The sequence below is a fragment of the Centropristis striata genome, chromosome 4 (assembly GCF_030273125.1).
Source record: "Centropristis striata isolate RG_2023a ecotype Rhode Island chromosome 4, C.striata_1.0, whole genome shotgun sequence".
NCBI lineage: Eukaryota > Metazoa > Chordata > Actinopteri > Perciformes > Serranidae > Centropristis > Centropristis striata.
This window is the reverse complement of record NC_081520.1, coordinates 15,085,558-15,352,313: the sequence shown is the minus strand read 5'-3', so window position 1 is coordinate 15,352,313 and position 266,756 is coordinate 15,085,558. Positions and strand designations below refer to the sequence as shown.

Sequence of the window (266,756 nt, the reverse complement as noted above, 5' to 3'; positions counted from 1 at the left end):
TATCTGCATACAAATCTTGAAGTCCTACTTGACCTTTGACCTACTTTAGGAAGTCAATGTGCTAAGAGCTTCTGCCAAAACAAAAGACATTAGCTTCCATTTGATCTCTCACTTTGTTGTTGATTAAATTATTCTGTGCAATAAAAACTTCACTGTAAAAAATGTTTAATGAAATAAACACTGTCAAATTGCATCAGAAATAGGGCGTAAAATAAAACATTGTACATCGCTGTAGTAGATACTTTTAATTACTGTAAATCAAAGAATAGCATAAAACTTTAAATTCTACTGTCATAAACTGTAGAAAATACAGTTTAGCTGTAAAAAAAATATAGATTTTTCATGTAAAATGAATGGAGAAATACCATGATGACACAATTATCCTAACAGTAATGGGATTATTTAGTATAAATTACAGTTTTTGCTGATATTTACATTTACATACGTTCACTGTATTTTTTACGGTGAAGTTCTGGCAACCACAGCTGCAAATCGTACATCAAACTTTTTTTTTACAGTGTATAACCTAGATAGAATCTAGAGATACACCATGAACATAAACATTTGAATCTGATATGAAAAATAATAATTCCCATGAACTTTTAGGGCTTTTTAAAACCACTATAATTGTCTTTGAATGGAACATTACGACCTCCCCATCAAAATAACCAAATAGGGTTAGTTTAATAAAGAGTTTGATTAACAACAACATGTTTTCTTTTTATTCAGTCATGATGTCTGTGTGTGCAGAACTACATTCGTGGGTAAACAACATATTCTCAACACTATGAAACCTGAGGGGAAGTTACAGGATTTACATTTGCATTGGTTTTGTTAAGAACTTTTTGTAATGACAGAAAACACAACCCACAATTTTCAACAAAGAAAAGAACAGAAGAGACACGGGATAATTGTCCACAAGTCTTTGTTGTTGAACAGTCTGACTCACAGCTGAAGAATGGAGGAATTAAGTTGCCGTCGGGCTGTGGTGGAGCTCTACCAGGTCTGTTGACGTCTGTGAAGTTGACAGATCCTGTTCATTTTCTATGGAGAGCAGGAGATCAGGCCGCACGTTGCCTGACGAAAACGACACGGTGAGATGACTGACGCCTCGCTGTATCTCAATTTGCATAAACACGACTCGACCTCAACTTCATGCAAATGAGTTCTGTCCAGTGCAACTCAGCAGGCTCCTGAAACTCAGATCAAACTGACAAACCAGGCAGTGCATGTCAAATATGAATCAAGATTCTGTTGATACGTTGCCTGTTTCTCTCTGAAAATGTTTTCAGAAACATAAGTTAGTGCATTGTTTACTTGTAAAATAAGAAAAGTTTATGGTCCAGCCATCATGTTTAACCAAAACCTGAGCAGAGCCGCCACATCTTTCTGTCTTTTTGCCGGACTTGGTGAATAATTTCCATCGCTGCGTGATGCATTCTGTGTTTCATATTTTTATTGATGTGTATACAAAAACAACAGAGGGACATACCGATATCAGGGTACATTGGTGTCGGCGTTAAACATGTTGTACACCCTTAGATTTAGATTTGTATAATTTTAAGAACAAACAACGGTCACATAAATTGAAATCAAATAAACTATACAATATTTAGATATTTAGACATAGTTTGTGTAAATTGATTAAATTGACCACATAAACATAACATATAAAATACATAAATAATGGTAAAAGAGAGGAGGAAAAAAAGAAAAGTAGTGTGTGTGAGTGGGGGGGTACATCATCACAAAAAAACTCCATAAACGGTTGCCATTTATTGTGGAATTTGCTCAAGTTTCCCCTTCTTGAATATCTAATTTTCTCTACTTTTAAAAAGAACTCAGCCTCTGCGTGATGCATTCTGGACTTAACGCCACCAAAGACTATTATGATCGGTTTAAATTAATACAAATGAGCTGTAGCATTTTTCTCCAATAGCAGGATGATAATTAGTGCAGCCAGACTAGTCTCCAGTGTTGACAGTGCTATGGTGATAGGGTTAGATATACACAAATTTTTTTCCAAAAATGACAACAATAAAGTTAAGGTCTTTCCTTTGCATAGCAGCAAATATTTTTTAAAGGTTTTGTTTGATAAAAAGCAAATGATGAATAGATAATAAAAATAGTTGATGAATGAATTAAAAAAACCTGCTTCAGCACTATAATGCATCTAAAATACATGCCTCAAATACAAATTTATCAGGACATTTCATCCTATAATTCATCTGTAATTATTTGCCACTGGTCTATCAGACAGGTCTGCTCTTTAAGAAGCCTTTCCCAAGTGTTATGTAAAGTACGGGTTGATTGAATTCCACACACGTGGCATTAGAGGCCACGAAACTTTGTGTGATAAAAGAAGCACTGCAGAGCCAAACAGGGGCAGCATCAAGAGTATCTCTCCTTCCTCCCAGCCTCCTCTCCTGCCTTGTCTGCAGTAAAACCTTATCTCTCACTGGGCAGAAATCCAAATGAATTTGCCTCAAGTGTAATTAATGTTAGAATAGAGTTCTGTAGTCCCAAACCCTGCTTGCTTGAGCAGACCTTTTGCATGTGCTGCCTCCAGCTCCCTGGACTCTCCATTACCGAGTCAGAGTAACCTGGCTCACCCGCTCAGGTTCAGACAAGGGTACTAGCTCAACCACGAGAGATAGGACCACACAGCAAAACAGAGGACGAACATCGCTCCAAGCAGTGTCTATCCCGTGGATACTCCTCTTCTTTCAGACCTCTCTGTTTTGGTTACATTCAGAGGCGGAGGGTGCTGGGGTCGGCCTGCTCTTTTCTAACTTGTACATCATTTCCGTCTGTAGTGCAAAGCATTAAGCTGTTTAATGTGGATGGAGGGGTTTTGCGGTGCTTTTAGCCTGTTCAATGACGTCGGCTCAAACACATACCTCCACACAAGTGCTAATGTACCGACCTTTAATTATTCATGCAGCACCTGTCTGTGTTGGCGCATCTGATTTATGATAATGGATTATGTATCCTGCAAGGGGACCCATTTGGTTCAGAGAGCCAGAAGCTATAGTGTCAGCAATTAAAACATGAACTCCCCCTAGGTTAATGTCAGTGTCTGTGTGTGTGTGTGTGTGTGTGTGTGTGCACGTGAGTGTGTGCTGGGATATACTGTACTTTGTTTTTATCTCCAGTATGTTAGATCATTTGGAGGCTAATGTATTCTGCTGGAGATCAACAAAGAGTCACTTTTACAATTTAGGTTACTACATTACTACATGCAGTTCCATTTTGTACAACGAAATATATTTTAAGGTGGTCTCACTCTCAGTATCTGCACTGCAAAAAGTCAGCTCTTAAGAACAAGAAATAAAAGGACAAAAATTAGGTTTATTTCGCTTAAAAATAGCAAAATTATCTGCCAATAGAATAACGAAATTTGGCTTGTCAAGACTTTCCAAAACACGTAAAAACACCTAATCTTAACGAACCCAAAAATACCTTAGAATTAATGTATTATAACTAATAAAAAGTGCAATTTTCTTGATTCTAATGAAATACACGTGACCTATTTTCTCAATATGTTGTGCCATCATCTTGACATAATGATATGCATAGACATTATATTTCTTGAAACCAGCAAAGTCATAATAAAAACTAGTGAACTTTTCTTGATACAGCCACAAAGATTTGTATCTGTATGTTGAATATTTTTCTTAAAATTCTTGAAATAAGGCAAAAGCCGTGGAATCTTTATATCAAACAAGTGAAACAGTCTAAAATAAAAACTGCTGACTAAGAAGAACTATCTTATCAGACAAAAAATAAGCATATATCCCCTTGATCTAAGATAATTCATCTTACTTTTTGCAGTGTGTTTTATGTTTTATAATGTTTGAATACTTTTTTGTTTTTGAAGGGGAAATGGTCACATGAGTATAAGCTGAAGGCTTTATGGGAGTCACACTGCACCGAAATGTAATAAAGCTCTTTCCTTGATGGGGTTAGCAACGCTCATAATCTAACAGCAACCCTGAAGCTGAGGGATTCAACATCCCTGCTCCAAGGACACTTCAGCGGGACGGATGCTTCCTATTAGGACGGCAGGAGCTGCAAGTTGAAGGACATATGCACATTTACTTTATTTTTAAATTAAATTGCTCTTGCAATAAATATTTATTAAAGTTTACATTTTAACAGGCACGGTCTATTCAGGGGACATTATTTGCATAATGGTATGTTAAGTTTCATAAGCTTATTCTGAAACCTGAACCACATGCACCAAAAGAAACTAGAGCTCGACCGATATGGGATTTTTGAGAGCAATATCAATTTTAAATGAGAAAAATTCACCCATAATGGCAGCCAGTATAGTGAACTTTTGAGCTGGAATAAAAATAGAGGATTGTACTCTGATGTAGAACTCTGCAAATGTTTGCAGAGGACTTCTCTCTTAAAGAAATAACTTTATGATAGAAAATGTAACATTATTATACACTCTTACACATTATACATACAATGCATGAAATAATAAACCAATTCTAGAATTGAAAACTGAGATATAAAGAATATGTACATTTAAATCAATAGCTTAATAAACTGTATGTTCAGTATCAATCAACTGCAAAACTTAAATAAAATAACATTTAAATGAAATAAATAACTAACACCATTTCTAAATCACTCCAATCACTGTTTTCTTCATTATATATTGTGTAAAAAGACATTTTATATTGGCACATATCGGACAAAATATAAGCCAATACTGATAGATACTGATAAGCCTCTGATAGGCAAACACCGATAATATACCAATAATATAGATCCACTGCTGCACTGGTATTGCTCTGATAGACACCTTCAGATATGATATCCCAGCCTACGGAAGAGGATTAAGACCAGGGAAGAGGAAAAAAATGAATAAAAAGATGAGATGAAAAAAAGTAATTATGCACTTCAAGAGAAAAGTCGAAATGATGAGAATAAAGTCAACCTTTTGAGTTTGGTAAAGTAGAGAGCAAGCTACAACCTGATTTTCCTCAATACGTCTAATGTTACATAATTCAAATAAATGACACAAAAGCAGATTTTCCCAAAAGATTTTATGGTAGCTACTACCAAGAATAGCTCATCTAAGTGTAGGGGGATTTTAGAGCCACAACACCACCTAACTGTTTGGATAGACGTAACGTTTCTAGAACAATGATATTGACACTGTAATATTGAACCTCTGAATATCTTTCCAACTTTAACGAACTCAAAAAATTGACTTCTTTCTCGTAATTTCAACTTTTTTTCTGAAATCGTATTTCAACTTTATTCTCAACATTTAGACTTTTTTCTCAAACTGCATAATGAAAATAAAAATCCTCCTCAGATTATTTTTTTTCCTCCTACACTGTAAAAAATGTCTGTAGATTTTACTGTGAAAAACTGCTAAACCATGACAGTAAAAAACCTTAAAATGATAAATGAGAAAGTTCAGTTACAGTAACAATGAAACACCGTAAATATATATATCAGCCAAAACAGTATTTTTTACAGTTTTTTGGGGGGGAAATACATTACTCCACTGTAAAATACACTGGCACTGTGTTTTTAACAAAAATATACTTTAATATATACAAGCCATCATTGTAAGTTTTGCATTTATTTTTTGTATATAATACTTTTTCTCACTGTTAAGTGTACTAAACACCATATCTCTAACAAAAATATACTGTAATATTTAATAGTAAAATCTTTATGTGCTTCATTAATAAAGTATTTTCTTGTCAATTATATGGCAAAACAATGTCTTTTGATGGAAAAATGTTTTATTTATATGGTAAAAAATGGAATAAAATGGCAAGTGCCAATATCTTTTTAACGTATTTTTATTAAAAAAAAGTCTGCCATTTTTTAAACGTAAAAACAACAGTTTGTTTTTATAGTGTACCTAACTGTTTGGATAGAAGTGGCGTGTCTAGAACAATGACATATTAACACAGTAAGAATGAATCTGTGAATATCTCTTACTCTACCGAACTCAAAAAGTTGACTTCTTTCTCGTCATTTCCACTTTTTTCTCAAAATCGTATTTCAAATGTATTCCCAACATTTTGACTTTATTATCATCATTTTGATTTCCTTCTCATCATTTCAACTCTTTTCCTCAAACTACATAATGATAAAAAAATCCACCTCTCATTATTTTTTCCCTCCTACCTGGCCCTAATCCTCTTCCGTACCCAGCCAGTATCAGTTACTACTCCTTCTATCTTCATCCATCCACAAATGTCCTCTAGCTTTTTAAAAGTTGCAAAGTCAAGTATAAAATTATCTCTGTGGCATTGTTGTTGAAGGCTTCGCTCTGTGATTGAGAGCTGAGCTGTGACTTTGCTTTTCAGGTGGGTCACAGTTTAACACTCATCCTGAAATTGCCAGAAGAGTAGAGCTCTCCAGCAGACGCTGCTGCTGCTGCTGCAGTAAGAGGTAAACTGTAATATAATACAGTTAGAGACCTCCTGTGTAACCTGCAATTTTCTGTCTTGCATTTGATGTTTCTGTTTGCACAAGGTCTGAGTTGCATTTACCAAAATGGTTAAATCACAGTTTTGGGATCCAGTTGCAGGGTGTTTCAACAGCTGATACTGTAGCTGACACCAAAGTGGTAAAATGTTTGAAGTTTTTCAGGGATTGTAAAGCTGATGAGTAAAGACAGGAGCCAACTCATCACCATATGAGGAAGACAGGGATCAAATGGGGGAAAAATGTTTCTCAAATATTGCACCATTCTACCTCAAAGATTGAGAATGAATGGTGCAATAATACACTGTGTCTGTGTGCTTTTGATTTCATAGGAATTATCTTTTTCAGGACCACTCACAGATTCCATTGAATTAAAAACCATAATTGTGGTTTCACCCTAATTCAATTTTGTACGCAGTTCTTCTCAATAAGCTTTAATTAACTGTTCTCAATTCATAATTTTCTACCAATGTATGTCTGTTTAATAGCCTTATAGTGTAATTAAAAGCTTGTGTGTGATGTGAAACCTTCTGTGGTAATGAAACATTCTCCAGATAAGATCATTTTCTCAGCTGCTGAGTGAGATATCAACTGAGTTATTTCCTATCTCTGCTGTGGTGCAAGGAATTCTGAGTTTTTCTGTATATAAATGTAAAAAATATAACAGTCGAGACATCTGATACAGCTAGCTAATTTGTGTTTGCTGTAGGAGGTTTCTGTGATGTTTGGATTTTCGGCCTGTTAGTCCCCCCCGGCAGTGGCCGTGTGGCGGAGAATGAGAATTAGGGAAGTGTGCCATGTTCTGGTGAAGACTGTGAACAGAGGGATTAAAGGAGCAGCTTTGCGGAAAGAGTCAACATCCAGCATTGTATTGCACCAGTCCAGTAATTATTGAAGTTATAATTGAAGTTGTCTTTTGACCTCTAAAACCAGCTGTACTGTCAGGAAGCCACAGCCTGCAATGTTTTGTGCTGCTGAGCTTTTCAGAACATAAAAGAATCCTTCCTCTTTGGTTTGATTGTTTAAAGTACCCTCATTGTACCATTAACAGCTTATTTATCAGACTGTTATTCTCCTTTTTTGCTCCACTAGTTCCCAGACAATGGTATCAGGAGTCTAAGACGAGAGTGCAAGGTAAGACACTTTGACGACTACTGTTCAATTGGAAAAGGTCTAATGAGATGTATTGTGATGGAATATACTGAGTATATTTAACCTGCCGTTATCTTCAATCTGTGTACAAACATGACTTTAAACTTTGAAATTGTGTGCACTGCTTAAATATACAGCAAAGTTCGGTTGTGCATGCAGGGGATATACGGATTATTGACAAAATGGTCCTGTCGGAGCGTGTGTCGTGAAATCCCGGAAGTCTTTTATGAAGCGCGTATTGAGGTTTGTTTCTTTAAGGGTGAGTGATGTCATTGATGATGTTTGAAGCCTCGCTGGTTCAGGGAGTGGTTTAAGTGTTGGCGTGATATATGAACCATAGACTGTATATAAATAATGGACATAATCTGTGACGTCACCCATTGGTTTGTGACCCGTTGGAAGCATCGAGTTCAGCGTTACACTCGTCGCCATCTTGTTTCCGATACAGGAAGCAGACCATATCTGGACTGTGGAGGAGGAGAGGGATCTGATCACTGACTACAGCCTCTCTACACCTCAACCTGACTGAGAGAAGCTGCTGCTAATTCATGTTAGCATTAACTGGAGCATTGACTAGTTTTTGCTAACAAAAAAACAAAAACAAAATGTATGTTACTTACCTCAGAAAACCAAACGCTGAACAAGACATTTTTACTGAACAAAACGTTCAAATAAACTGTCATTAAGTGAAAATACAGTGAAAGGGTCAAAGATATGAGACCAAATCGGTAAACGTCCTTTTTTATGTCTATATAAAGTTATGTATAACTTTAATGAAATGTTGCCGTGGATACGCATTGTTTTGCTCCCCTTGTTGGTGACCTGTCAATCAAAGGTCATTTGATTCTTTATCTTCTATTTTCTTCTAAATGGGAACATTATTTAAAATATTGACATCAAATTGTCTTGAAGAAGATTTTTTTACTAGTGATTGAGACCATAGTGTTGTCATAAAAAAATTCTGAGGTAGTAAATCAATTGAGAAGTTTTCTCAATTTGCACTGAAATGAATGGACAGAATTTTTTTTGCAGCCAAACTTAGCGCCCCCTGCTGGAATTTTCGGTAGAATGCAGCTTAAGGCACTTCCTGGTTTGCCTCCCTGCTCAGACCCGGAGGTTGCCGCCTGAGCACAATGGATTCCCGCAAAATTGAGTCCAAGCACAGTGCCAAAAATATTGTTTCTTAATAAAAATGAATAAAGTCATCATCATCACCCCAGTATTCATAAGCACAATCACTGTCTAATCTTTGGAAAACACTCCAACAGTTTTAACAAAAACATCTCATGTCCTATTGGATTTATTCCAACATTGACTGAAATCATACTGACACGTTTTTTGACATTAAAAAACTCTTACCATTATCCACACTTTAATTAAAAACAGATTGAATTATTGAATGAATTAACCACATAAAATCAAATTAAATTGTTCTTGGCAGTGATTATTCCCATGCTGACTCTGTTGCAGACAGACAAGAGGCCATCACAAATAGTTGAAATGAAAAATAAAGGTTTTGACCAGCAGGAGGGTTTGTGAGCACATGAAGCCTCGAGAAATTAACCTAATTTTGAACCAATTGGACAAAAAGCTTCACAGCTTCATGGGGCTTCATCTGCACTGCAAAAAAGGTGTGTCTAAAAACAAGATAAAAACACTAAATCTGAGTGAAATGATCTTGCTGCATGGACAGATTATTTCACTTGACAAGATTTCTTATAAGATTGTTAAATCTAGAAACTTTTAAAACAAAATAACTTATCTAACACTTCTAAATCTAAAGGTTTTTTTTTATCTTGGTAAGAAACAAATAATTTGCAGTGCACTCTGCTTGGGCCAGTTCATCGCTGCAAGTTTAATTTATCTTGTTTTAAGAGTTAATTTCTTATTTTAAGTGTACAACATGCTTATTTCTAGATTAAATAATCTTAATTTAAGAAATCTTGTCAAGTGAAATTATCTGTCCACGAGCAAGATAATTTCCCTCAGATTTAGTGTTTTTATCTTGTTCTTAGACACACCTTTTTGATGTGTACATGCTAAAAATGTGTGCATAACAGATGAAATGTCCTTGCTATGTGTAAATTCTTCTTAGCGCCACCCTAAAATGTCAACTCATGTTGTAACGTAGATGGTAAGAGAAGAGAAATGGCTACATTCATACATTCTGGCAACTCACAATGCATTTCTCCGTAGAGGAGGTGTGGTTTACGATCCTCCGGAGCCGTTTTTTGGGCGCTTAGAATGTCTATCAAAAGCGTCTGTAGGTAGCTCTTAGCCAATCGTATCAGTTATACCAGATGACGTAGTAGAGCAACAGAAATGGATGTTTGTTGTGTGTGTGTCTGTGAGAGAGTGTTGCTTGCTGCGTTGCTTCTCCTGTTCTCGCTTTCTGCAAGATTATTTATTTTCACGCTTTATTCCCCCTCATGTCATTCAGCCACACACATCCACTGATTTTATGGGCAATAATCAAGCTGCTGCGGGTCTCTCGGCAGCTCCGCTGTCCCCCGGCTCGTAGCCAGATCACCGGCGGTGACCGGCGGTCTTGCCGGCGGTCTTGCCGGCGAGACCGCTACGAGCTGGGGGACAGTGGAGCCGCTGAGAGACCTTTCGCCTTTCAACTTTCGCTCTAAACTATTTAAAACACCATCTACAGCTAAAGAGAGTTTTGCGTCTGCAACAGCCATGTTGGATCCGGAAAACTACTAACTTCCAAGCGCCGAGTAGTACGCGTCATCATCTTGCCGTCCCTCCCCGCTCTGTGATTGGATCCCTAAAACAGGGCTAAGAAACTGGCTTGGTTGCCAGACCGCCTGGAGGTTCGAAATTAAATTTGAGCACGCAAGGCAGTCTGGGTATACCCAGGCTAGCTCCTACAGGAATAAACCTGAGACTTTAATTTTTATGACCCAATGGTAATTCTTCTAGCTCCATTCTCAGGTCATACTTCACATTTTATAAGCATGTTCTGTTACAACAACAACTTGCAGTATGATGTGGAGGTTGTGGATGTTTTTACACATCTGTTGTTGTCTTGCAGCATTGTTTGATATATTTTAAAGAAAAGAAAGAACTACATAATTTAATAATGGAGTACATTTGCATGCAAGGAGGGTTTTATTACAGCTGCAGTCTCCATCAAACATATACAATTTAAAGCTAAACTAAAGATGCACTATAGTTGCTGCAGAACCTTGCCAGTGTGATAGCAGATGGTGTATTAGAGGGAAACTTCTAAAGAAACACCAGCTAATTTGATATGCTGTGAACCCTCACTCATAAGAAATTAGAAGTAAAAGTGCCCTGCTGAGAGGCCTCATTAAGGAGACACGTTTAAGAGTAAATCTAAGAGGAAAAAAAGACAAATCCTGTTGATTAAACTTTCCAGCCCTTGTAGTTCAGGCTTGGTGTTTTTCCACTCCCAAACATATATCCCAGCAAAATATAATACTGAAATAATGGAATGCATTCAGCTCTCTATCCTCAGAGCTCCATTTCTATTAAGGTAAACCCCGCTTTGACATAGTCTCTCAATCAAAAAGTGAATGCTATAAGCTGCAAAAAGCTTACATTTATTGCAACGATTATAGACAACTTAATGTTTGGCCCTCGTTGAACTGCAAGTACATCTAAATTGTTGCTGTGTGGCAGGTTCCTGGGAAAAAAATAAAAATAAATCAAGACATTCCACTGCAGGTATAAATCCTTTCAGCAAGTTAAAGTCACATATGGTGATTGTTCATACAGATCTTGGAAATCAGCCAAATCCCTGCAGATTGGTGAAGGTGGCGATTCAATTAGGAGATCCGAACTCCTTTTCTCCAGACCTATTGTGTGAGGAAATATAATGGGATGGAGTTGTGAATCTGGGGATAATCTAAGTGCGATGTATAGGAGGAAGAGGGCTGTATAAGGAGATTTAAAGGTCAAGCAAGAAAGCAGCCAGCTCAGAGCAGACCTCTACCAAGACCTTATAATCTCTTAACCGTTACTTCCACAGTCACAGTTGTACCATGTAGATAAGTGAACAGGTATATAAATGTGACCAACATTTCACTCGATGTCGCCGTGTCGATCCTTAAAAGACACAAAACGACACAAAATGACTAAAACAAGGCACACAAAATGACCAAATGAAGACACAAAATCAGAAGACAGAATGACCAAGAAAAAAACCCCACAGAAGACACAAAATGACAAAAAAAGACACAGAATAACTAAAAAAAGACACAACAACAGACACAAAATGACCAAAAAAGACACAAATGACCAAAAAAGACACAAAATGACTTACAAAGACACAAAACATGAAAAGGATTAAAAAGAATTGACAAAATAGCCCAAGACTCCATAGAGTTAAAGAGGGTATATTATGCATTTTTTTAGGTTTATACTACCAGAACATATTTACATGAAATCTGTTTTATCATGCGTTCCAATACCCATAATACCAGACTATTTATTATGCCAGAAAAATATTTAGTATGTCAAATGCAATTTGCAAAAACACCAGGATGTCCAAATGCATCCAGTCACATTTTGCAGTATCCAAGCCAGAATGTTTTCTGGCTATTCTTACCCACAATGCTTTGCACAGAAAATATATGAACCAGAGGGTCAAAGTTCAAGGCGCCACGTTATTATGAGGTCCCAATTATGTACACTCTGCAAGCAACAGAGCAGCTACAGTAAGCACTAAAAGTAAAAAAGAAAAAGTATGTAATTTGGAACACAAGCTACAGTGTCTGACAAGCTCTGTTTTAACCTTAACGCCTGCTCTGTAGCTTGAAACATAAATACAGTGCACTTTTATACCAAAATGTACAAAATAACTAAAAAGTGAGTTTTTCATTATGTCCCTTCCTGTTTAGCTTGCCAACATGTGTTGTCACAACACACCAGTTGCTGTTGCTGCAATATGAATTTAAATATATATAAGTACATAAGTATATATATATATATATACATATATATAGTATATATAGTATAGTATTTTCAGTTTATACTAAATATTTGTTATCACATAAACTACAAAACTTTTGTTCAAAGTCAAGCAAAACATATCCATAAACAAATGACAGTATATTTAGCTAAAAGATGATAAACGTCATCTTGATACATTGCTGGTTAAGTTAATTGATGCCGTCTCAGTGGCTAAAGTTATTAATTGTTAATTCATATATATGCGTCAGATGATGTACTATGAGCAAAGTATACGTGAATATGCCATTCAGAAAGTTATGCATTTCTTTCTTGTGTTAACATGGATCGACAGTCCGCGATTATCCTTTATTTTTATTAATAAATAACTATACTGTAAAATAAAATGTAAAAAATCATAGAACACATCTCCATTGTGAGTTATGCGCCCTTACTTTTATTTTTTTAAACTAAGTAGCGGCCAGATTCAGCCAGGATCAGTGAAATATTCAGGTTTAATCCCCTTTTTGGCTTTTACTTGCTAAATCATGGAGATTCAACCTTAAAGCATCTTCTTCCATTTCCACAAATATGTGTCAGAGTGTTGATGCCAAAACCACATCCATGTCATGAACTGGTTTTTAAATTGCAGCACTGAATTTAAGCAGGACGTCCAGTTACGCAATGACGCACAGCTGCACACTCAGAAGGCTGCTCCATTTGTGTGTTACACCAGTGAAAGGAAGGATTCTGGCCTCGTCTCTGGAGGACCCGACTCTGAAGGAAGGAGCCTACCAAGGAAGGATCCTTGACTTTGGGATCCAGCCAGTCTCTTGCATATAAGCTGTATAAGTAGCTGTCACTTTAAGGAACCTCCTGCTTTGGTTGCTTTAGATACGCCCACTTATGTGAACACCACTCACCTGAGGAAGTCCACCATGTTCAGCTGATCTGTCACACTATTAGCCCTCATGCTAACCCTGGTACTATCAAAGAGCACATGTAATTTTTTCACCTTACAGAGCTGAATATCATGTCCAGCCAAATCTCCATCAAACAGGAACACATCCAGGCAGTCCATCATATGGAGCTGACTGCATTTCAACCCCGGCTACTTAAGGTACGTTCATGTTACCAAACTTTAATGATGTTAGGTAATTGGTGGGAGGCAGTTGCCTCTAGGGCTGGGCGATTTAAATGTGCACTTAATGGAGCTGTGATTTTTTTTTTTTTTTTAAGTACTCCTGTTGTTATACAGTATTTTTGTTCACTTACATAAACGGTTTCAATAAAACTACTTGTGACATTTCATATTCGGCTTTGACTGAACATTTGCTCTCACTTTGCGATTAAAATATCGGGGTATATCTCGTAAATCAATATTCAGCCTAAATATATCGGGATATGACTTTTGGTCCATATCGCCCAGCCCTAGTTGCCTCTAAACTTTTTTTTTTCTGTTAACCACTACAAACTCTTCACTTGTGTTACTGAGCTGAGGACTTTCATCCATACAACTTGCATATATGTAAGATACATAAGTAAGTGCAGAGGAAACATTCACGCACTGGACTGAAGTTCATTCATATATTTGAGTTAATGCAGAGTTTATACCGTTAACTATTTACAAATGTATGTTTGCATAGTTAATAATTAACCATTTTGTTTAACAGCAATGTTAAAAAAATGTTCCAATAATCTGCTGATCTACATCTCTGGATATTTTCCTCCCATTTACTCGGGCGGGTTGATTTTGAGCTTTATTTAGAACAATTCAATGAAATACAATGCCTTGTAGCAATAATGACTTTCCATTCCTCAAAAACAATAATGCATTGTGTATATATATTGACATAAAATCTATTGAATCATACTTGGGGCAAGGTAACTTCACATTTCAGCGGTCAAAGTACCAATCCTCAGCTCAATTCCTGTACACAGTCGAGCACACCATCGTTTCTCACATCATTTATATTTAAAATGTTGAAGCCCAGTCATCGAATCACACAGTCGACCCCTATGGCAGCAGAGCCAATTATATGGATACATAATACAAAACAATAACATTTTGTCAGGAAGTGAGTTGTTATTGTGAAGTGGAAGAAGAGTGGAGACGAGAAAGTGCAGCTAAAAAAGTTATTTATCTCCATCCTGCTCACTGAGAGTGACCCAACCACCACATATTGAACCATCATGTTACAGCACATATACTGTTCTTGGCAAAGAAAACAGCATTTTGTGTGATGTGTTTTGTTGCTGTTGAAGCCAGTTTGCTCTGATGGTGGTTAGGTATGTATTTTTTATTATTGGATCATAGGTTTGCTCCATTGTGGGGAATCGACTCTGGCATTAAAATGTTAGGATTAGTCAGAAAATACAGCTGGGGCTAATGGGAATTTATTTTTAGAGGTGTTTTGTAATGGTATGAAAGATTACCTGTGGGGGTTTTCAGAGCCGGCCCAAGCCTCCATGGGGCCCTAAGCAGAAGTAGATTTTGGGCCCACTATTTCTACCAATGCAATAATAATACAAACAATACCAATAAATGAATGATGTACCAATAAATGAATTATATATATATACATATATATATATATATATATATATGTATATATATATATATAATCTGTTGACATATCTATCTTTGATCATACAGAAATCATCACTCATACATGCAAAATAATAAAAATAAAAATATATTATTGGTATTATTATTGGTAATTGCTCTTCAGGGCCCCTAGGGGCCACGAGGCCCTAAGCAGTCGCTTAGTTCGCTTATGCCTTGGGCCGTCTCTGGTGGTTTTGACCTCTAGTAGCACTATGGAGCTGTTTGAATTAGGTCCCTGTTTTGTTTCAAGAACACATGAGTTTAAACAATACAGGCTTTAAAATGTTCCCAAGAAAAATCATCTTTACAAATGTTTTGTGAGAAAGGAAGTCCATTCAACACATTTGTTTGACCTGAAAGGTAAACACAATGAGTTCTAGTGAGTAACAGAGAATATAAACACAAATTGTTACAAGCAAACTCCACAGGGCGCCTTAAAGCACCTTAAAGTTTTTACAGGCTGGTTGCCTTAAATGAAATCTCATAAAGATCCATCCGCTGAGGAGCATTACCGAATTTTATAGTAGTTCATCCAATATGTCTGGACCTGAGTGTTGGACTGACCAGCATTGCCATCCTGAGACTAACATTGTTTTAGGAGCTGAGTGACATTTAACTCTCTAAAAGAAGAGGCAGCAATTATTTTATTGCAGTGTTTAGTTCAAAGTTCAGGTATCGTCTTAGTTATTTCTTAAATGGGGAAGAAAGATAACCTTTATATTCTGAACACAATGTCAGAGGGTCGAGCATCTTTGATATATAAATATTAGAAAAAAAAGTAAAGTGAATCAGCAGAATGTCACATACATGAGTTTTTGACATTTGTCACCAATCTGGATGGCGGGGACTGCAGGGTGCAGATGGTCCCATCTAATTGTGTGTAGGCTGTCTGCTAGATTTACTGTCTCAGAACAGGAAGAGATGCTGCCTCTGCCTCTTCTCTCCCACTCTGTCTCCTTTTCAACCATTTTGCTCCTGAAAGTATGACTCGCTGGGTCATTCTTAAATAGTGCACCTGTGATCTTGTGCAGCTGGTTATGTGGTGTAAGTTGACAGAAGTATACAAGCGTTTCTCCGAGGTTTCCTGTTGTGTATAAATTAGAGTGAATCGGCCCGGCTTCAGTGTCCTTTATCATGGGTATATTCAGTTTTTTAAGATCTTAATAACAAGTGGATCTGAAGGTAATACCTAATGTTTTATTCATTGCTTTTAGATTCAGATGAATCAAAGTCTCATCAGCTCCTTTAATGCACTGGCTTCTTCCCGGATTGAACCATCCTGACCTGTCGCTAAGACCTCGCCGCAGCACCCACCTTCCATTTTCCACGGACGCAGGAGAGAAAGGTAAATGCTCGGTTTATCCTTGGTGTGGAGCCTGCCTGTGCAAGGGAGCACCCAGTTCATTGCTTGGCCTTTTACAGCTTCATTGCCTACTTTACAGTAAAGCCAGGTGCAGCGATCCTTTCATGGGGCTGACATATTACCTGATTTAAAGATTCCCTGGGTGGCAGGCCACAGTAAAACCTGGATCAGTTGAGGCAATCTGAGGGTTCCTTCAAAGTGAAACTAAGTAATAAAACAGTAAAGAGGCCACATTCTCGCTCGTCTGCCTGCTCCTTCTTGCTGTTCTTCTCCAAGTTTAAATTGGCCGGATTATCAGAAAGCCCCATATTTGCCCATTTCACATTCTGCAGCAGAAGAGATCTCAGAATTTCTATGACTGAAAGTTGAAGCCCTTTTCACACTGGCAACTTATCAGCTGTGCTCTTATTTCAGCTTGACTGAAATGTGGCTGATTTTAAATGGAATTGCAAGTAACAACAGCTGTGTCATTTCAGTGCAAAAATAGCAACTGTCTGCCTGTAATTCTGACACTGAATACTCCAAGTGTTTTGGTAAAGATGTTGCTGAAAGAGCATTTCAAATAATTCAGTGAAGCCCACTTTGTTTCATGATGCATGAAATCAAAATGTATTATCTGACAACCCGCATGGAATGTGTAGTGCATAAACCACTCATTGAGCCTGATCTCAGTTAAAAAATAGAAGGAACAACAACAGTGTCTATTCACTCTATTCACAATGATTTCAATTAGGCCCCAAGATTCCTCGGAGCTACTATTTATTGTAAAAAGATGAATGAGCTTATTGCACTATACTATTCAGAAGGTCTATACATGCTAACAAGATGGAAACCATTATCATAAGAAGGAGGAGAGAAAGGCGTGTATGTATGTACATAAAGTTCTACAGTATAAACCAGATAAAAGCTGAAAGCATTAGTGAACACACTCTCTGTAATGTGTTATTCAGTGAAACGTGCTGTATGCAGCTGAAAAAGTAATTGAAGTGTGCACCACGGTGGCACATTATTGTTCAGATGCGCATTTAAAGGTCTGTTGTGGGATTTTTTTTTAAAGCTACTTTGAGAAATATTCAAGTTGTGAACTGTTGTTTCTCAGCACTGAGCATGGTTTAATTATCAGTAGAATATGCATTCTCCAAGAGAAAGGTTGTATATTATTTTTATCACTAAATCAATATGCCTTTTTTACAGCAGACATTTTGACTTCTCATAGTTTGAAATGCACAATAAATGACCAACTCACCTTCTCCAGTCATGTCGCCTCAGTTACCCGGTCATGCCACTTTGCACTTTACAACATCAGAAACATCAGACCTTACCTAACTCAACATGCCACTCAACTCTTGACACAGGCTGTTGTCATCTCAATACTTGACTACTGTAACGCCTCCTGACGGGCTGCAAGACTGCACAGTGAAACCGCTTCAGATGATCCAGAACGTGGCGGTGCTCCTGGTTTACAACCAGCCAAAAAGGTCACATGTCACACCGCTGCTCATCCAGCTCCACTGGCTACCTGTTGCAGCCCCCATCAAATCCAAATCTCTAATGCTGGAACTACAAAGTTGTCTCCGGTACTGCACCCAGCTACCTGAACGCCCTGATTCAGACATACGCTACCTCACCACCGTTGAGCTCTTCCAAGGAACGACGCCTGGCTCTGCCACCTGTTCACCCAAGGCAATCCAAACATTTTGCGTTTGTTGTTCCCCGTTGGTGGAACCACTACCAGTTCCTACCAGAGCAGGGGCGTCCCTCTCTACCTTTAAAAACCTCCTGAAGACCCAGCTCTTCAGAGAGCATCTTCTCTCCTAGCACCACACCACAACTCTACTCCTTAAAGAATCCTCACTAGACCTTATTGCTGCACTAATGACTCTTATTGCAGTATACCTTGATTGTTCCCCTATTTTCCTGTAAGTTGCTTTGGATAAAAAGTGTCTGCTAAATGACTAAATGTAAATGTAACAGTGACTCTTTCGTGTGAGTGACAGAGAGCCAGCACACACGGTACCAGGAACGTGAAATCAAAGCAGCTGAATGGAATTCAAGTCAAAAGGCCTATTGTTTAAAGATTCAATTACACAACTAGTTAATTATATCCACCAAGGAGGGTTTTTTTGGTTCAGTTTTTTATTTATTTGGTGGTTTGTCTGTTTGTCAGCAAGATTGAAAAACTACTAGTCCAGTTGTCATGAAACTTGGTGGAAGATTACTACAGCAGATTACAGGGCAGATACACAAAGTAGTTTTCACTTTCATTAACATTGTGATATTGGACATGGCCTTGGCAGGGGCCTACGCTCTCCGAGTGCTCTTCTAGTTGTTTTTGTTGCGTATTCATTCTTTCAGTTTGTGCGTCACAAATACACACAAATACCATGAGAAAAAAATCTGGACTTTTAAACACCTAAGCACTTAAATCAAAGGAGTAATGATACATTGGCTTACTCTAAAACAAGACCTCAACTTGCAGGGGACTCAGAGAGTGCAGACCTCTGCAAAGGCCAAATCCCCTATCTTGCAATGTTGACAAAAGTGAAAGTTTATCCACCCAGTGATTCGGATCTGCTCCAGAATGTATTGGGCTCTTCTTTAACCCATGATACACCCTTCCACCAAGTTTTATAAAAAAGGGAACAGCAGTTTTTCTGTAATCCTGAACATAACTATTTTGTAATCCAAAAACATAACTTCCTTGTAGGAAGTAATTAGACTGCATAATTTGAAATTATAGTCAATAGTTTAAGTTTTATGTGCAGGCCTTTTGTGATATCTATATATGAGAGATTTGTGCATCCACCCCAGTACGGTGCAAGTTAATAAAATTTCCAACAACATCAGTTACTCTGGATAATCCACAGACTTCAATATGAACAGTTATACCATGAACTTGTTTGTGCTGAAGAAATATCCCCCATGAAGACATTTTGCAGTGAGGTCAAGCATGCAAGACACAGTTCCAGGAAAGATACATGATGTTGAGTTTTTCAAATGTAATTTTTCAATGCTCATAGGAGCACAAATAATATTACATCCACTGTATACAGCACCAGAAGATTCACAGACTGAAGTCTCAGAACTACAACAGGGATAAGTTAAGAGGGATATTTATTTTATTTTTTTAATTTTGATGAACCAGCCTTTTAAAAGTCTTCAACTCTGAATGCAAACTTTATTCTCTTTGACCACAGGGATACTTGGCAGTGTAAAGTAGCTGGCTACAGCAGGTCATGGCGGTGTATACCTCACATGCCCTGCAGGCAACCAACATCTAAAGGCTGGATACAACAATGATACTTGTAGAATCAATGGCAGCGTCGATACCGTACAGACTGCCAATACGCTCAAGGCTTAAATCACTCACCTCTCATGTCTTACACAAGGTGCAGTCGGTGCGTCTTCCCTGTATGACAGTTGCACACCATCAAAGCCCAACAGCAACTCAGGGAGCAGTCCCAGTTGAGTCCTCCCAGACTGTTGAGTGAAACAGGTATGCACACGTGCTGCACAATCAATATACAAGGAGATTGCAGCTGTAAGTAAAACCATGATGAATGGCACAGACTTGGAGGTGATTGAGCATGTCTACTCTGATGGTGGTGCATTTAAATTGGGCTGTGCATGTAAATGTTTTCCCTTAATTGGTAGCCAGAAGAGGTTTATCACCCGAGGTGAATACAGATCTGCAACACAGGCGACTGAAAAGAAATTCAATTCAGATTTAATGAGCTGTAAGGTGGAAATCTAGGTTTACGCTCATAGATTGAGCAGAGAGCCACTTCTCTTTGTACTGAGATGTAGAGATTTTTTTTTAAACTCTGGTGATTAATGTCCTATGTTTGACCTTATTGACTTAGAGCTCAAATGAGGAAATTACTCTCAAGAGCGGTGCACTTTACCCTTCATTCAGACCAGTATGTCACATGTGGGGATCGTGTTTCCCTTGGTGGCAGATTAGTCGGAGCGATTTTCCTGTGCAGAGGAAAACAAGCCAAATTAATTTCGAAAAATGCACTACAAACAGCTGGGATGGGCCACAGATGGCGGTACTGTCTGTTCAGGTGGACCGGACATCAAGGCTTTTACTGTTGAGAGGGCTCCTTGATTAACGTTGTCCCCGAGACAAATCAGCATGTAAGACAGCTCCTTTTTATGGTTGTGACAGAGCGTAGGCAAAAATATACGACAGGACTGAGCCATGGGGAGCTGCGAAGTAAAGATCTGAAAACAAAGCAGATGCCCGTACTGAGAGAATTACAATAAATCATCAAATAATAGTGGGTGCTGTCGGAGCTATCGTCTTCACACATCACAGCATGCAAACTCCTCACAGTAAATGAGATGCCTCTCATTTTAAAATGGCCATGCACACATGTTTGGTGCCGCACATGAGAAGATAAGCATATTGTTGAGACCATTTATCCATTTTAACAACCAAGAATTCTTATCAGGGTTGGGGGGGAAAACAATTTGACTGCACAAAGAAGAGTGATTTATGGATTTCCTTTTTATGTTCGTAAGATCTAAATGATCTGATACTGCAGTGCAATTGAAATTATTGTAAAGGCACTGCATGACAGCACCAACGTCAACCTCATGTACTGATAGATGACTGCAATAAAGTGCAGCTATAATGTGGCATTTTTCAACCTATGTTTTAGGATCCTGGAGGTTGTGATAAAATGGGAGATTCTGCATGAACGTACTTGATATTAAGAAGGCCATTTATCCTGCAAAAACAGAACCAGTGAAATCAATAGAGCCACTGATATGTTTACTGTATTGCACGCTGGCACAAAATCAATGTAATATGGTTTCCCGAATATCCTGTTGGATGTCTTAACTTGTGCAATTTGTGGATAATCTTGGTAGATTTCCTTTGGGTTTCCTTTAGAGCAGCTGTACAGTTTGTTTTAAGTGGTTCAGTTACAGGGCTTTCCACACCATCGGAGCCACTGTGTGATTACTGCGCGCTCTTCTGAGGCTCCGTGTTGCCCGCTAGACTGCCGGAGCTAATCTCAGTTTAGCATTTCCACACAAAAGCTGTCTTTGTGGTTACTCAAACAATGGCAGACCACTAGAAGCCTCAGATCAGGCCGTTTGTGAAAACAATGACATGTAGCCCTCAGTTTTCAATCTTACTGAAACGGCAGTTTGTACATGTAAGCTGCAGCTCAAGTGGTCTCCCACCGGACTGTCCCCGACGCCTTGATCCTTTGGAATCAACACTGCTTTGTTTATTTGAGTCATTTTGAACAGAGAGCAGTGATGACTATAATTCTACATGAATTAATTGTGCAAAATATGCTTCAAATGACACTTAGAATGTCTGACAGAAGTATTACAAATAATAATTAAAAGCAAGAACATCAGTGAAACAAGATCAGGCCAAATAACCATTTACATTAAACCCTCTGGAGTCCAGGAAAGCACCGGAGCATGACTTCTTCATGACGTCACAACATAAAAACGAAGCAGCATGGAGCCCTGCTGTCAGCTTTTTTGTTTTTTTCCAAGTTTCCATGTCCAATTTAATCCATTAACCCTATTTAAGCAAAGGTAAAAAAATGTTAAAAAACACCTCAATTAACATGATTTTTTCTAATTTAGCTTTGTGTATTTAGCATTTGTAATGCAATCGGTAACACTTTACAATAACCATCCAGCATCACAACAACACAGAAGGGGCCTTAGTAGAGACTTGTAAGGAACAGTCACACCGACCAAGGGAAATCATTTCTTTATCCTAGAATCGATTTAAATTTACCGATTGTGATCAATTCAGACAATTTCAATTCCTTTTGCAGATTGTTCCATGATAAAGGGGTGTAACTAAAAGCTTTCTTACCTAATTCAGTTCTCACTCTTGGCTCCAGCATCTGGACAATGATTTGAGAGCGTAGACCATGTTCAGTTTGTATATGTATACACACACATGTATACATGTATACACACAGTTAAGTTAGGTAAGCCCAAGAATACATTTATAGATAAAAACTAACCAATGAGAGCCTTCGAACATACAAAGACGGCATTTCAGCCGTGGCATACAGAGTACAATGATGTGTACGATTTCCCAAGGCCAGTAATGAAACTCAGAGCACAATGATAAACACAGTCCAGCTTCTTAAGGCTCTGATTAGTAGTATCCATGAAAAGCAGATCACTGTAATCCAGTAGAGGCAAAAAAGTTGCAGAAATCAAGTATTTCTTTGACCGATGGGAGAAACAAGATTTGTTTCTAAAAGAGAATCCTGATTTTAGTTTCAGTTTTGTCACAGGGCTTTTAATATGGGGTTTAAATAACAGCTTCTGATCAATAGTGATCCCTAAATATTTATAAGCCCTTACCCTTTCAATTTCATCACCTTGTACTGTAAAGAGATCTTAAATCATTGTAGTCAAGTAAAATGTACAATATTTCTCTCTGAAATGTAGTTGAGTAGAAGTAGAAAGCAGCATTATATTGAAATATTTAAGTAAAGAACCTCAAAATTGTACTTAAGTACAGCACTTAATCCACCACTGCATACGTGCAAAAAAGTGAGCTCTTTGTTGAAATAATGATGCGTCTTGAGTCACACTAAGCTCTTCAGGCAGATGATTCAAGAGTCTAACTGCAGGCTTGATCACCTGTTTTCACTCCAGACACTGAAACGCACGAAGTCTCTGAACACACTCGCAGCTCCTGGCAGAGTGAAGCCACTCTGCAGTTCTAGCATAATGTTATAACATGCTTAGCATTTCCACTGGGCCCTGTTGAAATCCATACTTAGTTTATCATTCAAGCCATGCATACTAATGAACCCTGTGCTAACTGACGGATCCTGTGCTCGCCGGCTATTTATAACTTTTGCTGGGATCACAAATAAAAGCTGAGAGGTTTGTAAGAAACTGAAGCAACGACATGCATAATTCTCATATTCAAGAAAGTAAAAAACATAACACTGAAATAACTGTAGGACTATTTCCAGAGAAAAACACAAAAGCCACATGAAATATTTATTTAGTGGGTATATTGCAAAACATAAACTCAACACTGGCTCAAGGGTTAAAATGTACCATCAAACTTGTGTGTGCTGAGACTGAATCTGACCTGGGAACTTTTCTACACGGTCGTCTCGTCTCAGCCTTCATGTTGCTCTACTGTTGGCAGTGTAATGAATGCAGAGGCAGATCAATGTGTCTGCCTCCACAGAATACTCTCATTTTCTTTTGTTAAAGAAATCTATACAGTATTGATGATTTAACAATATCAGAATGCTACATATATTAACATTTTAACCCTCTGGAGTCCACGAAAGCGCTGGAGCACGACTTCTTCATGACATCACGACGTAAAAACTGTGCAGCATGGAGCCCTGCTGTCAGCTGAACTCTAAAGTTTTGGCTTTTCCACAAGTTTCCATGTCCAATTTAATCCATTAACCCTTTTTTAGCAAAGGTAAAAAAAAAAACCACCTTGAAGTGTATTAACATGATTTTACTTTTTTTGCAGAGAATTTTCTAATCTAGCTTTGTGCATTTAGCATTCGTAATGCAATCTTTTGTGTTTACTGTTTTTGTTTTTTTTTGTAATTTCTTTGTGTTATCTGTGTTTTTTGTAATTTTTTTGTGTTTTTTGTGTGTTTTTGTAATTTTTGTGTGTTTTTTTGTATTTTTGTTATGTTTTGGTGTGTTTTGAGTGTGTTTGTATGTGTTTTTTTGTTATTGTGTGTGTGTTTAGTGTGTTTTTGGTTTGTTTTTCATGTTTTATGTGTGTTTTTGTGTGTTTTTTGTAATTTCTTTGTGTTTTTTGTGTTTTTTATGTGTGTTTTTTGTCATTTGTGTTTTTTTTGTATTTTTATTATGTGTTTGGTGTGTATTTGGTTTGTTTTTCATGTTTTGTGTGTTTTATGTGTGTTTTTTGTAATTTTTATTTTTTTATTTTTGTGAGTTTTTTGTGTGTTTTTTGTAATTTTTGTGTGTTTTTTGTGTTCAAAATGTTGATCCAGTAAGTCAAAATGAAAAAATAATCAGGTCATATAGGTGAGGTAGCGCTGAAAACAATGATACCAACACGTCATGGTAAAGGTGTGTAAGTGGTTATACAGGCAGAATGAAAAGGAGTCAAAAAACCGACAAAATAGCCCCAAACTCCAAAGGGTTAAGTAATGTGAATGCTTAGACTTCTGAGGATTAAATAAGGACCTCTAAATAAAACATTTTTATAGGAAAAATGTAACTACTGTAGCTACACAATGCATTGTTGCAGAGTATTTTATTATTCGAGACAACACTGGTGAGAGCATGTTAAGATGGTTGTTTTATAGCAGCAAAAGCTCTAGTCTGACTTAACTTCATCCTGAAACTCGACTGTCAGAGGAACAAGAGTAACAAGACTATAATTTATTTTTGTCATCTTCTACATCTAGTGAGACAAATTCTTCTTCTTTTTCTATTATTAGTACAATAACAAAACAATAGCGTCTTTACAGGAGCGACAATGACAGGAACACAGGAAAACTACCCAGGGACAGACAGAGAAAACAAGCTGACAAACACAACTTGATGATACGTAGATGTAGAAACAAACAAGCTAACAAACAAATAATAACCCAAATATAACAAACTACAGAGTAACAAGCTAAAAAAGAAAAAAAGATGAAATAATGGTTATGATAATTCAGTTAAATATGGCACGCTTACTTATGTGTAATTGTGTGTGTGGAAGGGGAATACTAATAATAGCAATAATTTTAATATCAATAGTAGGAGTGTGATGATAATAATAATAATGATAATAATGATAGTAGTAGTAGTAATACAGATAGTAATGATCATAGTAATAATTAATAAAGATACAAATAATAACATCAATAATACAATTAACAATTATAATAATAGCAGTAAAGATATTAGTAATAATAAAAATCTTAATAATAATGGCTGTAGTGATAATGATAACAATAATAATAATAATAATAATTAATAATAGGAATAATTAATAAGAATACAAATAATAACAACAATAATGAAATGATAAAGACAATTTTAATTATAATAATAGAATATATATTAATATAATATTAATAATAATATATTATAATAATTATAATTGTTAAGCATAGTAATAATATTCATATTAATAATAATGATGGTAGTAGTGATAATAGTAATAATATTAGTAATAATTCATGAAAATACCAATAATCATAACAACAATAATTAAATTATAAAGACAACAATAATAATTAAATATAAATAATAATAGATATTATTTTTATTATCAATTATAATGATAATAGTAATAGTAATAATAGAAATTAATAATAATAATAATAATAATAATAATAATTAGTATGAATATTAATAGAAAGTATGACAAATGTAATAATAGTAATTTAAGGAATAAATAAATATATCACATAATATTCATATAAAATAAATCAGTAGCAGCTAGTGTAGTATGGAGGATCCTGGCAGGCTTTAGGGAGTCTGGAGTACTAACACATTCCTCTCACATCACTTGATAGTAACTCATATCATGGTGTCCAGAAGGGGTAAATAATATCCATACAAATTATATAACTTGATTGTTTTGTATCATTCAGCTGTGTCACATCTCTCTCTCAGCAGCTTGTTTTTAATCTGCAGCTGTTTTACGACAAATTCACAGAGGGATTTGTCACACCTGAGCATCAGAATATCAGCTGGCCTTCTCCCTTCCCCCCGCTACCTTTCAGTTAACAATGAGAGATGTTTGGCAAGGCTGCACATCAAATCACATGGCACATGAAAGCTGAGGGTATAATCTGCTTTCAAGAAAAGGACAGATCCAGATATACCGGTTGAAAGTGAGGGGAGGATGGGATGGCCGCTCAGTGTTTCTCCACAGCGCTTCTTATATAAACAGTAAATGTTGAACACAGGAATTATACCAAGCCTTTCTTGAGACAATAAACTACAATATCAGAGAGCTTCAAGGTTCAAACACTTTTTCAGTGGTAATTCAAGCACTTTCAAGGACTTTCAAGGTCCATTTTCAAGCTTTTCCAGGACATTGTTGCATGTTTTAGATGAGTACTTACATGCTAAAAGGGGTAATTTCACTCAACCATACCAACAGCGATGGTATTAGGCTTTTAACAACCAAAAGTACAGTTTGCTAATCTCAATATTCAATTAAGTACATGTGATTATTAGGGCCGGGACTTTAATGCGTTGATTAAGATTAATTAATTACACAAAAATTAACGCGTTAAAACAAAATTTACGCATTTTAATCACACTTATTTTTGCACCGCGGAACGTTTCTCACTGGATGAGTTTCAGGCAGACCGATTACACTGGAGCACCAACTAGCGTTCATGAGTTCAGACAACAACAAACCACAGTGAACATGAAGGAAGAAGCTGATGAGACGCTTTGGTTGGCCCCGTGGATGATGGGACATTTAGTTACTAAAAACCAACGGATGGAAGCCTAAGAGTATTCTAGTTTACAGAAGGTCTACCTACCTATAGGCTACCTGATTTTCTGAAATGTACTATATTTCTAAATATGCTATTGCTACACTTAATGGCAAAAATTGCACTGGTCTGTTGGACTTGAACAAAAATAAACAATATTTTTGTATATCTCAATATTCAAACAAAAATAAACAATATTTTTGTTGCTTAAGCTTATGTATTCAGTCATTATTCAATGGTATACTTAAAATCCATGTGAAAAAAAAATGACTTCTCACTGTTCTCAGGTCAAATATTTATATGCAATTAAAATGCGATTAATTTCGATGAATTAATTACAAAGCCTCTAATTAATTAGATCAATTTTTTTATCGAGTCCCAGCCCTAGTGATTATCTATAGTCAGATTGCACGAGAAATACAGTAAGAATTTCAAGCATTTTCAAGCACTTTATCCAAAATCCAAGCACTTTTCAAACCTTGAAAATACAACATTAAAATTTAAGGGTAACACTTTACAAATGTATAAATGGTTAACAGATTTATTTATGTTTATTAATGTTTAATCATGATTTATAAACCATATATAGGCCATTTAGAATGGTAAATACATAATTTATTAATGTTTAACTAATTAAATAATTTATAAATGGCAAATAGATTTGTAAGTTTATAGTTACTTTACCATTAACAAATAATTTAATTATAATAATTGGTTTATTAATAGTTTTAGTTGCACTCATTATAACACTTTTAACATCATATTAAGTATGTTAATGATTTTGAAATGATTCATATACCTTTATGAAATGTATAGCACTTTGTAAATGGTTTATAAACCATCTATAAACATCACTTAGTTGGTTATTGTAAAGTGTTACCAATTTAAGCATTTTCAAGGATTTCAAGCATCCGTTTGAACCCTGGAGATTGTTTTAATTATTTTGTGTATTTTCTGTCCTGACGTGCTCATAAAGCCTGACACAGTAACAACAGCACGCTTGCCAAGCTCAAAACAACCTTTTAGATTAGCATAAATCTTTAAAGTGGAGGCTGTCACTCATTGGGTTTGACTGGCATTACTAGTGATGTGAGGCAAATGAAAAGAGGCGAGATAAGCCTTTTGTCTTTGTCTGTTAAATGCCCTGACCTTGGATTATTGAGCTTCTGTCAACTGCAGTCTCCACTCTCCATTGCTTATTTACAAGCTTTGTGCTGGTGTAAGGACATTCTGCTGGAGAGATGGATGACAGTTTTGAAGCCGTCTTTACAGACACTCAGGACCGTCATTAGACGTGACCTCACCTGGCACTCGGACGCAGGCTGATCTTTCACTGTTTTGCATAATGGTTGTGTGAGATGGAAAATAATAACTTGACATTTGTCGGCAGCATCTGCTGCACAGTGGAGAGGCTGTGATGAGAAATGTGGTCTTGTTTGTCAATTTTGTGAAAATGTTTTGGACGACACTGAGAAATGGCTCGGCCCATATGTCATAATGCCTAGTTAAGTAAAGTGATGCCTGCTTGGATACCAAACTGATTCAACTAATGGACCACATCATAACTTTGTGGTTCTATATTTTGCGGTTGTTGCAGCTGCCTGTGAGTTTCCAAAGCCATGAAAAGTCTTTAATCTCCAGATATTAGACAGTGTGTTTACTTAATGCAATAAATAGTGCTGTACTGTATGAAGTGAGTTATTAATAGAATATCTTGAGTCTACTTGTTCAGCACCGTATGGTAATTTAAGAACTTTCAAACTCTCACTTGTTGATTTGGGGATATTATCTGGCTTTCTGTTGTTTGAATTTTATAAACCGGCGTCTCATGTAACAGTTACTCTATTGTAAATAGCCATGTTTCCATTCAGTTATTTTTATGCACATTTTGTAGTAAAAATGGAAACAACAACATCTGATAAAACTTCATCAGTTGCACAAAAAATGTTTATGCTTGCTTGAGGTGTTTTTTGTCTTTTGTCAAGAGTTGATGTGCTAAATAGGAAAAGCCTTTTCTGAATAAATTCTGATGTTACAAACATTTAATGACTCATCATCTGTTTCCTCTATAATTTCTGACCTCCATCCTCTTCTTCTACTCTGTTTACTGGCAGATTACAGGCTTGTGTTAAATAATCATGATTCATTTGCAATTTTTTTTTTTTACATTTCAAATGTTCCCTTAGATTTTGAATGATTATTGAATGGAAACACATCTACTGCTAACTTTAGATTTGATTGGTTCGCCTCTTTGTGCAAAGCTTTGATCTTTAGTGACATAGGTGAGCTTCAGAATCGATTTTAAGATTATTTTACTGGTTTATAAATTCTTAATGGCCTTAGTCCAGCCTATTTATCTGATTTACTTTCATCCTATAAACCCCAGAGGACCCTCAGGTCTTCAGGGAGCATTTTAATAATACCAAAAGTTAGAATGAAAACCCACAGTGAGGCGTCATTTTCTCAGTGTGGTCCACGTTGGTGGAACAGCCTCCCTGAAGACCTGAGGCCAGCAGAGACTGTTCATTTTATTTTATTCCATATTTTACCATATAAATAAAAAGTTTTTCCATCGAAAGAAACACTGTTCTGCCATATAATTGACAAGAAAATTCTTTATCTTAATGCTGCATAAATTCAAGATTTTACCATTAAATATTACAGAATGTTTTTGTTAGAGATATGGTGTTTAGTACATTTAACAGTAAATGCAAAATAAATGCAAAAATTACAGTCCAGCTTATATATTACAGTATATTTTTGTTACAAACACGGTTCCAGTGTATTTTATAGTGGAGTAATGTATTTCAAAAAACTGTAAAAAAAAAAAAAAAAAATACTGTTTTGGCTGATATATACATTTAAAGTGTTTCATTGTTACTGAAACTGAATTAACCCATTTATCATTTTACGGTCTTTTACTGTCATGGTTTAGCAGTTTTTCACCATAAAATCTACAGACATTTTTTACAGTGTACATTTTTTCTGATTCTGCCCAAATAAAAGTATTTTTTTATTTTTTTATTTATAAATCTTAGCCTTTTTTTAAAATAACTGTTTGTAAAGAATATTTAGAAAAGTATCTTTTGCCCCTTTGTGCATTTGCACAATTATCTGCTTGGAAAGTGCAATGTGATATTCTTTGTTTCTGTGTCTCACTACAAAACATTCAAAGTAGCTTGATTGAAAGGCCCAGCTGTGATGCAGCATGTTTCATGGTCTGTGAGGCATCAGTCTGCTGAGCCCATTCAGGATTATGTAACTGCTGATGAGGCTGGTAGTGTTATGGATTTGTTGTCTCTCATCAGTGCCAACGCTCAGGACTTAGCCTTTCTTTCCGCTCTGTGGCAGCCTTTAACCTGTCACATAATATCCTGTGCCCCACACTGATGGACTGTGGGAATCTTAAGTTCATTTGAATGCATCATAAGCATGGAGGTGTATATGCTACATTAATATCTGTGTTGAACAGTGACTGGTGTTCCTTTCAGCCACATTCTGCTTTTAGTTGTGTGGGCTCCTTTTTAGGTATAACCCACACAGAGACTTTTTTTCCCTTTTCAATTACCTGGCTCAAAGCTATAGGGATCCCAGAGAGAGCAAACAAAGCTTTTATCAGTCAATCACTAGCAGTGCAGGCATGTACTTGTGTGCCTTTAGAATTGCAGGCTACGTGGTTATTAAGCCTTTCCTGCAAAGCACAGTCTCCTGTAAGAAAAACTGATCTCTTCTGAGGGAGCTTTTCTACACTATTTTTCTCAAACATGAAATAGACCCAATAACAGTTGAGATCCAGCCTCAGCTTGGGCTCCAAGTATTTTTTGTTTCATCATGAATGGCCAAAGATTGCCTTAATGTCGGTTACTGAATGTGTTGAACAATATGCTGCTCAAATTTATTTTAATATTTATTTCATGAGAACCTGCAAATGTTGAATAGTGCCTTTCAATGAAATTAAAGTACACTTTACGGTGTTTTACGGTAAAAAAAAAACGGCAGCTGTAGTTGCCAGAACTTTACCGTAATAAATACGGTAGAACTTTTTTTTAACTTACGGTAAAAAGATATTGGCACTGTTGATTTCACATTTAAGATTGCAATTTTATTCCATTCTTTACCGTATAAATAAAAAGTTTTTCCATCAAAAGAAACGCTGTTTTGCCATATAATTGACAAGAAAATACTTAATAAATGCTGCATAAATTAAAGACTTTACCATTAAATATTACAGTATATTTTTGTTAAAAATGTTTAGTACATTTAACATGTAAGAAGTAGAAAAAATATTTTTTACAAAAGATAAATGTAAAAATTACAGTGAAGGCTTGTATATGTAGTATATTTTTGTTACAAACATGGTGCCAGTGAATTTTACAATAGAGTAGTGTATTTTTAAAAAAAAATTAAACTGTAAAAAAAAAAGCTGTTTTGGCTGATTTATACGTTTAACTTGTTTCATTGCTACTGAAACTGAATTAATCAATTTATCATTTAACGGTCTTCTACTTTCATGGTTTAACAGTTTTCCACCGTAAAATCTACAGACATTTTTTTACAGTGTAGAAGTGTATCTTTATAAAAAGTAATTTTGCCCTTCCGCAAAGTTCCAGCAGCCTCCCAGTGCTACCTTGTGTCCTGTAACTGCCCACTTACTGCCTATATTGCTTCCTTGAGAAACATAATACCCCTTCTCTGCCTCCGGGAACTGGCAGTATCACTGTAGTACCATTTTGGATTTGTGGAGAATTGTTTGCTTGATTTCACCTTTAGCATGCTCTGTGGAAGTTAATCTCTTTGGCCCTTTCCTCTCTGTCAGCAGAAGAAATATATTGGATAGAGAAACTTCAGGTGACATAAAACTAATGGGCTTTAAATTTAACCATGAGAAGGGAAGATGATTGGAAAAGTTTTTGAAGAATGTAAAATTATAATTCAGCGTCCCTGTGGAAGAGTCTGAAGCATTGGAGGACCTGTGTAATTCTCTCTCTGATGAAAACCCTTAATACTGATTTATCTGATCAAGAGCGTCTCAACAGCTTTCTCAGCTCTGCTTGAGGAATACTAATAAACCAGTCAACCAAAGGCTTGTTCTGCAAAGAAACGAACAGGACTCAGGCCTGACAAACAGTATTATTTTGAGGCTGCAATATTTGATCATGCATGGTTTATAACTGTGACTGCAGTGCTTTTTTTTAATGTCTGCTAAAAATAGATGTTGGCTGAAAGGGATCACAATGTGGACTTTTAATATGAATACATACCTTGGAAAAAATATATAAACTAAACAGTATCAGAAGAAAATATATCCGTGTCCTCTTGACACAATAAGATTGTTACTGTGAAGTAACATCCTGTTCCCTTTTTTCAATTTGAATCTGAATCTACACTTTAAAAAATGTCTGTAGATTTTACGGTGAAAAACTGCTAAACCACAACAGTCAAATGATAAATGGGTTAATTCAGTTTCAATAACAATGAAACACCGTAAATGTATATATCAGCCAAAACAGTATTTTTTACAGTTATATATATATACAAGCCACCACTGTAATTTTTGCACTTATCTTTTGTAAAAAATACTTTTTCTCATTGTTAAATGTACTAAACATCATATATCTAACAAAAATATATTGTAATATTTAATGGTAAAATATTTTTAAATGGTAAATCTAATTTATGCAGCATTTATAGAGTATTTTCTTGTCAATTCTATGACAAAACAGTGTTTATTTTGATGGAAGAACTTTTTTATACAGTAAAAAATGAAAATCTTAAACGTGAAATCAACAGTGCCAATATCTTTTTACCGTAATATTAAAAAAGTTCTACCGTATTTATTATGGTAAAGGTCTGGCAACCACAGCTGCCGTTTTTTTTTACCGTAGAAAAAAACAGTTGTTTTTTTTACAGTGTATTAAAATGAATGTAAAAAATATAAAATTACTCAAAGAAGACCACAGCTTACTGTATAACATGTTTAGTCCGTTTTTCACGTAAATGTGCAACAAAATTCTAGAAATTCTCAAACTCAAATTACCTGGGGGCCGCTGGAGGCAGTATCAAAATTACCAAAAAAAGACACAAAACACAAAATTACTAAAAAAAAAGACACAACATTACTAAAACAGACACAGAATTACCAAAAAAAGACAAAAAATTAGATTACATAACATTTCCACTTCTTCCGGTAGCAACAACACGCCAGATAACGTCGCCATAGAAACAAGTGAAACAAAGCTCCAGCTTGTGCAATAAAGGGACCTTCCACACACAACACGGTAAAGTGCCATTCATATAAAACTCACATTAAACTTTCATATCAAGGTGAGGGCCACAAAATATCGTCACGAGGGCCGCAATTGGCCCGCGGGCCGCGAGTTTGAGACCAATGTTCTAGATGGAAAAGAAGTTTATCCTTAAACTTTACCAAACTTCTCTCAATATCAAATGATTTTACAAAAGCTACTAAAGCCCAGTATTTAATGAGAAAGGAAGAAAAGCCATGGCATAATTTCTAACCAAAATGGCACTCGATAAGGATGTCTGGTCAAAAGCTTGGTGTCCAGATGGAAGAGGCTGCCAGAGCGAATGATCCAGTTTTACATGCAATCTGTTGTTTTCTGTTGGGACTAGGATATCGACTGGATCCTTTGCTATTAACTCCCAGATGGTAAAAATAAACAGTCCAATAAATTACCCCAGTTAGTGCATGGGACTGCATTTAAACCCTGCTTCTTTGAAATTGTCATTTTTGAAACTAATGAACCAGGATTTGTTGGGTTGGACACAACAAGAACTGCTTCACAGAATTTTGTGATTTCATGTTTTATTATGAGAGTAAAGAGGTGAAAATAAACCCATCAACAAAGTAAAAAAATAAGAAGAAGTAAAAATTGGGGCATTTGTTCCCTGATTTTATGTCTAATAAATACTATCAATTTTCCCTTTTTTCTTTATTCCAAAAGAATTTAACTTTCATGGTCAGAGGGCAGAGTGGATAGAGTCTCTCTTTGTGCCAAAAGAGAAGTGAATAATCCATTTTCAGTGATGTATTAGATGTGAAATATTCCTCTTTGAGCTAAAATTGGAATCAAAGTCTTTTCTGAGATTCAGTGAAATCAAACGCAGCTGCCAGGACTTAAAGTGGTAACCTAGCTGCATCCAACACCTGGTTTTAAAATAAGAACAAAGACTTTTCTCCAGTGAAGTAACTCTCAAATCTCTTACGCACTATTCTCTGTTTCACAGTTTCACACTCCGTGCAATGATTGGTGATGCACCAAAACATCCTCGCAGTGTGGGGCCAAAAGATGTCAGTGCCAAACAGTAATTTATTTGGGTCGTCAGGGGCGCACTGTGGCTGAGAGGGCTTTTTATTATTTTTTTATTTCTGCTGCTCCAAATTAAAGCCAAAGTCCCAGCGAAGCACACAAACTGTTTGCTTACAAAGCTGGTAGTGCACCTTTAGTAATTTATCATCCAGACTTAAATTTGTGCCTGGAGTCCGCCCGGACAGATATCACCTATGAAGGTCAATGAGGCAAAAAATAAAACTGCCCTGCTCCTGAGGACAACCCTTCTTATGTGTGCCGAGAAGATTTGTAAGTCAAAAGCTACAGATGCAGAGACACGGACCAGACTTCCATGTGTGCTGGATAGCATTTTCTCTCTACCTCCACACATTTCAGAAGGATGTGTCCTTTACCTGACACCAGACTCATAAGCAGCCGTGGCATTTCGGGCTAAAAAAAGCTTACCATCCCAATTTTCCCTGTGCTGTGAAAAGCAATAAATGGAATCCCTGTGGACACTCACATGCTTTGGCGATGCCTCTTTGTGTAAAGAGGAGGTAATCGCGCATAACTGCTCAAACGTCATCTGGACATGGGAGTCATAAACGAGAGCCTGGCACTTGCCACTTTGGCAGATTGCACTGTCAGGAGGTAAACAACGGAAAGAATGAGGAAGGACTCATCTGATAGGAAATGTCAGAGCATGATTGGATTAAAAAAACCTTCTAAATTAGGGTCATTAATCACGAGCTGGGAAAACAGTGACAGGTCTTGTTCTCAAAAGCTCTCCTCTGGAACTAAGCTGAGTGCCACCCGGAAATTGTGCAATTACCTTAATACCTGATTTAAATGAAGAGTATGCATGGCAGTGTCAATTGTTAATTGGGGAAAACAGCTCATATTATTTAGAGGTAATTGCCATCACAGGAAGTCTAGTTATCTAATCCTATCTTTTTTTTATTTTTTATGATGCATCAGTTTGTCTCTAAAGCATAATTAGCAATATTGCCTTAAATCCACTTCAGCATTGTTCAGCTCCGGCTGATACTGAACCTTATATAAAAATGCCTTCCACTGGCATAGTCACAACTGTTAGCTGCATCCCGGTTAGTAATACGCATGTCAAGTGTGACATCTTAAACTCTATCATCTCCGTACTTTCAGACCGAAAATTGAGAGCTGTGCATTGAGTAGAAATGTCTTTTTTTTTCGGAGTCCATCTCACAGTCATCATCTTTCACCCAATAACCCAGTTCTGTACTGCAGAGTGCACATCAATTAACTCGGAGCAACAGGGTTCCCGCTAATGTATCACATTTCTCTCCTCACTGTGTCTGTGTAACAAACTGCACCCCCGAGGGCTGCTGCTGCAGAATGATGGCACGGGAGCTGGAATTGACGGGGGCATGTTGGGAACCAACAACCCCCCCCACCACCAGGAGACCAGACCTCTTCTCACATGCACCGACCGCCCCGCCGTGTGATGCAGCGATATCAGAGGAAATCTAATCAGGAGCTGCTTGACTTGTGCATAAGTCATTGCAAAGCTAATCGATGCTTATTCGGCATGGATTATTGATATCTGTTGTGAAATCTAAGCCTTTTTTCCGTTTGAGCTGCTGATTCTCCATCAGCCAAGGCCAGAGTGGCCCTGTTTAATGCAGTAAGAAAGAGACTGAGGACGTGGGAAGATGTGCGTCTCATATCTAATTTCCTCCCCCACATGTACGATATGTGAAAGATGTCTCACTCACTTAGTGTGTGCAAAAAGCCTGCGTAGTTCAAGCATGTGTGTGTCTTGTGTGTGCACGCATTCTCTCAGGCAGTCTCTTTATGGTTCTTGGTTGGTCTCCATAGGTGCAGTCACCGAGAAAGACATGCACTGCTTCTCAGAAGACCCGTGTTTGCATGACTAATATGAATATGTGAATGCCTTTATGAAAGAGGAGTACAGGGACACAGTTCTCTATTGAGTATCATCTTAATTAAACCAAATTTCCCTCAAAGACTCTACAGGCAGCTATTTTAGATTGCAATTAGCCATGCTTCATACAGCTAACCGCTCGTCCGCAAGTCTCAACTGGTGTGTTGTTAAGGCAATATTTCAGACTACTTTTCTGCATAATTCTTCCAAAAGCAGCATACAGCTGGCATGCACTGCATATTTAGCTTTATTTTCGGAGAATTACCTGATCACTGAACCATTGCTTTTCCCACGGTCATATCCCACCAAATGGATAATGTGTTCAAGGGCATTATTACAGCTGCAGTAATCACATATCCCCAGGCAAACTGGGCTCCCTGGCCATCTTAGTCACATGCAAGTTTAATATGGTTTTAGTGGTGACCACAATGAATGTGGCGCCTCCTCCCAGATCAGCACTCAGGGTTTCTCATTCGGTTTCATTAGCAGACTTAAGATTTCATCACTGTAAATGCATATGTGTAAGGAAAAAGATGCAGCAGATGTTGCCGGTTCCTCAGGTGCAGCCAGAAGCCAGTCTTCGCTCCAATTTCACGTCCTCAGAGCTGTTTGATTGTAGCTCCCTCCTGCCACAATTGAGGCATTTTGGGTTGGTCCCAGAGTCAGAAGCAGAATAACAATGAGTCAAGCCTATAGATAGCTACTACCATAAAAAAAAAATCACCTGCCAAACAATAACCAGCAAGAGGTGATAGGAGAGGGTGATAGTTATTTCATCAGGGAATGTAGATCATACAGGCAGACTTAACCCATAAGAACCCAGACCAAGTTATCCTTAAAGGAAAATTATGGGGGATATACCACAGACCAAGTGGACCACGTAGAACACATTTATAATGGTTTTTAAAAAATTCTTCCCCTAAATGTCAAAGATCTGTGATGTGACGGGCATTTATGGTATTTATGTTTATGATATTTCTTATTTTAAAATGAATAAACTAGACACATTTTCTGCTTACAGAAACACAAATTTGCCTTTTTCTTTGCATCTCCACAACATATATAAAAAATGTGACTTTAATAGTGCTACAAATTCCATTCCAGATTTGTTTTTAAGTGACACAATAATAATAAATCAATAATAAATAAATATAAATAACACTGCCTCATTTTACAGCTTCTCAACAAGCGACTGTAGCTGTAGAATACTGAAAAACAAACTCATTGACTTGAGAAAACATACATGGTGCTAAAAAACAAAACATGCTGAAGGGAAACAAAACTTTTGGACAATCAGCACCATGTTTGAACAATTTTTCTCAGTTCTTACATCTATTAAGCATCTTTGGCAGTTTAGCCTAGGCCAAAATGAGTTTAGGTCAAGCATAAAGCTGAATATGGGAGATTCTAGAAGATTTAAAGTGTTTGTTACACCCGTGTCACATTGGGTTCTTATAGGTTAAAGTGGAAGGACATGGAATTCAGAGCATGTTGATTGTCTGCAGCAGCTAGCAGCTAGCAGCTAACGCCACTGCAAACACAGACACAGAGACACAGCAAACAGTGTAACCTGAGGGGGAACTGGAACCCGCAGTGGTTCAGAAAAATGTTAGCAGCGATAATGGCCGTATGAGAGCGGTGCAGAGCCGCAGTGAGCAGGACACGCAAAGGGACTCGCATGCATGTGGCCGGACCGGCTTCCACAATAATCTGTTGTTGATTGTTGTCAACAAAGAAGTTTGGAACACACACGACGAGAGTGTGTGACTTCATTCTCTGGTTAGGGCCCTATTACCCAACTTTACATAGGAAAATTGATGTTCTGAATGGAATTGGAAGAACTATAGCCTACTGCAGTAACTTTGCAAAGGATAAAACTAAGAAAAACTGTTTTAAATTTTAAATTTTTAAGTTTTTTAACTGGCCAGCCAAATAGGCTATAGGTAGGTCAGTGATATGACACTTATTTCTACATGTATTGATGATGTAATTTTTGTGCTCAAAAATAATGATTTATTTGACCTTTGACCCCAAAAACGTAGTTACTGCATTGCTGTAAAAGGTTCTAATAGTAATGCAAAAATATAGTGCACTAACTACAATGTTGTTGTCTTCTTTCAGCTTTTATATTTTGTTTTCAGTGAATAAACATTTTCAAATCGATTTTGTTATCAGTGTATTTAAAAGTGTTTCACACCTCTATTCAAATATGTGTATTTTACCCCATCCGAGGTAGTAATTAAGCTATTAGGCGGTTCTAAATGTCTGTTTTTAGGAAATCAAAGAATAGATTTATTACTTAGATTAATCTATCTCAAAACAGCTGATTGCCACAAACATCAGCGCTCTCTCTCATTCCCTGTCGTTTTGATGCTTTTTGTGGATTCCCTTAAGTTGCTGTTTCCATTAGTTGTAAATGGGTTGACTCTGTAACTACGGCCCTGTTCAGATCCAATCTTCTGTTGTATGGTTTTCAATGAGAATCTCTTAAAATTAGGGCATTCTGTCTCACGTCTCAGAAAGCGTCCTATTTATCTAATATATTCTAAGTTGGACATCAGCATTTTGAAGCTTTAGACCTGTCTTATTCAGTCATAGGACGCATAGAAAGTGACCTTTTAAGCCTCTTTGTTTTGGCAGATTCATAATGTCACAGTGGTCCCCTAGGTGCAGCAGGACATGCTTGTCAAAGCTGTGACAAAATATTCCTGGCGGTACACTGCTTAAATCATTTGTACCTGGTCAAATGAAGCATCCTGGCATGACTTTTTATATAGTTCACCAGTACGGTACATTGATAAAATATACAGTATATATTTATCTATATATTTTATTGTTAAATGGTTTGAAAATGAAGTTTGACCAAAGGCATACTGGCCTTTGCTGCAATATGATGCTAACACACACTAACAACTCAGCTGCAGCCACATGAAGCTGCCTGGGAAGGTTATCTGTCGCTGATGATTTATCTCTGTGCTACCTACAGTCAAAGCAGGTATCTTATTAGGAAGGGTTCCTAGTTAGTTATTAAAGAAGGCGGATACAAGGCTGCCTTACAAATGACACTGAGCAAAAAGCCCAGCCCCACTCGCACAGCTTATGGTCTGCTGGTGATAGCAAAGCATTAAATTATTAATGTATTTTCATTTGTGTGTGTTGGTTATAGCCAATGCCGCAACATCCGCCTCTCCATGGAGATTGTTTCTACACTTTGCTCGAAGATAAAGCCTCTTCTGAGCCCCCTGATGCTCTAAAGCACCATAAGTAGAAAGAGTCGTCCAAAAGACTTAGTGCCACTGGTGACAGAGGCTCTGCTTCATGCCTACCAAAATACTCATTTGAGTGTGACATCATTATCACTATCCTTCCCTGTTGCATGAAGAGAATGTGACAAATTCCTCTGACTCCAATTAGGCTCTAGTTTAATTACTTCCATTTACCAAGGTATTAATTCAGATCGCTCTCCTCAAACCCTCACTAATTCCAGTATGATGCATTGTCATCCATAATTTCTGCACGGCATACAGTTCATTACTTTAAAAAGTAAGCCCACTGGCATCATTTAACCAAAAATCTGGCTGAGTCACAGCTCACAGGGTGCAGTAATAAGATACAAATGAAGTAAAGCTTAATATAGCAGAAAAAACTTTTTAGTGTTTAATTGGAGCAGAGTCATGATAAGCAGAGGTCAATATTGTTGTTTTGTGAAAAAGACAATAACAGAATTCAGCTGTTTATATAGTTATATCTGAATGTAAAAAGAAGGAATTATGTCACAGAATTCTACCAAGATTAGCCGCATTTGACAGGTCAATAATTAGTATTTAAGCATACATGAACAGCAACAATTATGCGGAAAAATGTTGCCCTGACTCCGAGGTGGCCTGAGGCAAAGCAACAGTGCTTTGGGGCATCTTGTCCACTACTATGTCTGTGTTTACATATATTATCTTGTGGATTTATGCTATTTTTGTATTTGCATAGAAACTGAATGGCCCTTTTTGAGTGAAAAAGCTCATGTGTTACTCATAACTAATGACACTAACCATGGCTCTGTTCAGTGAGAGCAGCCTGATACTGGAAACCTGAAATCGAAAACAGCTAAATGGAATTCAGCGATCAGTCATTTCATTATTTATACCAATGATTTTCCTAATGTGACAAGTCAAAATGATTTCTGTGAAAACGGCCTATTTCACCCTGTTGATGTATTTTCTTTCTCTTAATAATTTTGTGGTTAAATGAACAAGGAGTGAAGTGGGGTTGCAGTATATTTTGGCCTAAGAAAACACTTGAAACACTTTAATTTACTTATCAACTTATAATAGTGAATCCAATCTTACAGGAAACATTGTGAAAATGTGCATATAGTATGTCTATGTATTTAATTATTATACTTGTGAAATGCACCTTTCAGTACACTTTTATTTTGATGATTTTATTTTGAAGGCAGGTTGACACATAAATTTTGTCCCTGAGTGTTTGAATTAAAACACAGACACCAATCAAACCCTTAACTTCCATCAACAGGATATTTTGTCTTGGGCTCTTCTTTATAAGTACAACTTTACAGAGATGATACATATGGAATAACTGCAACATTGTCTGTAAGAACAAGACTTTATTTTATGATAGATGGTTTAATATGAATACGAATATGAAAACTTTATTATCCACTGAGTGAAAATTTGTCTTTGGTTTCGCCATAGACATGTCTCAAAACAATGGAACAAAATAGTAAAACAATAAAGAAAAAACATTTCAAGGATAGAAAAAATATAAAATAGCCTACAGCAATAACTGTACTTCACACGTCACCCATTCAAGTACAAAATTTCATAAAAGCACACCACAGTACAAATCAAGTTTACAAATGTAGGTCTAAGACCTGCCTTATTCAGAGAATAAAACCCTCAGCAAAGGAAAAAACAGGAGTGAACAGGGTAAATATCTACCACATTCTGGTCTTATTTATTGCGTTGACAGCTTCTGGGACAAAATACTTTTTGTAGAGGTTCTTCCTTACCATCAGTAGCCTATACCGCTTCCCCCGAAGGTAAAAGCTCAAAATATGAGCTCAAATAATGGTATTATTTTGGTCAGTAAGCTCTTTAATAAAGAAGGACTATTATACAGTTATACAGAATTTCTCACAAAGTATAAAATCCCTGTAAGCCCAAACAATGCTCTATTGTATTTGATGCTATTCCTTCTGGCCTTAACATGTTATTCACATTGAATGATGACGTCTCTTTAACTTTGATTATGTCGCCCCCAGACCCAACTCAGCTTCCTTTGGTCAAAAACTAGAAAAAAATTAGATCCTTGTGTCCCAAGCATAGATTGGAAAAAAGTCTGGTCCCTACCCATAGATTGTATAAAATACCCCCAAAAGTTTATTGTAACTAATAAAACTAAGGAAGTGCCATTTAAAATGCTACATAAATTTTACCCCACGGAAGTGCTGTTACATAAGTTTAAAGTTGACATTGAGGTGGAATGTGTTTTTTTTTGTAATCTGCACCCTGAAACTATCTCTCATTTATTTTGGTCTTGTGAATTCACATACAAACTCTGCAAGGACATTGCCACCTTTGTTAACAGAAATATTTTCACTGGTTTTACTGCATTATAAAGATGTGATATTTGGCTGTTTTGATCACAAAAAGAAGGATGATGATGCATATTTTCTTATAGATTTAATTTCCTTTTTGGCAAATACCACATAAGCCTTCACAAATGCAAATTTTCAAGTAAAAAAACAATTTATTTTTGTTGAAGTCAGAGTTTGAACACTATATCTCAACTCTCTCCTGTCTACAAAACAAACATAAAGCTGCCACTGAAAATACAAACAAAAGACACAGGTGTCTTTGGAAATGTACTTTTTAAAAAAAATAAATAATTATTTTACCACACACAAAAACAGCAGAAAAAATAACAAATAATACAACTACAAAACAGTCTATTTGCATGTAAATTAAAAATAGTAATAGTTTTCATTGTAGGAAGAAAATTCACATTTTAAAAATGGTCTAGAAACATAAATGGACATATCATATAAACTTAAAGTTATTACTGTAAATACAACGTGTGTATTTTCAATAAAAAGATGGACTCCAGAGGGTTAACTACCATGTAATATTGCATCTATTTATTTTATTATTATTTATTTATTTGTTTTTGCTTCATTCTTTTCCATTTAATTACTCTGCTATTATTTTATATTATTTATTTATATTTAATTTTTTGCATTGTTTATTTTTATGTAACCCCTTTCTTCGTCTTTGTGACTGTGCAATGTATTGCTATTTGATATAAATAAATAAAAAATAAAAAAAGTCAAAACACAGATTGCCTATCTGCAGAAAGTGTTTAAAATATCCTAAACTAACCAGCAGGAGTCACACAACCACTATTTGATGATAGGTAGCCGAAAAACGGAGAAAATCAAAGCGGAAGTGAGGAACCTAGCGGAGCAGGAAAACTTTTTTGGGAAACTTTGGAGACTGTTGTATCACATCGGAGCTACGTGATGCGAAGCAAACACTTTTCCTCGCCGAGTTAAGTTTAAAAAGACAACTTAGTCGTTGAGCTACAATGGGACTCCCCACTTTGGAGTTCAGTGACTCTTTCCTGGACAGTCCGGACTTCAGAGAGCGTCTCAAATGCCATGAAATCGAGCTGGAGCGGACGAATAAATTCATCAAAGACCTCATCAAGGATGGGAATATGTTAATCACTGCGCTCAAGAGTAAGTAGCACCAACACGGCCTTTGTCACTCCTACGGGTCCAGAAATAATCTCCTGTAACTCTAACTACCTGACAGCCACAGGCGACTTTTAATTAGAGGATGCATTCATTACAGCTTATTTAAGTCCACTGTGTTAGTGTCTGAATGGCTCCGTCCCTCCTTGTGCTCAATAACCCCGTGCTCTCCCATTGGGAAACATGAATATTGCTTTTATATTCAATTCATACAAAACCACACATAATGCATTTTTCACTGGTTGCTGTATTTTCAGGACATTTGTTTGCCTTGTTCACTGTAAAAAAAAAAAAAAAAAAAAAAAAAAAAACTTTTTAAAGAAGGTTTTTACGGTATTTTTTTTTAATGAGAACCTGCAAATGTTGAATAGTGCCTTTCAATGAAATTACAGTAAAAAAAACTTTAACTTTACGGTAAAAAAAAAAAACGGCAGCTGTGGTTGCCAGAACTTTACCGTAATAAATAAGGTAGACCTTTTTTTTAATATATAAAAATATATTCGCACTGTTGATTTCACGTTTAAGATTTCCATTTTATTCCATTTTTTTACCGTATGAATAAAAAAAATCCATCAAAAGAAACGCTGTTTTGCAATATAATTGACAAGAAAACACTTTATAAATACCGCATAAATTAAAGATTTTACCATTAAAGATTACAGTATATTTTTGTTATAGATGTGGTGTTTAAAACATTTAACAGTTAGAAAAAGTATTTTTTACAAAAGATAAATGAAAAAAATACAGTGATGGCTTGTATTACAGTATAGTGTATTATACAGTAGAGTAATGGGTTTTAAAAAAAAAAACCTGTAAAAAATACTGTTTTGGCTGATTATACACATTTATGGTGTTTCATTGTTACTGAAACTGAATTAACACATTTATCATTTTATGGTCTTTTACTGTCATGGTTTAGCAGTTTTCCACCATAAACTCTACATTTTTTTACAGTGTTGTCTGCCTCTTTGGTTACACTGCATGCATGCATGTGCTTGTCTAACATTAATAAATTTACATGAAGAGTAAAGACCAAACTCTTTACCGTATGAATGGTTTTACTCTGCTCTAATATTATAAGGCCATCGGCAGACATATGGAGATCATTAGTGCAGAGGTGGAGTTTGCTTCTGTCCATTTATGAAAGATACTTTCACCCCCAAAGGCTTTCAACTCACTTTTGAGAAGTGAGGGAAAACTTAAGTCTGTCTGTAATGACTTCTACGAATAAGAGTTGTGTGACTGTCTGGATGAGGATGCACGCTCTTTGTCATGGGTCATTGTCCTCTCAAATCCTAAACTCAATCTCAAATTCCAATATGCTGATTAAAGTGGACTTCCTGTTCTGCTGTATCCCCGAAGGGATGAGAGTTTGGGCTGTTCATGTCAGAAGTGTGTCTGAAATGGAGAAAGATTAGAAATATAGGCCTAATAAATATGGAAATAGCTGGCTTGGAGGAGGATGGGAAGGCCACAGCAGCGTGTTGTAGTGCACTCACTAACCCATCAATCAATGCAATGATATTTTTTTCATAGTTCAACCAAGCACGGCCCCGTCAACCTTTACTGTGGGAATGCAGCTTCCTTTTTATGCTTTCACTCTTCATCACCATATGTACGGTACATTGTGCTGCTCATGAGAACAATTCAGTCATCAGTGCTAAAATGCCTCCGAGGAGGTGACAGGAGTTTAAGCTGCAATATTTGCATATAGCAACTTTAAAAAAAAATACATTGTAGCATAAAATCTTTATTTTCTTAGTTTTAAAATACAGTATATGTGTGTGTAGCTGATTGTGTACAAACCTCAATTGTTTTTATAGCAAAAAATATGTAGACATTGGTAAAAAAAAAAAAAAAAAAGGCCCCTTTTGACCTGTATGTTCTGGTTTTGTAGGGTTGTGTCAGTTTTTATTTATTTTTATGCAAAACACAGAAATGATCATGATGCATTATTATGGCAAATTAAAAAGTTGCCTAAATCCAGCCTGTGTTACATTAGTAAGTGTTTCCTGCACACAGACTTTACTTGGGCGGGCTGCCGAGGTGTATCAATGTCTGCCAAAGTACACCTGACGGCCCGTTTTAGCGTCCACTCGGGGGCGGCTGCTGAGTCCAGTGTAACACCTTGTCGTAAAATTTGATATACTGGTTTGGTCCGGTGTTTAGCTCAATATTAAACTGGTTTGAAATGTTATTGCCACTATTGTGTAGTGCGAGCAATAAAGAAAAGCCAATATGCAAGTTATAAAAGTTATTTTGGTGGTCTGCACAAACTATCCAAACTACTCAAATCATACAGCGACAAAACCCACAGCAGGGACCATATCCACTATTTAGAATCTTTAGAATATTTTAATTTTTAAGCAGGATGAAAACATGGATGGGCAAATAAACTGCAAAGAAAACTACTTGACTTTGGTTAATCAGTGTTGTTTAAAGCAGCAATAGCTTCTTACAGTGAGATACTGGATTTTGCTGACACTTATTCCGCTCCATGGTTCTATGGGTACATTTGATGTAAAGAAAAAAGTGAAGATTACTTAGCATTTGAATCATCATGCCTTACTGCTATAAGAATCTACTATTTCTGAGGACAGCTGAAGGCCGGACCTTTTTTCATGCCTTTTTTTGCAGGAAAGCTGTTCTGTCAGTGGGCAGGGCACGACAGGTGGACAGGAATACCCTGCTGAATGGTTTATTCATGGTAGGTAGTCAGTATCAGGATGTCAATGGTGCATGCAGTTTAATACCAAATAAGACCGTAGCGCTCCAGGTGCTATGCATATAAGACAGAGGGGAAAGAATGAGACTTGTTGATTGCTTTTAATGGGATTACTGATGCAGAAAAACTGTATAGTTAAGTCCCTAATTGACCCGGCCCTCCGTGTCACAGTTGTTCTGCCTCTTGAAAAAATAAAAGTTATACCAGAGGAATGTTAATCAACTGGTGATGAACCTCAATGTGTAAACTATTACAGCAAATTAACAAAACAACCAGTTATAGGAAGGAATTTGAGCTTATATTTGTCTTTGTAGACATGAATGGAGCAGTTCTCTATCAGTCAGGGTGGAGTGAGAGCACAGGAAGCGAGGAGACGGAAGTAAATTATTGATGGTCTTTAACTTCGGACGCCACAGAGGTTTATGACCCTTTATGACCCGCCATCAGTGGTGACATTACTGCAGGACCTTTAATGGACCCTTTTTTTAATAGTAATCATCTCATGTTTCAAAATGGAATAGTGAACCATAATTCATCCGTCTTTACATGTGCTGTCCGTGTGAGTGAGGCTCGTTGAGCCGAGGTTGACTTTCATGTTAATGTGTTACCTGTAAAATGGTCAGGCACATTACTGAAACTATTGATGCATTTTTTAATACGTGTGCAGCTACAGTAGTTTATGTGTATGTGTGGTTTATATCTGTACGGGAAGTCCGTCATATATTTTAAGATGATTTAGTATTGTTAGAAATGGTGCTTTGTTTCTCAGTTTATACTTTGTTGGAATAACCATGATGTAAAATGACAATTAAAGATTCGACTCTTTCTTTTGGCTTAAACCTCTGAAGTCCAGGAGATTTTGGTTCAAATTTGTCAACTTCCTATGCATTAATTTCTGTCTGTGTTTAGCATCTTTCAGTCTGTCCTTACATCACATGCATGGCTCCTTTTTCTCGACACAAACTTGGCTATCAGTCAGATTTTTCATTTTATTTTAATTAACTTAGCTGCCAGGAACCGAAAATACAAACAAAAGACACAGGTGTCTATGGAAATGTACCTTCTTTTTTTTTTTTTTTTACCATTAATATACACAAAAACAGCAGAAAAAATAACAAAAAATAAAAATACAAAACAGTCTATTTGCATGTTAATTAAAAATAGTAATAGTTTCCATTGTAGAAAGAAAATTCACATTCTAAAAATGGTCTAGAAACATAAATGGCACACTGTGAAAGCTCCTATGATTGAACTTTCAACTGGCTTTCTCAGCTTGTCTACATATCATATATAAATAAAGTTATTACGGTAAATAAAACGTGTATTTTCAATAAATAGATGGACTCCAGAGGGTTAAATATTTTAGTTGGAGAGAAAGGTAGCATCAGACGTATGGATAAAATAGAGGCTCTTCATTAATAACTCCATTAATGTGTGCATTAATGCTCATGATGGAAATTGTGGTCTAAACATTCCCAAATCCCATTACATTTCAAATGTAGGTATGTGCTGGTCTGGGTAATGTGTTCCAGGTGTGAGTAACATCCATCTGCAGATGCTGTAAATAACTTTGCGTTACTATCAGTGGCTGGCACTGACTGTTCACACCTGGTGTAAATAACAACTGCTGACTTTTATTAATCCCTCTGCTAGACTGCAGTAATTGAATACACTGAAGGTACTAATTATCTCCTTGGTGAGTAGGGTGAGAGAAACCACAAATACAGGGCAAGTCATGATACTTTCTAGATGTGGTTGGTAAGTTTGTCTACAAAGCACTAAGGCAGGTAGCCAGATGGGAGGCTAATGTTGTAAACTCCATCTGGTAACATTTAAATTGGGAGAGGATGTGTGTAACATAAAGGATAAGCAAAATGTCAATTAGTAAACTAATTAACTGACCTGTGCTTCCTTATTGGCGGTTTTAAGTCAGTAACCTTAATGTCAAGTTATTTTTTGAGACTAGGCAACAGTAGCAGCGACCACACTGCAGAAAAGTGGTGTCGAAAAAGAAGATAAAAAGAAGATAAATGATCTAACACTTTTTTTTATCTTGGTAAGAAACAAATAAATTGCAGTGCACTCTGCTCGAGCCAGTTCATCGCTGCTTGCAGCTTTAATTTATCTTGTTTTAAGAGTTAATTTCTTATTTAAAGCGTACAACATGCTTGTTTCTAGATTTAATAATGTTAATTTAAGAAATCTTGTCAAGTGAAATTATCTGTCCATGCAGCAAGATAATTCCCCTCAGATTTAGTGTTTTTATCTTGTTTTTAGACACAACTTTTTGCAGTGCAAATAAAACAAACGTGGAAGTGCCTTAAATAAGTGCTTTAACATTCCAGGAACTGTGCTTATTCTTTTTCTCTTCATGTCTATATAATGACCCCTTGGTAGTTTGTACGACCCGCTTGTTGCGACTTGTTTTTATGTTTCTTGTTCGGCAGCGACCTCTGTGGCTGTGTTTGTGATGGGACCAAAGGAAGAAGTCAGAAACGTAGTATAAAGATTGACAAAGTCTGTGGAGAAATGCAGTTCGGGGTGGATGAACGCCACAGACAAACGCAGGACTTTGACCAAGGAGACTTTGGAGTTATTCTATCTTAAAATAAATTACGTAGCATACTTAAGTCAAGTCAATTTATTTATATAACCCAAAATCACAAATCAGAGATTTGCCTCAAAGGGCTTTACAGACTGTACATGGTACGACATCTTCTGTCCTTAGACCCTCACATCGGCCAGGGAAAAACTCCCTTTGAACAGGGGGAAAAGAAGAAGAAACCTCAGGGAGAGCGACAGAGGAGGGATCCATCTCCCAGGATGGACAGACATGCAATAGATGTCGTTGTACAGGGCAGATCAACAGAGTAGAAAAGAGTAGGTAGAGGTTGAAGGGGGAGAGGGAGGGAGGATAGAGAGAGACAGAGAGGACATGTATGTCATGTACCTACCATAGATTAAAGGTGCTGTACATGGCATTTAGAGCACTATAATATATAGCAGCAAACAACCATTGGCTATGTAAAGATAGAGTGGATTAATGGCATCCTGACCTGAGAATGAAAGCACACTCCCTGTGCATGTGTTTTAATCTGAGTTTTTCAGTTCTTTGTTTTGGTACCCAGTCTAGCTGTGTGTGTATGCTAATTCATGTGAGTACCCAGTGCATTAAGAAGTGACGCAAAGAGGTGTCCATATTTGATGAGTTGGGAATGAGAACAAGAGCTGTGTGGAGACGATGGATGCTCACACCCTGAACATAGACATGCTCTGAATGTCGTGTGCAGAACCTCTAACTAAAGTTGCAGACATGTTTCTAAACCCAAACCATGACCTTTTCCTAAACTTAATAAGTTGTGATGCTAATTGTGCTAACTGTGACTGTTTCACATCATTAACCACCTGGTTAAAACTGTGACCGTTGCATTTAGGCATGAAGATGTGTTGATCCTTTCATTTAGAAAAATCTCTGGTGGGTGATATTAGAGGGTAGGAAGGAATGACTTATGTGATTGTATGAGTTGAATGACTAAATATGAAGCTACAACGTGTTTATTTTAGCAAATAATTGCACACATAACCATATATCAACCTGAAAAAGACTGAGATTTTCTATAGGAACAGATAATGGACATGGCAGAGGAATAGTCCCCCCCCTGCACCTCATCCATCATTGTTGTATATCAGAACACCTCATCATGTTTTATCACTAACATCAAACACACACAGAGCACCACGGGCATCCCATTTGCAGCCCTCTTTCTCATCACCTGTCATGTACTGTAAATCCAGCATTCATTAGCCTTTTAGCCGCGGATAGACTGGCCAGCTCCCAAGAAAAATATTTGAGACTGTTTAGCTTTGCTGGAAAACTCTTATCCACAAGCTCTTGTTTACTTGGCTTTAGTCATTTCACACCGAGCCTGTAGCATACAGTACAGTTGGCTTGTGTATGAGTTTGTGTGCGGAGAGTGGCTGCTATATGGCGGGCCAATTGATTTAGAGGACAAGCTTTACAACACCCTTTTCAGAGGGCTAAGGGTATGTCACACTTGCTCCATCCATATTTTCTACAGACTGGTTTCCACTGAGATGCTGGCAAAAAATTGGATATTGTTAAAGCGGTTCCAAGTGGCACTGCCAAGCAACAAAGTACTTTTGTGTGCTATATTACATATTAGCAATAGAACATGCACAATACAGATATTTTGATGTCATTGATTAATGTGTATATAAACACTGCACCACAGGCCCACAGCTGGTCCCAGTGCAGCAACAGAGTCCTCAGAGACCCGCTCAGAATTGGGCAGCCTTTGGGCGAAGGCTTGTGTCCTTCACACATAATTTGTACAAATTTACAAAATAACGAGCCAACTGCTTGTTCCTCGCTCATAGTGTTAGCAGGTAGGGCATGTACTATGTGCACCACTGCCTTTCCTCCAGAAATCTGCTGTTTATGCCTGCAGCCTTTCTCAAATTTAAGGTGTGTTGCACAAATGGTAATTGTTTTTTTCTCTTTTAACAGTTACTATTAAACCCCTAGTGTTGTTTTTTTTCCAGAAGTTTTGTGAATCTAAGTGAGCATTTAATTTCCATAAACTTTAAGAATGCAGCCAGATTAAACTAGAAGACAGCCCATTATTATGTTAGCTGACTGTGAGTGTCTGCCACCACCCTGTGCCCACGCCTGTTCACCAGCCCGAGTGATGCCTCCTCCCTGGGATACACGCTGTAATGAACGGCTGACACGCACGGTTGTTATTAAACTACAATGATGTAAACAGCATCTTTACTTGCTCCAACTGTGCAGGCATTATTTTGAGGTATTTCTACAACTTGATATAGCTCTAATTGGTGCCTGTTATTTTATTAAATGAAGACATGACATGAAGGCTTTTTGTTAAAAGGGATTTCACAATAGCGTTGAGCTTTGGGAACTCTCGAGTGTTTGTTTGTCTGAGGACAGATGATGCTCCCAAGGCTCAGCCACAGGAAATGTCCTGTAAACATGCTTGTATAACCATCCCCCATCCTCCCTCAGATAGCATTTGGCCGGACATCATTCTGCTTCAGTGTGTGGGTGTGTGTATGTGTTTTCTGTGTGTGTCTGTCAGACTCTGACTGTTAAGCAGGCTGTGTGTTGCAGGATTATACCATTTATAGTGTATAGCCGCTGCTTTGACTACTTTGATAAATTTGAACTTGTGTAATGGAAGTGAAATACAGGAGAACATTATGTGACTTGTTTAGCAATAAAGCTGAGCGAAGCGGTGAGCGTGGCTCATGCAGCACTGCAAGGGACTTGGGTGTTTTTGTGGGCAGATTTTGATAAAAGGATTAGACGTTGTATTCCTAAAAGCTGCTTCCCCTCAGACTGTGCAGGGAAATGTGTTAGACTCCAGATTTGAGGTCTGTTCTGAAGTGCTCTGTTGTTACTCTGTCAGTCAAAGTGATTGTCACAACGTGCACACCATTCTCATGCTTGCAGCTGCCTCGCGTTGCACGCTGGTGCTTTTGTTGATGCTTCAGACTGAAAATGATAAGGTGAAGCATTTGTCTTTCTCCCCCACAACATTTAAAATTCACTATTAAGAAGCGTTCCTTTCATTTGAGCTAAGTGCTGTGTCTCCTAAACTGCAATGTCAATGCATCAGGATGAAATAACTCGCACTTAGCCACATTGTCTTGCAGTAAATTTGCTTTCTGTGTAGGATGCCTGTTAAAAACAACTCATGCCAACATGGCTGGCAAGCATTATGAGTGTGCTATACATTGCTGTGATGAACCAGAAGATTGTGTGGTAAAAGATGGTGAATTTGATGCTAAATTTAGACTTTGGATAACACATTAGAAAGTCTGCAGCACCTGGCCCCATGGGTTGCCAAGTTCTGTCACGAATTGTTTGGACAGTATGGGAGTTTAAATTAGTTTTCCACACCTATTTTTATTTTTAATTGTCTTACTTTGAAGCATTCTCTTGGCTTATTGTGTTATGCCTCCATAAGGGCAAACAAGGCCTCTCTCAAAATAGATGTTTTGTGAAATGTTATATCTAATGCCAGCTATTATACTACAAACATGAAATACTGCTTATATTTCCTGTGTGCTTTTTCTTCCAGAGGCGAGTTCGTCTTTGTCAGAAGTTGTGTCTGATGTGTTGTCTGTGTGTCTTCTGAAAGAAAATCTCTCAACTCGGTCTGAAGGCTGGAGACTTGGTGATAAATGGTGGAGGCTGGCCCCGCTGGCTTGTTTCTTTCCAGCAGAATTGCAGGGCTAATAACTCTGATCTTTTTTCTTTTGAGCTTAAGAATAGACTGTAGCATTGCATCAGCCTCATATCAAAGAAACACTGTCAGTTCCTTTAATTTTTTTTCAATATTTTGGATGGATGAAAACAATTCAGAAGGGCATTCTGTGGGAATAGGTTGGCATAAAAGGTATATTTCTCCCTTCTCGCCATAGTGTGATCATTCAGTGACCTGTGCACTATTACAACATGTTTTCTTTGGTTGATTTCATGTTAACACGTGCTGGCCTGGTTATTCTTATTTCAACAAAATACCAGACACATTGTTTGCTTCAGTGTCATGCATCTAAAAAGGACTTAAGTATTAATCCCAAACATGTTGTTGCACCATCCGTAACTTTATTTCTTGCTTGGTTGTGAGAAGTTGTTTGGTAACACTTTACAATAACCATCATTTATAGATGGTAAATAGACCATTTATAAATGTTGAACTATGATTTATAAATGGCAAATAGATGGTATATTAATGTAAGTTGATAGTTACTTTACCATTAACAAACAATTACATTATAATTATTAGTATATTAATAGGTTTGCACTCATTATAACACATTTTAACACCAATCTTCAGTATGTAAATTATTTAAAAAATGATTCATATACCTTTAAGAAATTGTTTGAAAACCTTTAAAGATTAAATATATATGGCACTTTGTAAATGGTTAATAATTAGTTTATAAACCATTTATAAACATCACATAGATGGTTATTGTAAAGTGTTACCAGTTGTTTTAACAGCATCACCAACAGGCATTTTATCAGTAAAATATACTGTATATAAGCTGTATCAATGCACCCCAGAGACTTTTCTATTGTCTCTGGCTTTCATGTTTTATTCAGCCACATTAGAAGCTTTCAGTCGCTTAAGAATTATTTTACAGGTTGACCAACTGCGACTTAAAGTTACTGCCTGCTCCTACAGCAGCAAGTGTGGAGTTATTAGACAAGCCTTTGTTCCAGGAAACCGTCGGCGGTGGGAAAACGTTCAGTATGCTTCAGGAGTTTGAGGACCCGTCTGGTTGGCCCCCCTTACACAGCTCTCCTCCCTCCCCTGCTGGGTGGCTGACAGGCGAACTTAATAGCAAGCAGGTGGAAGAGGCCTTACCTGAAGGGCCGCTCCCCCGTTACAATCCCTCCAAATGGAATCAAAGTGGCACAATGCACCCTACTGTTGCATCAAAGCGATCTCCCCGTCTCTCGTTAAGCTGGGTGCATAGAGGCGTTCCCCTTTGAAGACCTTCTCATCTAAGATCAGCAGTGTCTCACTGACGAGATGAAGTGGTGTTTCTCACTGCGGTGCTGATGTACAGGCAGACAGTGATCTGTCTGTTCAAAGGAAGAACATTGTCGCAGTATGCCTTTGTTTTTGTTTGTTTGCCGGTAAAAGACAAATATGTAGTAAGTCTAGGAATGTGTCTTATAAATATTAAACAGAAAATACCTTGAGTGCATTCTAAGTCATTTGAGGGGATGAGCAAATGTGTAGCTATTTCACAAAAGCTCAAGATGAATTCTTTATTGTGCAGATTGTTGCTTTTTAATGGAACACATTTATGCCGTGACTTGAGGTTTTAAAAGCTTTTCTGCACTAATTTGTGTTAAAGCACTTCATTAAAACCCCTAAGTATATCCGTAGGTGTGGAAGCACAACAGGGATGCTGCTGAGTAATTGGTGTGTGCACAGGGTGCTCATAGTGCATGTTGTAGCGCGCCTCAACATGTGACAGTCAACGGGGCATTTTTGAAATACTTTGTATTTGAAATAATTGCTGGCAAAGTGGCTGTCTGTAGACAAAATAACTTGTAATGAAAGACTTCGGAGTTACTGTTTCTGCATGTGCCTGCTCTTTGCTAAACGGACTGCATTTATACAGCACTTTACTCATTTTTATCATCATCTATCTTATAGGGACCACTCAAAGCACTTTACAACACAATCAAGCATTCACCCAGGCCTACACCGCTGGCACAGGCTACCATGCAAGATGCCACTTGCTCTATGAACTTTCACATGCAATTTGGAGTTCAGTATTTTGCTTTAGGATACTTTGACATGTAGCCTGCAGAGCTTAAATCACCAACCTTCTGGATAGTTGACTACCACTCTACCCTGTGAGCCACAGCTGCCTTAGGAGTGCATTTTCTCTCTCTTTGCCCATATGATTTCTAGGACTATTTTAACTTTTTGTTGTTGTTGTTTAGTCAAGTCAAGTCAATTTTATTTATATAGCCCAAAATCACAAATGGTTTAAATAACTTAGCTTTGGGAGGATGGGGGACAGCACAGTCTCTATGGGGTTTTGGGTGTGTGACTGCTCTAAAGGAAGCACAGAGAAGTGTTTTACACTGCTACTCTGCCTCCAGGTCTCAACTCTGACTTGTCACGGGTTTGGACCACCAATAAACTTGGTCAGGTTGCTAGATATGAGAGCGGCTCTATGCAAAGTGGGATGAACACCATCTCTCCTAATAAGACCAGGTCTCCTCCAGAAAGTTTGCCATTGATTAACGAAGCCCGTGTTTTTTGCTGGACACCACCTCGACAACTAGCGCTGGAATGATGAAAACTACGGAGTCCGACATTGTTTTGGCATATGCACACATCGATTCCACATTCATTTTAGTGACCTCCGATTGATGTAACCCGGTGTTATTACTACCGACGTGAATAACAACTCTACTGTATTTACGTTTATCCTTAGCCAGCAGTTTCAAAAAGGATTCAGGAGTCGCCCACTTTGGCCCCAGGGATGCACTACAGTGCCTTAACTATGATGCCTGGTTTCGCTAACTTCACTTTAGCAGTTTTTATGCCCAATGCACATTCAATCTTGCAATTTAGATCCAAATGCCTTGGTGTCCTTTGATTAATGAAGCAATTAAAAGACTTGGAATTCAACTTTGTACTGTATAACTGCATAACTGCGTTTTCTGGTGTTTCTTGCATTTTGTTCAAGCACAAAGTAAGGTGCTGTGTTATGACAAGGTGCTTAATTAGATTTAGTGTTAGGCAATATTCTGTGACATTATATGTTTTTGCAATACCATTGCATTTTTACATGTAATACCAGATGTAATAAAATAGATGCATTAATGTGTTGAATGTTGATGAAATTGTGCAATAAAGTGTTACTTTAAGCTGAAATAGCCAAATATTATTCGACATCAGTATACCTGGAACATTTAAGAAAAACCTCCTGTATGACAGAGATAATAATATTATACAAATAAAATTGAATGTACATGACCAAGCCATGAAAATCTAAATTGCTGTTGCAGAATTCATGCATGTCCTTCAAATATAATTCTTGTCCTAATAGCTACTAAAGTAAGCATGCAATTCAGCAGTTTGCAAGAAAACTGCAGACTTTCCTGCAGTGTTGTCTGTGTTTTGTCAGGGGTTGTCAGCAGATGGAATTTGGTAGTATGTGGTTGCCCTGGAGACAAGATAAAGGATGTACCCAGGGGGCTCTGCTGTGTGGTGACTGACAGCCATAGTGCTCTCTCACATCTCACACACTGGGCTCTAACTGGGGTAGCTGCTCTATCCAGTCGTGTCTTGGCTGGGTGGTCAGAGCTCGGCTCTTTGATTAAAACCTGCAGAGGACTGTGCACCATCACTATTGTTCTTTCTGTGAGCCTTTTGTGCACGCCCGCTGTGTGAAGAATCATTACTGCAGGTCAAATACGGTGTTAGCAAACATTTTATCTTACCTTGCATGCAAAGTGTAATAAAATTAGAAGGCACAATTCGGAGAGGTGGTGGGGGTATAAATAGTGAATTAATGTGTCAAGATTTTTAAAATAGCTACTCTTTTTTCCCGTTTTACCTTACTCATGCTGCAATAGCTCTTTCCTTTCTTATTTCAGTGTTACACTTCATGTGGCAAATAACATCTTCAGATTCAGACCTTATCAAAGTTACGCTTCTCTCCTTTTATTACTCCCCTGAACAGAACAGCTCTTTTTTTTACCACACATACTCCAAGTGGAATGCACCAAATTCCTGCTTCTGTCAGAAGAGATGTAGAGGAGTAAGATGAAATATCTGGGGAGCCACGAAGTCTCTGCTTCCTATACACCCGATGAAGATGCCTCTCTTTTCTGTCTTTTATTTCTTATTTTCTCCCTTTATTCAGGGAATGAAGCTTATCTGGCCTGCGGCTGTATGTCCCCGTATTTCATAAATATCACATGTAAGGTGTTATTTACTCTCATCTTTGTATGTGCATGCTTGTGATGTCATTACTGGCCAGAGCACTGTATAAAACTGCAGAATTTCTTTTTTTTTTTTTTCGTTTTTAATGCACTTGCACATTTAGTTCACTACAATGTTGCTTGGTTAAAAACCTGATAAAAAACAAAAAGTTTTGCATTATTTAAACTTTTACAGTATATTTAAATATTTGGATGCATAATACTAACAGTAAGCATTGACATTTACACTGATAAAACAAGCAGAGGGTCTTTGCCTGCATTGTTTCCACAACTTGGAGTGCGTCACACCGATTAAGCCTTTACTGCTTGCCTAAGGTTAAAAAATGTAAACTGTTCATTTATCTTGCTTTATTCTGATTCTTTCTCCATTTATCTTTGCTTCGCGGCCTTGTGATCACTTCAACTGAGTTTGTTTCTTTGTAACTGCTTGAGCAGTATTTTCTGCAGTGCCCACTAATGAGCAGAGGGCCAAAATGATTTGTGGTGATTCCCAAACTTAGTAAATAATGCATATAAATAGAAAATAAAATAGTCATGCCAGGTCTTTCTTGAGCATGACCCAATTAAAATATGGTAAATATTTATTTGGGCATGTGTTACTAGAGAGCCACATCATGTATGCAACCCATTTCCTTAAGCTGTTCTCTTGTAAGATATGTCTAGAAAGCATACATCGTACTCATTAAGGGCTCATTATTTAGAGTGCAGATGCAAAAATGTGTCTGTCTGCAATAAGGTTTCTAATCTTTCCTGCTGAGAATAAATTTGTATACCTAATTTATTTAACTATAGAAAACATAGTATTTAGTATGGCTGCACGATTATGGCCAAAATTATAATCACGATTATTTTGATCAATATTGTAATCACGATTATTAATCACAATTATTCATCATGTTAGGGAAAATATCTCTATTTTGATTGCACTACGTTTAAACAAACAATAGGGACAGTTTTTAGTGTGTGCACAGTGTCCGTTGCTTGTTGTAAACAAACAGAGATCACTAAGTGAACACCTCCTGCAGCAGCAGCACATACACACTGTACTGCTACATAGCTAACTGTTAGCCTGTTAGCAATTTGCAGACTGGACGCTAAGGGGTTAACATCCCCTCTGGCTCAGCAGCAGGGAGAGACTGCTGCAGGAGGACTGTGCCGCTTCGACTCGTTCTTACTCTTCTTAACGAGCCGCCGTTTTGGAGACTCGTAAGAACGAGTCTCAAAGGCGCTGGATTTGTCGCCAGTCACTTTTTTAAAAAATGGTCGCTAAGGGGGTCTGAAAAGTCGCTAAATATAGCAACGAAGTTGCTAAGTTGGCAACACTGCTTCGCCGGCTTTTACAAATGGCGCGTGTTGTTGTGGAATCGAGTACTACATCACATCCTGCTTAGCGTTCTATCCAATCTGCAACCAGGCTTTTTTCAGGGGAGAAAAACGGCCCCTCCCCCTGGTGGTTGGTGGACTACTGGTGTAGAAAGTGCATGATTAGATATGCAGGAGAGCCTGCATTTAAAAATGGAAATATCACCGAGGATAAGGTTAATTTTTTTTTTTTTTAAATGTATTTTTTTGGGCTTTTTCATGCCTTTAATGGACAGGATAGTTGAAGAGAGACAGGAAACAGGGGGCAGAGAGAGGGGAATGACATGCAGTAAAGGGCCGTCCGATGCGGGACTCGAACCGGGGCCAGCTGCAGCGAGGACTGTAGCCTACACATGGGGCGCCTGCGTAACCCACTACGCTACCGACCACCGGATAAGGTTAATTTAATTGTGGCGGCCAAAATCATGATCACGATTAAAATTTGATTAATCGAGCACCCCTAGTATTTAGCCCAGTACTGTATATATTAAAGAGGCACAACTTATACCACACTGTTGCCGTCAAAGCTTTGTTATCTCTCTCTCTTCCTATGCATAAAGCAAACAGCAGGCATGTATAGGTGCATGCATAGGATGCTGCTGCAAATAATGAACAGCGAGCTTGACTGATAGTGATGATAATACATCGTACTCAAGATGCATTAACTGCTTGTCATCAGTTCCCTTTCTACTCCAAGTAAGATAAGTGAGTAACTAGCCAACGCTTGTTGGTGGTGTAGTGTTTCAAATGAACAGAGAAACCAAAGTAGTGTCCCACTTCTGGCCAGCTTCTCCTCGAGCAGCTGTCTCAACCACATCTCCCATGAGTCCTTGATGCACAAGTGCTGTCAAAGCCTCATGGGAGCTTTACTTGTGAAATGCCAATGACGAATGCTAAAATGATCATTATTATTCCTTATTATAATGATATGGTCTTTAGAATTTACCACCAAGTACAATACCACAGCAGATATACGGTGCTTAACACATTTATTACACCACCTGTCAAGAAAACATAAATATTCTAGAAATGTTTCAAAGGCTTGTTCCAAACTAAAATGTTATTGTTATTTATTTTTCAAAAAACAAACTGAATTCACCTTTTTATTACTTTGAACCAGCTCACTGGGCTTCTCTGAGAAGTAAGAAATGAATCAAGCATAACATTCAACCACTTAAACTCATTTTTCTGTTCAGGAAGTACAAGTACATAACTCTAATTTGACATCTTAATCAAGCAAAATATAATGTGCTTTACTATTTTTACAGTTTTTTTTAATAAAACAGTAAATTTGAAAATTTGTTGATAACAATAATTATATTTTAGCATTAAAAATATAATTTAGGTTAAAAAGCATCGACATACTGGTGTATCAACCATTACAGAAACATAAAACACATTTTTGTAATTACTTATGCTGTTAATATAAGACAACTGTGTCAACTGTGGAAACATGTGAATACATTTGTTAAGCACTCTATATATGTATATGTATATATATGTATATATATATATATATATATATATATATATATATATATATAATTTTTATTTTATTTATTTTTTCAATAAAAATATTTTTAATTTAACATTTAACCAACTTGGCTTTTCAATTCCTTAAATGTTGTCTTAATACAAGCAGCTATACAATAACTTTGCTTAATTACCTAATTATAATGTTGAAAATAAAAATTTAAAGAACTTCTTTAATTTTGAATAATAAGTAAACAATGCCATATATGACCTTTCAGAACACCCTCATCCAAAAAATAGCCTATAAGTCATATTTACGTTTGGTGCTAGGCAATAACCTTTGGTAGCCTTTGCACCTGTAGCCGGAGCAAAGGAAAAAGTCAGGTAACGGAGTATAAAGGGCAACAAAGTCCACAGTTCGGTTCTCTATGTGAAACTAAATGACAAACATTGAGTTATGGAGTTATGTTACATGACATCAGGTTATGAGATCACAATATCTCATCCTAAACCAAGCCAACTAGCTTTGTTAATAATAATAATAATAATAATACATTTTATTTATGGGCACCTTTCACATCACTCAAGGTTACTTTACAAACACAGCAAGAAACACTAGATAAAAACAAGAACACAATCAGCTACATACAAACAAACAACTACATAAAAACAACAAACAGAGCAGAAATGAGGATGGCAGGTCAAACAGAAATGGCTGATCTAAACAAGTGAGTCTTGAGCTGTGATTTGAAGGTGAGGAAGGTAATGTCACGGATGGTTTGTGGGAGAGAGTTCCAGAGACGATGGGCTGCACGGCTAAAAGCTCTGGAAAGAGAGAAGAGAGGCGGGCAGGAGGAGTAGTGAGGAGCATGGAGGAGGAGGAGCGGAGGGTCCTGGAGGGTGTGTAGGCGTGAAGGAGATCAGAAAGGTACGGAGGTGTGAGGTGATGAAGAGCTTTGAAAGTGAGAAGAAGTATCTTGAAATCGATGCGGTATTTAACAGGTAGCCAGTGCAGCTGTTGAAGGACAGTGATGTGATTTATGGAGGTTCTGGTGATGATCAGCTGAGTTCTGGACCAGTTGGAGTTTATGGAGAAGCTTGAGAGGAAGACCAGAAAGGAGGGAATTGCAGAAATATATATATATATTTTTAAATAATATTTTTTATTCAAAATTTGCATTCATCAGTACAAGACATAAGCATTACCACAGCTGTTTTCCACATTTTAGTTTCTTAAAGGGGACATTAGAACAAAGAATGGTAACACTTTACAATAATAACTAAGTTATGTTTATAGATGGTTTATAAACCAATAATTAACTATTTACTACATATTTAATCTTTAAATGTTTTCAACCAATTTCTTAAATGTATATGAATCTTTTCTAAATCATTAACATACTTAATATGGTGTTAAAAATGTTATAATGAGTGCAAATTAAACTATTAATAAACTAATAGTTATAATTTAATTGTTTCTTTATGGTAAAGTAACTATAAACTTACATTAAAATACCATCTATTTGCCATTTATAAATGATTTAGTTAGTTAAACATTAATTAATTATTTTCCATTCTAAATGGCCTATATATGGTTTATAAATGATGATTAAACATTAATAACTATCTGTTTACCATTTATAAATGATGGTTATTGTAAAGTGTTACCCAAAGAACCACAAAAAGACAACCCCCAAAACAAAAAGAGAAATAAATACAATACAATAAAAAAAAATAGTATTATAATAATATAATATAAAGGGAGGCAAAGGAGCAGAGAAACATTAACAATTATACTAACAATAGCAATACATAAATAAACACAGGATGCCAAGGATGCTCATTAAAAAATTGCAGAAATCTATACGGGAGTTAACCAGGTCATTAACACGGATGGTGGTACTGTTGTTGCCGAAACATAACCAAATAGTTCTGTTTTACAGTGCTATCCACATCCCTGTGATATATAATGTTTCGAGAGTCATTGGAAAACTACTCTGTTGTTTATGTATGAGAACATGCTGATTACTTAAGAAGTGTTGCCATAAAAACAAAGGCCAGGTGATGATGTTGATTTTGTTCTAGTTTTTTGAAGGTTGGCTCATTTTCTCGTTTTTTCGGTGGCTGTAAAGAAACAATTCAGCCAGTTGACAGTAACATAGCTTTGTTTTTTTTTAGGTTGGGGCCTGTCTGAACATCAGAGCTAAAAGATCATCCATTATTGATGGCCCTGTGAGCATATCCAGACAACTGCAGCTAGCTATTGATTTCAAATCAACAGCTTTTGAGTCAAAGCAGCAATGATGGGACCACATCACTGGCACAATCCATCTTCTAGAAAAGTTCTACTCAGTGGCACTCGGGCAGACTCAGCAACATTTACAAGTGGTCAGACATTCCCGTTCAATATAGTGTAGATGTCTTTAAGAGCCTTTCAATCTGCGGTCTCATTGAGTGAAAGCCTTGTTATTCTTTTCTTACCAGTAACTAAAACACACTGAAATGCAATATAGCAATGCTTGTTCTTAGGTAAAGAAAAAGATACTCGCTGACAAATCTCACATGATTCGGTTTTTATCTGTTTTTATCAGGCTTTCCAAGCAATTTATGTTCCTGTGGAGATGAGAGCATTGATTTTTGTGGGCTTTTAAGGCTGGTTTGTACTTTGGGATGCCTCTTAGATAAACTATTGTTGTCACAGTAGGAGCCGTATAGGTTTCAACACAATATCCATTATGGGCTTTCAAACATTACCTCAAATGGATACGTTTTCCAAGACACTGGACATTTTGTAATTTTATAGTTTTTAACTTTCAGTCATTATTATTGTAGTTGATAAAGATAATCAATTAGTAATACTTTTCATTCTGTTGTTGGTTATTTTCAGTCATCCTCCATCTATTCAGAGAACCACCTGGTCGGTCTGAAAGGCCTTTTGGATTATGATAATGCAAATAATGATAAAAGCTAAACACCTTTAAATCATGACTTCTCCTGAAAGTATGTTTTTGATGTTTTCTGAAGACTAGAAGGTATTAGATTAAAACACAAAAGATTTTCAAGGTTTTTCTTCCATTTTGCAGGTCATGACTCCCTGGAAGCATGCTCACAGTACTATCAACATGTGTTCACTAGCAGTTATCTTGGGTGCTGCCCTGATAATATAGATAGAAAGGAGGATAAAAAGATTGTTTAATGCGTTTGAGAGCAGCACTGCCACACAGTCATAAACTGGACTTCTGATAGTATAGATATCAGATATAGATATAGATGAAAGTTAGAAAGACTGCCTCTAATTGGTCAAACAGCGTGCACAGCTACTGGGCTGTTTTCTACAACAACAGCAACTCTTTTCAACATTAAACACATGGATAGAAGACATTCAGTGTTGGATTTGTAATTATGGACACTGCAGTTTAACCCTTAATAGGGCAGTCATTGAAATACTTGCAAATTTGGGGGGGGGGGGGTGTCAGATATATGAGATTTAAAGTGGTGAATCTGCGAGAAAAAAGTAGCTTTTCCCCCACTTTTTTCTTGTAAATCTGTGACTTTTTTCACGCAGATTTGCCACTTTAAATCTCTTAAATCTGCAACTTTTTTTCTTGTAGATTTGCCACTTTAATCAAGTAAATTTGCAACTTTTTTCTCTAAATATTGATCAGTGATATCCACTGACGTTACCAAATGTAGTTCTTCACCCGATAAAGGGTTAAGGCTGGACAAGGGTACATCAGAGCTAAATTTGGAACGACACAAAATAAAAAAAAAGTCTCTTGCATGCAGCGATCCACCGACATTTAGTAGCCTGTGTCTCATCATTTGACATACTTCGTTGTCACATACGACATTGTTTACCTGAAGCTGACAATGAGACTACAAATTAGTTGTATTTTAGCATTGTAAAGAAAATTGGTCCATTTGGAGGGAGGGGGCGTGAAACTGTGTATAAAAACGTATAATCATTTTAAATATTAGTATTGGACGTGGAAAAAGTTGCAGATCCTTTTCTGTGAGGTTTTTTTTTTTTTTTTTTTTACCATTATAGCAAGTAGCAAACAATGAAATGATATATAAAGGGCAGACGGGTGCGGTGCCAAGATTCCTGGTAGTCCTAGTTTTAAATGGTGTTAAATGCATAATACAAGGGTATGAAGCACATACAGGATGAAGAGAATGTGAAACTGTACATTCCCATACAGTAATTACACTTCCAAACACCCACAAAGCTTTAAAACAAAGTTACTGCAGTACAATTTATAACAACCTCAACCTCCATTTTCCATATAGCTCATGAGTATTCTGTCGCATGAACACACGAGTGTGAGTGTATATTAGTGTGGCCATTTTCTTACATTTCAGGCGAACATCTTTTAAGTTCACAGTTCTTTGAAGTAAAGATATGACTGTCGCTGAGAGAAGAGAAGAAAGGCAGAGAGAAGCAATTAGTGAGTCATTGTCAACAATGGATATGAGAAAAAATGTGTATGTTTCAAAGTGTGTGGGCTGACACCTAAAATGTCAGGGTATTTTAGATTTTCCGTCTTTGGCTTTAATTACAAAATCAGCTGATTATGAAATGTTAAAAGCCTCCATTACATGCTGAAGCTCCATCCCACTCTTTAAAGTACTTGTCAACATAGGTTCCTTGCAGTGGTAACACAGCAGACCCACACACTCACCTTTATGTAACCGAGGTATAAAGCAAATTGAAATCAGTTGCATAATGAAAAATACAATAAAATCACAAGTGAGTCATTCGGTCAGGTGTTCACAGGTCAGCACTGCACTTACTTTGCCTCTTGTGTTAAAAAGCAGATAAATGCCTTTTTCTCCGAACATGTCTGATCTTCCTGAGAATTTAACTGAAATCAGATCATTTCCACTGAGGAGCTCAGCATGCAGATCAATTGATTCATGTACTTTTTATAGGTTGTTATGTAATCCTGATTTTTTTTTATCTTACTCTCTCTAAGGGTAGTATTTGTTTTTGTCTCGTCTTTTACAGTAGGTTAGTTGTTAAAACTTATTTCTGAAAATATAAAATATAACTCAAAATTCATGCCATAACGGTGGACAAATGTGTTCAATAATTAAAAAAGACAATCAGCTCTGCCTCAAAGTACAGAGAGAATTTAGTTGAGCTTATAAATGCTGTTATTTTAGAGAAGCCAACTCCCAAACCCCAAAAATATGTTGTTAAACTGTTCACTTGTGCTTCGATGTTGCCTAATTGGGGAGTTGTAGTTGTATAGTTTGATTCTCCACAAAAACTTTTAAATAATGTTCACACTAAGACAATTAGTGTTACAACTCAACTTAACCGGAAAAGTAAAAACACATTGAATCAACTAAAAACAGAATACAACACAACATTATACATTTTTATTAGAATGGTAAAAAGATAGTGGTGCAGATCTGTGCCAGGCACAGAGAAACTCTTGCATTGCATAGCCCTGATCAACCCAAACTCCAGTCAGAAAACAAGCCTTTTTAAAAATCAGCATCATGATGTACACTAGGGATGGGCAACTTGAGGCCCGGGAGCCGCATATGGCCCGCACCCTCACTTGAAGTGGCCCTCAGTACGACTACATTAATTTGAGCATGAAATCTTAAAAGTGCAGTATAAAAATGCACAAAATTACTTCTTGCAATTAATGTTGGTCTGCTGTTTTTTTCACTGAAAAAAAAAAAGAAATCACAGTAAGTGGTTATTTTTTATTTGCTTTAAACCTTTTGTATTCCTATTTATACTGTTATACACTGCTAATTATTTGGTTGTTAAGATAAAATAAACTTAGATTTAGAAGTGTTAGATAATTTATCTTGTTTTAAGAGTTAATTTCTTATTTGAAGTGTTCAACATGCTTATTTCTAGATTTAATAATCTTAATTTAAGAAATCTTGTCAAGTGAAATTATCTGTCCATGCAGCAAGATAATTTACCTCAGATTTAGTGTTTTTATCTTGTTTTTAGACACACCTTTTTTGCAGTGTACATGCATTTGAGCATGAAATATGTTAAGTTACTGCACTGTAAACATATTTAGAATTGCAGTTTCATCATATCTGGTTGACTGCACGGTCCATATGTGGCCCTGTGGTAGTGTCCATGAAAAATCGTGGCCCACTCGAGTATTTAAGTTGCCCATCCCTGATGTACACTGTAAAATGTTTGTAGAAATTATAGTAAAACACAGTCAAATTGCATGAGAAATAGGGCTTAAAATTCAAAACTTGTATATATTTAAATCGTAAATCAAGGCATAGTACGAAAGTTTTGAATACACACAGTTTTACTGTAAAAATATAAAATTATCAGGTAAAATGAAAGGAGAAATACCATATTGTCAAATGGACACAATAAACCTAAATAAATAAAGGTAATTTCCAGTCTAAATTACAGTTTTTGCTGTATTTCCATTTAAATTTACAGGAAAGAAACCCACTCACTGTATTTTTTACAGTGAAGTTCTGGCAACCACAGCTGCTGGTATTTTATTGTAAATTAATCATTTTCTTTTTTTACAATGTAGTTATTTCGGCATACGTTTGATCCGTCTATTGCCATGAAATCAAGGCAAAAATCAGTTTATTTTGGGTATGTAAGATGTATTTGGGCTGTATTGGCAGTCATCCAGATGCAGTTCCTGGATAAGATAATGAAAGTAACATGAATAAACACATGTCGTCCTGCAGTCAAATGCAAAGTCATTGTTGCAGCATTGCAATGAGGTACTTGAGCATACATCATAAATATGCAAAACAAATCTAACGATGATTGGTCCAGTAATATGAGAGATTATCTGCGAACATATGGACGGACAGACAGACAGATAACCACATGCACAAAAGAAACCAAATGCATGATTCCCTCCAGACTCATCCCTGGTGGAGATAATTACTCATAAGTACATGGTGAGGCACCTGACATTTATGGGTCGATATTGTTGTTTGTTGTTTTTTCTTTACTCCCTGGATAATAAGAATGTGAAGTGGTGGGGTTTATGTTCAGCTGGCAGGGTTTAGGGAATGAAAACCTAGTCATTTGTCTTTTTTTCCCCCCTGATAGACAGTATTATCAGAGAGGCTGTTAGAGTTTCTTTTACTCTTGAATGGACTTGTAACACTCAGGTTGACTCAGCATTACAAACAATGAACAATTGCTCTTGGCCAATTCTGGCTCATCGCTGGTAAGTCAAAGGTAGAAGTCTGTGACAAGGTTATTATAGTTAACGAAAACTAACAAAATAACGAAAACTAGAATTGAAAAAACATTTTCGTTAACTGAAATTTACTGAAACTTGGTCAACTTTTTTCATACATAATCTAGTGTTTCTATTTCTCCGCTGCTGAATGTGTGTATTCCTGCTTTGTGGGCTTCCAGGAGAGGCGCAAGTGAAATTACCGTAATGACACCATATTGGCTATAAAGAGCAACTTCTTAGCTTTCAGAAAACATTTGAAATTTTCCGATAGTGTAATCCGTTCAGTTATTATGGTAATCCGAAGTGCGCTTGAGCAAACATGTCGCCGGCACAACACTCGGTAAACTTTGGATGTTGGATAAGCCGAAGGGGAAAAAAGGCAAAATTTATTAGGACCTCTTTGAATCTCACACCAAAACTAATGAAAAACTAAACTAAAACTAAGCATTTTCAAAAACTAAAAACTAAACTAAAACTAACTAATTAAAACTAACAGAATTTGAAAAAAAAAAAAATCACAACGAAATTAAAATTAAAACTAATGAAAAATCCAAAACAATTATGACCTTGGTCTGTGAAAATATTCACTTCACTTCCACAGAAGTCAACTACAACTCCCAAGGGGCTAACAGCCATTCAGCAGCTTGAATAACTTGTATTTTAATGATTTTAGATTGTATTTGTATTAATTCAGCATTTACGGTGCAGTGATTTGTTCCTGATTGCCACTTTGAATCTTTGTTAATATTTTTGCCTTCTTCTCTCAAACAATGATTGCTAAGGCTCAACAATACTGTGGTATCAAGAGCCATCCAACATACAGAATGGATGGAAAATCAGTTTCTGGTGTTATTTAAAGTTATGCAGCACTAACTGTCAAGTGCAAATTTACAATTGGAAAAATATTTTTGAGACCATCAAGATAATTCTTCCACTGACGTCATGTTTGAATAATAGGCAGGACTCACTTTTTTCAGTTACAAAAAGTCACAACTAATCACAACTAAACTCCTGGAATGCAATAAACATCATACATTTTTTATCTAGCAGTGGGAGTATCCAGAGGTGGAATTTTTGTGTGTACTATATCATTTCTGACACAAAGGTTAGGTAACTCAGCTGGGCTTAATTTTTCAGGACAGATCTCAGTATTATGATCAATGGACAAGCGATAAAGTGAATTTAACAGATATTGCAGTCAGTCACAGAACTGCTACTGTATGAATGTCAGTGGGCATGGAATTGGACAGTCAGCAGATCATAAAAATGCATTATTTTGCTCTTTTACTCCCTGAAGTTCCACTACTACCGTAGTTGCAATGTCGAGCTTGAATTTCTACTTTCTCTTAATTACCCTGCTGCCAAGTTTGATCCATATGTCCAATGATTCATTCATGAAATGTTTTATTCTGATGCTCACTCTTTGATTTTTCAGATCTTTCTGCTGCTGTCCAGAAGTTTTCCCAGTCCCTTCAGGAGTTCCAGTTTGAGTGCATTGGTGATGCAGAGACAGATGACGAGGTGAACATCGGTAAGTTCACTTTGGCCCTGCCCGAGGGGGGCTGATCTCTTTTCTTTGCTGTCTTTCATCTTCTTTCCTCTCTGCTCTTCCCAATTAGTCAGATAGTCCCCTCAATCAAAAACCTGGTCTTACATTTCCGTAAGGACTCTCTCGGGAGATACTTGAACACAATTGGCTGTAGTGCTGACAGGTATCATACAAGCTAATGTCCTCTGGCTGAGGACCAAGTGCTCAAAATATGATGTTATTATATTTTAGCGATTTAAAATCAGCAAAAGTAGTGTATTGAAATAAGAAAAGCGGTAACACTTTGGATTAGGGAACACATATTCAACATTAATTAGTTGCTTATTAGCATGCAAATAAGTAACATATTGGCTCTTAATTAGTCATTATTAAGTAGTTATTAATACCTTATTCTGCATGGCCTTATTATACAACCAGTAAGACATTAACTAAGAGTTTTCCTTCAATAACCTCAAAATTATTGCAAATTAGTAGTAAGTATGTGTATGTTGTTGTATATGAGTTCCGATCTTCATATGCTTTACTTTGTAGACTCACATTGGCGCGACAATGTTCGCCTACCAGTGACCAACTTTGTAGAGTAATGATTGACATTACAATCTGCCAATCCTCATCCAATCATCCAAAAGGAACCACACAAAGTAAAGCATACTAAGATCATAACTTATATACAACAACTTCCTTACTTACTACTAATAAGCAATAATTCTGAGGTTATTGAGGGAAAACTCTTAGTTAATGGCTTTCTGGTTGTATAATAAGGCCATGCAGAATAAGGCATTAATAACTACTTAATAATGACTATTTAAGAGCCAATATGTTGCTTATTTGCATGCTAATATGCAACTAATTAATGTTGAATATGCGTTCCCTAATCTAAAGTGTTACCTGAAAAGCTTTATCAGAGTCACTGTGAGCTGTTTTCAGACAATAATAAGCATACTCTGCAAATTCTTGGAATGGGATTTGGCTTTGAGTATAGATCTTAAAGTTATTCATGATGCATGCATAATTAATGCTATTGATTTGCTTATGATGCTTCCCCTGTATCTTTTCAGGCCTATAAAGGATCAAAGGGACTAATTGTGATCAGTGTCAGAGATTAATGGAGGTGCGAACCTCCTAGCCTCCAAGAGGAATATGAAAGCAGCTGTGCAGAGGGCTCTCTGGCTCTAATGGGCAGGACTCCCAGTCTGGCCTCTTCTTCCTCTTTTTTTTTTTCCCTGCTCATTATACCCAGCTTGAGTCCTTCGCTCTGTGCGCTGGAGAATGCTGAATTACTGTCCATCTGTGAGGGCTAGACTGGATATCGACCTCCTCTACATGAGGCTGTAATGTTCATCTGAATGCGTAATGAATAGTCCTGCTTTCCTTTTTTTCTCCCAAAGCTGAAGAGGCTGTATGATAGGCAGGGGTGCAGCAGACCAATTATGCTTATTGGAAAAATCCACACCCAAATCCAAGCCTCATTAAAATCAAGCATGCTTTCATTTGAGACAATGCACCCCTTCCCTAGCCTTCAATCAAGTGCAGGGTTGATCTCAGATTTATCAATGGATTTTAAGGTGCCCACCTGTTATGTAGCTGGGCCTGCTCAGAATTTACAGTGCAAATAACTGATACAATCGAAGACAGCGGTTCGGCTGTGCCTGTGGCTCAAATGACAGCCACAGGCATCTGTTTGGAAGCGTTTTATTGACTGTGTAATGCAGCCAAAGTGAATTCTCTGGGGAGGATTTAAATAACGACCACCATGCATCGGCACAGATAACACTGAGATAACATGACATCAAAAATTAAATTGATAATGTGAAATAACACTTAACACTATGTAATATTCTGCAAGATTTAAAATTATTTGCATCCACATCCACCCAAACTCAATGCTTACACGCAAAATAACACACTAAGTCCAGGTATCAACATCCCTTATAGCAACATTACATACAATTTGACTTTGCTAACTTAGCCACATATCAAGCAAGTGCAGCAACACAAAACATAGTAAGCCAGCTAATATTACTTACTAGTCTGGAAGACCATCATGGCATCTGTCTGCAGCCTTTTGATTTGGGAAGCTCTCCTAAAAACCAGTACGAGATTTACTGTTGTTCAGCAGCTTCTTGCTCGGTCACTCTCTCCTTTTCCTCTTCTTGGTCTCCTCTGTAATGTCCACTTCAGTATTTTCGCCTCTGCCATAAGGCCCGTAGATGCTGCAGAGCTGGGATCCATTCCCTGATCTCCCTACTCCATTTCCTCTCTCCCGGGCCTGAAGACAGTTAGCAGTTAGCATTACTTTAGCAACAAGTAGGGCTGGGCGATATATCGATATAAAATATATATGGATATATTTTTGAATGTGATATGGAATTAGACCATATGGCATCGATATCGTTCAATTTTTTTCTTTCTTTAAAGATAAATGCTGCCCTTACTAGGGTTTGTCATATTTAGTTATTTTATTACGTTTGTTATTATTTTTCCATATGAATATATTTATTTCGGAAAAAGATTGGCCTATTTTATTTCATAGGCTATTTTTATTTAAGAATTTTTATTTTATTTAAATGTGCACTTTATGGAGCTTTGATTTAAAAAAGGTACTCCTGTTGTTATACAGTATTTATGTTCACTTAAATAAACGGTTTCGATAAAACTACTTGTTACATGTCATATCTGACTTTGACTTTGACTGAACATTTGCTCTCACTTTGCGATAAAAATATCAGGATATATATCGTATATCAATATTCAGCCTAAATATATTGGGATATGACTTTTGGTCCATATTGCCCAGCCCTAGCAACAAGTAAAGCTTTATCTCCAGAAAGCTCCTAAAACTGCGTTGAGTCGAGGCAGAGCAGGCAGAGAACATCAGAGAGAACGAGAAAAACAGAGCAGGTCGTGTGTTATACTGTAAAGCCACTTTTTTTTTTGGCAGTCATGTTCACCCAAGAAAGTTGCATAGTGCAGGAAGTGTTCGTGGTTCAGAGGCACTATTCTACCACTTACAAGTCAAAATTAAAGCTGCAATACAAATGTAAAATAGTTATATAATGTCGCTTTAAAGAGACATGATCTCCTCATACTCTAAGTTACACTACTGTGTTCACTCACCATCTCAGAGAAAAGGCCATGATTATTATTTGAAAAAAAAACTTGTAACAGCCTGTTGAAATCAATGTAGTCATCAATGACACTGAGCTTTCTCACTGACATAGCTAGACCCTTGTGTGAATGCCAGCCATGATCTTGATGCAGTATTGGTATTGTTCACTTTGATGCTCCAGATCCTGTATGTGCAGCCAGACGGGTTCACCTGACCTTTTATTGATTTCGCTCTATGACTTCCTGCAGTGACATTCACATTCCACGCCAGTTATCCAGGAATCAATGGGGCCAAAAGATTGATGTGGCTATAGAAATTTAGATTTTTAGAAAGTTACATGCCCTTCTCTCAGGAGGTCAATCCTTTAGTCTCCAAGAGCTGTTCGGAGCCTTCTGGGTGGAACAAATCAGATGAGGTCTAGATATAGATCTAAAATATTACATATGAAGCAGAAAGTCACCATTTAAAACTCATAAAATTGGATTACAAGAAAATCTCATGATATACTGAAGAAATATGCATGTACAGTAAATGTCTCCCTTTATTTTCCTATAAGCCTCCTTAGTCGTCCACTCTTGAGGAGGTAAATTTGATTTCATTCAGTGATTCATCAGGTCTATTGCCTTTCCTCCATTTACCAGTGAATGATATGCAAGCTGTAACCTCACTTTGACTCCCATTTCCTTTCTTCAGAGTCTAATCTTGTCCCATCAACGGCTCCAGCTGTGCCCTTTACCCCCTGAGAGGTTTGTGCTGTTGATAAAGGAGCTAGTGGCGTTAATAGGAGGCAGGCCTGCCTGCAGGATCACTGGCACAAAATCATTGCTCCCTGGTCTTTAAAAGCTTTGGTGTGTAAATGGACCAAAGTGTCTAAGATGATGCATGGGTCCCCATGCCAGGCCGTCGCAGCTGATAATGATGTTGCTGTGTTGGCAAGCAGAGCAGCTCGACCGCTGCTAAATGGCTGGACACGGGGTGACACGGGCTGACCAACAGAGGCCACATTGTATCTGGCCCTCGATTTAATGAAGCTGTGAAGCTATCAAGGCACAATTCTCTGGCAGATGAGATTCGATGTATTGTATGCTAAATTCATCTGGCCCTGCAGAACGTAATATAAGCCACTGAAGTATAGCCCAGATGGCCTGAACATATCTGGACCACATCAGTCACTCCTACATGGTGACAGTATATTGTAAAGCCTAGCAAGGGGAGAAAATAAGGGGAAGCAATCAGTGGGTTCCATTCAATTGAAGTATTGTTTTTTACTGCAAGTCTTGGTTTAAAATTGGACAGCTGCATGATTTTATTAGGTTCTAAAATGTGCTGCACTGAAAGCTCTGAAGCTGCAGCGCAAATAAACATTTTAGCACCATGCTATAGTGCTTGTGGGGTGCCAGGAACATCTGATGTTTAACTGCTGAGGCACTGTGTTTAAAATATATATTTCTTTTATTATGTGAATGTAACAACACAGTTGATCACTGTGTACTCACTCGAGGGTTAACATATTGTGCAGCATGTATGATACATGTTGATTATTTGACCAAACATGCAGTTTTTCACCTTTTTAATATGGCGTTGTCCTTTGTATTTCAGCCCAGTCTTTTAAAGAGTTCTCCCAGCTGTTGACCACTGTTGAAGAAGAAAGAAGGCGCTTGGTAAGAATGCAGTTTTTGATATTTTCATTTTATGGATTATTTTGTAAATCTATAAAACAAAAGACAGGAAAAACACATGCTGGTCTGGCTTCAACACAATGTAAGAACAAGCATTTTGACAGGAACTCATTTGCTCTCCTTTGGAATAGATTCTATTCTACAATCTTATTCAATTTCTATGGGGCTGCCCTATTTACATTTATTAGGAATGGAATAAAGTAGAGCTGAGTTTTTTAAATTCTAAGACTGTGGGCCTTCCCCTTTAGAAATGAGCTTGGAGAAAGGCATTGCCTCAACTGACCCTTCGTTTATTTGCTTAGTTTTGCTCAAGGCTATTATTGCTGTTTGAAATATCTTCAGACTGTACTAAATGCATAAAAAGGTCTGATCTAAGGCATTTATTCAGACACTCCAAATCAGGTCCAATAGCTTCCAATCTCGTTTGTGCAATAAATAAGTACAATTCCCTTACATGCATACTGCACTTTAAACCAACAAACATTCAGTGTCTCTGCTCTGTACAGTCTCCCATAAACACAAACTATCTTATAAGGTTTTAGATTTCTATTTTGCCCGCACTGATTTTCTTTCTTTCTTTTTTATTTATTTAACACTTACTTGTTTTTTTAGTTTAAGTAAGTAAGTATAAGTATAGTTTTAAAGTTTTTTCTCTTTTGATGTGACCCTATGTATAGTGTTCAAATGTTTTTTTCTTCTCTTGCCATTTCTGTCTGATCTGTCGTTTGGAAACTGCTGTGAAGAACACAATTTCCCTGCGCGGATTAATAAAGTATTTCTGTTTCTATATATAATTAAGCTATTCCATGTTAACCAATAACTAATGTAATATTTTTTCACTTCTTTTCACTGAGCCTCTCCTGAAACTTTTCTGAGCTCCCCTGTGGAGGCCCACCTCCCATTTTGAACACTTCTGAAGTAGAGACATTTGGTGAAAAGAATGGATTCTGCAGGTTTCTTTTCCATTTCCCCCCCAAAACCAATGTAGATAGGACCAATGGATCACTTTCTCTGCACACAAGTCAGACTCCTTATTCAGCTGTCGAAAGACATTGGTGCTCTATCAAAGTACAATGAGGTTGGAATTACCCCGAAACTCCACTCAAAGTGTTGCAGCAGTAGGAAGTGAAAGAGAAAAACAGGTACAGAATACACACAGTACACCAGAACAGAAATGCCTTGTATTTATTTGTATTTATCTGCTTATGTTTACTCATTTCAGTGTAATTTAGCTTTCCTGTTTTATAGTTCACAGAACTGCACAATTTTCTTTTTCTTTTTTTTCACCGTGTTGCTTGGTTTGTGCATAAAAAAAGCCTTGCTCTGCACTTAGCATTTATCTTGTAAAAGTAGACATTTTAGAGGGTGGTACTGAAAGGTGCCTCAAGGCAGGAATTACCTTAGTCCACATACTTCAGCTGCGCATCTGATTTACCAAGTGAGATATGCAAACGAGATCAGCTGCAGGTTTGCACTCATGGGTTTAGTGGCGATCTGAGACATTTTCATTTGGACTCCGTTCTCTGAGACTGAGCAGACTTTTAACAGCCATGTTTTTCAGTCTGAGGGTGTGAGTGTTTCATTCTGTGACCATTAAGTTTGGAATAACACTTTGCATGGGGAGCACAGATGGGACAAACACTCTGAAGTTTAAGGTGATCCAAAGAATATGAGAGTAAACTACACCGGGCATCATTTCCATATGGATGCACAGATATACTTTCTCTCTGTTTGACTATGCATTGCAAAAGTTTTACAGTAGCAGCTGCTTACATTCTATAGATGCTCATATAAAAACTCAACTGTGTGTGACTAAATGTGAGCTTTTTCCCCCTGACATTCAAGGTGCAGCTACATTTTATGATGGAAAGAGTTGCCCTTTGAGAATCTGGGTCACCTCTGTGCAGGCCCTGTAGCTTTATGGAATCTTGTGTCATCCTAATCAATTTGACAAGCATAAAGACACCGCTCATAAATTCATATGGCCTATAGAACTTATTTAATTATTTAATTCCTGGAGATGGAGCATAGCCTGTAACAACCATGTCGGTCTGAACTAATAATATCTGGGTAATTTAGCAATTATGCAGAGCTTGAAAATATTTTCTCCATGAATAGAAAAACAGGATGTGACATACTTCCCAGTAAACTCAGTGTGACACAGGACCAGTTGGCTCTCACTGTCCATGGTTTCTCAGACTAGACTCTGGCATATAGTCGAATTTTTAATATTTTTTTAACATAGTTTTTAGTGCATATTTTTTTGATTGTTTGAGAAAATGAAACGAATGAAACAAATGAACAACAATAAATACAAGACAACACAAAATTAAACAACAACAAGACAACACTTATTTGTGTTCAAAAGGAGTGGGAAGAAGCCAGAGCTTATTAAATCCCACCCATTCTCCCTGTGTTAATTTACTATATTCAGTTATATAACAACAATAATATGTATGTATGTATGTATGTATAACACATAGTAATGTAGTATATAAACTTATTATTACCATTATTAACATACATAACTTGTTATTATCTTACACACACATAAGTACACTTACACCCATGTAGTCACAATGAGACAACAATAAACAAACAAACAAACAACAACACATAAAAAAAAGAAAAATATTAATCACATATCACTAAGGTGAATGCATCCACTGAGTCAAAAATCTATATTGCACAAAGAGGGAGCACTGCTTTACATCTTGATGTATTTACAGCTTTGTATGCATAAATAATAGAGAATCAGAAAAAAAGACAAATATATGTTAATGCAGGTGTTTTTGAAGGTTTTTTCAAAGGCTGCAAAGAAACAAAAACAAATCAAGCTGACAAGCAGAGACACGGCTGAAATGATAATAGAAATGAAATGACACCACAGCTGAGGAGGAGGGATACTGTAAGGCCGACAACAAAATGCATGATTGCAAATTAATAGCAATGAACTCAATAAATCAAAGCAGCTATGACTAGTCAGGAGCTGTAGGATGCAGTACTTCATTCAGCTGTGATAGATTTAATAAGTCAAAACCTATTCATAGCACACACACACATCCTCCCTTATATACTGAATCTCCCTCTCTACTTGCTTGAAAGGCATCTTCTTCTGCCTCAGATCACAGGAATATGTAAGAAACACGGCTGTGATCCCTGCACTTTGAGCTGTTGGTTGTTTGTAATGTAGGAAATAAAGCTTATTCTCCACTTGCACATATTTTAAACCTCTTGGGATACAAATGCCAACAATGTAACTAATGTCACATGTAAACATGGTCTTTTTTAAAATCCCTATGATGTGGAAAAAATGACTTTTTGGTAAAGTTTTCCCAGAAGATTATACTGAGGTGGTGTTTGCTTTAAAGAGAAGGAATTCTGTTTTTTCCTATAAACTGCTGACTCAGCATGCTTGGTGATAAACATTGCTTTGTATGCTACAGTAGCGCTCATTGTCAACCTAATTTTATAAAAACAGACTATGAATGTATACCAAGTCAGGGTGACGACGACGACATGAATTTTGAAATGTGAAATTATAACTATTTCAAACTGAATATTTTTCTAAATACATTATTTACTACAGGGTTTCCGGTGCATGAATTGAAAATAATAATTGAGAATAGGATCTTGCAGCAATACTAGGCCAAAACAACAAACACAACAACAACAAATTAAAGATTTAAGTTAAATAACTAAACTAGTCTATACTGAATACAGTCAAATAAACATCTCTTCCTGCATAGAATGTGTACAAAAGAAAAGGGCAGTCCATCTATTTGTAGAAAATAGCTACAATGTAAAATGACAAGGCTGTAGCACAACTACATACACAACTGTGCCCTCCTGTCTTCTGTGAGACTTGACATTTTTTAACATCTGAAATAATGACTACAAACTGAATGTTGGTACTGTAGCAAGTATACACAACTGCCTAATCTAATGTCAGTTTGCAGCCTGGCTGAGAGCACTTCATTTTTTATTTTTTTTTAATAAATATAACCTAGCTTAGGTACCTTTTTGAAGTCTGAATGTGGAATATAGGGCTGTTATTTCTTACTAAAATCAAGTTTGAACAAATCCAAAGTAAAAGGAAATTCACATTTATTTCTAACCACAATGAAACCCCAACCCAATTACTGTTATTGGTTAGAATATTTGTCATTTTCAACTTGAACCCACAATCCCAGTTTGACCAGTTAAAATTAGACTACCTTTACTCCTTTACCTCCAACAATGATATTAAAGTCCATTGTCATGCTTCACTGTACACTGTAAAAAATGTCTGTGGATTTTACGGTGAAAAACTGCTAAACCATGACAGTAAGAGACCGTAAAATGATAATTGAGTTAATTCAGTTTCAGTAACAATGAAACACCGTAAATGTATATATCAGCCAAAAAAAACCCAAACCCATTACTCCACTGTAAAATACACTGGCACCGTGTTTGTAACAAAAAATATACTGTAATATATATACAAGCATCACTGTAATTTTTGCATTTATCTTTTGTAAAAATACTTTTACTAACTGTTAAATGTTTTAAACACCATATCTCTAACAAAAATATACTGTAATATTTAATGGTAAAATCTTAAATTTTTGCAGCATTTATTAAGTATTTTCTTGTCAATTATATGGCAGAATAGCGTTTGATGGAAAAACTTTTTATTTATATGGTAAAGCATGGAATAAAATGGCAATCTTAAACGTGAAATCAGCAGTGCCAGTATCTTTTTACCGTAATATTAAAAAAAAGTTGCACCGTATTTATTACGGTAAAGTTCTGGCAACCACAGCTGCCGTTTTTTTACCGTTAATACAACAGGTTTTTTTTACATTGTAGACATTGTTATATGCCAATTCAGTGGACATAATCCACCCCCAGGGCTACACATAATATTCATCATTATGTATTAAAACAACATAAACAGTATGAGTCTTACTGTCCCTATCCCAACATAGCAATATAAACTTCCATCAAACTGGGAAACTCTATGTTCAGCTCAGTCCTGCTGTTTCCAATCAAGATGGACATTAGACAGACTTTGTAAATTGGACAAAACTTTATTGTATGAGAGATTAACCAGTAACAAACAAGATTACGTTTCCCAGATCATACAGTATCTGTCCCACTACATTACACTTCAACTAGCGAGCTACAAACTAAAAAGCTTCCTAACATCCTTTTTTTTTACCATGCTCTTCTTTCCATAATATAGCTTGTTTCCCAGGCCTGTTATCATTCTTTAGGAAGTCCTCACCCCATGTATGACATTTAATTTAATAGGAATAAGCTCAGTTAACGGTTATGAAATACTGTAATAGTTTCTTTGAAATTTATTGAACCTCTAGTTATGCAGTAATTCAGCTGTAATATATATTCACCTCTGGGTTGATTTCACACTGAAAAGACTCAGATTATTTATTTAATTCATATTCTAAAAGCAGAGTGTACGTACTGTGTAGTTATGGAGGTTGCTGAAGAGTGTTTGCAAAACTCACTGGATGTATTTATTATTGAACAGTCTACATACCCTGTAATTTCCAGATATACAAGAACTATCATAATCAGCCTGTAGGAATCCTGTTTGAGTAATATGTGGTTTCAGTTCCTCTAAATATTTTTTTATTTTTCTCGATGCAAAAGACAAAATCCATCCTTCTCTCATCATAAAGTTGCAAGCCAAAATGCCCCCAGTTGGTTTAACCAGCAGCAATTCAGGAGACTTTATCATTTGCCTTTTAATTGTGCCCTTTTGTAGAATAAACGCAAAGGGAATGCAGTCCTTCTCATAAAGCAGCCATGGATCCATTGTGAGCATGTTATATTCTGCTCCCCTGTCATTAAATCACTGTTACACCTACCACAAACTCAATCTCTTTTAAAGTCTACAGGCCAGGATAATAGCCTGTTTTATGCTACCAAATATATAGCTGATATATTGTTCCACAGCTGTTAAATAATTAATTGTTCGACTATAAAATACATGTTGGTGGAAACAAACTAATTGTTTGGGCCCCATGAGGAATAAAGGAATATATATAATGATCTTTGGAGATAACTTTCCCTTTCATGACTTGCGTTCTTGTGTTTCACACACTGTAAAAAAAAAAAAAATCGTTTAATTTACAGTAAAATACCGTCAGCTGTGGTTGCCAGAACTTCACCGTAAAAAATACAGTGAGCGTATGTACATGCAAATATCAGCAAAAACTGTAATTTATACTGAATAATCCCATTACTGTTAGGATAATTGTGTCATCATGGTATTTCTCCATTAATTTTACATGAAAATGTTTACAGCAAAACTGTGTGTTTTCTACAGTTTATGGCAGTAGAATTTAAAGTTTTATGAAATTCTTTGATTTACAGTAATTTACTATTTATACTATAAGTATTTACTACAGTGATGTACAATGTGTTTAATTTTGAGACCTTCTGATGCAATTTGACATTGTTTTACTGTCATTTCTACAAATGTTTTTTACAGTGCAAAGTTAGTCAAGTCAAGCTCAGTAAAGTCACAAAAGAGAGGTTAGAAAGAAATATTTGTGGAGACATTTATGTTTCTTTACCGTCTGATATATATTAAGTTCAGATTTGTATGTGTATGCTGGTTTCTGACAGCTGTATCAGTTTATCATATTATGGCATTTCCAAACTGCAGGCTGTGTATCACATATTGAGCTACAAAGATCCAAAATCAGGGATGACAGCTACAAACTACAGTGTACAGCTGAGGTGTCTGTGTGTGAGAGGTGTCAAACGTGCATATTCAGCTGTCTGTCATTGGCTCAAATGTTGTTCAGTGTCAACTTGTGAAAGATGAAAAGCTTATTTGTCTGCTCACTGTCACATGAGAGAGCGCAAAGAGGAAATTCCTTAAATGTTTTCCAGATCGGCGCTATCATAGTGTGTGCATCTGGTTGGCTGAGAAAGGCAGGAGAGTGCAGATGACCAGAAGGTTTCATTCTGGTCTTTATGTAATTTGAATACAGTTGGTCTGCAGAACACAATTAGCGCATCTCAAACCAACACATGTTCCCCAAATGTATTAAATCTATCTTAACAAGGGAAGTATACTATCCCGGGGAAAAAAACATGAAATATTGGGAATTATACTAGTTGTGACTTTATATTCTGCTATAGTCAATCCGCAGTGGCTCCCAGATGGTGTTTCTTTTTAAGGTTTGCAACTGCTAATAGATTATGGCAGACAGATGTGGTTGTGGTAGCCAAACATTGGTTAAAAGAGAAAGTGTCACACTCGCACTGAGTGGGTATAAACTTACAGCAGCAGATCCTGAAATAAAAACCAGATCCCCCCCCCCCCCCCCCCCCCCCCCCCCCCCCCCTCTCCCATTTCACATCTGGACTGAATCTATGAGCTAAAAATAGAAGGACACAGACTGATAAGAGTCACTGGAACCCAGACGTTTCAAAGCAGATGGAGAGGAAACCTGTAAGTCTCAAAAGGAGCCTCCTGTCCTTTGTGGAATGTTAACTAGCATACTGTATGTCGGAGGTGCCTCTGCTGCATGGGAAAGACTCTTACCAGTAGCCCAATTTTCTGTTGGCCTTGTCAAGCATGAAGCCTTTTATTGTCTGTTGGCTTGGCGGGTGGCCAGGCCTGAAATCTTCTTGCTTGTGTACTTTGTGATTGGCTTGCCAGCAACCCGAGTGTGTTATTCCTCAGGAAGACTTCCCAAAATCTATCTTTTTAAAAAAGATTTCTGCTATAATTCCCCTGCTGATAACCCTTTCAGCAGCATAAAAAGACTGAAAGTGGTTCAAGTTCTGCATGGTTTGAGAAGGTTCAGCACTGCTGAGCGTGGATGGCATTTAGCAGTGGAAGGGCAGTGCCCCAATGTTGTGGCTTTTGGAGTGATGATCAGATCCCCCTGGGAGGGAGTCTTTTATGGCTGCGGTGGAAAACAGATAGTGTTTTCCTGTTGTTGTTGTTGTTGCTGCTGCTGCTGTTGTGGGTGACTTTTTTTTTTTTGAAAGGGAAGAAAAATCAGGTGTAGCTTTTTATATCCAAACTTATATAATAAAGTACATAATGTCATGTAAACTTGAATTGTAAACAATTACATTAACCCCTTAGTGTTCCTGTTTAAAGAATATTTTCTTCTAGAGCGTCCACTGTTGGACAAAAAGAGGGAAAAAATATTGTAATGGAGCCGCAAACCTTCTTTCAAGCTTTACAATGAGGACAAAACAGTCTACTAAGTCTAAACTAGCATTTATCAATATGATTTGTGCAGAAAGCAATGAGAACTGTGAAGGAAATTCGGTGTTTCTAGTTATGGTGGGACATGAAGTAGGTGGCGACCTACTTGATATCCAAGACGCAAGGCCTTGTGGGAACTCAAACTGTGAACTTAACTCTGATAGTACCATGTGAGAGGGGAACGTGTAGATAAGTGGGGTCTGTCCTGATGTGATGTATAGGGCGGAAGATAAGGCCGCATTGAGTCTTGAGTCTGAAGAATCAATGCTGAAAAGTGCAACAGTCATAAGTCGAGCGGTGTACGGGGCTTTGTTGTACTCTAAAAGAGCCATTCGGGATTGTGCGGTGTATGGAATACGAATGTGCTAAAACTTGCTGAACAGAGTAGTGAATGCTTTGTGTTTGGCCAGCTCACCCGTTAACTTAGTGCAGTTGTCAAAATTGCCACGACAGACCCAAAGAGCAAATGAGAAGCTTGACACTTGACAGATATCTCAGGAGATTTGGAATCGAAAGCTAGCCTAGCTAGGGAAACCTAAAACTAGACCTGAAGTTGGCGAAAATGTAGAGGAAAAACTTTTTTATTCATACGCTAAAAAATGGAAAAAAATATAAATCTTAAATGTGAAATCAACAGTGCCAATATCTTTTTACTGTCATATTAAAAAAAGTTCTACCGTATTTATCAGGTAAAGTTCTGGCAACCACAGCTGCTGTTTTTTACTGTTTTTTTGTTTTGTTTTTGTTTTTTACAGTGGTACTTGAGTAATTTAAAGAGTCTTGTTGATTTTCAGGAATCACTTTAAAAAAAAACTTGAATCAAGGAGAGCCTGAGGCTTTCTATGTATGAAAATTCTCCCACCACACCCGGGCTAAAACTAAGCCAAAATAGAGAGCAAAATAAAAGGCACACACCAGGGATAGACTTTCATAAGCTATGGTGTATATTCAAGTTGACCAAAAGGTTTAAAAAAATAAATGTTTTAATGCCTTATATAAGCTTCACATTTTTACAATCGAAGAATGCAAATTGCTTTGGGTCTACACCAATGTTTAATAAAAATTAAAATGTAAACAAACGTTTCATTTCGTATAAATGTTTTGGTCACAGCCACAGGGAACCACTGCAGGCGGCCCCGGGAGCCTGCCCCTGTTCTAGACCAGTACAGAAAGGATATTAGTATTAGAGAAACTGAGGAATCCATTGCTCTCTATATTTAGTCCAGGTGTGGTGAGAGTATTTTCATACATAGAAAGCCTCAGGCTCTCCTTGTTTCAAGATTTTTAAAAAGTGATTCCTAAAAATTAACAAGACTCTCTAAATTACTCAAGTACCACTGTAAAAAAAAAAAAAACTGTGGTTACCAGAACTTTACCTGATAAATACGGTAGAACTTTTTTAAATATTACGGTAAAAAGATATTGGCACTGTTGATTTCACGTGTAAGATTGCCATTTTACTCTATTTTTACCGTATAAATAAAACGTTTTTCCATCAAAAGAAATGCTGTTCTGCCATATACTTGACAAAAAAATGCTTTATAAATGCTGCATAAATTAAAGATTTTACCATTAAATATTACAGTATATTTTTGTTAGAGATATGGGGTTTAGTACATTTAATAATTAGAAAAAGTATTTTTTACAAAAGATAAATGCAAAAATTACAGTGGTGGCTTGAATTACAGTATATTTTTGTTACAAACACGGTGCCAGTGTATTTTATAGTGGAGTAATGTGTTTAAAAAAAAATAAAAAATCTGTAAAAAAATACTGTTTTGGCTGATATATACATTTACAGTGTTTCATTGTTACTGAAACTGAATTAACCCATCTATCAATTAACTGTCTTTTACTGTCATGGTTTAGCAGTTCTTCACCGTAAAATCCACAGACATTTTTTACAGTGTGGTCCTGTATGACAGATGCAGAAAAAGTGAAGAAATATTTGTTTTTGTTGCATTCTCGGCTCATTAATGAATATGATAGATATTAATGACATGTCATCACTATTAAGAGTTTCATAATTTACATTTTTAAAGAGAAACTCTCTGTTCTTTAGAGCTATCTCACAAAATGTGTAACCTGTAGCATCTTCATTTTTCTCTCTGTAATGTGTGCAAGATGCATCTTGTTAATCAGCTCATCTTTTTCTGCTCTTCTATGAGATAATCAACAAAAACCCTCACAGTCCCTTAAGTGCTGATTTGCTGCAGTGCGTTGCATTTATTTCCCGTGTTGAGAGTTTTCCTTTGGCTTACATTTTCTTCGACAGCCTTTAAACACGTTCAATTATACATAATTTGTCTACGCCACAGAACTGAAACCAAATGGTACAAAGTGTGTCTCCGTTTGGAGTCAAGCATGTGCTGCTGCTGTTTTCACAGGATTTAACAGTACAGTAACTCTGCTCTGTGGGTAACTTGTGTGCTGGCCTGTGAACTGAGGAATGTCCCGTTGACCCTGAAACAACTGTGTGAAATAAAGGCAGTCATTGTTCTTCGCAACATCGACAGTGGCTTGTTTAATGAAAGACTAAAAAGTATTTGGAACGGACAGTATCAAACCTTTGTTCTCTCCACCGCACAGCTAAAATAAACCTCAGTTACCATGTGCCAAGATATTACTGTGTATATCATTATTCTCCTCAATTATAGATATACTGAAAGTCAAAATATTAAACTTAACCACAATCTGCTTTTTCTTCAGCAGATAGAGTAAACTATGATCACATTATTTATTTATTTTTTAGGAAAACCTGGAATGTAAGATTTAAGTCTTGTACATGAATAAATGTAACCTTAATGTTTTTTTGTTTGTTTTTGTTTTTACAAACAGATCTTTTCTTTCCATGGAATAAGATTCAAGAAATTACATTTAGTGTTTCTTATGGCAGCGTAGTGAAGGGCAGAGAAAACTGTTCAAACATTTCAGTGTTCCTAAATATAATTCTTGTGCAATCCCTCTTTATTCTACTATAAATAAAGATAGATTACCACAAAGCCGAGACTTCACCTTATCAAAATGGTTAATTTGATCCTAGACGAGCTCCCAATTTGTCACACCCTGGCCTTAAGGCTGGACAAACATGAGTTGTAACTAAAAATGTTTTCTTTTTACATAACTTAATGGAAATTAGTGTAGTGATAAACTAGAAGCCGGATAGGGTGGAACCCGGGGGAGAGAGAGACTTGCATCTTATATAGTTGCAGCTAGACCAGATAAGCTGAATCTCTCTGACGGCCCTGGAGAGAAGCCTGTCTGGAGAGGGAGGTCACACATTAAGCACCTTAGTCAAAGAATGAAACACCTTCTATCCCACGAGACTCTGGCTAACCCAAAGTTCAACAAAGAAAGTCAAATTGACTTGTTGCATTCCAGGTGTACCTCCAGATCACATGAGATATCCTTAGCCATGTTTCCATCAACACATTTCTATGCACATTTTGACAGTTTTCATTAGAAAAGCTTGATGGAAGCACCAAAACTCGAAAAAAAGGGCTGAGCGATATGGACCAAAAGTCATATCCCGATATATTTAGGCTGAATATCGATATACGATATATATCCCCATAATGTTGAATCAACTTAAAGCCAAATTTAAGTGAACATAAATACTGTTTAACAACAGGAGTACCTTTTTTAAAATCAAACTCCATAAAGTGCACAAAAAAATATCTTAAATAAAAATAGGCCAATCTTTTTCTGAAATAAATATATTTATATGAGAAAAGAATAAGTAGCATTATAAAAGAACTAAATATGACAAACCCTAGTAAGGGCAGCATTTATATATAAAAGAAAAACATTTTAACTATACCGTGTACAATATTTTCTAACTCCATATCACATTTGAAAATATATTGATGTATTTTTTATATGGTTGGCCAAAGTTTTCTGATTAGCAACCTATTTTTTGTTGTTTTTTCTGTCTTGTTCAATCTATTCTTCCGCTACTGTTTAATGACTGATTAGCTTATAGCTAATATGTTACACTGCCATCTTCTGACCAAAGTACATTTACGCAGCTTCGTTTATTCAATCTAAATCAGTTGAAGGGAACGTCCCTAGTTCGCATTTCCTGCAGCATTTCAAAATTTGCTTTGACTTTAATGGAAACACAGCTCATGAGTACAAACCTGATAGGAGCTGATGAATGTGACTGTTTAAAAGCCTGTTCATGCTGCAGTGATTCCCTTTCTTCTAACTGCTTGCGATGTCTTCATGTTCTCTGCTTATGTCACTTCAGTATGGCAAGGTCACAGATTTCTCTGATGGAAAACGTTCTCCCCTCTGATATTAACAGTCAGTCAGGAGACAGCTGTTTCTTAAAAAGTGTTGAGAGTAAAGAAGGCACTTAGACAGTCACTAGAAGAGCTGTTTGCTGACATAATGTATTTCCTGCCGCCCCTCTGTGCTAAGGAGGGACTAGATCCCAAAGAGCCGGGAATTTTTATGTCCCGATATATCAGCCTGAAGGTTCACCAGGCATACATTAATTAATACATGAAATATGGTGCTTAAATATCTTTGTAACTTCAGCAGACAAATTATACCACTCACTCAGGGTCCTCAGTAAACTCCGCCTGCCAGCTTTACTAACTTACTGACAGCTAGCTACATTTTTTAGGATCCAATTGAATTTTTTATGGCAACAGTTGGGTTGCTGTTGTAAATGTTTAGTTTCAGTGCATTGGGACTGCAATGTAGGGACAGATGTACTTTTGCAATGGCTTTCTCCACATAATCTGGCCCACTCACACACCTGACTGACAGCAAAGCTTCCTGTTTTGACACACAGGCATCATAACTAAATAATAATACTATTTTTAAGTTGCTGCCATCTCTCCCCTGCTGAGTTTGTATTTGTGATGCGTTTGAAGCGACTCTGTCTAGAATAACAAAAAGTTTCACTATTAGACAAGAGAAATGTTTGATTTTTGTACTGTTTTTGACAATGCACATAATACATAAGCACAAGTGTAGTCAGTGCTTTATAATTGTGGTGTTTTGTGATCCAAATGTAAATAGGGTCACCTAGAGCTGTACAATTAATCAAATTTTAATCGTGGTCACGATTTTTGCCGCCACGATTAAATGAACCTGATCGTCAGCGATATTTCCATTTTAAAATGCGGCTCTCCTGCATATCTAATCAAGCACTTTCTACACCAGTAGTCCACCAACCACCAGGGGACGGGGACGTTTTTCTCCACTGAAAAAAGCCTGGTTGCTGATTGGATAGAACGCTAAGCAGGATGTGACGTTGTACTTGACGCCACAACAACACGCGCAATTAGTAAAAGCTGGCATAGCAGTTTTGCCAACTTAGCGACTTTGTTGCTATATTTAGTGACTTTTCAGTAAGAACAGGTCGAAGCGGCACAGTCCTCCTGCAGCAGTCTCTCCCAGCTGCAGAGCCAGAGGGGATGTTTACCCCTTAGCGTCCAGTCTGCAAATTGCTAATAAGCTAAAAGTTAGCTCTGTAGCAGTACAGTGTGTATGTGCTGCTGCTGCAGGAGGTGTTCACTTAGCGATCTCTGTTTGTTTACAACAAGCACCGGACACTCTGTGCACACACTAAAAACTTTTCCTATTGTTTGTTTAAAAGTAATAAGTAGTGCAATAAAAATACAGATGTTTTCCCTAACATGATGAATAATCGTGATGAATAATCGTGATTACAATATTGATCAAAATAATCATTATTATAATTTTCGCCATAATCATGCAGCCCTAGGGTCACCCAATCATTACAAATAAAAACTGCAGGATTGTACTGTAAATGTACTGAGAGTTTTTTGCCAAAAAAATAGTTTTTGCTTCCCTGAGTAGCGCGGCCCTTCATTTGGAGAAACTGTTTAATACACAAGGATAAACACACACAGACAACTCTTTTACTGCAGCGTCAAACTCTGGTATCAAAAAGCATTACAATACATCACAGGCAACCAAACTGTACTTAAAACAAACAACAGGAAATTCCCGTGGGACCCGCAAACCAGCTACTGTCTCCAGCTCTGCGGCTGCTTCATATCCTTGCTTAACAGCTTACTCTCCGATGAAATGTGTAGGGCAAATGTGTCACATCCACTCCCGCACTGTTCTGTGACTCTGCCTGCAGAAGGTTTGTTTTTATTTCATAGCTCATAAAAGTTAGGGGAGGATGACTTTTCAGCTTGCTGCAGGTGCCAGTGCTGCACCAGATAAAGATTTAGCTCTGCAATGAGATTGTTACCCCCTGCCACACACACACACACACACACACACACACACACCCATCCCTCCAAAACAATCTGCAGACAGAAGTGACTGGAACACACAGCTACAGCACTCCCTCTTTTGATAAAGGTCATATCACACCGTCAGCATGAAATGGCACGTTTTATTCTATCACGATGATGAAGGCAATAATGTTTATTATGCATTTAATATATTAATTAGGCTGTGGGGGCTTTGCTCACACCTACTTTAATGAGTTAGGCTAATTCCTTTTGGAAGCTGCTGCTGTCATTGTGATTATTGGTGCGAGTGATGCTGATTTTTTTTTTATTGGATGCTGCCGGCTATCATTAGCTGCAATACGAGTCAAGACAGAGGAGTGCAGATGTCCGGCACTCGTACACTATTTTTCATGTAAGGGAAACACACCCATGCTATTCCACTAAGAAGCTCTAAAAGCAGCACTTATTAACATTCACCGGCTACACACTGTCTCACTGCCGGATCTTACACATTCAAATCAGCTGCATTTCAGTGTCAAAGGCTTTAGTGGATCATTCATGCGCGACAGCTGAACTTAGGTGAGGACCTAACGGGAGAATTTAATCACTTCCAAGAACGAGGGCCACTTTGAGTATGCATAATTAAATCAATAAATAAATATTTATCGCCTGGAGACCTCTTCATGATCTCAATGTTCTTGATTAATTATAAACAGATGGACAGAATTACATGGCAGGTGCTTTTACTCTTAAAGGGGACATATTATACTCAAGCTCAGGTTCATAATGTTGAAAAACACATTATTCTGTCTATAAATATGGTATTCTTTCTGTGTCTGAACCGCTTTAATCTACTGCCAGACTATTTAAGCCCTCCTCCCAACAAAGTTTAGTCTCCTATGATTCGCTTGTGAGAAAAATATATTGCACCTTTTGAAATGTAGACTTCATGCCGAGTCCTAAAATGAAATGGCTGAGAAGATAACAGGAATGTAGATATGCTTATATTCCTTTTAAAAAAACATGTACATTCCTACGATAAGAGCAAAGGCCAAACCTCAGTTTGTTTATTTGCAGGTATTGTCTTTATTTATATTTTTTATATCTTTATTTGATTTAGGATTTATTTTATAATTCAATTTAGTGTTTGTGTTTAAGAAAAAAGCTTCACTTAAACAAAAAAGGCAATATGCTTTGGGATGATACCCTACCTTAGAAATAAAATATGAATAAAGGATTCTTTAATTTGATTAAAGAAAATTAAAAAATAATGAGAAAATGGTTTTGTGAACCCACTATTCTAATATAATATAACCTACTATCTGCTGCATCCAACAGTCTTATAAACACATTACAAGTGGCTCAAAATAAGGCTGCAAGACTGACTGGTTCTTGGTTCTTCTCCAAGAATGAGTGTTGTAGATGCATGGACGTTTCAGCTGGTTGAGAGTCGAGGATAGACTATCTGCTAATGAACTACTTGCATAAAATAATTAATACTCAGACTCCTAAATCTTTTTAGAATAATATCATTTACTGCTCAAATACTCATTCTTATAACACTCGAGGGGGGAATAGTGGACTGATTACCACTATCTGAGACTGTCTCTTTGAAGTTGTCAGTATTTTAGAGGTCAGTCGCTCTTTGGAGCAGTCTTCCAGGTGAAGTTGGTGAAATTAAGGGAAAGGCTGGTTTTAAAAAAAGATTAAGAATGTATTTGATTTCAACACCTTAATTATATCGTCATTTTATGTGAGTCTGGTTGGGATATGTAATACAAGACTGTATAATGCTTTCTTTTTCTTTTCTTATTTTTTCATCTTTATATATTTTTATAATGACTTGAGTTTGTAATGCCTGTGGTACTCTATTAAAAATTATTGTCTGGACCCCAGGAAGACTAGCTGTCGTCTGGGCGTCAGCTAATGGGGATTCTTTTAAATAAACAAATAAACGAAGACTGTGAACCATATCGAATCATGAGCTATGTGTATCATTACATCCCTAAAGCGGAGACCAATGGGCATCCCACAGAAAACTGACTTCACAGTTAGTGGGCTGGTGAGCACTCCAGATAGCCAAAAGTATGTGCACAAGCACTAAAAAAGTTTAAACTTGCAGTGTGTTTTACTTGTTTTTCCACTGTTGAATCTATACGGAGATCAATAGCTTGTAAAACATCAGACTCAAACTTTGAGAAATTCAAGATTAGTCCCTGCGGAGGACAGATAGATATTGGTGTTTTGCCACCTCTTGACTCCTCATCTCCTCCTCGTTTACTCAGTCTACTTGTATAAACCAACAGACGCTGACACAATCAATATGAGCCAAAAGCGTGCTTCATGATATTGTTTTTTCTATTAATGTATCATTGTGCAACACTTAAAAAATATATTGGGATGTATTGAAATCATATAAATAATCCTTCTTAAACCGGCTTCTACTAAATTGTCATAGTTGGCAGATTTTAACAGTAACCCACAAACTGATGAAACACCAACCTGTCAAAGCCAGTGTCCCATTTCCAGGAGTCTCTTCTCCGCCTGGATCCACATTTGCTTGGATATTGTTTGAGAGAGTGAAATTGCTGAACAACAATAAAAAAAAAAAAAAGCTTTTTCATTTGAATGCAGCATGGTGACCAAGCAAGCTTTTATGACGCCTCTTCAACCAGCAAAAATAGCAGGGCGTGTGTGTGTGTGTGTGTGTGTGTGTGTGTGTGTGTGTGTGTGTGTGTGTGTGTGTGTGTGTGTGTGTGTGTGTGTGTGTGTGTGTGTGTGTGTGTGTGTGTGTGTGTGTGTGTGTGTGTGTGTGTGTGTGTGTGTGTGTGTGTGTATTCATATACAAAGAGATTCAGTTGATTTGCAGTGAAGAAGCAGGGCTCTAGGTGCATTAGGCTGGCTTTTCATTTTGAGGACACTGTCAAAACGGAACGGGCAGAAAGCCTATAAAAGTTATTTACTACCCAGTTATGGACTTACATACTGTAACCAGTGAGACAGAGCAATTCACAGTTAAATGCTCCAATGATTAGAACCTATAGGGATATAAGAACAGAAATACACAAACAGATCCGCAGGAATAAATCTGAAAATATACAACCTGAAGTGTATGCACTGAGAGCCATTCCAGTACATCTGAAACACAATATACTGTAAACATTTGCAGAACAAACAGCATGTACAGCAACCTGGACGACTGTTATCTGTCTGTGAGTTATGCTTATGTATGCACACTGTGAAGACTTGTTATCTGACAGGATGTGTTGGAAAAGCTGTGAAAATATATCCATCAAGGCATTTTAATGTGTAGATGGGTGAATGAGTCAGACGGGGCTGGTTCTGTTTTCAAACTATTTAAAGTGGATGTTCACATTCAGACTAATTCTAAAGATATCAAAGGCAAATTTCAATTGGTACAGTTTTCTCTATTCAATTTGTTCTGGCCTTGGTGACATTTTGATCTGTCTCTGCAAATTAACCTCAGAGCATCAGTTTTGATCCACTTGATATTTGGACTGGTAAAAGCAGGAGCAAGGGAAATATAGCACATTGACATTCCTCCCCCTATCTGGTAATGAAATTGCTTAGCGCTATTGCATCCTTTCAAGCATCACACTGTGCTCGCTCATATGGATTTAATCCTGTTTAGAGAGGCTGTTGCTGAGGGCATTCGGCACAATGCCAGTTTGAAAGTAATCCATTGAGTCTTAAATAAGTTGGCCTCTTTCAAGTATAAATATCTGAATCAGCTTATTGGAAATGAATAATCAGAACTGATCTGAAACCTTGAGTATTTTAACTTTCAACATGCTGATACCATTTGTCTATACCAGGGGTCTCAAACTCAGATTACTTGGGGACCGCTGGAGGCAGTATCAAAATGACCAAAAAAAGACACAAAATTACTAGAAAAAGACACAAAATTACCATAAAAAGACACAAAATGACAAAAAAGACACCAAATGACTGAAAAAAACACTAAATTACTTTAAAAAGACACAAAATGACCAAAAAAATACACAGAATTACCAAAAAAGACAAATTATTACAAAAAAAATTAAAAGACACAAAATTACCAAAAAAAGACCACAAAATATCGTCACAAGGGCCACAATTTGCCCGCGGGCCATGAGTTTGAGACCCATGGTCTATACTAAATACAAAGTTCATCGCTGCTTGCAGCTTTAATTTATGTTGTTTTAATAGTTAATTTCCTATTATAACAATCTTAATTTAAAAAATCTTGCCAAGTTAAATTATCTGTCCATGCAGCAAGATAATTTCCTTCAGATTTAGTGTTTTTATCTTGTTTTTAGACACCCTTTTTTTGCAGTGTAGGTTTGTATAGAATCTAATGCCACTACCAGCACTCCACTGGACTATATTTTTTAAATAATTGAAAAAATTCATGATGACAAATTGAAGCCTGACCTTTGTCATAAAACCTTCAAATGTTGTATTGAGTCATGTACCAGTAAGACTCTGAAACAACTCATTTTATGTCATTCAATTCTAATTATAAAACCATATCTTAAGAGCTCACAGTGCTGTATATTTCACTGTCCTGTCCATTTAACTGAATATGAAAAACGTGCAGTATGATGCTAGGAATCTACATTTAAAGCACTGTAATACTGCAGGCTCAATTAGACTGAAAGCATGGGAGATAAGACAGGGGAAATTACATTATCACACCGGCAGAGTAGTATAATTCTGCCTGTTGACACAGTAGATAACATGATGACTTGGATATGACTGGGGGATTATAACGGCTAGATTTGATGACCGTCAAATGTCCTCTACGCTCCTAATGGAGTGTCACTTGTAACCAAATTGCTTTGCTTTATCTTACAGAAGCACTCTGCCTTCTGCTTTTTCCAAGGCTTTCAAACCCCATATATAGTGATAATAATAATGCAATTCTGAGTGGTTATGCTATATGCAAGTAATTTCTGCAAACATTCAAATTTATAACAAGAAACCGGTTGAAAATAAAGGTTAAAGATACTGTTCCTACACTTGTTGGTGTAATTGGTGTAACTTTCCATTATTAATTATTATTTCTTCACATGTGGTGTCAAATGAGTGTCATCTATAGTGTGAGTAGAGAGTGTCAATCTATATCTAATCAAAGGCACAGTCTGCATATTTAATATTAATTAACACTTTCTATTGTAGGGCTGTAATTAACACTTCAATATTGATTATTTTTTCCATTTGTCCAGTGATTATTCAGTCTATAGTTGTCAAACTTACCAGAGGTGACCCACAGAATGGATAAATAAATAATAAAACCATTAATATATTTACAACAATATGAAGCATGCTACAAGATATTAAAAAAAATAGAATTTCTACAAGATCATGACATGTTAATTGAGTGTTAATGAAATGTTAATTGAGCTGTAATCCATAATTATTTCAGCGCGATTTCACCTTCACTCACTTACTTTTTGCTGTTTCTTGACATTTTTGATTTTTGATCATTTTGCTTCATAGTGCACAAAATATAAATTAAAAATGGACCAAAATCAGACTCGCAGATAGACTAAAAACTAAGGAAGACTCATTTCTAAAGGCTGGGATAAATGGTTGCTATACATGTCAAAAAATGAAGAAATGTACAATATTTTTCATATATAATGTCAATTGCCCCCCAAAAGGCACTGTTCCTCTTTAATTCCCTACTTTATATCTTTCTCTCTCTTTGACTATACTCTACATAAAACCAATAAAAGAAAGTTTTTAAAAAATGGACCAAAATCATGTTGCCCATTGCAGTAAAGAAATGCTTTTTGTTACTTCAGTGCAATATTTTACCTTTTCTAAATGTCCAATTGATCATTATGTAACATTGCACCTGTCAGCAATGCCGCAAAATGATGATTGCTAATGTGTGAAACCTCAGTTTACTGCCCACTGTGGAGTAAATGCAGAGAACAGCATTAGACCGTAAATAAGATTATGGTTTGGAGTGTGAAACGTCTGTATTTGATTGACTGCAAATATCATGGTGTAATTAAAGTACATTATTACAACAAAGCTGCAAATTTACACGACAAGCTTACAACATCCCACAACAGTGCATATAAAAGGAGACGGAAACATTGCAGGCTCAGAGAGATTGTAGCTTCCTTTTGAAGTCACTCGTTCTGGTTGGCTGATGGAGCTGACAGGGTTATTTTGGGACAATGAAAATGCGCTGTGATTAATGGTTCAAAACAAAAACTCTATCCCGAGACGGTGTGTGTTCAGATGACTGGGGAGCTGATAGTCCATCTGAGCCGACACCTCTAAATTAGTGCTGGTATCATAGATGTAATATAGAGCTCTGCCCCTTAGTTTATCACATACACTCACCACACAGAATAACACCTTAAATCAACCTAAGAGCCATGTCATTTGTGACAGCGCCTCCCGTAGTGCGGCCCCGCTGCTCTGATGTCATCTGATCTCAGCGGATGAAAGCCCATCTTTGGGAAATTCAGAAGCCCCTTAATGGCACCTTCCCGAAACGCTCAGTCGCAAGGATTGGGCGTAGGCTGTAATTGGCTCAATATATCTCACCTAATCTGTTTCTGTCTGGAATGAGAAGCTAGAGGCTCCAGGAGAGACCTTTCACTCCAGTCATGATGCAAGAGAGGTCACCAATATGTGGAGGCATACCTCAAAAATTTAAATGCATCGCAGGCTGCAGTTGTAAAGCTCCCTCATCTGCTGTGCTGTGTCATATTTCAGCGAGGTCTGACAATGCTGGTGCTTCACAGCACACATAAAAAGGCTCCATTTTCTTCTATCTAGCAGAACCATTGTTGAGTGCTCTATCTCTTATCTCTGCACTACTCATTTTGGGTACCTCACAGTAGCACATTGTTCATTGTCACAGGCTTAAGAGATATTAATGAATGTGATTGCTCTATCCTCCACTTGTGTTTGGACTCAATGCACCTGTATTTGACTTGGGCTGGATAATTCTCGCTGCTATAATTTCCTGTGTGTCATACACTTTCTGGCACACTGGTAAAGCAACACCATTGTAATAAAACTGAATTCTGACTAGATTAAAGGTTTTTTTCATGTCTTTTTCGAGCTAATAGTCATTTTGAATTATTCAGAGGGTTACAGTGATTCAGATCACATCTTCCAGACTGACATATATCTGCCTCTTTATGTTTCGTTTCAGATTCAGAATGCAGATGATGTGTTGATTACTCCCTTGGAAAAATTTCGCAAGGAGCAAATTGCCGCTGCGAAGGTAAGAGACCACCTACACGTGCAATTAGGAGCTGAACATCGGAGGATATTTCATGTGTTGTTCTGACATCCTCGCCTTTTGCCCTAACTCCCCAACTCCCCTACAGTACGTAAATCATTAATTAAAAGTAAGACATGACACTGCAAGAGAGGTGGCATGATCAGACTGATGAGGGGTGTAAATAAAGACAGACAGTGTAATATTAAAAGATATTGTGAGACTTGTGAGTTGGAAGGTTAGGCTAATTTGTGTTTAATTAAAGGTGTTGATTCAAACAATTATCCTTTTTTGGCAGACACGTTCACAAATAGATATGTGGGTGCACTTTTTCTTTCACACAAATTTCAAACTTACTTTTTGAAAACCTCAGTGAAATAATTAGTTTTTTACACATTTAATTTAAGGTGTTTCTGTTCAAAGAAAACAAGTAAGTGTGCAAAGATACAGTCTTCCAGATGTGTGATATGTTGAAGGAAAAAAAAGTTAACATGTCAGACTGCTGTTCTCGCTTCTGTTCGACTTATTTAAAACATTTGTAATTTGATTACTGTAAACGTGCAGGATCTTGTACACTGCATTTGCTGTTTTTGTAATCTGATTACTGTAATCCTGTTACATGCAGTGCATTCGTCCCTAACCTTTTGGACATAGAGGATTGATATCAGTGGGGGTTCTGCAGAGAGTAGCTCCAAGGCATCCTGGTTCCACAGTGGTTATGTTGTTGAAGCTGGAGTTGACTGCACAGAACAGTGTGGGCTTGTTGCTACAAGCCATGCTTTCATTCCTGGCCAACGCAAAGGCATAAAATGAAAGTACTGCAGCTTGTTTGTGGTCTCTCCCTTGATGAGATCACACATGAACACGCTGGTAGAACTCAAGCCCTTACACAGAGCTCCCACTGAGTTTCTGAGTTCACTGCTAACTCTACACTGGACTCTGTGAATCATTTGCACATCTTTACATAGCACTAAACCCTGTGAGGGACATTCCAGCCTCAAAGTCACACTCTCACCCATTCTGATTTATTTTACATGACCTGACAGCCACTGGTCTGCAAAAGTAGTCATTATACCGCACTTCGCTCGTGTCTGCACAAACCAAGCTGCAATGTAAAGGAACTATTTCTCCTCTCAGTGCTGAGGTGTGACTATCAATCACTCTCCTTTTTACTGCCCGGACTAAATAACCATTGTCGTTTCATGTCCCAACCATCACATGTATCTACCGTAATGAAATGGCACATTTTGCTGCCATCTCTTCCTCTCACTGTCCCTCCCATCACAGTGCTGAGTGTTATTGCACCGACTCTCTATGTTTATAAAATGGTTTCTTAAAAGCCACAGCCCCCGTCACTCCCACTACCTCTTATTTCCTCCGACCACTTCCTCCTAATGGCTCTCTCCTCCTACGGCCCATCCCCCGCCAAACATTAGCCCAACTAGAGTGAGATAAAAGGCAGACATCACGAGTGGCTGAGCAACTTTCCACTGTTCCGAGAATCTGGAGGGATCTGCAGGCTGTCTGACCCTTCCAGTTACTGCGCTTCATGTCTGAGAACGTCAGATGGACAAACGGGGAGCTCTTGCCTTATTTGGCTATACTGCGAGTAATCCCACTGAGGTTACGTACCAGTGTATCAGCTTCTCGGGCACAAGCACAACACTTACACGGCCATAACACACCAGCAGACTGACTGCAGCACTACAGGACATATTAGGCACAGTCTGCTTCACACAAGGCTGAACCAAATGTTTTGGAATAAAAACCCCAAAACTTTGCACTGTGTTAAACAAATACACATCAAGAAAGCCAGCAGATTTCAAACAATCATGTTCTTCACTGGAACATGGTTTTACCATATGTGCAGGCTGCTAAACCACATTTGTAGAACTGAAATATTTGTTTCACTTCTTTTTTTAGTTTCAGACATATTGTTGTGAGCTGAAAGTTGTTAACTTCCCAGGCACAGAACAATACTTTCAGAACCGAAACAAGGAATAAAAATCTGTCCTGGTTGCAGGGTACATCCACTGTGCCACTGCGTCAACACAGTCAGTTCTTCTTTTCATCCACTTTTTTTGCCAACTGATCTCCTAAAACTTAGACCTCAACCTTGGGCCTGAACTCACGTAGTCCTGCTGTTCAGCTTGTCGATTTTTTTTTACCACTAACTAAACCATTGGAGGTAAACTGCCTAAAGCTGGGTCCACACTATCTGTGTGTATGTGTGTATTTATTGGTTGTCAAATATTTTTTAAGACCTTTAAATTCAAAAAGACCCCAGGGACACTTTATCAAGAAATACCAAGGGTGCCTAACTGGTGGGTGGCATTGGTGCTTTATCAAATTTTGACAATATTATATTCCCTTCAAGGGTCTTCAACGTCAGGGGCACCATAGGGGTCCCTCGCTCGCTGAGTGTGAGGAATTAGAGCAAACAGACCCAGATGGGAGTCAGATGGCCACGATAATTTGAGCTGTCCTCATCCTACAAAGGGACCGCAGACGTCAGATGATTCTTGGCTAGTTTGGGTCTCCAGAGGCAGGAATGACATTTGCATTCTTGCTGTGAAATCCCAAAATATGCTAGCCAAGACGTGGACGTGGAGTGGTGGGATCAATTTAAATGGTTTGGAGATTCTGTATGGTCACCAGTCATATAAATATATATACAGTATATATTTATACTTTGATTAACCCTGGGAGTTGTGGACTAATGTAATATAATAATATTTCACCCACATGACTGAAAGCCTTTTTTTTCTATCTGTCTCCTTTGAATTTCATATCAAAAAGCACTGGCTATTAGGGCTAGGCAAAAGCAAAAATGTAATACATGTTCAGTGTAATTGAATTGTAGATTAGATTTGATTAGATTCGACTATATTAATCCCACAGCGGGAAAATTTCTTTGTTACAGCCGACCACAACAATTGCACACAAAATAATTTCCCTTTTAGTTAAAGATAAAAAAATAAACAATCTAATAGAAAAAGACATTTAACAAGATACAATATACTATATACAACTTAGTGCAAATTAAGTGAAGTATGTGCAAATTATATGCAAAATGAGCAGAAAAGAAATAAATAAAACTACAACACTGTGCTGAATGATCATCTTTTTACAAAACTTGGAGATGTCAAAAGGTCGTCGTGATAAAGCTTCAAATTCTACAGTTACTGAAATTGATTAGCAAAATTGTCATTGACTAATTCTCTGTCGACCAACTAATCGATTGTTTGAGCACTAAATTATTCACACTGTTTATGTATCATAGAGTGTGATTACAGTTGCACACTGCACAACACAGCACAGTTTCCCCAACGACTCGTAACACAACATGATCGAAAAATTGAATTTATGTCCTGGAAATATGCAAATCATGTTCCATAATAAACTTTGTCAGATAGTCAGTCAATATGCTATTGATGAAGCAAAGGCATGCATTTACATTTACATTTACATTTAGTCATTTAGCAGACGCTTTTATCCAAAGCGACTTACAGGAAGAGTAAAAGCAAACAATCAAGGTATAGTGCAATAAGAGCTATTAGTGCTAGTGACAATTCTTTGAGGAGTAGACTTATCATGTGGTCTAGGAGAGAAGATGCTCTCTGAAGAGCTGGGTCTTCAGGAGTTTTTTAAAGGTAGAGAGGGACGCCCCTGCTCTGGTAGGAACTGGTAGTGCGTTCCACCAGCGGGGAACAAGCATGCAATAAGACAAAGAAACTGCTATTGGCTTTTGAAAAAAAATTCACCTAGTAACAGTGAGAAACAAAAGTGTCAGCAATGCAGATGACTCAAACGTTATGCTACAAATCCAGTAAAGTGCATGAATAAGGTGATGCAAATGAAACATTTCTTTCCATTATTCTCATGTCTCTCCCGTCATCTTCCACTGGGCCCTACCCAATAAAGCAGAAACACCATTAAAACAATCTTTCACAAAGTAATTACTTTTTCTCCTTCTGATCACCAGAATTTCACAAGGCAGTAAAAGTAGACCTTGAGAGGTCGGTCTTTACCTGTTTGACAGCAGCAGACATCCACTGTAAATTTATCCGATTCTTGCCTTTTGCAAAAGCAATATGCATTCAATTAGTTTATACAGCAACATCTTATGGAATTGGATTAAAGCTAAAGGGCCTGAAAATATAGTAAGTCGGGGTAGGAGTATTATTCAGTATTGTTAATGCACAGTGAAATATTTTTACATAATCTTCAAAAGAAAGATTGCTTCTTAAGGACGACTAATCTCACTGCTGTTTATTCATGCCTGTTTTTACCTGGATTTATGTTTTTACATACATTCTTCTGAAGGGCCGCTTTATTCTAATAACCTTTTATCCGAGGGACAGTATCTGCTACGCACTGACGTTAAACAATTACCTCATGGAATCATTTTGAAGGATGAGCTGACATAATGCCTTGTAGTTTTTGTATTATCTCCCGGTGTTTCCGCTGTTCTCTGGAGCCTAAAGTGACACTGAACACAAGACTGGGTGCTTCTGTTTCATGTCATTCTCTTTCTGTGGTCAACATCTTCTGTCAGACTTCTCTGTCTTTGGGGTTCATGAGGCAGAATTGCTGGGAAAGTGAACTTATTAGATAAACACAAGGCTAGCTAGTAATCTGCATTAAAATGGACACTAATGAAATTCAAAACAAACTCTTATTATTATAAATATCTCAATGCTGACGTAAAATGACTTCCTGTTACCTCGGCCACAATAAGGGTACTGTAAGGATGCTGCTGAGTCATCCCTGACCAGTGATGTCGTCCAAAACAAATAATCATCAGATGCGTCATCTCAATAAAGAGTTCCAAACTTCCTGGTGATTCAAATATTTTTCCCCACACATTATGTTGCTGATTAGTTGGTGAGTACAGGGTTTAGGTTGAAGAGGGAGAAGCTTAAGTGATCCATAAAAGACTTAATATGGATGTACAGCAGGGGTCTCAAACTCAAATTACCTGGGGGCCGCTGGAAGCAGGATCAAAATGACCAAAAAAAGACACAAAATGACCAATAAAAGACACAAAATGACCCAAAAAAGACACAAAATGACAGAAAAAAAACTTAATGACCCAAAAAAGACACAAAATGACCCAAAAATACACAAAATTACAAAAAAAGACACAGAATTACCAAAAAAGACACAAAATTATTAAAAAAGACACAAAATTGTTTTAAAAAGACACAAAATTACCCAAAAAAGTAATTAAAGGGACCTTCCACACACAACACGGTAAAGTGCCATTCATATAAAACTCACATTAAACTTTCATATCAAGGTGGGGGCCACAAAATATCGTCACGGGGGCCGCAATTGGCCCATGATGTACAGTATATTCATACAGAGCCTGCCAAACGTTTCACACCACAATAATAATGAAGAAGCTTTTGAAGGTTGATGAAGATGAAGGAACTGTCTTTTTTCTCACTGCTGCTTTGCTCACACCTTCAGAGTTGGCCTCAGATCAGATACCAAGGAAATATCTTTGTTCACCACTCACCAGAAATGTGTGCGTACACTGTAAAAAAAAAAAGTGTTGTTTTTACGGTAAAAAAAACGCAGCTGTGGTTGCCAGAACTTTATCGTAATAAATACGGTGCAACTTTTTCTAATATTACGGTAAAAGGATATTAGCACTGTTGATTTCATGTTTAAGATTGTAATTTTATTCCGTATTTTACTGTAAAAATAAAAAGTGTTTCCATCAAAAGAAATGCTGTTCTGCCATATAATTGACAAGAAAATACTTCATAAATGCCGCATAAATGAAAGACAGTGACAAAAAGTATTTTTACAAAAAATAAATGCAAAAATTACAGGGATGGCTAGTGTATATATAACATTATATCTTTGTTAAAAACACAGTGCCAGAGTATTTTATAGTTGAGTAATGTATTTTTTTTTATTCTGTTTTGGCTGATATACATTTACGATGTTTCATTGTTACTGAAACTGAATTAACCCATTTATCATTTTATGGTCTTTTACTGTCATGGTTTAGCAGTTTTTCATCATAAAATCTACAAACATTTTTTACAGTGTAGTATATGGAGCTTTTTTTAAAAACATTTTTATTACTTTAGATTTATTGCATCATGTGTGAGCACAGAGGCATTATTAAGTGTTTGTTTTTTCAGTCTACAGCTTAGCAGTTTTCGTCACACACACACACACACACACACTCACACAAAATATGGTATTTTTAGAAGTCTGGCTATTTGTTTTTCAACTCTTCAGAAGCAGATGTTCATAATTATTCCATGTTAATTGGCCAACTTCTTGCTGTCTGTGATGTCTCATCGGGAAGTAGGATTTCAGGTGAGGAGGGAGATATTTTCTGGCTTTGCAGCAAAGCAACTGAACCCAAGCCGAAGCCCTGTGTTCTCTCTGCCTCCCCTGTGGAAGCGAGACCAGCTCATGTGTGGTGGAGCATCAAAATAACCCGGCTATTGCTATTTAATCGCCATTCTGGACCCCAGCTCCAATTAGCTTTCTCTAATGAGCTCATAGATATAGGTTGCAGAGTTCTCCCTTTCATGTCACTGCTCAGAAAATCCATTTAAAATGAACCTGTGGTGAATATGCTGCACGTGATGCCTCGCTAGTCATTGATGTTTGTTTTATTCCAGGGTGTTGGACGGAAGTGAGGAAGTGTGCTGTGATATCTGGGGTTCTTTTCTCTATCCACACACACACACAGACACATTCAACCTCCCCGGCTGCTTACATCTGTTACCATGGTGATGAGAGGCTCAGATATGATGGCCCTGAGGCTCGTTAGGGCCAGCGTCAAAACTGGCAAAGTACGGCTAGCCTCCAAATATTCCTCCTGCAGTCTTCATGCCTGCTCACAGCGTTCTTTCTTTTTTAGCAAGCTGAGAACACCTGATGACCAGAAGAAAAGCTGCCTGCCGTTTTTCTCATCATTTTCCTCCCTGCAATGTTATATTAGCAATTAGCACACTCACCCATACTACAGCTGGCATCAAAGCGCTCTTAACAGCAACATGAGATTTGCCAGTTAGAAATTCCACTACAGAGGAATCTGCATCAGAATATTCTCCTCTTCCTGCATCTGATTTATTCATGAGGGCGAACAAAGCAATCAGATGAGGAAATCTCCCAAGTGGTAGTTTCATGTGTATTTTGTGCACCACAGAGTGTTTGGAAGTGCTGGGGCTTCATCCATTGCCAGCCAGCTGATTACTCAGGGGCGCGGGTGTTAGTTTGTGTCAGAAACTCCCCCTCTCATATGTTCTTCAGGGTATATATCTTTCCATATCTGTGTCCTCTGCCACCACGTGAAAGGCTTCAAAGCCTTTGCCTGCACTGCTCCCGCCTTCCCTCGGAGAGTCTTTGCAATTTAAATCGCTCATATTCCTGTCTGATTGCACAAACATATCCAGGGGGGGGAATGCGTTCACCACATGGACGAACCAACAAACACCTGGTGTTCTGCTAGGGTATCATTACGGTAGCGCCAGTTTATACACGTCCTGCCTGGATCAAAACAAAGCAGGACACTTTGGGTGACTTAATCAGGCTGGCTCTGCCTCACAGATTCACTGCAGCTCTGACTCACACCCCGCTTTTTGTAAGTGTGAAAGAGTTTGTCCAGACGTACTTCTTTTTTTTTTTTTTGCAAGACTTTTTCTGGCACGCTCACACTGGTCAGCAGAGCTGGGAGATTCCTGCTGTGACTGCGGGCCTCAGCTAAACCTAAAGCTCTTAATTTAATGTGATCCCTAGTGTGTGTGTGTTTGTGCAGTGCTTGCGAGCTTGTGTGTGTGTGTTGGTATTTTCCTCAGGGCTTCAGTTGCATGCATGCTCACAAAGTCACTAAGCTCGCGTCAACAGCAGTCACAATGGCAGACACTGCGCTCCCCTTTGTTCTCTAAAAAAAAAACCACTTGATCCTTGAGGGCAATTTATTCCCTGTCAGCATGATATCATATTTAATCATATGTTTATTTTACTACTCACCTGTTCATTTTTCTCTGTTTCTGAAAAGTGGTCATACATACAATTGATTTTTTTCTCCTGGAAAGATCATTCCTGGGCCAGGCATGACAAGAGAGATGGAAATAAGACGCTACTACATGAAATTATCTATTGATTTCTGTGCTGTTCTTGTAATAGTTATGTAGGAGGGTTACAGTGTCTCGTGGTGAATTCCTCCAGTGTGTTTAACTGCTGTGGGGGTCGCTGAGGCAGAACACTCTTCTAGGTCATATCAGTAGCTAGATTAGACTTGCTAAATTTCAGGGCCATGGGAATGAAAACAAACAAGCAGGATTTGGTTACATTGGCCGTTTCCTCACACTTTCCCCCACCTCCTCTTGCTCTGTCTCTCCACCAGCCCCTTTATGAATGTTTGCGTAGCGAGATGGGCATTGAGTGGGCAAAGCTTGGTTAGAGGTCAGACTTGCAGATGAGACACTTGAATGCACTCGCACAGACAATCAAACTCTAGTCAAGCAGAGAGAACCTAAGGCCTGCAGAGTGGATCTTTTCTCTTTTCTTTTTTTTGGGGCTGAAATGTTCAATCTCGTAGTCCATATGCTTTTATAGATGGGCATCTGGCATGAAAAGCCCATTTCCTGTTCCTTCCTCTGAGTCTTCTGGGACACCCTGTCTGAATCCTGGGACTTGTGACTATAGAGCTTGACTTGTCTTTGCAGGTGAAGCATAACAAGGAAGAAAAATGCAAACAGCATGCAGCCAGTCCTGCCTGTCACAGTGCCATATGCATTATATTACTGATGATATACACTCTACATATATATTTCTGAGAACTTATGTCCCCAACTGGAGCACATAGACAACAACAGCGAATATAATTGATAATGAATAGTCCTTATTGACAATGCCGACATTGTCTGCTCGTCATTACGCGGTCATATGCCCGCTTTATGACCTGTAATAATCTATTGACAGGAATTTTAAATGACATGTGGCAAATGGCATATGAAAATGCAGTGAGACCTCCACCTAGTGGCTGTTTAAAACACAAACCCCCCACTTTAGGAACACATGACACATTTTGGTAATGTTTAAGCCTTTTTTGTGTACCTTTTTTAGGAGGGGAAGAAGAAATTCGATAAGGAAACAGAGAAATACTACTCCACGCTTGAGAGACACCTCAACTTATCATCCAAAAAGAAGGAAGCATATCTCCAGGAGGTAAAACCAAAACAAATTGTCTGATCCCCCCAACATGTCTTTGAATAATGCTGCTTTATGGCTGAGTGTCTCCAAAAGAAATAAATAAATAAAGCTTTTGTTTGTGCACTTAGTTCCCTGAGCACACAGCGTTTCCAGGTGGTGACGTGAGCTTTAACTCTCTGTCCACACAGTCTTTGTTATGGCACTAACCCCGGGTGTTTGCTCATTCTCAGGCTGACATGCAGATTGATAAGGAGAGGCAACTCTTCTACGATGCCTCCCTTGAGTATGTTTTCAAAATACAAGAAGTGCAAGAAAAGAAGAAATTTGAGTTTGTTGAGCCGGTAAGCAAAGTATTAGTTTTGCATATTTTTGAGCTCATTTCGAGTTGAATGCATATTGAAGATGCAGTTATTGCTTTGTCTTTTCACTTTGTCATTTCAATATTAGTTTAAGTGGCATATAGTTAAACTGCCACAGAATCTTTGTGTTTACAGCTGATGGAAGTGGCTTTTTAAAAGCCTGCTGTCTCCTGAAGACAGGCACAATTATAAATCTCTCACAGGTTCACATCTAAGCTTGTATATTGCACACATTTGTCAGCTTCATCACACATTCTCTGTAATATAGTCGATCCTTTTGGGGAAGGTAGTGAGTAAAATTAGATAAAGTGGTTGTTGTCAACCAAAACAAGACAAAGTGCAAGAGAAATTCCCAGCCCCCACCTTCCAGATATGTGGAGTCAATTCTAACATCTTTAGCAGAGGAGTTACCAGGAAACATCAAGTTCTCTGGGCGTTAAATGTCTGAGATTGAAGCAAAGTAAAAAAAAAAAAAAAAAACACTCATTTGTTTACACCCACTGGCAGCTCACCCAGAACTCAGGCCAGAAATGTAAATCTCCAAGCCCCAGGTAGTGTTGGGGAAAATGACAAGGCTCAACCTTGCCTGTGATGAATCTGGGCTCAGATAAGATGGTTCATCCTTGAACATTTGATATACCAAGCATCATCCTAGAAATACAATCAGTGGTGTCAGAATTTGACTGAGAGCAGCTTTATGTTTGTAAGATCCTCCATGTTCGAGATGGGATCAGCTTTTTCCTCCAACAATACTGCAAAAGCCTTTTCCCACAACGGTCAAGGATGTTTGTGTGTAATATAGAAAATAAGATCAATATCTGTCTGCCATAAAGAGCTATAACCTTCTAAAACTTAACTTTTTTGGTCTCTTATGTGCAACATTCAAAGATGAAGGTATTTGTAAGGTATGCACATTCATGTTTTATTTATTTTAAAACAACCAACAACATAGTACACAGTGATAAGCAGAACATTTAAACACACATAAGGGAGAAAGAAAAAAAAACATACATGCACTTGGAGTATTGAACATAAGGTTGCAAAGGGGTGGAAAATTTTCAGTAAATTTCCAGAAACTTTCCATGGGAAGTTAAGCTGGGGAATATTGGAAATATTCAAAATGTAGGAAAAAAAAAAAAACATGACATTTCAACAGATTAATTTGTATGTAAAACTTTATCAAGTTTTTTTAATTTATTGAACAATCAATTCTTTCATTGAATAACAAAAATATTCAAAGTGTTTAATTAAAAAAGTCCCATTCAACATGTAAATGTTGAATTGAACCTGTGATGGGGGAATGCACAGTGCAGGTAGGGGGTGTGGCCTCAATAGGGGGCGTGGTCAGGGCAGCCTGCAGTAAGCATTTTGCTGTATTATATAGATATTCAAGTGTACTTGCATGAAATCTGGTTGCTTTAGTCAAGATTATGATACAAATATATTTCCCCCTACTTAAGTTTCCTTTTAAGGGGCAACCTTAATTTTTTATTTTATTTTGTTTATTCCCATTAATTACCAAGGAAAGTCTCCAAATGTGAAAATACCCGGAAATTTTGCAACCCTAATTGAACATACTGTATTTTTGCTACCTTCCAAGAAAAAGCATGGGAAAGAAAAAAAAAATAAAGTATGATATGCATATGTTCCACAGGCATACACACATTTAAAATAGAAAGATTTGATAAATTAATCTGTCTTCAGAGTACAATCCTTTTTACAATGTGTACATTATAATGAGTTTTACTCCTTAATGTCAACGGATGGTGACATTTACTCTGACAAACCAAATGATAGCACAGAATTAAAGTACAAAATGTGCTTCTTAGGCAACAGAATTCTAATTAGATCCATGGTTGAAAAAATAAAATCACTACAAACTGTATTCCCCCTGTTTTAGAGATCGTGAACGATAATTGTGTGATTACAGTAGTGATTATCATTTTGTGTTGTAATGTCCCTTTTTAAAATGTGCTCTCTCTCTCTCTTTCTCTCATGTGAATTAGTAATCAAGTTCTATATTAACTCAGTAAATCACCCTTAAATATTGTTCCTCTCCAGCTCCTGGCCTTTCTTCAGGGTTTGTTTACATTCTACCATGAAGGATATGAGCTGGCTCACGAATTTGAGCCGTACAAACAGCAGCTCCAGTTCAACCTACAGAACGTAAGTCTCAACACCTCAGGGGTTGTACGCGAAGGCAACCAGCCACGTAATCAGATTCTGCAGCTTATCATACCCCGATATAACAAGCAGAGTTTTCACAAATGGATAGCTGTGTGATTAAATGAGATTCTTTGCTGCACAGAGGATCAATATTTCCAGAGTGTTGTATTGCAGGCAGTTACTGCAGGCCATTTAATGGTGCTGTGTCAAAAAAGAGTTAGAATTGGGAGTAAAACTACAGCTGCAGCCATGCCCTCTCCTTCCATCACCATGACCTCACCACTTGCAGCCTGAGGGCTCAAATTTCTCTCTGACCCAAAATGTCAGTGCCATTGCCCTGACAATTTCCACTCCGTAACCCTCTCTCCATGTCCTCAGATGCAGAGGGCTCTAATAGGAGCTGGAGAAGGTGAGGCTGCCTCAGCATCTCTCTAGTACAGGATATGGAGCAGCCTCATACTGACCTTTTTGAATCAAAAAAGGGGGATTCATGAGAGCATTAATAATTGAGTCTATGTCCTAATTTTGGAACACCTTACGTGTATTCTTCCAACATAAATTCTGTATATTTGAATTAGGTGCTTTGTGTGTTTTTCTAGATAGTTTGCCAACGTGTTCTTTCCCCAGGTGTTCCCATGCCGTTGCAAAAATGTGAAGCATTTGTCAAATGTTTGACGTTTTTCCTTTATTCGTTTCAGTCTGCTCCTTGACGTAGGCAGAATAAAAGCACTTGAGATGAGAAATTGCAGAAAAAAAGTGCAGCTACACAAGACTTCCTCTGTTAATGCAATTATAATCCAATCCTGCATTTTCTGCGCAGACACGAAACAACTTTGTGAGCACTAAGCAGGAAGTGGAGAAGCTGATGAAGAGGATAAGGTCTGCAGATCAGGACTATAAACCCCCAGGCCCATGGACGATGGAAGGCTTCCTGTACGTCCAGGAGAAACGTGAGTCTTTGGAGCCGGGCTCCCAGCCAGCCAGGCCCTCTTACTCTCTCCCCCCCACCTCTCTTATAAGTGCATGGTTTTACATCTATCACCATAAACATGTCTAGAGTTTTCCCAAGCCTCTTCAGAGGAGATCCTCTCACACAGAGCTCATAATTCATCCTGTTTACCGATTCACTTTGATGTGTTCTCAAACAAGGGGGGAGAAACCCAAATGGTAGATTTTTATCAGCAGCGATAAACAACATTTGATTCATCACACTTTAATTGCAAATTGATTTTTAGAAGTCTTTCCAGAAGCCTGTGATTCAGAGAAAAATATTTTGGCTCAAGCACTATTTTCTTCATTTTTTGTCCTAGGTCCCCTGGGATGCACTTGGACACGTCACTACTGCACGTATGAGAAAGGCAGCAAGACCTTCAGCATGAGCAACACTGAAAACAAGTCGGCTGGGAAACAGGTAGTTTAGTTTTCTCTTGTTCAGTTCAGTTAGTTTAGTTAAGTTTAGTTTAGTTGCTTTGGTTCAGTTTAGTTGCACATACAAATGATAAAAGCTGAAAGAGACAGCAACTATAATCTCTGTGGGTGAAACAAAGAACTCCCTTGAGCTTTACAAGAATGTTTCACCCCAGAGGGGAAATAGGAGAAAAAAAGTCAAGATGACAGGACTGCGACTTTGGAAGAGAAAAATCGAAAGACTTGTTAACTCAAGGCGAACAAAAATGGTTCAAACATAACAAAATCCACAAATAACAAGAAAGGGGAACTCAAGGAATGAAAATACTCTTTTAACAGAGAAAGTTTGGGTTTCTTGTTGTTTGCACAATAAGCTGAACAGATTCACATCATTTACAAGCATTAGCGCTAAAAAAATGACTGAAATCTTCATGAGACTTCACACAGATCATATAATCAAGTTATAATTATATCCTACTATTTGTATTAGATCAACAGCCTCCTATATGTTTTTGGATTTAATAGAATGATTGTTTTACTGTTTTTAGACTTGTATACTGCCCTACAAAGTCTAACTGCAGTAACTACATTTTGGGTCAAAATTGAGTTATAACTTATAATGAACTCCTTGATGTCTGTTTTAGCTTTTGACAAAGTTTTAGATTTCAAATTTGCTTCATAGCAAATAAATAATGATATCAAAATCGCAGTAACTACAAAATCCAACTCAAAACCACAGCAGACTGCAGTAAGTGCAATTAATATGGTCTGGTCTGACTGGGATACAGTGTAGCCTTGTATTTCTTCTTTGTGTTGAATAGACAGAGTTGAAGACAAAAAATAACAGAAATTATAAGTTTATTTGATAGGGCAATTATTATCTACATATTTGTTTAAGTAAAAAAGTGAGAGTGAAATTATATTAAGACTAAAATACAACATTGCTTTATAGTATTAACTCTAAAATACGCAAATATTTGAATAGAGTTGTCTAACACTTTTAAATAGACTTGTAACAAAATCAATTTGAAAATGTTTTTTCACTGAAAAACAAAATATAAAAGATGAAAAAAGACAGCAAAATTGTAGTTACTCAGAGTGCAGTATTACATTTTTGGGATTAAAGGTCAAATAAATCATCATGATTTATGTGCATCAATATTACATCATCAATACATGTAGAAATAAGTGTCATATGAGTTACCTACCTATAACCCATTTGGCTGGCCAGTAAAAAAAAAACATAAAAAAATTAAAAGCAGTATTTTCTCAGTGTTACCCTTTGCGTAGTTCCTGCAGTTAGACTTTGTAGGGCAATATAAGCATTTGCAAGAGAAGGTGAGGGCCACATCTTCAATTTAAGGCTGCAATTTAACTTCACTCATGTACATTATGTTTATTTTTAGAATGGTCTTGTCCTGAACCAGCCAGAGATGTTCAAGCTCAAGTCCTGCATTCGGAGGAAAACGGACTCCATCGACAAGCGTTTCTGCTTTGATATCGAAGTGGTGGAGAGGTCTGTGATTGTCTACATTTTTTCTCAAAAGTGTCTAACAACTTACATGGACTGAAAACATTCACAAAACATGATATTTAACACTATTACCAACACCTCAAGCATGTTTATATTCCATCTCTAGTTAGAACAGTGTATTTGAAATCAATAAGGAAGAAAATTCACATTTCCAAATTCAAAAACCACAAATCTACCATATGATTTAATGCTTCCATGTAAATTGGTATAAATAATAATAGTCCCCATGGTATTTTTTAAGTAATTATACATTTTGAAGTGGAATTTAAGACTGAAGGTTTTGTTTATAGCAAGCAAAAGCCACCCACATGGAAAGTGTTGAATTCATGTTTTTTTATTTATAACTAACCTTTTTGAAGATTCAAGAAACGCATGTGGGATTTTGTGTTCTCATGCATTTTGTGTTCTATTGAACCCAATTGATACTGGCAATTAACCTAGATTATCATGGGAGTACTCAGCAATGCAAGAGCTGTTCAGGTTTGATTAACATCTTCAAAGACTCCCTGTTTACCAGATGTTTTCAGCTCTGTTTGTATCCTGCATGTTCCTCAAGTCCTCTCCCTCCCAAGCTCCTGTTTGTTGAATGTCCACAACATCGATATTTACTCTATTTTTGAACCCATTTCCGTCTTTTCTCTGTGTTCATGTCAATGTAGAAATGACATCTATCGTGGAACTCTTTTCAGACCGCTTCAGTTTTTCTGTAAAGTCCGGTATGTGAACTGACCAGTGCTGCCCTCTCAGAGCAGTTGCATGTGCTGCATGTGTGCTGCTAATCATATCATTCACTCAATCTTCTAATAAAATACCTATGCCTTCTTAGCACTTCACAAAATCCTTTGCTCAATATGGGCTGAAGGACACAGACATATTCTTAAATCATTTCTACTTTTCTGCAATTACTCAAAAAACACATTGATTCATGTCTTTGTGGGAATCAATTGATCATTTTGCATCTCTTTATAAGTTTGAGATCTTTAGCTGTATGGGAACCTTTTAACTGATTTGTATTTAATGTTTTACTGGGGAATAGGATAAGGGATTGGCCAAAGATCAAACACCTTCAAGTTGGCTTCCTGCTGATGAACAGCGGCTGAATTGATCAAGCCAGACGTTATGAGAGCTTGATATGAGCTCATTATTGTAATGTGCACTTCAGAATATAGAGCTAGCTCATCACGGTGCGTTATTGTTGCACAGCACCAGCAGGGCCAGCACTGCTCACCCTTGGTGAGTGTTGCTGAGCATGGACAATAACTGCAGTTTATTTGCAGGACAACTCATTTATCATAAACGGCGATGCCCCAAGGTGCTTGTTCCAACCACAAGGACAATGTGGGCCAAGCTCCAGTCAGCTTCAAGCTCATCCATTCATCCTCATTATAATAAACATGCTGTTACACCTATAGCCCCGCCAGAATCAGACCATTCCAAAACCTCTTTAAAGGGTTGTTTCACACAAATTAGTAAAAGGGTGTTCATCCATGGAAATGGTTTTATTTGCCCAGTTTGGCCAATAAAAATAATTTAATTTGTGGTGCTCAAAGCAATTAAAAATGTTGTTTGAAGCTCAGATAGGCATTTTTCTGCCACAGGAAAAAGATTAGTAAAGTACAGCTTCTCCGTTCTGTTTCTTAGATCCTTCCAACAGACAAGCCTGCACATATGCACACAATACATACAGTAACCTGTACAAGTAGAGAGTAGAGTCATTCATTTCAATTAATCCAGTCACGATTGTGATCCCAATGGTGTTATACCACAGTGTGCAGAAGGAAGAGGATGGTTTTTTAGAAGGTGCAACAGATGCCGGACTTTCTCGTAAAGCAGTAGTTGTTTTTATATAAATCCAAATGTTTATTGAGAGAGTTTCATACAGAAGTATTTTTTTTATTTAATAAATGTGATTTTTTCTCAACCATAAACTGTTGTTCTGTTAACATAAGTTAACATAACCAAATATTTCTTGTTTTAAATCAGTGTATCCAGGGTTAAAAAACATCACGATTTGAAATGTCTGTGGTTTGCAGATTGTACAATACCAACATTTATTCTGAAGACTGGCCTGCTCTTTTGGAAGTTCATCTTTGTTTTTTGCACTGCAGTTTAGGCTGCTATAGAAACTTTTTCTGCTGTACTTTCTGATCCTGAATCAGGCTTTCGTCATCTGAAAGGACGTGCACATGCATCTGCATTTGTAGAACAGCCAATAAAAACACAGATTCTCCAAAACGACGGCCAAAGTCTCCCGTAACAGGCTCAATTTGTTGAAGGCAGAAAATTGAGCCAAGAGGAGCAGGTGCAGGAGTCTAGTTTTCTCTCAGACCACTTGGATTACATAATGCTGAAAGGTTATTTTTGCATTGTGTGCCCAGTGACACCAGAAACAAAACAAAACAAAACAAACACTGCCTACCCAAGCTTTAACATCTTCATCTCTGGATAATCCACAAACCTCACAGTCAACAGTTTTCATAGAGACTTCCTGAGTACTTCTCAAGAAAACTGATAACATGGTGTCCCTGTTGCTGTTAAAGATGTTGTTGATGAATCTTTTAATATGTTTTTAATGTTTTGAGCCTCACAAATAAAATTCCTTCCACGTCTATTGCATTGAAGTGTGGAAGCATTAATATCAGATACAGATATTTCAGAACATGGTCGCATAAATCCATAACTATCCGCATGGCCAGATCCTCCAGGAGGTAACATTAAGAATGTGGGGTGATTTTCTTCATTTGGTTATAATTACCTGTTAATCGCAACACATGCAACTTGACATGGCTCCATGCTACTAACTAACTCTCACTACTGGGTGTTTTTGTTTGCCATGTTATCATAAATTACTACTATATCAGCTGCTGGTGATGCTCAGAGCAGTTTTAAGCTATGCAGCACATAATGAGGTGATACGTGAACTGCTGTGCCGTAGAACGCCAATGTTGTGAAGGTGTATGCATGTGGGGTGCAAAAAAAACAAATCACTGTAATATTAACCACATGTAGCATTTAATTGGGAGTGGAATGCGAAGCACCGAGCCGAGCGAGTCAAGCATTTGCACATGAGCTATTTTAGTCACACTAGTCCTTTTATAGTGGTCTCAGCCAGTGTAAACAAGGTCTGTCCAGGGGCCCCAAGGCAATGAGATCAGACTGAGAGCAGCTTTTCTCTGAAATCTTTCCAGGCATGGCGTTATGACACTGCAGGCACTGTCAGAGTCCAACAGAAGATTGTGGCTGGAGGCCATGGATGGCAAGGAGCCGGTGAGGAACTCTGCCTGTTAGTCTTTGAAATATTCATCTGGGGCTGGCTGCTGTTTGCCCATGATGTGTTTTACTTGTTTGTTTGACAACAATATAACAGCAAAGCTGAATAATTTGCCACTGGCACCCTCTTCTGGTGGGTTCAACTTAAGTCTCTTTAAGAAACCATGACCTCACCGGCCAGTTGAGCTCATAATTTATGGGTCTCAAACTTGCGGCCCTTGTGACGATATTTTGTGGCCCCAACCTTGATATGAAAGTTTAATGTTTTATATGAATGGCACTTTACCGTGTTGGTGTGGAAGGTCCCTTTAATTACTTTTTTTGGTAATTCCGGTCCTTTTTTTTAATATAATTTTGTCTTTTTTAGTAATTTTGTGTATTTTTTTGTTCATTTTGCATCTTTTTTTGTTAGTTCTGTGTCTTTTTTGGTCATTTTGTGTTTTTTTTTTAAGTAATTTAGTATTTTCTGTCATTTTGTGTCTTTTTTGGGTCATTTTGTGTCTTCTTTAAAAAATAATTTTATCTTTTGTGGTAATTCTGTGTATTTTTTTGGTAATTTTGGTGTCTTTTTTGTCATTTTGTGTATTTTTTAAGTAATTTTGTGTCTTTTTTGGTCTTTTTGTGTCTTTTTTTTAGTAATTTTGTGTCTTTTTTTGGTAATTTTGATACGGCCCCCAGGTAATTTGAGTTTGATAATAGGACAGTCCACTTAAAGCATATCAATGACTTGATTACCTTCTTTTCAGGATTTTACCAAATGGTTCTTTGATGTAATAATGCATTTCTGTAAACTTTCTCTAGATTTACAACCTGCCAGCAATATTAAGCAAAAAGGAGGAAAGTAAGTGTTTGTTTTTCTTTCCAACCCACTTTCAGCATTGAAATGCATAAATTTAGCTTTCTAATACTTTAAATACGTTCCCCAACACACACATATCAGACACACACTTTGTTACCTATAGCTATCTCTGCTCATTAACACAATTACTTGACATACACCCACTCAGCTGACATAGCGAAGCCTTCGAGCACAAGGGTTGTATCTTATTAGTCAGAGCACAACCATAGGGGAGAGCTTGTTATTCCTGCATGATGCGTGGTTAACCCAGGCGGTAATTGACGTGTCAACTCTATTCTCACGTTGTATTACAGCATTTCTTAATGAGGCAGGCTTTAACTTCGTAAGGAGATGCATTGACCTGGTGGAGACGAGAGGTGAGGCATTTAAATCGCTCAGCTTTTATCCCTCAAATGACTTAAATGCAGCCTGGCTGTGATTTTGAATAACAATGCATTTCATTCATTAGTGGACATGGCAACACAGTGCATTTGCATAAGTCTTAACTAAACAGAAAATCTTTGGTCCTTCTTGTAATTCTTTAATTTCCTTTCTCATTGCCACCCAGGCATAACTACAATGGGACTGTACAGAATTGGAGGAGTCAACTCCAAAGTACAGAAGCTGATGACCACAGTCTTTTGTAAGTAGCTTTAAAATCTGAAAAAATAACATTTATTTTCCCACTCCCACGTCTGTAGAATAGAAACTACAAATGTGGCTCCTTTTCAGATGGACTGGAGCCGCATGGAATTGTTTTATAATCTATTTAGAGTATGTTTTTGTATTGTATACACAGTATTAAATGAAGAGAATTCTGTAATATCAAGAAGCCTGATTTTGACAGCCAGTTGAATCTCAAGCTCTAAGAACCATAATGTGACTGTAGAGTGAGGAAAGAGGTCCTCCTTGTGGTGTGACAGTGTAAAAGCCAGTTGGCCTCATATTACTTTGTCATTACCTTATTAGATGACCCAGTGTAATCCTGTTTGCATACATGTGAACAGGAAATGTCTGATTGATTTATTTAAGCCTGATTTCCGTCTCTGTGAGACACCACGCTCGTTCTCCTCTCTAGTCTCTCCACACAAGAAGACAGTCACTGTTTTAATGCTCATTTTAAACAGCCTGTCAGGTTGTATTTGTTGCTTTACACAGTTTACAGCTGCTGTGCTATAAAATTACAATGTGATTCCAACAGCATCCAAGGCACCTGTGGATATGGATCTGGATCCAGAGACGTGGGACAACAAAACTATCACCAGCGGCCTGAAGAATTACCTCAGGTCAGCTCGCCCCACCAGCTGCATGTCCTTAGCTTTCAGGAATCATCATTATCTTCATAATGCCTCTTTGAAACCTCCCTGGTGTTAGTCATGCATTCACCGCTGCCAGTGACTCACACAGGAAGATGGCTGCATTCAAAAGACCCGTGCACTTTGAAAATAAACGACAACTGTTCTCTTTATTCGCCAGGTGTCTCTCTGAGCCTCTAATGACCTTCAGGCTCCACAAAGATTTTATCATGGCTGTCAGTAAGTTGTAAAGAAAGTTACTCTAAAGGCTGAAATATATATTTTATATGTTTTATTATACATGAAAGAGAGATTTAGAAGTTGGCAGAGCATGGTCTCATTAAGGACTCGGCACTAATAAAGCATGTACATCTGTTAACAGTAGAAAATGCTGCATTTAATCAAGGATGGGTGAAGTGTATCTGTGCCAGAAGGTAGCCCATTTTAATTGGAAACGTCAGGGTTTTTTACATTTGTTTTGAGCAGATTGAAGTTGTCTTACATATTGTAAATTGCTAGCTAAACTTTTCAGGGAAACTGACTTTGAGCTGAACTGCAGTTCATTTAAAATGAGAGCTTTGTGAACACTACACCCAGACATTGACTTTGAGAAGAACCAAGTGAGCAAAGATTGAACCAATTAAACAGTTTCCATTTCTGAAAAGGCATCACACCGTGTGCATCACATAACTCTCCTGTCATGTCAAATTGACACGTTTAATTGGCTAAATCTCTACTCATTTTCTTTCCTTTCTGCTCATGGATAAAGAGTCTCAAGCGAATGTGAATTGCATTTGCATTTATTTATATACACAAGTTCAATTTTAAAAATCTTATGTTAAAGTTGATATATAACTACATTAAACACATTGCATGTCAGGATAATAAATACAATACGATCTTTTGTTACTCAGATTGCAGTCTCTGTAATACTTACTGGACAGATTTAAAACCTTTCCTTTCTATAAGTCAGTACTTGGGAGCTTGGCATTTGTTATGTTAGTGCTGTATATGAGCCTCTTGATCAATTTATATCAATTTGCCTTTCGTCAGAGTCAGATGACCAGAACTACAGAGTGTGTGCTGTCCACGCTTTGGTTCATAAGCTGCCTGAGAGGAACAAGGAAATGCTGGAGCTACTAATAAAACACCTCGTCACGTACGTAACTCTGTAATGAATCAGTTACAGTGCAGAACTACGAGAGAAGATAAAAATTGCTGAGACTGATTAAATTGTCTTCACAGTTGGGGGACACTGTGATACATTTGTACATTTGTTCCTAAAGCTGTCAGTAGCTGATAAAGAACACAACTGTCACCACATGGTTTAAGAGTTTTCATTATCAGGAGAGAACAGCATCTTACGCTTTACGCTCCACCTGCAGAGTTTCCACACAAAGCCAGTTAAACCTGATGACGGTGTCCAACCTGGGTGTCATCTTTGGGCCCACCCTGATGAGGTCACAAGAGGAAACTGTGGCCGCCATGATGAACATCAAGTTTCAGAACATTGTGGTGGAAATACTTATCGAGAACTTCACTAAGGTGAGTTCTGTTTAGCTTTGGATATACAGTAAGATTATAGTTTTACCTGCACCATTTAATCATTTAATTACATAAATACATTTAATTATTTCATTGTTTCCAAGAACAGATTTATTGACATAACCCTGATGAGGTGCTATTTATATTTGTTTGACAAAAAGATACAGTGCATAAAACTGCATGCACGTGGGCAATATGGATAGTATCATTTACCATGATTTATGCAATTTCATATTGCATTATTGATCTACCGTATGTCTTGATCATCACATTTTCTGGAAATTAATTGACAAAATGTTTAAAGATCAAAAAGCCCAGCTGGTCTGAAGTGTAGTGGTCAGAGTCCCTTGCAGATATGTGGATAATGGATATCCGGGCCATGACTTCCTCTTCTGTGCACCAGTCATTGTTTACAGTCCAATTAGTAACCTCATCAAGACTTTTCATAGGTCCAAATGACATTTTGGCTAATGTCTGATATGCCGTTCTCTGAGATGATATCATATCTTGCAGTGAGTTTAAAGCAACCAGAGATACAAAGACATAGCTACCTTGATATAAAATGTTTTGCTGAATTTTCTTATGGTTGAGAAACTTGATATGAGCCCTTATTTCATCCGGCTATACACTGTAAAAAATAAAATAAAAACCTGTTGTTTTTACAGTAAAAAACTGGCAGCTGTGGTTGCCACAACTTTACTGTAATAAATATGGTAGAACTTTTTATAATATTACGATAAAAAGATATTGGCACTGTTGAATTCACGTTTAAGCCGATTGCCATTATTGCCATTTTATTTTTAATTTTTTACTGTATAAATACAAAGTTTTTTCATCAAAAGAAACGCTGTTCTGCCATAATTGACAAGAAAATACTTTATAAATTGAAACGCATAAATTAAAGATTTTACCATTAAATATTATAGTATATTTTTCTCAGAAATATGGTGTTTAGTCAATTTAACAGTGAGAAAAAGTATTTTTTACAGAAGATAAATGCAAAAATGTATTACATTAAATACATATTTCAGTGTATTTTACAGTGGAGTAATGCATTTTTCAAAAACAAAACTGTAAAAAAAATACTGTTTTGGCTGATTTATACATTCACAGTGTTTCATTGTAACTGAAACTGAATTAACATATTTATCATTTTACAGTCTTTTACTGTCGTGGTTTAGCAGTTTTTGACCATAAAATCTACAGACATCTTTTACATTGTGTGAGGGATCGTCTTAAAAACAATTGAAATGCCAGTCTGTAATGGTGAGGAATAAACAAATTGTGTACTAATCAAAGTTCTTTTCTTGACCTCCAGATCTTCCACCAGCCTCCGGACCCCAATGTGCCCCTGCCCCAACCCCAGAGCCGGCCTGACTCTCGCAGGAGCAGGGCCATCTGTATGTCCACAGGGCCCAGGAAGCCCCGCAGCCTCTACACGCCAAAGCTGTGCCTGGCAGATGCAGAAAGTGAGTACCAAAGCAGTGATTACCACCACAGGTCATCACATGTCCATATTTTAATCGGTGGCCTTTAAACCTCTAAAGTCCAGGAGATTTTGGTTGAAATTTGTCAACTTCCTATGCATTAATTTCTGTCTGTGGACACAAACTTGGCTATCAGTCAGACTTTTCATTTTATTTTAATTAACAAAGTATAAAGCTGCCAGGAACCCAAAATACAAACAAAAGACACAGGTGTCTATGGAAATGTACCATTTTCTTTTTCTTTTTTTTAACCATTTATACACACAAAAACAGTAGAAATAATAATAAATAATAGAACTACAAAACAGTCTATGTGCATGTAAATTAAAAATAGTAATAGTTTTCATTGTAGAAAGAAAATTCACATTTTAAAAATGGTCTAGAAGCATAAATGGCACACTTTGAAAGCACCTATGATTGCACTTTCAACTGGCTTTCTCAGCTTGTCTACATATCATATATAAATAAAGTTATTACTGTAAATAAAACATGTGTATTTTCAATAAATAGATGGACTCCAGAGGGTTAATATCTCTCAGACATATACACACACCGTCTCACCAAATTCACCTCATATTAGTATTTTAGTAGCTTCCAGATTCAGAGAAAGGAATTGTCTGTAGGCCAAAAAGTGACCAAGAATCACTTCCTCCCTCAGCAGGTTTTAATGAGGGCCTTGTATGCCTCTTCTCTGGCCCCTGCATAGGTGACACTTTCAGCAGCAGTCCAAGCAGCACCCCCATGGGCAGCATGGAGTCTTTGTCTTCTCACTCCTCTGAGCAGAATAGCTCCTCCAAAACAGCTTCCTCTGCTCCGGTCAAAGACAAGTCACTCCTGGATCTGTGCCGAACACCATCACAGCTCTCAAATGGCCCCAGGAGCGCTGTGTGTGTCAGCAGCCCAGAGTCCAGCTCCAAGGAGGATGCAGGGCGTACAGATGGAGAGTCAGAGGATGCTCTCAGCCTGTCCTCAGTCAGCACCGTACCCTGGCTGTCTCCTGCCCCCAAAAAAGCCCCGCACTGCCGCCTCGACCTCAAGCCAGCCCTGCTACCACGCTCAGCTGGTCCCTCTCTGAAATCACTGCATATATCTGAAGGTAGGATACTCATCAAGTAATGCCAGTTTAAGCTTGTCTAACATTAGTTCATTGATTTTGTTTGCCTTGCAGTAATAACGTGTCAAGAAACCTCATGAAACTGTCATATTTAGGACAGAATTCATAAGCTCGATAGTTATGTTGTCATAAGTTATTCCTCCAGGACTTAATACTTTCAAAGACTGGCAGCACCCCTGTGATTTAAGCATAATTTAAACAGCAGTGGTAAAATAATATTTACATGACTCATTTCAGTGTGTGAGCTGTTTTAGTATCAAATTTTATGTCTTTATATCATTTACAAGGAGACATAATATTTGTATGCCTCCCTCTAGGCAACAGGAGCTGCTCTGGATCTGTCCAGAACCTGTCAACACTGGAGCCCAACGACAGTTTAAAGTCTACAGAGAATCCAGACCTTCCACCGAAACAAGCGGCCCGCTGCAGGACGGACACGTCAGTCAGCAATGGCTACCAAAGACCTGGCTCAGTGTAATGGGCTTTAAAAAGCCTTTAATAACCTACAACTTATAATACTAATGATGATGATTTCAACCGCAGTGTGTTGCAATCATATCTTGTCAATATTTAATTTAGTATTAACTAAAAACCAGTGTTAATAGAGTCTACAGTCTAATCTGATAAACTATTTGTCAAAGAAATATCTCTTAATGGTCCACTTGCTGGCTGTTCTGTGTCCACATTCAAGAAAAAAATATCCAGTGTTCATACCAAGCCGCAACTATTTTTTTGTAATTTATTTATTTCAAAACAGGGAGAATATGCATTGTGCCAGGTTCTAGCAGATTGCTATTTTCCACCTGTAGTCCCTGCAGGTTGATGGAACAATACATAGAAAATGAGTATAAAAAAAGAGTCAGCTTTTTCAAAACCAACATGGCTCAGTTCTGGGCCTTAAAAGTGAAGCAAATGTGGAGTGACCTTAAACCTGCATTTTCTCTAATGACCAACAGGGGGCAACTCTACTGGTTGGTAAAAGAAGTCAGTTTGTATGCAAGTCAGTAGGAGTATGACCCTAGTTCTCACTCGATTATTTACTTCAGTAAACATTTTCCTGATGAGTTTATGTTCGTAATTGCTAGTTCCAGGCCTCCTGTAATACTGCATGGTATTATATTTTTTATGCAGGGTATGCTTTAGCTACATTATGATTGACAGGTGAGATTCATCTCAGGATTTTTACCATTTCAGTGTGTTTTCAGACGCTTCGCTAACCAAGCTAGCTAGCTAGCGCTGGTTTTAGCTGATGACGCTCCTGATGTGTTCTTCACATGCCCTGGTTCCACACTGCAAAAAAGGTGTGTTTAAAAACAAGATAAAAACACTAAATCTGAGGGAAATTATCTTGCTGCATGGACAATTTCACTTGACAAGATTTCTTATATTAAGATTATTAAATCTAGTAATAAACATGTTGAACACTTAAAATAAGAAATTAACTCCTGCTTGCATCTTTAATTTATCTTGTTTTAAGAGTTACTTTCTTATTTTAAGCATACAACATGATTAATTCTAGATTTAATAATCTTAATTTAAGAAATCTTGTCAAGTGAAATTATCTGTCCATGCAGCAAGATAGTTTCCCTCAGATTTAGTGTTTTTATCATGTTTTTAGACACACCTTTTTTGCAGTGCACAAACCAGAGGGTGCCAGCACTGTGACTAAGCCATTTTATACAGTCTATGGTTCATACACAGCTCTTCGTCTGTAAATGGGGAAAAAAACAAAACGCCCAGGACTGAGTCACACAATTCTGTTGGTGCTCGTGCACAGAACAGGAAAGCCCAAAGAGATCATAAATCAGGCTGATGTTAACATTCTGAGTGACTGAGTACTGTATTTGTTTGGATGTCGAGGTCAAATATCAACAATCTTTCTACAGAATCACAGACTCCACCTTTTAAATGAAAAAAAGATTTACCAGTTGGCAGAATATTAACACTTCGTATAATTGATTAACAGTGGTAGCAAAACTGCCAAACATTCAATGGTCCCAAGCTCTCAATTGTAAGGGTTTGCTGCCTGTATTTGTTTTATAACACTGTAAATCTGATATATATTGGTCTTTAGGCTGTTGTTTTGAGAAAACAAATGATTTAAAGCTGTTACATTGGCTCTGGGAAAATGTAATGGGCATGTTTCTGTCATTTTAAGTACAAAATGATTCACTGATTATTCACAAACCACAAAAGAGAGATTAATTGATACTAGAAACAATGGCTGTCCTCTGATACCTTTGTGGATATATGGGCAACATGTGCTGTTTCGTGTTCCCTCACGAAATAACTGTAAGTCAATAAGGCTTGAGGACAATAGTTCAGCAACATTTCTTTCTGTCTTCCTCCCTCTCTCCGTCTCTCCCCTCTGAGTCGTCAGCCTCCTCCTCCGTCTGTTTATGAGCATTGAGCATTGAGAGGTCTCTAGGATCAGATGAGTATGTGTTAGGAGATTTATGTCTTTTCCTCTCTGGTGGGAGAGCTGGCTTTAATTACGCTCTGCCTGCTCTGGGGTTGATGTGACCCAGAAGCAGTCTGTACTCGTTCTCCCGGGACAAATAGATTGTTTGACTTGTCATGTCTGAGAAGCCCGTCGCACAGTCTCTCAAGTAGTTTCCTTGTATAGCACCCGCCCAGTTTGCCCTCGGCTCTGTTGTCCCCTTGACTTAGAGGTTGTTGTGCACAGGGTCAAGTGCAGCCTTGTTATATAGTTTAACTCAATTCAGCATCATGATGGAGCGGAGTCCGCCCGGAGGAAGGAAACCTCCCGTATTGTGTCGTTACGCCTTTTACCTCGTTCCACACAATGAGAAACGCTAGCAGGGCGGAAAGAGAAAGTGGACAGACTTGTTTTGGTTTAGGTTCTAATTTTCCTCTGAGGCAGCATTGCTGATTTTATAGACAATGATATATCAAAATAGATAACAATAATATTGTACTGTGATAATATGGTCAGGGTATATTTTTCTTTGGATGACATAATTTAGGCCGCACTCTGTTTCCCAGCTGTTCATTTCATCTTATTTAAGTGTTGTGAACTCAATTGTTTTGGTTTAGATTCTAATTTTCCTCTGAGGCGGCATTGCTGGTTTTATAGACAATGATATATCAAAATAGATAACAATAATATTGTACTGTGATAATATGGTCAGGGTATATTTTTCTTTGGGTGACATAATTTAGGCGGCACTCTCTTTTCCAGCTGTTCATTTCATCCTAATCAAGTGTCGTGAACTCAATTGTTTTTCATTTTGTTTCAGGGTCGCTGCCAGAGCACTGCTTTTCGAAAATGCCTCCTCTTCACAGTCTGTTCCAGTCGGAAGGTGCTGTGAAAAACATGACACCATCAACGACAGATTTACCTAATTAATCCCACTCTCATCTCTTCAAATGTGCCGTGACACTACCTGTTCTTGTTGTCTTTATAGAGATGCCAAGGCCATGTATTCCTGTGAGGCAGAGCACAGCCACGAGCTAAGCTTCCCCCAGGGGGCGCACTTCTCAAACGGTAAGCCGAGCCAATACAACACAAACATTACAAGCTTCAGCCGACAGTTACTCTGCTGCAAAAAAGGCTCACAACAGCACACATGCTTCGCTGCGTAGGCTGATTGGACATTTGGACAGTGTATACAGACAGTCTGTTGTGTATTGGCAGCACACTGCAAGGACTTGGCTAATTCCCACTGTTATGTGGAGGCATATAATAATTCTGCTTCTAGCGTGACACCCGCATATGCATTGCAAAGTATAAACAGCCCCAGGATTTTTTATTGCCTCTTGCCTTTTCCATGAGGAGACAACTTGGCTTCCAACCAGTGCAGTCAGGTCACTGTAACCTAGTGATAGAAGGCACCAGTGCCTGTTCCCTGTAAACGCAAAAACGTCAACAAATTCTCCCTACCACTTAACAGCAGGCAGACTACTTTTATTGCTTCCAACAGGCCAGTTTTCTCTATATTCCTTATTCAGCAAATCGTTGCTGTTCCATTTGATATTGGTGCAACTGCGCCATCATTAACCTTGTTGTTTTAATGGCTGATACTGTGTGTTTGATTAAGCTTTAGAGCCTGCTAAAAGACTCCATAGGGACTGGATTCAAAAGGCAGTCTGACCCAGGGTCTTTCTCAAACTGCTGTTTATTTTTACGCCTAATAGCATCTTCTTTTGTCTTAAAGCTTGGGAAATAGTGTAACTAAATACAGCTTATAATAGGTCAAGAGTATGCTTCTCGCTTCTCTTTGATTAAAGTATTTTCTCTTTTTTGTCCTGTAGTCTACCCCTCTGTTGAACCAGGCTGGCTCCAAGCAACATACGAGGGAAAGACAGGTTTAATCCCTGAGAATTATGTCGTCTTCCTCTAACAAGCTGGTAAACATTGCATCTTTTTCATGGTATCCATGAAAAAAACAAAAACCCAATGTGACTGATTTGTTGTAATGTTCCGATTAATGCTGGTAAACGACATTTCTGCATTTTTGCATTCTTAGCAGATATCAAGCAAAGCAGTAATTGCTTTAACAGTGCTGGAAGTCCAAAAAATGTACCTCCTTTTCTGTAATGACTTCATTGTGAAATGTTTTTAGGGGAATCTGCAGAGATTCAGAAGTTAAGAAGATACACATTATTGTTAGATGTAAATATATTACCCATTGACTGCACTGATGTTTTTAATCCCAGTATTAGCCTACAAAATCACAAAAACAATCACATCCAAATTTCACAAATTTTATTCTCAGAAATATATTATCTTTAAACTTCCCATTATATCAACAGAACACCTTCCTTTCACCGAGCTGTGAATGGAAATCTGTAGTTTCATAAACATTTTTCTATTTGCTGTAATATAACAAACTGTGATTTTAAAATAATTCTACTATGTAATCTATGAGAATCTAATAGAAAAAGCATAATGGGTTTGCACCTTAACTTTCATGTTTATGGCCTGTGATCATTGTTCATCCACTGAACCTGCTCACTGCTGCAGTGCACTTTCTAGTAAGCTACACGGTACTGTACTGTACATTAATGCTCATGAATTCTTCTGTAGTTGCTGATCAATAATATTTACTTCTTATAAATTATCACATCAAATACATGCCGTATGTAAAAATGTGTTTTTTATAATGTCATTAGAAGTATGTTGATGAGGTGGAGCCTTAACCTTTAATGCCTATTGTGGTACTCACTGGTACACTGGTGTACTAGTAATGAAAACTAGACATGTATCAGATTGTATTATGTTAAAAATACCATTTAATATTTAATTTTCTATTACTGTCACAACATTTCCAAAGTACAAAGTCCATAATGATCTAAAAAGTTAACTTCAATGATACAATTAAAAAATAAAACATAAAAGAAAGAAAAATAATTAGCAACAATTTATCTCTTCAGTTATTAGAAACTGAAAAATTGCTCTAAAAAAGGATTTCTCCAGAGGCCGAAAATGTATTTGGCAAGGCATTCAAGATCTCACCAGGATCAGGATGTTCTTTTCCATTTACATTTTTAAGAATGCGAGGTGGCCTTGAACCTTCGTGCTGGAATTATACTCCCTAACAGTCTGAATATGCAGGGGGAAATGGTTTTCATATCCTGAATATGTAACTGTAAATGTCTGGCATCCTTTAGTTTTTCATATGGCAAGCTTGTTTCCTTGCAATCATCTACTGTGTCTTGACAGTGCATAAACATGTCTTTAAATAAACAGCGTGATTTATTAGTCCTGTGGTCTAAATTGTTTGTCACAGTTGCTGAGTTTAACTTATTCTCACTGCTGCGAGAAACTATGAATTCAACATGGAAAATGTATGTATTGTCAGTATATTAAATGTTGGAGGGTTAAAATCTAGTTGCCTATTTGTGTCTCAAAAATCATACTAAGAGAAGATAATACACTTCCTATCTAAAGCTACATGAAAATTGCTGCTTTATACCTGCAGGAGAAGTCCCAGATACGTTGAAAAACCAAAAGTCATCATGTCTGTATTAAAAATATCATCCGGAGGTTCACACAGCTCTATGAATTTCCATTACATCATTTCATTGTGTCTAGATGACTGCCGGTACGTCAGTATTACATCGGTATGTACCCAAAATAAACTGATTCTGCCATGATTAAATTTCATAAACTCATCTAAACTATGCCAAAATAACTACAACATAATGCCAATGTGTACAAAGCCTGAATCCATGCTTAGTCAGATCTATCAGCAAGATGACGAACAACTAGAAAACTTTAAAGTGCTTGTTTTCTGAGTGGAGTACACATCAGTCAGATTTTTGCTATGCAGGAGATTCTCAATACTTGGCATGAATTTCTCTTATATTTTTGTTTCAAACATATTAACTGATTTCAGTTGCTTTAAACTAAAAGTAACACCATGTGCCAAAGAGAAATGGATCCATTTTACATGCTTATGCTTCATTTTTGGAAATGTTTTTTTAATAAACTACTGCACTCACTTCACATGTGTTAATGCATGTCTGTCATTGTGTATATTCTGATGTGGACATAGATTTTTTTATTATGAAAATAACACATTTAGGACATTGTGCAGCTTTGGCAGTGATGTGCTATAACTGAGCTGTTTCTCATTCACTCTAAGATCACGGTAACTTTCTTTTCATCAAGTATTTTACCGATAGTTATCTTCCCAGTTTCTCCTCCCTGAAGTCGGTGCGGTGAGTCACTCTGCTGCTCATGCTAAAAGAATTTAATCAGTTTACGTGGCAAGTTTCGACATTTCTCCTTTATTAAGAATAAAAGGCTGATGGTAACGTGAAATATATATGTGTTGTAATTTCTTTTGCAGCTTCAGTATAAAAGAATCTGTCGCTTTTCTTAAAACCTACTATATCAGCTAGTAAGTACTGTCTTTACACAAGCTTTTGGATTGAAACGTTTGGATACACCAGAATTATACAGAGTAGCTTTATTGATTTATACCTCTAAAGTTATAATGGTCAAGATATTTCTGTACTAAAATACATACTTCAAGGAATTCTCTGTTTCACCTCAGAGTAAAAGTGCCATTGGAGGATATTTGGAAAAGTATAGATGACTGACTACAATAGTGAAGGTTATAAAGAATCCAGTAATGGTGGGGTGAATAATCCAGTCACAAGTTGTCTGCGCAGATTTGTCATGTCTGTGCTGGCATCATCACTTGCTGTGGAATATGAGAGGCCTCACCATGCCTGCCAGGACCTTGGGAAGCTGGGAGGCAATGACCTCTGACATCATCTCTGGGAACTCCACTCTCATGGCGTCGGCCTGGATGAAGGTGCTCAGACAGTACAAGTTGACCTTTTTCACTATCTGTCAGGAAAGAGACATTCATGCTCATTAAAGCAGCAGTAAGATTAAGGCTTGAATCAGTGCGGGTGTACTCAGACTGCGTGGGAGCGTACATCGTGCATGGCGTCCATCAGCTTGGTGAGGTGGTAGAACCGCTGCGAGCTGGCCACCAAGCCCTTCTCCCTCATGTGGATGGCCTTGGTCAGCTCCCGGATGTAGCTTTGTCTCATGTCTTCAAATGCTGCCTGACTTCTGAGTCCCTCAAGAGGCACTGAGAACAAACAGGACACTTAAAGATTTAAAAATCTATCCATCCATCCATTCTCATCCGCTTATCCTGGGCCGGGTCGCGGGGGCAGCAGGGTAAACAGGGCATTCCATTAAAAAATAAATTCTCTAAAAAGCATATGCTTGTTCACAGTGATGCAATGCAACTATTTTTTACTCTAGTACAGGGATAGACAACCTGTGGCTCTTCAGGCCGTCTCAGTGGCTCCCTGTTGCTGTGACAAAATAATTATGAGAAATTAATTACTGACTCCTTTACATTTTTATTTGTATTTATCATTGGCGTCGACCCATTGGAATTTGTATTCTTCAATTGTAAACATGTCCAGCTAATATATGGCATTAAGTCTAGTTTTGAGTTTTTCTAGCTAGACTAGCACAGATTCCAAATCTCCTGAGATATTTCTTCGGTATCCAGCCTCTCATTTGCACTTTGGGCCCTCACTGCATTCTTACCAAATTATATTAATAAATGCTCATTATGGCCTATTAGTAATGTTGATAGGCTAATTTAGACTGAGTGGGCTGTTTTTCATTTTCATTTCATTGTAAGGCTCAAAATTAAGGTCTGCGGCTCCATTTTGACATTTTTTCTCCTTTTTTGGCCAAAATGGCTCTTCTGTTAGTAAAGGTTGCAGACCCCTGCTCTAGTACAATTTTGAGGTTCTTGTACTTTACTTGAGTTCTTCTGCTTCACTATATTTTGAGGCAAATATTGTACTTCACTCCACTTCATTTAGCTGACAGCTTTGGTTACTTTTCAGGTCGAGATTTAACATAAAAAATGATAAATTGAAAGTTTTTAATTCAACCTTATAACAGTATATTAAAGTAATTAAAATGAGTCATGTATTTACAAAAAACCCACTTCATACATTAATACATCAATAATAATCCAGAAATATATTTGGAATATATAAAACAATCTGAGTGGGGCCATTCTGCATAACGAGTACTTTTACTTTTGATGCTTATACTTTTGTACTTTAACTCAAGTTAATTTTGAATGCAGGACTTTTACTTGCAATGGAGTAATTTCACAGTGTGGTATTAGTACTTTTACTGAAGTAAAGGATTTGGATACTTTTTCCACCACTACTTCTACATATACATATAAATGATATACAAACAATGATTGTATAACAGTGATTAGTCTGTTTTAAAAGCTACACAAACACTGAGAAAATATAAAAGATCAAGACCATTTGAGAGGCTGCTATTAAAATGTTTTTCAGTTGGTGTAAAAATAGGGCTTGATAGCAGCTGCTACATAAATCTTGTCAAGGTCCAGTCACTCTGTAAAACACTCCTTTTATTGTGTGACTGTACAGTACTTGATCCTCAAAGCTTCACATCTCTGTTTGCAACACTGTATATAATGAGGGTGCTTAAAAAGGTCATCATACGGTAAAAAGTGAGTTATCTTGAGTCAGGAAGTGTGGCTTTTTACCTGTGCTGAGTAATATAATGGCTTTCATGCAGAGAAACTCCTCGCGGGTAACTTGGAGGTTTGTGAACTCCTGAGGGATGAACTGAATCGCCAGGCAGAGGTCGTAAATCGGAGATCTCCTCATTTGATCCCTGACAGATAAAAATGTAAAGTTGTTAAGATTTCTGAACAGTCAAGAACGTAATTTTTAATCTAAAATCATAGCTTTGTGAATAAACGATATGATGATTACTTACTGACTGAGAACCAGGTCAGGTGCAAAGTATAAAAATTCACTGGTGACATTCTGATAGGAGCGCCAGCCCAGAGAGAAGACCATCAGGTTCATCCACGAGTACTGGATGAGGGTCATCTGATCGTTGATGTGTAGATTTCGGAACCCTTAAAAAGAAAATCTGGTATTATTTTTTTCATAGTAGATGACAAAACACCTGTGCACTAACGTAAAAATGACTGAACGCAACTTGGAATCACTTTTCTCATAACAGCATTAATGGCATTGCAAAGCTTTCTCTCTCATCCAGTGTTTGGCTGAGACCTTCGGGGACACCTGCCAGTGCATCCCCATGGCAACAACTGTGGTGACCCTGAGCCGTGGAGCCGTTACCTGGCAAAGACTTGGACCACTTGACGATCCACAGCAGCTGTTTCTCACACAGCCTGTTGAGGCTGTTGAGGAGAAGATGCGGGACATCGGACTGGCTGCTGTCGTAACCAGAGTACACCACCTCTGGTTCGATGTTTTCCAGGATGCTGAGGATCTGGTGGGAGAGGTGAATCTCACGGATGGCTGGTATGCAAGACATAGAGGTCAAGGCCTGATTGTCACTGGACATGGCCAAGTGGGACTGGAACATCAGGGACGGGGCCAAACCAAAGGCTTTCAAGGCCCCGAAGCGCTTCAGCTTCCTGCCTGTGACATAAGTACAAGGTCTGGTTAGATTTCATGACAAATTACACTATTTGTGCCAATACCACATCACAGAGTAAATTCACAATTTGCAAAAACATTTTGATTAATTTAAAGTTATGTTTTTGATCTTAACCCTCTGGAGACCATCTATTTATTGAAAATACACGTTTTATTTACAGTAATGACTTTATTTATATATGATATGTAGACAAGCTGAGAAAGCCAGTTGAAAGTTCAATCATAGGAGCTTTCACATTGTGCCATTTATGTTCTAGACCATTTTTAAAATGTGAATTTTCTTTCTACAATGAAAACTATTAGTATTTTTAATTTACATGCAAATAGACTGTTTTGTAGTTTTATTATTTATGATTATTTCTGCTGTTTTTGTGTGTATAAATGTTTAAAAAAAAAAATAATATATATTTTTTTTTTAAATGGTACATTTCCATAGAAACCTGTGTCTTTTGCTGGTATTTTCGGTTCGCGGCAGCTTTATATTTAGCTTTATACTTAATCAAACTAAAATGAAAAATCTGACTGTTTGTGTGGCGAAAAAGGAGCCATGCATGTGACGTAAGGACGGACTGAAAGATGCTAAACAGAGACAGAAATAAATGCATAGGAAGTTGACAAATTTGAACCAAAATCTCCTGGACTTCAGAGGTTTAATATTCTCTTTGGTGCAAATCCTGAATTCAAAGTGGAACTTGGTGGTACTTAATGAGTTTCTGATTTGCTATATGGCTGTATTAGCTCCACGTTTGCAAAAAGAAATCCAACCAAATAGTACCTCCGAGCATCATCCCAGCCTGATAGCACTTTCGGAGGCGACACGCAGGGCAATTTTTCCTCCGAATTTTGTCCACAATGCAGTCATTTCGCCCAGCGCAGAGATAGCTGTGATGGCCTGTTGAGTTAAAGGGTACAGACAATGCACACATTTTTAACAACACTTGATTTTCAAACATCTAGAGGAAAGGAGAGGCACATAATGAGGGAGGGAAAGTGTTGAAGAGCTCTTGACTATTAAAATGACTACAGCGTCTACACTGAGGCAGCGTTCTGAGGAGAGATCTAAAGAAGAAAATTAGATAGAAGCAAGGCTGTGAGGACAGAGTGACACGGCCATGCTGAGACATAGTGGCTCTTATATATCTCAAGTTGAAAGATAACGAGAAAAACAAGCCCAAGATGAAGAACACAGTGAACACTGGTCAATGTGATACTGTTGCTAATGACCTTTAACGACTACCATAGAAGGTCAGTCAAATTTAATGTGGTAACTCCCTTTGAGACCTGTGATAGCGCTTATTAGAGATTATGTAACAGCCTGTAGCCCCATCGTTAGTGTTTTTTATTTAATTTTTCATCTTGTAGTTGTTTAATCTTTTGTTTGCTGGGAACAAAGCCCACTGATAAACAGATAAAAAGTAAATAAGTGCACATAGGAGATACATTTTCATCCGGAACCACCCTAAAAATCAAGTATTATACATTATACAGCAGGAATAGTGTAATATAGTAACAACATGAAACTACACAAGCACCAAAAGAAAACGGGGAAAGATCCAGTGTCTCACTAAAGATCACGGGGAGATGAAAAACAAAGTGGGAGGCTGGATTAAACAGTCTGGCGTTTGATCAGCTGTCACTGGCCAGATGTTAAAAGGCATCTTGAAATAGAAAAAAAACTCTGGGAAAAAAAGCAGTTTACTGTCTGCTGCAGTGGAGGAGAGTGGAGCAGTCCAAATTCAGTATGTTTAACTTAATATTCAATATTTAACTTGAAGGGTCGACAAAAATTTAGAACTTAGAACATTTCCAAAAGTAGGTAATAGGTTTTCTTTGCTCACCTTCGACTGCTCTTTTAAAAAAGACTTTACAGCTCCCGCAGGTTAAGACTCCATAGTGGCAACCAGACGCCTCATCACCACAGATCACACACTGTCTCTGTGGTGGCATACTGGAAAACAGAAAACACACACTGATGAACTCATCCATCAAGCTTAATCAATATAAAAACTGCACATATATTCTGTCTGGAAGCACAAAACCCCTTATAAACTTTTTACATGCAGGTGAAATGCCATTGAATAAGTAACACGAAGGAGTAAATCATCTGAGTTTGATCCTTGTAAGTCAAGAACTACATGTTTCTTTAATTAAGTAGTTAATTCGTTTCCAAAGTAAGGTGAAGGACCATTAAGGAGTTTTTATTAAAATATGCAGTTGTAGAGCAAGAGATGATTAAAACACTATTATTATTATTATTATTATTATTATTATTATTATTATTATTATTATCATCATCATCATTTTTTATTATTTTAGGGACTTTCAACGACCCCAAAGTGACAAAACTGAAACCATGACCAAACTGGATAAGATGTCCTCATTCACTCTTATTTGTTTTCAAAACAAGTGAACTTGTTTCATAACGTTTTCAAGAGAGACAGATGGTAGTTTAGATACAGAGACAACATTAATGGCCAGACTGACTTATTACCATTACAAATTATTGGTCCTATAACATGTGATTAACGATCTGATTATCAATTTCTGAAGGGCTGTAATCTGTTTATATATTTTACCTGTTGCACAACAATATAGCAAACGTATATTACAAGTTAAAATGAGTTTTGATTAAAAAAGTCAAATGGAACTTAATATTTTAACCTGTGACTTTAAGGTGAAAGTTTATAGGAAGTCATGATTACCCTGGGAAAGCGGAGAAAGGTGAGTGGTTCCTCGGAGTCAGGGCCTGGCTTTGGATCCCTTCATAGCCGCTGTGTGTGAACTGCTCCTCGGTCAACCCTGCGGACTGGCACCAGTACTGGGGCTCAGCCGGAGACGTCTGCATCTGCCACCGGGGCATCAGTTGTTGACTTGTGTGCGTGTTGGCATCAAAGCTGACCACAGCCTTCCCGGTCAAACCGGACCTGGAGTCAGTCCTCACCTGGCTGAGCGCCGGAAGCGGCTCTGGCTGGTTCAGGTCGATCAGAAAGTTTGGAGAGCCCTCCAGCCCCGGCCGAGGACACGCAGCAGGCGGCGTGAAGCTGGTGGACTCCCCGTCACTAAGCCCCAGCTGCTGCTTCCTGTCCGTGTCACAGCAGGTGTCCAGAGCAGGTATCTCCGCTGACGGATCAAAGCTGGGGGTGTCCATGATCACAGAAGGCTCCTTCTCATCTTTGATGTACTTACACGCTGCGGTTGTGGAGGACAGGCTTAAACTTGCGCTTGACAAAATTTCGGATGTGGGCACATTCGTTCTCTGAACTCTTGCAAAATCTCCCCACTGCACAGTGTCACACTTCAGATAGTCACTGCCACGGTCATAAAAGTGTTTCCCAGCAAGTGAACCATCGAGTATGGCATAGTCTTTGAAAACTGCGCCGTCGCTGTTTGAATTGACACCGTGGAAAGCTATGCCAGCGTTTCCAAAATTACGCACGGAGGAGGACAGGCTAGTTAGGGTCTGTGACTCGTTAGATAGCTTATTATTAATGTACCCAACGTCAATCAAGTCACTTACTTTTGTATTGGTGGAATCAGCGATGGAAGTACTGATGGTGCTCATCCTTCCGTTTACTTTATTTTCCATTCTCTGAACTGCGAGGCGCGCAGAGGTTGGAGTGCGCCCGGAGGCTGGACGCTGTGTAAACTGTTGCTCAGAGACCTTCCTGTAATCCTCCTCCCAGCCGAGAAAAGGCTGTGACTACGTCTTTCTTTCACCTTTCACATATGAGGCTGTTCCGAACAACTTAACTGCTTTTAAGAAGAAGAAAAACACTTTAGTCTTTGTGGTGATGAGGGATTTAAAGTGCGCAATTATAAGATATTTCAGGAAAATACACCTGGCATATTAAAGTTAATTTCAAGTAATTTGTTTAAGTTCTTTTCCTTTTTCAAATATTACCAATAGATGTCCTTATTCGGACTAAATAGTCAATTCTCCAGAGGATGAATCACTGTGGAGCCCCTCTAGATATGTATGCTGTTACACTACCCTGACAGCTGACCTACAGTGAAATCTCCAGCCAATGAGGAGAATGGATCACTTCATTGTCAAGGGCCATTAGACTCCACCCTACTGTTAATGAATGAGGTAACATGACGACATTTTTGGCCAGAAGACAACATATTAGAGACAATGCGAGACAACCATACATCATACAATGTTGCACCAACTTAGTATTTATTCCCAAACTCATTCTTAGTCAGTCTTGTTGAGTTCAACTGAAGATCAAGACCCAATGATATATTATTAATATCAATATAATGAGAAAAGGGTTGCATGTGTTTGTAACCAAGACAGGTGGGAGAATAAGAGGACAATTACATCTAATTTGTGCTTTGAAGCTTTATTTGGGACACCATTATCAAGTATTAAGTGTTATCAGAATGTGTAAGGTCTGTAATAAAGTCAATGCAACTAGAATTTCCCAATTGACTTTGTCTACATTACATCATTCTTCATTTTTCTGTTAATTTCTTCTCAATTTTTGCACATTGACATTTAAAGTAACCTAAAAGTAAAGCTCTCTATTTTAGCATCATACTTTTGCTGTTAATTTGATCAAATGTGCAGGAAAAACTTTTGCATTGTGAAACATTTCACTATAAACTTACAATAATTAACTGGCATCAGCTTTGTCAGCAGAGTACTATATTTCTGATACAGTTTTTTTTTTTTACCGCAGTTTGTAATTACAGGGTATTACTAGAAATAAATTTGAAGTTTATCACTTTTTTGTATAATGGGAGATTGTGTGAGTTCTCCAATAAAGCCAACACAATTAGAAATGTGTTCACTAAACAAGATAGTTCTTTGTTAGTCTTTTTCGTTTTGCACATTCTCTTTTATTTATTTCACATATTTGATACATATTATTTTTTTCTGTCTCCTGTATGTTGTAAGGGAAATTGTGTCATATGGGATTCTCACCACCTCTGTAATCATGTAATTTACATGTCTGTTATCTTGGTTAGATAACATCGAGTGTTTGACTGTTTGATTTAATCAGCTGAGGGTGGATGCTGATTGATGTGCTCGTGATGCACACGAAGGCCTTGACCCAATCTCCTACGCAATTTGTCTGAAGATATCAGAGGGATTCTCATGCTATGGCCTACATAATATTGGATAACCTTTTCTTATTCATATCTACATGATGTGTTCTTCAAATGCTGTAATGGCCTACTTTACAGACAAGGCTTTAATCTGTAAATGACTCATGGTGTCCAATCTAAACCCAACCAAATTCCCGAAACTTCTTAGCTTAATCTTTTGATGCAAGTCTTTCCTGTGCGTCCAATGTACAGTTGGTGGCGCCTCAGACCTCATAGTCTCAAGCACTGAAACTATAGTTGTTTGTTTCCTTTTTCGGAAAAAGTATTGCTATTCTAAAGGATAAAGAAATCATTTCCCTTGGTCGGTGTGACTGTTCCTTATAAGTCTCTACTAAGGCTCCTTCAGTGTTGTTGTGATGGCTGTATTTGTATTACCTCTATGTAGTCTTGGGCTATTTTGTCCATTTTTGAATTCTTTTCATGTCTTTTTGTGTCTGTGTATGTCATTTTGTGTCTTTTTATAGTCATTTTGTGTCTTTTTATGGTCATTTTGTGTCTTTTTTTTAGTCATGTTGTGTCTTTTGGTGTCTTTTTTTAGTAATTTTGTGTCTTTTTATGGTCATTTTGTGTCTTTTTTTTAGTCATGTTGTGTCTTTTGGTGTCTTTTTTTAGTAATTTTGTGTCTTTTTTTGGTCATTTTGTGTCTTTTTTAGTCCTTTAGTCCAACATAAAATGTGATTTTGAGTCTTTTTTTAAACTTTCAAAACACTATCATGCTCAATAAAGAATTTTAAATGTTGCAAATGTGAACAAAAGTGTCAAATATAACATATAAGATGGTTACATCCAATTCTATCATTTTATGCTAAATATATTTGAGCTTGTCTCCAGTTTTACTTGGTATATCATCATCAAACTGAAACTGGCCTCATGGAGTTTACAGCCAGAACGTAGGGTACAGAACAGTAGGGCTCCATGCTGTTTTGTTTTCTATTCTGGATGTGATGAAGAAGTCATGATTTGGCGCTTTTAGAGACTCCAGAGGGTTAATTGTTTATGATAACTGTGTTTAAATGTTGTAACTTGTTTCTTTTTATGCTGCTTTCTTGGCCAGGTCTCTCTTGGAAAGGAGATTTTTTAATCTCAACTAGACTTTTACCTGGATAAATAAAGGATATATAAATAAATGTGATGCTTGTGGCTCAGGGTGAGCATCATCTTCTGGTACTTTTTAAATTTCATTTTTAATGCGGTGTTGTTGGGTAAATGCATTTTTACTGGGCCTCATGATGTTTATCTTATACAAAAAGCGTTGTACTCATTTCATCAGTGTAGCTTTTGTATAACTACCATGTCCCATTTCTTGTCCCCTCTCCTAAATGCTCCACAGCTTTGTCCAGGGACTTGACAGCTACAATCTGGTGGTAGCGTTTCCACTCCTGGCCTGGCTGTAGACGGAGGTGAGCTGTTTGTCTACCTGACAGGTCAGACTGTTCTCAGACATTTGTCCTGCCTCACAGCATGTGTGGGAGAGCACAGTAGCATCTGCTGCAGCGCTTTTAAAAACCCATAAACCCTCTGTACTGGAGCTAATCAACATGGATTGTCATGAATTAAACAGTATGCTTAAGTGATCAACATTTTAATAAAACACAACATTAAAAAAATCTAAAAGTTAATGTCCTGTATGAAAATTAAAACCAAAGTCCTGTTGATTGATTTTAAGGGTACATTGCAGAAAAAATCTCATCATAACTAGAGATTCACAGGAAGCTCTCAGGGCAGTAATTATCAACAAGCTTTCATTTATTTTTCTGTTATGTCTGACTTACGAACCTGCCACGGCCAAATCCAAACATATGCGTCTTTTTTCCTCTCTGAACTGCTTTTCTACTCCAGATGGAGAAATAGTCTCTAAATCAAACCACAGAAACAGCTGGTGACAGGCAGCACCCTCATATGTTAGCAGTCAGTAGTGCATATTAGTGTAACAGAGCCTGTGCAACAAGAAAAAAGTCCCATTAGTGCCACCATGTCATTAAATGTACAGATACAGGGACAGGGACGAAGAGGATTTGATTAATTCTCCTCCTAAAGGGATACATTTACATCAAGGAAAACAAATCATATTTGAAATACAGAATATACATTGTTATCAGTTGGCTTTGTCCAAAGATGTGTGTTAAATCTCCATAACAGCTCTTTGAGAGTGCATTGTGTCAAGTAAATCCTTCTTTCTTTTTCAATTTTTTAAAGAAAGTATAGCCAGCTCATTCTTCTTCTCTTCTTTCTGCCGAGCATGCATGACTTCTCCCAGTTGTCTGATGAGTTTTGCCAGTTTCTCCATGTCGTGCTTCGTGCTTTCCAACAGCTCATAGCGGAGACTGGAGATGTCCTGTTTGATCTCCTTCAGTTCACCTGTGAAACAGTAAGTAAAACAGTGTCAAATTCAATTTTGTAATTTGGTGATCCTGAAGAAAAGCACAGTATATTTACGGAGCCCCCCAGGGGACACGGGAAAAAAAAAATGATGGTTGAAAAAAAAAAAAGGGACGGACTTTTGCGAGATCCCGAGATACTTTTGCGAGATCCCGAGATAGTTTTGCGAGATCCTGAGATACTTTTGCGAGATCCCGAGATACTTTTGCGAGATCCTGAGATACTTTTGCGAGATCCCGAGATACTGACCAAAGAAGAGGAGCAATGGAGGAGCGATATTCGCCTATTTTCCGGCCTTCTAACTGGAATAGCGTCACGAAAACCGCACCAATTTCCCCCAGGATGGTTTTATTTTGTACAGAAAACTAAGACTGACATTTCACAGGCTTGATCAACTCCCCAAAATCAGCGAGTCTGGCGAAAGATTAAAGTAACCGGGCCGAATATACGTCCTAGTGCCCAACGGCAGCCAGAGTGCTTAGGGACCGTCGCAAAAGTGCAACGTCTTTCTTTTCTATTTTTAATAACTCACTGGAAATTCATCTAATAAACACCAAACGACTTCTGATGTGTTCATGAACTCACTGTGGACTTCCCACACCCTTTATTTTCAATACACACCTTTTCAATTCCTTTTATTCAGTGTGTACAATATTTAAGCCTTTTATTTTGTAATAGCTCTCTTGTTTTTATAGATATCAACACCAAACCACTTCTGATGTGTTCATGAATTCATTGTGGATTTCCCACAACCCTTTATTGTCATTAAAAACTCTTTCAATTTTTTTAAAAGGCATAAGTAATCAGTATATATAATTATTTCATATCTTAGGCTTTTATTTTGTAATAGCTCACTTGATTTTATAGATATCAACACTAAACCACTTCTGATGTGTTCATGAACTCATTGTGGATTTCCCACAACCCTTTATTTTCAATAAACCCCCTTTTTTAAAGGCACAAGTAATATGTGTGTATAGTTCTTTCATATATAAGGCCTTTCTTATTTGATAGCTGTTTGAATCAGTCACAACCCTTTAGTTTCAAGCAAAACCTTTACAAGTTGTTTAGATATAAGGAGCAATAAGCATGTATATTCTATTCGTACTTAAGGCTTTTATTTTTTAATAACTCACTTGTTTTTCTACATATCGACTTCAGAACACTTCTGATGTGTTCATGAACTCACTATGAAGCTTCCACAGCTTCTTGCTTTCCTTTAAAACCCTTACAAGATTCTTAGACATCATTCATTTCTTTACATTTCTCATTTTTTATTTTGACTTCACTGTTCTTTTTCTTCAAAATTGCTGCTGTTAATTCAGGTCAAGCATGCAAATTGTCATTCAAGCATGACACATACAACCTTTCAGGTAGTTTAGCATTAATTGCAAGCTGTTAAAGCAAAGTGAATAAACAAAAATATGATTACTACAGCCACAAGTATGCATCTGTACTTGACCATCAGCTCGTGATGCTTTCCAAAACAGAAAATCGAGAACAACTATAGCAAGCAATAGTGAGGAGTTAAAATACTAAGAGCAGTCTTTGTCTTTTGTTGAACATAGTCATATATAAATTGGGCTGCACAGTAATTAAATACGTAAATTACATTTTTATTCATTGTCTTACAGATGTCTTATGATTGGTGACACACTGGAAGGAATGGTATCTGAAATTTAAAGTGTTTGTTTTACGACAATAAAGGATGTGGGGAATCCACAATGAATTCATGAACACATCAGAAGTGGTTTGGTGTTGATATCTATAAAAACAAGAGAGCTATTACAAAATAAAAGGCTTAAATATTGTACACACTGAATAAAAGGAATTGAAAAGGTGTGTATTGAAAATAAAGGGTGTGGGAAGTCCACAGTGAGTTCATGAACACATCAGAAGTCGTTTGGTGTTTATTAGATGAATTTCCAGTGAGTTATTAAAAATAGAAAAGAAAGACGTTGCACTTTTGCGACGGTCCCTAAGTACTCTGGCTGCCGTTGGGCACTAGGACGTATATTCGGCCCGGTTACTTTAATCTTTCGCCAGACTCGCTGATTTTGGGGAGTTGATCAAGCCTGTGAAATGTCAGTCTTAGTTTTCTGTACAAAATAAAACCATCCTGGGGGAAATTGGTGCGGTTTTCGTGACGCTATTCCAGTTAGAAGGCCGGAAAATAGGCGAATATCGCTCCTCCATTGCTCCTCTTCTTTCGTCAGTATCTCGGAATCTCGCAAAAGTATCTCGGGATCTCGCAAAAGTATCTCGGGATCTCGCAAAACTATCTCGGGATCTCGCAAAACTATCTCGGGATCTCGCAAAAGTCCGTCCTTTTTTTTTTTTCACCCATCATTTTTTTTTTTTTTTCACCCATCTTTTTTTTCCCGTGTCCCCTGGGGGGCTCCGTATATATTAACCCTCTGGAGTGCATCTATTTATTGAAAATACACGTTTTATTTACAGTAATTACTTTATTTATATATGATTTGTAGACAAGCTGAGAAAGCCAGTTGAAAGTGCAATCATAGGAGCTTTCACAGTGTGACATTTTGTGTTTCTGCAAATAGACTGTTTTGTAGTTTTATTATTTTTTCTGCTGTTTTTGTGTGTATAAATGGTAAAAAAAAAAAAAAAAAAAAAAAAAAAAACAACACTTGTGTCTTTTGTTTGTATTTTCGGGTCCTGGCAGCTTTATACTTTGTGAATTCAAATAAAATGAAAAATCTGACTGATAGCCAAGTTTGTGTGGAGAAATATGGAAGAATTATCCTATCTTTATTCAAGAGAGTAGATTTTCAGTTTGAGAGCATAATTTGTCTTTCTCGTGCTCAGATTTGTTCTCCTCATGCTCACATTTTGCGCTCGCACTCAGATTTCTGCTGCTTTCTTTCAAAATGTATGCGTGCACTTAAAAATCACATGCTCGTGCTCACATTTCTTCTGCTTGGACACAAACATTTCGCTCGCACTCAAATATGTCCTGTGCTCGCTCAAATCTAAAGTCTACGCGCTCAGATCTCAACTCTGCGCTCTCAAAACTTTTGTGCTCGGACTCAGAACACGCACATCCTCTCAGGTTGAGGTGTCTGCTCAGACTGAACGATGTCCCGCCCTGCGCTTAAACTAGTGTGTTTCACCAGCCAATAGGGAGACAGCTAGATTGTGACCCCGTCTTAGGTGCGTTGCCTCGCCTTTTTGAGCGCTCCGTCGGGGCGGGTATATGGTCTGTTTGTAAAACTGCTTCTCTCTTAAAATACACCAATTGACCATATTAGCCAGCTATTTGAATCGTCACCTATTTAAGACGCAGCATATTTATGTAGAATTAATCTTAAGTAGTCCTAAAAAGAGTTATCGTAGTTTAGATTATATATATATATATTTTTAATTATTATTTATATATATATATTTATTGTTTTTTATTTTTCACCTGTTCAGTGGTGTCACGATAGTCCAGTGGTGAAGGATGCTGGCATCTGTTGCATTTCAAACCATGGGACGCCGGTTCGCATCCCGTCCGCTGCACTCTTGCTGCATGTCTTATTATGATTTACATTTTTAATTGATAAATTAATGTAACAGTAATACAATCCGTGTAACCAGCTGCTTCTCTTATTGAAACGTTTAACAAGAGATGATGGGTAAATAGACTTGGCTACGTGATTAAAAAGGTATAATGAAAAATACACTATGATGATGATAATGATTTGAGGATAACATTTGTGCGTGTAATGCAGTGTATCACCGTCCTATTTACGCGGTCAAAGCCAGGGAGCGCGTAATTAGGCTAATGTTGGTAATACTTTCACTTTCACAAGAAGAAGACTTTGAGCAGGATTCGGAGCGCGGCAGCGAATGAATGGGAGACAGATGGATGGCCAAAGACCTCAAGTAAGTTCATTGCTAAATGTTGCTACAACTCAAAACACTCGTACTCATCAACATATATAGCGGGCCTTTGTCGGCACTAGGGACAGCAACTCATTATGAATGAAGTGACGTCAGCGGGGATTCCCTTCAGCTCGCGCATCATTATGTGTGCCGACCTGCCGCTGGTACGATCATACGTTGCCAATTATTGTACTTTCGTTGTATATATGTTGATAAGTACGAGTGTCAAAATGATTACGGTACTGTTATTGAAACTACTGTATATGTTCGATGCGTTTTGAGTTGTAGCAACATTTAGGCCTAGCAATGAACTTACTTGAGGTCTTTGGCCATACATCTCGTCTCCCATTCATTTGCTGCCGCGCTCCGAATCCTGCTCAAAGTCTCCTTCTTGTGAAAGTGAAAGTATTACCAACATTAGCCTAATTACGCGCTCCCTGGCTTTGACCGCGTAAATAGGACGGTGATACACTGCATTACACGCACCAATGTTATCCTCAAATCATTATCATCATCATAGCGTATTTTTCATTATACTTTTTTAAATCACGTAGCCAAGTCTATTTACCCATCATCTCTTGTTAAACGTTTCAATAAGAGAAGCAGCTGGTTACACGGATTGTATTAATGTTACATTAATTTATCAATTAAAAATGTAAATCATAATAAGACATGCAGCAAGAGTGCAGCGGACGGGATGCGAACCGGCGTCCCATGGTTTGAAATGCAACAGATGCCAGCATCCTTCACCACTGGACTATCGTGACACCACTGAACAGGTGAAAAATAAAAAACAATAAATATATATATATAAATAATAATTAAAAATATATATATATATATAATCTAAACTACGATAACTCTTTTTAGGACTACTTAAGATTAATTCTACATAAATATGCTGCGTCTTAAATAGGTGACGATTCAAATAGCTGGCTAATATGGTCAATTGGTGTATTTTAAGAGAGAAGCAGTTTTACAAACAGACCATATACCCGCCCCGACGGAGCGCTCAAAAAGGCGAGGCAACGCACCTAAGACGGGGTCACAATCTAGCTGTCTCCCTATTGGCTGGTGAAACACACTAGTTTAAGCGCAGGGCGGGACATCGTTCAGTCTGAGCAGACACCTCAACCTGAGAGGACGTGCGTGTTCTGAGTCCGAGCACAAAAGTTTTGAGAGCGCAGAGTTGAGATCTGAGCGCGTAGACTTTAGATTTGAGCGAGCACAGGACATATTTGAGTGCGAGCGAAATGTTTGTGTCCAAGCAGAAGAAATGTGAGCACGAGCATGTGATTTTTAAGTGCACGCATACATTTTGAAAGAAAGCAGCAGAAATCTGAGTGCGAGCGCAAAATGTGAGCATGAGGAGAACAAATCTGAGCACGAGAAAGACAAATTATGCTCTCAAACTGAAAATCTACGCTTTTGAATAAAGATAGGATAATTCTTCCATAGAGAAACAGGAGCCATGCATGTGATGTAAGGACAGACTGAAAGATGCTAAATAGACAAAAACAAAGTGCATAGGAAGTTGACAAATTTGAACCAAAATCTCCTGGACTTCAGAGGTTTAAGAAAAAAACCCTGCTGAACTTACCTTCATTTATTTCATCATTGTCTTTATCTCTCTGTGCTTTTAAGATGTATCTTTTGATGAGGCGATTCATTATATCCTGTTAAAAAGAATAGAAGATTTAAGTATTCTCCTGATGAACTAATTGTTCCTGCAAATCCAGAGTTAGTTAAGAAAAAAGAAGAACATCTGTCGGCTTGTTTCAGTCAGCACGTTTGATTATATCCGTTTTGACTGACACGTCATATTGGTGCTTCATGGTCCGGGTACTATAGTATAATTCCTTTTTCTGTCCAAACGAAAATACGAAAAAAGGAAAACAGTGCCCCCTTTTCCTTTTTTCGTTTTAAACCAAAAATGAAAAAACGGATTTTGCTATCAGCATCAAAAAACGAAATAACCAAACAACCTAAATGAAATAACGGCCGTTATTTGTTTTTTGCAAATTCATTTTTCCTTTTTTCGTTTCTCATTTATTGATATGACGTCGGACACATCGGAAGCGGAAAAATAAAAGTCCCGTCAAAATAAAAGTCCCGTATTAATAAGTACTTATTATCGAGCATAAAAAAAGGGGAAAAAATGTATCATCATACACTAGTATAAGCTACTGTTCTCTGAACCATGCATGGTTCACATTTATTAACATAATTATTATTGATTATTGATTATAATTATAACTAAAGCCAGGCCTAACGCCATAAATGAAAGCTATCGCTATGAAAGAGTTTTTTTTTTTTTTCAAGATAAATGAAGTAGGACATTAAAAGATTCCCTTTGATTAGCACACTCAGAACATTGTCATATCATTTAATTACAGCCATAGCCTGACGTTTGGGAAGCCTATCTGACCACATGTTATACAGCCCGGTCGCCGGTGCTGATCGCTTCTGAAGTACTTTTATGTTGTTTATCTTATCACCATGGCAACGCGTTGTCACCGGCAACTTGTCAGCATAGTGACGAACGGGCAGCAGCTGCAGTGACAACCTCACACACATTATAAACATAATAATTATTGAAAATGAGAATTTGTGAGGTTATCGCTTCAGTGCTGATGTTTAGCCAGGGTGGCATCGCAACGCAGCAGCTGCATCATAATAAATCCCTGGAATATGGGGGAAGCTTGCTCGCGATCGCAGCTCCTTTGATGAGAGCACAAAGCTCAGAGCCGGACAATAACCGGAAAATAAAATCAGTTAACTCTAACCGGGGCTAAAGGTTTTGTTGAGCCGGAACATGAACACAGAGCCTGGTTGAGCCTCCACCGTACTAAAGCCCTCAGGTCTAGTCTTCATGTAATAACAGCGCTACCCTGTGGCTAAACATCAGCACTGAAGCGATAACTTCACAAATTCTCATTTTTAATAATTATTATTTTCATAATGTGTGTGAGGTTGTCGCTGCAGCTGCTGCCCGTTCGTCACTATGCTGACAAGTTGCCGTTGACAACGCGTTGCCATGGTGATAAGATAAACAACATAAAGGTACTTCAGAAGTGATCAGCACCGGCGACCGGGCTGTATAACATGTGGTCAGATAGGCTTCCCAAACGTCAGGCTCACCCGCCGCCTATGGCTGTAATTAAATGATATGACAATGTTCTGAGTGTGATAATCAAAGGGAATCTTTTAATGTCCTACTACTAAAAAACAAACTCTTTCATAGCGATAGCTTTCATTTATGACGTTAGGCCTGGCATTAGTTATGATTATAATTAATAATCAATAATAATTATGTTAATAAATGTGAAACATGCATGGTTCAGAGAACAGTAGCCTATGCTAGTGAACACAGTATAGGCTACTATAACTAATGCCTGGCTCACCCGCCGGCATTAGTTATGATTATAATTAATAATCAATAATAATTATGTTAATAAATGTGAACCATGCATGGTTCAGAGAACAGTAGCTTATACTAGTGTACGATTATACGTTTTTTAATCCTTTTTATGCTTGATAATAAGTACTTATTAATACGGGACTTTTATTTTGATGGGACTTTTATTTTTCCGCTTCCGATGTGTCCGACATCATATCAACAAATGAGAAACGAAAAAAGGAAAAATGAATTTGCAAAAAACAAATAACAGCCGTTATTTCATTTAGGTTGTTTGGTTATTTCGTTTTTTGATGCTGATAGCAAAATCCGTTTTTTCATTTTTGGTTTAAAACGAAAAAAGGAAAAGGGGGCACTGTTTTCCTTTTTTCGTATTTTCGTTTGGACAGAAAAAGGAATTATACTATAGTACCCGGACCCTTCATCGTACATTGTATAAACAGCATAAAGTGTCCTTTATTTATAAGGTAGGCCAACTAAAATATGTTTAAAGTTAAAATAACATTAGATTATTTATGTTCTGCTTATGTGTACAAAACTTTACACTGTAAAAAAAAACAACGGTAAAAAAAAACGGCAGCTGTGGTTTCCAGAACTTTACCGTAATAAATATGGTGCAACTTTTTGGAATATTACAGAAAAATATATTAGCACTGTTGATTTCCCGTTAAAGATTGCCATTTTATTCCATATTTTACCATAAAAAAAATAAAATGTTTTTCCATCAAAAGAAACGCTGTTTTGCCATATAATTGACAAGAAAATACTTTATAAATGCTGCATAAATTAAAGATTTTACCATTAAATATTAAGTATATTTCTGTTAGAGATATGGTCTTAAAAGATTTAACAGTGAGAAAAAGTATTTTTACAAAAAAAAATGCAAAAATGACGGCTTGTATATTTATTACAGTATATTTTTTGCTACAAACACGGTGTCAGTGTATTTTACAGTGGATTAATGTATTTTTTTTTATAAAAATGTAAAAAATACTGTTTTGGCAGATATATACATTCACGGTATTTAATTGTTACTGAAACTGAATTAACCCATTTACATTTACGACATTTTTTACACAGAGGAAAGATTCAGCAGCTCAGTTATTAAAAGGTTAATGAGCATTAGGGAAATTAAAACTGCTTTACTTGGTGATGAGTTGGACAAAGTGATGTTTCCACACTCAGATCCTCCTGTTGCCTCAACTAGGATTAGAAACAGCAATAACAAAGAGAAAAGCCCTGTTAATACTTATGGCACATTCTTACACCTGCAACTTATAAATGTGACACCAGAGGGCCCTGTAGGCCTTGAATCAGAGTAAACCTTATAGAATTAAAAATGTTTGTAGCCATTCATTTGCAATCAAAAATAACCAAAAACAGATATTTTATGTCAGCAGCTGATGCTTCACCTTGTTAAGCTCCATCTCATCATTTGTGTTTTGATCGCTTTTGACCTTAGGCGCATCCCAGAGAAATTCCCTTATTCCCAGCAGGAGGGAAGCGACCGACTTGGGGCTGGGGACAAGGTTGAAGGGCACAGGCAGTGTACCGCCATGCTCAAAGTAGGAGAACCAGAGTTTAGCTCTGGCAAACTTCCACTCAACATCAGCTTCATTCTGACAGGGTAAGAAGGGGAAAGAGACATTTGATGAGCAAAAAGAAGTAAATCGACTTACATGTTAAACCTCTGAAGTCCAAGAGATTTTGGCTCAAATTTGTCAACTTCCTATGCATTCATTTCTGTCTGTGTTTAGCATCTTTCAGTCTGTCCTTACATCACATGCATGGCTCCTTTTTCTCAACACAAACTTGGCTATCAGTCAGATTTTTCATTTTATTTTAATTAACAAAGTATAAAGCTGCCAGGAACATAAAATACAAACAAAAGACACAGGTGTCTATGGAAATGTTCCTTTTTTTTAATTTATTTTTTTTACCATTTATTCACACAAAAACAGCAGAAAAATAATAAATAATAAAACTGCAAAACAGTCTATTTGCATATAAATTAAAAATAGTAATAGTTTTCATTGTAGAAAGAAAATTCACATTTTAAAAATGGTCTAGAAACATAAATGTCACACTGTGAAAGCTCCTATGATTGCACTTTAACTGGCTTTCTCAGCTTGTCTACATATCATATATAAATAAAGTTATTACTGTAAATAAAACATGTGTGTTTTCAATAAATCAAATATAGAGCACATATACAAAACTGGACTGACATTTGAGAACTTTAGAGAAAGTTAAACACTATTGTTCAACAGAATTATTTCAAAAACAATAATGATCTAACAACAAAATTGTTGTCATCATTGACAATATATGAGACCCTAAAATAAACACTGGTTACCTCAATTTCTTGGAAGGAGCTGTTGAACATGGCAATGAGCATGTTCAGCAGGACAATCACCATGATGATGTTGTAAACTCCGTACAGGATGTAGCCAATATTCTCAATGAACTTGTGGTCGATGTTAATGACCACTGATTTCACTTCTGACAAGCCAAAGATGGCCCAGAATAGCGTTTTAAAACTCTCTTCCAGCCTGGAGAAATATTGAGAATTGGATAAATGTAGTGCAATCAATGTGTTAGTCTTACATCATATTAATTCAACACAGATTGTATCCAAAAATGCACATTTTCAAGGCTTTCAATGCATTATTGCAACAATTGTAATCAACACTCACGTTGTAAAGGCATCGTTGTGCTTGGCTCCGAGGTAGTACGAGTACAGATTGAACATTCCCACCATGAAAGCCACAAATACTGTTATGAAAATCACCATAAACTTAAAGATGTCTTTTACTGTTCTTCCCAGAGAGATCTGCAGAGGCCCGAAGCTCTCATTAGCAGGCAGGATGTACGCAATGCGAGAGAAACTCAGCACAACTGCAATCGCATAGAGGCCTTCAGAAATAAGCTGCGGGTCGGAGGGCATCCAGTTCATTCGGGCTGAAAATAAACAAATGCAGAATGTTTCATATGGTAAACTTTCACTCCATTTCGTTAAAAAAACTGTATAATTCTTATTCTCAGAACAAAATTCACCCTGGGTATTTTAATAATGAATTACCCAGAAAATCAGAGAGTCGAAAATGGTGATAATACTTTACAGACTAAGGAAAAGTATTTCTTTATATATAAATATATATATATATGTGTGCGTGTGTGTGTGTGTGTGTGTGTGTGTGTATATATATCACTCCATTTAGTTGAAAAACTGTATAATTCTAATACTCAGAACAAAATTCACCCTGGGCATTTTAATAATGAATTAGCCAGAAAATTCGATAGTTGAAAACTGCTGTGATAATACTTTACAGAGATACAGACTAAGGAAAATTATTTATTTATTTATTTATTTTTAAATAGATTTCCTGTTCTGACTAAGTCATGGAAGGGAATAAATAATCAATTTAACATCAATAGATGTATAAATACTTAAAACAAAAAATGTATATCCATTGCAAAACTGATGCAACCTTAAATTCAAATAACAGTACAGTTTATATATATATATATATATATATATATATATATATATATATATATATATATATATATATATATATATATATATAAATATATGTATATATATGTATATTCAGCAATTCTTTGGTCCACACTTACCCAGCTGGAAATACTGTATCTCAAAGGGCAGGGTCATGTTGGACAGGTCAGTGTAGTGCTTGTCAACATAACACTGGGCAGAATATGCATGCCAGAATGCCATTAATCTGGCAATGAAAGATGTCATAAAAATGGCCAAAATACTGAAGTCGAGAAGGTTCCAGGGCTCTGAGATGTATTCCCGGATGTCCTGCGACCAAATATCTTTACATTCTTTCCAGATCTTCCCTGTAGGAACAGAAAAAAACACACATTTGGTTGACGGTCACACAGTTTCTCATAATAGCTGATATGATTTGAACAATATAAACATGATAAAATAAATAGATAGCCAATTTACACTGGATTCTGTGACCCTGTATACTGGCAAAGTGTGTGTGATATGGCTCCAAAGTATTGACTACAGAGCTAAGTGAAGTGTCACCTTGCTTTTTCCATCTTTGGAAAAGTCATTGTCAGTCTGATTTATTATGGTGTGTGGTTAAGAATACATAATTATCTATGTGGGCAATTTCCTGTCTTGATGGATGTTTGGAGATTTATAACCCTTCAATGACATGTCATATCCTTGACCCCGTATGCACAGCAGAGTGGTGTAATTGTAAAAGTGTGGGAGTGTCAGAAAGATGGGAGAGGAATAAATTAACATAATAAGAAGATACACTAACATAACAGAAAAAGACTTGACAGCTAGTTGTTATTGTATCAAAGAATGTGGAAGTAAAAGGGAGGAGTGGGGGTAGTTTACTCTCATGACCTATGACCCAGGATATGATGAGAATCTCCATCCAGGTGAAGGGGGTGGTCTTCATACGAAACAGTTGTGAAGGGTAATCGTGGGCGGTCATGTTAGGCAGCAGCGATGTTCCCTCAAAGCGGTCTGCTGCGTTCAGGACCAGTAGGCACAGAAATATCATGAAGGAGGCAGCATGGGCCACGAACTTCAGGAACGGTCCACACATGAGTTTCCCTAACTGACACAGGTCAGAGAATCACAAACAGAGCAATTTAACACGAGGGCTGGGCGAGATTATGATATATATTGTCAAAATTATATTAAAAAGTGTCCATTGTTTATATTTTAAATAGTTTATATTGCCATGTCATAAACAAATAGCATCTGAACTATGTTATGACATTAGTTATGTCCTTTGTATAAACCCACAACCCTGTCATATTACTGCCTTATAAAGTTTTGTGGCTAATGTGCTAGCAACATCGGCACATCCAGCAGACATGGAGCAACATTGTAAGTCCAATATTCAGTCACATGTTGCTGTGTCCCCATGATAAATGGTTGGAACTGCGTCAGGCTTTAATATGAGTTTTATGGCAAAACCAGGCGGCAACCTCCGGGTCTGAGCAGGGAGGCAAACCAGGAAGTGCCTTAAGCTGCATTCTATTGAAAATTCCAGCAGAGGGCGCTAAGTTTGGCTGCAAAAAAAAAAAATCTGTCCATTCATTTCAATAAAAAATTTGAAAACTTCTCACTTTTTTTTATGACCTCAGAATTTTTTTTAGTACAACAGTACTGTCTGAATAGCTAGTAAAATATCTTCTTTAAGACAATTTCATGTTAATAGTTCTAATAATGGCCCCGTTTAGAAGAAAATAGAAGATAAAGAATCATACGATTTGGGGCATGGCTACCTTTGATTGACAGGTCACTAACAAGGCGAGCCGTCATCAGGAGAGAAGCAGAGCAATGCGTATCCACGGCAACGTGTCAATAAAGTTATATGCAACGTTATATAGATTAAAAAAAGGACGTTTATCGGTTTGGTCTCATAACTTTAACCCTTTCACTGTATTTTCACTTAATGACAGTTTATTTGAACGTTTTGTTCAGTAAAAATGTCTTGTTCAGCGTTTGGTTGGACTAACAGACACTCCAAGGAGTTACTGTTCAGTTTTCTGAGGTAAGTAACATACATTTTGTTTTTGTTTTTTGCTAACAAAAACTAACATCCCAGTTAATGCTAATGTGAATTAGCAGCGGCTTCTCTCAGTCAGGTTGAGGTGACCAGATATGGTCTGCTCCCCGTATCGGAAACAAGATGGCGACGAGTGTAACACTGAAACGCCTTTGATGCCTCAAACAGGCCACAAACCAATGGGTGACGTCACGGTGACTACGTCCATTATTTATATAGTCTATGGGCAAAACCCACCCTTTTGGGGTACATTTATTCAAAAGGTGCTCTGAAAAATGGCCAGTTTATTCCAAGTAAACTGAACCAATTGTCTTGAATTTTCCCATCATTTCGTACAGACCTGAAGGCTCACAATTTCTCCTTTTGCAGCTTTGCAACCAAAAACCTTACACATCTCTACTCTCGTTAGAAAATGTCAAACTTAACAGCTCACTTGTAAATTACTATCACGTAGCAACACCTGGCTCCTCTGATAACATTACCCTTGTTGTGCTGCAGCATACAGATTGAACTAATCCTGCAAGATAACAGGATTGGTTCCATCTGTAAGTGATGTACGAGTTGTCTGACTCTGTGTTTTTAAGACTGGTACACTGCAGTACCAAGGTGAATTGCAAAAAAACCCACCATATGGACATGTTATCAAGGTTAAATGCTCGATTTTCATTGGTATTCAAACAGTGTATGACTTTGGTGAAACTGACCTTACTTGACGGTGCTATCCAGTACATAAAGGACAGCACAGGCAACCCAACAGCTACACCAAGGACCAGCAGGATTTTAACGGCTGTGGTTTGCTGACGCACTCCAGACAAGTTCTCGTACCAGATGGAGAGGAGTTGCTGTTGGCAGTTTGGATGAGCCACAAACTGTCCCATAGGCGATATGTGTTAGGAGAGAGAGAGAGAGAGAGAGAGAGAGAGAGAGAGAGAGAGAGAGAGAGAGAGAGAGAGAGAGAGAGAGAGAGAGCAAAGGAGAAGGATTATTTGGGCGAGGGAAAACGCAAGCTTGAATATGAAAAACAATCCTAAAACATAAATGATAGGCACCATCCCCAAAGCGGCTAAGCTATGCAAAAGCAATCATAAGTAGGTTATACAAAGTATTGAAAAGAGAAAGTGTACACTGCAAAAAAGGTGTGTCTAAAAACAAGATAAAAACACTAAATCTGAGGGAAATGATCTTTCTGCATTGGCAGATAATTTCACTTGACAAGATTTCTTGAATTAAGATTGTTAAATCTAGAAATAAGCATGTTGTACGCTTAAAATAAGAAATTAACTCTTAAAACAAGATAAATTACACTGTAAAAAATATTTGTAGAAATTACAGTAAAACTGTCAAATTGCATGAGAAATAGGGTGTAAAATAGAAAATTGCATATTACCATAATAGACACTTTTAATTACCATAAATCGAGGAAAAGTACAAAACTTTTGAAAACACACAGTTTTACTGTAAAAATATAAACATTTTCATGTAAAATTAATGGAGAAATACCATATTGTCACAAGGACACAATTACCCTAAAAATGACAGGACTACTTAGTCTAAATTACAGTTTTTGCTGATATTCACATATACATTTACAGTAGAAAACCCACTCACTGTTATTTTTACGGTGAAGTTCTGGCAACCACAGCTGCCGGTATTTTACAGTAAATTAAACAGATTTTCCTCACATGCTTACCTTTTTAACTTCATATTTTATTGCAAGTTTCAACCTGATCAGGTTTTGTCTGCCCAAGGTCTCAGTGCTTTGACATGATTCAGTGTCCCCATTTAAGATGGCCTTCACTTCCTCTGTGTTTCGACACAAATCCAGGAGTCCCACCACAAAGTCTTTACACTGCATGGACAGTTCTTTGTAATCATTCTATGACAGACAAAGGAAACATCACAAACAGCACATAGGTTAAAACCTCAAGTCCTTTCCTGTCAAAACTGGTGACTGCAATCTTTTAATCACAATGATGTGCAGCTATTGTCTCTGTATGTTTAGCATTAAAAAGGGTACATTTAACTAGTGCATTTTTAATTCTTGAGGAACTACCTGGCTTCTGGTTTCTGGTGTAGTATTTGCTTTAAATTTGCTTTTCTGCTTGCTGTGGTATTGCTTTATTGGTATTTGATTCTAGTTAGATGTTTTCACCTGACAGGCCTGAGTCACTTAGCTGAAATTGGCCTGTTAAATGCAGGCCTGTTAAATGCTTTGTTTTCAGTTTCTGGGGGAGTGGTCTAAGTGCCTTTTATAACTCTACTTTTAGCTGAAGATCTCTAGTGCATTTTTAATTCTTGGGGAACTACTTCTGGTTTCTGGTGTTAGTATTTGCTCTAAATTTGCTTTTCTGACAGTTGGCTTTTAAAGTTATGTACTTACTTGATTCCTGTGGTCTAAGTCTAGTACCCTCAGGTTGAATGCACTTATTGTAAGTCGCTTTGGACAAAAATGTCAGCTAAATGACATGTAATGTAATGTAATGTAATGAAATACTGTACCTTGAACTCCTTCTCAATGTTGGCTAGAACTGCTAGCTCATTGCTCAGCTCCAGAGCTGCCATCACTGGGTCTTCATTGGAGAGGGACAGATATGCCGGACTGGCCAGACATTTATATGCATTGATGCGGGATTGTGAATGGCTAAATGAGTCATGCCTCTGCTGCTCGCTGCAGGTCCGACACTGGCAGAAGTAGTCATGGGGCCGCTCTACACGGGCCCCCTTCATAAGAAGTATATGCACGATTTCATACTCATGGCACTGGGAGGCCAGGATGATGGGAGTGATGTCTTGAGAAAAACGTGTGCCATCCTCGTCATAGGCAAAGAAGTCATCATGTGTATCCGCCTGGCTGGGGCTGTTAGTCAGCCTCTGACCATCTGCAAAGGCCTCATGGCTCAGTATGGCCTCCACTATACGGATGTAGCCTTTACTGATGGCTAACAGCAAAGCATCTCCTATTCTAGAGAGGTCTTTCTTCATAAGTAGGAGCTTAGTCACCTCGAAATGCTCATTAGCAACTGCCAGCTGCAGTGCATTCTGGCCCATGTAGTTCACACAGTTGACATTGAGGTCTGGCAGCTCCTCCAGCATCCGCCGTACTTCAGGAATGTTTCCATATTCTGCAGCATCTAAGAAACGCTCCTCAGTCAGGGAAAGGCAGGTGGAGGACTGAGCACGATACAAGTAACCAGCTCCCCTAAAGGCTTGTCTCCGGGATTTGGACGCAGCCTGCTGAAGCATCATGGCTCCACCTTCATTGCTCCACCTAAACACAGGTAAACATATGTAATGTATGCCAAAATGCAATGAGCAATGTATGCCAAATTATTAAATATACACTTGTACACATCTATCTATCTATCTATCTATCTATCTATCTATCTATCTATCTATCTATCTATCTATCTATCTATCTATCTATCTATCTATCTATCTATCTATCTATCTAAAATTTCACTCTTAAAGCTAAACAACACATATTTCCGATTGATTTTCTATTACTAAGCACTTCTTACTAAGTAGTCTGCTAGTTTAGGTAAATTGACAACAGCTCCATATTTTTTTTAAAAGACCTTGGAAATGAGACAGCAGAGACCTCAGTAATGAATGAACAATAGTGTGCAACGAGCAGCTGGTCTCAGCTGAATTATAACTCGCCCTACATGTGTGACACCACCCACAGACTCATCATCTGCTTGCCTTCATTTCATGGCCTGGCTCAAGCTCTCAGCCTCTGCACCAGTTGACCAAAATGTATTTTGCATGTGCAGAATATTACAAGAAAACACTTGATGACATATTTGTGTAAGTCTAGTTGTAAACCTTTATTTACTAATTCAATTATGATGTTATCTCCATTAATTTACTATGGCAATACTGATATGACAGTGAGCGTCTCTACTATTAATTCTACTTTGTGTCATTGTCAGATGAGTAAATCTACTTTCTGTTCAGTAATTACATTTGAGTAACGTGGTTATCTCAGGAGCTAATTGTTCAGCACAGATGATAATAGATGACAACAACGTTCCTTCATTCAATCATAATTAGTGTAAATACGTTTTTACATCGCTGAGCAATCTGATGAGGGCACAATGTTTGTATATACAGAATTTGTTGTATTACACACAAATTATTAATCTTTGGCATCTCGTCTGTATCAGCTGAGATGAGAGAACATGAAAGTGGTGCCCCGCTGTTCAGCCAGAGAAGGTGAGAAAATGGCAACACAAATGCATGACATAACACATTTCTGAAGTTTTGTTTTCTTTAAAATGCCATAAGTAGCTGATCCAGTTTCTGATAATGCCTTGTTGTATTTGTTCTGCTGCTCTTCATCATCCTGACAGGAAACTGGGTGATATTCAGAGATGAAAAAAAGCAAACAACAAAACAAAACAAAACAAAACAAAACAAAACAAAACAAAACAAAACAAAACAAAAAGAAAAAACTACTTTGGTATGATAGAGTACAATACTGGCAGTAACATCAATACTTTAATAATACACTTTATGATAGATTAGAATCGTTAGGGGAGCTGTGTGATAATAACACTGAACACATGCAGGATTCTGTCACAGCTTCACTCCCTCATGTAGAGAAGACATCAGTGGCAAAGAGAGACACAAAAGAAGATTTGAAAAATGGGACACTGCAGGATGAGATCACTGAGTACTTGCCTCACACTCTTGGTCCTTTTAGGAATATCCTGGGCCTGAAGCTTTTCCTCACAAGCCTTTAAAACACCTACATTTCTCCACTGATTTTTGTAAATTAGGGACGAATTTAATTTTCTTCACTCTGCATCTCCTATGTGCCACATTAAGAAGTCTAAAAGGATGGTCCACTTACCTCACAGCAGACTAATGATCCAAATGACTTCACTTCCACTTCATTAAGTCGTTACGACCTGGAGCTACGTCCAAAAGCGAGCGGCGCTGCAGCTGAGTGTCCCCGGCTCCTGTCCTCCTCTGACCACCTGTCTGTCTCACTGACTCTCCCTGCGTCCCACCTTGAGTCTTGATACTGACGGTGCTGCTCTGCACGCCTAGTGGGCGGTTTGATGGCTGCTTTTTAGGTATGTTTTATAGCATAGGACATTAGCCTTTTGGTCCTGTTTTGGATATTATATTACTGTTACTGATTATATTCTGTATGCCACGGCTGAAATGCCATCTTAGTATGTTCGCAGGCTCTCTCATTTGGTTAGTTTTTATCCATAAATGTATTCTTGGGCTGCTCCCCTCATACTTGTGTGCAAACATGTGTCGAAACAAAACTAAACATGGTCTACCCTCGCAAATCATTGTACAGATGCTGTGCCAAGAGTGAGGACTGAATTAGGTAAGAAAGCTTTTAGTTACGCCCCTTTATCATGGAACAATCTGCAAAAGAAATTGAAATTGTCTGAATTGATCACAATCGGTGAATTGAAATCGATTCTAAAGGATAAAGAAATAATTTCCCTTAGTCGGTGTGACTACTCCTTATAAGTCTCTACTGAGGCTCCTTCTGTGTTGTTATGATGCTGTATTTGTATTTAATTGTTTATGATAATTGTGTTTATATGTTGTAACTTGTCTCTTTTTATGCTGATTTCTGTCCAGGTCTCTCTTGGGAAAGAGATTTTTTTTTTTTTTAACTCAACGAGACTTTTACCTGGTTATAGGCTATACTGTTTATATCTCTGTTTAATTTCCTTGCTTTTCCCTTAATGCGACTGGGAACCAAGTTATTGAAGCACTTTGTCAAACTAGAGGATTTAAGTACAGCAGAAGCGCTGCTAGCCGTCTGGTTGTGCTATAATTTGTGGCAGAAGAGATTATCTTATTTGTTATTGTCGGTGTGCAGACTGCATGTAACAGCACCGCTAATACTCTATATGGCGTTTAACGCTATAAAAATAGATTTGATGCGGTGCCCCCTGTCCATAGGACAGCATAAACAATCTGGAAAAAAGCTTTTCCTAAATCCTCTTAACTCATGGTGCCATCAAATGTAACAGGTAACAACAATCTTTTATATTTTTTATTTATTAATTATTTTTTTTATGATGAGAGGCACCATCCCCAAAGCGGCTAAGCTATGCAAAAGCAATCATAAGTAGGTTATACAACGTGTTGAAAAGAAAAAGTGTACACTGCAAAAAAAGGTGTGTCTAAAAACACACTAAATCTGAGGGAAATTATCTTGCTGCATGGACAGATAATTTCACTTGACAAGATTTCTTGAATTAAGATTGTTAAATCTAGAAATAAGCATGTTGTATGCTTAAAATAAGAAATTAACTCTTAAAACAAGATAAATTACACTGTAAAAATATTTATAGAAATTACTGTAAAACTGTAACTGTACTGTACTGTAAAACTGTCAAATTGCATGAGAAATAGGGCGTAAAATAAAAAATTGCATATCACCATAACAGACACTTTTAATTACTGTAAATCAAGGAAAAGTACAAAACTTTTGAAAACACACAGTTTTACTGTAAAATTTAAAAATGTTCATGTAAAATTAATGGAGAAATACCATATTGTCACAAGTACACAATTACCCTAAAAATAAAGGGACTACTCAGTCTAAATTACTCAGTTTTTGCTGATATTTCCATTAAAATGTACAATAGAAAACCCATTCACTGTCATTTTTACAGTGAAGTTCTGGCAACCACAGCTGCCGGTATTTTACCATAAATTTAACAGATTTTTTTTTACAGTGTAAAGCTCCAAGCAGCGATGAACTGGCCTGAGCAGAGTGCACTGCAAATTATTTGTTTCTTACTAAGATTTAAAAAAAAAAAAAAATTGATTCAGAAGTGTTAGATGATTTATCTTATTTTAAAAGTTAATTTCTTATTTTAAGCGTACAACATGCTTATTTCGAGATTTATCAATCTTAATATAAGAAATCTTGTCAAGTGAAATTATCTGTCCATGCAGCAAGCAATAATTTCCCTCAGATTTAGTGTTTTTATCTTGTTTATAGACACACCTTTTTTGCAGTGCAGATATATTTCTGCAAATATAGGCTATATATTATGCCATTATTATGCATGTAGCCAGAGGTGATGGCTGGAAAATAGAACCTAACTGATTTATTAGTTGACCGATATAATCAGCCAATATCGGCAGATCTGTCAGTATTGGCGTATCTGTTGTTTAGTATGTGTTCATATGAAAACAATTTCTATAGAACATACGATGCAAAAATATGCTTGGTGTGATTGTGTTAAATCAAATTGTGTTAGCTATGCATTTTTTTTAAATGTATCTTTTATTAGCAGTTGACTAATACTAATACAGCCCAGATTCCAAAAAAGATTGTCTAATATGTAAAGTGAGTATGTTTTCATGTCTTATCAGTGCAAAATCAATGCGCAATAACCCAACCAGAAAAGGTCTATCTTCATTCTAGCTCTAAAATGTACTGCATTGGCCATCATATCAGTAATCTGTAAATTTTTCCACTCTAAAATCTGTATCAGTATTAATTTTAAAAGAAAATATCCCGTAACGATCGAGCTCTAGTAGAAAAAAATGTTTAAGCTCTAGGTCTTTCGGATCTGATTAACTCACTGTATGGTTATTTATATATCTTTACTTCTACAGGAGGCAAATTTGATGATTTTGTATGTCAATTTAGGCTACATGTACAAGGACTGAGAACTGTTTTATTATCAGCATCCATAATTGGTCACCAAACAATAAAAATCACAAAATTACTTTGATCATTATCTCACTAAGGAACAGGATAAGATATTAAATATTCAAACATAAACCTCCAAACAAACTGCCTTTTCCTAATCTTTACTTCAACTGTGAAGGAAAAGTATCATACATCATTTCTCACCCTTTGTTTTTATCTTTAGGCTACTCTCTACTTTGTTTAATAAACTTATTTAACAATAACACAAGAACAAACATTTAATTTGATTTAATTTATTTATTTGTATTTCTCTGCTATAATGAATGCGGTAATTACCCATAAGAATGATTATATTAATCATGTCAGAAACAAGTTCAGATTATCCATGTAAAAAAAAGAGAGAAAAAAGATAAATGACAAAAGTATGAATGTCATCAATTAAATTTGTTATTACATTTGCAATTAATGTGAGACATGATATCAATGCTGAGACGTAGTTGAAAGTATTGTACGATGGTGCTTCATATCATATTCTCCCCTGGGTGAAATAAAAAAACAAAACAGTTTTAAGGATATTTCTTGTCTTTATTGTAGCTCCATTTTCTTTCCTTTGTAGTGCTTTCTTATTGACATCAAACACAGCCCCGTGATGACAGTCTTCCTTGTTTTCTTCACATCCATTGGATAAAAGCCAGATTTGTGAAAATGATCTGTCTTGCAACAATTTGACTTTCGAAAAACTAGAGCGAATCAAAATGTGGGATATTGTCTCAATATGTGGGACGAGGGACAAGGGATAAAAATCCTGTGCAGTCCTACATAAAGAGGGACACATGGTCACCCTATTCAGGTTACAGTCATTAATCAACAAAACATCTGAATACATTAAAGTGTTTTTGAAGCAGAGATAAAGGGGTAGCTTTACAAATCCTACTATATTATCTATATAATTTAAATAATTATTATCTAAAAATGCCAGATAGCCTAAAAGGTTAACATTGCAATCTAATAAGTCATTCACAAACTAAGTAACTACACCAGTCCAACAAAATAATGGCCAACGATTCATACAGATGTCTTTGAAGGTTTATTTGCTCTCTCGCTCTGTATTTCAGCAGACATCGTAAAAACTACAAAAAAAAAGACATCAAAGTTTCAAAAACACATCTACTCACTGTAAAAGTCTGTCATAGAGTCCATTAAGAAGTTCAACAGAAATGTGCTGGAATAAAATAAAATAACTTCAAATGCATCTCCAATGTCCATAATAGGGCACATTAACATCATTATACATAAACATGAAACATAAAGGAAAATTACTGTGTCACTTGGACAACATGCAGAATAATGTTAATCTGGAGTCGTGTGTTCTTCATCTGCAACCATGTTCTGACCCATAATGCAACTGACATGACCTCACATTTCCCACAATGCCCTCAACTAGACTGTGACCCTCTTACATTTTGCAGTAAAAACTTCACAAACAGGGCAATCAATTTTTAGCTAAACATTTTAAGTACCCTTTAGACATATTTCTTATTAACCTTTTTAACACCTTATTTGTGATAATTTTCAATCACCTTTTTTCCATATATATATATATCTTTATTGGGTTGTCAAGACATAATACATATTCAATCAGTAAGGACACATTTTACCCATTTTTCCCCCTGTTAGGACCCTGTTGATGAAACTGTTACACAAACAAAATGTAATTTATATAATAATACCAATCAATCTAAGAGCTTCCTTCTATGCAACTCTGTTGTTTACACTTATATGTTACGACACTTGCAGGTGTACCTGAAGGCAGCATGCACCGTAGTGACCCTGGGCCCTCTGCTGGTCATGCCGGGTATAACATCCACAATCCCCGTTGTCAAGGAACTGCGTCCTCGGTTGCTATCATGGAGGAACTGTACACAGACAGACTCAGTAGAAGCAGCTAGAAAAGTCACAGTTTAGTAAGCCGAATTATTCCCGAGAGGCTGTAATTTATTAAGGAGAAGTTGCTACGATGTGGAGTCGAACATTGACTTTGTTTGTCTGTCTTCGCCCTGAAAATGGTTGAAGCAGTTTGAACCGCTGACGTTTGCTAAATCGGACCCGACAAGCCCAGTTAGCAGCTAGCAGCTTAGCCGGTAGCTGAACCTGTGTGTCTGCCCGGTGTCAACAAGGAGCAGCAGCCCCAGAGGATGCAAGTTGTTCAGGGCAACTTCTTCTACCACTCGTATCCTATACACGCTTAGTTATGTATCCTGTTGAGTTATTATAGAAATAGTCTAGCGTTAACTTGGTTACTCCTGTGGTAATGTAGAGGAGCTTAAAGTGAAAAATACTCTTGTTCAAAATGTTTGCATAAAAATATTCTTAACCCTTTGATGCACAACATATCGTCACCCTGTTAAAATAATCGCCTAACTCATTTTTTTCAAATTTTGCAGGAAACACAAAAAACTTCACCAAAAGTGTAACAAATGACATTTATTGATCATTTCACTCAAAAAGGATGTAACAAAGGATGGCTATTGGCATAGTAATAACACTGTGTAAATTATGTAACTTAAGAGAAATAAATGACTTAGGCAATTTTTTTGAACATGCCTTTGTGAAGCAAGATATGGTAACACTTTATTTTGAAGGTGTCTACATAAGAGTCACACAAGCCTGTCAGAAACATGACATGACAAGTATCATGAGCATTAATGTTACTTCAAAGTGTCATTAATGTTCATGACACATCCCATGTCATGTTTATGACACGCTCATGTCACTCTTATGTAGACACCTTCAAAATAAAGTGTTACCATATCTTGCTTAAGTCACAAAGGCATGTTCAAAAATTGCCTAAGTCACATTTTATTTTGACTTAGGCATAATAAATCTGCTTAAGTCACACACTTGACATAGGCCATTATCTTAAAGGGGTAAAATCACATGATCTGATCAACTGAGGATGTAGGCGATTTTACCATAGGTGGCACGAGGAGATGATTTAGGCAAAAAAAACAATTTTGACAAAAAATGACTTAGGCAATTATTTTAACAGTGTGACGTCTTGTTAAAAGTGTTAGCATAAAAATATTCTTAAATGAGCCTATCCATTTAGACTAATACTATAACTAACTAACTATAACTACTTTTTAATTAATTCATGTGTGTTACTTTAATGTTGCAGCTGGTAAATGTGGTGCTTACTGACTATTTAATATACAGTACATTTTACTAAATCCTTATTCATGATAATGCATCATAATTTAATTGTGGGTTATATTTTGTATTAATTATCTGAATCTTCAAAGTAACTACTTCCAACTTAACACAACTAATACATGTAGTTGAGTAAAAGTACAATATTCCCACTGAAATATATTGGAGTATAAATATAAAGTAGTGAAATGGGAATATTCAAGTAAAGTACCTTAAACCTTTACTTAAGTACAATGCTTGAGTAATGTACCTAGTTACTTTGTATGAAGTATTGGATATGATGAGTAACCAGATAACTAGTAAAAAAGAAAAAGATTTTAACTTTAAATTGAATGTTAATTCTTGCATTCTTGCAATATATATATATATATATATATATATATATATATATATATATATATATATATATAAAGTTTTGATTGTAAAACAATAACCAATATTTGCTTGCTTCCTTTCATGCCAATGTAAACAAGGAGTAATTCAGTATACGTTTGCATATTTAAATTATAAATATATTTTTGGTGCATGATTGTGTTTGCCTTATAACTAACTATAACTACTTTTTAATTAATTCACGTGTGCTACTTTAATGTTGCAGCTGGTAAATGTGGTGCTTGCTGACTATTGAATATACTGTGGGAGCTTGTAAATTTGTCTAAATCCTTATTAATGATAATGCATCATCATTTAATAGCGGGTTATATTTTGTATGTTTGTATGTAATTATCTGAATCTTCAAAGTAACTATCTTCAACTTAAATAATCAAATACATGTAGTTGAGTAAAAGTACAATATTCCTTCTGAAATATATTGGAGTAGTAGTAGTTAAATGTGAATATTCAAGTAAAGTACCTTATACTTTTACTTAAGTACAATGCTTGAGTAATGTACTTAGTTACTTTCCATCACTGACAAACAGCCTGTAATATTATTAACATTAACCAGCTTTTATCCAGTCAATATTACATTTATGTGATGCATATCTACACTCTGCCATTATAAACTGCTTCCTCTCCTTAGCTGCTCACTGCCAGAAATTCAAGATTGGGAGCTGATGGAGGCCTCAAAGATGAGAGACAACTTTTGGTTGAGGAGCAGAATAAATGCAGATCCCAAGCTCGAAAGTTCTCCCTGGAAACCAACCGACGCAGGAAGTCAGTTCTGTTATATTATAATAAAAATAATGCTTCTTAAAATATATTAGATCACAAATAGGATTTTTTTTCTGTCAGTCAAACTAGTGTCTACCTTCTGCAGCCTTAACCTGCCCACAGAGACAGTTCTTTGTCAATGAAAAGCTTCCTTTTCTTCCTGGAAATGCTGCTTTACTGGTGTACAGTATGTCCCTCCTGGACAGGCAGCTTAATGCTTCTGTCCTGGGCTTAGCACCTTTGAGGGATGGATGGCGCTGACAGGATTTTGAGGTTGAGACCTGGAAATAGATCTCTGGGCCAGAGCAGTCACTAAAGCGCCACCTCTCTGACAACTAAAGCTGCTAAGTTCAGCACCGTATGAGGCACAAATCCCTTACAGATATTAATAACGTTCTAAATTTGTGTTTCCATACCCATCAGCAGAGGCTAAAAGTGACTTTCTGTTTTTAAACTAAGTGCTTGAAAGAGTAGGTAAATACGAGGATAGTTACAGGTGGGTGATTCTCATGAAGCCACTCTAAGCTATGTCTGTGAAGATTATAAGGACATACTTTTTATTAAATTTTATTTGTTTTGTGTTAAAATAATATTTCCTATATTTTTATACATATTTTTGATTCACAATTTCATGACTGTAATGCGTCCAGATAAAAATGTCATGGTTTCCTCATACTTATATACAATACATATTTAATAAGCTTTATAAAAATAAATATACATTTGTTTGAAATGTATAATTTAACAGAATATAATCAAACAATGATTTTTGACAAGGTATAAAGAACAAAATCTGAATGAAAATTGATGAGAAAAAATGGTTAGATGTTACGGTAATGATTGAATTGTTTACATAAAAATGTGTATATTTTTAATAAAATACATTTTGGTGATAACAAGTACCCTTGAGCACATTTAAGGGCTTGCCAAGGGAAAAAAACAAAAACCTTTCGTTGTTTTTTTATTTAATTTAGAATGTGTTACGGTAATGAATTTAGCTCACAGTGTCTCTAAAAATGTCAGAAAATACCTTAAAGTGATTTAAAAGATTATAAATTCATATTAAATGCACCATGTTCATGAGAATCACCCAGGTGGAGGTCAGATTTTAGAGAGGCAGGTGGTCATTCTTCCATAGAAAAGGTAAAGAGCTTAACACAAGTTACAAGAAAAATGCATGTGTATTTTAATTATTATTTTAGTTCTTTTAAAGGAGGGACAAATTAAAGGAGATGGATGAGCTATCCCTTTAACATTACATGAAATGGAACTTGTTTTGGTTTTGTTACCCGGAAAATGAGAACAGAAAACTGCTTCATGAATGAAAACTTGATAAAAGCACTGATTCAACTTTTACAGACTATCTGAGTTTATAAATCATTAATCATATATACACAAGATGACTTTTATATATCAGCATGATGATGCTGGTAACCAAAATACTGCACAAGTATATTATTGCTTTATATAATTTAACTTTGTATGAAGTATCCAATATGATAAGCAACCAGATAACTAGCAAAAAAAGAAAACGATTTAGATGTAGATATCAAAAAAAGTTTTGATTGTAAAACAATAACCAATATTTGCTTGATTCCTTTCATGCAAATGTAAATGAGGAGTAATTCAGTATACGTTTGCATATTTAAATTATAAATATATTTTTGGTGCATGATTGTGTTTGCCTTATTAGTCTAAAACTGAATGCCATAATATTCATATCAATATATTTTAATAAATTATATAAGACAATAAAAAATCTGTTTGTTCTTGAAAGAACAAGAATGCATTAACTAAAAGCTTGAGCTATCCTTTTTTCCAATTATCAATGCTGTTTTAAAATGTGCACAGCTTTTGTTGACTTTGTTACCATTTTTCTATTTTAAATAACATAAATGCTGAACTTTATTCACCCTTTATGATGTTATTATTGGCTTCCTTTGTGTACCCAGCAGTGAGTGGGAGCTTTAATTTATTGATGACTGTGTTGAAAACATATCTCAGTGATCTGACTCAGGTTTCTGTATCTAAAACATTGCCAGTCTACATTTAATAAATTAAAATGTGGTCGGGTTCATGCTCTGCCCTTTTGTCACGGCTCAGGGCTCTGGAGGAGAGACGGAAGCAGCGGGACGTTCAGGAGCAACGGCTGATAGAAAACATCCTAAAGCAGCGCAGACAGCGAGTACAGGATGCAACCGAGCGCTTCCAGAGAGCACATTTACCTCCCTCTCAGAGACGCAGACAAAGTCAGTGATGCATCTTACATATTACGCCTCTTATAACTAAAACAAATAACACACAACAGTCTTGAAACATTTCACTTCCTTTGTTTGTTTTCCTTTATGGTAGCTTTTAGAAGAAATGTCCCAAATATTGAAGATGCACTCAATGAAATTCAAGGCTCCTTGAGTTCATACACCCGACAGTCCTCTTTCTTGTCCAGCAACTCTAACATTAGCAGGTAAAAAAAAAAAAAATCGGATTTATAAGTATAACATTCTCCGTGTCTCTCAAATACTGGTGATATTTATGTGCATGACTTTCGATTTGTAATATGTTTGTTGCAGGAGAAGGGCTGGAGAAGTCATATTTTTCTTTACATTTTTCTGTTTTCTCTTAAAGAAGTTGCACCCCCTCTCCGAAGCCGCCCACAGTTTCTAAATCCTCCCACCGCCAAGCGCTCTCAGCTGTGGAGGCCTACACTAAACTGCTTCAGGAGCAGAGCATGACCTGCCTCAACAACAGTCAGCAAACTGAACAGACACAAGAGAAGCAACAAGATCACAGTCCTCGGGTATGTTGGTTGTGCAGAAAACAACTTTTGGCAACACTTTACAATAACCAACTAAGCCTACCATTTATAGATGGTTTATAAACCATTTATTAACCATTAACAAAGTGCTATACATATTTAATCGTTAAATGTTTTCAACCAATTTCTTAAAGGTATATGAATCATTTCAAAATCATTAACATACTTAATATGGTGTTAAAATGTTATAATGAGTGCAACTAAAAACATTAATAAACTATTAATTATAATCTAATTGTTTGTTAATGTGCATTAATATACCATCTATTTGCCATTTATAAATGGTTTAGTTAGTTAAACATTAATAAATTATGTAATTACCATTCTAAAAGGCCTATAAACGGTTTATAAATTATGATTAAATATTAATAAATCTGTTTATTATTTATAAATTATGGTTATTGTAAAGTGTAACCTAACTTTATTGCTGGCACACTCACAAGAGGTGTTATTATATATATTATATTTTGTCTCTCACACAAGTGTAAACACACATCTCACTAATACTGTATGTCAATGAAGTGACCATTCTCTGCTGCTAAAACATTGTTTAAAAGAGTCTCAGTGCTATAACCTGTTCTAAAACCAGACTGCAGTTTATCAAGAAGTTTTTATTATGTATTATGTAAGGTACTTGCTAGGCTACCATCTTGGGCATGGGTTTTGGGCCAATTTCGGCCCTCGTGACGATATTTTGTGGCCCCCACCGTGATATGAAAGTTTAATGTGAGTTTTATATGAATGGCACTTCACCGTGTTGTGTGTGGAAGGTCCCTTTAATTACTTTTTTTGGTAATTTTGTGTCCTTTTTTGGGTAATTTTGTGTGTTTTTAAAAAAAATAATTTTGTGTTTTTTTTTGTAATTTTGTCTTTTTAAAATAATTTTGTGCCTTTTTTTGTAATTTTGTGTCTTTTTTAAATAATTGTGTCTTTTATGGTAATTCTGTGTCTTTTTTTGGTAATTTTGTGTCTTTTTTTGGTAATTTTGTGTCTTTTTTTAGTAATTTTGTGTCTTTTTTTTGGTCATTTTGTTTATTTTTTAAAGTAATTTAGTGTTTTTTCAGTTATTTTGTGTCTTTTTTGTCATTTTGTGTCTTTTTTGTCATTTTGTGTCTTTTTTTAGTCATTTTGTATCTTTTTGTGGTCATTTTGATACTGCCTCCAGCGGCCCCAAGATAACTTGAGTTTGAGACCCCTGATCTTCGGTAATTAAAATGTCTTTTTTTTATATCTCGTCATACACAAGCAGACCCCTAGGGGGCAGCAGTGTGACATATCCACTTTCCTTCACCAGGAACAGCCCTTTAAGCTGGTTTCAGCACCTTCTGGTGAAATGTGTGTGTAAATAGTCCTGTATAAGGTTCTATTATTTGTTACAGAGGTTGCTTTTGTGAAAAATATATCCTTCCATCAGTGACAGAGACAACACAGGGCAGAGGCTTGTTAGCATGGGACTTGAACTGATAAGCTTGAACGAATTTTAAAATAATAAATAAGTTCAATCAAGTACATACTGATCCAGTATCATTCCAAAGAGGACATTCATTATTTTTTTTACACACTTCCTTATTTATCATTCACTGTTGGCTGTTTCATTGTGTTATCAGAAGCAGATTTGTTTACATGCCTTGTTCAGCGTAGCAAACAAGGTGTCACTACCCTCTTGTCACTTCTGTTCTATCTCAGCTTTGTTTACAAACTCTGACACAAAGTGCACATTTTATGACAGACACTTGATTTAAAATGACATGATTTTAAGTGGGATCTCAGAGCCACCAATATACCAGAGTCTTAATCCTGTTATTGACCTGGCTGCTTTTACAGGTCTGATTTAATGGATTGATCCTTTCGCAATAAAACACCTGCATAATCACTTTTGTATTTCAGTTGATAGAATTTTGATAATGACCTTACATGATGTTGCACAGTTAGGGTTTGTTTTTTGTTTGCTTGTTGCACAGAAATTAAAGGAATATAATGCAAGAAATCAGATTTGACACAGTTCTTATCACCTTATCAACCAGTAAAACCTTTTTTAACCTCTGAGTGCTGATGAGGAGAAACTAAAACATTTTAGAAAGAAAATGTCATCTTAGCCTCAACATTGTCTACTAAGATGAACTTAAGTATATCCAGATTAAACAAGTGCATTTATAGAGAAACAGCTGGTCCAAAAACACTGTAGCCCTCAATGTCTTTTTTCCAAACACATACAATTTATTCTTTAAGACCTGTGTTTTGCTTGTTAAATCATATAATCATTTTCTCTTCATCTCGTCTCTTTTGCTTCCATGTTTCAGGACAGCCAACTGTCTGATTGCTCTAATTCTGAAAGCCTTTCAAGTAAGGACAGTTTGGAGAATGACGATCCCAACCCCAGCACAAAAAATCTACTGTCTTCCTTTTCCTCGTTCCTGCTGGACTCAGAGAAGTCCCATCCAGACCTCAGGGGGCAAAATGACTCGTGTCCAACATCAGACCTCAATCCTTTCTCAGCGATGATGCTTCTTGGTGACAACTTAACCCAATCAAGAACACTGCATGAACCTAAGCAGAAAAAACAAGAGGACCCTGAAGGGCCTAAGAATAAGATGCACATTTCTAAAGATTCTTGGGGGTCCACATCTGTTGAGCGAACACCAAAAGAGACCCAGCCTGCTTTGCACAAGAGCAACTTATTAACTCTTTGTAAAATTATTAGTGCAGACCCAGAGCACTTTGAGGTAAACTCCTCACCAAACTGTCCCAGTGACAACATCAGTCTTACACGTGGAGTTGCTCCCGGCAACGCAGCACTTGAGTCTTCGCGTCCTAAACAGGATTCTCTGTCGGATGTTAGGCAGAAGGGAGTTCATCATGACAGACAATTAAAACATCCCTCAGCAACAGAAATTCTCTTACCTGCCAAAAATGGCAACAGCAAGGACATTTTGTTTGGGGGCCCCCCAAAGCCCAACATTGTGTTGCACGATAGCACGACAGATAACGCCTCACTAGAAGGGACTCCTCAGCAAACAGGAAGAGAAAACCACTATCTGTCATCTCACAAAGAGCCTCCTGCTTCCATAAACAACCTCAATAAGGTTCTAAACTCAGAGCCCAAAACTGAGAAGCACATTAATGCGGCTTCTCTGCAACACGCATGCTTGTCTAACATTCAATCAGACAGTCTTAAGTGCCTAAAGTTTCCTGAGGAGGAAGTACAAAAATTGCCTTTTTCAGCGAAGACATCTCATTCAGTATGTGAAGTCAGATTTATTAAAGGAATCCTTAAAAAGCCGCCCAAATATGTGTCAGGAGATACCCAACATGAGTATCGCTCAGGACATTTGATTTTTGGAAAACAAGTAGCTTTAGCGATTAGAGATAGTGTTGAATTGACAAGAACAAAAACTAAGGATGTGGACGGTAGCAACACTGTCAAAAAGAAGCTACGCTGGTTTGATGAGGTGGAAAAAGAGGACAAAGAACAGAACATAATGAAACAGATGAAAGCCAAGTCTTCCAATCTTTCTCAGTCAAATAATAACTCAGAGGACCACCAGCTAAGTCTCACTATAGTCTCAGGGGCTTCCAAGCCTGGACCCAGCATGACCCCTCCAGCCTACACTGGTTATCACTTTACAAAGCAAGCGTGGGCAGATGTTGGGGTTCAAGTCAGCCTGCCCCAGGAAAGAGCAGACGAGGTCAAGGTGCCACGGAGCAGCACCAGGAGCGGCGGCCCCAAGGTCCCTCGGAGAGAGCGCTCTGCCAGAGCTGGAGCGGGTCCTGTTTCCTCACGGACTAGAAAAGGCACTGTCATACGACCTCAATCTGCCACCGAGGTGAGTCAGATTGCCAAAACCCAAGGGAAGATCATGGCGCCCCGCCCGCCTCCGAGGATGGAATCAGTGGAAGAGAAGACGCTGTGCATGGCTAAGACTCCATATGGTGTGGACTGTAAACAAGCTCTGGCTGTGGAGCAGGCCCTGCACAAGGACAACTCACAAGGCCTTTTCTCACCTTACACCAATAATGTAATTAAAACAGACAGTACTGTTATGTACACACCCCTGCCACCCACGTATATCTACCCCTTCTCAAAGGGAAACACGAAGGGAGTGGCCAGCTCAGGTCAGCAGGAAACTCAGGGCTGCAGCAGAAGAAGAGGGATGGTGTACAATGAGAAAGGCCTCTGTTTAGATTGCACTCCCACAGATGAGGAGATCTCACAGCTCTGGCACGGTGTCCGCAGTGCCTTAACCACCAACGACGGTAATGTATACTTTGGCTGACAGCCCCTCACACAGCTTAGGCTTGATCATTTACATTCACATGCAGTTTCTCTCAAGCCGAAAACTTGAAATGTAAAGATTGATATCTAATTAACCATTAGATACCAATCTTTACATTTTACGTTAAATAGAGTTAGTACAAGCTACAATACTGGATATTTTTCCTTTTTATGCTTTATACTTAACATACAGTAACAATCAAACTGATCCTTTGAATTTGTCCTTTTATCTATACACTGCAAAAAAAGAGGTGTCTAAAAACAAGATAAAAACACACAATCTGAGGGAAATTATCTAGCTGCATGGATTTCACTTGACAAGATTTCTTGAATTAAGATTATTAAATCTAGAAATAAGCATGTTGTATGCTTAAAATAAGAAATTAACTCTTAAAACAAGATCAATTAAAGCTGCAAGCAGCGATGAACTGGCCCAAGCAGAGTGCACTGCAAATTATTTGTTTCTTACTAAGATAAAAAAACTTTAGATTTGTCTTGTTTTACGAGTTAATTTCTTATTTTACGCGTACAACATGCTTATTTCTAGATTTAACAATCTTAATTTAAGAAATCTTGTCAAGTGAAATTATCTGTCCATGCAGCAAGATAATTTCCCTCAGATTTAGTGTTTTTATCTTGTTTTTAGACACACCTTTTTTGCAGTGTAGCTGTCCTTCTAATCACATTGAAAGAAAAATGTTGTAAATGAGCTGCATGATGTTGGTGTGACTGACAATTTTCAGAAGTTGTTCAAGAGTTCATAGAGATTCCTTTTCACTGGAAAGCATTTTTAACTATTTGCATCAATATGTCACGCTTTTCTCTGGCGCTATTTAGTGGATTCATATAATAAGTCACATACCAGTTGTTTTTTTGCGTCATCTTATGTTTTGATATTGAAAAGTCAGTGAAGTTAAAGTGTTGCTTACTTATCTTAAGCAAAGGAAGCCAGTAATACCGGAAAAGTGGACTTAGTTGGCCCTAAAGACTTCCTGCCTTACAATGGCTTGTTGTCTGGCATTGGCTTGAGGCAATCCGTCCCATGTTTCCATCAGCGGTTATTGTCTTTATCAGCCGCGTCAAAGTAGTCACAGAAGTCACAGAAGTCAGTGGCTTCTTTCGTACCTTTTCTATCAAACTTTGGATCCAAGCCACCTTTTTCCCAATGCATCAAAGAATACTATTAAAAATGTACTTCATATTTTTGAGTACAACAGTTTAAAATAGCACAGCCGAGCAGATCTAGGTTAAGCTGCAAAAATCCGATTTACCTTGCATTATAATTTTGGCAGAACAAACAGAAAGCACAACAAAAAAATGACAGTGAAGTGCTATAAAATGGTCTTGTCTCTCCTTTTAAGGAAAATAATAATCTCTTGTGATTATTTTAGTTCTAACACTGAAAAAAAATGGAGTGACATTTACTTTAAAAAAAAAAAGCCAATGAACTGGTTGTGACTGGTAGTGAATATTACTTGGAACGAATGATTCAATTTACATATAAAACTGAGGACACATAATAACAAACAATCACTAAGTAATGCACTACATGAAAAACTGCTATTTTAAAGTAAAAACACTGAATTCATATTTCTTTGTAAATTTATATAGATGATTGAAATAATAATTACAGGGCTAAAAATCTTTTTTTTCAGTGTAGTTGCAGGTTTGGATGTAAATTATTTTGTTATGTATCATTTGTAAAGAACCTCACCACATACTAAGTAGCATTATATCAAACTTTATTTATATAGCGCTTTTCATACATATAAATGCAACACAAATTGCTTTACAAAAAATAAGAATTAAAACAGACAATAAAAATGACAAAATCCACCCCTCCCTTCCCCACATACACATCTGTATGTTCACATACACAAACATGCACACACAGACGCACATAGACACACACACACACACAAACACACACTCAGACTCACACACAGCACATTAATTGATATTGTAGAGATATGGCAGGGCACCGAGGATCCAGATGAGGAAAAAAAAAAAATTTATGTTGATGCAGTTATGTATATTATTAAAATTATTTCAGTTCTTTCAGCAAAAGTGATGCTTGGCAGACAGGACGTGGACAGTGATCGAGTAGTGAGGAGAGCCAGCGTGGAGCAGAGCAGGCAGCCTCCCGGCTCAGGGAGCAGGAGGCTTCCTCAGACCTCTCAGGTACATGCATGCAGTTGCCCTGTGGGAAGGAAGAGTGAGAATAATTGCTGAAGATCAGTAAATGGGTGTGTTTGAACTTGTTGAATCAGTTTGCAGTCCCTTTCATTCTGCCCTTAGTGTTAATAAAACTGACTAGATGCCACGATTTATGCTCCTCAAAACAAGACTTTCCAGATGGACTTGAGTTGTCAGTGTTTTATACAAAAAATAAGCGTTGATGCATGATGTTTTTGTTTACAACTTGCTCTACCTGTTATTGTGCTGTGTGCCTTTCACACTTCTGCAGTGCACTATAGGTCACATACATATTAGTTAATGTTTATCTAAGACTTATGTCTGTTTATATTGTTTTGTGCAGCAAACAAAACAGACCACAGAGCCAGTCAGACAGTTTTCCAGAACTCACAACATGGTGTTTCAAGATGAAGGTATTGTGTTCACTGTGTCTCATTTTTATTTTCTATCATGGGCATTATTACAAAAATATGTTGTGTTTTTTTTCATAGGTATTCTCTCTGCATATATATTTAATATTAACATATAACTGAAAATAACCCAAATGTCCTGAGGCAGGGATGGGCAACTCGAGGCCCGGGGGCCGCATACGGCCCGCACCCTCACTTGAAGTGACCCTCAGTACAACTTAATGCATGTGAGCATGAATACTTAAAAGTATAGTGTAAAAATGCACAAAATTACTTCTTGCAATTAATGTTGGTCTGCTGTTCTTGCACTGAAAAAAAAAAGAAATCACAGTAAGTGGTTAATTTTTATTTGCTTCAAACCTTTTGTATTCCTATTCATACTGTTAATACATGCATTTGAGCATGAAATATGTTAAGTTACTGCACTGTAAACATATTTAAAATTGCAGTTTCATCATATCTCATAAGTGCTCTGTCCTATATGTGGCCCTGTGGTAGTGTCCATGAAAACTTGTAGCCCCTCCAGCATTTAAGTTGCCCATCCCTGTCCTGAGGCATCATGTAAAAGTTGAATAAAAAATCTCTCAGTACTGCTCTCAAATCATTTTTGCAGTTCAACAGGAAATTTAGAAAGACAACAGCACGGCTGTATTTTTGCATTAAAACAATAACAACAGTGAAGTGGAAACAGGTGAGAATGCATGCCTTTCGTGTGACTTTGACTGTGCTCTCAGGTTTGGTGAGTGCAGCCCAGTTACACCTGACTAAAGTACTTCCTGGAGGCCAACTGGAAGAAACTAATATTGTGGCTGCCATGGAAACAGCCCAAACACAGAGGCCTGGCACGGTGCAGCAGCGCGGCCAACAGCAGGGACTTACCAACATTTCCTTGGAAGAGCAGAAAATCCTGCTCTCTCTGGACAGACTGAACCACCAGCTGTACTGTGAGCACTTTGTAAAGTCTGTTTGTATTAGAGCAGAACTGATCGGCTAGATTGTTGTGATCCGTGTATAACAGAAAAGTATTACTGTGTTGTCATTTCATGCAGAATCACCCCTTCTGTCTGCTACTGTTTGTAGGTGTGCAGGAACATGTGGGCGTTAATACTGGCATGCGTGGCCTCGTACTTTATGATGCACCTCCTGTAAGTATGAGTTTCTAAGGAATTCTTTGCCTCCATAAAGATGATGGGTAACACTTTACAATCACCATCATTTATAAATGGTAAACAGATAGTTTATTAATGTTTAATCATCATTTATAAACCGTATATAAACCATTTAGAATGGTAGATACATAATTTATTAATGTTTAACTAACTAGATAATTTATAAATGGCAAATAGATGGTATATTAATGTAAGTTTATAGTTACTTTACCATTAACAAACAATTAAATTAAAACGAATAGTCTATTAATAGTTTTAGTTGCACTCATTATAACATTTTAACACCATATTAAGTATGTTAATGATTTTGAAATGATTCATATACCTTTAATAAATTGGTTGAAAACATTCAACGATTCAATATGTATAGCACTTTGTAAATGGTTGATAATTGGTTTATAAACCATCTATAAACATTAGTTAGTTGGTTATTGTAAAGAGTAACCAGATGATGTTTTTGAACATGTTTTACCTTCTTCCACTGTTTTCAGACAAGGGAAGTGAAAGTCACAAACCATCAGAAGCACCGTGCATCGTCAGCTAACAACCGCTCTCGAAGCCAGAAGAGATTCTGACTTACGGCATGTGTGGTCCACAGTGGTCTTCTCTCTCGTCAGTGCATTAATCCTGTCCTGTCATATTATATGAGTATGTTTTATTGCAAACTAAATATTCCCACTCAAGTATCTTCAAAGATCTAAGAGATCAGCAGCAATGTACTGTAGAGTCAATAAAACTTCAGCTATATAAAACCAGACGGACTTTTAAGTTGATGAGTTGAAAATTTGTTTTTTTATTTTCACCATCTGCTTGGACATTGTTACAGAAACATTTATTTTAACTTAGTTGAGCCACTTAATATTAGCAATCAAATTCCAAGTGCCTTTGAAAATTATTCTGGCTTTAATTTGTTTTCATTCACAAATTGACACATGGTCAGAATGTACTGCAAAAGAGACATTATAGATTTGTATTTATTTTCAAAGCTGTTCATTCTGTATTTATTTTCTATATTAAAACTATAATCCATGGAAACTATTTTGGGATCATATTGACAGTGAACTAAATAAAGCTTGTTGTCAACATACTGACAAAGTGACTGGGTGCAGTGTGTTTAGCAGGTTAGTGTTTCCTCAGTGATGCATAAAGCAGTTAATAAAGGGATTCAGGACCGGAAGCGGTTTATAGAGAGAAGTGTCGCAACGTTGAAGGTGTGTTTGTCTTTCTTTGATGGCTGTAGAAAGGACGATTATATCTTGCACTGCAGTAGACTCAACCTACTGGCTCAACAAGGTGAGCCGTTGCCAGAGGCCTTCTAGTTTTATGTTGCAATTGAATCTAACCTGAGTTTTACTCTGGCTTTAGCTCCAATTACACCTAGAGAAACACCAGTAGACTCAGGACAATTTTTACACATTTTTTCTGTTTCCATGTCTCCCTTGCCAATAAAATAGGTGCATCAGGGGGAAAAAAGCTGCAGGGATTATTGAAGTGAGTTCAGTTGCCCCTCCTTCTCTAACATGTCTGGTTTTGCCCCTCAGTCAACCTGCTAGGACTTGTTCCAAGACGTGGAGGAAGCCCAGGCTCATTTGAAGAGTCGGGCTGCCATTGGTGATGACATTTTTTTGGTTTAACTGCAGGTTTCTGGTTCTATGCATGCATGCATACATTCTTGAGTGTTTCAACAAGGAGCTGCAAACAATGATGTGAATGTGGTGTCTCGCTGCCATGTAGAGTCATGCATCATCTTGTTATCTTACACGAAAACTGAGAACAAACAAGGAGAGAAAATATGCTCAGCTTTGGTGTATGATGATGCCTGATGAAGCAGCAGGGAAGAGAAGAGTTGTGTGCAAAAAGATTCTTAAGTAAAAAGGATAAAAGATGTCCACTGTGGTTATTTGAGGAGGGACACTGATGTCACTTCTAAGCCAATGGGCACAATATAAGACACTTCATCTTGATAGGATATTTAACCTATTTGAGTGTGTCCAGTAGTTACAAACAACCAAGAACAATATAAACATAAAGTAAAAACCTTCCTGTTCATTAATTCCCCTCCCCCAGTGAGTGAATCTGAATGCACATGTACATGTAAACAAAATAGTAAAATCCTGCACAGTTCATCTGTGCAAACTATTTCCACAACATTGACCAAACTCAAAGAAATTTACTGCAGCTTTTCTGCTCTCAAATCTGTTCCCTTTGGCCTACAACCATGTTCCAAGTCATTATACCATACAATGGTAAGCTTAATGACATTTAAGCCTTAACCAGCACAACACCCAGAAACTCGACAAGAAAGGGCAGGAGTGCTGAAAATAAGGGAAGAAATTTCCACGGATGCAAGTTCAAACTTGTGCTTTGACGCGTTGTGGAGCTTAATCTCGTGTTTTGTTACAGTTCATTTAACATGAAATGAATGAGTGTCTGGTTGGGCTGAAGTTTCTGTAAAACTGAATAGTTAGTTGGATGCATGTAAAAAGATAAAACTGATTTGATAGTAAGTAACAGCTTGTGGTTCGGTGATTGAAACTGGTTGATTTAGTTTTTACGTCATAAAACAATAAACACATTTTATACTTGCACAAGTTTGACATGGTAGAGGTATTAAATGGAGAACATACAATCAAAATTGTATGCATTAAACTAAAATAAATTATACATTATAAGACCACTAAAAGCTAACAAACAGTAACTTGTTCCCATGGTGGTCCTGACCAAGGTTATTATCGTTAACGAAAACTAACAAAATAGCAAAAACTAGAATTGAAAAAACATTTTCGTTAACTGATATAAAAATACAAATTAGTTTTTTTTTAAAAAAACAATAACTAACTGAAACTGTATTTTGTGGTTACAAAATTAACTAAAATTGTTGTGAAAATGTCCTTAGTTTTCGTCTTTGTCAACTTTTTTCATACGTAAACCTTTTGGTTGATATGAAACCTATTTCATATATCTGGTTTTATGACTTTATAAACTTATTGGGGCTGAGATGGATAAGGCAAAGGAAATAAAGGCAACATTTATTGTGACCTTTTGGAATCTTGCACCCAATAAATAACCCATTACAAAAAAAACTAAAACTAACACTGTAACTAATAAAAACTCAACTAAAACTAAGCATTTTCCAAAAAATAAAAACTAATTAAAACTTGCAAACTCACTCTAAAAACTCATAAAACTAACTGAATTTGAAAACAAAAATTGACAACGAAATTAAAACTAAAGCTAATGAAAAATCCAAAACTATCATAACCTTGGTCCTGACTATATTGTACTTAATGAGGCAGGAAGATGTAAACATTTTTTTCCTGTTTTTGTTTATTATTATGCCCATAGAATATATGTACCTATTAAAGACTGTAGGGGGCACTCAAGCTCTCATCTGCCCACATGCCTGTAGCAACACCGTGCGTCACTATATCCGATAATAACAGCAGAGCGAAGCGTTTTAAACAGGGAGGACTTTTATAGCCGCCCAGCCTATCCTGACCTTAGATACATTCAGTGGAACAGCACAGGAAGTCGTTTCTGCAGAAATCCTGCAGCATCCATCCAAACCTCGGTGAGTCTGAGTGGCCTCAGAGGGTGAAGAGATGTTGACCAAAAGGGACCAAGCTCTGCTAAGTGGGTGGTCCCCTCGGGGCTGCAGGGACACTGCAGTTCATCTCTTTAATGTGTCTGAGTGCGTGACCACTTTCAAGTAAACAATGGGCATCTCTTGACTGGCAGCATGTGTGCACAGACTGTATCATTCATACATCAAAATATGGGGCCTTTTAGCACAATAATTAACTTTGGAGTCTGGGGCTATTTTCTCCATTTTTTAATCCTTTTCATCCTGCCTGTATACACCACTTAAAAATGTTTAAATGCCATGTTGGCCACATTTTATTATTATTTTTATTTTATTTTTTTAAATTTTGTGTATTCCTTGTCTGCGTGCTGTGCTATTTGTTTGTTTATTTGTTTTTTTTCCCCTTTTCTGTGGTTTGTCATGTGAGTGCTTTATGTGGGGAAATAAAATTAAAATCAATCAATCAATCAATCAATCAATCAATCAATCAATAAATGCCATGTTGGTCTATTTTTTTCAGCACAACTTCACCTATATTACCTGATAATTATTTTTTCATCCTGACTTACTGGATCAACAGTTTGAACCCAAAAGAAACAAAGAAAAAACAACATAAAACGTGATTTTGAATCATTTTTCCACCCCCAAAACTCTATCATGCTCAATGAAGAATTTGAAATGTTGCAATTGTGAAGGTTGCAAATATCACATATAAGAGGGTTCAATCCAGTTCTATATTTTTTTATACAAAATATATTTGAGCTTGTCTCCAGTTTTACTTGATATATCATCATCAAACTAAAACTGGCATGGAGTTTCAAGCCAGTTATTTAGAGGTACATTTACAGTAGGGCTCGATGCTGCTTTGTTTTTACTGGATGTGATGAAGAAGTCATGCTTTTGCACTTTTGGTGACTCCAGGGGGTTAATTATTGTACAAACATAAAAACGCTTTAATGTAGATAATAACAAACAACAGGAGAAATATAAATGCCTGAAATAGAGTGATGAATTACTGGAATAATTACAGTAAAACATGATGAAAGTCAGTGAAGCCATAATAACAAATATGGGGCATTTTAGCACAATGATTAAGTAATGTACAAACTCAAAAATATGTGTGATATATATAAGCTTTAATGTAGCTAACTATTGTTTTAGAGCATTATTATTTAACTATACAGTGCTGTCAGCAGGTTATAACGCATTGTAAGTATGTATTTTTATGATTTTCATGATTTTATGTGTATATATGCATATTTTATTTTGTGCCGGCAGTGCATTTTATTTATTTTTATTTTATTCTATTTTATCATATTGTATTTTAGTGTTTTATTGTCTACTTATCTTTTTTATCGTGCTTTTATTGTGTTATCTATTTATTGTGTTTTTGTGCAGCACTTTGAAAACCCTGTGTTTGCTATAACCATGCTATGCTTGGATTGGATGTAGATAATAACATACAACAGGAGAAATATAAATGCCTGAAATAGAGTGATGAATTACTGGAATAATTACAGTAAAACATGATGAAAGTCAGTGAAGCCATAATAACAGGAAGTTATGATATTGTACATGTTGCATGCTGCCATTTAACACAAAAAAATTACTCATCTTAAATACCTTAAAGTTGCCAAAAGTTCAAATGCAAATTCAAATGATGTCTTTAAAAAATAGCAGTCGATGGATAAATTAAATTTGGGACATGCATCTGTTAAATAACATGAGCATGTGTATGTGTATGTGACTGACAGAGTGAAGCTCTTTAATCTGTTCATCGGGGCTTTACAGTGTCTGCGGGTATTTAATAGGGCTTCATAATCATTCATTCAGTGGATGTATGGGAAAAAGAGTTGAAACAGAGCCTCTGTATCCAAAGAGAGTGGATCTTGACAAAATGATTTCTCAATGGAAGAGGGGCCTCATTAGCATAACAATTGTGGGAACTGCATGGATCTACTTTTCATGAGCACTGTAAAAAAAGAGAGAGACAGAGAAAATAGTGCCATTATACACACTGATGAGAAAAAGTGTGAGTTTGAATTGTTATTAAAATCGCTGAGTTGTGAAAATGTTGTAGCACCATGCACTCAGCCAAACCATATTATAATTTGAGAAGGATACAGACTATCTTCAAGATAAAAAAAACAACAACAACTTTTTAAAAAACAATTAAAGTAGAAAAAAATCCAGTAAATCATGTAAAAAATAAAATAAAATAACCCCCCCCAAAAACTTAAAACAGTGCTTTGTTGAGGTTCTGTTGCTTCCACGTGCATTTTCTTTCTAAAACTAATTTGAGTGTGCCTGGACAAATTATGAAACATGTTTATTGTATTTGTTTTATTTCCTAACACTGTGGCACAGTCATAATTTGTGTTTTCCTAAGTGGGCTCCTGTTGGTATCAGCAGGGGTCCTTGTTGTAATCAAGGGGTTGCCAGCAAAATAGGGAATACTTTAATTCAGCAATTGTTGCCCAGATTATCTAATTAATGTGTAAAAAATGACTTTAATTATAGAATAAACTGGAACAAAAGTCTCTATAAGACTGTCAAAGTCCTTTTTTAGGTTTTCACATTAAAAAAAAGTTGTGACATTTTCTATGTCTAATTCCCAATAGAGGTTTAAAAAGATCTGGGGCCCTTTTATTGTATACATTAGAAAAGATAGACCTCAAACTGGGATCTGAATGCACTGCTCTTTTTTAGTGGTTTTTATTTATTTATTTATTTATTTATTATGCTGTTTTTCTTGATATGTAAATCTGGCCCACATGTTTTTGTGTACATTTTCTTTTTAAGTAAATGATGAAGTGGTGGCTGGCTGTCTGTTGTTTCTGTTCTGTTTTATCTGTTTGTTTATTTTTATTTATTTATTTTCTGTTGGGTTTTTTTTCTATCTTTCTAGTATTGCATGTGTCTGTATGTGCCAAAACTTTGCATAAATACAATTTACCAAAAAAAAAAAAAAGACAAATACGTGATAAAATGTCGTCTTATTGGTTCAAATAAATGAAAGTTTATGTTTTAATGTAAACATATAGGCCCCTAGGTCTCCTCGGGCCCCTACACAGACTGTACCTTTAAAGACTCTTGTCCCAATTAAAGCCAAGCCCCGCCCCTGGAGCAGACATCCCATGAGTCATAAAGTTTGATGTCCTGCCCAAAGTTTAGACCCGACTGGAGCAAAAGTTTTTTTCTAGAAAGTGAGCTGCGGAGATTTTCCTACGAACTATGAATCTTTCTTGTAAGAATATTCTCTAACAGCTTCAACTCGGCCAAAACAGAGAAAAAGTGGGCCTCTTCCAGCGAGCGTTTGTTGTGTTTTTTTCGTCTTTTGTGGCTGCGTCTGCTTTTTTTTTTTTTTTTTTTTTGGAAAAGTTGGGGCCGGACGACAACACAGATTCCAGTGTGGAGTAGATATGCGCTTTGTTACATTCACAAGTATGCCAGCAAGAAACAACAGGAAAGCGCTGTCTTTCACTGCAGATTTCGACAGCTAACACAGTTTGGAAAGAAATTAAAGTACTCGTGTGTTAAACTTTAGAATGACTCGGGATAACTTTTACTGAGTGGCGTCGATATTCTGATTCCTGCTGTGTGAAAGAAAAGAAAAAAAGTTTGGGATTTGGCTCAAACTACTTTTTGGTGAGTTTCTGAACGCGACATTTTCGGACACATAAAGTTCGCAGACTGTTTGGGACAATGGATCCGAGCCAGCACAACCCTCCTGCCGGACACCAAATCGTCCATGTACGGGGCGACTCTGAGACCGACCTGGAGGCTCTTTTTAACGCCGTGATGAACCCGAAAAACACTATCGTGCCCCCTTCCGTACCCATGAGGATGAGGAAACTGCCAGACTCCTTCTTCAAACCCCCTGAACCAAAGTCCCATTCCAGACAAGTAAGCCCGCCCTGTCTCTCTGCCCCTTCCCAGAAATCACGATTAAAGCGAGGCCCATCCTGTGGGGGCCCTGGCCCACACTATGTGACTTGTAATAGTTTCTTTAACCTACTTTGCATTTGTTTGTTGCCTTTAATATGTCAACACTGCGCCTTCAGCAGCTATCACACCTTTAAACAGAGGACATATGAGAACTTTTAATGTTGTTTTTGCCCTTAAAAGGTTAATTTACCCTACAATCTTTTACATATTAAAATTACAGTACATTTGCTTAAGTTTTTCCAACAAGTTGTGTTGAGATTGGTTAAATCACTGCAGAGCAAAGGCCTGTGTGGCCTGTGCGTAAAAGTTATAGAGTAACCAAATATGCTCAAACTCCTTTCCCTTAACAATAAAACAATGATCTACAGAGGAAAGGAGGGTAGTATTACACTTAAAGTGAGTTGTCAGATTGTCTGAGCCTTCACAGTGGAGGTGAAGTTGCACATATGTGTAAATATTTTGGTTAGATTCGTGCCTGTTTATTTACCGAGGAGTAGCATTCATGTGTAAACAATCAAAGAAAAATAACTAAAACAGAGTTTTTGTTATCGAGATGATTTGCAATCAAGAAATCATACGATGGATGAATTCGTCCTATTAACCCCCTTCCCCCTTTCCTCCCCCCTACCGTCCCCCACAACTGTTGCTTGTGGTCTCTGTGGAGTTTTGTTGTCAGTGCGCATGCGTCGTGCTGCAGCGAGTCTGCGCTCTGTTCTGTCCCACACAGGCCTTGGATCCCCCCATCCTCAGACTTAAACAACTCTCAAACCTGCCTATACACATGAAAAAAGCTTCTTAACATACATGTGATTATAAATAAATTCAACAAAAGTGAAATGTTAAATAAATCACACTGATCCTTAATGGTGTGCTTGTAGTTTGTTTTAAACTTAATTCAAAATGGAAATATGTATTTTAAATTATTTTATTTGTTACATTGATATTTGTATACAGTCCTTAATTGTTTGTTTAGTTTACTAGAGACATTAAACAAACGTAAAGTTCTCAACAACCTTGCTTTTACCTTTTGCTTCTAATGTGTCAAAACAAAATATATTTAAAGACCACAGGACTTTATTCACTGTGCATCTCTTCCAACCCTGACACAGGCCAGCACTGACGCTGGGAGCGGCGGAGTCCTCACACCCCACCATGTCCGTGCACACTCATCCCCGGCCTCCCTGCAGTTGGGCGCAGTCAGTGGTGGCTCCCTGGCTGGCATGCCCCCACCAGGTGCTTCCCCTCAACATCTCCGTCAGTCTTCATATGAGATTCCTGATGACGTGCCTCTGCCACCGGGGTGGGAGATGGCCAAAACCGCGTCTGGTCAGAGATACTTCCTCAAGTAAGTATGCCTGCAACAAGGGTCAGCTCTGTTTCCTGCATTATACGGTCGTTAAGAAATGTTACAACTTAAAATAATGTGTGATTTAACATGAATGGAGGGCTTTGAAATAGTTTTATAGATATATATAGCACATAGTCGTCAATACGCCCCCTAGAGATATGTATGTCCTACTTTCGCCACTTGGCATCCAAAAGAAGGCTCAGTAGTGGGAACTTTTGTTTCAAGAGAATTTGTGACCTGAAATGCAAAAAGTTGAGACGACCCACTGCAATAGATCCAGTCAGTGAACTGACAAAACTGGTCATCAACATACAGTGTATACATTAACAATAATGTTTAAGTATCTTCTTATTGTTCAGCAGACATGTCAAAATCTGAAGCCTTTATTGTCATTGCACAGGGTAGTACAACCAAATTTGCCACCAACCCGTCCAAAACGTATAAAACACACAAACAATATGACAGAGGTGAACAGGACAGCAAGACAGAGATGCATGTGATTGAACCTTTCAATGAGCTACATTTGCAGCATTTCTAGCACTGGTTGAAACTTATTTTAGAGAAGAAGGGAAACTTTTAGCTTGGACTAATGGTCAAGACAAATCTATATTTCCAGTGTTTTCGCTAAGTTTGTGGAAGACTTAAGAGCACATATCTGGTGGGGCATGTCAGGGTGGTCCCCCAAGAAAATTGTACATTTTTCAATTAAAATTGTCCAGATAAATATCACTTTGGACCAATATTATTACCATAGCAGTCCAAAAGGTGGAAAAGTTTGAGCAGAGAACAAGCAAACAACACCCAAAAGCATAAAGTAAAACCTTTCTACAGAAGTCCAGTGGAGACAAACTACAACCATTAGATCTGGTTAGAGTAATTAAGTGATTTTTGATGCTCTCAACATTGATTTTTTTAGATTGATTTGTGCCCAAAATGTCTTGGGTGCTGTGCCTAAGCTTCACAATGCTCGGGAAAACCCTGGTTTCCAAAGACGTGGTCTTGAGACGGGAATCTCACAGTACAGCTCTGTTCAGTGTACATTATGCTGACAATAATGTGCAAATCTGCTACAGTGCACAATGGTGGCCAGTGTGCTCAAAAAGAGACAATTGCAATAGTTGAATTGTAGGTTATTAAATTTGGTGGCCTCTGCAAACAAGAGAGAAGCCTTTTGAGGGACTGCTGCTGTATGTTGTGTTCGTTTTCTTGGGCTCAGGTTTCAGTAGAAACAATGGATCATTGTCGCTGCCCCAGACAGCAAAGGAGAGCATCTCTGCAGAACTCATCTGCAAAAACAGCACATCTCCTCCACATTAATGATCCAAAGTCTTTTTAAATCAGAGGTAGTTGCTATACCAGAGCCTTTAAGGCATGGGTCTCAAACTTGCGGCCCGCAGACCAATTGTGGCCCTCATGATGATATTTTGTGGCCCCCACCTTGATATGAAAGTTTAATGTGAGTTTTATATGAATGGCACTTTACTGTGTTGTGTGTGGAAGGTCCCTTAAATTACTTTTTTTGGTAATTTTGTGTCTTTTTTTGTGGTTATTTTGTGTCTTTTTTTTGTGGTTATTTTGTGTCTTTTTTAAGTAATTTAGGGTTTTTTTTGGTAATTCTGTGTCTTTTTGGTCAATTTGTGTCTTTTTTGTGTCATTTTGATACTGCCTCCAGCGGCCCCCAGGTAATTTGAGTTTGAGACCCCTGCTTTAAGGCCTGTTGTAAAGTTTCTGACAATGCACGTTTTTAGTTGTGAGGGTTTTCTTTCTCTTTTGTATTGCTTTCTTAGGTGTTTTGCTTTATACTCCGTAATTCAGGGAAAAGATCAATTGAAATATTCATAAAAGTAACATCCTTGTCATTAATTTGTGTTAAGTTTATAAAGATATTCTGCAGCTTATGTTTAGAGATGATATCATTGACTCATCTGAAATCGAAAGTCGGCGTTCTTATTCCTCTTAGAGGCAAAACCTTGTCAGTTCTAGGAAATATTACTCTCTGATGCCAGGTCTGAACAAACATGATAGCCTCAAATTTACTTGGATCAAAAAAGAGCTTTCAGTACCAGATGTTTTAAGGTCTAACATCTGGAGAACATCTGGGCCGTTTTGAGGAGGCTCTTCTAAAATTGTACAAAAGGACTGGGGGGTAGGAGAGAGAACACACTATTCCCAAAGACTCTCCCAGGATCACTGCATTTGTTTAGAAACTGACTGATCTAATGCGCCTCCAGACACTGAAGCAATTTCAAAACCGAATTAAAGTTAGAAAGTCCAATCTTGTATAACTGTTCAAATGTTTACGTCACTATTAAGTGTTGTTGTTGTTTGTAGGAATACGTCAATAGCTTTTTTAAATGAAACAATGTGTCGTTGTATAACAACTGCATAACTGTCAAAAGTTTGAGTTTTTCCTACTGAAAACAAAAGACTGCGAGTGAAGAATTTCTGTCTCTGACGGAGTGATTGGTAGTAAAGGCACAGTGAATCCTAAAATATGACAGTCTTTTTACAGTTTAGGTTCGTACCATATGTCAACAGACTCATCTTTCTTATAACAATAACAACAATTTACTTAAAATCCTGAATTTTAAACGCTATTCTGTTGAAAATAATGTAAAAATGAATGCAGATTATAGCAAGTCTCTGCTCATAAATGTTTACAACTATCTTGTTTTTGTCATCTAGCTTTTGTCTGTGGAAAAGCAGACGAGTTGTTCTGTTACAAACTGTGTTATACAACTGGAGAAAGTGTAGTACACAGTGTTTGTGTTCAAGTAAGGAAAACTCCAGGAGACATCTTCCATACGCCGCACATCAAAGTGTAGATATTTGATCTGGTATACAGGCGGCCTCAGCAGAGCTGCTGGAAAAGACACTCCCCTATTTATAAACAGGGGTTGTCTGACCGAGACGTGTTGCAGAAGGAGTGAAGCGAGAGTGTGTGTGTGTGTGTGTGTGTGTGTGTGGGTGGGTGGGTGGATGGACGGGTGGGGGTGGGGAGTTTGTCACCAGCAGGCAGAGCCGAGCACAGAGTGGGGGCTCACATTTCACTCAGGTGACCGCTGTTGTCCTTAGAGATAAATCAAGTCGGGGAAAGTTTTTTTTTTTTTTTTTGAATAATCTGTTTCTGATGTTTACTAGTGCATGATACAGTTGTACAGTGGGTTACTGGCCTCTGTGAGTCACAGCAGCGCTGCGGATGCCGATGTCTCACTCTCTTTAAAAGCCAGGCTCCGTTTTTTGGAATGAATGGAGCCGTGGAGCTGTGATGGTGTCTCTTTTGTGTCAATGGAGTTAAATGGCAGCCATGTGGAGATGACTAGAAGAGGGGCCAAGAGAAACTCCGGCCCTCCCTTTGTCCCAGCAGTGAAACAGTGATCTTTATTCAGACCACAGGCCTGTTGAGACTCATGTGAGCCTTCCCAAAATAGACAAATGGTTGACATGAAGTTTAAAGATGGCGGCGAGGGAGGGCAGCGGCTTTCTTAGGAGTTTTACTATGGTCTTCACTTCCGAAATGGCTAGGAGTCAGGGCTGCTTAATCTTAGCAAAAATCACAATCATGATTATTTTGGTCAATATTAAGACATCTCGATTATTTGTCACGATTACTCATTGACTTAAGGAAACATCATGCTTTTATTAAACTTAAAAAAACCCAACTTCTTAAAAAAACTTCTTACCATACATGTGAAGTGATTATAAATAAATTCAACAAAAGTGAAATGTTAAATTAATCACACTGATCCTTAATGGTGTGCTTGTTTCTTTTAATCACTACTAATTACTTCAATAATTTGTATAAAAATAAGAAATAAAAATCTATTTTTGTAAACTATTTCCAACATATTCCCAACAGTAACTCAACGCAATTTGGATAAAATATTAACAATATAATAATTTAAATATTGGTAGTTGTTATTTAAATAGCAGTCAGATTTGAGTAATCTCCTGCAAAAATCTCTATTTTGTTTTGACTATTGCATTAATAACAAAAACCTTAAGCTGGGAGAAGACCGGGAGAATGTCAACAAAGTCTGTTGACCTTTCCTCCTCTTTCTTCCAGCAGTTTGCTGTGGCCTTTGATTTATGACAGCAGGGGCAGGGAGGTTGGGTCACCTTGCTTGGTGCTGGGTGGGGGGCAGGGCCGGTCTCGAGGGCTGGGTCATAAACTAATGAAGGTTTCTAATTTAGACACACCGGTAAACTAGGAGGGGTAATCACTGTTTCCGGGCGCTTATTAAATGCAGCTTTGAATGAGCTTTTAGTCCGTGGGAAGTCAGCCCTAAGCGGAGGGAAGCTTTGGGGGAGCAGCTATTGTCTGCCCTCAGGGGCAGGTAGAGCTCTGTGTTGATGGACACTTTTGTCTTTCCTCTATTGGATTTTAAACTGTTTTGATGAGCCTATTTTCCCACAACCGTAACGGCTGTCTTGTGGCTCTCCCAATTTAATTTAACAGTGATTGTGAATGATCGTTCACTGTGACTAGATTTGTTTTTTTGTTTTTTTGGCATTTCACACTGTATTATAGGCTGTGGCTAATTAGTTTTCTGCGTTTTTAGCACTGTAAAGCTGCACACTCTGGGTTAACTAGGAACACTAAACAGACTGGAGCTTCAGCGTTCACTATATGGGGTTTCCTGAACATCTGTTACACTGAACACAAGTCAAAGAGACCCCCTATTAGAGCAGGAAAGATCAAGTGTTTATCTGGACCTTATGCTCCCATTGTATGCAGGCAATGTATATGTAGTGGTGGTTTGGACTATGGGAATAAAGTTGGGATTTCCAGCAGACGATTGTACCTCCATAGTAATATTTAGCTTGTTTAAAACAGAAATGTCTGGTTCTTGCATTAAAATCTCAAGTGTTTTTATAATGAGTAACTACAGCATTCTTTATTCCAGTCCCTTTTGAGACACTAAAATGACTTTTTTGCATGCATAAATATATTTATTTTAATATTACAAGACCCACAGTCCATTGAGAGATGCACACAAACTGCCATGGTCGTGTAGTTGTCAGTTGCCTGACCTGCTGTTTTAAATCTGCACCACATCTTCTTTAATCACAGCAGAGTTTAATGTCTGTTCATTGTCCAGTTATATTGCTTAGCTGTAGGATTGTCACGATACTAAAATTTTCAACTCGATACCGATACTCGATACCCTTTTCGATACCACAAGGATAAAAATAAAGACCCCCAAATTTAACAGAAATATTTTTATTAACAAGAAAAATGCAACATGTAAAAATTAACAGAACCACAGGTTAAATATTTATAATAAACTGTGCAAAAAGAAACTGCAACTATGATAACAAGCTTCAGATACTAAAATTAGTTTTGTATCCGAATATAATGTTTTAGTATCGATATTTTTGACAACCCTACTTAGCTGACACTGATTTCATACTCAGCATCTTGTGTAAACATCATATATAATACCCAAATGTTTTCAGTATCAACTGTTACCCAATTTACTCTACTTAAAGCTTGATGTGATAAGTACACAAATTGGATTTCAGACTAAGCTGTTATGAACCGAGGCCACTCGGTCAGCCCCAAATGGTGCTGGGAAGACTGGGCTGTAAGCCTGCGAGGAGCCCTCATTTGGAGCAACTTTGTGTTTGACAAACTTTTGGTTTATTGACCACACACAGACAAGGCCCTTCCTGTTCAACTGGGGCCTGTCAGCTCAGTACACAAATGGGACTGTGAGAAAGTCAGGCTAGTGTTTACCAAAGTCTTGATGTAACACCTCTGTTCCAGACATCAATGCCTCCACTGTCACTGAGGGCATCTCCACAGAGATGTAGTATCTGAGAAGTGGACCCTCTCAGGTGGGGTTTAGAGTTCCCGAAACTACTCCAACCATAACACCTCTTTGCAACTTTATCGCGCTTGGATAACAAAACTAAGAAGCATTTGCATAAATGGTGTCATTTGCAGCATGCATATATTTGGACTATTTTTAATGTTGAAATGTACGTGTGATGAATTTGATATTGCAAAGTGGTCTATTAATTAACAGTCAATATAAGAAGTAAAGGTAACACTTTACAATAACCATCATTTATAAATGGTAAACAGATTTATTAATGTTTAATCATCATTTATAAACCGTATATAGACCATTTGGAATGGTAAATATATATAATATATCAATGTTTAACTAACTACATCATTTATAAATGACAAATAGATGGTATATTAATGTAAGTTTATAGTCATTTTACCATTAACAAACAATTAAATTATAATTAACAGTTCATTAATAGTTTTAGTTGCACTCATTTTAACATTTTAAACACCATATTAAGTATGTTAATGATTTTGGTTTATAAACCATCTATAAACATTACTTAGTTGGTTATTGTATAGTGTTACCGAAGTAATAAAAAAACATTAAGACTTGACTGATCCTTAAAAATGAAACTCTATTTAATGAGTCTTTTGAGTTACTTCTTAAATACGCAGTCAAATTGAACCTTCCAGGCTACACTCAGTCCTGGTCCTTTGTGAATTAGTTGCTTCGTTAGGAAGTATGATGATACAAACCCTCCTTCAAAGGGAAACTTAAAGCCACAATAGGGTCACAGAGGTTGCCCCAATAATCTCTCTTGATGATGTCCTGCTGATAGAGAGGCAGCCAGGCATCCCCAGTCAACCAGAGTGGAGGTGGTCATCCTCATCTTAGAGGCCTGATTACATCTGGCCTCCCTCAGTGCACTCTTTAGTCATCGGCTTCAACCACCTCCCAAGCATATACTCCCTGGGTGGAGCCACTGTGGCCTGAGGATCCCATTTTTAACATTTGGCAACTCAGCTGTGGGGTGTGTTTCATCATTACTGCACTCCCCATAGATTCACTCCCTTGTTTCACACCAGTGGAACACAGCATTTGACCTCTGGCTTTGAAGAGAGATACTTTTTCAGAGTCAAATCTAGCTACAATCTGCTGTTTTGGCAGGTAGCAGAGCTTATTCGGAGACATTAAAACCACAAAGCCAGAGACTTATTTTTGGATAGAACATTTTTCCCAAAGCCAGACGTAAACACTACAGTTTTCATTGATGTAAACAGGCCATGGTTGTGTTTTAGCATCTCAGGGGCCTGTTCCATAAAGTGACTTTCCAAATAAGCCTTCAGTTATTCTGACTCATTATCAGTTGATAAGATTCCATCAAGTAAATTCAACTAGTTTCCCAGAATAACTGAGCTTAACATGTGGAATTGGTTGTATCGAGCTAAAAACAGAAGCTTTTGGAAAACTCGCTTCAAGGACGTTTGTCATACTACTGAAACCAGATGAAGTCTGTGAAACAAGTGCAACATTTAACACTTAGACTTCTTCACTTGGATCTCTTTAAGGATGTAGAACCTTTGCGAAGTGAGTCTTTGAAGCTAAACCCAGTAATGTACTTTTGATTCAGTGATAGTCTTTCAAATATACATTTTAACTAGTGATGGAGTGAAATTCTATCTTGAATGATCTTAGTGTTGGGGAAAAAAACATCTATGTGGACCAGCTTCCATGTGAACAGCACCACAGAGAAAAATTGAACACCATATCATTTAAGCAAAGTCAAGTTTAACCTTTATGTGAAAGGTCCCCCTCCCTCCTCCTCAGCAAGACACATTATAAATAACGCTGGCACAATAAACGCCACCTTGATAATTGGGCCATCAGTCAAGGAGATGTCAAGTGCCGGGTGGATCAAGAGTCCTACTCTGCTCTGCTCAGCCACAAGTCAACCATGATGATAGCTTGAGCAATAGTACCTGAACATTTACAGTCAGTTTCCCATGAAGAAGCTAATGATGGGTTATGTTTCGTCTTCGGTGTTTCACAACAGAACCCCAAACATCAGATTGAGGCCATGTCCACAATAATCCAGATATATTGATATTTTTTTTTCACTGTTTTGGCCTTTCATTAACAGTAGTACTGCATTTTGGAACACCAGAAACATAATTTGAAAGCATTTGAAAGTGGTTGATTATGGAAAAATGGACTCCATTCATCAAATGGTGCTTTAAAACTTGTGTAAACCACTTACGACAGAAATTGTATAAAGCTGCTGTCTCACCTCTCAAGGCTTGAAAGGTGGTTATAAAAGAGTGTAGTTTGCTCCTTCATTTAGATAAGCAGCCATGGCTCATTGAGTTCAAATCAGTTACAATAGATTTTAATCGCAATGTGTATTAATAGCAGCAGTATCATAACCACTCCTGGATTATTCATTTATGTGACCAATGGCAGTTGTTCAGAAGACACATTTTCTTAAAGTATCATCTTTATATTTTGGCATGCCAGTTTGATCAACCCTCAACAAAACTTTTAAAATCAGCAGTATATATATATATATATATATATATATATATATATATATAGATAGTTATTATATAATAAGAAAATGTATCTTCTGAACAGCTGTGCCATTGGTCACATAAATTAATAATAAATAATCCAGGAGTGGTCATGATGCTGCTGCTATTAATACACATTGCGATTAAAATCTATTGTAACTGATTTGAATATATATATATATATATGTATATATATTATAGAATTTATCCATGTAAAAGTCTCGTTGAGATTAAAAAGAATCTCTTTTCCAAGAGAGACCTGGCCAAGAACAGCAGCATGACAAGTTACAACATATAAACACAGTTATCATAAACAATTAAATACATATACAGTATCACAACAACACTGAAGGAGCCTCAAAGTAGCCGACTTATAAGAAAAAGTCACACCGACTAAGGGAAATAATTTCTTTATCCCTTTTAGAATGAATTTAAATTCACAGATTGTGGTCATTTCAGAGAGTCAATTCCTTTCGCAAATTGTACATTTACATTACAGTACATGCGAACATTGTTTTCAAATGTAAGTGCATTGGTGTGTACGAGGCCTGAGCCACAACCAGTTAGCTGTGTGTCCACTGCCCTGCCCCGGGGACGCAGGTTGGGGGGAGGGTGTGGTGGCCGTCCTGCTGAGCTCGCCGTGGTGTCAGAGACATGTAAAGACAACACCGAGCAGTTGTGACTGTGGAGGTTGCAGATCATCAGCAATTCCTAACAGCAACTGGTGGCCTCCAGCCGTCCCAACAGTTGCCATGACATTGTTTTGTTTTATGTTACGCCAACAGGAAGCGGTGTATGGCCCGGGCCATATAGGGTTCAGGACATGTCGAGTGAATGGATTATCTTTTAGTTTTAAAATCTGGTGATGAATTACCACCTCTTGGTAACTTATTTACCAGATCTCTGAGTCCTTATGTACAGGCTCTTTGAATACAGTGCAGTGCTGAGTTGGAAGTTCTCACAGGGTGTGAATTTTATCACAAGCTTCTTGATTAGACTCTCCTCTGTTTTGAACTGAAGCTTTGTTTACATTTGTTTTGATTGATTTGAGCTCCAAACATTAGCCTCCCAGACTAGGGTTTGATAGAAATTTCAATATTTGCATGTTCATCTGTCCTAAGAGGAGCAATAAGGAAAATAATTTCTCATCAGACTTCTTGGAGGTTTTGAGGTTGTATATTTCCATTGGTGTTTTCCACTTGTAGCAGTCGTGTTCGGCATTGGTGTACCAGGATGTGCAGGCCTCTCATTTACGATAAGCCCTCCCTTCCCTTATCCTGGTGCTCCTCTCGAGTCTCCTCCCCTGTTCTCCCCTCCCCTCTATAATAAATGTCATAGTTTCCAGAGTGGGAAGGAGGCAGAGAAGGGGGCAGGGCGGGCGCTCCGAGTGTAACAGGACCACAGCAACTCATGCAGCCAATGGAATTCAGAGGGATTGCTTCCGTAGATGTTTTTTTCCCTCTTTCACTCTTTTTTTTTCTTTTCTGTAGTTGTCTCACCCCGCTCCCTGTGACCCCTCTTTCTCAAAGGGCCCCTCCAATCTGAGCAGTTCCAGCTATTTTGCTTGGTTTGTGGTGTTTGTGTGTGTGTGTGTGTGAGTGTGTGTGTGTGTGTGTGTGTGTGAGGCCTGGGGGAGGGTTTGGTAGGGGATTTGGCAGCTCCTTTGATCAGTAAAGCATAAACAAGAGGGGGCTTCAAAATGGGTTGCATTGTGTGGGGGGGAGGAGTGCTGAGTCAGGCCCTCTCGCTCTGTGGCCTGGGATAGAGAGCAGACAGGCAGGCTGGGATTACCGCAGAGGCCAAGAGAAACTTTCTGAATCTCTCACTTCAACCAGCTGTTCCAAAATCTGGGCTAATGGCGCTTTGGGATCAAATTAACAGCAAGGCTGGAGGAACATGATTTTTTGCACGGTTCAATATATAGATTGCTTTGGGTAATATTTATTTACATTATGAACAAACTATATATTATGTCATTTGTATTGAAATGATTCAACCGCTGCAAAAATATAAATGCAAGAGTCGTGGTTTTGCATAAACAAGCAACTGGAGTTTGGTGCCTATTTGTTTGAGGTGAGGGAAGGGGGGGGGGGGGTCTTTTAAATGGGATGTTTCAAAAAACAAAAAAAGAACAAGTGAATAGTGGGGTTTTAGGTCGTAGCTCAGTCTGTGCCTTTGTCAAGCAGGTGAAAGCTTTGTAAATGTGGCGCCAGATTGTTAAAGCCCCTGACACTCCACAGTGTCCGAGCCACTTCCAGGAAAAAGGACCCCCTGCGTTGAGCCCTGGGACTGACCCTCCCTCAATAGAGAGGGTCCTGCTCGGGAGAGGAGGGCTTCCTGTATTAGCTTTCCATCTTAATCAAGCAACAAGTACCAACAAAGCACTAATTATCAATGCCTTCACAGAATGCAACACAATGCCCCCTCCCCCGCTCCCCACTCCTGTCCCGGCAAAGACGAGCCATAAAATAGATGGAGCAACATTGTCTGACGTTACAATAGTTGTTTTGAAACCAATCATCGCCTCTCAGACATTTTCTAGAAGACGTGTTCATCTTACCTACAGACACAGATGTTTGACTTGAGTTATTTTCTAGCTGTCTGCAGTTGAAGTCTACACTGCTCTCTGTTATTTATAACTTTATTTTAATCCAAAACAACATGCACTTTCTTCATTCTGACTCATGGCATACAACTTCGAGTGAATTATAGGGATAAATATCCGAGTCTTATCCAAACTAAGAATGAAAGCCTTGTGTGAATCTATATTGAAATGTGGGTTCAGACCAGGTCCAAACAGACACAGCTGAGCTGGGCTTCCTGTAACAGTCATCGTTTACAGAAAGCAGGGTTAGATTCAATGTTTTCATCAAAGAGCTTGTTGAAACTGCTCTGAGTCATCAGTTCCTGCATGTGGCCTGCTGTTACACATGCATATTGCCCCTGGTTTGACCTCACTACTGATTACTGGTAAAAACACATTGATGGCAACTTTTAACACTGATTAATCTCGTCTCCTTACAGCCACATTGATCAGACCACCACTTGGCAGGATCCTCGTAAGGCCCTGCTCCAGATGAACCAGGCTGCCCCGCCCAGTTCTGTGCCAGTCCAGCAGCAGAACATTATGAACCCAGCCAGTGGTATGTATATGTTGACTTTGTTCAATTTAGAAACAAAGAAATGGCACATGGCATGGGCTTTGGAGCACTTAACTCACAATTACATTTCCTTGAGATTATTTCTGGGCATTTTCTTACTTTCATAATACATACAGTAAAATTCAGGAGCAGTCTTGTCTAGTTCCTACATGTCACTAAGACTCTGTGTACCTCAGCGCTGTCCATGCAGCTGGAATTTGCCCTAGGTGAGGTAAGACTGATGTAGAACGTGACAGGTCCTGTCTGACATGTTTAGGAGCTTGGTGACTCACAGATTAGAGAGTTTGCAGATGAAGTCTCTCTGTATTCTCAAATTGTTGTTGTTCTATCTGCAAAACCTATAACAGGGTTCATAGGAAGTATCGAAAGTTTGGACAAAATGCTTTCGTCATGTTTTCAATGTTTGGAATATGCTTGAATTTGAATATACTCCCTTAAAAATGCTTGATTCCAAACATAATTTGGTGTTTCATTAACACAATCGCTCACCAAAAATCTTTTAATATATGAACCTTGTTGTCAGCTAGTTGCCTCCTGGCCTCACACACCAGACAAACTAGGCAAGCTAATAGCTAGATAAGTCCTCTGTTGATCCCTTACTCTGAAAAAAATTAGCATTAAATAATAATTATAAAAACATACAGTCAAAGTCAACAGCTGGTAAAATAAAAGTGACAAAAATAATGTACTGCTCTTTGTCTTGGACAAAAATAGATGATATCCACACTGCAAAAAAGGTGTCTAAAAACAAGATAAAAACACTAAATCTGATGGAAATGATCTTGCTGCATGGACAGATAATTTCATTTGACAAGATTTCTTAAATTAAGATTATTAAATCTAGAAATAAGCATGTTGTACGCTTAAAATAAGAAATTAACTCTTAAAACAAGATCAATTAAAGCTGTAAGCAGCGATGAACTGGCCCAAGCAGAGTGACCTGACAATTATTTGTTTCTTACGAAGATAAGAAAAAACTTTAGATTTAGAAGTGTTAGATAATTTCTCTTATTTTAAGAGTTAATTTCTTATTTTAAGCGTACAACATGCTTATTTCTAGATTTAACAATCTTAATTTAAGAAATCTTGTCAAGTGAAATTATCTGTCCATGCAGCGAGATCATTTCCCTCAGATTTAGTGTTTTTATCTTGTTTTTAGACACACCTTTTTTGCAGAACAACCGTGTGCACATGATAAACATAGACATATACTATATCAGATATAGTATATGTGTATGTTTCTCTAACTACAGTATGCTGTAATTATGTGTTATATATACATAATTATAGATATATAGTCCAAGTAGTGGTGCTATATGTTCCACTCCAACATTATTTTTGCCTGTCACCCCTCAGGTCCTCTCCCTGAGGGCTGGGAACAAGCTATTACATCAGAGGGAGAAATTTACTACATCAACCACAAGAACAAGACCACATCCTGGCTTGACCCACGACTTGACCCGCGCTACGGTGAGTTTGCTGTAGATACAATCTAACTTTAGTTTATTTATTAAATTAACTTTACTATTAGGCAACCAAAGAGTTATGATGATAATACTAGTTAAATTGAACAAGGAAATCAAAACCAGAAACTTAGAAATTTAGAGCAAAGAGCACTTTCTCCAGTAGAAAGCTCTGGCTAATCCATAAAATATGTATCACCACAATTGTAATAGTGGGTTCAGTTCTGTATGATTCATTGTTCATTTCTCCGTATTACATTGTTTTGGGGTGACTCGCCAATACCATCAGTTGTTGAAACCAGATTTCACCCGCCAAACCCCCACCCTCAAAATCCACACCTAACCTTTTGTCAGCCATTTTAGTGTTGGAGCAACAGCTGAGTTGACCATTAATCCCCCAGGCCCAGCTTAAGTTTGACAGTTAGCTTTCAGTGTGTGGTGGTGGCCAGGGTTGGTGAATTAGTGACAGGACCTGGTACATGTGTTGAGATTTCTCTGTGGCCATGGGAATGAGCTAATCCTCCTGTGCAAGGAAGACTTCCAGAGATGAAGGTTCCTGCTTATGTCACACTGACTCATTTACGCTTCAGGTGCCTTCCCTTCATTACAGCAGCATTCCCCAGGGAAGCTCACCCTGGTTCACAAAGGCAACATGTGTGAATCAGCACGCAGCCTGTTATCCTGTTTAATTTTAGCTTTACTTTTTATCAAGCCTGGGCACTTGAAGGGCAGTGTTTTTTTTTGTGTGTTTTTTTTCTGTAAGCAATTGTGAGTCCCACTCTGGAGGCCGGCAGGAAAGTTCAAAACAGAGTTGTAAGGGGAGTGGGGCAGCTGGGAAGAGATGGCGGCTCTGATCGGCGAAGCTCTTTGAAGATTTATAAGTCTTGAACACACAAGGCTGCTGGGCCCCTGAAAGCAAGTGAGAGGGAGAAAGAGATCATGTTAACTCATTATGTGCCATCAAACATAATTTTGTTCTTCATTAGACAAGCTATTTTCTGTACTTTATCCTTCTAACGTCTCACCTTTTATCTTATGTATCTTTTTGATCCTTTACATTTTAGTTGATATGTCATAAATGTGGGTCAATGCATGAAGGAGAATCTAAAGTTATTCATTGTAGTGATTTTTCAATCATATATTTTCACATTTGTGTATAGAAATGTGCTCCCCAGCCTCAGAAACATCTATACTGCTGCTATGTAGGTCTCCAATCATAAGCCAGCTGCTTTGATAATGGAGGCTAATTTGAGCTTTGAGAAGAAAAGCAGCAGAGCGCCTTTAACTGAGGGTTGTTGCCGGCTGGCTTTCCCCTGCGTGAGGCCCATTGCAGGCACAGCCCCATTCTGCTCCAGCTCCAGACAGACTTGAATCTCTGCCAGGCCTCTTTATTCTGTGGTCCAACTCTTAATCTGTTCCAGACCTTTTCAGTCAAAGAACTCCAATGTGAGAGGGGAGGTGGGGGGCAGGGAGAGGCAAGGCAAAAGGGGAAGAAAGAAAAACAGAGGAACAGAGGGAAAATGCCGACGGGATAAGCATGCATCCTCTTTAAGATCCAAGGAGGTGGCGAACAGCGAACAAGCCGTGTGTGCACTGTGGCGAGTTGGAAGGAGGGGGGGCTGACCTATGTGGGTTTGTTGTCTTCTGTACGTATTACTGTGTAGGAACAGCAGGGGAAAACATACTATGAGGATATACTGGAGTGCACAAATAGACAGATTTCCTCTGGGAGTTTAATGTTTTGCTTTGAAGCAGTAATGTAAAGCTGTTTGACAAACACGTTGCTGCATTATCCGTCATGTGATGTTTTTCTGCCTCTGCTGTCAGAGTGCTTCACTAGAAAAGATGGCATAGTGTGATGGGGCAGGAGCGAGCCAGTTTAAAGGGTCAGTTCATATTCAAGGCCTTGAATCCTGGAAAAACTTTGTATAAAATAAGTTTATTGGAAAAAAAAACAACAGAATCCACGCCGAGGTCGAGGCTGGAATGAAAATAGACTCTTTCTATGTGGGTTGTGCACTAATTTTGCACTGATTTGACTCTGCAAGCCCCCTCGGAAAGCTGCTTTCTTAAAGGTTATTTAACATTATTATACAATGTACATACAATGTATTACATTGTCAACTACATCTCCATCTTTGGAGGATTAGTCCCACACCTTACTGCCCCGTTAGATGTTGCTTTTCAGCCATCTTAAGGTGAAAATTTTGTTTGTCCATGACACCATTTCTTAATAACCTCAATAATTTTCAGCATAATATTCATTCATTCATTCATTCACCTTTATTTAACCAGGCGGGTCATTAAGAACAAATTCTTATTTACAATGGCGGCCATAGGCACCGATAGGCACACTTATTTATACAACATATCAGACAACATATACGCCGATACTAATAGATACTGATATATCTATGATTGGCTAATATTGACTGATAATTATCAGTCTTGCTCTTAAAAAACTCAACAGCTACTTGCTATTTCAGAAGCAATATCTACTTTGCTATTCTGCTACTAATTTGGGTGATTTATGAAATAAGTTTTAGTTTTATTTATAATATGACACTTGACCAGGTAAAGTACTTTAAAAATTCAACCTATGTGGGCAAAAATGCCCACATAGGCTGGTCTTACTTCATCTGACTTGATTTTTTTCCCATCTCCTTGCCACGTAGAGGCAGGTCAACGCAGGCTGGCTTCACTCAGACTTTACTGTTGTACTTGATGATAAACAGTGCTTGTATCACATCCAGACTGTTTCTACACTTTGCTTATCTCAACGCTAGAAACACAACACCTTCCCAAGGGTCTTTTTTTTTTAAACTTGTTAAATCTACAGCAGACAAATATTTACCATGCCTTCAAAGGTGCTGTGCCCTGGTCACATAGAGAACTTCCCACAGCTGGCACACCCTCAACCCTACCTGCCCCAGGTGATCTTGTGGTGTAATATGCCTGGCAGTGTGATTGGCTGATAAGGGCTTGTGTTGCTGGCTCGTTGTGTTGCAGGGGTGCGTGAAGAAGACAAAAGGCAGACAGCATTAACTTGTCTCTTATCTGCCTGGCCCACCAGCTATCACCGCCCATATGTGCTGCTGACTACAACCACCCCTCCAAAACCACACACACACACTCACACACACACTCACTCACACACTGTCGTCTCAGCTGGGACTAGCCTCCTTTTTTTACGCTATCAATCTGGCCCTGAACTGAACCTGTCCTTCGCTCCTATCTCACACACAGATGTAATTCCCTGCTTCGATATGCTCATTGTTTGTGCATAGTTCCTTCAGTAACATTGGTTACTGTTAGCTGTTTGGTCTGTGAGGGAGTCCTTGACTTGGTTCAGTAGAAACTCGGCTGTATGACTGCATTTATCAGCATACGGTTGTGTCATTTGTTTTATTGTACTCTTCTTTAAAACGCACATCTTAAAGGAAAGATTCAGTCAAATAAACCTGTATATAGTTTTGTCCATCCTTTCTGTCAGCGGTTTTTGCAAAGTTTGAAAAATGCTAATTGAACAGTTTATATTTTAAGGTTGAATTGAAAAATGCTTGCATAATCTGCTTTATGGGAAACTGGGAAATTTTGGTTTTTTGTAAATATAAAACAAGTATTCTGAATTTAATGCTTATATTTACATTTTACCTTGCATGGTGTTTTCACGTGTGTGTAAAAAAGGATGGGTTAAATGCAGAGGTTGAATTTCCCCATTGTGGGATTAATAAAGTAATTAATCTTAATCTATCTAATCTATATACTATTAAAGTTAACCTGAGCAGCTGGTTAAATAAACAAAAAGTTAATATAGTCGATCATTTCAGTTTGTATAAATTAATTCTGTAAACTTTATACTTTGTAGTAGCATTTATAGTAACCATTTAGATGTGATATGGCTTAAAGAGTTTACTGTTAAAAAGCTGCACAACCCCTGTACTCCCCATAGTGAATACTCACAGCTGGGAACATGACGGTATTAAGACATTAAGATCGCTGTGGGCAAGAAATACAAACAGGCAGAGGATCAGAAAGTTGTTAACAAACACTTTATCCACAACAGTGGAAAGTTATGAAAAGTTTGGTAGGGCAGAGTTGAACCTGGATGTCCATAATGTTTGGAAGATAATTTTAAAGCAAGTCTTCACTTCAATAGGATATATGTCTACTGCAAACTTCCATCAAATAGATAGATAGATAGATAGATAGATAGATAGATAGATATAAAAAACGGACAACAAATGTATTAAAAACACACAGAGCTGCTGTAACAGGCTACCACTAGTACGGCACCATCTTTTAGATGTCTTATCATGGTTTTCTTGCACTGTCAGAGTTCCTATTAGCATCATTCCTTGAGTATAATATTATCATCGTTGATAGAAATGATGGTGAAAACTATGAAAATAAACAACCAGGTTGTTTAAAACTGTAGCTTTTACTTTTTGTGTCTTTGTCCATATGCCTCTGCTTCAAAACTCAGCTGCTGACATGCTCCATATGCAGCACCTCTGTCTTGAGAACAGCTAATGGTGCCCTGATGGTGGAGTGATTCAGCCACAAAAGGCTTCAGTATCTGCCAGAGATAAGAAGCGGAGAGAAGTAACACACTCTCCCATGGCTTCACTTGATGTGTGTGGGAGAGAGGAGGCGGCTTCATGACTCTGTGTGTTTGTGTGCATGTATATGTGCTGGGGTGGGGTTGTTGGGGGAGGACAGAGAGAGAGAGAGAGAGGGAGGGGGTGAGGCGACAGGCAGGGCGGGGCGGGGCCTCCAGAGCTTCCCAGGGAGAGCCCTGAGCCACGGTTCATTCAGCTCCTGAGATAGTGTAAACAGACAGTGATTGAATGGTGATGAGAAAGGTGCCGGGGCGGGCAGGACAGCACAGAGAGGCAGCCCCGCATGAAAACTGTGCCCCCGTCAAGGCTTTGTTTTGGTTGCGGCTTCAAGCGCATAAGCAAACAGCTCTCCTCATTGGTTCCATTACTGTTACACCCCTCGTGGTTGAACACATTTGCTGCTCTTTCTCTTCTATAGTGATAGAATGTGTGACCTACTTTACATGCATAGATTGCTGCATTATACTCATGTTTATTAGACCCACCCTTTGCTTGAGTAAAGAATAACAAAGATTTCACTGGGGGACAGCTGTGTTTTCAATACACATGCATTTGTTCCGATAATGTAAACATCTAGTTAGCTTGTTAGTGAACAATGCAATTCCATGTTGGGTGAAATATCTTTGAATCTAAAGTTGAGTAAAGTGGTACATTGTTTACAGAACCTGTTGTAGGTCTTTTTTAAATTAATTTGCCTGATTTGCACACAGGCCCATCAGGCCAAAGTAAGGAGGCAGTCAGTCTGAGGGATAATCTGTGATTTGTTTAGAAGGAAACAAAACGCACAATGAAAGGATAAGTCATAAATGATGCAATGTACAAAACTAACAAAGCCTGTCTTAGTCAGTGAGTGGGAGGGGATCAGGTCTTACAGGAATAGTGGTTGTTTGAGACACTAGGTGGAAAACTTGTGCTGGGACTTCCCTTCCTACACAACCTGCTGCACTGGCTCCACTCTTCTACAAGTTCACCTTGTAGACAAAACACTCAAGTTGTTGGTCTTGTTATGCAGTGTTTAAATGCAGCCAGGCATTAATGGGTGCAGTTGCAGAGGTGCAAGTGTGTTAATAGTTTCCTGGAGATCTTATGTAAATTCTTTATACCTTCAATATTGAAAATTGTTAAAGGTGCTTGTATCTTATTAGGCTAAACACAGAATGGCGAGGCAAAGGACAGAGGTCTCCCATACCTCCTTAATTTTTTCAAAATTACCACTTTTGCACCTTATATTTATGCACAAAATAACAAGAAAAGGAGAAGTACGAAGTCTTGAAAGTTTGAAAACATAATGGTTAAAATAAAGCTTTTCCAAAGTTACAAATGTGCTTGAATTTTTATATACTCCTTCAAAAATGCTTGATTTTCAATATAATCACTAATTTTAACAAAAAAAATTCAGTATTAGAAATGAAACAATTTGTGGCCATATTTGTTTGTCTCCTGGCGTCTCATACCAGACAGCTAAGCTAGCTAATAGCTAGAAAAGTCCTGTTGATCCCTTACTTTGTTTATTTTACTGGCTGTTTATATTAACTTTGGTTGTATGTTTTCATCATGATAATTTAATGCTTGCTAATTTCCCAAATGTTAGTTTACATTGATTGCTGTGAGTATAAAGGAATTCTATACAGGTTATTTTTTGCTATTGAATTTCTAGTAACCTAGATGTGATGATAAAGGCTGGAGAGTCTTTGAGAACATATGTGAACTCTTCTGTGTCTCTTCTGCAGCCGTGAACCAGCAGAGGATCTCCCAGAGTGCACCAGTGAAGCAGGGTGGGCCGATCCTTCCCGGAGTCATGGGAGGCAACAACCAGATGAGACTGCAGCAGATCGAGAAGGAGAGGCTGAGACTGAAGCAACAGGAGCTGCTTCGACAGAGACCACAGGTCGGGAATCAGAGTTAAAGCATTTTGAGGAGTACTGTGGCCTCACGCAGGTCACAGGGTCTCTACTTTCACTATGTAAAAAGTCCCTGAGTGTAGTTGCAAGATACTGGACACTTAACTGCTCACAAGTTTACGAGTGGATGATTTTAGTGTTTGTTGTAAAACACAATGTCCACGTTGAATAGGCCTTTAAATATGAGTCATATTTCATAGGTATAGCGGTGGATCTTAAGCTCCTTTGATCGGTCTTTATTGTTACACCACCCTGCAATGAAGCCTCGTGAGTCATATGTGGTAATTTTATCACTTCCGAACTGTGATGTGTCACTGTGCCGCCCACACAGGGTGGTGCAGCCCAGTCCAGTAGTTTACTCAAGGCTGTGTCATACCACCAGAAACACAGCTTTATGATTATGAATGAGGGTGCTAGTGACTATGTTTACCAGGCAATTCCCTCGGGTTGTTTAAAGTTCACAGGGCAGGAAGTGGCCCAGGTGTGTACATGCTCCAGGCAGATGATTTGGACTGTCCTCAGGACACACTGTGTGCTTAAATAACCTGTTTATTGTCACATGAAGGAGAATTCTGCTTTGCATAATAGGGTAAGGGAATATGGTTGGTACAGATAGATTTCTGCTGGAGTATCCTGACTGGTTAGCCAGGCCAAAACCTTAAACTGTTGTTTTAGTTGTTTTTTTACCCGTCTTCCTGCATGCACATAAAGGTTTATAGAGAATGTTATGCATGCATTTATTCATTTCTGCCTCCCTACCTGATTTCTCCTGGTTTGTATGCATGTATATGTAATGATAGAGAATGTAGAATTAATTAGTTATGCAAGTAAAACATTAGTTATAAAGATCACACATGGCCAGATCTCTTATCCAAACCCTGGACACCCTCACTTGTTGGATAAACAAAGAGCTTAATGTAAAATAAAATGAGGTGTTGCAATCTGGACTGTATACATTTCAAGACCTACTATCAGACTAGATTCCAGTAAACGCCAAATTCCTGTAAGTTTTAAGATATGTAATGTTTAGAATACGGAGGCCATACTGTGTTTGCAAATATATAGGAGAGCATGAATATGGTAGGGAATTGTGCAATGGTGCAGGCTATATGCTTGTGTTAGGAGTTCAACTTTGGGGCAATACTTGCCACACCCAAATGGATTCCACATGGCCGAAGTATGATGAGGAACGGGTGGCAATGTATGCTACTTTTGGTGGCAGTCCAGTGCTGACGCTGCTCAGTCATGCACAAAAAGAGAGCCAATAAAACCATAAAGCTTGTTTACAGTATACAGCCCTCATAAGCCCTCTTAATCAAAACCAGATTGTTTACATGTGCGCATGGGATTCTGGGATAAATGTAGCTGTTTGAGAAGGAAACACCTTCAGCTGAATTATGCTTTTTATTCATTTTTTTCTCATAGATTGTGTCTATTTCTAAAAACTCCTATTAAACACTTGAGGTGTCTAGCGGAAAGTCTACCACTTTTCTAAAAACAACACATCCCAGTGGCTGCCTTGGTTGTTGTTTCACCCTTTAAAAGTTAATGGGATCTCAAAACGGGACACTGGTCAAGCCACTTCACCTTCCCGTTCAAGGACTTATAGGGGAAGGAGGTGAAAAAGAACAACATGACTTCATATCCGTGGCCTTATCTGATCAGAGCATGTGTAGAAAACAATTGTCTCCAACTGTTGTCGGCCCCTCGTGTAATTTGACACTCTGTATGGGCAGAAATGGAGCACACCATGTTGGCAGTCTGTGTGTAATTCCTTAATTTAACATATTATGCAGTGACAGCAGCGTTAAAAGGCAGTTGTGACATATTTGTACGAAGCTGTAGCTGTTTATAATTATCTTCTGAGGTTAGGAGTGGAGTTGATTGTGTTGCTCACATGCTTTTCATGCTTTATCATCCACAGGAGCTTGCTATAAGGAATCAGCTGCCTACCAGTATGGATCAAGATGGCATCACAAACCCTGTGTCCTCCCCTATGGCCCAGGATGCCCGGACCATGACCGCCAACAGCTCTGACCCATTCCTCAACAGGTTGGTTTCATACAGAAGCCAGGAGAAGCCTCAGTAGAGCAAATGTTCCCATATTACAGTACACACACAGCTGAGGTGCACTGATTGACGTCAGTGCACTTGGCGTGGGCTTCAATTCTGGTCCAGCTCGTCTGACTTAATGTATCCTGTTTGAGGGAATCTGTGTGCTCGTCTGTTTGAGCTCCCTGAGTTACACAAGTAGTAAAAACAGAAGGCCAGTCTCTGGGCTTAACCCTTCTCACATGGTAATGTCTCACTCAGACCAGCAGAGTTTACTGCACAATGATGACCTCTGGTGTGCAACTGCTGCAATGAGGCAATCAGAGCTTAAATGGTGGTGTCACCTGCCTGTGCAAAATAACAAATCACACTTTATTCAAAGTGAAGACAGACATGTTCTATAATTTGAGCAGAAATGACACAAAACCCAATGGACTGATATTAGATCTGAGAAAAAGATCTGCTCCATTGCATTCTGGGAAATCATTCCTAGCAGTTCAAGCTCTAGTTCTTCCGTGAGCGGATGAAGTGAGGAAAGAGCTGAATAGCAAGCAGGCCATGAGAACATGTGGTCCAGTCAGTAGACAGGCCAACCTAATCTCCCCTCCTCCCCCTGTTGCCTCCACTCCCCTACTCTCACAATGGCCTCATTCATCCTGCCTCTGCCATACTCTGCCTACATATTTTTCCTCTGCTAATTAGTATAGGCTTGTCAAATGTCTTCTCTCTGCTTCTTTGTCTCTCTGTTGCCCCATTCATCGTTGCTCTTTTCGCTATATTCTGCAATCGAGGGCGAAAAAGTGAAGCTCTGTGTCGCTGTGGATTACTCACCACAGTCGTTCAAATAGATGGAACAGTTGAAACGTGCACGTATGCAGAAGGTCCCCGAGGGAATTAAGGCCACACTGTTACTTTTCAGCCTGTGTGCTTTTAATAACTGAGTGTTTGCTTTGTTGGATCAGTTAATTAGATTCACACAGTTCAGTTTCAAAGCAGTTGAGTGAAGGGTCATCGAGGTCATCCACAAACTCTGCTGAGACAAAAACAACTTTATTTACTCCAGTTTGATTGCACGGTCACTAACAAACATCATGATTTTTACAGTTTGTAACCCAGAATTGTTTGTTTTTGTATTTTCAGCGGGACCTACCACTCCAGGGATGAGAGCACAGACAGCGGCTTGAGTATGAGCAGCTACAGCGTCCCTCGCACTCCAGATGACTTCCTCAACAGCGTGGATGAGATGGACACAGGTGAGGCTGGAAACAACATACCAGATAAGCTGGTGATGACATTTTAGTAGTTGGTTCATGAAGCTTTATTTGACATTAAAAAAAAATCTAAATAATGACAAAATCATCAAAATAATGAGAAAAAAAGTTGAAGTCACAAGAAAATGTCAAAATGAAAAGAAAAAAGTTGAAGTCATGAGAAAAAAAGTAAATCATGAAAAAATAGTCAAAATAATGAGAAAAAAGTTGAAGTCACGAGAAAAAAGTCAAAATGGAAAAAAAGTCAAATTCACGAAAAAAAAGTCAAAATGATGAGAAAATAGTCAAAATAATGAGGAAAAAAAGTTGAAGTCACAAAAAAGGTAAAAATGAAAAGAAAAAAGCCAAAACCACAAGAAAAAAAGTAAAAATAATGAGAAAATCTTCAAAATATTGAGAAAGAAGTTGAATACCATCAATACCATTAGTTGTATTTGTTTACCAACTAGATGGAACTCCTGGTTTAAAGCAAAAGCCTCAAGGACTAGCAGTTCAGTTTGGTATTAACCCTTTGTTGAGCAGAGAGTGGTCTCAGAAAATAATGAAAATGTTTCATGAAGCTTATAACTTCTAATAGTTGGTTGTTTAATAAAATATGTTTACCTGTGTCTCTAGTATTTACACCACATATTGTACATGGGAAGAGTTGCTTTAAGTTTTTTATTGCATAAGAAAGTAGAATTAATTATTGTTGATAGCAGACTTTACTCATAATGAACTACTCTCATGAGAGAGGCTTTTTAGCTGCCCTGACTCGTTGATATTTCACAATTCTTTCCACTATGTTAGTGATGTTGTAGCTGTCAGAAATCCCCCAAATCTCCTGCTTGTAATTGCAACTAGGCGTCTGTTGTGACTGTTCTCACTTGGCTGCTCATAATTACTGTCTGCACAAAAAGATAGGAATGTGGTTCAATTATTATCTTTACTGCAATGCACCAAGCTGACAAGATCGTCCAAACACCCTCTGACTTGCTGAGTCAGATCATTTAACAATGTTTTCCTCATCATTAGGGGACCCTCTTCCACCTTCCATGGCATCACAGCCCAGCCGTTTTCCCGACTACCTGGACGCAATCCCGGGAACAGACGTGGACCTGGGCACCCTAGAGAGTGAGAGCATGGCAGTGGAGGGCGAAGAGTTGATGCCCAGTCTCCAGGAGGCCCTGAGCTCCGAGATCCTCAACGACATGGAGACGGTGCTGGCAGCTACCAAGATCGACAAGGAGAGCTTCCTCACGTGGTTATAGAAGATCTGAGCAGAGCACTCCTTTTTACTCCTCTCCTACACTCTGAACTGCTGCCTGCTCTAATCTGTGAAGGAGTCATAGATGCTTTTACAAGACATTTCAGCAAGCCTCTCTGGACTTCTGTCTCTGTCTAGGCGTGTAAGGCCAACCTCTTTTGAGGCAGTATTGTTCTTTTCTTTTCACTGGTGTGTTATCTCTTTATTTTGTCTGTGTCTTCAAGGCTGGCCCATGAACAGACAATTACGCAAGGGTCCCCAAATCTTTCACAGATCTGTCAGTGAATCTAGGGCATCTTTACCTAGAGCAGGGGCCGCTCCTTCCCCTGGTCTCCCCTCATAGCTGAGCTGCATGTACTCTTCTGCAAGGACCGCCATCATCACTTATCACCTGGAGCCTCTGGTGCCTCTTTTCCTTGCAATATAGTGCTACTTAACTGCATTTGGGACTATTGCATCTAGCTTCAGTAGCTTTACATTTGGCCTTGTACGTTTTTATTCTGTTTTGTTTGTTTGTTTGTATTCAACGAGCCTGAGAAACCAAAAATGATGTATTTGAAGCATAAAGAACAATACTGATTTGGAGTAAAGGTAATGTGAGGCCCACTTTGGACATGTTGGCTTTGCTGGGGGCGGGGTGACGTGAGGGTTGGAGCCTGGGGACCGACTACATTGCTGCTTGGCTGTGCCAGCAAGTCTAAGTTAAACATTTGATAGATCAAGTGCCTTCAGTTGTATTTTTTGAGACGCGAGCACCATGAACAAAGTTCCTGTAATGCAGCAATATGCATTAGGCTGTATTCATTCATCAGCCACACTTTCCTCTATCTAATGTTCAGTAATCAAAATTGTATTTTTGTTTTATAAACACATTATAAGGGGATTTAGGGATTTCTGTTTTTTAAACCCTAGCTTCTAAGTATCTCAGTCTTATCCAAGCCTAATTCATGATTCATTCTTTGTTTTATCTTTTTAGTATCCTTTTATTTTTAGGTTGCTACATATGTATGATAGCTTAGATCAAATGGCATTTTGCTTCTTGTTTTTAATGCCTTTCATAGATGAATTAATACATTTTTAACAGGGTCGACTGTTATCACAGCACACCACTTCACCAAGATGAAGTCTGCCAAGACGGAATGATTCAGTTTTGGCGTATGTTTTTTTTAAAAAAGCATTTAGCTGGTTCTCTTGTCTCTGATTTACTATATACATATTAGTGTTATTGTTGATCACATGCAGCTTTTACTATCTTTCCTAAACATTAACCAAAAAGGCAGATCTCTTGGCGAAACAGAAACTATAGCTCTTTGATCAATTAAACCTTGTGACAACATACAGTCGACAAGAGTTGTGATGTTTGAAGCAGTCTTCCTAAGGAGCGGCCGTGACCGCTCGGTGCGATGCCGTGTTGAAATGAAATGTTTATAGACTACAGCGAGGACAAGTTTAAGCAGGTTATGTCGAGGGGTAGTGTAGAAGGCCAGGGTTTGACTGACGGCGGGGAGTTAACGTGGATTGTTGAATTTTTTTTTTTTTGTGAAATAATTAAGAAACAATCAGTTATAATCTCAGTCAGGAATTGTTGTGGCAGATTCCAAAGATGTTTTTGTAATGACGCTAACACTTATTTTTGCTTCCATTCTCACAGAGTCCAGAAACGGTATGATTTGTGAATCAGCCTCTGTATGAACACACTGTATAAGCTAATGAGAAAATGATGTAGGTTTAAAGTGTTAATGGACATGTCTGAATAGGTCTAGCTGAGAGATTCTTTTTTATTTTTTAGACAAGATGGTTGTTTTGAGTGACTAACCCTGAGATTTAAAGGATGAGGTTTCAGAACAGAGAAGCAAGTGATTCTTCTATAAGCGCTCACATGTTTACATTATCTCGGAATAAGACACTGCTACGGCTGCAGTGAAGACAACACACTGACAATTCTCATAATCACATTTTGATGTTTACACCATGACTACATATTTGCATGACTGCAGTAACCTTTGAATAATCAGCCTGCTCTGTATGCCCTGTTTGGCCTTGCAGGGTGTCACACTGATTCTGTTGCCAACCAATAATTAATTGGTAGCATTAACTTGATGGAACAATTTTGTTTTTGTAGATCAGAGATCATGAACAATTTTTTTTATTCTGTGTGAGAAACCTCTTTTTAGTTTTGATTTTAATGATCATTAAATCATGTGTTGATGGTTTTAAGATGGATAAACAGTGTTGGTGAGAACAATGCAACTAAAATGAGTGGTACACTACAGTGCTTGTATTGCACGGCTACAGAGTTTTCATTTTGATGCAATGATGCATTTTGTCACACAAACCTGATTTTATGCTTACTTAGTGTGTAATTGTCAGAGCATATTAGCTGTTGACTGTCATTGTAGCAGTAGAACTAATCACACAAGTTAAAGGATTTTGTATTTAGAGTTTTCTAAATGCACATGAAATGAATTTATATTCAGTAATGATCTGTTCATTTTTTTTTTTTGATAGATATGTGCATGTGTTTTAGAACAATAAATTCTGTTACATTATATCTTGCTTCATATGATACTTTGAAATTGGCCTGAAATAAAGTATATACTTTGTGGTAATATTTTACTTGTGTGGTATTGTATTTTATTATTTGTGTTACATACATACATGCATACATACATACATACCAGGGATATTATATTTAACGGAATAACGAAAACTAGAATGGAAAAAACATTTTTATTAACTGAGATAAAAATAAGTTTAAAAAAAAACGATAACTAACTGAAACTGTATTATGTGGTTACTAAACTAACTAAAACTATCTAAAATTATAGTGAAAATATCCTTCGTTTTCGTCTATGTCAACTTTTTTTCATACATGATCCAGTGTTTCTATTAGAAAGAGGATTCTGTTAGTGAACATGCAGGAACACATGGTAAATATGTTTATTGAGATTGGGATGTCTACACTTGAACCAAAATTCGAAACACCTGGAACTGTAAGAGTTTATAACCTTATTGGGGCTAAGATGGATAAACCAAAGGAAATAAAGGCAAAAATTATTATGACCTCTTTGAATCTCGCACTAAAACTAAGCATTTTCAAAAAATAAAACTAGCAACCTCAGTCTAAAAACTAACTAAAACTAACTGAATTTGAAAACAAAAATTCAAAAAAATTTAAACTAAGACTAATAAAAATTCCAAAACTATTATAACCTTGATACATACATACATACATACATACATACATACATGAGTAAGGTTATTCTTGTCTGTCCCGACCCTATAAGCTTTTATTGAAATTGCTTATACATTTTACATTAAATATATGACCTTGTTTTAATAGAACAAACCTGCAGCTTCTCAATTAATGCAAATATATTCTTTTATATTAAATATGAGTAAATGACAGGTCAATGCAGATAACAAACCAACAACACCAGTCAAAGGCTATTCTATTTGTGCTGTAAATATGAAGTACTATGACACGGTGTTGCAGCTCCTCCCTGTAACCACTGGGTGGCAGTAAATATGATCCCAAATCAGTAGTGGAAAATACGTAAAGTTTACTGGAGTACTGTACTTCTACTCTTACTCTACTACATTGCATTTATCTGAAAACTGGAGATACCAGTTCCTTTGCTAAAATTTAACATATGATTATACTTTGCTATAGATTGAACTACCCAACAGCAAATAAAGTAGTTAACATAAATATGCTCTACATGGACTTTATCACAGGGATCTTAAAGTTTTGATGACTGAGTGCCAATTTAGGGAGGCAGGGCCACATAGGAAAAGTGCAAAGTGCTCTCATGCTATGACATTTTTCATGACATTTTCCTGACATACTATACGATGGCATTTTTGTGGCATTTTTGATGGGATTTAGATAATACAGCAGGACTTTTTTCAGTAAATTTGGACAACATACTATACATTTACTTTTTTTTTAATGTAATTTGGGTGACATACCATAGTATGATTTTTTAATGAAATTTTGACAACATACCTCGGAGTGGATTCTGTTGTTTTATCTTTTTACCTTCAAACTTATTTTATACAAAGATTTTTTTTTCTATTTCTGTGTGATTTGGACGAGATAATATTCTATAACTTTTTTTTAATTAAATTTGGACGACGTACTGTACTATGACTTTTTGTGTGTGTTTTGGACGGCATACTATACTATGTGTTTTGGACAATATAACTAACTTTTTTTGTGAAATTTTAACGACATACTATATTATGACTTTTTTAATAAAATTTGGATGACATACTATACTATGACTTTTTTGTGTAATTTGGACAACATAGATGTTTTTTTTCACATTGTTTTTTTTTTAATTTTGACAACATACTGTAACATGATATTTAAATAAAATGTTGACAAACATACTATGCTATGACTTTTTTGTGTGATTTGGGCAACATACTATACTATGACTTTTATTGTGAAATTTGGATGACATACTATACTATAACTTTTTAAATTAAAATTTGACAACATAATATATCATGATAGTTTAATAAAATTTGGACAACATGCTATACTATGACTGTTTAAATTACATTTTAACAACATATTGTAGCATGACATTTTAACGAAATTTTGACAACATACTATACTATGACTTTTAAAAAAATGAAATTTGGACAACATACTATTCTATTACTTTTTGCTATTTGCTATTTGGATGACATAATATACTATGAGTTTTTTGTGTGATTTGGACAACATACTATACTATGACTTTTATTGTGAAATTTGGATGACATACTTTACTTTGTCTTTTTTGTGAAATTTTAACGACATACTATGACTTTTTTGTGTGATTCGGACAACATACTATACTTTGACTTTTATTGTGAAATTTTGACAACATACTATACTATGACTTTTAAAAAAATGAAATTTGGACAACATACTACAACATTACTTTTTGCTATTTGCTATTTGGATGACATAATATACTATGACTTTTTTTTTTGCATGATTTGGACAACTACTATGACGTTTTTTAGTTGAATATATGACTTTTTAATTAAATTTGGACAACATACTATACTATGACTTTTATTGTGAAATTTGAATGACATACTGTACTTTGACTTTTTAATTAAATTTGGACAAAATACTATACTATAACATTTTTAATTACATTTGGACAACATAATATACTATGACTTTTTAATTAAATTTGGAAAAAATACTATACTATGAAATTTTAAAATACATTTTGACAACATCCTATACTATGACTTTTTAATTAAATTTGGAAAAAAAATACTATACTATGACATTTTTAATTACATTTTGACAACATACTATTCCATGATATTTTATTACAATTTTGACAACATACTATACAATGACTTTTAATTCAATTTGGACGACATACTATACTATGACTTTTTTTGTTAAATTTGGACAAAATACTATACTATGCTTTTTTAATTAAATTTGGATGACATACTATACTATGACGTTTTTTGTGAAATTTGGACAACATTCTATACTATTCTTTTAAAAAAATTTAATTTGGACAACATACTATTCTATTACTTTTTGTTATTTTTTAAATAAAAATTTGACAGCATACTATAATATGACTTTATTAATTATATTTGGATGACATTCTATAAGTTTTTTAAAGAAAGTTTTGACAACATGAGATACTATGGGACAATCGGTAGACCTTCAAAATCAAGTTATCATTGGAAAGTAAATATTAAGTGTGCTATTTGGTTGTGGGCATGTGATTCTAGAAACTTAAAGCGATCAAAAACTTACTTTCACAGTCTCAAATTTACACTAATTAATAATAAACAAGCTTTTGGTCATAGAGCTTCTTCAGGCATTTGAGGCAAACAGAACAAAGGAACACTTTGGTGTATATATAGACATTTCTGTAATTAACCTCAATCTGTGTATCCCTGACACCCAAGGGTATTGTAGTCCATTAGCAGACATGGCCTACAAAAATGGAGGGCAAGGATACAATGTATGAGCCAGAAAAAAACATGGATCTAAAAAATACAAGATTACAGCTCTTCGCAAAAGGTTTTGCACAATGACTTTTGATACAATAACTATATTTCAATAATATAGACTAAGCATCTATTCAAAAAGGGAACACAAACACCACTTTTTATTTATTCATTTATTCAAATCAATTTTATTAATTACATGTATTATAATGTCTCATTACTATCCCAATAATTATTAAATATTACATGAAAATAAAGAATGGTTACATTACTTAATTTGCATCAAAAACTACCACAGATGAAAAAGCTTGAACGATGAGTAAGAAAACATTTGTTGTGGCAAGATTCTTTGCGTGTATGGTAGCAAAACTTCTGAAGGTAAATACCATATCATGCTAAATAGTGGATGCAGATTTAGAAACTTAACTTGGAATACCAAGATGAACTTGAAAGCAACAAAGCAATGTTTTCTTTTCACAGTGTGAATTTGGTATTTTATCCTATATGACAGCACTACAGCATGAGTATGACGAACAGACCACAAAAACTGCAAAGAAAAGTAGTTTCTTGGCCAATATACCAGGAATAAAATATGCAGAGTACTAAGGACAGAACACAAATTCCGTTCACAGTAAATACAATACAAAACAATACAGTATACTTGGATAACAAATAATATGAGTTTATAAAATTCCATTTTAACATTATTTACAAATGTTTCCCCTTACATCTGTAACCTCTGTACTTTTAGCTGCAGTCTGATTTTTTTTTAGTAATCTGTGACCCAAATTTACGAATGACTGCCCAGAATCTCATCCAAATTTATATCTTTCATCCAATCATCATTCCCAGAGCCAGACTTGAGCAGAGAGTCTATGAAGTCTGAGTCTGTGTTGATCCCTGGGACTGTGTTGTCTCCCTCGGGGAGGAAGTCAAAGGTCAGTCGGTTCGCCCGGTTATTCTGGTAGCTGCTAGCGCTCGGACTGGGCTCTGCAAAAGATCCTGCTGGTACCCTCTGTTCAGGAGAGGCCTGGTTCAGGTTCCCCACTGCTGATGGAGATCCCATCATTGGCTGGCTTGCTCTTGGGCCTGTGTCTCTTAATGAAGGGTTCAGAGGGAGCATCCCAATGTCTGGTGCTACCTGGTTGGGAGGGCCGATGTGCCTCTGTTGATACGGGTGGTTTGGCATGTCCAGTTGTGCACCCTGAGGCTGTAGTGGATTGGGTAGTCGCCTTACACCGAGTCCAGTTGTCACTTGCTTGTTGGCTGAGCCCCAGCCCATGTTGACATTTTTCATCAAGCCTCCCAGACCCTGCCCTGGTACCCCTGAGGAATGCAGGTCAGCTGTCGTTCTCGGGTGTTGTACACCTGCTACATTGTTCATCCCAAAAGAATTCCCATGTGTGTTCGGCCCCAGGAACCTAGGTTTATTTTGATTTAGTCCAATTCGATTCTGATTGCTATGCTGCTGAAATTGGCCGATACAAGCACTTGGACGGCAGTCGGTCCCGATACCAAATCTGCGGTCCGATGGCGAAGGGCTCATCTTCGAGCCGGTCCCACTTGGGAGGTGACAAGACATGGACTGGAGGTCATTCTCAGGGCCGTTGCTGGATGACTGGGAGGAGTTTTGAGCTAAAGAGATGCCAAGAAAAACTGATTAGAATTGTGGTCACTTTTAAGCATTTAACACATTTCTGACTTACGATAACTGTTCAGTACCTGTGAAGATGTTTCCTTGCTGGACTCCCACCATACTTCTTGACTGCTTGTAGTCAGGTGGCGGTCTCGTGAGATGACGGTTGAACTGATCGTGTGCATTGTCTTTGTCCTAAAAGAAAAGACAAAGTTGGTGTCAAAAATAAAATCAGTTTATAATTTTTTTTTCTCGCTCTCTCTTTTCTTCTCTTTCTTTTTCTCAATGAAATAATGAATTGAATAAGCAAACAATTAAACATGAATATTTATGTACTTATTTATTTACTTATTCTTTTGGCACTGCCTCTTGTAAAAAATGCATAAATGTGGCAGGATGAATTGAATATGTGATGAAGCTGCTAATATTTGTAATCTCATAACATACAATAAAGTAATAAAAATAAAAAAATCTAACAAATTCTCAAAACAGATTGCCATGCCTAATAATTCGTGAGCGTTTTATGTTGAAATAGGTTTCTTACTGAGTTGCTAATGTTGTGCTGTTGTTGATTAAGCTGTCTCTGCATTGCCTGAGTTTTGACCGGGCCTTTCTGCTGGTTGTTGGGTGCTGGGAGCCGTGGCTGCGACTGGGCTGACATGACTCCTAAGCTTCCATTGGTGGGCAGCCTCGGACCAGGAGGGACCCCCTTAGAAGAGACACATGATTATTAAAACACTGTATATAACACTGTATACCTCTTCTCTGCTAAATGACTGGAGACTGGAGCAAAGTGCTGAGAAAGCTGCTGTGGAAAAACACAAAAACAAAACACTGCAATAATATGAGTCGGCCACTAGAGGGCAAAACTCTACAAGACATCATAGATGTGTGTCAAAGATGCTATTCAACCTCCAGAATGTGGTCAAGGCTACTCCCTCTGCAGATGAAAAAGAGAGACTTGGAGAGAAGCTTTTTTTGGAAGGGGGAGTGCGAGCCCTCCTCAAGGCCTGCTTCTCCCTTGATAATTGTGTCTAAAGAGAGTGGAAAGAATCCCTGAGACAGCAGGAAATGTGTGCCAATGGGGAGTTAAGCGCCAGCACCATGACTACCTCCATTTAATAAGCTCTCCTTTACTGATCACTGTGTTGTGTTTGGCAAGGAGGAATTCCATCCACCAGAAACCCATTTGGCTCCTGACACTATCGCACTGATTAAAATGTTGTAGTCGGCAGCACTCAAATGAAATTGAGATAGCCAAACTAGCTTTTTGTTGAAAGTCTTGTCCTAGACGTATGCTTTCACCATCACGGCTGTACGAGATGTTATATGTCCTTGTAATGCATATTTCTTAGCTTTTTTTAGTCAGCCGAGTAGATCATCCGAGCGATCCAAGTAAAACCTATCTTTCTTGTGGACATAAGGACACTCTCAATGTGCTCAAGCTTCAACCAAGTGCAAGCATTTGTCATGAAGGAGGTTAATGTGCACCAAATCCAAGTCAACACACGCTGTGTATACAATGTCAGTCATTGTGTTGACTTAAAATGTTTCCCAGGGTGAAATGGATTAGAAATCCAACAGTGCATTTAGCAGAAGCTATTAGTTAGAGGACAGATTCTTTGCAGAGGATGAATCTCTACAGGGTGGTGACTTTGTGGTCCCAGGGAGAAAAACAGAAAAAATGAGAGGGAAGTAAGTGTATGTGTGTGTGAATGATAATGAATGGGGCTGAAATTTGGAGAACTAACGAGACAGGATTAGAGAATGAGGGAAGTTGAAACTCATCAGGAGTCACAAGCCATTTCACATGAGCTAATATTCGCCTTCTCGCCGAGTTCAACCCACACAGCAAACCAAGCATGGCAATGAGGTTACACAGGGACTAAAACATCAAAACAGTGGTTTCTCCAGTTACTCTAGAAAGCAGAGTCAGTGGCTTTGATTCACTGGATCCAGTTATTGAGACTGTGAGAAATTGTGACCATCACACACATTTTCCCTGAAGAAGGTAAACTGGAGAGGACTTATTCCATCTTTGTTGTAAGAAAAACCCAATGAGGGGTGTTTTAGCATGTACAACTGAGTAATCCTCTCTGTCATCCCGATGTGTCATAAAGCTGTTTTCCATGTTTTTTCCCCCCTCTCATTCTTCACAAGCTTGTTGTTAATGAATACCACATGTGGCTCAGGCCTCAGAGAAGGAGCGGAGTGATTTAGTCTCCCATCCTGCGGCAGTGCAGGCAGCTGACAGTGATCCAGGCCCAGCCTTGCCGGCTCTCACACTGCACTTCCTCCAGTCTGGACTCAGGACGCTGTCCCTGGGGAGCGCCTCGGCATCTGGACTTGGCCGCGGCTCCCTTTCCCAGGAAACAAGTACTCCCTTCACAGCACTGCCGGAGTGACCTGGTAGGCTCAGCCCCCGTGGCCCCTCTCTTATCCTCACTGAGGGATGTGGTGCCACAAGATCATCAACAAAACTTAAGGAGTCATTATTGACTGCAAGCAAACCTTCATCTTAAATTGTTGTTGTAATCTGGGGTTGTGCACTTTCAATAAGGAGAGTACTCTGCAGAAAGCAGAGTAAAATCTCTTGAGTAGCATTTAAAATGGAAATCTGCATTGGCTGAATTTAATCACTGGAATGATGAAATTGCTGCCGAATGTCTGTCTTCACTTGATCTAACAGTGCTGTCTCATATTAAGCAGACTCATTCTGGATAAGATCGTCTGCCAAATGTTGTAAATGTAAATCTAAATGAAAATGTTTAGATATAATAAAAAATGCAAGCATAAATCAGTGTGCAACTATAAAGTCAAATATACAATAACATAAAACCTTTTTTGACTCAGAATCATTCGATACTTGAAATTAAATAACTACATAGCTAAAAAATGTTATGCAGAAATCGCTTTTCAATGTATGTTGTGAAACGTAATATAAAAAATTAAAGAGGTTAAAAGCGCAAACCTCAGTTTGTTTTCATTTAGTTTAAATATTCTCTTAAAATCGTCCTTTCTAGGCTATATTGCATTTAGTTACCAGAAAATTCCATAAAGATGTTTTTTTAAATTGTAAGCAAACTAATACGCTTTCTACAGTGGCAAAAAATAGGAATATAGTTATTTCAGACATAATAAATAACAACAGCCTGTAATTGTTCATACATTACACTACACTAAATTTACGCAGAAAACTCCATTTGCACATCTTCATCTACAAGGCAATACTGGGTCTCCTCCCCTCTTACTTATGTAACCTCCTGACACAGATCGACAGCAATACTCGGCTACCTACCGTGTTACCAGAGTTCTCACTGAGTGGGGAAAAAAACTCTTCTCCTACTTTGCACCATTGTCTTGGAATAATCTGCAAACTGTGTTACATTTTAAAAACCTAGCATCCCTGGGAAAATTTAAAGCAATTCAAACGGTCCATGTTACTGAAAAGAGCACTCGTTTTACCTGAGTTGGATTCTGTATGTATAATGTGTGTATTGCCTATTTTTTCTTTTCTGCTGTTTTTACTATGTTCCCATGTTTTGTCACTGTCATTTTAATCTGTAACTGGCAACCAATCTTGTCCAGGTCTCCCTCGAAAAAGAGATTGCAATCTCAAGGGACTTCCTGTTAAAATAAAGGTTAAATAAATAAAAATAAAATACATGAGTATGTGTTTCTTTATGCTATTTACACTCTCATGGAACCCCAAAGAGTCACTTTCTTTAGCTTAAACACACAACACAGCTACACTACTGATGTGACTAGCAATATTTTGTCCTTGAAATAGCATTGCCCACCAACCACAGTAACTCAGGTTTCATAATGCATTAGTGTCCTCTACTGTAAGCTGCCAGAGAGTGTATTCGTACTTCAAGTGAGTGAGGTATTTTTTTTGTGTGTGACCTAGAGATAGCTAGAGAGTTGCAGAGTGGTGGATTTGAATTTTGACATGTTTGACTCAGCAACCGATTATTAAACTGTAAGAAGCTTCAAACAAGCACCAGAGCTCACATCTCTGGCTGTTTTAAAAAAGGTCCTCAGCTTTACTCGGTGGGAGGAAGCCCACTGCTAGTTGCTAGTGTTACACAGGGGATCAGGGCACTCTTTCAGGACCTTTATTTCTCCGGCATTACTAATTCAATTCACTGTGGGAAGAGACTCCGCTCTTTTTCCTCCTCTCTGTGAGCTGTCCCTTCCTCATTAGCTAGACTTTTAACCCTGTCCATGCTGACGGCAAAAGACAAACACCATTATCAGCCTTTTTGAGACACTTGCTCTGAAATGAAGGTGGCTCTTGTTTCTTCCGAACAGTTCCTATGCTTTCAAATCCCCCGTTTCATGTTTGCATATATTATTTGTTCAAACAAACTGCACATTAAAACCCAATGTCCTTGGGAAAGTTGTCTGAGCGAGCCTTTACCTCCTATGAACCTGAGCACAGCTACATGTCCTCAGCATTTTAAAGACCAGAGGTGACTGGGCTTTGACTTTCAGGAGCTCCGGGCATCGGAAAGGTTTGCTTTTTTAATAATTGCTCAAAATTATGGCTTTTTCATTATCTTATATCCAGCTCTACGTTCCCCCTTCTTTCTTATAACTGTAGTTTTTTTATTATGTACCATTTTCTACTGCTTACGATTTATGTTTTACCACAAAATTTTATTACAATTCATCATCACTGCAAACAATAATAATAATAATAATAATAGTTCTGACATAACCAGGGCTTTTTACTTTGATTACAACTCTAATTAATGTATTGTGTGTATGTAAAATAATCCTAAAAATATTTGTTGGCTTACAAAGATTATTCAGTAATGCAAACATTTTAATGGGACTTAAATTATTTTTTTAAGACAAACTATGAACATGCACAGACACACATTCTGTCTAGAGTGGAAATGGCTCACTGGTGCAGTATAGTGGTAAAACTGGTTTTGTTTTACTCATGTGTGATGATGTATTTGTCACTCTACCTTGTTTACTTCCATGTCTGTATTCCTCCCTCCCTCCTCCCACCTCCTCCCAGTCACTCAAGCACTTCCCTTGATCTGTTGAGGTTATGAGAGCTCTCTTGTGTGGCTCGCATTATCATTTCACACAAAGACAGCTACAGATACTGTTAGAGCAAAAATGAAAGAGGGGACGGTCTAAATCTCCCCAATCATAACAAATCAGTGATTCAACCTCCGGCACCAGGCTAAGCAGATTACTGTCATTTTCCACCACTTGTCCCTTGTAGCTAACAACCTCCAATTAGCAAATCCCGCTGTGCATATCTGTGCCCTGACGGGGAGCCACCATGACAAGCAGAGAAATTAGAAGTCCTGCATGTTAATCTACCATGCTCTGGCAATCTGTGTCATCGTCAAAACACTTTCAGGGGAAATACATATTCAAGGGAGTCACAACAGCAAAGGCACAGTTGAGCAGCTAGAACAATGAAAATAAAGTCCCAAAACAAACAGCATTGCATTGTTGCTGTCTCAGACAGCAGGTTGGCTGCTGCGAGCAAACTGAGGAAACCGATTGATGAGGAAGACGAAAGTGAGAGAGTTTGACTGCTGTGAATCATGTTACTATACCCTCAGCAGAATATCATATTATTTACTTTGTAGATAGAGTGTACAGAAATACACAAGTCAGTCATTCAACATCTAAATAAAACCATACATGAAATGTGTAATTTGTCAAAAATGTCTATCTAAACCTTTATTGAGACACTATAGATCAGGGATGGGCAACTGGTGGCCCGGGGGCTGCATACGGCCCGCACCCTCACTTGAAGTGGCCCTCAGTACAACTCCATGCATTTGAGCATGAAATCTTAAAAGTGCTGTGTCAAAATGCACAAAATTACTACTTGCAATTAATGTTGGTCTGCTGTTCTTGCACTGAAAAAAACATTTATTTGCTTCAAACCTTTTGTATTCCTATTTATACTGTTATACATGCATTTGAGCATGAAATATGTTAAGTTACTGCACTGTTCACAGTTTCATCATATCTGGTATCATCAAGTGCATGCTCCTATATGTGGCCCTGTGGTAGTGTCCATGAAAAATAGTGGCCCCCTCCAGCATTTAAGTTGCCCATCCCTGATCTAAACCTTTATTGAGACATTATAGATTATGGTTCTAATATCTAATACCTAATAACTCTGATGTCCTATCTATGTATTTTCGAAATTACATCTAATATTATTCTGTAGCTCTTGTAACTTCAGTGTTGCTAAGTTGACTCATACTGTATATTTCAATTGCATAAATGTAGGTACAACACCGATTCCAAAAAAGTTAGGACACTATGTAGAACAGTAAAACAAAATGCGTCAAATTCAGAATATGTATACATACATTTACAAAAACCAAATGGTTTCCCAATTGGAGTTTTAGATATCTTGTCTTCAGTCTTTATTCAATTGAATGTAGGTCGCAAAAAATTTTCAAATCAATGGATTCCATTTTTATTCCATTTTTACTCAGTTTTTCTCTCAGTTTTTGTGATAATATAATTTTTAGGATTTAGTTGGATTTCATATTGCTCAATAGTTGCAAAAAATGTCTTGAGCTTTTCATTTCGGTTAAAACTGCTCACTTATCAACCTAAACCCTAGACTATTTTGTTCTTTTTTTAAAAATAGATTTGATTGATTTTTCTCAAAACAAAAACATAAACAACATATAAGTGCTCTCTCTATCACAAAGATATCACAACAGATAGGAAAATAAACCACCATCCAAACCAAAATGACTTCAAGTACCTCACGACTGACCTCACTCCAAAAAAAAAGTAAGAAAGGCAGCAATAAAAGAAAAGGGAGAAGAAAAAGGAGTCTCAGTCACCCCCAGCTGTCGTATCGAAGTGAAATTAGAAATTATACAAATACACAAGACAATAACAGGGTGGATGACGTTAATGAGAATGAATCATTAAATGAAATAAAGACAGATAAATTGTAAAATTAAATTTCATATACCTAAATAAATTAAATGAAACCATCAATACAACAAATTCCCTTTCATTCACGCAGTTAGTCTTTCTAATGGTAAAACTTTATATGTTTCTTGGTACCATTGTGAGACAGTTGGAGGTTTGTCACTTATCCACTGCTTTAAAATGCATTTCCTAGTCAGAAAAAGAAGTTTGTCACAAAGTTTAAAATCTGTTCTACTCAAAGATACATTTTTTGAAGGCAAGCTTAATATGAAGAGGCCAGAATACTTTGTGACTTTAAGTGAGAACATTTTACGATTTTTTGTTTTTTACCTAATAGCTATTCTGTGTTAACCCTCTGGAGTCCATCGATTTATTGAAACTACACTGAGCATGTTTTATTAACAGTGATAACTTTATTAATATATCATATGTAGATAAACTGAGAAAGCCAGTTGAAAGTGCAACCATAGAGGTTTTTACAGTGTGTCATTTATGTTTCTAGACCATTTTTAAAATGTGAATTGTCTTTGTACTAAACTACTATTTTTGATTTACATGCAAATAGACATGTTGATGTTTTTACGGTTTTTGATTTATTTCATTATTTTCTGCTGTTTTTGCATGTATAAATAGTGGGGAAAAATGGTACATTTCCATAGAAACTTATGTCCTTTGTTTGTATGTTGGGTTCCTGGCAGCTTTATATTTGTAATTTAAAACAAATCTGACTGATAGCCAAATGTGTGTCGAAAAAAAGGGGCCATGCATGTGATGAAAGGACGGACTGAAAGATGCTAAACACAGACAGAAATGAATGCATAGGAAGTTGACAAATTTGAACCACAATCTCCTGGACTTCAGAGGTTTAAATACAGTAACTTTGGAGTCCTTACCTGACGCTGTTGTGCCAGTTTGAATGGCAGCCCTGCAGGAACTGACTTGGGCTGCAGGCAGAGACCCCCTGACGAGGAGATCTGTTGGTTCTGGAAGTGGAGAGCTGCATGCGGCTGATTCTGGCCCGTCGACGGTTGCTGCTGCTGCTGCTGCTGGGCTGACGTCTTATTCACTGAGCTTGCCATGATAGGCATTGGCTGGCTGGCAGAATGGGGTGCTTTAGGGCTGAAATGCAACGTGGGCTTGGTGCTGAGAACCTTCATGTCCAAATGATGGGAGCCGTTGTGGCCATTTGACTTGAAGAGGCAGTTGTTGATCCCTTTACTTTGAGGGCCAATCCTCTGCTGGCTAAGAGCGGCCGGGCCAGAGACCTTGTCCTGGGGGAAGGCGCTGGTGGAGGAGTGGGTGCTCATGGCAGAGGCCCAGCTGGTCAATCCTGCAGGTGGTGCTTGGTGGTGGTGATGGAGCAGAGAGCTCGGCTGCTGCTGGTTGGCTGCCATCTGCTTCAGCTGCTCTGCGTGGGATATTTCTGGCCAGCAGGGCAGGGCTCTGGGGTGTCCTGCCTGGGTGTTAGCTTTCTGTGACGTGTTGGTAGAAGAGGTGCTGGTCAACGTGAAAGAGGGTCCTGCTGAGGCCGGCCGGAGCTGTGGCGAGCCACAATGAACCTGGCCAAAATCTGGGGAGTGCTCCATCTTTATTGGCTTATCCAGTGGGGAACACAGAGTAGCAGCTGCTCCTGCTGAGCTCGGCCGGCCTAGATCCAAACCGAACGTATCATCCTGCTTCAGCATCTTCTCAAACTCCAGGTCATTCAGTGTTGGCACTGTCTTTGTCAGCTCATCAAAAAGATCCTGAAGATCTGGGTCAATCTGACCACCACTCTCATCTTTGAAGTCAAAAATCATCTCTGCGTTGGACTGGCCACAAGACTGGACCTCAATGGGCTCTTTTTTCATTTCTTTTAGGGTCATATTGAATATATCTGACCCCACTCCATGGGGCATCATGTAATTCTTCCTCTGCATGCCCATGGTGGAGGAGCCTTGCAGAGAATGAGACTGGGGTAGGTTATGGTTGCATGGCCCATGTCCCAGACCGCCAGTATCCACACGCACCCTCTTAAAGTCTGAGCCAGAGAAACCACAGGGGAGCCCATTCTGCTTAGGTGCGTGCCCTGGTGCATGTCCTTCAATCTTCCTACGCAAAGATCCTTGGAGCTGCAACACACAACAGAATAGAGTTCAGAAAACACTTGGTACCTTAACCTTACATTTATTTCACAAGTTCATTATTTATACGGCGTTTTACAAAAGACCTCCACGGTAATGCAGTTCGAAGACAAACCCATAAGATAAAATTTTCATAACAAGACTTTAATTATTACACTGGATTCAAAAGCTGGCTTGTGAGCCAATTTAAATCATGGTAATAGTTCTCAGTATGGGTGCATTAAATTTTACATCCAGCTCAAAGTATCACCATGTAAATTAATTCAATTTCACAATTCGCTCCGAGGCCTGTACTGTAATGTAGATGCTGCACACTTGACCAGCTTGTGAAATTTAGGAAGATTACTTTTATTAATAGACAGTGTTTTCATTGAGTAGCACAGCTTTTGATTTTACAACAGCGATCACGTCTCGAATGCTTTATTCTGCCATTAATCACCCAGTCACATCACTTTGTGAAATCATGCAGATACGCTCAGATAACACATGCATACATTTCATACATAGTTTAAATCTTGCAATGCATCGGCAAAAGGTTTTGATATAATGTAGTTGGAGCACAATGGATGAGCTGGGAAGATAGCTAGGAATCTGATACAGTCGACAGACCGCAGAGAGAAGAATAGGGTCTTTGTTTCCCTCATTTGCATACATTATATTTCTTTCCATTGTACTTCGTAAGATAGCAGAGTTTCTCCTTTGTTGCTGAGATTCTGCTTAACATGCTGGTGCAGATATCTGACTTCCTTTTGTTCCATCCCCATGTCTTTATTTAAGGTAATAAGTACATAGCCATGACTCATAACTCCAACCACTCAGTAACATCTCCATAAAACTGAAGCATTTGAAATCCCTGCATGCTACCACTGCAAAAAACGATGTATATTTGCAGGAGCAGATCTAATTGTTATGCCAACAAAACTAAAGAGTTTCTTGCTTCACATGAGCCTTTGAGTCATTAATAACAATTCAGAGAGAAAGCAATTGTCTATCCAGTTGCAATCTCGAGCATGCTGTTGTACACACATAAAAATGACTGATTAACTGACCATCTTTTAATGTGGTGCCTGCATGGAAACAAAATGGCTCAGCTTGTACACCAACCTGAGCACAGGAGAGGAGTATCAGTGTGCTGCATATTTCACTGTGGGAACAAATTTGAGTCATTTCCACCTGCTGGCACACATTACATTAAGATGATTCATAGCCTGAGGGTTTGGAGTGAATCCTGCAGTTCACTACATTTCTGCTCTGTTCGTGTCTGTATTAACTCGGCTAATGCTCTTAACAATTGTTCAGAGATGCATCTTCACATTTTAATCAAGGCACAAATATATCTGGGACTCGCCAAGCCTTCTTTATCAAACCTAACAAGTGTGTAAGCATTTTGACAAACTCAATGGATGATGATGATTGTGTTGATGGTTGTGTTGTATTGTAAAACTATCAATTCTACACTGCAAAAACAAGATAAAAACACTAAATCTGAGGGAAATTATCTTGCTGCATGGACAGATAGTTTCACTTGACAAGATTTCTTAAATTAAGATTAAATCTAGAAATAAGCATGTTAAGCGCATAAAATAGGAAATTAACTCTTAAAACAAGACAAATGATGTAACACTTCTAAATCTAAAGGTTTTTTTTATCTTGGTAAGAAACAAATAATTTGCAGTGCACTCTGCTCAGGCCAGTTCATCGCTGCTTGCAGCTTTAATTTATCTTGTTTTAACAGTTTATTTCTTATTTTAAGCGTACAACATGCTTATTTCTAGATTTAATAATCTTAATTTAAGCAATCTTGTGAAGTGGAATTATCTGTCCATGCAGCAAGATCATTTCCCTCAGATTTAGTTTCTATCTTGTTTTTAGACACACCTTTTCTGCAGTGTATTCAGAGAATTAAAACAGTAACATTAGTGCAGAACATTTTCTAAAGCATGAATGAAAATAGATTATATATTTCCAAGGAACCAATTAGTATTTTAGAGTAGGAAAATCGACGTGTAAACACTTGAAACTTGCTTGAGCTCCATGACAACAACCAGTGTGAAGGCAGAAAAATGAAGCCCACCATTTTCGGCCAAAGGACGCCTGGGGTGCATGCGACTAATGCCATAGTTGAGCAAAAGTGACCAATTTGTTCCCTTTTGTTCACAATATGCTTTTTGCTGCTGTACTGCAGCTGGAGGCAGAACCCGGTTTCAGAACTCTTATTGATGGTGCATCAACAGACCCCCTGCCATCTGAAAATCTGAAAAATATTCACCATCTGTGTTGTCAGAAAAATCAAACACAGTAGACAAACAACAATCACTTATGTTGTGAAAAGTTTCCAATTAATTTGTGACTCCCCGTTGGCGACTGCTTTATAGCAAAGAAACAAATTAATTTTAACAAACCAAACAAAGGTGACAAATAGTTCAACATAGTGGGTAACTAACTTTGAAATGAATGAAAATAATGGAAGCTAAGGAATTATTATAAAAGTATTAATCACTTACAATAATAAATCATGAACTATTAATGTAAATTGCACAATATGTGTTCTAAATGTAAGTACTATGGTGCTGTAAGTGTAGTGTATTTGCCTAATAGTATATTTTAATGTATTTTTAAATAATATATTAGCTCTGTTAGCCTTTTGTATATTAAAATTTAAGTAGAAAATGCAATGCTTGCGAAAGAAAAGCAACTACTATTTTGAAGTTAAATATACTTTGCAACAAAAGTAAACCTCAGTAGAAAAGTTCCTAACAGAGACTGGAAGACAGATCTTGTCAGATGATGTAATGACTGGCTGGATGATGCCAAGCTAATACAGAGACACATACAATTTGAACTTGGAGATGGTCCATAAGTTCATCTTTAGTAGGTCTCATTCACTCGCTCCCTTTGGCCATCTTCACTGAGATCCAGACTATTAAACATTGTGCCTCTTTTCAGACTACTGGACATCTGTTTTTCTCCAAATGCAGATGAAAACAGGCCTTCTAGTGTGTGCAGCTCATGCACACTTTCTTTCGTTCCAGAGAGCTCTTTCTGGAGAAGACAGACAGGAGTACTCCTCATGGTTCAAGGCACTGTCTGAGAAAACACATCATGAATAATGGAAAAGACAGTGGATGCGTTGCAAAAAGCCATTGTGAGACAGGGTTGCCTCACTGTTGCCTCTGTGCCATTTAAAAATGGACTCTAGTCGAGAGTAGTAGTTCAAATTCAAAACTGAAGCTTCTTTAAAAGTGCAGTCAGAATGTTGTCAAGGTTAGATCGTGGCCGTGTATGCATTCTTCATTTGGGTAAAAAAAAAAAGTATATCAAAGCTTAAAAGCACTTTTTATATTTCCAACAAATAAAGGACCGTCCTGTTCACTTAGCACTCAGAAGCAGTGGCCTCCTAGCTGGCCTGAAATCCTCATGACAGATCTCCATGTGATCTGAAAATAGATTTTTTGATTAACATTTAATGAGCTTAGAAGCTCTGAATCACTTTGAAAGTGACTCCTGCTGCATGAGAGACTCAAACGTATGTATTATATACTGATCATCTTAGAGATGAAAGAATAACTGGAAAAATGTGATTCAACCACTGCCAATGTCTAGATAACAGTAATTCAGAGATTAACAAAGGCCAACAAAGGAATTTGTTTGCTAGAAGTTAGAAAATCTCTCATCTAAACTTCTTACAGCGCCAATAAACAGCAAAGAACATAATATATACGGGTTTTATAGATTTTAACAAGATTAAACGCTTTGATCTGGATTTCATTTTTGAGCTTATCCTTTTCGATGCTGCTTATTGATGCCCTTTGACTGTGGCAGTGAGGAACCTGACCTTGGCCATGTCAACGGAGGCTATCTATTCCTGGGAGCTGCAGGGCGGGTAAGCCCGTGTGTCAAGCTGAACAGTGCGGTGATGTTGAACACTGTGGATGGGGCTCCGGGTGAGCCACTGCAGGAACGCAACACCAGGCCTCCTGGTACCATCTGTCAGTCCAGTGGCACAGCCCTCAGAGCGCGCATGCTCGAAGGGTAGAGGTTTGGGAGTGTTCGAAGGTTTTCTTTCTGTGTTTAAGTACGAGACTGTGGCTCAACAAAAGATGGAGCTCGCCAGCCTTTAATCTATTCACCAGAGCCCTGAAACATGTTGCAATCCGCTCCTGCGAGAGTTAAAAACCTTCCTCTCGGCATTTGACATGGAAAAAACAGTCCCAAAATAAAGGAATAAATACGACTATTGTGTTCCTAGGGAGACATAATATTTATGCGGTTCTGCAGGTTGCATACTGTTGCAAGAGGGGATTTCAGCGCATTTATTGCCAGATAAGAAACAAGAGCCCTCAGACCATTGCCAATGATCAGCTGTCATACGAAATTCAGCTATCTGCTTGCAGAATGCTGAGAAAGTGTGGAGAACTCAGTTTAATTATAGGGGTTCTACTAGCTTTCCAAAGCTGTAAGCCATTATATTATATCCAGAGAAGCTGAATAAAACATCCTGGATAACTTGGAAAGCCTTAATTATTTAAGGGAAGGTAAGGAGGCTGAGACTGCTGTGATACAGTATGTACATTCACAAGGCAATTTATAGTTTCAGTCAAACCAGGTCAGAGGGGCTGCCAGACTGCTTTGTCTATCCTGTAACCTGTTTTCTTTTTTAATCCTCGTTTGTTCCCAAGTGGTGGCATTTTTTTCCAGCACATTGCACAACAGCAAAGGTGTGAACAATAAATCTGATGCTAGGAAAAAAAACAGAAGGCTTATAGGATAACCATGATTGGGTGCAACCAACAAAAAACCCCAATAATGACAATTTAGTATCTTTAGTTTTAGTTTAAGCTTTAAGCTTTTTGGCTTTAAGACAAACAGATTTAATTTAAAGACAAAGATTTACACTACACATAAAGAAAAATCAATTTTGAGTGGTGCATGGAGGCAACAATAAGCAATTATAACTAAACCTATTTCTTAAAATATATGCCGCAACAGCATATGTAAAGATTTGTTTTATGACAATCCAGCAAGAAATACTAAACTACTGTAGATATCTATTGAAGCAAGGTTTAGCAGACAGTTTGGATCGCTGCCTCTTGGAAATCTTGGCAACTACTTTTGGCAATTAATTAAAACTATTTCTATACTTTGGTGAATAACTTACAGGCTGAAGAAATGATTACATTACAATAAATTTTCCGGGAAAAAATAAAATAAATTAAATTACGATTAATTGACTGATTCATGATATTATATTTTTTTCCATCATAATTTCATTTTTGAAATGATTATGGGTTGATATTTTGTGAGGATCTGTACCACACAAAGATTTTTTTCTTCTGTAGAATTCAATTTGTGGACTGAGATATCTCTGCAGCACAATATGTTCACATATTTTGCCTTCAACAAATATTGGGCCACCTATGATTTGGATATTGCACTATATAGTCCATATTATCATTTCGATGGAGTTTAAATTAATTGTGCAGCCCCAGTTTTTCCATTTTTTCTCCCAACACAGAACACTTGGAATAAAAATGATCATATTCCCCAAACAAAAGAACGATATTTAATCAGTTTCTATAGGGCATGTGCCACAAGGTTGCGCTGGGATGCGCGTATAGGTTCATGGTGTGCTTCCCTAATCAGGCTGACGCGTGTTGGGACGAAGCAGCACACTGCAGAGGTGGGCTACTTTTGGCTCATCAGCACTTTGCATCCCCACACTTCCTGACACAGTTGTATTAGATTGAGGCTGCCCTCCAGAGAGCAGGCAGGAGAGAAGGATGAGCAGCAGCAGCGGCAGCAGGAAGAAAAAAAAGAGGCAGCTTTGTGGCAGCCTCTGGGAAATGGGAAGAGATGATAAGAGCTCCTTTGAAGAGAAATCATCCATTATGTTTACTGAAGGCAGATTTTTTTAACAGTTAATGTAGCTCAGCTCCAACATTCCATGGAGAAACTTGCTATTTTAATAAAAGGCAGCTTGCACACAAAAAAATCCTGTTGGAGAAGCTCTCCATTGAAATATCAGCTCTCCGTTATCCAAATGCAGAGATTAAAAGCCGGCATTCCAATCAGTTCTTGCTTTGGCATGTCTTTTGTTCAAAATCAAGCAGATGAGTTAAATGTGATATCCCCGGGGCTAAAGGAGACAGGAGGAAGCTGCTCTGAAAATATGCACTGACCCCAGAAGAAAATATGTGGGGCCCCTTAAAAAAAGTTACAAGCAATTCTGGTATTTGTGGAGTCATCGCTTACTGCACACTCATTACTAAGAGTCCTGAACTGAGAGTGAGTGGACAAGGTACACTGAAAAAAATTGGAGTGACATTTACTTTAAAAAAGCTAGGCAAGTTTTTCCACACAGAAAGTGTTTGTAATCTTTACTCAGACTGTTTCTAAGTAATATTTATTCAATAGAACCACTTTTTTTTTTTTAAATGAAAATACACAAGTAAACTGCAGATTCACTGATGTCCCTCAATTACATTTTACTTGGAAATATCAACTAATTAAGCCAATGAGCTGGTTTAGTGAATATTACTTGGAACGAATGATTCAATTTACATACAAAACTGAGGACACATAATAACAAACAATCACTAAGTAATGCACTACATGAAAAACTGCTATTTTAAAGTAAAAGCACTGAATTCGTATTTCGTTGTAGAATTTATATAGATGATTGAAATAATAATTACAGGGCCAAAAAAAGCTGCTCCTGGATAGTTTGAGTCCGTAGTTAAGATATTTTTTTAAAACAAATGTATTCCATCCCTTTTATTTATCAACCTGGACCTGGTCAGGTAGTTTAAATTAGAGATAGACCGATATATCGTCCGGCCGATATATCGGGCCGATATTTACGTTTTTTTTACTTGTATCGGCATCGGCCAATACGTGCGTGGGTTCGCCGATCAGTTAGCCCATTTCACTGAGCCAACACCAGGCAAGGCTCGGTGCAACATCTGCCATTCTCTGGTGAGCTGCTGCTGATACCGGAAAAAAGAAAAACACATCAAATATGAGGATCATGTGAGGCGCCACCACCTCGAGGCCTAGAACAACATTCACATTGTTTGCTATCCAACTGTTAATATGTTTTGTTTCTTTGTTAAAAAATATGTCTTTTTTTGTTTAAATTGAGACTTGTGTAAGATTTGTTATCATTGTGTCATTTTTATCATGTAAATGGAGGGAGAAAAGGCAATATGGGCTTCAAGAATCAGCCCAAAAAAATCAGCAGCACATATCGGGGATCGGTTAAGACTGATGTCAAAATAATCGGCATTAAAAAACCTGTATCGGTCGACCACTAGTTTAAATGGCAAATTCACTTATTGAGTATATCAGGAAGACTTGAGATCTCTGATTCCAGGCTGTCACATTCCCAGGATGGTAGGATAGCAGGGAAGTGATCCTGGGAACAAATATTGAATGTGTGTGTGTGTGTGTGGGAGGGGGTAGGAAGACTCTGTCAAGGCATCACTGCAGCACCAGCTAGGCCACGCCACTGCAGACGTACCACAGGTCACCAACATCGCAGTGACAAGCCGTCACATCACATCACCCATGGCCATGTGGCTCACAGAGCTCCTGACACTGCTGTCGCCTCTCATCTACATGTCATTCTTAACCACAGAGACATTTACTGAGAAGGACTGAGGGCTACCGGAGTCACCAGAAATCCCATGCAGGAAGCATCACTGTAGCTTCCAGAGCAAAAGGGATCCCTTCAATAAATAATTTAAAGTGGGAAACTACAGGATGTGTTTAAAGTCACTGGTCGTTACACTCTGAGCAAACTGAAGAATCAGCTCCAGGTTTAAGTGCCTCATTCTGATCTCTGGCCACAGCATCATTTTTCCAATTAACTACCAGCTTTGTCTTCACTTAGTCACTGTAAGAGAGAGCGGCGATGGGCGTCCCATCATTTAACAAGCCCAGAGCAAGTCACAGATAACCATACATTCCAACTGCATATAGGCCAAGCTGCCATTGTAGTGCAAAGGCTTTAATTTAGTGTTAACACAGGCTTAAACTCTCATTGGCCCAACACCCTGTGAGTTGGAAACGCTCTTACTACTCCGCTCCACATCTAAAGTACTGAAATGAAAGGACATGATGCATCTACCATGATGACAAGTTTCTTTAAATTGGTAAATTGCATGTGCACAGCGCGCGCTTCAATGTGAGAAGCAGGAGGTAAACTATTTTCAGGCTGGGAAACTGCTTGGGGGTGTGGGAAGGTTGACATAAATCACAACATTAAAGGTTTCTTAACAGCAAAGGCTCAAGAATAAGAAAATATCAAACCCTGCAGACACCAGAGGTCACTGTGAGCATGAAAAAATAAAGGAAAATTCCTCAAGTTAGCAATCCTTGATGTTAGGATTAGTTGTTTACTGCATTACATAAGGTAAACCAGGATAAGAACAGCACTTAAACATGGCTTCTTAGAAAGTTTAGTGTTTGTTTAACACATTATGTTCCACAGATGTTTTTTAGTCTATCACATTTAAAAAAAAATGTAACAACTACTGAGGTAAAACTAGCACAAAATTAAGGGGAAAAAAAGTACAATCTGCATTTCCAGCTTCTCTGCTAACAAATCCCTTGTTAAACAGGTCTAAAGCTCTCTGTGAATGTTTGTACCCTTAAAAGGCCATTGCCATACAACCACAAGTACCTTTTTCCCAGCAACCGTCAAACACAAGGCCTGCCTCCGGTCATGCCACAGGAAAAGGCCCATAAGCAGGGAACAAGTTCCCTTCCTGTTTTCAAAGACGATTCCTATGGCATGCAGAGCCGTTTCCTGCTCGCTAGGCTCATTTCACCATCTCAAACATCTGGCTGCTCTTCAGCATGCAGCTGCAGCACGGTGAGAGCCAACAGTGCCACTGCTGAGTTGAGCAACACAGTCCTGAGTCTTTCCAGTCATAAGTCTGGCCACTAGAAAGAAAACCATCATTTAGCTTCCCTGGGTAATGTGAGGTACACCACAAGTGAACAACTATTGATGAGACAATCTTTAATTGTATCGTATTTAGTATGAGGTGTTTATGTCATATCACTCTGCATTATGAATTCCTTGATGCTCCCTTTCAAGCACAGTTACTGCTATTCCAAATCAGGAAACAATATTGGTCAATATCCGATGTGATTGCAGCAAAGTGCTCTTTGACAGCATTGCTGTGGCGATTTCCCAGTGAAACAAGGATCCATTTTATATCCCGTGGGAAACCTGGGCTGAGTGGTTAATGCTGTGCTAATGCTGCTTCACTCAGCCAGGTCTTGATAAGCCTCATGCTTTTAGAGAGGGGAAACACATTTAGTGTTTTAAACCGCTTCAATGGAGAAAGCTTGGATAAATCCACTAGTTGAAAAGGGTATACTTGTTGAGTTTTGTCATCTCTCTCAGCTTTCACTTAAATTACACACACATGCATTAGAGCGGCGAACAGCCACGCTAATCTGCACTCATGCTCTGAAACAATCCACTGCTAGTTCGGTTTGAAAAGGGACTGCTGCAGCTAGAAAGTAAGAAGAAAAAATAAATGAGTGGGAAGCTTTGTTTGACTCCCACTCCTATCAGTTCTGACATTCCAAATAAGGTCTGTGTAGACCGGTGCTGGCAGAGACGGACACAGAAAACACTGCAGAGCTCTCACAGACTCCAACCAAGGAAAAAGTGTGTGTGTGTGTGTGTGTGTGTGTGTGTGTGTGTGGTGGGGGGAGCATTGGGGATCATGGTGCAGAAAATATGTGACCTCTAAAAATGTATCATCAGCCTGACATTTCCCAGAAGGACAAAAACAAAACATCACATGATACTTAGATATTAGTTGAAAAACAAACAATTCAGTTAAATTCAAAACTGTTGGCCCTGATTCTGTAGAGCTGCGGCCCAGAGAACAACTGGTATTCACACTATTGAGACTGGTGAAAAGCCTTAGGATCACATCTGACTGCCACAAAAAAAGACAAAGGAAGAAGCCCAGAGGAATCAGGAGGAAAGGCAGTAAATTAATAGCTGCACTAGATAACTGCTGGTATGAAGTAACCACCGAAACAAAGAAGTTATGAAACATACTGTCATGTAGGTTTGCCTGGGTTTGGCTGAGTTTCTATATTCCTCTTAAAAGTAACAATAAATCAGTATTGTTTTAATTAAATTATAACAATATGAAAGGACTTGCCCTTAGTGATAACTACATAGAGCAGGGATGGGCAACTGGAGGCCCGGGGGCTACATACGGGCCGCACCCTCACTTGAAGTGGCCCTCAGTACAACTACATGCATTTGAGCATGAAATCTTAAAAGTGTAGTGTAACAATGCACAAAATTACTTCTTGCCATTAATGTTGGGCTGCTGTTCTTGCACTGAAAAAAAATCACAGTAAGTGGTTAATTTTTTATTTGCTTCAGACCTTTTGTATTCCTATTTGTACTGTTATACATGCATTTGAGCATGAAATATGTTAAGTTACTGCACTGTCAACATATTTAAAGCTGCTAAAAATTGTGGCCCCCTCCAGCATTTAAGTTGCCCATCCCTGACATAGAGAATTATCAGCCATCTCTACAGCTCTGCAGGTTTTTAATCTCTATTATCTCATTGTTTTGGTTACAGCACATTTACTGTTTGGATCTGTCAAACTGCTCTCATCATCCCTGTGTCCAGCAGCAGGTCGCTGTTTTCAACAAACAAGCTTGGATAAACTCCCTGAACACTACGATGCCAGCAACACACATTAGGCAAACAAAGCTGACAAGCTTTTCTAGCATGTAGAGACCAAAACAGCTGAAAGTAGATTGAGAGGCTGTTCAGACCTGGAGTGAACCTCCACATCAGTCGACTTACCACTTGTAATCAGATCTCACCTCACTCTAAATGCAAATAAACACAGGGTTAACATGTGCTTTAATATAGAGAGGAAACAAAATAAAAACATTTTTGTATGCCAACCCCGGAGTTAGATACTCCACGGGGTCTGTTGAGAATTCACCTATAGGAGTTTTGCATTAGATTGTAGATCATGGCAGAAAAGAAGCTCTGTGGCAAATAAACGTTTCTGATGCTTTCGCATTTTGTTCAGCAGGATAATCTTCATAAACAAACACCACTTTTATTATGTTTGAAGCGTAAATGCAGCCGACGACGGTAACGGTTTGCTATAGTGAACTACACCACGGTCGAATGACTTGAACTTCACTACCGTTTTGCTTCAGATGGTCTCCAACAAGCAGGATAAATTGTTTGTTTACATAATTTACCATCTACAAGAGTTTGCACGATTGCTGACAAACACGACTAGAGGCTGTAAGGTGGACTAGTGAGAAGGTTGCCATCCATATCCGGTTTGACAACGTTAAATGTCCCTGACAAACACTGTAGTCTCATTTAGCCACTGGTTAGCAACCGGCTTTTTTACTAACGCATTTTATGACATACAGCAAAATGTGAACATCTCTTCAGCTTGTGTTAACCACAGACCTTATTTCAGGCATCTAACCAAAAACCCATTCAAAATCCTCATTGAGTTTGACAGGTGAGACCCCATGGTGCTAAAATGTTAACTTACTTCCAGGTTTAAGAACTCATTCCTGTGGCACCCTATTGCTGTTGCAAAGTAAGATTACAGGAATGTCCTGTAATATTATACTACATAAATGTAAATTAGGATACATTGTCTGAACCCAAAACTATAGGATAATTGTAAAGTAAGGTGCAGAGCGTCTGGACAAAAACACAGACTATCACTTACAGTATTATGATAACCGTAGCATACAAAACACAAGAGTCACTGATTTCTGTGATATGAACATTCATTTACACACTGTTGAACCACCTCTGAATGTGGTCTGAGCATCGGATAGCAAACACGTCTTCAATGAGTCTCGAGGGTGTTCACACCTGTACTTTGAGCCGCCCACTTGTGATCTGATCACCCAGGACGCATGTTAAACAAGGTCTGAAGAGCCTCTGAATACTGGATATGACTCAGAATGGTTACCAATGTTTTAGTTTGATGTGTAAAGTCAGCAATGTTAGCACATTAGTCACTTGGTGATTATATGTGAAGAATATGTCAGTTCTGGCTCTTAATAGTTAAAAAAGAAGAAGATTAATACAGCTTTAAGTTTGGATTTGTCACTTCCTGTGCAGAGAGAGATTGGCATTTCATTTAAAGGTAACATGACTTTCTTGCTTGAAATTTAGGCAAACAAGGGCAGCCTTAAATGTAAAAATGTGTATTCTCCTGCACATGTAGAATAAAAACATTATTCCCAGAGTTACCTAAATTGCTTTCTCACAGAGCCCTGCAGGTACCGAGCTCACCACTTTCTGGGCAAGCGGTGGCTCTCACAGTGGCAGGGAGAGTTCAAGGTTGCAGCAGAGCCTATGTCTCTGAGCAAGTTCCTGCACGCAGCCAGCTCTTGTGTGTGTCTGTGGGCCTTGTGAATCAACGCTTTAGGTCTTTTTACATGTCGCAGCTGGTGAGAGAGAGACACAGTGTGCTCTCAGGTAATCTGTCCAAGTGGAAAAAAACAACTTTCCCATGATGTGATCACTGCCATTCATTCAAAGTTAAGGGAAAGCACCAAGCAACCATAGTGATTTCAAACTGATTAAGAGGATTTGTGCTGATAAAGACACTTGTGGAAAGAAATGTTCGCCTAAGCATGCTATCTTATCCAAAAATAGTCCATAGCAATTAAAAGCAGATCCTCTGTACCTACAGTGGCATCTGGTCAAGTAAACATCTAGTCCGTTGCTTGGAAATAGAAAAACTGTTTTCAATGTTTTTGTCAGTGGGTTAGAGTCCCGCAGAAACCACTGTCAACATATACTACAGCCACAGACTTGTCTTAATTATGCCCGATTTAACACACTAAAGTGCATTCAAAAAGCATGTCTACTATGAAAAATACAACTCTGCTACTACTCCACTCGAGTACACAATAAATGGACAGTGAACCCTCAATAGTGATGAGGGACTTGCAGCCATGTGGCTATCATCACAGCATCTGCTAAAGGAGGAGGCAAAGAGTCTGGCCATGCTCCCTCTGCCCAGTCTGTAATGGGCTGTGGAACAACAGTACCTCACTGGACAGAGGCTGTCATATGGCAGCTATAAACCGGCAGATTGCAGTGATGCTGCAAGTTGGACAAATTGGATTGGAAAGTAGAAATACAAGTTAATCAATCTTTCACTTCACCAGTTCCCCAGCTAGAGTAATGTTGTTACTGGGGGCTGAGCAAATCTGATCATTTTATAGATTAACAAGTAAATGCGTTTCACTTTAGTTTAAAATGCAGCAGTGGCTCAGGTTACCTTTGTATGCTGTTGGTAGAAATGCCATTCCCAAAAAAACAGGATACTTATAGTGCCGGTGGGTGTGTTTTGGGATACATTATACATTATGTTGCTGTCACATTAAATTATACCCTGTTAGGTCAAGGTTGTGTACATGGAACTATCTGCATTTCCATCCCAGGATATGATATTTGGTCTAGGTGGAAGAGATTATCCCGCTTGCTTGTGTGGATTTCACAGCTCAACTGGCAAGGCGTCCCTTCACTGACTAGACAGCTGTTTTTTTCCCTCGCTTTGACTACTTCAGGCAAAACAGATGAGCTTGGTGATTCAAACTCAGCCAAGGCAGCACAATAGAGGGGAAAATTCCCTCTTACCAAGGGAATTAATTCACTGGGAATGACAATGAGGACAAACACTGATAAACACAAGTGTCTGTATTTTAGTATGTGCTTTTAAAAGTTGTTCTGGCATAATGTCTCAACTATTGAAAAGAGAATTAGGCAGAAAACATAAATATTGTATATTCTGTATTCTGTAAGGTCAGCAGTGCATTAAAGTAAAACAAAACGTGTTCAACTATATAACGGAAACATTTGCATTGATGTTAAGGACATGATATCAAGTTTATTATCCAATGACAAGGACAAAATAACAGTTTCAGACTTGCCCATTTGACTGTGGAGGTATTAGGAGAACTGGTTACTGGACCCAGAAATGGCACCACTTCAGTCAAATTGCTCACTTGGCACATACACCAAAAAGGTTTTCCCCTTCGGGCTTAAATCTACGTTATGTGGCACACCTTAATATGTGTAAAAGTGCTTTCCCACTGGCAGGGGCTGTATCTGGGATATTTTGGCTTGACTTTTGTACAGTGGGAGAAAGTGCAATCACCTCTAGGTGGTACATGTCAAAATTGCAACCACATTGTTTGCCTGTAGGAGGCAACGTCATGAGTAAAAGCTTGTTAGGTGCTTCTACTTGTCCCAGCAAACAAGCTCAATTATTTTAACTAATACTGCGATTACTATCTCCTAATTGTCCAAGCACTCCCCTTTGAGGAGAAGTAGGAACATTTTTTTTTAAATTGAAAAAAGGAATAAAAATTTAGACCAGTTTATGTTCAGAAATCACGCAATAACACAATTTTCTAACAGCTCCTATCTCCACTTGTATGTACATATTTCTTTCCACAACATAATTTATAAGATTTCAAGGATATATATATATGAATAAATCTATATTCTTAAATTGCCATCTAGTTGTAAGGCTGAAGTTTAAGATATTGTCAACCAATATATATTATAAGGTATTAGCAAGTATACTGTTACAGGGCAGTTCTTCCAGAAAATATTATACAGTACAAGCAAAAATCTATCTCTGATCTTCAAGGACACACCCCGCCCAAATAGACTACCTAAGCAATCTGTCAAGTGAAGTGAACAAGGACGTGAAGTTAGGAAAGAGTAGGCTACAATTAATTCATCACATCTGACCATGCCTGTGTGAAGCTGAACCACAGAACACCATGCTGTTAGGTTATGGCATAAAAAGGCTGGCTTTGTTGCCGGATGTGGGAAAAACATCCAATAGACTCTAAAAAAAGCACAGGAAGGAAACTGGGGGTGGGGTGGCAGTGAGTAGCAATGGGGGTGTGGTGATGGAGAGTGGGAGTGAGAAAGGAATGTTCTCTTCACTCGCTTTCTCCCTCTTGTTATCATGCATACGCACACATAATAACCCCACTTTCTCACTAACAGCTATGAAAAGAATGCAGCATCACAGTTTTTCCTCTGTTTGCAAAAAGGCAGGAGAATGAGCCTTTACTTGCTTAATAATCGTTTGCCATAAATTCAGTCCAATAACATTTAAACTGACCTTATTACAGGAACGACTCCCTCTGACTTTGTACTTACAGTATGTGATTAAGTGTTTTTAGGTATCTCCAACATCAAGAATAGAGATTTTTTTTGTGCTGGATGCAGTAATACTTCTCATTCTTTGGAGAGACAGTTAGAAATTGATTAAGAGTTGATTAATGATCATTGAGAAGCACCACTTCATTGCATTCTCCCCTCCTTGTGCCAAATATAGTTTGATATGACGCAAGTTTGTTTTTGAGATCAACTTAGCTATCTTATGTTTAGTTAAAGCTGTCCCCGTGGAGACCACTCATGCCTCGGGTTAAAGGTCAGCCAATGGACTACACATATGTTCTGTTTTTACCCTAACTTTTTACCCTAACCCTATTTTGGTGCGATATTTTAACCATTCATGGCAGCTGGATTCTCATGATATCACAAGATCACATGAGAATCACAAATCCATCTCGTCAGGCTTCAAGTAATGCGTTTGCGTCTAAACAGACAGTTTTTTGACCAATCAGTGTCCTGTGAAGAGCTACTGGCGGGTAATGATGTGTGTAATGATCGGCAACGACACGTGGCAACGTTCAACACAACACTAGCGAGGGTGATGTAGACTTTGATTGAGAGATGCCTTCATGACCACTCGGTTAATTTTATCTTATTTAATTTTACTGTTCTATTGTTTTCTACATCTCTTTGGATTGTGTTCTCTATTTATTGTTGTGCAGAACTTTGGAAACATTGTGTTTGCTAAAATTGTGCTATATAAATAAAGTGGATTGGATTGGAGAGATGGTTCATCCAATCACCTGCCAAGTGTTTTTTCAAAGTACCTCCCCTTTTTCCAAACTGTTTTAAATAATAGCTTCTCAGATAGTTCTGTGCACCAAACCATCTGACAGCATCAAGTTGGTGACATCTAGGGCTGGCACCTTCTGATTGGTTGGCCAATATAAGGGCCAGACATATATATTGGTTGACTGATATGATTGGCTGATATCAGCCTATGAAAGGCCTATCAGTATATATGCTGTCCAATATGTGCTGTTATTAAAACTTTTTTTACACAATAATAATGCAGAAAATGTAGCTTGACGTGATTTAGTCAAGTTACTGAACAGTAATGATGTTTATTAAGGTATTTATTTTATTCCTATTTATTCTTAATTTTCTGTTATCATTCATATAATTGGCTGGTAATGTTATTCATATTATAATGTATAATAATGTATAAAAATGTAAAAAAAAATTGACTATATTAGTTATTCATTAATTTCCCCCATTCTAAAGTCAGTATCTGCATTGGTCTCAAAAATCCCATATCGGTCGGGCTCCAATCAATATTATGCAATTTTCTGACCAGTAAGATAGTCACTGGTGTTACTTTCATAAGGTCGTGTGCCACACAATCGATTTCTTGAAGAGTATAACCCCAATTCAAAAAAGTTTGGATTCTATGATAAACTATATCCTAATAATTTAATACAGTACAAAGACCAGTAGACTATTTACATTTTACACAGCATCCAAACTTTTTTTTAAACAGGGATGCAGGTAGAATTTCTGTCTTAGCCTTATTGATATTCTATTCAAGATATGGTGCCCTATTTGATTTAACAGCAGCTCCCATGTAGCTGTAGGATTCACCTCCTTAATTGCTTAAGACTCCTTCTTATCTTCTGGAGGCAACATTCATCACCTGGCTTTACCAGATGGACTTAACATGCTTTGTACTTTTAGAGAGTGGAGAAAATTAGATTTAGAAAAAATGTAAACAATTTAGGAGAATTAGTAGAACTTTCTATAACAGCATGAGTTTACAGAGGCCTTTCAAGAAAGCGGAAGAATGTGAAAATGAAAGCCCTTACGGAGATAACAAGAATCACCTCCCTGAACTTCCCCTTTTTTAAGAATGTTTTATTTTCCCTTTAAAATAAACGTGATAACCATAGAAACGGCTGTGCCCAGTAATGTAATCCAGTACAACATAGCAGTGTATTTATCAGATACTTTAACTTCAGGATCAGAGTCTCCTAGCTGCCATTAATGTTGAAGTCAAGACGATAGTTACAGTTGTGTTTACACAACTTAAACGATTTGGCTGGCATTAAGGAAAAACTTTAACTAAAATTTGAAAGCTGAGGGCAAATATGTCCTCCCATCCATCCTGCAGGCACACTCAGTTAGTGTCTGCTGCACAATTTCAGTGTGGGACTCCATGTTTCTGCTCAATATCCCATCATCATAATCCCTTCACGGTAGCAAAACACATTTCTCTCACTTGCCATGCAAAGGGCACACAGTGTTTACTTTGTCAAACATTATGCATGCTTCATTACATTTTAGAATCAGCCATTTGTCTCATTTGCATTAGAAAAACTGTCTATGTTGGCCAGTCAAAATCCTTCATTATGACATCCGGATTTGTCTTATTAACCCTTTATCAGGCGAAGAACTATATCTTCAGCGGATATCTAAAATGAGTAATAAGTGAGTAATAAATAAAATAATATTTCGAGAACAAAGCAAATTTACTAGATTAAAGTGGCAAATCTCCAAGAAAAAAAGTTGCAGATTTAAGAGATTTAAAGTGGAAAATCTGCACGAAAAAAGTCGCAGATTTACAAGAAAAAAGTGGAAGTGGAATCTTGCAGATTCACCACTTTAATCTCATAAACTTTTTTCTCAAAATATTACCCTCCTTCCCCTGGTCTGTATGTTTTTTTTTTTTTTTTTACACATTCTGGCAGTATGTAATATCCTCCAATATTCTCTAGGGTTGAAATTTGGAATTTGCAAGTATTTCAATGAGTGCCCTATTAAGGGTGAAGAATTCAAAAATTGCCTTCAACTTCAAGGTTTTTGAACCTTATTTTTTATTTGAACAAAATGCATTACTTTTAACTAGGTAATTGAAATGATTGGAATGAGAACATCATAAACTCATTAAGCCGATGGCTTTCCAATAAATGCCATGATCAGTACAGGCTGCAATTAGTCTAAAATAGCCACCAACCATGCAGCACCACTGTCACTGTTAGGCCTGCCTCCTGTTAGAAAACAGACTGTAGATGATTCAACAGGGCAGATAAAGAGCAGAGATCGTCCCCTGGTTTCATCTCCTGTGTGCTGTAGATTCAACAGCAGTGTCTGTGTGCCTCTAGGTAAGGTGGAGAGAGAGCAGGCGCCAGAGTATAGCTGAGCACCGTGACACCTCACCACAGCAGAGCACTAACACAAACATTCCAGCTGCCACTTCTCAGCCTTATTGGCAAAGCTGAGGCAAGAAACAAGACCATCTATGTTCCTCCTCTAGACCCGGATCTGATGTTCTAGACAGGCTGGTCTCGCAGTCTGAGACATTTGAATTAGGATTAGACAGCTGTGGGACTTTGAAGGCTGATATAGCACCAGTAGCCTATCTATATTTTCTAAGCATATCATATCATATCATACTATGAATGAAGCTGATAAAAAAAATTACAGTTTATTATAATTTTCTTGTAATATACTGGTTATAATATTATTGTAGGTGCCCTAGGAGTGGTTAAGTACTTCAGAATAATTTTAATTCATGAATGAATATAATTTGGATTTGATATTGGTTCCATGATTTATTGCAGTTAAAAATGTTAATACCGGTAAGTCATATTTATAGTTTCATTTAATGATTGCGCTGTTATTGTTGCTCACAAGCATTGATATTTCAATTGGTAACGTTATTACTAATTACTGTGAGGTAGATATAAATAAGAAATGGGTTGCTGTGGGAGGTACGGTGTTTTTCAGCAGGTTAGCTATAGGTGGATGTCTGGAGAGCGTTTTTTCTGACCGTGTTTAAAACAGTTTGTGGATTGCGTTCAGACAAAATACTTACTAGAGGAACGTGTATGTTTTTGCTTTTTGTATTTTTCATCAATAAATATGTAAAACGAACTACTGTGGAGGACACTCTTGTTTTGAAGAAAACACGTAAGCCTTAAGCTCCTGTGGACTCAAATGTGTTTTATTCGAAAAACCTACAATTACTGTATTCATTTGGGCAAGAAATTAGTGTTCAAATGACGAGACGGCTAACAAGCCAAAACAGTTTAACTAGATTATCAGACACTTAATTGGGAGGTTAAGCCAGAAGTGAACTCACAACTAGTGATTGTTATAATCCCTTGCAATAGAAAACAAACATTAAATTATGATTATGGCTGGGTATCTTTTAAAAAAATGGCTATGAGTACCAATATTAGTAGCCTGAAAGAGATAACAATACCACCAATACCATGAGTACTTCATGCGATACGAATGGAAGCATTCAGTTGTGTAAAATGTCACCACCACTCCTTACCTTGTAAATGATTTTTACATAATACATCAATGATGTTTACACTGAAAATATTTTGAAGCGACGCATCTTTTTTTTAAAAATTGATCAAATACTGGCGGGTGAGCGAGTGTGCACAACGTCAGCAGCTGATCATAAAGAAGGAAGCATGGCTAATTATGCACATCGTCTCCGCTGATCATAAACATAGTGATCGTGAATTAACTGGCATCGCTAACAGTGCACAGAGTGCCCGGCGCTTGTTGTAAACAAACAGAGATCGCTAAGTGAACACCTCCTGGAGCAGCAGCACATACACACTGTACTGCTACAGAGCTAACTGTTAGCCTATTAGCAATTTGCAGACTGGACGCTAAGGGGTTAACATCCCCTCTGGCTCCTGCTGCAGCAGGGAGAGACTGCTGCAGGTGGACTGTGACGCTTCAACTCATTCTTACTCTTCTTCGTTAAAGAGAGAAGGAAGGAGTCTCCAATAACACCAGTAAAAGTAGCTGGATTTGTCTCCAGTAGCTTTCTTGAAAAATAGTCGCTAAGTGGCACTGAAAAGTCGCTAAATATAGCAACAAAGTCCCTAAGTTGGCAACACTGCTTTACTGGCTTTTACAAATGGCACGTGTTGTTGTCAGGTAGAGTACTATGTCACATCCCGCTTAGTGATCTATCCAATCAGTAACCAGGCTTTTTCAGGGGAGAAAAAAGGCCCTGCTCTTCAACAGGGATGAAAAAAGTCCCGGCAAAAGTCCGCTCCGGACGGCTCGTATCCAAATTAGGGCCGTTTCAGCGAGTGAGACTCGCCTCATTCTGGGTATTGGGCAGTAGTGGAAACAGCCCTAGAGACATCACTTTTGTTATTGATGGAGTTTCCTGAATGACAAAGTCTCACTTAATGCTAAAGTTATGCTAACTATCAACTGCTGCTAACATTAGCAGTTGTGAGTCAGTTAGCTGTGCTGCCAGAACTGCTCGAAACACCGGGGAGTGTTGATGTTTACCAGGAGCTTTGGACCGCAGGGAGGAGGAAGTTTTAATGCTGGGGCCTGGGGCAACGATGACGCCGTCACGCCTGAACCAATGATGTCATTTGTTTTATTTAAAAAACAACATCAGCTCGGTATGCTGGTTTAACTCCAATTCTAGTGCTTATGTTAGGACAGTGTTCACTTTGTGCGTTTCGCCACATATTGTTATTGTCACTGCTGAGACAGAAAAAGGGGCATGCATATTAAACACTTTCTTCAGACGAAAAGAAGATGAAAAAAAGGAGATGTCAAGGACTAGAGACAAAAAACTGTAACAATCTATACTTGGGCTGAATATTCGATTAGTTCCCGACATTCATTTCTAAAACAATGTCAGCGCCATCATTTCAGACATGGAAACATTGTTTATGTCAACTGCCTTTGTGACTTTCACCTTTCATATATTTCACATCTATAATATTCCCCCAAGGACATCTGTAGCAAAGAACAGAACATTACCACTATGCAAATGGAGTTGAACTATGACTTAGACCCCAGAGCACAGGAGCGGGAGGGAGAGGAGAGAAGAAAAAGTGAATGCTTGTGCCTCTTTTCAGCACTCCGCAACTCTGGAGCCTGGGAACTTCGGCAGCTTGGCCGGGCTCTGAGAAATATCCTGAGCTGTAATGTAAACATGTCTGAACTCTGATCTAGCATGGCCCTCCCCTCCCCCCTCTCACTTTAACCCAGAATTCTGTGCAACGGGTTTGCCAGTGACATCGGGAGCCCACTTTCTCATTTCCTGAGCGGGGTAATGACCCTGGGGAGAATAGGCTGTTTGAAGTCCTGCAAAGAAAGCTGCTTTGCTCTGAACCCAATTGTTCCTCAGCAGAGGAGCGAGGTGGCTGATTACATTCGGCTTCAAATGGTTTTGTCTGATAAATAAATCTTTTTGTGAACCCATAAAGCCAGACTGGAGTAAAGAATTTCAGCAAGGTGAAGACATAATGTTAACAGAGTAACACATAAAGTGGACATCCACACCCAGTTCTCCTTTGGCAACTGTGATAATCAGATCTGTTTACAACAGCAGCTACAACAAGTCCAGGAAACTCTGACATATCAGGTAGCTGATTGCCAGATAAGTGTGAGAACAGTTATAGATAAGCTCCTGTTTATCCAAGCATCGCACAGCTGTCAGCTGAAAAACAAAACCTTCACAGTTGTCAAGTCGCCGCACAATATGAATGCTAAAATGCAACAGAAACCATTAATACTGAGTTGAACAAATGTCTGTTTTCAAGGCTTTGTCCTAAACAAGGCAGCAAAGTACTGCTTGTGTTTCGTTGTGCATGCAATTTGTCCACTCAATTCACCTCCCATGCACTGCACATAAAATACACCTGAACATGCTTGTTCCCACAGGGTTCCAGTTTCAGCACTGGGTAGCAAAGCACTTGTGGAAAGACACTCCAAGGCACTACCCTCCACCCCCTCCCTCCTTTCCACACAATCCTGCCCTCTCTTCAATTAAGTCAAGCAGGAAAAACCTGACAAACCTCAAAGAGCTCTCTCAGCAGAAGAAATCACATCAGGCATGAACGGCTACCTCTACAAGGCCCCTCTGAAGATACAGATGTACATAAACATGGTCCTTTCTTGCTAAGTGATTGCCCCAAGCTTCACATATATTTTTATGTCTAAATTCCAGATGATGAAAAGCCTTGAAAAAACATGTTTCCTGAGTAAAAATGGATTTAATAGCTACGATAGAGCACTAATATATTAGTCCTCCTAAAATTCCCCACTGAGTTCAGTGGCACAGATGAGGTTTTTTTGTGTCTTGAGGTCCACATAATGCTTGAAATTCAAACAAAGTGCTGGCAACAACGGGAAGCATGCTGAAAGCACAAATCAACAACAAAGGGATACAGTGGGGACTCTCTAATCCAAACCCCTTGGGAATGGAGGTATTTCAACCCAGTGAAATGTTCACTTGGATGAAACACTGAATAGTGGGGTAATTCATATTCAAAACATGAAATGAGAATCCACGCTTATTCACAAGAGTCTATCGCAAGAGTCTAATTTGCAGTTGGAGTATCGGCAAGGAAATTGTGCAGCATTTTTGGAAATCATCTTCATATTATATGAACTTATCGGAACGCAGCATGAGAAAAATGAATAGATACATGTCAAGCTCTAGCTAACTTGTACTTTCTTATTGCCTTATTTGATTTCAATTAATAGATTAATCCTGCAGGGGTACAAAATGTAAGAAATGGCCATCACAGTTCCCCAGAGACTACATCTTCAAATTGTTTTAAACTGTTGTTTAGAACAAATGTAAAAAAAATGACAAATATTTAATATACAGCAATGTCAAAGACAAACTAGCAGCAAATTCTCACATTACAGAGGATAAAACCTTTTATCAAAATTGCTGCTGATTAATTTTCTATTGATCAGCTATAATGAATTGTTCCAGCACCAGACATCACATTATACTTGTTTTTAATCATGTGAGAATAAACAATGCCAAACACATATACATGACCTGTTATTCATTACTCCACTGGGTGTAAATTAGCAGAGTGGACACAAAAAAACAACACAACCTGCACCACCAGGGAGGAGATATTGCAAGGTTGATGCTGATCATGTATTTTCTACAATGTTAACGCTGCGTCTGAAGGTAAAGCTGTTACCTTGCAAGCTCTGCTAGAGGCCACGGACCACAGCCAAGGACAGCTAGCAGATGTCTATAGAGGAAAGGCTTTTAACCCGGGACGGACAACAGTTCCAGTACAACTACAGGCTAAATTTACCCTAAAGGCCAGGCTGTTAGACCTGGCCCACCTGGACTGTCAGAGGCCTATGTTCCTGAGAGCATGTACCCACTTATATTGTATTATCCCTTGAAGACCGAGGATGAGATGGGTCGACTACATGATTTCGGCAGCCTTCTTCAAAGACGGATACAGCCTTCCCATAGACTGCTGAATAAAACATGAGGGGTGTGCGGCAGGGTGGGTTGTGTGTGTGACGGGTGGTTGAGTGGGGGAGTGAGGAGAAGTAAGGGGGGGGGGGGTTCTTAAAACACCACTACTAGACATACTGTAACAGATGATCCATGAATGCCTTTGATTTGACACACATCCTCACTGCCCTGCTGGGTGCCTGATTTATATGTTCTTTGTTTTCTTATTTTTTGTGGTGTTTTTTTGTCTCTGTGTGTTTCTTATTACCATGGAAGTTGTTAACAAAATCTAAATTAGTCCAGAAAAGAATGAAAGTGTGCTCATTTCAGGAGGAGAAGGCAATGCAAATCTTGCCAGGTACCGAGATGTCCCAGATTCACAGAGCACTATTTCTAACACGTTGCTGCTGCTTCGGCACGACACCACATTTGCTGAGCTTAGTCTGTTAAAGACACATTATACTAAATTTACTTTTTTTCCCCACTACAGATATGACATTAAATGTATCGTTTAATCAGAATATGACAATATTTTTACATGAATAATATCAATTTATATTGATCTTTGAACTTTACAATCAATAAATGATCAGCAATGATATCTCAAACACTCAGAAACTCACACCAAAACAGTCTAGATTGATAAAAAGCACTACAGGTAGGATAAATAAAATATATTTTTAAGCTTTGGGGTGAACTGCCCCTTTAAGTTAGCTTTCATTTTATTGTTCTCCATCATTCATTAACATAACTTAGCAAAGAGAGCTTTTACTGTGCAAAATGTCTCATAGTTCTTTACTGGGAAAATCCACTGGTGCACAGGAAGTGATGCATGCTTTCTGACATTAACAACATTGTTTGGAACTAGGTAGTCAGCAACAGCTACGGTGGCAAAACAGACAGGGGAAAGAGAGCCACAATGATTGCTTAGTGCTAAAGATGTCCTCAAAATAAAAAATAGAATCACTTACATAACCACTTAACCCTTTTAGGCCTAAAACACCTGTAAAAAATGCCTGTAAAATTATGGGCGATTTTAAAATAACCCCCTAAAACCTGAAGTTTTTCTGGAAGTGTCAACGCCTACTAAATAATCGATTTTTCAGCCTCTGTAGCAGACAGAAATGAAATTCAAAAAGTATTTGAGAGCTTATAGCTGTTATATCTGAGCTCCCTCCGCTATAGTCGCCTTCCGCCATAATTTCAAAGTTCTGGAAAAGTCCCATGTTGCATTGCATACACAACATGTATTCTGATGCATGTTGCATCTGGTGGAAAAAAACTACAAATACTACAAAACGACGTATCCGCTTTCCCGACTTTAATGGTAGATTAACGCAACAGCGCCCCCAGTTTTAATGGTAGAAATGCAGTAATGCTTTCCCGGCTTAAATGGGTTAGAGAACCAGTGTGTAGAATATAATATTCATAACTATTATTTGTGTGTAATCACCAAAAATCTCACCAGATGTGGTGGTAAAAACCTGCCAATTCAGACAGATTTAACCTCCACTCCCACTATCTAGTTTGGGCACCATCAACGCATCTGGGGCTAAGCACCACCCAACACGATTGATTTAAAGAAATAAAAAAGAAATTTTTGGAATGTTTGAAAGTATGTAAAGTAAACAAGTTACTTTCATATCTACATAGGGAGCAAGTCTTCTTCCACAGAGCATGCTATTTTGCTGTTCTACAGTAGCCTAGAATGGACAACCCAAACATAAGCTTGGTTGCAATCTAAATCCTACACACTGTCCCTTTAAAATGTAATTTGGACATCATACTTAAACTAATGATTTGTTGAAGATTGTGGCATATGCCATCATGAAATTGGATGATAATAAAAGCTGCAGTTTGATTGAAAATTCATATCTTTAGTGGACGCCGTCATTAACTCAGAGGGATTGAAAAATAAAGCTCTTTTGAGAAATGTCAGTCATCATTGAACTTTTGTTTCGTGCTACTTAAAAATCTGGTGTCTGGGTTGGCTACCAAAAGAGGAGCTTGTTGAAGCTTGTACCCCGCTCTCCCTCGAGGACATAGCAATCATGATCACAAAATTTATGTGAAGCTAAGATGTTTAGAACGCATGTATGCTGATGTTATCATAAAACTATGTTTACTGGGGAATAGAGACATTCATTTCATGGACGATTTAGCCAGAAGATGATACTGTAGCTATTAAGCAAGTCAGAATCAACATACTGTCCAAACAAATGTCATCCAGAGGCAGTAATTTCCTGGAAACTGACAAGCCACAGCATAGCTTTGTGCGTGATATTAACCTACTATTTCCCCCTTCCTTAAAGACAAGCTGTGCTTGCTTGTATATAGTTGGTGCTAAAAATTTATGAACTGCCCTCGGATATGACTGTGGAATGTCCAGAACATAATGTTACATGGCCCTAACCTTTATTACACAAGTCAGTAAATCTGGCTGATGTGTATCAGTTAGAAAGCTGCTGTCGTGCTTCTCTGAACAAAATGTAATGATGATCTCTCCGTTTATGTGGTGTCAATCAGTAGACTTAACACAGAAATGTATGGATGGAGATAATATCCACTGTGGAAACATGTTATGCCTGAAATGAATGTGGCAATACTGGAATAAAGTAATGAAAAAGGAACCATTTAATACGCAAATATTATCAAATGACTTAACTTCAATCACACTGCTCAACATTAACATTATTTTGCTTAAAGAAAACTATTAATTTATATTGACCTATTCTCTAGAATTAGTCAAGTCTTTCAATCTGGTTTGCAGCATTTTTACAAATAATTATTGTATTTTAAACAAGTTGGGATCCAGTATTGTAAACTGTCAAACTGCCAAACACCATAATTATACTAAAACAAACTATAATTAATACATGACACATAACTGAAAACCTCATGAAAACAGTGTGTAACATTTATTTCATTCTCCACTTAGGTGTTTTTTTTAAATATAAAAACTCACACTTCCAATAACAGAGGACATTTTGAATACATATTCCACATCCTAAATTGCACTATGCATAAGTAGAATTGGATTGTGGCTGTGTTTAAGGCATATCTTGGAATGAGCACTAATCCCAAATAGAAGGAGGAGATTAACAGATGGCTTTACTACAGTATATGGAGGCCTATCTTAATGTCTTTTAATCAGAGCACTATGAGCTGCTCCACTCATCTCACAGCCACAGTCTATACAATGAGACAAGCTTAATCACATCAGGCTTACTGTGTAGTCGTGCTGTCAATAAACAGCACCCGCAGCAATTTCAGTCCTCACTAAAGGGGACTTAAAGTAATTCAGCATTCAGACCAACTGACAGCCAGCTACTCCTAGAAGAAAAACTCTAGCCTTCCCATGATAACATGGAAGTGATCTGTGGGATGAACATGGATCCTTACTGCACCCCACTGGGTTGGGTAAGGCTGTGGGCTTCACTGTGGGTGGCCCCCATGGACCTGGGCTAATTGTTTCACATCACAGGCGAGCCAGGCTGAGATCAGACCACCGGCAGCTCTGATTCAGGCAGTTCAACAGCCAAACAGGGTATGCCAGGAAGCACTTACAGTGCACACCCTACCCCACACTCACACACATGCACACACTCCTCATCCATCATACATGACCACAAGAGAGCTCAAGGAATTTATTTTTCTCCATGCTATTTGAGTAAGCTGTCAGTCCGCCGGGCAGTCGGTAGTTGTATTTACTTCAGTGGTGATGAATTAAGAGGTGTCATTGTTGTGTTTCATTGTCAGTATTTGGCTGAACAAAATGTACTTGAAATGTAAATACATGAGGTGTCACACAAAAATTATACAATGAGAAATGATACTATCCGCATAGTGAAAGGTGAGGTGCGGTACAGGAAGTGATACATTTCATGATGCATTAAAAAAAATATTCATATTATAAAACTAATTGTCATTCTGTACCTTTGTCTTGATCAACCATAATCTGCAATTGCAGATAAATGCCACTGTGTTTTTGTTTTGCAAGCTTTTTGGTTTGTGACCCTTTAAAATGAAGCAATGTCAATATGCTACCCCCATAGTCGACCTGTTCATCCAATTCATTATGGTTTTTGTTCTTTCCTTCTTTTATTTTAATACCTTTTTAAGTCTGAAAGATGGAAATATTATCACAAAGAAAGGCTAAAATAGATAAAAGTCTTAAAGTAAATATTTTTTTCCACCCTGTAAATAATACTGCAATCCATCAGATTCATCTTACAACCCTTTTTTGCAGGTCCGAAACCCCAAGTTGGAAACATGTGATCTGTCAACAAAAGTACAACCAACTGCAGTTGCCAATTCTGACCTTTTGTACAGCAATGGAGTTGTGCCAAACACATAAAAGCTTAAAGAGTATTTTGGCATTGTGCCTTTTTGGGCAGCTCACAGTAGATAGTAACAGTAAACGTAGGGAGAGAGAAAGATGACAAAAGACAACGATATCTGGTCATATTAGCACAGGGGACGATCCGGTAACATGGTTTCTTATTTAACCCACTAGAGTCCATGAAAGCACCGGCACATGACTTCTTCATGACGTGAAGACATAAAAATGAGGCAACGTTGAGTCTTGCCATCAGCTTCCCTCTAAAGTTCTGGCTTTAAACTCCATGCCAGATTTTTTTGGGATTATATTCGGCCAAGTAAATCCAGAGATAATGTCAAATATGTTTAGTATAAAAATATAGAACTAGAGATTATCCTCATTTTACCTGTCGTAATATTTGCAACCTGTATTCATATTTGCAACATTTAAAATTCTGTGTTTTGAAACATAATTTTCAAGATCAGATTTTATGTTTTCCTTTGTTTCTTTTGGGTTCAAACTTTTTTTTCAAGTAAGTCAAAGTTAAAAATTAATTATCAGGACATATAGGTGAGGTAACGCTGAAAAAACTGATGGTGAAGATTTTTTAACAGATTTCTTTTAAGGTAGTCCATTTTTTTTACATAATAGCCCAAGATTTCAGAGGGTTAAACCACTAGATGACCAGAATGCTTCACGCTCCAGCTTTTAAAAAGAGATGCTGCCATGGGGTTGACACAGAGTTGCAAGTGGGCAAACACAACAAGCAAACACATCAGCGTACAGAGCACTTTCTCTATGAGCGCATGCAGCTTTAGGCCTATAGTTACCAGATCTGTCACTAGAACAAGACTGGGAAATAACAAAATCCTCCCAGTGCACACAGCACTGTTAATCACCAGGCATCCCTCACCTACTGCTTTTTCAAGGCCTGTTTGACTTTAAGTAAACATGTGCAGGAAATGTATTCAGTGGCTCTAAACATTTATATGGGGGCCTTGTGCTTCAAACAGTTTCATGGCCAGCACATCTTTCAAGAAGGTGCTTAGTGAGCCATTTGTTAAAGGCATGATAATAGGGCATGACAATGCATGGCATGCTACATGCAGTATCACTGTTTGTTAAGCCTTTAGTTTGTGTACTCTATCTGCATCATTGATAGACAATGTAAGATGGTTGATGAATACTGATCTGATGAAACTTAATGTCTGTACATTGTAATACAGGGCTAATGTTTTGTAAACTGACCCATTTCTGAGCTGAATGTATCTACTGATACAGGTATGAAGGGGAAGATTGGTTGTGAAAAAATATGATCTAATGAATCTATGAATATCCAAAAGCTTTCGATGAGTTCACACAAGCATTATGGAAAATCATTTTCTGAGTCGTTGGATAACTAAGCTCTCATCTCTTCTTCTTCCCCATTTCTCCAATTTCATCTAAAAGAATATCCTTTGTTAATCTGGTCTCAATGAGCACCGTTGTTAAGTGCTGCTCACTCTGCGCTCCCAGCCAGTCATAATCCATTGTGTTGTTTGCCCCTAGCTTGGTGTACATTTCCATCGCAAATTCCAATGTGAACAGTCAATAACATGCACAGATGTGGCCATTGTAGAAGCCTTACTTTTTCACTTATTACTAAGAATGTAGCATGGTGAACTACTACTGCACCCCAGGACATATTTGAAACACAACTTGTGCTCTTTTTATAGCCAGAGATTATTAAAAAAATAAAGTATTTGGCTGCTAGACTTATTCTACACTCAATTTGAAAAATTCAAGAAAGAAGTCTCTGCAGTATTAATGCTGGATAGATGCCTTATAAATGTATTAAGGGGGATTTCTGCAATGACTGCTGTTCTGCTTCACCCAATCATCATGAGTTGTGAAAAACATATTAACCTCAGGGTTGATATAAACATGTACGCCAGGACTTCATTTCCTCCTCACCATCTTGCTGTACTCATCAGTTTTATGTAGAACACGCTACTCCAGAGTCAACATCAGTAAAAATGAAACAGTACATGATAATGATGTTCCCTGACCTCTTTTAGACAGTCAATATAATCCATGATGTTGTTGTGTCTTGCCTCGCACCATATTCCATGGCTGTATTTGTGCCTAACAGCATAAAAACTAAATATGTTGAAAGGTAGAAAGCTAAAGTGCACTTTCTATTAGCACTAGATCATGGAAAATCTACTTTTCTTGTATGTGAAAGTGTTGATTTAAGTTAATACAGATGCGTGGCATGTACTAGAGACTCTCCCGTGCTGAATTCTAGTGATGACAATAAATGAACTGACAGAACAATCATCGCTGCCCTTTTAGGGCTTTACTGGAAAAAATATTACATTGTTTATTTTTCCATCCAGCATCTCAAGCAAATCTAGAGCAGGAACATCTGCAAGCTTTCACCCTTTTGACATTATTGAAACACTGCTTGGGAAATAATTCATAGTCTAGATGCTGAACTCCCTCATGCCCAATGAAAGAAAACAACAAAATAAATCTCACATCTCGCTGGCTGTGCCCTTAACAGATGCCATACAGGAAGTCAGTCCTATCAGCACTAGCAGGCACACAGAAAGCCCTGCTGTGTTTCACAGTCAAGTTTCCCGACCCTGTGTTCTTTGTAAGGCTCTGTTGTTTAGGGAGAACATGCAAAGTGTACATTCCTTTATTCTCAATATCATTTTCTTAAAACTACTCATAAAAGGTCATACTGCTCTTTACTTAATATAGAATCCTTCAGAAACAAACAAATAAACTACATTGTCCTGTTAAAAAAAACACTTGTCCAATGACAGGTAGCATCCTCTTTAGAATTTGACATGTGACACAAACGAAACTGGCTTATCTGTCCTGCAAAATGAGATAACGGTGCATATTAAATGGGTTAAAAAAGCCACAGAGTGCATCTGCATCCCTCTGTTTGGATCAGCTGCACAGTAGAGATGCTGACATGCTTTGCAGTGAATGCAAAACATCCCCATGGCCCAATGACCCCAAAACAATTTCCTCTGAATGGATTGCTTTGCAAACAAGCTGTGTGATCCTGTATCATCCCATCTACATCAAGAGCCCCTTTAATCAGCAAAACCAGGAACCTAGAGTTTATTACTCTTGTTTGAAAAATTTGCCTGACTGTTGTGCAATTTGTTCTGGATGTGGTTGTCCTGGGAGGTTGGACAGAGCCGTAACTGTTTGTTCATAGAGCTATTTTTTTTAAAGTAATTATTGTGGATAACATTTTAATATATTATCACCAAATAAACTACAGCTCTCGGCAGAGTGATACAGGGCTCCAGCACCATGTAGAAGAAATGCTTGTAATATCTAATGTTTTTGTGTTGTCCTCTAAGGTTGGACACAGCCCTAACTCTGTGTTTATCAACAGTCACAGTGGAGCATTTTTGAATAATTCATGTGGAAACTGTGCTTTATATCACTGGAGAAGCACAATGACATGGTGCTCACATAGCATGCAGAAAACAATGCCTGTAATGTCTCACTATAATCTCTTATATAATGTATATTTGTGTGATACAGCATAAAATGTGATCATCAACACCTAAATGGTAAAGCCATTATGATACTTAGCACCTTTCAAATTAAAATTTCAGTAAAGGGAATTCATGTGGTTTTGCCTCCATTATTCAGCCTCTTAAGGTAATAAATTACATCAATTTACTCATTCCTCACCTGCTAGTTTAAGTGGTTTACAGCCCCACTATTGTTGTCCTGCAAGTTTGAGTACAACTTAAGCTGTTTGTTTACAGCAGCCATATCAAAATCCTCATTATATAAATAATTACATTCACCATGTCTCATCCATAACACGAGTTTTATCCTCATTATCATCATCATCATCATCATCATCATATAGCCAATGGGTGCCAACTGAACCAACTCACCGCTATGCGCGTGGAAATCTTCTGCTCGCCCTCTGAGCCCTTTTGCTCCCCGTTGGCCCTGCTGTACTCTGGAGGTTGTTGGTTCGATCCCCGGCTCCCTTTTACCTTACGGTTCGGCCCTTGGTGGACTATGTTGAGCAGGTGAAGCGTACTCTCGTGCTCCCGGTCCGAGCTCTCGGCTTGCCCCCTCTGGTAGCGGTTCTCGCAGGTGGAGTGGTGCCTCCTGCACAGCTCTATGCGGGCGCGCAAACGCTCCACGATGGCGTTGTGCAGCTGTGGAACCGCGGAGCCCCTGGAGGTGGCCACCACCGGCCCACCGCCGACCCCACCGGGCATAGCTCCTAAACCGACACCCAACATGGGTACGAAAGCCCCTGCAGCAGACTGAGCAGGGGTCGCTTCTCCCATGCCCGCAGGTCCCCGACAAGTTTGTAGAGACTGAGGTCCACTGAGCTTATAATGGACCACAGTACGGGCATGGAAGAAAACGAGACGTATGGACTGAGCTATGATCCCATGTGGAAAGAAAAATACCCCTCCGCACGCACAAAATCACTTGGGAGAAAGACGATGTAGCCTGTGATATTTGTTTAAAGATACGTCGCTCAGTTATCTCGCCAAACTGATAGAAATTATGTTAAAGATGAAAAGACACTTGCCTAAAGTGAGATAAGGTCAGTATAAAGTCGTACTAGGATCCACAGAGGCATTCAAAAGTCCCAATGTTGCAGAATTTCATTAGTGACTTCTTCCTCAGGGGTGTTACTATGTCAGCTTATAATTAAAACTGAAATGATTTACAAACATGAAAGGCTCATGGATTCACAGCTGGAATGAATTCACTCTTGCTTAACGACACGACCTCTGCTCACAGATAAATTATATTCAATATGAGTCCATTGGGTGATTCAAAACCATGGCACGCACAACTTCAGTTTCACCAACGGGTAGCCTACATCCCCACAATGGCACGTTACTTTATCTGAAATGTGCCACACTTATTTAATAGTCAAGAAAAGAGTAAGACTGTCAACTACACATTCAAAGTGAGCGACTGGTGGCTAAAATAGGAGAATCTACCAACACACAAAACCCACTAAACTTCGAGACTCACGGCATTTTTGTTTGCATTTTAGTCCTTTTCTCTCTGTCTTTTCTCTTTCCACCGGATAAAAAGGATCTGGTTGCAAATTACAAGTCAAAAACCACGCAGCCGAAACGCGGGGAGCCGTTGCATAAACCGATTGAGATCCGTCTCAAATAGTCCATTGACAATCGTTTGTCCGTGTGGTGCACCGAGGCAATAGCGGAACTACAATACACAGACCCTCATTGTATGAACATTCCTCTTCTGACATGATACACTCACAGGCTACTGATGCAGCGGCGTCCACATGCACACTCTAGTGGACTGAAGGGGGAACTGTCCTGGAGAGGGAAAACCTCTCTTTATGTTGGTTAAACATGACACTGTTGTTGCATAGACAGAAATAGGTGGTGGAGCAGTGGCAGATTGAGTTAGATATGCATGCTCTACAAAATCTTCTTATGATGGTGTTAATAGATAGCCTATATAATTGGTTTTAAAGGCACTTTAAATGTTTCTAGCAGTGTAATTACTAAAAAGGTTCAAATTTAGTGTATGAAGTATAGTGGCAGCAGACGCAAGGATAGATTTATCCAAACCTTTCATTTGATATCTCTCTACCATATTAAACTTTACACATATGAATGAGCAGCTGGATCTGTGTGCATAGTCATGTATTTGGTTTGTAATACAAGATTGCACTTTATGAGAATCTGTATGAGCTTTGTATTCAGTTGATAGTATATGTGGATTGTGTAGTTTAAATGTGAGTATGTATGTAGGTACAGGTGGATCCATACATTTTTGAGTGTGCATATATAGCAATATACGATTTTTGTTTGTCTCTCTTTCATCGTATAAGTGCTTCTATAATTGTGAGAATGCATCTACATAACCTTATTTTTCTATCATTATTATTATTATTATTTTTACACTTTTCTTTGGCCTTGAGAGGGTTGGGTGGGTAGCATTGATTTGTTGTCATTTGTTCACTGTTCTGTAACCTGGAAAATGAATATAAATAAAGTTATCAAAAAAAATGTGGTGTATGTGAAAATATTTCAACAATGATCTTAATAAAACACATAACACAAACGCAACTAGTTACACTGAAAAGGGGTCAATACAACATCAGAAACAGATTTTTTTTTAAAATGTATAATCCCAAAAGCTAATAAATTGGACAGCCAAACTGTTATGTTGTTAAACTGTTACATATGTTAATGCAAAGTAACCACAAGAGCTGTTTCAAGTTACTTAACAGGACAGTTACTAACTTGTCTAATTATTCTGCATTCATGTCCAGTTACACATTAAAACGCTAAAAGCTCGTTCACATTTACAAAGAACGTACAAATGTGAGGTAAACTTACATATCAGCTGACGCACATTGACCTGACGAACACAATCCTAAAGACATCTGTCTCTCTGTTAATGGTGTAAACAAACATTCAAACCGAGCAGATGTACACATTAATCACTTAAAGCAGCTGATTGGCTCCCAACATCCTCGTGTCCAAATTGGATCTTTCATTTCCCGGAAACTGAGGCCAGCTGCTGTGCCTGAAATCTAGTGTGAACTATTTTCACACTTATGTCATAATTTATGCGTGATTCAACAATTGCTGATTTAATCTGTTCATTAAAAAATAGGCTTCTAAGCACTTTTCAAATTAAAATATGGGTAATTAATTTAGTTTTTCCACCTTTTTGCAGCTTCTAAAGGTAATTAAGTATAACACACACGTTTTTTCACTCCTCACCTGCTTATTTAAAAAGGTTGAGGTGGTTGCAGACTTGCTCACTACACTATAGGCCATGGGTCTCAAACTCGCGGCCCGCATGCCAATTGCGGCCCTCGTGACGATATTTTGTGGCCCCCACCTTGATATGAAAGTTTAATGTGAGCTTTATACGAATGGCACTTTACCGTGTTATGTGTGGAAGGTAATTTTGTGTCTTTTTTTGGTAAATCCAGTCTCTTTTTTTATATAATTTTGTGTCTTTTTTTAGTAATTTTGTGGGGTTTTTTTGCTCATTTTGTGTCTTTTAAAAAAAAAAAAATACTTGTGTGTCTTTTGTGGTACATCTGTGTATTTTTTGGGTACTTTTTTAAAGTAATTTTGTGTCTTTCTTTGGTCATTTTGTGTCTTTTTTGTGTCATTTTGTATCTTTTTTAAAAAATAATTTTGTGTCTTTTGTGGTAATTCTGTGTATTTTTTTGGTCACTTCAGGGTCTTCTTTTTGTCATTTTGTGTCTTTTTTTAAGTAGTTTTGTGGCTTTTTTTTTTTTAGCAATTTTGTGGCTTTTTTTGGTCATTTTGATACTGCCTCCAGCGGCCCCCAGGTAATTTGAGTTTGAGACCCCTGCTATAGATGAAGACTTGATGCCAGCAAACTGAGGGTTACAACCGGTTACAACCACAGAGACAGGATGCATGTTTTTGTAAAGCAGAAGGAAACTGAAACACCCAGAGGAAAACCACACAAACATGGGGAGAACATGCAAAGCCCACACAGAAAAGAGCCAAAGAGGGAAAACAATCCTGTGAAACTCTTGCTGCCCTTAAAAAAGTAATTAAAATGTACAATAATAATATAATAATAGTTATGGAGGAGTTAAGGGTTTAACATCCTGCCCACGGCTGCTGTGACAGGGGAAGAAAGATTGGCTATTGTGGTCACAAACCTGTTGACTCTGCAGTTATGGGATCATTTCTTACCACACACGCACACACACACCACCCTGCTGACATGGAAGTAGGACACCAGTCAGACATCAGAACCATTAGACAGGCCCTCCTGGCTACTGCAGCAACCTGGCACTAACTACAGCTCAGGTTTTAATATAATCTTAGTAGTTGGGGGACGCGCCCTTCTTACTCTTAGTAGAGTCATTAGATTACCTTCATTATAAACACATGGGGCTGACAGTAGAAGTTGGCAGCCTGAAGCAATACTTAAGAACACCTTAAAATTATTATATCATATTATAGCAATACTCCTGCATAACACTAATTGTAAATATGTGAGCCAAAATGAACATTTTAATCATTTGAGCTACAAATTCAATAATAATTGATTGTAGATTTTACATCGCCCTTCCTTGGATTTGGTGTATTTTCAAGGGAATCTGACAGTAAAATGGTAGAGTGGAATGATAGTACAAATCTGACTCTAAAAAATAAAATTTCTGGACTGCATTAATGTTGTATGTTAATGTAGAATCCGTTTTTTTATATCCCCAGTGGATATCATATTGGCATACTAAAAGTGAAAGAAATTTAAGCAAAAAATAGGTTAAAATCCAGAGAATTTGCTATTGTGTAACACTTGCAAATATTTACAGACCTTATTAAGATTTGCAAATTAACTTTGGGATGATAAGGATCATAAGAATTGAAAATAGGATAGAATCCATGCATATCAATATTGTGTAGAAAATGTTGTTGTTGGCCTTGAAGCTGATACTGGCTTTTATCAGTATCACTGATATTCATATGAAAGGGAGGAGTAGTAATAATCCCTTCAATAAAGATTTTATTTTTAGCTACCTACCCCCCTTATTCAGTCAGTGGTTGACTGAGGAATGTTTAGCCGATTAGTCATTTTTATTTTGTTTATGTGAAAACAAGACGTTAGTCATTGGTCATTACTGGAAAACATAAGTCATATCATGAAGCACAAAAACATTAATTTAACAAGTAAACAACTTCAACAGATCTTGGAGAAACACAATGATATTTCTTGCAGTATTTATTCATAAGTAATACATTAAATGTATACGTTTTCCAAATTAAATCAAAAGTGCAGTTTTGGTCACCTTTTCCTGTGTCCTAGTTATCGGTATGAAAAGACTTTTCAACATACAGACATTAATACTGACTGAAACAACTGGTACGTGTATCATCTTCCAAGAACCCATATCTATCTAGTACTTTATCAATGCCAATGGATGCAGCTGCTGTCCTACACAACAGGGGGCAGCAGACATTCAACTTGTGAGCATTACAGCACCAATTAAGAATGTGTGGGTGAGAGATGAGTAATGCCATCGTGGCTGCCAGAAAAAAAAAATGTTTGGGTTTGTATTAAAGAGGAACCTGAACACCAAACTTTCACTTCTTGATTTATTCTATGTCCACAGTTTAAGTCTACCATAATACAGGAATAACAAAGTCTTGTATTCTTGTGTATCCCAAATGAACTGTACCACATTACCATCACACTGGCATCATTTGTCATATTGCTTCACAAAATCAAGACAGTTTGCATACATCAATGTTAGTAGAGAGAAGGTTTCCTTGTTTGGTTGTTGTTGTTTTTCCTTTTTTACAATTATCAACTGCAAAATGCACAATAAATTAATAAATTAACACACAAGCAATTTGCAAATGCTTTACAGTAGTAGCAATAACAGTGGTTAAAAAAATGTTCTCTACTAGTACAGTACGTCAACCCAGTGACAGTCTGACAGTAGATCTGAGCAGTGTTTTCAATCTCGCCCAGTCAGCCTGTCATTTAACATACTACAACTCACAATCTACCACAACACATACATAGCTCTTCTGCTTACAACGGGTATCTCTAGATAATAAATTACACATCCATTTCACTTCAGAGACTGACAGGGAGACAGGCTTTTCTTCAGTCTTTTCTTTCCTCTCTTGCTCTCACTCTTTGTGAATCACAGTTCACCCGGGAAGGGCTTTGCCAGTGCAACTCAAACTGCCAGCCTCCCCATTTCATGTATAGATCATACAATTCAATTTGGGAATTTAAAAAAAGAATAAAATACACCTTTAACAAACGTAGCTTAATTTAGCCTGACCCCGTCCTTATGAATATCACTTGCTTACATGTATCAGTAAAAAATAATGATAAAAAGAATACAAAAAGCAGTAAAAATGGTAGAAAAACATTAAGAAGTAAATCTTAATGAAATAATCAATAATACCATCTAGCACTGCATGGCCGCACTATTCATATAAAGATCAAACAGGTATTCACCCTTCAGTGGTTCCAGCCCACAATGAAATACTGGACTTAAGTTGAACTAGAAACTGATCATTCAGTTGTCCTAAATACAATATGGCTCTCACTTGAATAATATTGTGAATAATTAAATTTCTCCAAGGCAAAACAATTACAGTCAAAACTGAAATGAGAATATAAGGCAAATTAAACAAATAAGAGTTTAGAAAATTAAGAAAACATTCTTTCCTAAACTAGTTTTAAGTGACTGATCACTGGCAAATCTTCATTGTGGCAGGTTGCCTTTGCAAGAAAAGCACAATGTTACATTACTGGAGTGCACCTTTTGTCTCTGACAAGTGCATCAAACAGTCAACAAGATGTGCTGCAAATATGTCATTCTATTAATAATTTACATACAGGAAACAATTACTCTTCAGAGACATAGCTGTAGTGTGTGGCATATCAAAGACGTACATCAGTGAATGGTTGAATTCCGGAAAACATAAATATGCTATTCTCCTTCTACTTAGCTTGTATTTATGGTCTCTAGAGAGAGAGAGAGGGAGAGAGAGAGTAAGAAAGAGAGAGAGAGAGAGAGAGAGAGAGAGAGAGGATATCTGAACTACTTGGAAAGTACACACTCTGCTTTATTTTTACTTCCTCCAACTCAATAATTTCCTTGGTCAGTGCACATTTACAATGAAATGTATTAGAATATTACCTGAAGTGAACTGACCACTGAAGTCAAACCTACAAAGATACAAGAGGCTTCTTCTTCTCCACCGTCTCGCTCTCTTCATTCTGTACATTTAGATGTTACTGACTTTGTACCTGCATTGAAATAATTGGCCTGCCATCCAGCCTGACAGCTGGTTTGGGCTCATACTTAATTGAAACCGAGGCAACAGTCATGTACAGTTATCATTAGGGCTTCTGACACAGGCCTTTCCGTATTTGTAAGGCTGTATTCCCCCCCACTCCCCCCTCCTCTTACCAGACATGCACTGCTAAGCTGAAATGATTGCCCGCAGTGAAAATAATCTCTTCACTGCTTCTGCAAGACTCAGCACAAATGATAGATTGAAGTGAAAAGGGAGAGTCTGCCTGCATGCCAAAATTGGAGTGCATCTTGGCATTCCTGAGACCAGTAAGCTTACTCTTACAGTATATTAATATGGTTATCGACCAGTTAGCCTCTGCTACTCTTTTAAATGGCAGCCATTGGGTAAATTACCTGCGAGATGCAGAATGTTTGTTGCAGAGAGGGTGGGTGGGGCAGCTTTGATAAAACACTTAATTTATAAAGGATGGACTGATGAGTAAGGATGATATTTTCATACACATTATTAATTGTCCATAGACTGCTATAACAGTCTGCATGAAGAGCTTTGGCAGGGCGCTTCACCTGCATGGCCTGATATCCTGCATATTAGCAGTGCATTGCAGTAAAAATCATCACAGAGAACAGGCATAGGATAGGTTATGGCTTTTTGTCCAAATATTTCAGTCTTTAACAAGCCCAACCAGTATTCATAGTAATGATAGAAACATGATACTAGAGATGCTTGACTTGGAGTTTTGTTTTTTAGTTTTTTTGTCATTGTTTTGCACAGGTCAGTGTCAGGACTTGACCCCCTTGGCAGGTTCAGTAGACTGCCGCACATCGGTCCACTCCTGCATGGTGCTTTGCAGTGCCTGGGTCTTCTCCTTGTCCACTTGCACATAGTCCACCTTCTCATCAGAGGTCACAGAGGATGTCGAGGGCTGTGGGATGATAAATAAGGCAGGAGTGAGATTCTGGCCTGAGGGCAGACCGCACTGTGGTAGAAATAAGAACAAATAGCAGTCACAAATTATATGTAAAAAATGTTTACTTTTCTGTGTGGGCTGGGTGACCCAGGCTGGAAGTCCAGCGCTAGGTAGTCCACGTTGCCACACTTCCGAGGGGCCGGGCTGCTGGTACCACTCACAGCTGGGGAGGTAGACGCTGGGTTCTGCTAATGGGGACAAGAGGGAGGTTTTACTCACACAGGGTGCAGTGAGTAAGCGTAGCAGGCAAACAAGTGGATCATTAAAACAAAGAACACAATGTGCTCTCCTGATCTCCCCTCCAGCTATTGGGACTTACCATAGCCACATAATTCTCCTCACTGTCTGCAGAGTCGGTGCTGGTGATGCTTTGTGTAGAGATGGGTCGACAATGCTGTGAGGACATGGAGTTCATAGCAGCCCTGAAGCAAAGCAGATAGGACTGTGAGTGCTTCTACCTTCTGACCTCAGGCAGAAACAAAATACAGCACCAATCTGTGCCATTAAACTGTGTGTGTGTGTGAGTGTGAGAGTGTGTGAGAGAGAAAGAGGGTGGCCTTGGGTAACCTAGCTTGAATGACTGATATGAGACTCACATGGGCCGTGTCCAGGACATGGTGACTGGGCTCTTATACGGCAGCTCATCAATGATCCCATTGTTCTTCAAATCAAGAGGTGTTGGCTTCGCTGTGGAAAACAAGAGCACACACTGTCAACAAAAACATTGTCTTTGTAAAAAAACAATTAACAATGCACATCTTAGAGCTGATGTGAAGCCAAAGTGGTAATTTAAAAAGGAGACAATGCAGATTTGCTTGAACTTTGCTGACAAAAACTCACGTTTCCTGTTAGGTTTGAGGTTGCGGTTGATAGGTGGCGGTGTGACATCACTGAGGCGGCTGGGCCGGTGACATAGGGAGGCACTGCTCCCCTTACGGGCTGGTAATGTTGCAGAGAATCCTGGGAAATCAAAGTGATGTGGCCCAGGGCTCATAGGGATGTAGATATTCTTAGGGCTGTCAGCCTGGGCAGCGCTGAGTGGCGAGGAGCCAGGATTCATGGGCACATAGTTGTCATCTGAGTTGCCGCTGTCTGAGCGAGTCAGAGGCGCTTTGGTTCTCTGGTGTCAAAGAGACAGAGGGCACATGACTCTCTTAAACTCTCTGGGCTCAGTATTGTAGAGTGAATGTAGTAGAAATGCATTTTCATTCTCAGCCGTTTATAATTTTGCACTAACAGCATCTGTCTGGAGGGAGTGCAGTGCAGTTGAAGGGGGAGAGTAACTCACCAGATAGGAGCTGAACCCATCATTGACAGACTCCACAGACTGGCCTGAGTTGTTGAAATGGATGGGACGGTGATGGCTGTTAGTTTCAAAAGAGGAGCCTGTGGAGAGAGGCGAAGACAGAAATCAATATTTACCACTGCCATAAACTCTAAAAGGAAAAAGTGCTCCTCAAGTGAAATAGCACAATGCTAAAATCAGCTGATTTAGACAAAAAATAGCCTGACATTTCAAGGAGAAAATGTATTTTTCTAATGAAACAAACAGAACACAAGTGGCATTTCATTAAATGCTTCACTGAGTTATAATTAGTCTTTGCAGCACAGGTGTGGGAACAGCCTGTAGACTCACTAACAAGGGTCGCAGGTCAATTCTTGTCTCTGGATATACAAGGCCTGAGCATGGGCTTTGTGAGGTACAGAACACAGCATAATAAGAGGCCATGCATTGTGTCTGGGAGTGTTTTTTTTCCATTGCTTATCAGCCTGGAACGAGGCATTCTGGAGCAGGCTGTATGGCTTGAATTTCATTACCGTCTCAACAGAACAGTGTCTGCTAGACTGGCCCGTTTGTTTCTGCTCAGCTGCTAGTGTTAAATCAGTAAAATGAGAGATAGAGGAAGAGGGAAAGAGTGAGAGAAAGAGGGGGAGGAAGAGGAAGCGCAAAGTCACTGCAATACCACAAGAGAACGACTGATCAAGTCAGACTTGCATTTGAAAACAGGAAACAGGTTAAATGTGTGATTTCAAAAGATCTGTATGAGTCAACTGAGACTGCGTTTGAAGAAACAAGCAGCGTTCAGGAGGAAAGTATTAGGAAAGAGTTAGAGTGCTGGTTGCATTCAGTGTACCTCTGTGCAGCCTGATGTTCTCGACAGCAGGAAGAGTATTCCTGCGTGGAATAACCGACACTGCAGGCGTCACCTCTCCGTTCTGGCTTCCTACTGATTGGGGACTCCCCCACTGGCCCTCTGACCCCTGGCTGGGTTTAGGGGGCCTGGGAGGAGGAGCACAGGACGATTCAGAGCTGGAGGGTGTCAAGGCATTGTGATTCTTATCAAACGTCCGGGGGATCTGGTAGAAGGAACCAGGTGGCGTAGGAAGGTCGTAATTGTCAGTCGGGCGTTCGTTGCTGTGCATGGTGGCGAGGGCATTACAGGGCGTTTTGAAGGTGTAAACCTCCTCGTTCTCCAGCTCAGGCTCACCTAGACTGCTGTGAGCCGGAGCCTCAGAGCTGTAACCCCGGGGAAGCACGTAACAGGCCTCCTGGGGGGAGTCATCATGCCCCGGTAACTGGTGTTTTCCTGGCTTGGGCAGGCTGTAGAAGCCGTGCAACTGAGCACCCATTCCATTCAAACAGTGGGAAAAGCCATGGGAGAGTTTCTGCACCGCAGAGTCACTCCCCACAAACAGATTGCTTCGTGTGGCCTGGGAGAAACTGGCACTCCTGCAACATGGACAAAGACATACATTTATTACACAGATGCACACATTCAGTCTTTATTGTCCCAGCTTTCCACAGGGGCTTAAATGCACCCTCAAAAACAGACATCTGGCTCATACTCCAATGCCATCCTATCTCAAACAATGACAAATGGTTGACAACTATCTCTTTTAGCATTTAATGCAATTCCAATGTGATTACCCACACAGCCACTAGATGGCAATGTAGCACTTCAGGTTGCATCACAGTTTCAAAAACAACACACCTTGCCATCAGTTCCTGACTATAGTACAGTTAAAGCATACACATACAATTTTAGTATTCTTAAGATTTCCTTGAAAAGCCGATTTGCTGACATGTTTTCTGCATGTTAACAGGGAGAGGGCTTCCATGTTAAGAGGATGTGTGCTATGACTTTCCCATAGTTTCTCGGCCTCGGTTAAACACCCTAGGGACATGCCTCATTTATTCTAGCTCCTTTGTAGGGCTTGACCTTGAGTGCCAACTAGAGCAACCCTACAGTATAGACATTTCAAGGCAGTTAGCTGAGCAATGGTCCGACTAAGTTGGCCAGTGCAAAGATAAGATATCCTCAATGAGTCGTTTCTTTGTGTCTATACTTTGCATATGTGTTAGCTGCACTGCAGGTTTCTAATGGATACATTCAATCTTGATTACAAATGTAACAATTTTGAATGAATAATGCATCAAAGTAATACAATTAATATTGACATAACATCTTGCTCTCTCTGACTCCATTTCTTTTTCACGTCAGATGGCTGTGTTTCATCCATTCTTCTTCTGTCTCCACAGGATTTCAATCATCAATCAATAATCTTGTTCATCACTCTGCCTTCTGTCATTGTGGCTGCATGGGTACTTTTTACATAGATTAATTTATACCATTGGTCATCAGACCAGTGGAGTTTCATTCTGAATCATATCCCGCCACCAGATGCCTGTTATAATTAGCAGACCCACAGAGCACACGCTAGTGAGGGAGTGACAGAAATATCTGCATAAAGCTGATGAGATGGATTGTGAGGTTTGATTTCCTGGGTTTCTCAGAGGTCCAGCACAGCAGATTTATGTGCAAATCGTGTGGCTGAGGGGGCAGTTCTAGCCTGTGCGAGTCTAAACCTATAGGAGTGATGAATTGCAGCCTCAACCTCATTGATCATCTACTGTGCCGGCTATCTGCTGAATGGCATCATTATTAAAGCTGCCTTTTGATTCTTGGAAGCGGGCATGATGGCAGAAGGAGGTGAGGTGAATGTTAATGCAAAACACAGGAGTGCATTTACCATAAACACTTGGTCCTTTTGTTCTCCCACTCAGCTCAGCATATAGCCCAGATAGGCATGCAATCCTTATGCATACAATTACTCAACAGGTTGACTTAAGCAAATATTGATATTTTATTGATTGATTGACTTATTGGATTGGCTTACATGTCTACTTTATGGTAATATTGATTGATTTATCATATATATATATATATATATATATATATATATATATATATATATATGCATTCATGCAATGAAATAACATTGTTTCTCTGCTATTTCATACTGTGAATTAACCAAAAACAGGCATGATTTTATCTTCAAAAATGTATTAATATTGCAAAAAAAGAAATACCCTGTTTAAGAATATGTGAGCAATAACCTCCTATCCCCACCGATCCCTGTAGTATTTTATGATTCTGAATCATTTAAAAGAAAAAATAAAGTAAATAACAAATTGTTTATTTTTAGTTTTTTTTCCAAGCTTCATGATTTACTCATCGGATGTACTAAAAAAAGCATTTTTTGAAAATGATCTATTATTAATTTCAGTGTGTTTTTAGTGTAGAATATTACTACATTATTATCATGCTTTATTATTATTATCATTATTACTAAATACATTAATCAATCAGAGCACTACAATACATTATAATGTGTTCACACTGCTTTAACACACACATGTGCATACTCCCACATATGCACAAAGCAGTTGGATAATTTTCCACCGTAACAGTAGTTCTAGCCCTGAGGGGCTTCAAAACTGAGGAAGCGTCGTAAACCTGTATGTTGACCTGCATTAACGGATAACAGGAAACTGACACAGGACGCCTGAGGGTCGTGACCTTTACCGTGCACTCTCTGTCTTCCTGCTCATGCACTGGTGGAGGAGGAGGTAGTCCTGGGGTGCACTGTTTGACAGGGAGCCATGGTGTGTGTGGCGCACAGGCACATCAAAGGTGAAGAGGACTGGCTGGCTGGAGTGGATGGGGGCAGAGGACTTGCGATCTCCGGTCAGAGGAGCCATCGAGCCGGTGACATCTGCTCCGACAGAACGGGGCATATGGTGTAACCTGCCATCTGCAGACAGGAGAAACTAGAGTTATTGATTGTTTAACCCACAACTTGTTTTTCCCCAAAAACCCATCTTCGGCTTGTCTTGAGAATTCAAAAGCAGTTTTTTGCAGAGTGGACACGCTGTGCAATATTATGCCACAGAATAGGGTTGTCACGATACTAAAATGTTCAACTCGATACCGATACTCAGGAAAATATTCGATACTCGATACCATTTTCGATACCATTTTCGATACCACAAGGATAAAAACAAAGACCCCAAAATTTAACAGAAATATTTTTATTAACAAGAAGAATGCAACATGTAAAAATTAACAGAACCACTGGTTAAATATTTATAATAAAAGTTGTGCAAAAAGAAACTGCAGCTCTGATAACAAGCTTCAGGTCTGAGGTAGTGCAAAAAAATACAAAATATAAATATAAATAAATACAATAAACAATAACAATTAGAACAATATTTTGAGGTTGAATGCTGTGCACAATATTAGGCAAGCTTGATAAAAAAATAATAACTAGTGTTCATTCCTTGGCTAGGTATCCATACTTTTGAAAATGAGTATTCTATCCAGATACAACGTTTTAGTATCGATACTTTTGACAACCCTACCACAGAAAATAAAAAGCAGCCAAATAATCATGCCTTAAATATTTTCTTTTTGTTGTCACAATTCTTGAAGCCAAAG

At 37.8% G+C, this 266,756-nt stretch overlaps 7 protein-coding genes across 9 annotated transcripts in view; 3 read left to right on the top strand and 4 right to left on the bottom strand.

The window, feature by feature from the left end:
- The first annotated feature begins 42,678 nt into the window (after positions 1 to 42,678).
- Positions 42,679 to 123,253, top strand: LOC131969423 (rho GTPase-activating protein 42). Of its 2 annotated transcripts, XM_059330414.1 has the most exons (25): positions 42,679 to 42,944; positions 67,694 to 67,789; positions 72,516 to 72,577; positions 94,248 to 94,319; positions 103,422 to 103,523; positions 103,739 to 103,849; positions 105,929 to 106,033; positions 106,854 to 106,983; positions 107,344 to 107,444; positions 108,847 to 108,956; positions 109,634 to 109,690; positions 112,163 to 112,241; positions 113,046 to 113,085; positions 113,397 to 113,459; positions 113,651 to 113,725; positions 114,284 to 114,368; positions 114,559 to 114,617; positions 115,431 to 115,536; positions 115,763 to 115,922; positions 117,241 to 117,391; positions 118,116 to 118,505; positions 118,841 to 118,997; positions 121,784 to 121,846; positions 121,952 to 122,031; positions 122,799 to 123,253. In XM_059330414.1, exons 1-25 carry the CDS (start codon positions 42,791 to 42,793, stop codon positions 122,885 to 122,887), a joined length of 2,697 nt encoding a protein of 898 aa, XP_059186397.1. In that variant the 5' UTR covers positions 42,679 to 42,790; the 3' UTR covers positions 122,888 to 123,253. The 2 variants fall into 2 exon arrangements, with proteins under 2 accessions (XP_059186397.1, XP_059186398.1); XM_059330415.1 differs by lacking the exon at positions 109,634 to 109,690.
- A 200-nt stretch (positions 123,254 to 123,453) lies between these two features.
- On the bottom strand, positions 123,454 to 132,509 carry pgr (progesterone receptor). Its single transcript, XM_059330419.1, has 8 exons — positions 131,198 to 132,509; positions 130,334 to 130,443; positions 129,271 to 129,387; positions 128,172 to 128,477; positions 127,801 to 127,945; positions 127,565 to 127,695; positions 125,940 to 126,097; positions 123,454 to 125,847 (listed from the first exon to the last, which is right to left on the bottom strand). Exons 1-8 carry the CDS (start codon positions 132,079 to 132,081, stop codon positions 125,692 to 125,694), a joined length of 2,007 nt encoding a protein of 668 aa, XP_059186402.1. The 5' UTR covers positions 132,082 to 132,509; the 3' UTR covers positions 123,454 to 125,691.
- A 2,674-nt stretch (positions 132,510 to 135,183) lies between these two features.
- On the bottom strand, positions 135,184 to 154,133 carry trpc6b (transient receptor potential cation channel, subfamily C, member 6b). Of its 2 annotated transcripts, none has more exons than XM_059330417.1 (12): positions 153,724 to 154,133; positions 151,368 to 152,136; positions 150,559 to 150,744; positions 149,573 to 149,737; positions 147,683 to 147,908; positions 146,935 to 147,162; positions 145,992 to 146,256; positions 145,652 to 145,847; positions 144,708 to 144,914; positions 144,442 to 144,498; positions 141,478 to 141,553; positions 135,184 to 135,968 (listed from the first exon to the last, which is right to left on the bottom strand). In XM_059330417.1, exons 2-12 carry the CDS (start codon positions 152,112 to 152,114, stop codon positions 135,793 to 135,795), a joined length of 2,529 nt encoding a protein of 842 aa, XP_059186400.1. In that variant the 5' UTR covers positions 152,115 to 152,136; positions 153,724 to 154,133; the 3' UTR covers positions 135,184 to 135,792. The 2 variants fall into 2 exon arrangements, with proteins under 2 accessions (XP_059186400.1, XP_059186401.1); XM_059330418.1 differs by having other exon boundaries at positions 147,692 to 147,908; positions 153,724 to 154,131.
- Positions 154,134 to 158,406: 4,273 nt separating this feature from the next.
- Positions 158,407 to 172,892, top strand: cep126 (centrosomal protein 126). Its single transcript, XM_059330526.1, has 11 exons — positions 158,407 to 158,746; positions 160,762 to 160,881; positions 162,982 to 163,127; positions 163,231 to 163,342; positions 163,504 to 163,675; positions 165,994 to 167,947; positions 170,020 to 170,147; positions 170,506 to 170,575; positions 171,307 to 171,516; positions 171,653 to 171,717; positions 172,233 to 172,892. The coding sequence occupies exons 1-11, from the start codon at positions 158,712 to 158,714 to the stop codon at positions 172,314 to 172,316; spliced, it is 3,096 nt and encodes a 1,031-aa protein (XP_059186509.1). The 5' UTR covers positions 158,407 to 158,711; the 3' UTR covers positions 172,317 to 172,892.
- A 5,296-nt stretch (positions 172,893 to 178,188) lies between these two features.
- On the top strand, positions 178,189 to 207,318 carry yap1 (Yes1 associated transcriptional regulator). The gene is made up of 8 exons (XM_059331269.1): positions 178,189 to 179,230; positions 180,382 to 180,617; positions 192,016 to 192,134; positions 193,509 to 193,622; positions 199,968 to 200,125; positions 202,063 to 202,190; positions 203,331 to 203,443; positions 204,476 to 207,318. The coding sequence occupies exons 1-8, from the start codon at positions 179,030 to 179,032 to the stop codon at positions 204,709 to 204,711; spliced, it is 1,305 nt and encodes a 434-aa protein (XP_059187252.1). The 5' UTR covers positions 178,189 to 179,029; the 3' UTR covers positions 204,712 to 207,318.
- A 3,649-nt stretch (positions 207,319 to 210,967) lies between these two features.
- On the bottom strand, positions 210,968 to 254,447 carry zmp:0000001236 (mastermind-like protein 2). Its single transcript, XM_059331831.1, has 5 exons — positions 253,104 to 254,447; positions 220,167 to 221,384; positions 212,876 to 213,040; positions 212,418 to 212,526; positions 210,968 to 212,330 (listed from the first exon to the last, which is right to left on the bottom strand). Exons 1-5 carry the CDS (start codon positions 253,509 to 253,511, stop codon positions 211,486 to 211,488), a joined length of 2,745 nt encoding a protein of 914 aa, XP_059187814.1. The 5' UTR covers positions 253,512 to 254,447; the 3' UTR covers positions 210,968 to 211,485.
- Positions 254,448 to 259,075: 4,628 nt separating this feature from the next.
- gab2 (GRB2-associated binding protein 2) overlaps positions 259,076 to 266,756 on the bottom strand; it is a 40,909-nt gene continuing 33,228 nt past the window's right edge. The window contains exons 3-10 of the mRNA XM_059331880.1: positions 265,845 to 266,073; positions 263,112 to 263,707; positions 262,265 to 262,362; positions 261,817 to 262,096; positions 261,573 to 261,663; positions 261,296 to 261,398; positions 261,042 to 261,164; positions 259,076 to 260,931 (exon numbers count right to left, since the gene is read on the bottom strand). Coding sequence (XP_059187863.1) covers positions 260,788 to 260,931; positions 261,042 to 261,164; positions 261,296 to 261,398; positions 261,573 to 261,663; positions 261,817 to 262,096; positions 262,265 to 262,362; positions 263,112 to 263,707; positions 265,845 to 266,073 — 1,664 coding nt within the window. The 3' untranslated portion in view covers positions 259,076 to 260,787. The remainder of the gene's footprint in view (positions 260,932 to 261,041; positions 261,165 to 261,295; positions 261,399 to 261,572; positions 261,664 to 261,816; positions 262,097 to 262,264; positions 262,363 to 263,111; positions 263,708 to 265,844; positions 266,074 to 266,756) is intronic.

Excerpts from the sequence above, each read along its gene's own strand:
- LOC131969423 (XM_059330414.1), top strand. The coding sequence starts at position 42,791 with ATGGGACTCCCCACTTTGGAGTTCAGTGACTCTTTCCTGGACAGTCCG. Across the intron at positions 94,320-103,421 it reads AGCAAATTGCCGCTGCGAAG|GAGGGGAAGAAGAAATTCGA; the intron begins GTAAGAGACCAC and ends TACCTTTTTTAG. Across the intron at positions 117,392-118,115 it reads GTGCCTGGCAGATGCAGAAA|GTGACACTTTCAGCAGCAGT; the intron begins GTGAGTACCAAA and ends GCCCCTGCATAG.
- pgr (XM_059330419.1), bottom strand. The coding sequence starts at position 132,081 with ATGGAAAATAAAGTAAACGGAAGGATGAGCACCATCAGTACTTCCATC. Across the intron at positions 130,444-131,197 it reads CCTTTCTCCGCTTTCCCAGG|TATGCCACCACAGAGACAGT; the intron begins GTAATCATGACT and ends TCTGTTTTCCAG. Across the intron at positions 128,478-129,270 it reads GGCTGGGATGATGCTCGGAG|GCAGGAAGCTGAAGCGCTTC; the intron begins GTACTATTTGGT and ends CTTATGTCACAG.
- trpc6b (XM_059330417.1), bottom strand. The coding sequence starts at position 152,114 with ATGATGCTTCAGCAGGCTGCGTCCAAATCCCGGAGACAAGCCTTTAGG. Across the intron at positions 147,909-149,572 it reads GGATAGCACCGTCAAGTAAG|TTAGGGAAACTCATGTGTGG; the intron begins GTCAGTTTCACC and ends GACCTGTGTCAG. Across the intron at positions 141,554-144,441 it reads TTTGTCCAACTCATCACCAA|GATATAATGAATCGCCTCAT; the intron begins GTAAAGCAGTTT and ends TCTTTTTAACAG.
- cep126 (XM_059330526.1), top strand. The coding sequence starts at position 158,712 with ATGCAAGTTGTTCAGGGCAACTTCTTCTACCACTC. Across the intron at positions 160,882-162,981 it reads GAAACCAACCGACGCAGGAA|GGCTCTGGAGGAGAGACGGA; the intron begins GTCAGTTCTGTT and ends GTCACGGCTCAG. Across the intron at positions 163,676-165,993 it reads AACAAGATCACAGTCCTCGG|GACAGCCAACTGTCTGATTG; the intron begins GTATGTTGGTTG and ends TCCATGTTTCAG.
- yap1 (XM_059331269.1), top strand. The coding sequence starts at position 179,030 with ATGGATCCGAGCCAGCACAACCCTCCTGCCGGACACCAAATCGTCCAT. Across the intron at positions 180,618-192,015 it reads GGTCAGAGATACTTCCTCAA|CCACATTGATCAGACCACCA; the intron begins GTAAGTATGCCT and ends GTCTCCTTACAG. Across the intron at positions 200,126-202,062 it reads TGCTTCGACAGAGACCACAG|GAGCTTGCTATAAGGAATCA; the intron begins GTCGGGAATCAG and ends TATCATCCACAG.
- zmp:0000001236 (XM_059331831.1), bottom strand. The coding sequence starts at position 253,511 with ATGGGAGAAGCGACCCCTGCTCAGTCTGCTGCAGGGGCTTTCGTACCC. Across the intron at positions 213,041-220,166 it reads AACTGGCACAACAGCGTCAG|GGGGTCCCTCCTGGTCCGAG; the intron begins GTAAGGACTCCA and ends GTCTCTTCTAAG. Across the intron at positions 212,331-212,417 it reads GCAAGGAAACATCTTCACAG|CTCAAAACTCCTCCCAGTCA; the intron begins GTACTGAACAGT and ends GCATCTCTTTAG.